Genomic DNA, 259,746 nt, shown 5'->3' on the forward strand with positions numbered 1-259,746 from the left:
AGTCAAACCACCGGCAGCATTCAAAAGTGACATGAGCCAGAAAGCAGAGGATCTGAGAAGTGGTCTGTGGTCACTACCTGTAGAACCACTCCTTTGTTGGGGGTGTCTTGCTAATTGTCTCTAGTTTCCACCTGGTGTCTAGTCCATTTGCATAACAGCAGGTAAACAGTCAGTGTTGCTTCTTAAGTGGAAACTTTGATTTCACAGAAGTGTGATTGATTTGGAGTTACATTGTGATGTTTCAATGTTCCCTTAATTTTTTTGAGCAGTATATATAGAAACACTTCCACTAATGTCTGTGTAAATGAGCCTTATGACCCTGCACTGTTGGTACCCATCAACAAGCTTACAGGGTCATTCTGACCTGATATTTGACCGCCCTTCTTAGCAGAAGTGGTAAAGTTCATCTCTACAGGCTGGTCACCCTCAGATGGGAGGGAATTAGCTCTCATGCTCAGAAACAACCCAGGAACCCTACGTTCACACCGCAGGGAAATGCCACCCAAATCACATCCGTTTGCCCATATGCAACATATATCTGGGATATATATATATATATATAGATAGATATATAGATATAGAGATAGATATATAGAGATATAGATAGATATATATATATTTTTTTTTTTTTGTATATATATATATAGATATATATAGATATATATATATATAGATATATATATATATATATATATATATATATATATATATATATATATATATTTTTTTTTATATATATATATTCTAATTCGGATACGTATCGGATTTCATTTGGCATCTTATCCGTGTTTTACGTCACTGTCCTGGATCTCACTACACATCCACACAGCAGCTAAGCGCTCCTTAACAGACCGTTGCATTCGTCTTACCTTAATTAGTCTCGCTATGATGTGATCTTAATATTGTCGGCTCTCATTGCTCAACAGCTTTCTAATAATAACAAGGAGAGATGCCGGCCGGTATTTTTTATTTTTTTTTTATATCGAACACTTCTACAAACAATTACATTCGTCAGACAAAAGTCTGATGACAGAATACTCTCCACATATTCTTCAGCTTCACCTTGAATCAGTGACAAACAAGTTGAACAAGGACAGTTGGGTGTTCCAGTCAGACAGGAATGTAAGACACACCTAAACTGGATCTGGAAGGGATAAAACAGTTTAACCTTGGTCATCTAAAATGATCCTGAGTTCAACCTAATTTAAAATGTGAGGACCTTTAAAACCAGGTCGGTGCCAGGGAAGCATCTCGTTTCAATGAACTCGTACCACTTGTAGGAAGAGTGATCAAATAGAGTCTTGAAAGGACCATGTTGACAATCCTAAAGAAATCATATCTGCAACTTGCTGACCCTCATTTACTTAAATATCATGTTTCAGTCTGAGCTTATATCTACAATTTTGACAGTGAGTCAAGCTTGTGAAATCATTGCAGTTTGATGTCGTATTATTCGTCCAAAAACAATGTTTTAACGGATTATTTTATTTAAAAAAAAAGGATCATTTACGGATTTTATTTTCATACGGGTCCATTCAGAGTAAAAGATCACATTTGCTTGAGAAAAATCCTTTAAGATAACAAGTTTTCAGGGTATCTCACTAAAGATGGGCCTTCAGGGATTTTATCTGCTTTCTGAAGTTCTGCTCAGAAAATGTCCGGTTGGAGCTGCACACCTGGTAAACTGCATCGTTTGCTTGGTTAAAGCTGTGAGGCTTTTACGATTAGGACCCAGCTGTTGTTTTGGTGTCAGATAAACGGTGAATTGTGCAATAAACTTTTGAATAATTGTGACTTACGGAAATATTTACGTTTTTTTTTTTTTCTGCAAAGGGAGTTTTTGTGAAACACTTTCCAGCCTGAAATGTTTGAGAAACACAGACAGATACGAAGCTTTATTAGAAACCAGCGAAAACATAACAGTTGCTCATTTCCTGTTGTGTAATTAATTATGTGCTGAAACTGAACTTCTTGACTGAATTTCTACTTTCATAAACATTTCAATCGGATTCTGACCAAGTCGAAAAGAAAACTGAAAAGTGCTCACTTCTTCGGATGTACAGTCTTTTAAAAAAAAAATAAAGGCATTGTGAAAACAAATCAAGTGTCCAAAGACGTTTATTGTCACCGTCATTGTTGAAACGCCCTACAGCGCTACTTTATGTGAACACACCCAACATTTTCATGCCACAGAAAACAACAGAGCGATGGAAACGGGTTCTGTGTTTGGAAGAACTTTGCGTCAGTGGTGAATGTTTGATCTCTGAACGAAGCTGTTTTGTATTTGATCGGGCATTACGGGGGGCACCAGCAGCTGTCCAGCACTAGAAACATCTAAGGGTTTCACTCGTCGTCAACACGGGTATCACAAACATTAGGTGGTAGGCGCTAGAAACCTTTTCCCAGGCCAGATCGTCCCACCAGGACTTTGGCCAGGAACGTGTAGCCGACCCTCTCCGACTCGCCTGCTTCCGTGTTGGTGTCCCCACATTGATGCGTTTGTAGCAAAGTAGGAGCCAAACCCGTGAGAGTGTCCGTTGATCCCGGCCACTGGAGGGTCAAAGCCGTTAAGGCAGAGGCTCTCTGAGGCCTCCTTGGTGGAAGAGATGTTTCTCCAGAGGTCCCTTGGTGCATGTGTTGTTTCTGCCTGTGATGACAGCGCAGGTCCAGGTCAAGGTTAAGGGTTAAAATTAGCAGGAAGTTTTAAAGTGAACGTTAGCTACATGTTAAAAAGACACAACCTCATGTTCTAGATCTGCTGGATCTTGGTCTCTGGCAGGTCTCTGTGGAAGCGGTTCTTGATGCTCTGCTAAGCCCTGGTCCCGGCCAGATCGTTTACCAGGCGGGGATCCTGCTCCTGCAGAGCATCTATGCAGAAGTTGGTTCCAGCAGCAGCGCTGCTGTCAGGATGGCCAGCGTCTGACTGGGTTCCAGTCCTGGAAGCAAGAAGAGATGAAGACATAAAACCTCAAGCAGAGGTTACGGTTTCTAAGTTTTGTCTTTTTAGCTCCTGGAATCCAAAAAAAACAACAACACTGATGTATTTTTTTCTTTTTTTTTTGCCTTCTGGAGCAAACAATATTTCATGTCAAAGACAAACAGAGTAAGTACACTTAAACCTTTCCTGTATTTATGGCAAGATACATCGTTACAACTAAGAATTTCAGAAAGGGATGTGTGCATTTTGTATGAAGCCCCTTTTCTCTCTGATTCCCCAGAATAGATTCTAGTGTTGCCCATTATTAGACATTCCATCCATCCATCCATCCATCCATCACATTTATCCCTGCTGGGGTCGTGAGGGGTGCTGGTGCTTATCTCCAGCTGTCAATGGGCGAGAGGTGGGGTACTATTAGACATTCCCCAATATATAAATAGATGCTAATTGTGTTTAATTAATCTAAGAATAATTGCATCTGCTCTTTGAAGCCTTAAAGAGTTAGAATGTAATTGATTTTCAATCTGTATGATAAGATTGAATTTTTTTTTCTGTTTTGGGAAGTGTACTATTTTGTTGTGAATTGTCATTATAAGGAAAATAATCAAACTGAACCGCATCTTTTTGATCAGAATGTCTTTGACGACATTAGCCCCCCCATCTATTTTTGACATGCAAAACATAAATACAATAACATTATTTTGTAATTTAGATTGTTTTCTAAATTGTTACATGACTCCTTACGAGCAAATTAAATTATTATTTTTAACTCTAAATGTGCCGTGTATCTGGGGGAAATAAACTATAAATAAAAAAAAATAAAATGATACAGAAATGAGAGCGCCATTCTAGCCTACATGCTTAGATGGCACAGAAATAATTTTCATAGCATAGTAAAATCCCTTCCCTTACATTATAACCATCAAGGTCTGTGGTTATAATGTGACATGTGAAAAATGTTTGAAGGGAAATGATGAATAATTTAGCAAAGCAACACAGGCGAATGAAAGCTGGAGGATAGATATATAAGTAACTTTTTTATTTATTTATTTATTTTAGATACCTCGTAATTAATGTAATGGAGCTCTGGAAATAACTAATAATACAAAGGTTGTAACAGAATTTCAAATGTACTGAGCTGTACAGACATAAATAAAGCTAACATGGAACTAACTAAGTTATAAACCTGCTAATAGGTGGTTAGCCTTACCGCTGGTGCCTTCTCTGGATAAGAAGACACTTGGGTTTAAAAAAACAACAGCTCATTTTCTTTATTTTTTTGTTCGTTTGTTTTTTTGCTGTTGAAAATTTCCTGTAGTTGCCTGGACACTTTGGGAGAAAAGGAGGATAATGTCGAGGTCAGCATGGATTTATAATCAGGTTGGCATGAAAAACCTGTGTCTCCAATTTAAAAGGAAAAAAAGGAATATAAAAAAAGTTAATTGCAAATTAATTTGATACAATACAACACAGATTTTAGTCATGTTGGAATATTTTTTTTTAAATAGTAGCCTATTAAATGTAATACACAATATGGTCCATTAAATTATCGCGTAATGCGTGACTTTACCACCCGGAGTGTGTAATGTAAAGAATTTTACTATATTTTTCAATCTAGTTTGACAAATGACTTTTCGTCTTTAATTGGGACATTAAAATTTGGTAATAATAATTATAATGATAATAATATGCTTCCTTTGCAAGCTTTTGTGTCATTACATTTTCTTGTAACAAACCTGTAATGAAAAACAACGTGGAAAACAATCAAGTAGTGGGTTTATTATTGGTTTAAAATGCAAAAATACATTGTTTTCTTGTTAGTAAATGGATGAAAAATGCATTTTATGTTTTGACTTTCATTTTAGATTTGAAATTATACACAAACTTAATGGCAAAAAGGATTTAAAAATACACCTCCAAGCCTCTACCTATGCTAACAGTATATGCCATGGCGGTTGTGACGTCATCACTTACATGCATGGGTGAGAGATTTTCACTCGATTTAAAAAAAGAAATAAAAATAAGTATATATATATATATATATATATATATATATATATATATATATATATATATATATATATATATATATATACAGTTATGGTATATGACTGTTAGAATTATGTGATGGAAAAAAGAGTCAATCATTCATTCTTTTTTTATGGTCTTGTTTTTTTCAACAGAAGTCAAAACAAATTTAAACAATTCTACTCATCAACTTCTGACCTAAAAATTACCACAAGATGTTTTCCATTATAAAACACTGAGAACCTGATAACCCCTTGTTTTATTTTCCTCTTCATTGCCCGTTAACTAGTGAGAACACCCATTTACCAAAACATGAATGGACTCCATTTAAGCTTAAAAAAAACATCCACAGGGAAAAAGCAGCCTAATTACTCGTATGAAGCCATTTAGCAGCGATAGCTTTCATTAACCGTCTCTTCCAACCATTGTGGGGAATTTTGGCCCTCTTTTCTTTATAATGTTGCACAAGTTCATTGTAGCTTGCAGGCTTTGGTTTCCACACAGCTCTCTAAGATCCCTCCATATTGTTTTAATCAGGTTCAGGTCTGGAGTTTGACTTGGGACAACCCCCCCCCCCCTTCCTCATTCTGTTGTAGATGTGGGATCCATCTACTGTTGCATGACCTGGTTTGGGCCGCGCTGACTTTGCATTTTGGGAATTTTCTGAAGCGTCCATTCCTGTGAAAATTGCCAAGTATACTGCATGTTTTTTCAGTTGAAAACAATTATGAATATTGGTAAGGATTGTCTCTCACCGCCAACTCTTAAATTATGTGGAAATGGACTCAGACACCTTTCCAGTAGGTTTGCAGGAACAATTATTTTTTTTAAAGGTCACGGCTGATGTAATTACCATCTTGCCATTATGTTAAACATATGCTCCACTCTAGCAAAGTGCCAAGACTCATGTCTTTATAGATGCGACTACTTTTCCCCTTATAGTCCCGATTCTGCATGAAAACATTTGCTTTTTTTTATTGGTCTGATGCAATATTCTAATTGTAAATGCAGTGTTTTTATTAGCTGGAGGCAAACTTTTTAATAACATTGTATTTTTTTTTTAATATAACTGAATTATTGATCCGAAAGCAGTATTTATTTTTCTTACAACTATACTGACAGCAGTGGGAACTTTCTATTCTGTATATGTAGAGTTGGAACAAAGTTTTCGAAAATGCATTGTAAGGGTTTTGCTATGAGGATAATATATTTACAGCTCGTAACGGTGTTTTTGAAATGCTCATCTGCACTTAAAATGCTAAATCATTTTGTTATGTTGATGAAAAACCAACAGTTTAAGTAAAATCAATTAAAAAATAACAGGGTCGCAAACATTGTCAGTGTTTTTCTAAAAGATTTGAAGATACAGTATATTCAAATGGTAAAAAAAAATCTTCTGTACTAACATTTTGTTTTATTTGTAGGTAAAATATGGTCTTAAAATTACAAAGATGTTAAGTCAAGAGTCCCATAGTGCCAACAATAAGGAGTCTTTTTGAGGAGTAGCTGGGATGCAGAAGAATAGACCCTGGAGATTTAAATATTAATAACAGTCATATAATATTAATAAATATTATATAACAGTCAGAGTTCCAGATAAACAGCTGGAATGATGCTTAGGATGTAGGGTGTGCTTACTTTGCACTTTTTTTTAGTGCAACACACTTTTTGTATGATATAAACTTTCTTCAACACCAGCTGTTTATACAACAGGAAATGAAGCATTATTTGAGTAATTTAATTGATATTGATATATATCATTAGCATTTGCAAATAAAGCATGATTGGCGCTTACACAGATCTGTTCAAACATGATTATGTGTCTCCTCCGACTAACATTGGCATGATAGTTACATTTCAATCATACATATGGTGAATGAAGAGTAATTTATTTAAGGGATTTATTTGCAGATCCATGTGCACTATCACCATCGCCAGAAAGAGAAATAAATAAATAAATATATATATATATATATATATATATATATATATATATATATATTTTTTTTTTTTTTTTTTTTTTTAGTAAATTTGCCCTGAAGACAGGTCAACAAAAGTTAGTGACAAAAACTTTCATCCAAGTTAAATTCTTAACAAAACTCAGGAACCTTCAGGGAAACCTCCACTGGTTCGACTGTCAGAGGACATTTCTGACAGCCCACCCACAGGTAAGGAAACACGGCCTCGGTGAGGCCATGTTTGAAGGTGTAAATGTGCGCGTTGCTGTGCGGGTCGTAGAACGACACCTTGCCCTTGTCACAATCCAGCTGCACCCGGATCCTCTGCGGATTTCTCTTCAGGTTCAGCCGCGTCAAGGGAGAGGTGCCGGCGAAGTACATCTTGTGGTAAAAGTACACGCACAGGTAGCCGTTGCTCAGGACCGAAGACACCTTCTCTTTCCGTTTGATGGACTCCTTAGCCACGCCGACGACCCACGCCGTGTTGTCTCCCACGTTCACCTCCCAGGCGTGCTTGCCCGACGCCAGGCCGACCCGGCCCAGGACAGCCGTGTCGGGGTCGAACCTCTCCGGGTTGTTGGGCAGCCTCTGCTTGTCGTCGCTGTCACGGACGGCGGTCAGGTCGTCTGACAGCAGCAGCCACGGGGCCGCCGTGTTGGGATCCAGAGTGACCGGCGCTGAAAAGAACATGGCAGGGTGTCACCTCGGTGCTCTGGAGGAAATCCCACCTCAGGCTTGCGTATTCACGGCGTAACTCACTGTATTTGGCCATTTTCTGCATCTTCTCCCACACCTGAAATGTTAAAGAGCCGACGTAGCTGGCCACGTCTATCAGGGCTCCCGGAGCCATGACCGGATCTTCAATTGGATCGTTTGCCCTGCAAGAAATAAACAATTTGTGCGTTATGTGAACGAAGCACATCAAAGAACGAAAAAGGTTGCACACAGAAAAGGTTTCTTTTTACCTTGCAAGTGTACTCTTAGATTTCTGGGGGGGAAAAAAAAGAAAATTGTAGGATTTGAATCCAATAAGCATCCATGCATGCACATATACCCATTCTTGCATATGAGCTTACCTGCAGGACAGAGATGTCCTCCAGAGCCATCTCCTCCTCCAAAGCTCGGATGGTATCAGACACAGACGATATGTTTTTCTCGATTTCTTCGATCATCTGCCTCATCTGTCCAGCTTTGTGCTCCTCCTCCCTCCTCAGCGCCTCCATCCTGGAGTCCTCTTCCTCACGAAGGAAGTCGTGGAGTTTTTCAAACTCCTCATGGGTCCTTCTCTCCACAAATCGAGCCTGAACCTGGAGGACAAATTACTTTGAGTGGCGTGCCTTGCTTTGGTGGATTTATACCCCTTAAAGATGTTTTACATTTTTCACACAAGAACCACACGCTTCCGTGTAGTTTGGCGCTTTTATTCGACGTACCAAGCTAAAAGGCAAAAGTATACATGGTTTTAGATTTAAATACGAATCTGGTAAGTGTGGTGGGCCTACATGCAAAACCCCCTTCAACCTGGTACCTTTTAAATCCAGTGATTTTCTTTTCTTTTTTTTATCAGAAGTCACCTAATGAGTGGAAAGCAAACCTTAGAGGAGTCACCAAGATACCCTTGGTGACTCTGGAGGACCTTTAGAGATCCACAGCTCAGGATGGAGATCTTATTGATGGGAGAAACATTATTCCTGAATGTTTGAAATCTGACCTTTTGAGGAAGAGTGGCAAGGAGTAAGCCACGAGTGGTACACTGCTAGTTTATCAAAAGCTAAGTGGTACGTCAAACGTGTGGAGGAAGGTGCTCTGGTCAGGAACAAAGAAAAGGTCTCCATGCAAAACACTGTGGAGGAACACTGAGGATGTGCATAATCTTAAAGAGACCGTCCCCAGGGAGAGGCATGGTGGTGGCAGCATCATGCTGAGGGAATGTTTTTCTCTAGCAGGGACAGGAAAGCAGGTCAGGGTTGATGAAAGGATGGGTGGAGCTAAAAACAGGGCAACCTTGGAAGATAACCTGCTGGAAGCTGCTCAAAAGAGGTTTGCCTTCCAGCAGGACAGCTACCTTAAACAATGGAGCCAGAGACACCACAGACTGGTTGAGATCCAAGCATATTGTTGTTGTTTTTTTTTTTAAAAAAGGGTGCAGTCAAAGTCTAGACCTAAATCCAACAGAGAGTCTGCAGCGAGACTTGAAGATCAGTGTGGTTCCCTGTTCAATCTGCCTAAGAGGATCTGATAAAACGTCAGTTTGTAGACCAGCTCCAGTCCTGCTATTTTTAGATGCATCCCTGCGCCGTCACGCGGGAATGAAATGGTCGAACTACCATCATGTAATCAAGTCTGGCAAACGCCTGGCAATGGGCCGTTCCTCTGGTTCAAATGTGTTGGAGCAGGGGTGCATCTAAAAATAGCAGGAGACGGGCGCTTAAAGGCTGGACACCCCCCCACAGACAGACCTGCAGCTGATTACTTGGTGTGAATACTTTAGCGATGTCACAACGTCGTACTGCACCTGGATGTGTGCCACAGTATCCTCGCAGTCTTTCTTCATTCTGTCAAACGCTTCCCTCTTCTCCTGCAGGCAGCTAATGGCCAGCTTCATTTTCTCCTGCACAAATAACGAAAACAGCAACGATGACGGGACCCTCGCACACAAGGAGCACCGGCAGACCAAAAGCTGGGAGGGAGAACGCGTTCTTCTCGCGGGAACCTGAAGCCGGCGTGTACCTTCGCGTCCAGGACCGCCTCGCTGACAGGACAGCAGTCATGCTGCTTGTGTTTCCTGGAGGTGTGGCAGACCACACATATGGGCTCTTTGTCCACCAAGCAGTAGAGCTTGAGCTTCTCCCTGTGAACGGGGCACATCTCTCCTGGATCGCAGTACAGCTCCCCCTCCGGTTCCTCCGCCCGGTGGCTCTCCTCCTGCACACAGGACTCGCACAGGTTCCTCAGGGTCAGGCTGGGCACGGGCTCGTCCACGCTCTGGGCCCTGCACATGGGGCAGTCCCGTCTCCGTCCCTTGGCGGCCCAGTACTGTTGCAGGCAGGCCGCGCAGAAGCTGTGGGTGCACTTGAGCACCACCGGCTCCCTGAAGATGGTGCAGCAGATGGGGCAGGTCAGGTCCTCCTCAGGCAGAGACAGCCTGCCTGCCATGCTGACTCCACACTGCTGCTTCCTGCGAAAAGGGGGAAGTGGAGCAAAGGGGCAACAGCTGACGGAAGAGAGGAGACAGAGAGGCAGCGCGGGCGGACGGGGTGGGTGTCAGCAGGGAGAAGAGACGAAGCTCAACCAGGAGGCGGGAGATCTTTCAGAACCAGCGAAACTCCACAAACAGCCGGCTAAAGCAGACAGCTGACAGATGTAGGGCTTACTGTGAGCACTTCCTGCTTCCTGTTGTGCTGAGTCACCCCAGAAGGTGGAGTCAGCTGGAGAGCAGGCCGCTTAACCCTTTACTAGCTTCTCACATGCTACTCAGTGTGGTAGAAGGAAATGGTCACAAACATGGACAAGAAAATAGAGCATGTGTGAATTCAATTCAGTTTTATTTATATGGCGCTATTTCACAATACATGTCGTCTCAAGGCACTTTACAAGGTCAAATTTAATCATTATTCGTTATGTTTGAGCTTCACGCATATTTTGAGAGACATTGTGGGACTGAATTTACACATATTCCATGATGTTGGGCCTTCTTTCCTTTTTTTTTTTTTTTCTTCGTTCTTGTATCCATTCTCCCCTTTTTTTCCTTTCTAAACCTTGCAGACATATCTGCCTCGTAGTGCAACCTTGTGCATTTGTTCCAAAAGGTCTGAGGTGCAGCAGCCGTTATCTGATTTCTGATGCGAACTAAAATAAAATCCGAAATTCGTCACTTCACACCGATGAAATGAGAGAAATGAATCCGGAGACCCACGTCAAAACCGCGTCCATTAGATGTATCATCGTGTTGTAGTCTCTATTTTTCCCCCTGTGCTTTCATCAGATTGCTTCAATGGATGAAAGATGGAGTTAAGAGCCTAGAAAACATGGTGGTTATTTTTTCCTACCAGCCTCGTCCTACCGGAGGCTGATGCCGTCACTCCAGCTGTCAGCTCGTAAGAGGCGGCTCGCCACAGAGCTGACGAGGAGACAGAAGAGAGACCTATGAGCAAGGCATGGGTCGGTTACTGGCATGAAGAGATGCTGAGCAACTCTGAAGATAATTATTTTTGTTGTCACACCGTTTCTAAACTCATTTTGATGAAATGTCAGAAAATGCATCTTACTGATTTTTTTTTTTGTCTTCGACTGTATGGAGGACAGAGGCCCTCCTCCAGCTGTTGCTCCACACTACATCCAGCTGTTTGGAAATATTGCCAGTATAGAAATAAATCAGCAGTTAAATCTTAAAGAATGTGAATAGATCATCATCATTTTTTTTTATTCCTTCTTTATATGCCGTGAAACAGTTTTTTTCCCCCCTAAATACTAAGATTCTCACACTGTGACGACCTCACTCTAGATCAGCGGTCCCCAAACTCCTCAAGACCCCCTAAATAACAGCACCAGAGACCGGAGACCCTCTTCTGACCCTCTTCCTCTTTCTTTTTCTGGAATTCATACAATTGCAAGAATAAAGTAGTAATTTTATGACTCTTACAAAAAAAAGTGCAGTCCATGTACAGTACAACCTCACAACTGAAGGTTTTCAGCTTTACTTCCCACTTCCACTGGTAGTCCAGATCCAGTTCTCTTACCATCACTAAGAGTAGAAGGAACTCCTTTTGATTGCCATCATCACTGAGCTGAGGCCCGACGAACCTGCTGTGCCGCTTTTCCCTCTCTGGCGTCTGATTAGCCCCCCTGACTCCTCACCAGGGAGCCCCACAATCACTTGAGTTCCAGAGGACGCTCTTACAATGAAACGTGTGCAAACATTTGCTGAAATCCACCAAGAGCCGGTTTGGGTGTTCAGAGGTGCAGGTTTTTACATAAGGTCTGCCAGGATAAGTTTTAGGACGTACCTGAGCTGAGAAAAACATATACAGCCTATAGGAAATACTGATATTTCATATTTTTTTTCCCCCTGTATCGTGTTTGATTCAACAAATCCAGAGCGACCACATTCCAAGTGTTCAAGAAAGCTGCTGGAGGCCAGTGTCCGCACAGCGATGACTACATGTCACTGTTTACTGTAACCAAGACCTTGCATGACTTGGAAACATGAATAAGTTATGAATGGAAGTGATTGTTTTGCAGGATAAAAGCTTGTTGGAGCAGAAAATAGAGGAGATGGAGATAAGGCATGGTCTGGGATGAGATTCTGGTGGTAAACACCACAGTCTAACTGCTAGATTGTATTTCCCTGAAATAAAATAAAATATTTGTAATGTAGTCTTTTTTTATGAAATAAAATTTCTATTATGCCTCATGAAATATCATGTGCAGCTTTAGTCTCCACACCTTGTATATTTGCTTCTTATTTGCTTATCTGACACCATCTCTGGCATCTCATCATAAAGACGTTCAAAGCATAACAATGATGTGACAGGGAGGTTTTTGTATTTTGAAGTTTGCCAAACCTGTAACCAGGCCTTGCAAACGAAAGGCAGAACTTGGCATTCATTTAAAATGATTTTTTTTTTTTTTACCTTTCATGTGAAATTCAGGTCAAAACATGCAGATGAGATTTCACCAAATAGATCCAACACTTGCAGTCTCCTTTAAACACGTCTCTGATGGGGAACTATTTACGGCAAAAGTAAAATCCTACTTCACATTCAGCTTGTCTGAGGATCTCCTAACTGGGCCTTGTCGGAGACGACGGCAAATGTTTGAAATCTTTTATGAAGTCCTTTTGGACACGAAACAAGCGGCGCAGATGGCTCGTTTGTCACCGTAAAGGAGAGTTTGATTTTTGCCGCAGATGTTCTGCTTCCTCTTCTTCTCCCTCCAAGTGTGACTCTTTTATTTATTTATTTTTTTATTTATTTTTAGACAGACTGAGCTTAGCGTCAGCTGGCCACTAAAACTGGCAACTTAATTGTTTTTTATTTTAAGATTTAGAGGTGACAAGCACGCTGTGATGTCTTTACAAGCCTATTTGCATTATCACATGGGAATGACAAAAGTTCTCAGTGCATTTTTTTAACTGCACATTACATACACGCTTGGAGATGGTTAGTGTAAACAGCGTTAAAACTTTTTGTCACATTACTGTCAAAATGTAATTGGGTTTTATAAGGTTTTTATGTGTAAAGCGGAAAAAAAACTAATGAATAGCTATAATTTCTTTAGGATTAAAGATCAAAAATGTGTGGCATACACCTGAATTCAGACCCTATTAGCTCTGATACCCCTAAAAAAAGTCCATCAAAATCATTTGCTTTCACACCTCCCCTACAGTAATTAAGGGAAAGAGCAGATTGGTCCAGGATTAAATTATGGAGAATCTTAAAGCAAGATTACGTGATAAAACAACATCTTACATTTGAACACGGTGCACAGTTTATAAAAGCTGATAGACCATGCACCAACTGTTAATCTACCATGGCATGGTCAGGGCGCACATGGTGACAAAGATACAAAGCTCAGGTGGAAGGATGAAGGATTTTTTGGCCTGCATGCTTTTTGTCGCAACAAAACAACAACAAACACTGCACATCCCCATTAACTTACTATCCCAACAATGAAATCTGCTTTTTGCTGCAACATGCTGTGGGTGTGCAAATGCCATCAGGGGCAGTGGGCTGCCCTCGTGAATTCTGACTCAAAATTATTGACATTTGTTCATTGTTTTCCACTCTTTTGCACATTATCATTATCACTTTTTTGATCTGTATATATATATATATATATATATATATATATATATATATATATATATATATATATATATATATATATATATATAGTTTTGTATATCTGGAGCGTGTAACGAAAATTATTTCCCCCTAGGATTATTAAAGTATTTCTGATTCTGATTCTGATTCTGATCCTTTAGCTGGTAATGAAAAGCAAGGCCTGGAAATGGAGCTCAACACAGAGCAGTCCAAGTAGGAAACTTGTTAAATGCTGCACAAAACAACACCCTAAGACTGGTTTAAAATGACCCAGTAAAAGTCAAGACCTACATTCAGTTAAGAAACTGTGTCAAGAGTTGACAATTTCCATTTTCAAACACTCTCCATCTAATCTGAGCTGAGTTTGATAGCTCTGCCTGGCAAAGAAGCTGTGGGAGACTTAGTCTAAAAGACTTTCTGCTTTCAGCTCTACTTTGTGTGGATCTATCATACACAATCTCACTAAAATATATTATTGATGACCAAATTAGAAAAAAATATATATACGTAATGGCTATGAATACTTCTTCAAGTGCGTAAATTCTGGTGCCACTGGGACTGTGTTGTAACCATTGATGACCACTAGGTGTCAGAATGTCCCCACTTGAGGCAAAAGCTTCAGCCAGCCGGGCGAGTGTATTGTTGCTGAAGTTATTATGGGCAGGATTTATGCAGACGACTTCTTAACAGCTCCAGGTGAAGGTAGGTGTGGAGAGATGCGATCTTCCCCTCTTAGCTGAACCTGCTTTGAAAATGCATGCGCGTCACCTCAGAATGAAGCGCGTAAAGGCGCGCATCCACCTGGCTGTCAGGCCTCTTCTGGCCCGTAAATTGGATGTCAGCTGGTTTGACCCGCGCTAATAGGGATTCATTATTGCCCGCACCCTGCCGGGGAGAGGGTGAACAGGAGAGGAGAAGAAAGGAGGGGATGTGACCGTGTCAATCTTTCAGCATCTAATGAGGACAGGCAGGAAAACAAACAAGACGGACAACCTCTGCCAGACCTGCCTGAGTGTCCACAAGGGGGAGACACTCAAGCACAGCCGCTAATATCCTCATTTCTCATCTCTAAATAAGCAATAAAGACTGCAGCTCGAAAAAAAGCACATTTTAAAATCAAAAGTTATTTCCTTTTTTCTGTCTCATTTTCACAAAGAAGCGGTCAATTCCTTCATTGGCCTCTTGGGGGCGCCAGACAACCCGTTGTCTCTAACCAGCTAATATAAAGCAACACAATCAACTTAAGCCAGCTTTATGGCGTTCTAAAACCACCATTAAACCTATTTCTTCATTATGTCTGGTAACTAAAGACATATTTTGACTGACCATTTCATCACCTTGCCCAGATTATTTTATTTGTCTGCTCCAGTAAGCCAAACTGTTTGCCCCTCTGTTCAGGTGCAGCCGCTTTGCTTCTGATTGGTTAATTGGGTTCATCACTTTCAGTTGATGTCCTCCTGTTAAGAACTTTACGTGTACATAAATGTTGCTGCGTTTGGGCTAATCAACACGAATAATCTTGGTGTAACCCATTTTCTGACTTTCAAGTTCACTAATATAGACAGCGGTGGTTCTAGACCAAATTTACCAAGGGGGGCCTGGATGGGGACAGTGTTTCTTTCTTTTTTCTTCATTGGAGCACAGAACAAAATAATTAAAGAAGGAAAAACAGGTCAAAATGTAATAGTTTAATATATGAAGGGAGCCACCGAGCCAAAGAGCCACTTGTGGCTCTGGAACTGCAGGTTGCAGACCCCTGAAAACTCAATGCGGCTGAAGCTAAAAGTGAAACACATCCATTTTAAATGATTGTTAAAATAAAAATGTTAAGGTAAAAAAATCAAATGGGCCCAAGGGACCAGCCACTTATGGTTTCTGTTCCAGCACATATTATTATACGAAATTAACTCAGTGTTATGTACAGGGCCCCTGACCTGACCATAAATATAGGCTATTATGGAAAAACCTCTTTCCCATTATGCATAACATCACCATCACAAGTATATCAGGGTAAAAAAAAAAAGTGTTTCGGAATCTGCAGGAAAGAACAGCGTTGCCTCAAAAACCAACTTCCACTTTAAGGCCAACAGCTCTCAAGCAGATGACATTTAGGATAACAACGGGGCAAAGACCGAAGTAAGGAAAACAAAAATGTAGATACATTAGAGAACAACTTTAACACCAGCCTGGGCTGTTGCTTATTGTTTCAATCTGTCTCGTGGTCCTCTGCTCACAGTAAGAAACCTATTTTGGTTGACATTTACCTTTCTCGGAACACTGAAAACGCCGCAGCACAAGCAGTTTAAGCCAGCTGAGCCAGCTCTGAGTGTGAGGAAGACGTCCGAAGATTAATCTCAGATTTTAGTCACAACTTTATCTGCCGCCCGAGCGAGGAGAGCGAAGAGGTAAGAAGAGAATTATGGGTTTTGCCGTTTTTCCATTTTTGATCCTCTACGATTAGAATTCGACACAGATCTGTGTTATTTACATGCTCTTCACATCATGACTCATGAGCAGCGAGCTCCATCGCCGCACATCCATTCCATCAGAGGAGGCTTTCATTTTGTCTCCGCTTTCACACTCGAATTGAGTTCTCAGTACAAATCGGATTAAATGCACAATTTCACAAAAGCTTGCGAGCCCATCTTGGAGACCAGGTACTGTTTCTGGCCCTGTGTGTGTGTGTGTGTATGTGTGTGTTTGCTCACATGGATTTCCCCCCCCTTAGTTAAAGCTCACACAGACACTGCCAGGCATGTGCAATGGAGTTAGAAAGGGGGAAAACAAAAATCTAAGGGAGTTTAGGCCCTTTTTTTTCTCCGAGCTATTTTCAGCATCTATTCGGAGGCATGTGGGAGCCTGAAAAGACACACTTTGCATGTCGCTCACACACACACACACCCACACATGAAGGTTCGCGGGGAGAAATCCGCACAGAAATACCCTGACATTTCCACAAACACAAATGTGTACTGAATTGGAGGTAAATTTGATCTTTTCAGAGAGGCTGCTGGAAACCTGCAGGGGGGCTCAGAAGCCTCCTTGAGTCTCTGGAAGGTCGCCAAGCCCTCCAGATTTCGCAGGAAAACCCTCCGTCACGTCGTGCCCACGCCGCTAACAAACACACACACACACCTGCACACAATGGCCAAGCCCGCTGAAATGTTTAGGAGTGACATCAATCCGATAAGCCCAGCCTATCAGGGACAGAAGCAAGGCACCGCAACACAGCTGCTCTCTGGATCTGTTTGCTAACCCATTTCCCCCTCCTGGCTTCCTCCTTAACTCCAACTCAGCGAAGCAAAGTGATGACAATTATGTTTTTTAGCCGGATGACTCTGGCGCTGAGGAGGACCCGAATCTTCGTTGTTTGTTTATCTATCCGTTTGGGTCTCTTTGCATTGTTCTCAGCATTTTATGCCACCTTGAATTGGTGAAGCACGGCGGATCCTTTCAGACGAACCCTACCCGGCTGTAGACTTTCACATTTGGCACATTCTGAACCCAACAAGGCGTGCCGATTATGTCCGCAAGGGTCATTGGACTGAGTTCGGGCAACATTTGTCCACACTGATGGGACAAATCAGTCACGGCGGGACACAAACAGGTGTGGGGGGGGGGCAACAGTTGGCCTTTTAAAAGCTCTCAGCATGTCATAGCACAGGTCAGAAATGTACACACACATCAGAGGCCCTTTTGTCCCGTGCTCTGGGGCTGTGGGTGACACATTTGGTTGGAATCATTCTGCTACACAACGTTTTAGGACTTGGGTGGACATGTTTGAATTTATTCATTAATGAAACAAACAGGCTCAAATATCCCCACTAACTTACTAAAATTACACTATTTTTTTTAGAGCAAAGCTGCAGGACACGATGCAGGACACGATGCAGCACACGATGCACGCCTTTAGTAGCATCAACAAGCAATTGGCACAATTCGGGCTCGATATGTGACCTCTCTTCTGGGCAGAATTAGAGAGTTTATTTAAATTAGTTGGTTTGCAGCCACAGTTGGTATCACCTGTGCCCATTCTGGAGCATGGCGGTAGTAACATCACGCTGATGGTCCGTTCCAGGGGCTGCGGTGCTCGTGCAGCACACAAAGTGGGTGTGGATTTTCTAAAACTGTTCAACTTCATTTCCAGTTAGAAGCTAAATGGCTAAAACTGGGTTTTCCAGCGGGACAATGATCCTGAACACCAATCCAGACTGGTTTTTGGAGTGGGCAAAACGGGCCAACATTTAAGGCTTTTGAGCAGTGCCCATCTGGAATGGGCTCTGCTCAAAAGACGGCTGCATGACAGAAAATGAACCGACCTGAATGAACTCTACCATAAATTGATTGCATAATGCATCATTTTGAGCTTTATGTCTAATTTGGTGCTTGTGTATTTTGGAAAAAAATAAAATAAAAATTGCACACCCCACACTGCAAAAACAAAACTAAATCTTCTTTAAATGAGTGTATTTTTCCTTGATTTGACCAGGTAAATAAGATAATTTGCCAATGGAATGAGATTTTTACACTTAAAATAGGAACAACTCATCTCCATCATCGTATTTAGAGTGCAGGATATATAATTATCTTATTTTAGGGGTCAAAAATTCTCATTCCATTGGCAGATCATTTTATTTATGTGCTCAAATCAAGGACAAATGCACTAATAAAAAAAAAAAATTGACTTATTTTTAGTTATTTTTTGCAGTGCACCCTTGCTTCGAAAAATCACCAGTTTTATTTTGTATTATCGTGCCACCCTCAAATAAAACAACAATTTAAATACATAACTTAAATCTGCAAATTCCTCTGACATTCATGCAGAGCAGGGATCTTCAACTCTAGTCCGCCGTGTCCGGTGTCCTGCATCTTTTATGTGTGTCTCTTCTTCAACACAGCGGTGTCAAATAATCAACTCATTAGCAGGACTCTGGAGAACTTGACGGCATACAGAGGAGATAATTCAGCCATTTGATTCAGGTATGCTGGACCGGGGGTTCACATCTAAAAGTTCCAAGACACTGGACCTTGAAGCCTGGAATCGAAGACCCCTGATGTAGCGTAAGCAAACTTAGAATAGAACAAGTGTTTTTCCGCAGCTTAAACCTTTGGGACTCAAGTAAAACACAGACGCTGCGTGTTGCTTTCTTCTCCCAGACACGGCCCAGAGTGCTCCTTTGCTCCCAGGAAAGCCTGGACTTCTTAGGTCTCAGATGGATGAGCTTGCTCTCCAAGCACCGTACCCAAAGGGGCTCTGTCACATGATTATGAGGTCATTTATGGGATGGATACTCATCTCTGGATGGTGCCATACTGGGTAAATATAAGATATGGATTGCTGGCTGGAGGCCACACTCCCACCGTTGACCCCTCGTAGTCTTTTATGAGTGAACATATGTGCTCGCATGTCGGTATGTGTTCCTGCTGGGGAGAAATCAAGGCACATGGCAACGTACTGAAGAGCATGTGATGCACATCAATGGGTCAATAAGTGACCTAATGGTAATGAAATACACATGGAGAGAGGACAGAGAGCTCTTTAAAGTCCCATATTGACTTCTGAGGTTGCTTGCTAACGTAGATAAATCAGAAACATCTGTTTTGGTCCCTTTATCCGTGCGGCGCTGCCCGATAGGGCATTTAGAGTCTTCAGGATTAATTAGCATTCCTGGAGCGACACACATCAGAAGGATTTCCGCCAGTGTCTCGTCTGTGAGATTATATTTATATATCTTATCTCAGCTGCAGGGAGGATTTGACTAATATAAATCTCCATTGCCAGAAATAGGATTGGAGCTTTCCCCCGTGACTTAAAGGTGTCAAACAGTCCATGACAGCAGTAATCCTGTAATCTGGGCAGTCAGCAGCACTGTAAAGATTCTTATTACAGTACAACACCGACCTGGCAGAGAAGTAATACCAACTCACTGCCCTGCCATTAAAGCCACAGCAGCCAGCAGCAGCTCCACCACCCACATCTCATCTGTCATCAGATCCCACCTACTCGCGTTTCACGACTCCATCCCAGCAACCCTTTGTTTGCAGCTGAAATCATCTTTGATTGCAGTGAGAGCTTAGTAGAAAATCTGCCTTTTTATATGGGATTACAAGACTTTTCACCCATCTGCTTCAGTTTGGCTTTTCGTTTGTAACATGCTACATGTCTTATGCTACAATATGCTACATTTTCCTAAAACTGAATAGATACAAAATCTTCCATATTTACTGATGTATAAATTGCTTAGATTTTTTAGTGCATTGATAGAAACTTATACCAAAAAGAACTATTATATTTTCTGTAAGATAAATGTTGGAATTGATGAAGCATTGTAATATTTGCTTCACATTTTTGTTGCAAGTACTTTTCATTAGTAATCCATGACTTCCTGTTTTCCTAAGATACAAACGTGGAGTAGAGTACCGTTTCGCTTTGTCACTCTTCAAAAAGGGGAAAGACAAGGAAACATGCCGTTAACATAAAGGTTCCCACATATTCGGGCATACTGTGTACAAAATGTGAGCTACAGGGACGTTTTACCCTTCATAGTCAAGTGTACCTATTGCCTATATTTCTTGTAGCCACTCCCTACATTTACCGCACTGTGTCCGGTCATGTATGTGGGAGCCTTAATGTTGTTGATTATCATAGTTTGCGGGATAAATAGAAGAAAAGCTACTTTCTTAAACTTGCTCACAAACATAGCTGTAATTAAAAAGTTAAAACTTAAATCGTGATAAACAAGGCTAGACAAAGAACAGGTTTCATTTTGCTATTGCTGTACACACGGTGCAGATGATGGTTTCAACTCTCCAACTTGCTAGTTGTTCTATGAAAGATCGATTAACGTATCTGGTAAGTTCTGTGAAAGTTCCAGGAAAGTTTTGGAAATGACTTGGTAAGTCTCTGGTATCTCTGGAGCATACCTGGTGACTTCCTTCAATGTACCTGGCAAGCACCCTGTTGAAAGTTACCAAGTATAGTAGTCCAGTGCTTGAAAGTCTATCTAGTAAGTTTCAGGAAAGTAAACAAGTTCCATGAGTGTCCTGGAAACTAAGCAAACTAGTAAATTTCATTAAAAAAATATACTATACAATATATACTACAGTATAGTAATTTCCATGTAGTACCATGCAGGTCATTGGTTTTCAAACCTGGTCCTTGAAGAGGCCTCTGCAGGCCTTGAAAGCTGTTTAGGAGGTAATGCAATCATTTAATTCAGATGTGGTGGACGCAGACACATCGAAAACATGTAGGAGAATAGATCCTAAGGACCAGGGTTGAAAGTCACAGATACTTGGTAAAATGATACTTGGTAAACTGAAAATAAATCTGAGTGTCATCTGCATATGAGTGAAATGAAATATAGAATTTTCTAAAAATGTAACCTAAAAGCAGCATGTAGATGGAAAAAAAAAAAATTCCAAGAATGGTTCCTTGAGGAACTCCATGGGTAATAGGAGCTGAGGGGGAAGCAGATTCTCCGATTCTTACAGAAAAACTATCTGACAAATAAGACCTGAACCAGTCCAGTGCAGATCTTTTGATACATAGATCAAGGCGAGATGCTGTGGTCAACGGTATCAAAGGCGGCTGTCAGATCTAAAAGGAGGAGAATAACTGAGTCTACTGCATCTGTAGCTAATAAAAACATCATTAAAGAAATACAAATTGCAGTTTCAGTGCTATGATGGGTTTTAAAACCTGATTGACTTTTTTCAAGGATGCTGTGCTCATTTAAAAAAGACTCAGCTCAATAAAAACCATGCTTTCTAAAATATTTGATAGAAAAGGAAGCTTTGAGATAGGCCTAAAGTTTGAAAGAACAAAAGAATCAAGACTGGGTTTCTTCAGCAACGGTTGCACAACTGCATGTTTAAAACAAACCGGAACAAAACCCGAGGTGAGACCGCCATTAGTAATTCTCTAAAATATCAGACCAAACAGACTTTAAAACGTTGTTTAAAAAGGGAGTTGGAATAAAATCATGAGGACAGGAAGAAGTCTTCATTTAATTAACTATTTTCTCCAACTGATTAAAGCAAACAAGTTTGAACCGTTGAAAGACGGGAGAACTTGCAATAAAGGTGAAAGGTTCATGTGGAGGCCGAGGAATTAGTAATCTATATATTTTATTGATAAAAAGCTGTTGGAACTTTTCACAAGTCTCAAAGGAGTTCTCAAGACATAAAGATGGAGGAGTATTTAGAACAGAGTGATTGGTGGAAAAAAGAACCTGTGGATTGTGATAATTATTCACAATTATTTGTAATTACAAAGATTTGGCTTTTTTGGCCTTAACAATGTTTTGATACCTCCACAAACTATGTCTTAACATAACAAGAGACACTTGTAATTTATCTTTTTTCATTTCCGTTCAGCTTTCCTACACTCTTGTCTGGCGGAGCGAGTAGTATCATTTAACCAGGGTTCAGACTTTGGTTTATGTCTCACAGTCTTAAAGGGAGCAACCACATCAAGAACCATTTGATACTTTTGATAAAAATTAGAGGTGATCTCTTCAGTAGTAAGTCCAGAAGGAGACTCTAATACCTCATTAAAAGCAGCAGTAGCCGTAGATATATTTAAAACACGATGACGTTTCGGAATCAACCGTTCAACATCACAAACGGGAAAAAAAAGGGTTTCAAACACAGTAGGACAGTGATCAGAAAACACATCCTCACCTACTTCAATGTTTAAAACCGGTAAACCAAAACACAACAACATCATCATACACATCTAACATACATGTTTAAATCAACTGTTTTTATTATGGGTGTGATTATACAAATAAGGCAACATTTTCTCCAACAGCCAACCCAGTTCAATTCAAGGAAGTTCACAGAAAACATTTGAAGACATAAAACAAGAAGCACGGACATGTTGCTGCGATACGAGTGTCCTGAACGTATTGATCGCGTCCTTTGCTTAAAGACGAGCGCTAAATTGGATTACAGTGTCTCTTTGTGCCTTATTAGCCTGACATTTCTACAAAAAGAAGACTGTGTCCTTGGCTGACTCAGAGAAGTGGCTGTCTTTAAATGTCAGACTACAAGGGATAATGATTTTTATGTCTTGACATCTTTTAATATGCTTATGAAAGTGGTGAAAAAAAGTGGTCTAGAAAACTGTGGATTGTAGGGCAAGCGAAGGAACTGATAAGACTTTTTTTCTATTGCACTTTCTTTCAAGGCAAGGAGAAACAGTAACGCTTGAAGAGAAGCCCTGACTGAGAGCATTTGATGATGGGAATTGCATAATGAGACTATCCTGAGGCTTGCCCGCGTACTCGACTTGAAAAATCACAGGTTTATCGTGGGCGAGGCGGAACAATGCCGCGTTTGAAGTCTTTGTTGAGGTCCTTCTGGTTTTTTTTGTGTTGTTTTTTGGTCTTCTTTTCAAAGATTATTAACAATGTGACCGGGTAAGTCTAATGAATGTCATATCTAGTTGAAGAAGGCTCCTCTATTCTGCATTACATCTGCTTTCTGAAAATACAAAAAAAAAACAATATATTTTTTTTTAGGACAAAATCTTTTTTTCCCCAAATCCTTTATTTTGCATCTTTCTAAAGGCAGATGAGACAGATAATGCTTCGAACAGAAGCTTTCACTGCATTAATATTATACGTCTAATGCAGCCTATAATATCTATTTATGACTCTCACAGCAACGAGCGTACTTCCCATCTGGTGAGAGGTGCTTAAATCACAGCAGGGACTGTAATTGCCCATCGATCCACGGACAAAGGAGATATTTGTCACTGTATTCATTCAGGCCTTTTCATTTTGACGAAACAGCAAGGTGTGATCAGCGGGCAAGGATAATCAATGTGTTGGTGTTCCCTGCTCGACGACAGCATAGTCTCGACATAGGTCACGACTTGCTGAGTGTCGGGTTGCGCTTTTCACCTCAACTGGGCAATTACAGTGCAGCTGTGTTATTGATTATGGCTGAATGTGGTGCTCCAAGTTTTACACGTGACATATATATCATTGTCCGATCTGCTCAGACACAGTGCATACAAAGCATTTGATTTTGAAATGCACAGGTGGGGGAAACAAAGGAAAATGTGTGATTTTATAATGTAAATCTAATGCAGAATTATTCATTAACAAATGTTCTGCACCTTCCTTGGACAAGTGTTATGTTAAAATCGGCTCAAAGGTTGGTACTACCTTTTATTAGCAATACGCGGGATAACTTGTTTCTCTCCCTGCTACGTTTGAATATGGAAGGAACATAAAAACAGAGATTGTACAGTTGTATGGATTTTGTTGCTTCAATGATATCGAAAACGTCGGAGCAAGAACACGTCTGTCATGATCTGGGACTTTTTGTTTGTTTGTTGTTGTTTTTTTTTTGGGGGGGGGGGAATTGATCCTTCTCCATTCCATGTCCAACTTCGCCCTCATTTACACATTCTCCTTCATTCATGTGTTAGGGCTCCGACGGACCACGGAGGAGGGTTCCACCGTGGTCCGTCGGAAATACGGGTCGAGTCTATTTGTGACGGATGACGGAGAAGTATGCGTCAACATCTGAAAACCAGATGAGCCAGACAGGAAGTCAGACGCAGGAAGTGTAAGGCGGATCTGGTAATATTTAAAAAATAAAGGAGGAAGGAGGTCGAGGCTGTATGGATGCATGAACGGATCCAGTTTGGATTGCTGCACAGTGAACTGACGGAGCGCACAAGGAACGTAGTAAGTGTGATGCCGGCTTCATTTCACCTGGGACTCCGCCTATATATACCTGCCACTCACAGCCAGTCAGCAGCAGAACGTCTCGTCTCATTGGCCGCATGTATTTTCCCTCTGCTACACCTGTGGATCCTGTGTGCCTGCGCTCGCCCTGCATTCTAGTGCTTGTGTGCACCGCCTGCTCCTGAATGTTCCTGGGTGGATCCAGTGCCTACTCAGCCTCTCTTTGGGACATCTTCGGCTCTCTGATTCTGGACACGCCTCGTAATGTTTTCTGACCTCCAGTCTTGCCTCGCCCTTTTGGACTGTTCTGTCTGTTCCTGCTGGAACCCTATGTAATATAATCAAAGCTGGCTCGATTAGACAGGGTTCCGTTATTTTTGCCCTTTTCGCCATGCTATTAAAGAGTGGCAGGCATGTTGAATCTAAATTCAATGTTCTTTGGGACACCCAGCTATCCAAGTGGGAACTCTGAGTTTAGGAGATGTTCTCTTAAATTTTCTGTCTTTGAACTCCAACTTCCGAGAACAAGTCCAATACACCAAAACCACCTCACCACGACAAACCGGGGTGACACAACCTGCTCAGGCCAAAACGAGGATCAGAACTCTCTTATATAAAACAACTGCTCTCTGATTCTCTCATAAATTGTATATAATCATCACAGTTTGGGGTATTAATTCTGCATAGTAAAATGCATCAAATTCTGTAAAAACTTTCAGTCAAATTGAAAAGTTTTAGTCGCGACAAAGCTTTTGAAATGGGATTTCATCATGAGTTATCATGAGTTCCGCATTATTCATATATGTATATTTGGTATTCTTTTCACAGAATGAAGTCAGGAAATGACTCTTATTTGCAACACTCCAGCTTCTCTGTTTGGCTTATGTTTCAATATTTAATGATACTTTTCACTGAAGTCCCCATGTAGCATCTGAATACTTTGGTTTATTTAAATGCAAAAGGATATTACCAATTCCAGTTAAAATGATCTCCTTCTGCAGAAAGCCACCTGTCTAATAACCTGGACAGGATTTTTAGTTACGGAGAAACAAAGCTTTTTCACTCGGTTCATTTCTTTCTTTCACGGTTTTCATTCTAGTACAAACACACAGTCAAGTTGTAATTAATTCTACATAAATACAATAATAACTAAACATTTTACTTATTCTTATTTTTAACTTTGTTTGTTTTAGATTGTTTTCAAGTAAATTTGATCAGTGTTAATTGTCATGGATGTGTGGAAAAATAGAGAAAGCTACTTTTAAAAGCGTGCCCTAGAGCTACACCACTACAACTGAAAATAATATATTGAAACAGAACCTGAGATGATATAAAAAGAAATTCTCTGCCTTGAGAACAGATGTGCCCCATTTAAGGGGAATATGGCAAGCACAGACAGGCTAATTAAGCTTCCTTTTCATCATTAAGGTGTGACAATCAATTTCAGTAACTCTGTGTTCTACGTTTGTTCATGCATGCTGGTTATCATCAAAGTCTACCCTTTTTCTGTCTGTATAGTCTCTTATAGCACTACTAAAGTTTGATTTTGTTTTTATTTTTGTATTTTTGCAGTAAAAGTCATTAGTTACACGGACATGTGGCTAGACCTCAACCATGAAATTCCCACTCACAGTTTGACCATTAGTTCATAAATAGCATCTCAGTAACAAGCAAAGTGTGAAATTGTGGCGATGATCTTAAATGCAGATGGAAAACATCCGGGGTCCTCAAACTGGAGAGATGGTTTACATTTTAATGAGCAATAATTGGGAAAATACAGAGGTGACTTTAGCTTAACAATGCAAAAGTCCTGACTTTAGCTTCAATCCAAACAATGGAATAAATATGGAATCATATATACCATTTTTTTATTGTTTTGCTCGGATATGCTAATAGCCATTAGTGCTTCCATGTTTTATCCCCTGCTGCGCATGTACAGTACGTACTTCCATTTTTTATTATAAATAAACATGAAATGCTTTATTTACTAACACATTGAGCAAAAACAAAGCATAAAACACCAAAATAACAACTAACATGCTAGCAGGACATGATAGTCTTTCATAAAATGCTTGTATGCAAACAGAGTGAGCTACTGAGGCATAAATAGAAAAAGTAAAAAAAAAATGTGGCAATGCACCTTTAAGACTCAACATATACAGTTTATCTATGCTGTTGATTATTGTTTTTTTGTGTCTTTGATTTACAATAATAACTCTGCTTAGTTTCTTACTTCTTTCCTTTTTTTGCTCATTTGTGAATTTTCGTTTATTCTCTTATATTAAGAAACGTACACTAAATGTAGAACTTTCCAACATGGCTGAACCAGCCATATCTGAGGAGATTGAAGAAATCAACTCCTTGCCTTTCTCTTTTCCACAGCTGTTCTGCATCCTCCGATTATGCTCACCTGCTTTCCATGTAAGTAATCACTCCCCCTCAGTATTTAAGCTCCTTTGGTTCCCATTGTTCACTGCTAGTTTCTCCCGTTTCTGGTCTGCTTTTCATTATTAAATTCCTTTTCACACAACACTGCTTCTGCTCTGTCTGCCGTTGGGTTCAAACAGGAAACAAGCTGTGATAAAATCATGGTCTGAAAACAGCAACATTAGGATGAGACATTGAAAAGGACTCAATCTCATAAATGTCTGCTCTTTGAGAACAATGGACAGCTCAAAACATTTAGCGATACAGAGCCCAGCGAGGCTTACAGTATAACGGCAACATAACTGAGGTCGTGGACCACAACTTGCACAAACTTCAGTCAGCTGTAGAGTTAATAAGTGAGGCAGTCTAGACTCATACTTTCAGTTATGAAACTCTCCAGACCTTCGTGCCCTCTCTTTGAATTCACAATAAGTCCCAGAAGGTATGCAGAGATGGGGAAAGAAGTGCCTAAGAGTGAAGATTAAGATTTGTTTTAGATGTCTAATGGAAACCGTTGTTTAAACATTTATGAAGAAGAAAATTAATAGTGGAAAGATTTGTTAATTTTTGTTAGAGCTTAAAACTTAACTATTTCCAGATTTCCTATTTCTGTAATAGGAATGTAAGAAGTAGCAACAAACTAATCAGATATAACCCTTCTTGTCCTTTCAAAACACCATCGATGCATAAATCAGGTCGGCAGTTTTAAATACATTAAAGCCTCAGAAATATTGACTGATGTTCTAACATCTGCTGCAGGGAGAGCAAGTGAAACATCTCTCTATATCTTACTGTTTATGTTAGGGCTGTGCATTCATTATCAATTTCTTTTATTGAAAAAAGGAATTTGACTAAGATTCCAAAGGTGATGTAAACTAAACTTAAAATTAAGTATAGTGACCTCTTTTCTTGTGTCATGAGGCAAGGGGCAAGAAGGTGAACATATTTTTGAAAACTAAAACTCAGAGGGAATTTAAAATAATAACTTGCGAGTGAAACGCTATTAATTAGGCTTACTGCAGTTACACAGGGGTCTGACCATAGACATTATATACGTAGACGCCTCGTTGGGCGGGGTCTGCCTATGCTGCGGATACGTCAGAGCGTCCGCCATGTTGAATGTGGCAAATCTGCTGTTAGACTCAGCCACTTAAACACTGTCAGAGAGAGTTTAATCTCAGAATATACTTTATAATCGTAATATTTTTATTTTTGTAATATTACGTGTTTATTTTCGTATCCCTTCGGCTTCGTTCTTCTGACTTTATTCTCGTAAAGAATAAAAATAATTAAAATAGTCAAACCTGCCCTATTAATCCAGGACTAAAATAGTTCTGCAAACTGAGACTATTCCGGAAATGTTCCTCCTGAATTCTCATAATATAAAAATGTTCTCATAATATACCCACTTCTGTCTTTTTTTTTTTTAACTTTATTCTCCTATGACTTTTTTCTCATATTAGTAATTTTATCTCTTTAATACTCCCCCAAAAAGTCTGTTGCTAAGCTGTGTCTATACCAGATCTTAAAAGGTTCACACGGCTTTATGAAATAATCACTACTTTCTGCCACATTTATTATGGCAGTGACGTCGACATGCAAACCTGCGCCCAATGAGGCGTTTACGTATATATGTCTGTGGGTCTGACTGATCTTCTTCTTTTGGTGTTTTGTGGCAGTTGGCAAATTTACTTGCAATATCGCCACCATCTGGACTGGAGTGTGGACAGGAGACTAAGAAACAAAAACTACCCTAGTAAAAATAATAATGATGACAACAACAACAACAACACTAAAGGTGCATTCACGTTGAACGCGAATGTGGCAGGCCGAGCGACAGATTTAAATTACATCCCTATGCACAGCTGCAACACGGGAGCAATGTGACGCTAAGCGAGGCCCCAGAGGCAATTCTAGTGATGCAAAAGGTGCTTTTTGGTGATTAAAGTTAAGATAAATGGAATTGGAAAAAGGGATTCAAAGCGACAGCTGTTTGGATTTGCAAAATCTGAACTTTTGTATCTTGTCGTGCAGCAAAAACCAAACAGGAACTAGATGTGGCTGTGACGTGGCGTGAAGGACGGTGGCGATGACGAAGCTGTTTTGTTTCGACGCTGGAGAAAAGTTGATAGCAGCGGTCTGTGGTCGGCCTGAGTTGTACGACTCAACCAATTATTACTACCCAGACAAGCCCAGAAAGGACCAAGCCGGCAAAAAAGTGAGTGAGGAGACTGGAGTGGCAGTTAATGAAAGCATCACTAGATAGCGTCATGGTACTGCTGTATTTCTGGCTATTTGCCAGCTGTGCGAACAGCCGGCAAAACGTCAGGCGAGCAACAGCAAGCAAACGTGCCGACATTGTGGCGCCATTAGCATTCGACGTGAGCGCACCTTAATACTACTCCAGATTCTTCCTAATAGAATTTTATGTTAGTAACATTAACTGATCTTTTATTTTAATTACATAATTCCCCAAATTATTTTCAATCGGAAAGTTGATTTTTATTTTACTCAGGGCATCTTTAAAGTTTCTCCTTTCCGATTCATATGCGTTGCACTCCATGATCCCATGATGCTGTCCTGATTCAGGCAGGTTGCAACGATCAGTTGTTGTATATTGTCCAATAACTGTAAGTGTTTGGTGAAGGTCTGTGTGACCTATTCTAATACGAGATATAGCTGACTGTATTTCAGGATGTGACCAATTGCTAAACGAGACACATTTAAGTTGGAGAATTGATACCTGAACAAGGAGCAGCTGGTTGATCAGTGAGAGGGTGCAGCTGTGAGGGGAAGGCAAAGAGCAGACGGTGAACTGTGGAAAGGGCTGAAAGAACCGTTGCTATATGATAGTGTAGGTTCAGATAATTAACTAAACTTGACAACATTGTCTGATTAATAGGGTATTTGTGGAAAAATGACCTGAAAATTTTCTATACAATTGAACCAGACATTTAAAAAAAAAAAAAAAAAAAGTGCCTTGAGATTACATTTGTTGTGAATTGGTGCGATATCAATAAAGTTGATCGAATTAGAACAAGCATGGAACCAGGGATACAGAAACCAGAAAAGTAAACCAACTAAAAACAGGATCCGTCATAAGAAACACTCAAACAGACAAAGAAACAGGAGCGACAGGAAAACATGAAGTAAATAGGACACACGCCTAAAGAAAAGGCTGGTTTGCAAAAGATAATAAAAACTAAAATCATCAGAAAATAACCATGACTAATGACTGCAACTCAGAGCAGAAACTCAATGTGTATGCAATCCTAAAGTAAAGAAGAAAAGCACAAGGTGTTTTAAAACTAAAGAGGAACCTGCCTATGAAAAGCAAGGGGTGACAAATCCTAAAATAAAGAAAAGCACAAAACCAAAGTCCCAAGGATTTTGACAGCTTGTGCATCTCCTCCTACATTGTATAGGTGTTGTGCCAAAAGGAAAATAAGACACATGGAAGCCATTGGTTTATTTTTTTAATAATCTTTCTGCTTTTTGTCTGTGAATATTATTTTAAAGTTTTGCATTATATAACATATTTCATCCTAACCAAGTTTGTATACATAACTTTGAAAGTTGGCACAAACCTTCCTGAATATTTTGTTTTATTTTAGCACATTGCTATCAAAAGCTTGGATGTATATTTTTTTATTTAATCAATCCAAAATATTGCATAGCTGTAAAATGAAAGGAAAATGATACATGGTTATAGTTCTTTGACAATATAATTGGGCAAAAAGTGCCTTGTGCATTGCCTTGCAAATGTTTTCAACCCATGTGGCTTTTTACCTATTTTGTTGCATCCCAACCTGTGATTTAAATATTTTTCAAACTTCTTTTATGTGACATATCTGAACAAAATGGTCTATGTTGGTGAGGTGGTAAGAAGAGCAATGCGTGTAGAACAGGTATGCACTTATTGTCGTATTTATATTTTCTTCACAATACAAAAGTACATCTTCAAAGTTGTAGACATGTTACGTTAGTGAATGGTGCAACATTTCAAAGAGTCCATTTTCATTCCAGTTTATGAGGCAAAAAAAACATTAAAAATGCCAAGAGGGGTGAATACTTTTAAAAAAGGTTCCGTATTTGGGCACCTTTTGGTTAAAAACAAATACACAAAAAAATCATGCATAAGTAAATAGAATACTCTTGTGTGCAATTTAACCTCTGCATAATCCGTGTTGTTCTGCGCAGGCCTCAATGGTTCCTTAGAGAACATTGGTGAACAAATATTACAAAGACAAAGGAAAAGACTAGATGGGCAAGCAGAATATTTATGGAAAATTCAAAGTGGACTTAAGTTCTAAAACAATATCCGAAGCTTTTAACTTCTCAGGCGCAGCGGCGATCGACCGCTCAGGTTGGGAGAATTTTGCTGGTCGGGCAAATGTTATTCAGGCACACTACAGCTCTGACCTTTGATGGAATCTATTATTGAAAGCCACAGGAAATCTGATTTGGAGTTTGCCACAAGCCGCATAAAGGACACAGCAAACGTGAGGGAAAAGGTGCTTTGGTTAGATGAAACCTAAACTAAACTCTTCGGACCTGTGTGCAACGTATCTTATGGAAAACCAACTGTGCACTTCGTCCTGAACTCACCATGCCAGTGGGAGATGAGATCATGCTGTGGGGATGATTTATTTTTCTTCTTTTTTTTTTTCAGTAGAGACGAGCAAGCTGGTCAGAATTGATGGGAAGATGGATGGAAATCAGTCCAGTGCAAACCTGGGAGAAAACTTTTTGGATGATGGAACTATTTGGAACATGGCTGGAGGCTTGCCTTTCAGCAAGACCATTAAAAAAAACTCACAATATGTAGGTGTTGCAGGGAATCCTCTTACTCTTTTTCCATGGCCGCCTTAACCGATGTTAGATTAGATTCTGATGTTTATATTGCTCATGGCTGAGGCACAAGCTACCTATGAGTTAAACACGAGGAAGTATTGTGGTATGAAAAAACTCCAGCAACACTCAGTTAAACCCTCTTTGTAACACTGACATGATAAACCAGAATTTTTTTAGTAATCATCGGGAGAACAAAACATGTTCTTTGCTCCTGATAAGAGCCTCAAAACCTGGCATTACCATAGACAAAACAACTCTAAGGCGAGACTCAATGTCCAGTTTAACAGACACAGAATATGTGGTAATACTGCAAACTTGATCTTCGCTGATGCTCTTTATCCAATTTGAGCTATTTTGCAAAGAAGAATGGTCAAACTGATCCGCAAAGCTGATAAAGGCAAACCACTGTGATTAAAGTTAATGTACTGACCCAGAGAAGATGGGGGGGAAAAAATATGCACACCACATTTTCAGACTATTTGTGAAAAAAAATGTAGGAAAAAAGGGTTCAAGGGGTGTGAAGACTTTTCCAACGCACTGTAAAAGTTGGAGAGATCAAGTGGAAGCTGGCTTATCTTGATATCAACACAATTAAGTCTCTTCACAGAACGTTCTGCTGCTTTGTTCTGCTGCTTTGCCGTCTTTCAGGCTCTCATGACTGATGGTTATGGGCTGTAAAGGTCAACGAGACCAGCTTAACCTGCTTGGACTTGGGCTCTTCTCCACCTCATTAAGGAAGAACCGCAGAGCTTCTTCTCAGACCAGACACGTTCTCATCTGTATGCTGCGAGGCGCAGACATCGATGTGGCTGGCGCTCCCCTCTTTCTGCTCAGCTGAAAATCGAGCCAAGTGAAAAACACGAATGGAGCGTATATCCCTGCAGCTGCTTTGTTTGGCCCATTATTCACATGGAGGCAATCAGAAAATGTGACATGTAAATGCCAGTGGCGCACGATAGTTAATTTTTTTTTATCCAGGGATCGATGTTCATGTACATGACAGAACTTAGAATTAAGGCTTTGGAACAACACACATGCAGACGGAGTCAAGTAGAGAAACAGAAATATTGGAATTTTGATAAATTAGCTTTTTTTTTTTAGAAGGACTAGCTTTAACATGACTCGTGTATGGGTTATATGTTTATGTCTGTTGTACGGTCTGTATGACTACAATATTTTGTTTAGCTGTGTATGCATTCATATTTATGTAAAAATAATCACATAAATGCCAGTTATAACCTCATAAGTAACGTATTTAGTCATAATTTATAGAAAATGCTGAATGTTAAACGCGTATGTTGCTCAATGGCTACCGTTTATATATATATATATATATATATATATATATATATATATATATATATATATATATATATATATATATCAACATAATGGGAAAAGGACCGTTTTGATTTTGAGGGACTGGGGAAGGATTTAATAAGTTTACCCCATTTCAAATATAACACTAAGCTGCTATGCTGGGAAATTTGTTGATCATGCATGTTATTAGATTTTTGTATTTCTGTTTCTTTCACTCTTTTATTTTCCAATCATTCTTCAAATCGACCAATAATAAAAAACAACGAAGCCCATGCACCTTCAAATGCTTGCAGACAAACGCATCGCATGAGCGTAACTTTGCAGTCGGACACAAATGTCCTTAAAAAAATTGACATTTTAGCTGGCCAAGGAGTCCACTTGAAATCAGGATGAACTCCTTACTGCAAGGCTGAATTCTGTTCAGGGGGATGCATTAAAAATAGAAGACGTTGGAAGCTGACTCCCTGTTAAATGAAAGTCAGTTTGTTCTACCCTCATCTCTGAACAAGACTTTAACTCCTCCACTTAAGGCAGCGCCTCAGTTCCGACTCAAAGGTGGCATTTCACCGTCTGTTTCTCTCAAAATAATTGGTTAATCTGTTTGAACTTCTCTCAGATGCCTCTTCATCATTACAGAAAACTTTTTACTTTTTTAACTTACTCTTTAAAGACTGTGAACTATAATGAAACTTCCTCTGTAAACTGTAGGAGAGACGCAACTTTTACCTCGGAAAGTTCCTGAATTTGTAACCCACCGCAAATGTTGGGTCTTTTTTTTCGAACGTAAAATTTCTGGTTGTAAACCAATGCATTTTATTTGAGTAGGATTTTATCTTTGTTCATAACCAAAAACTATTGGTACTTTATTAGTTATTTGCCTAAATGCTGTCTGCTCTTCTCTCAAGATCGAAGCGCAGATGGTTGAATCTGGCTCATTATGAATCCGGCTCATTATGTTTGTTCTTGTGTTTCTGCTCATGTTATCACCGCTCAAACCTCTAATACAGGGAGGAAGAGCTGCGCTATTGGAACTGGGGACTAACCCCAGAGTTTACAGACCCCTCCGACCGCCAAAACTGGATTTTATTCCACCTGACCTGTAGTGGACAGTAGAGGCTTCTGTGGCCTAGAAGCAAGCGGTTCTGCAGTGGGGAAACATACTTAGCATGTGGGGAGGCATCAGGACCATTATTGACTATAAGCACAGTGACCAGCAGCTGGTCTGGATATCTTCAACCTCTTCCTGCAGCTTTCCATGGTCCCTGCCTGAAATCATCCATCATTGTACCTGTCCCCCAAGAAACCAACCATCACCTGTGTCAGAGATTACCGCCCTGTTGCTCTGACCCCTGTCACCATAAGGATGACATAGGATGGTCTTTGTGGACTTCAACACTGTGTGTGTTAAAAAGTCAAGGTGTGAAAACCAAACCAGCACCACTAGTGTCTTATCAGGGTAACACTGACGTAAAATCACAGCTGGCAAGCTACAACTGCCATGTATCTTAAGATGCTGACTATAGATAGGCTACTCGAGCAAGTGACACCATCTTACAGGTGAAGTGAGTTAGATGGTAGATGACATATGACATTTGATATATTTGTTTGTATATTTGTCATGCCCTGTGGGTGCAGCAGCCATATTTCTGAAATATCAGCATAAATAGTGTCTAAAGACATTGTGATCATTGGTACAGTGTACATCCAGATGTTCAACAGATCCCGAAAACGCCTCTACTTCCTCTTCATCTATATAAAGTTTTCAGAGGGGTGATATTTTCTCTCTGTGTAAAACACATAGGTTCATAATTGGTTAATAAATGTAAAGATCCAAATCTCAAACACTCATTCAGCCACACCTGACTGGTGACTATTTTTTTCTTTTTTTTTTTTATATTTCTTTCATCTGTTTCTCCGGGTGACCCTCCCTGGGCGGTAGTAGCACCCTGGGTGGAGTGTCACGTCATACAGATTAAAAAACGTATTCATCAAATTTAACCACCCAACACTTGATATAAGCATGCAATTTACAAAAAAGTTAAAAACATAGATTGACTTTTTGACTTTACTGCCCAGTCATGTCGATTATCAAGTTGTTGAGAATGTTAAATTGTGCAAGTCAGTTTTGGTGGTGTGGGGGTCAGCTTCGTTCGGTGTGGAGGCACCCAGTCTAAATCTCGGCTTTGCAGGCCTCTGCCGGTGTTCTCCGGGTGATCTGGCTGCCTCTCACAGCATCATATCAGATATTAACTGGTTTGTTAATCTGTAGCAGGATTCATCCTTCCTCAAATGTTCATACATTTGTTGGAAGTGTTCTGAAACGTCGTCTGTAATCATTGTCTCCTGCTTTAGGGCCTCCTCTCTGCATCACAGTTAAGCCTTGATAAACATACTCCTTATTAGCAAACCAGAAAACAACATTCAATCAAGCCTGATTATAGCTTATCAACTAAAGGCAAAAGCGTTCGCAATGCTGCAGGTAGACGTGATGTGGGTGCGTTGTGAAATGTAATAGCCCGCGACACTTCCCTGCTGCTTTTGTTTTCTAATCCCGCACGTCACTTGATGATGATGTTCCAGATCATCGTGTGAGTGAGCCGAGGACAAACAGCGAGGCTTTCAGCCTGCCGTGTGCCGACTGCAGATGGCCAGAGCTCTGTTGTCATGTGGACTTTTATTTACTTTATCTCCTCCTGGACTGACAGCGAGCACCTGCAAAGGGCAGAAGAAGCGCCCGCTAAGTTGAAATGTGTTTACACGCTTGGATGATGAGGGGAGAAGCGCACAAGTGGAGAAATGAGGCGGAGGGGCCCACTGCCTATCATGAACCCTTAAGCTGTCTCACTAAAGGTTTCTTGACAAGAAACTCCAAAACTGAGTTTTTATATATATGCATATGGTTCCCATTAGCAAAATACTTTTTGATACTGGATTTAGAGATTTTTCTTAGTGATAGGGTTAAGCCACAGTGGCTTAATCTTATCTCAAGTGCTCTGCTAAGGGCGCCACTGGTACTTTATTTTCCCATCAATTGAGATTGCAGAGCAATCCCTATAATAAAGATATTAGATTAGGGTGAGGTGTTTTACCTGGAGGACACTTACTGCTTTAATTCACTAAAGTAAGTCTTTTGAAAAAAAAAGTTACAACAAGAATAAGTTCCATCCGACATAACTAGCAATAAAGTGCTCGCAAAATTATTGATGTCACTTAAACTAAAGATTTGATCACACTTCTACCACAGCACTCTATGTATGGGAGAGGCAAACCTAAAGTGCAAAGTTGGGAAGTGTAAGGAACAGGATATATGATGTTTTCCCCAAATATAAATCTGCTAATTGATTAATTTACTCTGTTACCCCTAAATAAAGTCCACCTGTGTGTAATTTAGTCTGAGGTTTTATCTAGCTTTTCTATTAAGCTCATTAGAGATCATTAGGGAACAGACTATGAAGACAATTATGGGGTTAGTTTATAAAGTAATATTCTAAGATTCGAACACTGACTGCTGTTTGACTATGATCCAAAAACGGAAATACAGGGCTAAAAAGGACTGTGGCACAAATGCAAACCTAGAAAGGTATGATTGTCTACCTAAACCGATTAAGAAAAACAATGAAATGAACCAAGAGACCCTCGGTGACTCTGGAGGTGCTGCAGAGGTGCGCAGAAGGACGGGAAAATATTTTAGTTTTTAGATGTACAAATATTGGGCCTATCATGTATTGACTCAGGCGGGTTTATTATAAATATACACCGTTCAGATTTTTTTGCTTCCTTTTGAGAATAAAGTGTTGTCTGTGTTGGCCCATTTAAAAACAAATATCCTATAAATCACACCTGTGACTGTGGTCGAAATGGGACAAAAATATAATTAATAAAAATGATTGAAATGGCACAAATACAAGTCACCCAGCGTGCAAGCGAAAAGCTCCGATCTTCAACCCGAAAGTTCGGGAGAATCAGACTTGTGGCAACAAAAGCCGATCTGTCGTCGGAGCAGCTTTGGTCACGGAGCTATTTCTCTTACTTCTGTCTCTCAATCTGCAGATAAAAGGGCTGAGCCAGTGCCAAGCAAACATATCGCAGCCCACTGGCTACAGACTGGATGACAAGAAAACAAATCAAAAAGAAAGAGAAGAGCCCCCTCAGGGCCTCGGGCTCCATCAGTGATAGAAGGTGATCCCTTGCCCTTTTTTCATCCTCTGCTCCATTGCCTTTTTTTTTCCCCCACTACCCGGCCTGGCACTAATCCTATTGTTAAAGGTGACTGCTGGGAACACTTAAGCGCTTTGAGCTTAGGAACAGAGTCCCATGTTTTTTTTTTCTTTCTTCTGTTTTGCTATTTTTTTTGTTTGTTTTGAATGACACAAAGTTACTCTTAAAGAGCCGGGAAAATGATATGTCACTTAGGGTTTTTTCTTCCCCTCCCTCTTAGTGTCGCCCACGTCATCCCGTCTGTGTTTTCTTTCACCGCGATTCCCTCGCTAATAGGCCTCAAAGCCATTGTGCACCTGCCATCTGAGATCCATTCAAGTATACGCACACACGTTTCTTTCATTTTTGAGGCTCCGGGTTGTTTTGACAACTGCAACTCCGAATTGGACAGAACGAAATGAAATATGGAGCAGAGTGTTTATTTCACCAGAACAAACAGCCATCAGGGACAGTGGGGATCCGTAATCCCAGCAACAGCAACAAGACTACAGAGCTGTGTGTTTTCACAAGCGAATGTCTTATAGCTTTTCTGCTGGCTCGTTTTAAGCCTAAAGGATGCCGTATTTATAAGACTGTCCTGTGCATTCCTTTCCATGTATTTCCCAAATTATTAAATTTGTATTACTTAATCAAAGCTTTCCATTTTTTCCCCCTACAACTGCTCTAAAACAATGAGACCAAATTTTCCTCATCATCATCAAGTCCAAGACGATTTATACAGAGCAAATTCTCTTCACATCGAAGGTATTTAAAAAAAAAAAAAAGCCATTTTCTAATCTTGCCTCTGCTCCGTACCGTAAGATTGAGAAGCCATTAATGAGAACATACACAAGCCACACTGGGAACACGGAATTAAGCCATTAGAGATTAATGAGTTTTTAGGGGAAGCGTATGGAGGCAGATAAATGCTGGGTGACGGGGCCAGAGAGTCGGCTCGGAGACGAATCGGGTAAGGGGTGTTTTTTCGCTGCCGCTGTCACGCTCCATCGCCTGTGCCGGAGTGTTTTTGGCTCCTTCAGATTAATTGTCAGTCATAAATTAAGTTCTGTGGTCTTGTAAGGAGGCTGACAGGCACGTGCACAACTATTGGAGAGTCTTCCGTTTTATTTAGCTGGTTCAGGCTGCATTATTATTCAACTAAGGGAGTTCTGAGGCGTTGTAGACGGCAAATTGAGCCGTTTTTAGACCCCGTCACTTGAAGGAAAGTTAAAATTAAACATCCCTATACTCAGGAAACACTTTCATTTCGTTTCGGTTTGATTGTCTTGCTAAGCAATAGGTATTCACCATCGCAGACGTGTTGCAAGGAGTGTGTCATTGCTAATAGCCATTAAATTGTTTTTAAATGCAGTTAAATACCCCATGAAGTCCCGAATAAGAATCGATCTCCAGTCCTGGATGAACAGAAGTTTAATCACAGCTTCATACTTTGTGATATCAAATTGTGAAATTGTCTCATTTGAGTAAGAAAAAAATACAAAAACATGACAATTATGTTGCAAATAGAACCCAGAAAACGGTATTTGGAAAGTGATCCCTTTGCTTTTATTAGCTGGGGATTAGGCAAAGATATGGTTTCCATAAGAAGTCAACCAAGAGCTAATGCTTTATTAATGAAACCGAGCTTTTTGTGAAATTGAATGAGCACAAGGGAATGGGTTTATTACTAATTGGATGGAGGCGTTGGAAGTTTATAGAGATAACAAGGAGGGTTTCAGGATTACAATGGGAATCAAATTTACTGTTGTGTTTGTGTCTGTTCGATGTAGAGCACTATTATCGGAAGGGATCAAGTCTGTTGACAGATCAAGAGAACAAAACTCTAATAATGATAACAACCATCTTTGTTATTGCAGCTTTGTACATTCCAATAAAATGTGTCCTCTGCACTTAGGGAGCAGTGGGCTGCCGCTGTGCGCTGCCAGGGGAGCCTTGTGTCGGAGCGGCCGTGTCTTTCAGCGCTGCATATCACGATAAAGAAGATAAGTGTTCAAGTGTTGTGTAGAACCGAACAAAGCGACGTCAGCTGCAGCTTTTCAATCTGGAGTTATTTTTTTTTGAATGGCTCAGCTGCTGAATGTAGCCACGCAGCCTTAGCGTCAGGTCACCATGCTGCACCTTTTGAACAGTAGGCCACCGTTATGTTGAGTGCGTGTGTTTCTATTGCTGAGCCACGGATTCCCCGTAAGAAAAATTCTACTTGTCCTGTTTACACGACAACGGAGACCGGGATGTTTTCTAATCATTAGACATTCGTCATTAAACAGTACAAACGCGGCCAAACTTTTCCGTTCTCATCAGAAAATGGTTTTTATATAGGCGGGGGCCAGGACTGACACTGGCAATTTGCTTCGGGAACAAAAAGAGAATATGGTTCATGCTCTGTTTTCTTTGCAAGGCCAATCGATTAAAACCGAGAGTTTTGTTTTCAATCTCTTCAATGATTAAAGATGAAGCCGTGGGCTGGGTTGCGCTCAGCTCTCTCTGACGTAGATGCTGGTTGCATGAAACTAAGGCATGCATTAGGTCTGGGTCCAGATTGGAGTGTGAACTTTGAGAATTGCTTTAAACATCATAAGTTGGAAACGCCCTTCAGTATTCACGTGGGATAAAAGTCAAAATAAATGAGTTTAACTTGTTTAATTAAGCCGGTATGCGACTGGCCTGTGATTTAAATGCCAGTCATGGCACTGCAGATGTTCAGTGCGTGTGTTAGCGTCTATCTTGCTCTGTGCTTTGAAGCCCAGCGTGGTACTTTCTTTGAGGCAAATTATCAAGACATTTGCTGCTCTATTTGTTTGCTCGTGCCAAAAAAAAATATTTCTTATGGTGAATGAATCTCACTGAAGTATGATATTATAAGAGGTGCCAATATGTTGTGTTTGATTGTCTTACAAGGGAGCATTTTTTTTTTGTCGTTTTGATTCTGAACCACAGTCATTTTCTCTTTCTCTTGAAGTCATAAATTCAATCTTCATTTCCTCCCAGACATGTTGCACAAATTGAATACTTGCTTTTTTTTTTTCCTAAGAAAAAAAAAAAAAAAGCGAGTGTAGAAAAATGACTTTTCTGCCAATTCCTGGCACTCTCATCTGTGTGTTGTGTTAGCGAACGACGGGATGAAGAGGGAGAGCCGTCGGAATCTGCGGTTGGACTGCGAGTGAGTGACTTCGACGGGCGGATTTCATTCTGTTTCATCAGGCTCTCACCAAAGAGAAGCCCAGTCACTGCCATTCCTGTTATTGGACTGCCGGTGGACATGTACTGGATGAAAGGCGTTGCTGAAGCCTGACAGAGGCTTCGTCCACAGTTCTGCTCAGACTCATAATGACAGCAGCCAGTTAAGGATGAGTAAAAGTGAGGCTTAATATAAAGATTGCTTCTGTATTTAGTTGATTTTAGTTCTAAAGCGTTTGGTGGAGCTTTCTTTGATCTTTGCGATGCAAGAAAAACTCACAGAAAAGGCAATTGATAACCTTTATTTTTTTTCATTGCCAGAGAGTGCCTTGCAGACATATTCATGCCGTTTGAACTTTTTCACATTTTGTCGCATTATCACCAAAAACTTCACTGTTGTTCATTATGATTGCATGTTCCCAAAACAAAGTATAGCATAATTGTGAAGTGAAAGGAAAATAATAAATTGCTACTGCAAGTATTTTGAAGTACGTCTGTTAGCGTCACACATCTAGAGTATGAACATTTACACCATTGTTTGCTAAATTTTAAGCTAAGGCTAAGATTGGATGGAGAGCATCTGTATTTTCAAGTTTTCTCAGTAGGGCTTTAGCACAAACGTTGATTTTTCCCCTTCAAATTTTCGCTTTGATCTAAACCAGGGGGTCTCAAACTCTAGTCCAGTCCTCTTGAGGGCAACTGGCTGCACTAGATTTTATTCAGCATTCTCAGAGTATGGGAGGGTGGAGACGAAATACATATTTCTACATATTCTTGAACCTCAGATATGCGCCACGTTGTGTTGTTCTATCATGTATAACCCTCTAGGACATAGCCTGCTCCAGAACCTGATCAGAACAACGCGTATAAAGCTGTGATGTTATTTCTCTTCCAAGCACCATCTGTCTTCCAGGCGAGAACAATGAGTGTTGCTGATATTACTATGTGACTCAGAGTAAGCTTGAAGTTGCATTATATCAAACAGGAATATTTTATTTAAACTTATTTCAGCTGTGATTAGGCAGAATATGTTCATTACTCATTGGTAATTAATTCCAAGTGGGAAGTTGGAAGCCTTCCCTCCTTAAAAGGTATACGTTGGCTCCACCTTTAAACCCCCACCCCCATCTTTGCACTCTCACTGGAGTCTACCTCCATTGAGAGAGAAGTGGGACTCAACCTGGTTAGGTTGTCAGTCCGTTACTGTTTAACACAGAGATGCACATACCTAAGGACAGTTTAGAGAAAGCTATTAACCAGTAGTCCTATTTTTGGACTGTGGGACTAAGCTGAAGTACCCAGAGAAATTTAAAACTCCAGAAGTATTGTTATTTGTCAGGTAATTGTAATGCCACAGACTGGGAACCTGAAATTCCAGCCGACCACAGAGTGCAATTAAAAAGATTTGTTAAGAATACCGCTCTCTGTCGGTGATCCTCCCAGCGCTTTACCCCGGAGAAGCGGTCTTCTTTTATTAAAGATTTCTTTAGTAAGAAATTACTCTTGAGGCAAAAACCATCCGTTAACACATTTGATTTAAACGAGCCAGGGAAATGGTACAGCTCAATACTGGGCTCTCATGTTGATCACAATGCAGGAAAAGGTAAAATGAGGAAGAGGGGGCCTCGAGTGTCGGTTACATCGGCTTAAATATACATGAGCAAGCACACACTCCTGCATGTTGTCTGTAATAGACGTGTCACTGTTAAGACTGTGAACTTGCATGGACTCCGAGGTTTATCCATATGTACATGCTAACCGTTTGTTTATGTATGCCACGTGTGTGATGTCCTCAGTGTCAGTGAGTTATCTGTTATTTCCCAGTAACTGCTTTCAGCCGCTCCAGCATCTGCAATCTCATTGTATCTAACAGATTTAGTAAAGAAGCTTTCTGGTGGGGCTCGGTTTGAATCCAGAGGATGACGGGATGTTGTGGGAGTGTTGACGTCGCAGTGGCTTATGTCTAGGGCGAAACAGTCAGCACAGCGTTTTTGACCGGGGCTGAGCTTGAGGGTAATGCGTGATCCAGTTAGAACAATGGTAAGAGGAAAAAACGTTGAACATTTACTCACGCAAGACTTTCAGTAATCTGGCACTGGGTGCTGTGGGAAACCCCGTATGTAGAGGCAGAGGAAACAGGTGAACGGAGTGAAGCTATTTACGCTGCCGCAGAGAAGCGCAGGTGCAGCCAGTGATCCTGATTACTAGGACACACACAGCCAGGCCAGAATCATAACAGTAACAAATATTTATTATTTAATCATGTGAATTCTTTGTGATTGATTTGTGTAAGTCGCTTAACGAACTGGGGCCAATAGCTGAGGTAATTACCCATTAAAATTGTCACAGAAGAGTTAGTCTAAGCCATTTCATTGCTGCATGCTTGAGAGAGTCAATTGCTTGATTAAATGACAACCACAAACTAAAATGTACTTCACGGCTTTGTAGCAAGTTGAGTATTTACGTGGTGAGACTCAAAACTAAGTTTGAAAAGGTTTAAGGGGTATGAAAACAAAACAGTGGTTCTTATTTGCCATAAAATATATCTTGAGGAGCTCTGTGTAGCTGCTGGAGAAGCATTTGTTGGTAGGGCTGACTGGGGTTTCAAAATCTATTATGTATGAGTTGACAGGATGAGTTTATCAGCAGGAAGTTATGAGTCATGCTAATTAATGACCATCACCAGGGTTAGGCCACGGTCCTGTTTATACACCTGGGAGGTTTATTAGAAATTCCCAGACACTGAATAACTTGAAATAGTGAAAGAATAAAATAAATGCTTTTGTTACTCATATTTTATTGGAACTGTCAGAGATTCCAATAATTGCTGCATTGCTGGCTTTCTGCACCCTGGTAGGATTATCCCAATGCGGAGATGTTCCTTACTTAATACATGTACTATATTTTAATGGTTTGTTTTTGGTTTTTGCAATACAACTTATTTATAATTCTGATTTCAAGTTATAAAAAACAATTTGTGATAGTGAAATGATGTCTACATTGTGAACAGCTGTGAATAACTGCTGAAGAGCAGTCTTGGCTAGTAATGATTTTTCTCTCTCCTAAAGAGGTGTGTTTTATGACTCTTAGAGGCATTCTACACCAGCAGAGAATTAAAACATCCAAAGCACTCAATCAATACCCCAAGGGCAGCAAGACAGCCTTATCATGCCATACACAGGGCCATTCCTCTCTGTGTGGACTTCAGAGAGTTTATAAAGGCAACCTGACATCAGTATACAGGGTTTTGTGGACAGAGCTAATGGCACATTTTATTGATTGCGTGTGCTGTAATCTGTCCATCAAGGCTTTCACAGCTGCAGCAAAAAGCTCCATAGGGTCATTTCTAGCCATCTGCCATCCCCGACACCCAGAGAGCAACGTGCATTTATTGACGTATCGCTTTTAAAACAATCTTTGGGAAGCTATAGGAAAATGGTAGATCCGAAATAAGATGGCATGGTGGCAAAATTGGATTAATTCATAAATAACTTAACGTATGAGATTCGCTGGATTAATAGAGCGTAATTTATTTAACTGTTTTTAAACCTCGAACAGATGCTAGCTCTAAACCACATCAAATGCTTTGCGCTCTGTGGGCAGAAATCTCTGAGTCTTGCCAGCAGATGCTGCTTCAGTGACCCAAGATTTCTGTTCTGCAAAATGGTCCCTTTATTTATTTTTTTTCCAACCTGGAGCTGAAGCAGCAAGCCTACCTGAACGGTCAACGCACGAGAGGCAACGTTCACGTTCGACCACGGGCGTGATGAAAAAGCGGGAGGAGATTTTGTGACGTTAAAAACACCACAGTACACTTCATGAAGTTGTTGGCCTAACTCTGTCTTGTGAAACAAGTTTAAACGATTGTTATGGACAATAAAGGTGTGCACTTAAGGTTCGTCTCTGTGTATCTGTGTTTGAGACACAGTCCTTGAGTCGCCCTTTTTGGATGAGCAGAATTGACTAATAAAGTCTAATAAAGACTGCCTGCTAGAATGGCTGACAACAATTAGTTACAAAAGCGATGAAAGACATCCCCCACCCCGTCCCTCCCGTCTCCTCAGGAATCTGCTGGCAGCCGTTGATAGTTTCCTCTTTCTGCCACCAGGGGGCGTAGCCGCTCTTCCTTTACCTTTAAACATTCAAACTTTGATTTCCGCTAAATCTCCAGGAATATTCAGGGCCTTGGTTGCGTGTTCGTTTTCTTTTCTCTGAACTCTTTGGACAAGGGTTTTGACTTGGCCATATTTCTCACATGCAATGACACGTTACCATTAGCACTCCAGTTATTTAAGGTGTTCTTTAGCAGGTACTGACGAAGCCCTTTGTTAGTTTCATTAGAAGTATGTTAGGCCTTAAATGATCTTCAAATGTATCCTCCTGCGTTCAATTGTTAAAAACACAGAAAGAAGAACTTTAGCATTGAATAGGGACTCACTTCTTGTAATGTTAATAATATTTACCTATTTAAAGTGCTTTTTTTTGCAAACCTCGGAACAATTTGGACTATTGTCAATAAACCTAGTTTGGGAGTTAAGTTTTATTTTTATTGCAAACGTATTTATTTATAGAGATAATTTCTAGTTTTACCATATTCAGTGTATTTTGTTTAATCAACCTCCAATCTGGACTGCTGACTGTACAAAACTCTGCTTTTATACAAGAAAGTGTTACCTGATAGAATATACTTAAATATTCAAATTGTATTCATTTAAATTGTGGAATTTCGTATGTTTATGACTCATTTCTGAAGAGCTCTGTGTAAGATGAAAAATGAAAAATCAGTGTCCAAAACCAAAAGGGTTAAAAAAAAAATATATTTTTTCACCTTTTACCCCTTTGAGTCTGTCAAAAGGGATAAACATGTCATGACAGGGAAACACATGTTTGTAATTATTCACAGTAAGAGACTGGGTATACAGTTATTAATTATTAACATTTATTTTAGGTAAACACACACACAATTTTTTTTATTTCACATGACAAAGTAGTTCTGTTTAATGTTGACGGTCCACATAAAACAAACAAAGAGTCTTGCTGTTTGTTTTTTTTTCCTACTTCGGTCAATATTCCATTGATTGGTCTGCACCCAATTTTCCACGGGTCAACACCATATTTTATGTAACAACGTGGTGTGACTCCACCGGCTCGTGCAGCGTTTGGTTGTGTTTGCTCGCTCCTGCTGAATATCTGCCCTCTGCGCTGGCATTTGGATCGGTGTCGCTCATTGTCTCACTTCCCCCTCTGTTTATCTGCGTCTCTCTCCTCTGCCAGCTCCTTCGTCCTGGATTTCCCTGTGCACTCGGGCTTCTTCGCTGCCCTTTTCTCTCTCTCTCTCTCGCACTCCCATCCTGCATCTCACATCTTCTCTCCGGTGTCTCGGTGAGTGCCAGGCAGGGTGTCCCTGGAGTGACCTTGGGGGGGTAATGAGCTCTTAAACACAAGTCAGGAAACCCAGAGTTTTAACACCCCACCCCATTACCCTCCCCTCAACCCGTGCAATACTAACAGCAAAGAAAAAAAAAAAAAAAAAAAGAGCCCACACAGCCATCGTGAGCTCAGCCCACAAAGAGAAATAGTATTGGAGAGACAGGACAGCAGGGCAGAGGTGCAGATAAAAAGAGTCTTGAGAAACTATTGCTTTAAACCCTGACATACAACTACCAGACCTCCAGAGCAAAGTAAGTGGATTCTGTTTTTCTCCTAGATGCACACATACTGACACATTGTTGTTACAGGTATGATGGGCTGGTGAGATAGTTGCTTGACCCGCCACAGAGGCAGAAAAGTTCCAGGAGAAAGAGTCTGTGCAGGTTTTGGCTTTTGCAAGTGGTTTGCAGGCTCTCCGTCTGTATCTTTGGGGGTGTAAACTTTTGGATTTGCAACGTTTCCGGCCGTGTCCGCGTTTCTTTCGAGCCTGGCAAAAATGCAAAACCAAGGCAAAAAAGTTTGCTTGGTTTTGCATTTTTGAATCTGTACTGATATTTTTGCCTTTTGGTCAACTAGGTGGACATGCTGCTAATTGTTGTTTTTTTGCTGTTATTCCATGTCGAGCATAATTTTCCCCAGAGGCTGTTGATACAAAATATTAAGCGTCTGGAAATATAAAAGAAAATTAAGCTTAAACGCGAAGAATTATGGTCGCAGACGGAGAATGGCTCGTAGACAAACTCGGGTAAACAATTGGCAAGAGCTAATAATCCGGCAGCCATGGGCTAAAGAGTGTTGTGTTAAATCATTAACAGGCCCGCTTTCTTAGTGATTAGACTTCAAACATCCATATGTTTGTTTATTATTGCTATCAGCCAAAAAAATTTGCAAACCCAATTAAGTCGGCTTGTGCGTGTAAGCTGGTAGATGTGGACCACTTTTATTTTCCCAGGATATTGTAATTTGGGTCAGGCCTGACTAGAATGACAAACCCATCTCTTCTGAATTGCATCAGCGCCATGTGATCCCGCAGACCTGCTCGATGTTGCCATGGCGGTATTCAGCGCCCCTGTATAGCAACCCGAGTCGAACCCGAGCGGAGTTCCTCTCCGTCTTGTGAGCATTCCTCCGGGGCACAAAAAGCTTCCTCCAGTTCATTCTTGCCTAAAATGAAGTCTTCGCTTCATTTCTTCAGAATCAACACACGGTGTGGTCCCGATGAAAGGGCAGGGAGAGATTAAACACGAAGTGGAGATGAGCTCCAGAAACCTGCTTTGGTCCGCAGGAAGTCGGAGCACAATGCGGATTAAGCTGGTTGACAACCAGCGGGGTCAACCTCATAAAACCGCTTCATTACAAAGCCGGCCCTGGTATTTTCCTTCCAAGATGGTCTTTTAGAGCCCTTGAAACTACTTTTTACACATTCCTGCCCATTCTGTTGTTAAAAGCGTACTTTACCGCATGACCTTGCGTATATGTCAATGTGTTTAAGCACAAAGCCAGTTCATTTCCTTCTGTGTTCTCACAACCTCTGTGGGACTTTTCTCCATGGACGAGCTGGAGCAATAAGGCACAGAATGGCGCTGTTAGGAGCCAGAGAAGTCCACCCCAGGGGGGAGGGAGGCACTGTGAAAGGAGCCAGTTCTTGTCTATAGGGCATAAGTAAGTGGAAAAGAGAGAGGAAGAATAGCAGGGGGGCTCGAGACATACACAAAGGTCCTCACATTGAGGGACAGGTTTATTTTTTTTATTTTTTTTGTGGGGTAAGCACTGACCCTTCACATGCAAGATGAACAGAATGGGCCTTGATGGGGTCTAGAGGGCCTCCACAGAGACGGAGGATGGGATAAAGAGAGAAATGGGAGAAAGGAGGAGGAGAAGGAATCCAAAGGAGAGGCCTGTCAGTGAGCCATCCATCTGACATCCACTTACTTCCCAGAGACAAGCTGCAGAAATGATAGAAAGGCAGAGCTGGAAAAGCAAACTGTGGAGACTTAAATAATATTTGACACTGTTATTTAATGAACCATGTATTACTGGTCTATTTTATTCGTTTATTTATCTTTACATTTTTTCATGCATTTATTTTAACAATGACTTAACATGGCTTGGTTTTACATTTCTTTGCATGTCTAGATGTGTCCTTCCTCTGCACTCCTACCTACCTACCTACCTACCTACCTACCTACCTACCCACCTACCTACCTACCTACCTACCTACCTACCTACCTACCTACCTACCTACCTACCTACCTACCTACCTACCCTTAGCTGAGTTGTAGGGATGTTTCAAAGGGCATTTTAATCTTTTAACATTTACATAAAATGCAGATGTTTGTAGAAATTAACCAAGCAGCTGATTTATTACCAACAACAGTGAGACAAAGGCCGTCCTGAACTATTGGTGCGTGGTGTCGGTCTCCCATTGTCTGAAGATGTGCATTGAGGAGGCACCAAATGTCTTTTTTTGGTAAAAAAAAAAAATCAAGAATACGCATTTGTAAGGTGCAAATGTTGAAGTATGTCTATGCTATCTCTTAGATGTTATATCAGAAGTTGAAGTTTTCAACAATTTGTGTCATTGCTATCTAGGCAAGGATAAATGCAGTAGTGAATTTCTCCAATGTGAGATGAATAAAGTATCAATTATTATTATTATCATCATTATTATTAGGCACAAAACGACAAACTTAAACTTATTTTTAGCTGCAGAATGCAGTTAACATAGGGATATTCTACCGAGTTATGTGTAATCAACCTTCAACCAAGCCAACCCAGGCCCCTTTACCTCCAGGTTGGTCTCTCTGGATTAGCTCAAGGCCCCCCACCGCCCCCCTGGCATGTTTTCTTTCCCCCGTAATGAGACAGCTCATTAGTGGCTCATTCTGCAGACCCATACCTGGACACATGTCCAAAACCAGACAAAGACTCTCCAGACCTCCCAATAAATGTCTGAAAGAACAGAGAGGGCAAAGGTTCTGTACTTACTCAGGAAGTGAACAAATGTAATATTTGATTGGGAACGTCTGATTGTATTTTTCTCGTTTGCCGCATTTGGACCGAACAAACTCATAACTCTCACTACTCATTTCTAATTCCAACAATGTCAAACAAAACCATTTTGTTCTTGTGGCTCAAAGCAAAGCTGACTGATCTGGACAGATAATGGCCTATTTCCCACTCAGAATATTGTCCTTTTATTTGCTTGTTTCATTTGTTCAGTCTGTTTGTTGTGGGTTGATTTGAGGTTGGAATTTTGTTCCCATTGTTTTGGTCAGGAAATGATTTAAGTAGTAGTTTCTTTCTCATTGTTTGCCTCTATAGATCTGGAGGTGGAGGCATTTTTGGTGACTAACGTGCATTATAGTTGCAGATCTGATTTGCTACTTACACGTCTTTTAAAGTCGTCATTCCCCGGTACAGATCATATTTGTCAGAGTTACTTGCACTGGGACTCGATACCAGTCAAAACACACAATACTCGTTCAGCTACGGCTGAAGGAAAAGTCATTTAAAGTCTGTCAACGCAGAGGGATTCCGTCTGTAGCTGTAGCTTTTCGAGGCGAGTCGGGAATTATGATTTGTTTCAACCACAGCGACGCTATGCTGCTTACAAATTCACATCTTTTTCAGCTAAATGCTCAAGGGAGGCCTGTGAGCAGTGTTTGAACATTTTGTAAACACCGGCTGAACTTATTGGCCTGTCGAGGTATCGGCCTTCTTCTGGTTTGAAATTAGGTGACTCAGCCGCCTCTCGGTGGGTTCTTTAAAACACTGAGACCATAGTGCAGATGCAGCTGAGCGACAACTGCGCTCAGGATTCAAACTGCCTGGGAAGGGTTTCCACGACTGCGAACTGAGTCCAATTATCATGTGCATGCTGTTTAAGAGCAGTTGGCACACAGACGCCACCAATATGGTCACAAAACTCCGGCCTGCATGGAATCATCTGCTGCAGTGGGACCTGCAAAAAGCTGTAAACCACATCTCCTCTGGAACGACTCTCAATGTCGGCCGTGTTAAAGCTTGCAGACCGTTTCTTCGATTGAATCTTAACACCACTGTAACGGAGGAAATACATCGGGCACGTGACGTAAGCGGCGCGGGTTGCAGGCGTGTTTTTAAGAGCCTAAATTTACACCAGACGCTGCAAAGTACACGCCACAGCTGCGTGTTTCTGCCCTGAAAAGAACTATCGGTACATGGAAAGAGCACCAAGTGGACAGCACACCTTGGCATTCCTTCCTTCAGTTGACAAACTGTTGCAAGAGGAAAGGCAGAGAGCTCCGCAGAAATGAGTGCATCGCATCAATCAACAGGGTAACTTCTACCAACTTGTGACTCGACTTTTGGGATACTTTCACAAGTGAACTTTAACAGAGGATGTTGTTTTCCTGTTTATTCTCCGCCAAACAGGAGCAAGATTAAAACTTTAATCTAAGTTAGGCGTCGCGTAGCGTAAATTCGCTCGTTGCATGTGTGTATTATGCTTCTGGTGTACATTTATTGACTGATTAAAATGAAAACCGAACCTAAGTGTAGGACGCGCCTATGCTGCTTTGCTGCGCTTATGCGCCGCAACACGTCCGGAGTATTTCCTACGTAACTGAAATTATTATTGCTCTTAAAGGTATACTATACAACCGGGGTTGATTTTCCAGCGAGGCTCCCCCCAGAGGGCGCAAGTAAAAGTGCACTGTCGTAAAGATGCTCAGCTGTTCTCCTGGTTTCTCCGTCAAGCCAGGTGCGGTTGTTTTGAGCTTAGCAGACAGGCGAACGCAACGAAAATCGCAACTCTTTCTCTCTATGGCTCTGGCTCTTGCCATTCGGAAAAAGCTTACCCGATGTTCACCCGTGTACGACTCCTCTCTCTGTCCAGAGCCCTTTTCCTCTTTCTTGCCTGCTCCGACATGGGCTTTCGCTGTTTCCTAGCTGGTTCCGCCATGATAACTGCACAAATATCGCCACTGCGCTAGCAACGAGCATGCCTTTCACTGGGGGCGTGTAGCAGTTCTCGCCGTAAATCGAGACTTCTGAGCCTGTGTGTTCGGGCCGAGGGCTCCTGCAATTGCAAGTACGGTATTTCCCCCACAGACCACCAGGACGGCCGAGAAAACCTGTGTTTGACCTGAAATGACTCATTTAATCATCCAAAACGGTATGGAACACATTAATTAACTGAAAAATGTTGCATAGTATGCCTTTAAATTGGGTAATTTCAGATGATGAAGTCAGCTTAATTCCTGCATCTCTAAAAATTGCATATAAGGACGCACAGCAGGTCTGTAGCTGCTCCGTTTGTAGTTTGTATACAGTTCATGAGATATATCTGCTTTGTAAGCAAATTATAAAGTTTAAGTTGTAAAGTGCTTTTTGTGGTTCTTCAATTTGTCTGTCTTTGTGTTGTTTGGTTGTGGCAAAGCTGACCAGCAAGTTTTTGGGGTTTTTTCTGACAATTTTTTTGAATACCTGTTACTGCTGAAAATAAGACCGCGGGGTCAAACAGCAACGCTGTGAAAACAAAACGATGAGCTTGCAGGGGTGAAGCTCTGTGGCTGAACACAACAGGGCGTATTTGACCCTTGACCTATTCATTGGTCCGTGTTTTTGATAATGTATGGGGAATTTGTGCTTGGATATAACCCAAAACGGGCTATTTTCAACGTGGGTACACACAACCTGTTTAGGAAATAAGCAAATTACATAGCATGAGGGCTGCAGATGAAGATAGCAGTTTTATATCTTTAACAAAGCTGTCCTAGCGGGAACATAAGTCCTGAAGGTGCTGACATATGGTTTAAGTGTTAAAACGTCGGTAACACCTGGGATTGAAGTTAAAATGGGAGATCCCATTTAAAGCATCTGGATTTTAACAGTAAAGAAAGTAACTGGAATAGTCATTTTATTGGGGACCGTTTGATCTTTCCTCTGTGAATACAACTGTGGTTAAAATGCTGCAAATGCATTGACTTGGAAGGATGCAGCCTTTCCTATTCCAGAATCCTGCTAAATTACTCACAAGTAAACCCTGAAGGAGCTATTAAACAAAGTAAAGCCAGTAGGCTGCCAAAAGTCCACATAACTGCTGTAATCTATTGCACTCTCGTATTATTTAGAGCCACTCTCTGACTGCTTTTAAGGTAGGATTAAAATACACCTCACCCGCAGAGTTTTTGGTGATAGTCTAATTGTTTCTGCAGAGAGAATTTTACCCTCACAAGGGCGTCAGTAAAGAATTCAAACCCCTTGAGCCTCAATACATTCAATGAAAATTCAATGTAGTTTTGTCAAGACACCCGTGGTTACTCAGGAGGACCCGCAGGGATCCAGAACTCAGGTAGTGTAAACCTACTTCTCAGGGCAAAAACAGTTCTAAGTTTTTGGCCCTTCTTTTCATTGCATTTTCAAGACAATCCAAAATAAGTACAAAAAGAGACAAGGACACCCAGAGTAAACACAAAAAGCAGCTGTCAGATGACGCTTTTAAAAATATTTTTTTAGGAAAGCTTTTTTCCCTTCATAAACTTTTTTCTCTTGTGTAAAAGCAATTTTTTGACATTCACCCAGGTTATGTTTGAAACTATGAATCATTTGTGACACAAAATCACTATGTTTTTATCTGAGAAGAAGAAGAAGAAGAGGAAGTAGAAGAATTGGGGGGAAATCGGCTCACGGACGCTCGTAGCTCTGCTTCAACAGCAGGACGCGCTCACGATCACCTCACGAGGGCCGACTGAATTTCAAACATGTTTGATTTTCATCTGACCGTACGATTCCTGATCGGCTCGTCATCAGGGGAGTCTAATCAGCCCTCGTTACCCCCGGTGTACTGCACGACGCACGATGCAGCTGAAACGCGACTGAAGAATCAGCCCAAAAAGGGCAACAAAATCGTACAGTCTGTGCCCGGCTAAAGAGTGCAAATATATGGGGTTCTTAACCATACAAATATACTTTTACCATCCTGTACATGTAAAACAATGTGTGGTGTTGTAGAAAATGTTACAGTGCTGTGAACAAACCATCCTCACAGGAAAACATGGTGGTGGCAGCATCACGCTACGATGATGCTTTTCATTCTCAAAGTCAGGGAAGCTAGTCAGAAGTGATAGAAATAGAGATGGAGCTACATAAATCCAGGAAAATAACACTGTTTGGTTCAGAGGTTCACCCGTCCGCCAGAAAACCCAGAACCCAAAACCATCAATAATATACGGCCAGAAGTAAATTGCCGTTAACAGATACTTTGTACACAATCAGACTGGGCTCCAGCTGTTTCACACAGAACTGAATCATTCTTTCCCTTACAGAAATATGCTGAAATATCACATCTCAGTTAAATAAGTGGAAGTTTCTACATGCAGTGTTACAAATAATGTTGAGACCATAGCATGGCTCTGTGCAGAGCAGTGAAATGTTCAGCTTATGCCAAGGGTCAGTGTGAGACCCCGACTGATATATAGTGCTTCTATCCCTGTCTGATTTCAAGTTAAACTACTGATGTGCCACTTTTCTTGTCACAACGTGCACATGGAAATTAAATGTGATTGTTAATTTGACAATCAGAGTAATCAGAACATGATTAAATTAGTCTTTTATTTCCTCCTTTTCATTTGTTTTTGGCACTCTGAGCCTTTTTTGGACAGTAAGTGGGGTAGAGAGTGAGGGGGAAGGCATGCAGCAATGGGCCAAGACTCGAACCTGGGACGGCCCTCCCAATCTACCTTTAGATTTGTTTTTAATTAAACTGGACAGCAAGAAAATGGCATCTTCAAGGGACAAATCTTAATAGTTAATACCAAAAACGATTAAAAAACAGTTTACACCTCCTCCTTGTGCCAAAGCGGGTGCCTAATACTTGTTTAAATCTCAGCTGGTTTTAATCATCCCTTTCGGGGAATTGCTGTTGCTGTGGGATGTTTTCTTATTCCTGCCGGGCAGCACAAATAATGAGGAACTGGGATTTGATTAAACACCTATGACGGATGCAGCGAGGATTAGATGGGCTGACGGCTACCAACAGAAAGGATGGCTTCATGCCCACCCACCAAAGAGTAATCAGAGAATGAGACCATCTAGCAGGAGTGTGTAATTGCTTTGCACTAAATACCCTTAAATGTGTGTGCCTGTCCCAGCGTAGTCAAGGGTGAGTTATGAATTTTGAATCCTTCACCTTTAAACACTTTTATCCACGATGAGGTAAAAGGGAAAAAAAAAAACTGTATGAGAGGAAAGGCAAATAAGATCTAGAGAAATGGGGAGAGAACCATCACTCATGTGCATTAGTATTCCTTCCACAGCTTGTGTGGTGAGACAGCCGGTCTGTCCAAACAAACAGCAAACAGAGGGGGGATTGCCTCATTATAACTTCCCCGTTTTGTTTCACCGAGGGTTCACATTCCATCTGACCATAAACACTGGGCCGGAGCGGCGACCTTGCCCTTTGTCTATGCTGGAGTTTAGAGTTTACAGAGCGAGTAAAGCTGCAGTTCACATACTGTTGAGTCCATGCTGAGGCAGCAAAAGGCAATAACCTGGGAAAGGGAGGCGGAAACGTAATATGAATTTATATTATTGTGTCCTTGAATTTTTTTTTTTTTTTTTTTTTAGTTTGCACTCATGCGGCAACCAAACAGGATGACAAATGAATCTGACCACAAAAATCCCAACGCTTTTAGGTTAAATTTCCACTTAGGTCTGACTCAAGAAGCAAGTCATTTCCTTTACACTATTGCAATTATAATTGGTATTTTTAAGGTTATCTTCCCATGTAGAAAACAACTTTCTAGCAGTCTCAGAACCTTGCAGAAGTAGTGTGGATATTATTTCTTGACTCTGAACTGATAAAAATAACAACTGTTTTGAGCGTCTTGCATCCAAAACTATATTTAAGTGGAGGTTGCCTGATGGGTAAAAAGAGCTGGGTCAACTTTATCGCTGACCTGCTTGTTCAATTCATTTACAAACCTCTGAGGACTTTAATGAACACCCAGATCTGTGCTGAGATGAAATTCAGCACAAATGGACTTTTATTTAGAAGGTGACGTCTGAAGGTAGTTGGTTGGCCTGGATGTTATTTGGGGGTATCAGAGTAACTGATTCAGATTGCAGTTATGTTTTACCTGTAAAAAACAAAAATCTATTCTGGATAGATTTTCAATCATGTTCTACATTTTTTCATTATTCGCAAAAAAATTATATCCAACTAAATATATTAAAGTTTGTAACGTCTCAAAATTTGACAAAAGTGGGATCAATACTTTTGCAAGACACTGTATAAGTGCCTTATAAATATTTCCTTTGTATACAACTTTAGATGAAAGTTCTGATGAGTATCCTGTGTTAGCTTTTATATATATATATATATATATATATATATATATATATATATATATATATATATATATATATAGTGACACCAGTACCCCTCGCGACCCCGCAAGGGATAGGCGTGCTAGAAAATGTGTGTGTATATATATATATATATATATATATATATATATATATATATATATATATATATATATATATATATAGATAGATAGATAGATAGATAGATAGATAGATAGATAGATATAGATATATATATGTTAGAGAGAGAGAGATTTATGTTGGGTGATCTGATTGAGCTCTATAAATCAACACATTGACACAAAAACTAAGAAAAAAATAGACCCTTTTACAAAGGGTTACAAAACAGTTAGAAGTGGACAAAAATATATAAGTATTATATATATATAATGCTTATGAAGGAAATTATATTGGGAATTAAAAGAAAAGCTGCATTAATTGCTTTATTGGTTTCATGAAGTTTGCTGGATGCCCTTATTTTTAAAACACAAATTCACATATTGTAATGCTTAATGTTTTTTTTTTGTGTCTCTGTTTTCATCATTTTCCTGTTTATTTTCTCTGGGTGTTGCCATAATAGTTTACCTTTTTCTGTTCCTTAAGTTATTCTTGTGTTCTGTTTTTTGTGCATTTTAAATAACTTCTGTTAGACTTTTCTCTTTGGTTTGATGGTGTATCTGTTTCTTTCCTCAGCTCTAGCTTTATTAATTGGCCTGTCACCTTCAGCCTCCCTGCTTACACTCTTCCTCAGCTGCTCCACATTATCCCCCGATTGACACACCAGTAACTCATTCTCCATCAGTCCTTCAGTATATAACCTCACTGGTTATCATTGTTCATTGCTGGATTCTTCCATTCGACTGAAACATATTGTTTCTGTCAAGTCTGCCTGTGTATTTTTCCTCCCATGCTGCCCTGGTCTCCTTATGCCACCCAATTTTTAAGTTTTCTTTGTATTATGAGAAAAACTCTTTCGCCAGTCTAAATCTGCCCTTGGGTCCTTATCGAAACCAACAGCCATGACAAATATGCTAGTTTGTCTTGAAGATAGGGTGTGCAAGAGAGCTTCTGAATGAACATTTTCGCTATACCTCAAGGATGAATAAGGAAGCCTCGGCACATCTTTTCTCAGAGGGCCATCATTTTCTCTTATGCCTCTTAAAGATATGAACAGCCAAATCTTTAATAAATGGGATTTTTTTTTTTTTGCTGTGGCAGCATTTATGTTTAATGTACAGTTTTTGCATACACGCCTTGGAGTAGAATAGGATTTCTGATAGCAATGACATCTTTCCACCTTTTAAGGAGCTGCTTTAAGCTTATGGATTAAACTTTGATAGTCTTTGCAGATGCTCAGAAATATGTAAATCAGTTTGCCTCAGTTGCTTTTACGTGAAAATGTACATGAGACCATGACAAGTATATGTTTGCCCTCCCTCCATTATAAGACTGAATTTGTTGCTATTTTGTGAATGACAAGTTTGTGCCTTTGGCCCTGATGTAGTTTTATATAAGTAATGATAAAACCAAAACAAGGATTCCCCTCTGGGACTGATCTGCAGAGTTGGGTGTGATGAAAAGGCTCTTTTCACAAAGATTTGTGTTGTACAAAGCAAGCATGAATGTACAGTATGAAAGAGTAGAGAAAAACATGTGACCATTGGTGCAACTATCGCTACATGACCAGCTTAGGGCTCAAACAAGGCAGGGACACCTTAACCGAGCAGTGTGAATAAATGTAATTATGAAAGTAGTCCAGACATACATGTTTTATATGTTGGCATTGTTTGATATAAAACAACATGCGCATGAGTGATCGCAGTGGTACGTTACAAGTCTTCTTCTATCAAGGTCAACTTTTAAACCAGTTTTTGTAAAATTAAACTCAATTAAGTAGCAAGGTGACCTTATCATCTGGGCATACAGAGGCAAATTTGAATGCTGCGTTATTTCGAAGGGCTTCTAACCCTGTGGTCTTTTTTTTTTTTTTCTGTCTCTCTTTGCCGTGGGGGACTAAAAACTGACCCATCAGAAGAACGTGTCAGGATTGTGACAAGGACATCAATGCTCTCTGGCAACCAGTATGCAAACTGCATTGCTTTGGGAAATTGAACCCTGTGGCTTTACTGTATGAACGTCCTTCTGTTCATGATGCATTATTCAAAGATTAACTGACTTAATGCTTTTTAATGACTTTGCCAGATTTTTGGAGGAGATACAACCCTCCTTTTTGGACCAAGTCCCACTTCTTTAGATTGAAAAATGGACTTAATTTATACAATGCGTTTCTGTCTATTCATACTGACCACTCAAAGCTCTTAACACCAGAACCACATTCCCCCAATCGCACATTCATACACCGATACGCAGATGCAGCTGGAATCGAACCCACAACCTTTTGTGCTACAAAATGACTACACTACCCCCTCTCAAGTCTTTACATTATAGTTCTGCCTGTGCTAAAAGCTTTATCTTGTGACATAATGTGAAGGAGGCACATAAAAAAACACAAAAATACCGAGCTGGAAGTATTTTAGATGGAAACCAAAAATAAAGAGAGTACTCAAAGTTTAAGGTAGTAATACATTATTTGACAATTCAACCCAGGAAAGAGACTCTAAACTCAGAAGTGTTAAGCCAGGCAATTGATCCATCAATTATTTCATCCTGGAAGGTAATACCAGAAATTACTCCTTAGTGACCTTCATCAAAGACAAATTTAAAGACTTTTAAACTGCATATATAGTCTTTACAATTAACCGTATCTTATACATGCCTACTATTTAGTATAGATTCTTGAACGTCTCTAAAATGTTATTGTGCAGCATCATCTCTGCACAGTGGAAAGCTGTTCTCCTATCAACTGCATGTAAAGTTTAAAAGCTCCTCGTGCACGTTGTGAAGCAACCTCCATAACAATGGAAATGATTGGATCTGTCCATGTGGCAAAATAGGCTCCCAAACTTATTTAGCTTTCTGTCACACACAATATGAGCTTAATTGCAGCCAAGCGGTGAGGCAGGCTGGTTAAAGCTGGTTACGACAGAGCGTCGGAGGAATGGCAGGATGAAGACAGCAGACAGACCAGATTTGTTTTTTTTATTAAATAAATTAAACATTTTTTTCCCCCGATTGCTTCCATTTCCCCAGTTATGCCCTTTTTTATGCAGGTCTATCAAACAAACTCCCAAAGAAAGTCAGCGGTCTGTGGTTGTAAAGTACAGAATAATGCAAATTTCAAGAGCTATGAAAGCTTTTCAGCTGGCAACATCTCTTTTGCTTAACGTGTTGTTACATTTATCACTTCTACCAATAAGTGTAATGTCATCCAAACAAGTAACACCCAATTTCACAGTTGAATGTATTAGGTGGTGTGCAGGCTTTGTATTGGATTGCCATCACCCAGTCCGGCTGACGTCAGAGAACCTCAGGCGGTGGGTCTCTGCGGCGCTGCACATGACCTCCTGGGTGACTGTTCTGTTCCTAACTCCATCGCGCTCATAAACAGGAAAGCACACAGACGTAGCTGTAGTTTTCAGCAGTGCGCTCAGGTCATTTGCAGATCGGATGAGTACATTGCTGTCCACAACTTGTGTAAACAATGTTAGCGGCTTTTGTCATTTGTGACAATATACAGGTGATAAAGTGGACTGCATTAAAACTCGGAGAGCTCAGCAATGGACCAGACTCCATGCTGGCATTTCAGTTTGATGCCCCTGTTATAAACAGAACTGAAGTCAGTGCAGCAGGATGAAGGGTTTCCTTTGGCTCAAAAATAAATAAATGACATGGTTCATGTTCGTGATTTGTGACAACCGATCTCAATGCATTTCTTCACCGTTTATGGACTCTCTTGTTCTTCTGTGACTGGAAATAAGATGGATACTGAGCTGGGGAATGTAGCGTGTTGCAAGATGTTTTGATTCATGGTCACAAAGAGCCTTCTGGAGTAGGAAGGGACTGACAGCCATTGCAAGATGTGGTAAACAAGTTAAAGTAGTGGTCTCTTTCTGTTCCAGAAGAGTTCTTCAGGCTGCAGTTTATACCCACAGCCTGAAAAGATAAATTATATACCAGAGAACCGATGAGGAGATGGGGCCAACAGCTTGGTGCATGATTCTCGGGACAGAGTTACAGATTCTGTGGCTGAGTTGGTCCCAGTGTGCATCTGGTTTGACCATAAATTTAGGAAGAGCTTAAAATAATACAGTTTTTAGTTTGTGTGTGTTAGTTTCATCAACAATAACCAGTCAACATCACCTTTGTACTTTTGAATTAATCTGATGTAGCTGCTAAAGGTAGAGTCTGGAATTTTTTTTTGCAAAGAGCAGCGATTGGTTAGAATTTTTACAGTTTTTCAGTTCTCACAGAGATCGATTTGTTTAACCTCCATTTTCTGAGTACATAATGTATTTGACTACTGTCAGGATGGAAGGACCATTTCACCTAATATAACAAAAAGTGTTTCTGAACAGGATTACCAACTATAGCTCTAACACAAGGCATGTCAAATCCACCTGTGTCTCTGAATCTGAATTAGAAAGCTTCCAGGGTTAAAAAAATCCCATTATATTCTATAATAGGCCTAAAATACAAAAAGTAAGTATAAAACATTGAGGCTTCTATTCTGAAAATATCAAACTTTATTTTGAAATTATACATTAAAGCCATTTCCTTTGGTGGTTGAGTTCTAGCAGTCCAGGGCTGGTTAAGGTCCAGCGGTTATATAGAACCTACTGGCCATTCTGAAATTACAGAGTATGCCATTATTATAATAAAAATCTAATAGTAATAATGAAAAATTAACACTTATTTTAGAATTTTTCGTAATTCTTATTTGTTGAAAGGATCAACTATACCATATTCCATCACCGGTTGAGTTTCAACAGTACTGTATGTCCTAATTCGGCAATGATCTGTTGATAATCTGTTGTGATATACTGTATGTAGGCTTTTATTTTGTAGAGCACATGTACAACCAAAATGATTACACCACCGTCACCAGTCCTAAAGTTCTCATTTTAGAACTGGTTGAATTCAGAGGCTGCAGCCATTGCAGCCATCCCTTGTACCAAATCACTGAGATTTTCAAAGCTTCACCTCATCCAAAGTAAAAGATAGGATGATCGAAAGATAGTGTGCAACTTTTGACTTTGTGCTTAAAATGTTATTGAAAATGCATGACAAAAGGACACCTACATTTCAATCCTGCCCACAACAGAAACATCAGCGTAAAGATCATAAGTAAGCATACTGATCTGGGAAAAAAATATTTAATCTGAACACAATGTGTAAAGTTTGTGTGCATAAATTTGCTCTAATAAAACTCATGCTGGAATCTGGGAAAATAAAATAGAATTTCACTTTCACCTAAGGGTTATCTGCGAAACAAAACCTACTCAAAACATTTAGCGTCATGGTTAATTCAAGTGATTTGATGTGTGATTTTCTTATGTTTTCGAGTAGTGGTATTATGTTTCGGTTTGAGGAAAACAGCTCGTGAGTGAAGTAAAGGCTTCATACCTGGAATGTAAGAACGTCTCTGTTTTGACACCGTTTCTAAAAGACAGTCTTGAGTGTTGACATTTGAGAGGTTTATGCACTTGGCAGGTGTTTGCCACGTCTTTCATGGAATAGATTCTGATGGGTTGCTGTGGTCTGGCCATCTTTAACACCACGGGGAAGCCTTTGTTCTTGCTCTGTTTTCATGTCTGATCCCCACCATCCCCACAGAGGAAACTCTGCTGGCTGTATGCTCTCAAAAAAAACCCATTTCTGTTTGATCAACTTCTAACATATTTTAGCAATTTAGGCAGGGATGAGTGCAGATAATTCAAAGCCTGCCAAAAGGGGTATTTTCGGGGGAAGATGAGAGGACACGCAGGAGTAATGGAGGATCCTGCTTTTCTCATTTCTGTGCAGATGCACACCCTGAAACTACCCGTCAACATGGATGAGGCTTTTAAATAAACCCCTAATATGGGTGACATCTTCCATCTACAAAGATCGGTTGAAATTACCCTCAAAATCTCCCTTTAAAAACTAGTTCTCCATTTCCCTGCTTTTTTTTTACCCTCAGACAATAACTATTATTACCCAATAGAGGCCAGTGTGTAGTTTATGAGGTAATCAAGTGAGTTTTATTTCCACTGTACAGCCAAACAACAATTTAACACGTCTTCCCCTAGAAGTTACAGGACGAAACAAAATGCCATTGTTATGTCTGCAGAAACCCACTGTGAGGAAAGCAGTGGATTTGTGAGCAACTGTAAAAGAGACTCCAAATCCAGACAGAAAGAAAGAAAAAGGTGAAACTGTTTGAATTTAATACAACTGGCAACATTTTGAATACATTTCATTTGTGTAGTAGATCATAATTAACATAAATACCTTTGAGCAGAAATAATGTATGATAAACACTTGAAAGATACTATAACTACCTGTTTTATAATGTATATTCACCACAACATTGGTCAGATTCAGAACATTTTGGATTTCATTTTACACATACATTAGGTCCTAAACTGTTAAAGCGTTCAACACAGCAGGCAATATGTCAAGTAATATTTGCACACAATCTTAAAAACGACATATTTTTAGTAACATAATTCAAGAATCAGCCTCATAAATACACAATTGAAGCTCAGCATTAGAATACATGAACGTGTATCATTGCAACATGGTATAGAGGCAATCAGCCTGTGGTTCTGCTGAGAAATTAAAGTCCAAATATCTTTAGTAGTGCCTATCCTACATCATGTGTTCTGGTGTCTCTTACCTTCCTCTGGACCAGTGTCCATAGATCCTTCATGGTCCATTAGGTCGGAGCAGTTTACAGTTCAATCAACCACAAAAAAATCAAACAGAAATCTCTAAAAATAGTTTTACACCTGGCATATTTAGGGTTAGTCCTTAAATTTCACCAGCATGGTATACGGGTATATTAATGTTTTGGATTGGTCCAATCAGAACTCCAACTTAAGTCCGATGGAGATAGAGAGATTAGGGTGATGGACAAGAGGGCTTCTGGCCTAAAAAAACTGCTCAGCAATTATAAGAAGAGTTTGGTTTCTATAATGTCCATAAAACCTTTTTTCCATTGATTACTGAGAAGGGTACAATTAATCATTGACATGAAAGTTTTTAGTATAATTAAAAAAATAGATTTTGTTTCAAAATCAATACTCCCCCTACATTGTATTATCTCTAGAGTGAAGCCTGTCTTCTTTCATATCAGAAAAAAAGCTTCTTGTTGAAATAAAAGCAATTTCAAAAACTTAACATGCCAGGGTTATTGATAATTTTTGGACTAAACTGGACTTGAGCTTCAACACAAAAACCTTTCTATTAAGTTTATATGTGGATTAATACGAAAATAAATATTTTTTCTCTTAGAAATCGCACACAACAAATGGGAAATATATATTTATATAAAAGTGTGGCTCTAGTGGCCTTTATTTGACAGAAAGTAAACTGGTGGAGAGAAAAGGGGAATGCAGAAAGGGTCTGGACTCAAACCCTTGACAGCCGTGTGGAGGACTGAGGTCTCACATTTTTCTGCCCCCGCCACACCCAACAAGTGGATATACAACAATGATTAACTGAACCATTGCATTAAAGTGTAATAACCAACGTGTTTGGATAATGTTTGTTTTCTGAATAAAGTAGCTACATTTAACCATAACGGAACATTTTAATTAATGTGCCCAATTAATACTGAATAGATTTTTTTATGGTTAATGTGTACTGCCCTTTGAAATTCCCTGTTATATTATTCATCATGAGCAGGGGGAGGGAAGTTTGCAGCAGTGAGAAGCCCTGTTCAATACCGCTATGACGGCATGCTGGATGGTGTGTGCTGTTCAATGCACTCACTACAGCAGAGGTCAGAGTCATTACAGATAGATCATGAGAGCCCTCTGCTGACAGTTAAATCTAAAGAGACCAATGCAGCGAGCATCCAGTCCACATCCCCTGTTTGCAATGTGTGCTTTACATTAAGAAGAAAAATAGACTTTGTGTGATAGTTCTGCATCACTAAGTCATCTGAAATCCTTTTATTTACTTATTTTTTTTCATCCTTCATTAGAAGAACTGGTGTTAGGATTGGGACGTTATTATCTGCGACTTGGCATTAAAATGTTTCACCCGCCCACCCAGTGTTGTAAAATAAATGAAATAATGATTTACTGATCTGAAGAGATGATGAAGACAACTGTGCGAATACTCTCAAATTTGTATTCTGTCTTCACAAGTGACTAGTGAGTCATTTTCTTGGAGTTATTAGTTGAACCTGTGTAGCTTTACTGTTTTCACTTTTAAAGGAGCTGGTTTTCTGCGATAGCAAAATGTCTTTCTGCTTTAAAGTGACATTTGACAACGTAGCCTACTAAAGATTTCTTTCAACTTTAAGAATCTATATCTATTGAATATTTAGTTTGAATTATAAAAGACTTTATCTAGCATTATTGGTTGACTTTGAAACACCTCAGATAAGCTTCTGTTTATGGAAAAGGTGCATCTGGACAGTTTGGAGACAAACTCACATGAATGGATTTAGAGCAATAGTTTAACTGTCCTGAGAGTTTGTGTTAATATGTTTCATAAAGGTATTCGAGCTAGGATTCCACACAGATATATTAGTGAGATGAAAGCTATCTTGATACCGAAAAAAAGGGTTAGGGAGATCAAACTTAAGCTACAGTGAAGGCGGTTGTTGTGATTCAGGACAGCTGTGATGACTGGCCAACAATCCAACAGGTGTGAGGGTAAACCAGGATGGTTTGAGCACCTTGGTTCTTGTTAAAATGAAAATCTATGAGGAATTACACATGTGATAATGTGAATAAACTGGAAATGCATACTTTAAATAATTCTAAAATCTCTCTTTGATTAAACACTTGGGTAAATTATAAAAAGTCAAAAATTGGCAGTAATCAATAAAACTATTTTTAAAACATGCATGATGATTGCAGTATTTATTGAACTATCATAGTCATGTGGTAGGACATAATTTTGTTTTATTTCTCACACCAATCATATTCAGGTGGCAGGACTAATATTGCTGCTTACAAACTGATTGTTCTCCAGTTAAAGTGGGGTTCAGGTAACAAATCAGATTTTAGGGTCAATTTGACAAACTATTCTAACAGTCCAAATGTTTTTAAAAATGGACTATAGCACAAACAATATAGACTATTCAAAAAAATTATCATATATGATACTTTCCATTTAAAGGTATGGTTTTGTGATAGTTTGATGTTTTTCTATCATGCTATAAGGTTTATGTATCTAATATATTTCATAAAGTTATATTTAAACTACAATATACAGACTGTTACGACCCCTTGTGGTTAGGTTGGGCATTTACCTTCTTTGTAACACTATTTGCTGAAATGGGACACTTGTGGACCTGGAAAGGCGACAGCTTTTTAAACCCTGGGTGCCTCTCTCTGCTCTCCTCCACAGGGTTGCTGTTGCCTTTTGCTTTGGAGGCACATGGCAACACTTCCACATACGTTCTCCACTCATACACCGTACATCATTGATTTTACTGACTTCCTCACTTCATATCGACAGTTTTAGTTTTAACCGTCATATGGTTTAAATAAATCTCTGTTTCAAAATTCTTATAGATGGTGGCTCTCCCTTCTCGTTATGGCCTTTGAGCCAAGCCGGAACAATTGGGGGCTCGTCTGGGATTTTGTATAAATGGAAAGCTATCTTCTTTTCTAGTAACGTGCCAATTTAGCCTTATGGGCTCGCTGTGTTGAGATTATGGTCTTTGATTGGCAGTAAACACAGGTTTTTGGTGCATGCTAATTAGATAATGAAGTCCAGCGGAGTTCTCTTGTTCAACGTAACCACCTTAAGTGTTCTACGTGTTTGCAAAATGTGTATTTGTGGTTATTTGGGGGAAACACCATGTGTTTGTGTTTTCTTCTGGTAATCAAGTGTAAAGAGAATTCCCACTTAGGCTGCAGGACACTTCTTCCTTACGTTGTGTCCCTTTATTGTTTTTTTTTTAGTGTGAGACAGTAACCCTAATTGGCTTGGCTATATATTGGTGGGGTTGTCATAAATAGGGTCGCTTTCCCAAACTACTGGCATTTAGTGCATATATACCCACTAATCCTGACCTCTGAAGACTAGGGTTGAGTTTTAGTAAGATCTTGTAAGGCAGTTAGTGTAAAGTCTCTTAGTTTTCCTTGACTTTCGAGTAATTGTAACATCAAACACCTTTTATTGTTATGTCTTGTGGCAAAGCACACATTTAGGAAGATGGAGAGTTGGTGTGTTTTTTTTTTAATCCTTCAAGTGAAAAGGTAAAGGCCTCAATTTTAGAAAAAGGTATAGACTTTTTTCAAAGTTGTGGTAATTTGTGAATTACATGAAATTACATTTGACTTGTTAATGATAAACCTGTTTGCAGAGCTGTCTATTTTATACCACCATTTTATACCAGTTGAAGGTGAGGATGAAAGAAGCCCTCATCAATGGAATGCAGATACCGTGATTCACCATGGTGGCCACAGGAAATGAGATGCCTCTAAGTATGCATTTCTTGTGATGGAATTAGAAATATTTAATGAAGGTATATGGAGAATATCAAACCATAATTAATAGAAAGAAACAGTCCTGTTGTTGCCGAAAAAAGCAAGTTAGCGCCAGAGATTTGCTGAAAAAGTCAATGTGTGAGCGATATAAGTGTTGTTTGACGTAGAATTAAAGCTGTATTTTCACTCATTCACCACTCCCTCAAAAATAATAAATAAAATAAAATAAAGAGGGGGGGGGGGGAGGGGGTGGGGGCATTGGTTACGTTTCTAGGTGCAACCTGGCAGGCATAAAAAGGACTAAATCAAGATAAAGCAAGAAAATTCAGTTTAATCAGGTAAGGTCCAATTATAAGTTGTTCTTGTGTTTAACCTTAACCAACGAAAGCATTAGTTGGCTATATTCAACATGTACAAATAATGATGGGATGCTGTGAGTTATTGAATAATAATAATAATTTGGGCCAACCTTACCTTCATATTAACTACATCATATAGACTATATTTATATAAAGAAATGTACTGTGGCCCTAACGGTCTTGGGGGAGGATCCTTAAAAACATGCACATGAAAGAATGTGAGTGCCATGCAGCCAATTATACCTAAAATTAATGAATGGAAAATTAGAGCTACAAGTCTCAAAAGTTGTTACAGAGTAAATTATTGCTTTCATTCTGCCTCGTTCTTTTATTAATCTTGTGGGTCTCTGACTATAGAACACCTTTAAACTCTACTATAACTGAGTGCAACAGTAACAATCATGACATACAATTGCCTCTGAAATATTCTGTGGTCATAATTTGACTCCGAGTTTTCTGAAACAGAAAAGGGTATACAGGGTACGGACGCATTTGCCTCAGAAGTTACTCTTGATATCCACTAACCCAGCTTTCTGAAACGCAGTCCAGGATGATACATTTTTAAATAACTTGTGAATCTAGTTTTGTTTGAATGGTTCAGCTTCCCTCTGCGTCTTAGGAAGTCATTTAATGGGTTTTAATGGGATGGTTTGGTTTTTGAGTAGCATACTGGTTACAGTATAATGGTAAGGGAGTAGAAAGACTGTTTTGGTGATCCCTTTGGGACATCACCTTCAGTAGGGGGGTGTTACCACCCTTTGTGGTTACGTCGGGTGTTTGCCTTCTTTGCAACACTAATTGGTGAAATGGGACACCAGTGGACCTGGTAAGGCCCTCAGCCTTTTCAAACGCTTGGTGCAAACTTATCTACTCCACAGGTTTGCTGCTGCCTTTTACTTTGTAGGCACATGACAACACTTCCACATACGTTCTCCACTCATGCACACCATATGCGTGTGTCGCGTGATAAACTCGCTCACATACAAACTCTGTGTTCAATTTTCACCTTTCCCCAGTATTCCTGTTTCCCTCAGCTGTTCAAAATCCCCCCTGATTGGCTCACCTGCAGCCAATATCATTCTCCACCCTTGCTTGTTTGATGAGCTCTGGAGTTCCTCCTGTTACGCCTTTTCTTATTGTCCTCCTTGTTCAAGCCCTGCAAGTTTGTCTGCTTTAATTAAAATCTTCCACGTGCTCATTTCTAGTTTATGTCTGCGTTTTGGTCAAATTCTCCAAATGCAAATCTTGACAGAAAGGGTGTTCAAGCAGCAAATCTAAAGGAGGGATGTCCAATTCGGATTCTCAGTAACCTAGAACCTTGATCTTTTAAATACGACTCTGTTCCGAAACAGCTGATTCAAATGACTGAATCCCAGGTTATCGTAGCATCGTATTCTGCGGAGACCGGCTATGCTAATGACTCATTTGTTTGTATCAGATGTGCTAATTAACAAAAGATTTGCACAGCCTAAAAACATGAATTGCTTACCGCAGTCGTAGGTAGAGACATGAGATTTAAGAGTGGTACTTCTCTCTGCCTCCTCCATTTGATCCATTTTATAGTTTTGGTGTATGTCCTTGTAGACTGTCTGGGAAGAAAAGAGGATTCAACAGCCCAGGCTCTCCATATATGATATGTTGGAATTAAATTGCTAGACGAACAGGGGAGCAAAGGTACTCGGGGAAAGTTTTTTTTTGACACTGCTACAAGTGAAATGCATCAACAGAACCAAATTGAAATCTTCAAAGAAATACAGAGGAGTGGGAAAATGTTACCTTCCCTGAGATGGGGTGGTTGGGGTCAGGATCTGAACAAACCATATGGCACTTTTACTGAATACTTCCTTCTGTTTAAATCCCTAGCATACTTTTTTTTTGTATTATCTGAAGGTGTTCTTGGGGTCTTCATGTAGTTCAATCACAGTAAGGCACGAGCTGAAATGATCCCTAATATTTTACCAAGGCCATATCGGCATGATAGAATATAGCTCCTTTCTATCCCCACAAAAATCTGAAATGAAGAGAACAAAAGTGCTAATGTAAAAAGTAAGCAAGGAGCCAAATGGATCACATCTTGGGTCAAGAGATTGCTTCAGCACTTCAGCCTCTTTGTTCATTATTTTAAGGTTCTTCAAACTCTTAAAACATGAACAATTTCTAACACAGAAAAGAAAAGTTTTTTTGACATATTTTCCCTACCATTGAAATAAAGTTAAGTCAAGCCATCACATTGTGTTACTGATCTGGGTAAATTAAGACTAAGCTTTTAAGTCCCTGGCCTGTGTAAAAGCAATGCTACATGCTGGTCTAAAACCATATTAGCTTATAGGTTCCATTAAAAAAGAGTCTGTGCTTCCATTTAACTGATGACGTTCTGCATCTTCAGTAAATTTATCTCTTATGAAAAATAGTTAAATCAAAAATACTGAAGAAAACCTATTAAATATTTGGCACCATTTTATGCTAGCATAACCCTGACCTCATGTACAGAATCTCAGAAAGGTGAGTACACCGTTCACATTTGTCTAAATATTTTATTGTACCTTTTTTGTGGGACAACACTGAAGATGTGACACTTTGATGCAGTGCAGTCAGTGTGGAGCTTGTATAACGGGCGCAAACTCACTGTCCCTTGAAAATAATTCAACACGCAGCTATTAATGTCTAAACCACTGGCAGCACAAGTGAGTATGCCTCTAAGTGAAAATGTTCCCAGAGGTTAGCAATTAAAATACTTCTGTTATTCGTCAGCGGTCATCCCTGAAATTCAAGAGATTTTCACATAATGTAGCTTGGCTACAGAAAGCAAGCATTGCTCTAGTTTTAAAAATCAATGGGGTATTTTTCTTGACTCCACATGCGGATGGGGGGGGCACCTGGTCAGAGATGTGTGACGTGCATTTCACAGATGTTGAGCTGTAAGTTGTTTTCCTCTCTCTGCTGGTGCCGTGTGATCCGGGGTGAGCCTTTGCCTTGAGGAAAATGTACTCCTGTTTGGCTCTGTCGGGTGTTTCTGTGATGCTCGGTTAGGGCTTTGTTCTGGTACCACACAATCTGCAAGACGACCACGAGGTTATGGCGTTTCAGAGGGAAAGATGGAATAATACTGTATTTTTTTTTTTTAGTCACCACCAAAGGCCAAATATATCCGACCGAACTTTGGAGGGTGTGAAGTAATGCTTAAAGCATGCACCATCTGACAGAGACGGAAAAACGTTGTCTAGATGATTGTTATATAAAGTAAAAAACTTACATTGCTTATACTCTCAAGTCTTTCCCTAGAGAGACAATAATACTGTAAACATTATATTCCTTCTCTTGGCGCAGCTGGACAAGCTGTCAAAGCTGTCAAACAGCATTTGTTTTGCTAAAGTGAACAAATATAATCCACCTCCGTTTTGTCATTTTCTTCTCTTGTCAATGTAAGGACGTACAAAAAAGGGGGGGGTCTCATTAGATGCCTGTCTCAGTTTAGCATGGCCTATCAACTAATGTTTGCACGGCTTTGCTGCAAAAGCAGGAGAAGCTCTGGCAAATTGCAAGATGTTTGAATTCTTTGACAGATTTGCATCATGTTTTTTTTTTTTTTTTTTGCATAACTGGACAACAGACGATCCCCCCCCCCCCCCCCCCAATCCCCCCCAACCCCGGATAATGAGATGGAAATGCCAAACGTATCGCTCATTGTGAATGTGTAACCAGGTGCTGTGACTCTGTAAAGGTTTACTCTGATGACCTGGAAATCAAGCCACAACACGGGGACAAGTGTTCAAAGTAAATTGAAAAGGTATTGAACTGTAAACAAGTTTTGAGGTTCTGGATACAGATCACCACGCGTAGCTCTGTTGTGCAGAGAAGTGGGTGGGAAAGCAGTAGCTGCGGTGACGTCAGAGATGGTGAAAGGCTGGGGACTCAGGGAGACAAGCTGATCTTGTAGAGGGAGAATGAAAAGGTGGATGAATCCTTGCAGTGTCGTTATGATGGAGGCTTAACAGACAGGCCAAATCCTTACTCTGTAAAAAACATAACTAAAAATACTTTACTGTAAAGACATCAAAGACACTTAAACTGTGGGTTAATTAAAAAAAAAGTTTTTAAAATGTTTGTAATTTATATCCCAAATCAAATAAAAAACTTGCCTCACTTTGAAAGAACAGAAAGAAAGAGGTTCCTTTGTAGATTACTAGTTTTTACCACCACTAGTTAATGTTTTAATCATTTCGGTATTAGATATTTTCAACCACAGATGATGAAATACAGTCTGGGGTTCAGAGACAAAACATAATCCTTTGGTTTAGCTCTAAATCAGAAGCTTTCAGAGTCACAGCCATATTTTCTTCCACTGCTTCCTCTGTGCACAACACGTGGAGATGCACAATGCCCAAAAAAGCAATTAAAAAGTCCTTCCTACACAATAGACAGATTATTTAGTTTTTTTATAGATGCTCATGTTGCTCACCAGCAGAATGGCACCCTGGGCTCTGAGCCATATTGCTCGTATCAAAACACACCAGCGTTTATAGGTTAACACTTAAATGCAACCCTCTAACCCAGCTCTGTTTAAACCTACTCGATTACATATTGCAGACCTTACCAAAAAATGCAAGACGGACCATAAATGAATGTTTCTAATTTCTAGGTCGTGTCGCTTTTTATCACATCGCTCTCCTGTCTCTCACTACACATCAACACAGTCGTAGCAGCTTGTGCTCCATAGAAGACAATTGCTAATAGCTGTGCTGCTTTCCTCTTACCTTGATTTTGCTATGATGTGGTCTTAATATTGTCGGCTCTCATTGCTCAACAGCTTTCTAATAATAACAAGGAGAGGTACCAGCCAGTATTTGAGTTTCTTTTAAACAAAACTTTATTGAACACTTCTAGAAACAATTACATTAACCATTACTTCCGTAAACAGTGCAGTCTTGGTTTTGAAATGAGCTGAGGTATCCTCTCCCAGATCCTAATCCTAGATTTAGAACAGGTGAGCATGATAGCAATTTGTCACGTTTCAGGCTTGGCTATCTGTCCCTCTCCTACACCATGGGTGTTAGGATCACCTCATGCACCCGTGAGCCCCGCCACTGCAGCATAATCAAGACAACCTCCTGCACCTGTTTTTTTCTCTGACATTAAATATTGAGGCTCCACAGACAGCATTTGCCAGATTATTGAGAGCCACTGCATGCATAAATGCCCAACATGTCAGTGAGTGCTTGCCGAGGAACTGTCTTTTTGAACCAGGATATTATTCTTTATTTCATTAATCAACCTTTTAAATGCAATCATTGTGTTGGGCTGCATATCACGTTTTCTGTCTGGGCATAGCACAATTCCTTCATCCTCCTGGAATGGATCTATGGATTTCAACCGTATACCTAATGTCAGCCAGGGAGCCATCATTTATCCTCTACAGGTCTCTGGGTCCCTCCATAGATTGCCTCCCCAGATCAGCACTAACCGACCAACAACTGATCATGCTGAATGATCTTTCAGGCAGCAGACTGCTCACCACAGCTTCTCCAGACCCTTTCACGTTTGTCAATGACCTCAGAGTGAACCTGATCTTATCTGTGAAATGAACAGGCTGGCCATGCTGAACCTGCCAATTCAGGTGTTCTTGGACGAATGCCAGTTGAGCTCCATGGTGCCGGGCAGTGAGCACAGGGCCTATTAGAGAATGTTGTGCCTTCAGACCAGCCTCATGAAGCCAGTTTATTAATGGTTTGGTCAGAGACATTCATGCCAGTGGCCCGCTGGGGGTCACTAGGTAGGGCTCTGGCAGAATTTATCCTCCTCTCACAAAGAAAGGTTAAGAATTTTGTGATGATCTACTGTATAAAATGCCGTTAGGTGATCTTAATGTTTATCATTTTCACAAATTGCTTAGCATTGTCCCTAGAACCAGCTTAAGATGCAAATTCTTCAATTACAATTACAGGTTCTGTTTTCTGCATAGTATTCAAACAACTCATGGCAGAGTGTTGCACCTAATCTGTTGCTAATTTTAGAAAACATTTGCTACTGCCACCAGCTGCAGAATTAAGTTATGTTTTTCTAGATATTTGGAAATAATCCAAGCAGGTTTTAAGTGGATTTGTGAAACAGGACAATGGCCTGTTTGAAAGAAATCCAACTTTAGGACAAAGCTTAACATCTTCGTTTGGGGTAGAAAAGGATTTGTGGTACTTATTATTGATGGTTTGATTGTATATTTTAAAGTACCTAATCTGGTGTTAACCCCTGCGCCTCTTTGCTGTCGAGCACTTTTGGATCATCATGACGAGAGTAGGGAGCTCTTGATCTCCCCACTTTCAGCTTCAGTTGCACTTCCACCACATATTCATTTGAAATGAGCTGTACAGTCTGACCATTTCACTTGCACAGTGGGTCGGTATAGAGGCATAAACAAGTGTAGCTTCAACCAACCATCCTGAGAGCTGGATCTCTCCTCAATTACTCAGAGGACAAGAGAACATTTTACATTTTAAAGCAGCACATATTCAAAGATTGTAAAAAAGAGACATATATGGGTGAGTCCTGACCCATTAATCTAAGAAAATGACACAGTTAAAAAAAAAAAGGATGCAGCAAAACTGAACACCAGTTTCACAATGACACAAACTGGATGACTTGAACTGCCTTGCAAAATTATTACACGTTTTTAGAGGTAATTATTTGTAAAACCAACTTTAGCAGCAATCTGAGCTGCAAGCCGTCTATCAGCTTTGGACTGCGTGATGATATTTATGTCAACACTTACCTGGGAAATAACTCAAGCTCAGTCAGATTGGATGAAAAGCATCTGCGAACAGATGTTTTCAAGTCTTGACACAGATTTTTAATTGGATTTAGGTCTGGACCATTCTAACACAGTCTAAGCCATTCATTGTTTCTCTGGAATTATGTTAAAATGCTTTTGCAACCAGTAAAAAAGGTTGGGTCCCAGGATTTAGCTTCAGCCATCTTCCTAACTTTGACCAGCATCTCTTTCACTGCTTCAGAAAAGCATCTCAATAGCATGATAGCTCTCGAGGACTGGATCTGGGCACCCTGGTTTTACAGGAATTGAAAATGTATCAACTTGGAAAGCAAATATATGTATTTTTCTAAAAAAAATCCTTCTGTTACATTTCGTTTAAAAAGATTTTCAGAGGTGTCAGTTGTCCTGGAACTGATAATGAAAGCAGACTGATTAAAGTTAGGATTTTAAGCCCTTTCACACATCTTTACCAGGCGTGCCGATGAATGCGTCTGTGAACACTGTCATGGTCGGGCTTGAGACATATACATTTCAAGAAGACTAAGAGTTTATTTACAGGTAACGTTTATGTGGAAAATCTGCATTGCAGAGCCCAAGTGGGAGAAGACAACATTTGATGCGCAATTCCCAGCAAAATATGTTCCTGAGATTTGAGGAAAAATGAAGAGAAAGAAGCAGGACAGGGGGAGGTAGACGTGACGAGGGGGGGAGGTTGGATGGCTTAATCAAAAGGCGGACAGGACCGGCCGCGCTGTGTGATAAAGCTTTCTTATCCCGCATCCTTTAATGAACGACTGACTCAAGGTGCTTTCTGTGGGTTCCTGGGTGCAACGTGCTCGCACACGCGCACACACATAAAGATAATTGTGCCCACTCAATTAAACAGACACCTCCAAATTGGCGCCTTTGGAGAACCGGCAGTGGAAAGCGTCTAGGAGAGGAGAGGAGAGGAGAGGAGAGACGGGGGTGGTGACTGTTGATGCTAACAGCGAGGGGGCTTCAGGAAAAGAGTGGGATGGAGTTCTGTTTCTGGGCTGTCAGCGCGCTGCCAGGGGGGGGATCAAGGCTGCACAGGTCCGCCAGCCAGCCTGCCAGCCTCTGAAGGGAACAAGCCCATCTATTTCTAGGTGGTACACAGGTGTCTCTCTGTAGCTGTCTTCACTGAGAGGAATGGAGATTAATAGATGGGATGAAAATAGGTGGCTTTGTGAAAAACGGCACATTTACCCCAGAGTGATACAAAATGGAAAAGAAGGGTTCTGGCATGAATGCCACATCTATTTTTCTTGCTCTTAATTAAAAATGTTTTTGTTATTTTTTTTTACCATAATGCACCTTTCAGCATCATGCATGCAGTAAGTATATACTTGAGTGTGCCTTCTGAATTTAGTGCATGATTGGGAGGGGGGAGCACCTCCAACTGTGGTGTGCTGATTGCACTGTGAATAACTTCCTTTAGAGAAGAATAACGGAAGAATCATTGGATTCTGTAAGTTATTTCAACAAATCCTAACTCACAAGATGCGCCACAGTTACACTTGGGCATTAGCACATTGGGTCAGTTTTAGGTGAAGTTTGTGCTTTTGATGTTCAGGGAGCCGTTCTACTGTCCGAAGTCATCTTGTTTCCGTCGGCTTGATATTGGCCAAACCGATATAAGCAACAATGTTGAAAATGGACGATAAGAGCAAGAGTTTTTCACTATCTTCTTCAATTTAATCACTGAAGTAATGCAAAAGTAGTTCTTCCCGTTTAACATTTTTACATTTTGTCAGATTCATGTTCACTTTAGTGCACCACCAAGAAGTAGAAGTAGAAAATAAAACAAAAAAATCTGAAATTTGTGGAGTCTAGGAGTCGGCAAATGTGCGGCAGAAGGTTCTCTGATCTGATATGGTCACAGTTGGCCTACATGCAAAATCCTAATTATGGAGAAAAACCACCACACCACAGGCTGTAAACGTCGTCCTGGTGGCAGAACAATGTGTTGGCAGCATCATGCTGTTGGCCAGAGTTCATGGGAAAATGGATGAACTGCGTTAAAGGCGTACATAGCTACAACCATCCCTGCTGCTAAATACGAAGAATTAGTGAGTTCTAAAAAGTTTTCAAATTATGCTCTGAGGATTTCTATGTTACTAAAACCTAATCATCTTTACCACTGCTATGCAGCTGAGCCGATTTTAACCAATCAGAAGACTTATTAGAAATTTTGCTTAAACCAAGTGAAATTATCTATTTATTTTGAAAAAATTTTCAAAATAAATTCATCATACCTTCAAAAACTTCGGTTTAGTCAGTGGTTCGAGTCCATGCAAAGGAACATTATTCTAATAAAAACAAAACAGGCGGACTAGAATAGGCTGATCAAACATGGATTGCTTGTCAAATACAAAAACATATTAAGCAACTCAAACTAAAACCAAAGATTGAGCAAAGCTGCTCTCTACTTCCAGTGTAGGGCCGTATTATTCAATAATAATATACATCGATCGGTCGAGGTATGGTGCGATTAAAAAAAGGGTCAATGATAATTTCAATAGAAAACAGTTTTCTTTCCATTTACATTCTAGCCCATCATTTAGGTCAGTATTACATTCATTACATCCTCCCAACCAATCACAAACTGAGGAACGCTCCATCGCCAAGCGCTGCCCCCTTTAAAGAGTTCAGGGAAACCAACGTGAACTTTTTTTTTTGTTTAAAACTTGCAGTTTTGGTAAAAAGTTGATTGAATAGTTGAGTTTGAATTCAAAGTTTCCGTGCTCTTTATCTAAAAGTAGGTCATAAAGCAACAGCATAAAATGTCGAGGGCTTCAGATAAAATATATTTCTAATATATATTTCTATATATATGGTCCAGCCCTATTCCACTAATATAAACTTAAACTCAGTCAATTCACTCAACAGACATCCAATCAACACCACAAAGTGCAAAACCTAATGTAGTACAAAATGTTCACGCAGAGAATGCAAATATATGTGGCCAGGACAACAACTTTGATGACGCTAACACTAGTAGATGCCTAAAAAAGCTACGGAATTAAAATCAAAAGCTGTAATTTGTGGTAGGTGGAGTGTAACTAAAGCATTTTAACACAAAAATACCGGCACTTTTTTTTATCTTAAGTGTTTAGAGCCATTAGCCTAAATGAATCTAAACTAGTTTGCACTGACAAAACAAACCTATTTAAAAGTTTTTTTTTAATTGAGCCTTCAAAACGTTAGCCTTTCCAGTGCTTTCATAAACAATGCTATCTAGTGGATTTTTTTTTTTTTTTGCATTAAAGAAAATCAAGTCGGGTGCTGAGCTTAAAGCTCCATAACCCGCTTTCACACTGAATACGTTCAATGAGCACGACACTAAATTATAGAAAACCAAGCAATTGAAAAAAAAAAAACTTCATAGAGCTAATAATAAAAAAGTAGCAGTGAGATGAGTGGGAGGATAAATAAACAAGTGGATGTTTGGCCTGGATAATGTGATCAGCGAAATGGAGGCATTCATGCTTAAACTGAACTCTTCAATTTCATCCGTTTCAGCTCCGATGCGCTCTTAGACTGATTGTTTGCCGTCCTTATTATTATGGTTTCATCACCATACAAGTCCAGCACTGCTGTTAAAACTCTCTTGTCAGGACTTGGATGTCTAAAACCCACTGAAACACACACACACACACACACACACACACACACACACACACACACACACACTGAAACACACATGCTGCACTAGGAGGCTGACACACGCAGCGCGCCACACATGGTGTTTTTGTTCCAGTGCGTGACTCCTCGGGGGCTCCTCAGAGGCTGTTCTGAGAGATAGCAGGGACCCTCTCCACACACTGCACCCCCCCCCCGCTGCCTGACCTTTACAAAATACAAGTCAGAAATGTGTGGCATTTTGCTCTAATCATCTGCACCTAAACACATGAGAAACGGTGCTGTGCCTCAATTAAGGACTCCCACGGCCCCGTGAGAAAAGGGTTTTCTTCAATGACAGACATTATGAGGCCTGGAGGCGTTATTGGACTCCGCAGCATTTCACTCACATGATTATAAACACAGTTATTCATATTGGCGCCCCATGCCTCTGCATGGTTGTTTATGTTTTTATTTTATTTTTTTTTATTTTGCTCTTTTTGTTGTTTTTGTCCAGCTTTGCATGCTTGTTTGATTTTCTGTCTCTCTCAAAAGACCCTCCACTTTTCTCTTGTCAGTACGCTTCCCGTTTCATCTGAGATAGCTACATTAGAAGAAGTCCTTTAAGTAGGACTTCTAGGTTTTTGAGACTTTCTTTCTTCTTCTGAATCTGAGCTGCTGAGATGGGAGACCATACCGCTGTCTTCTTTGCATGTAAAGAAAAGCAATAAACCACAGAGAAATACGAGTTGCTATGAAATATTTTTTTAAAAATTTAGCATGTCTGAAGTGACATTGGAGGAAGAAAAAAAAGAAGAAAAACAAATAAATCACCATCCACAGGAAAAGAAAAAAACTGTTTTCAATGTTATCTACATTAATTTAATCATCACTCTGTAAAGGTCGAGAAAATCCTCACAAAAGAAGATAAATGCACATCCAGTTGACATTTTAATGAGCCGCAGCAACAGTAACATACAAAAAGAAAAAAAAATAGCCTAAATAGATGGTGTGTAACAATTATCACATCTAGGAGTCAGCTTGGAGATAACAAGCATCTCAAATGTCAGCCACCATCTCGCTACAAATTGCACCAATATTGTCGGGCTGAATTACCTGTCGAGGAGAAAACAATCAACTCGCGCGCCAATCTGAAGACCTTTGTTTTTCCCTCTGATACTTCAATAAAAGCCACGCCAGTGTGTCTGATTTGCCTTTCACTTATCCGTCTTGTGACCACAGGCGCTATTTTAAAAGTCAGATATTTCATTGGAACATGGGTCTCACAAAACAAGCGAATCCTTCAATTCTTTTCTGCTTTTGCAGTTAGAAATAAACTAATTAAGACACACACTAAGATCCTGCTCATAGCGTATCGATCCAACCTATAATTTATGTCTTTTTTGTTGTTGTTATGGAATGTAACTGTAACTAAAAGTATTGCAGCAGCGGGAGAAGAAGACACTATTTTGGCATAATTGATAATTTAATAGTCTAACACTGGATTGAGCAATGGGCTATAATGAAGAGAATTTTGGTATTTTCCTATTGAACTGGTTTGTTTACTTCAATGTTTCCATCATTTAGTAGACTTGCATTCAAATTCCTTATTATCTAAAAACGATTAGAAAATAAATAGTGAAAATGTTTAGTGTAACAAATAATTTTTGTCCTTTAATTCATTGTTAAAAAAGCTATTTCTTAAAAATAAAATGTGTTTTTCTGACTTAAATGAGAGCGACTAAAGCTACTGCTGCTAAACGTTTTAACCTTATCCTGATGGCCATCTTGTTCAGATTTAAACTACTCCACTAAAACTATGGAGGGGCTCGTCTTTTCACCCGCAAGTTGCAGGGAAAATCAAATTTCTGACACATAGGCTTATATGTGATGTTGCTCCACCCTCTACAGCTACAACCGCTTCAACTCTTTTTTTTTAAGCCGGGTGTCCACAAAGTTTAGGAGTGTGTTTCTAGGACTATTTGACCATTCTCCTTAGGGGACGGTGGACAATATGACCTGCCTGGCATCCCCAAACTGTCCCCGGGATGTTGGAGAAGTGGTGACACAAATTACATTTTTTATTGTGCAGCATTAGGACTTGGTTTCACTAAAGCTGACTGTCATCTAGCGCACGCAGCCACTTGGGGTTGCGCAAGATGAAAAAATGTAATGGCGATCTGGTAATTACACAATTACAGTGTTTTTTTTCCCCACATAATAACGACACGTAAACATTTCCTTTGTAAAAAAAAATTTAAATCAAACACTGTATTTGTAATAGATAAATAAAAATGTATTCACAAGAAAAAGTTATTTATTTTGAAGTCCTCTTCTTCGCTTCATTTCAAGATGAGATGTAGAGGATTGTACCTTACATGGGCACCTAACTTTTGGCCTCTACTTCATTCATTCTCGCAAATAATAATGACACATTTTTTGTTATTATGTGTGTTCTGGTCACTTGAGCATGATGCCACCTGCATGGCTATAAAAAGCTTGTTGCATTTTATTTCTGTGTTTTGAAGGCGTGGGGGATTGGGGGTGCCTCAACCCGTTTGACACATAGAAGGGAACAATGTGGGAACTGCTGGGCGGTCATGAAGTAATGAATAGTAATGCATAGGTGTTAAGCAGAAAATATAAAATATTAAAATATTGGGTGTTTGAAATTTTGCCTCAGATTCTCACTCATACCAAGATTTCTACTTGGGTATTTTAATTTAAAATTTGCCTTGACCTAAACCATTTCAGTTTAGCTCTTGCTGTATGTTTAGGGTAATTTTCCTGCTGGAGGGTGACCTTCGACCCCATATTCAAGTCATTTGCAGCCTCTAACAGGTTTCCTTCCAGCATCGCCCTGTGTTTGGCTCTATCCATTTTCCCATCAACTCTGCCCAGCTCTCTTGTTCCTGCTGAAGAAAAGCACCCCCCCCCCCAGTATTATATCGCCATTTTGTTTAATTGTGGAGGTTGTGTTTAGGAGGAGCTGTATCGTGGGTTTTCCACCATGCATAAAACTTCAAGGTCTGGTCTGACCAGAACGCCTGCTTCCACAGATTTACAGTTTCCGATATAAGATCTGTGCCAAACTTTTAAGTTGGACTTCTTGTAACTTTCCGTGAAGGCAACATTTGTGGAGCGCTCGACTTTAAGTTTGCTGACAACAGATTCTCCCACCTGACCTGTGAATATCTGCTGCTTCTCTTGTTGCTATCCAGCTCCAAGGTCAGCTAGTCATTACTCCTGTTAGGGTGAAAACATTTTCATTAAATTGCCATCCATCGTATAAAACCTATATGCCCTGAATGAGTGTTGCTCTTTCTCTGGGGCGTTGGTTGCGCCTCGGTGTGTGCCGTGAGTTGAACGGAGAGAAGGAGAGAGATTCTTCGTACAGCTAAACCTTGAGCGCCTGGTAAATTCTCAATGGAGAGAAGTAGTGTTGTGGTCCGCTCTCATAAAAAAGGCAGTCATACTGTATCTTAGTAAGTTTTCAGTGGTGCTGTACTGTTTTTATGTTGGGATCATGGCTGCCGCGGCTTTCTAAGTTCCAAAACAGAAGATTTCCAACGGAGGGTTTGTTTCTTGAACGCACTTCTGATTTGATTGTTTGTAAAAAAAAAAAAATATATATATATATATGATGTTAATTTCCAGGAAAAATATGGACATAAAAATATCTTACAATTTAGATAAAAATGAAAGATAACTTAATATGATGTTAAAAATGGCTTCAATAGCGATCTGTTCAAAACTGGTGATATTGTTTTATAAAGCTCCTTTAAGCTACTTTAAAGTTCCCCACAATTGGATCCCTGACCTGTCTGTCGTGTTCCTTCATTTTTATTAATCTCTTTGCCCCGTGATGTTCTCTATCAAACTTCAGAGGCTTTGATACAACAGTTCTAGTTATACTGAGATTAAATTCTGCACAGTTTGACTCTGTTTTACTAATTTGGTGATTTCTGAGGGCAGTTTTATTCTGGGTAATGAGACGAAGGGTATTACAACAGATCACTCCACGTTACCCAGATTTATGTGAAACAAACAAAAAGCATGTCCTAACATTTTTTCCCACTTCTAACCTGAGCACTGCCATGTGTTGCTCTACCACGCGGACTTTTATTGTCATAGGTGGAAGTTTGTGATGTCTAAAGTGGGGATAAATTTAGGTGTACTAATACGTTGAAAGGTACTGTATGTGTGTTTAGTGCAATTTAACCAAATAGCTTTAAGATATAGCCCTCTTAATGTTTGTCTAAAGTCAAAGCGAGATGACAGTCTTAGTTTTAGACATTTACGTGTTCTGATTTTCTGCCTGAAGTGGAAGATGGCGACTGAAAATACAGTATGTGTAATTTATCTGCGGTGCAGAAATATTAAATACATACATAAATCTTATGATTATATTTGTATTCATCATTAACACATCACAGAGGGGGGTTGCAGTTTTAATTTCATGCTTCCTATATATTTATATGTTTATTTATGTTCTGTCATTAAAAGGGATTCTAATCTGAGAGCTTAATGGATTCAATTAAAGAGCTGCAAAGCCATTCAACATAGTGGAATGATAGTAAAAATCTTTTTTTTTGCTCAGCCGATGCAGCTAACAGCTCAGGCTCCTTTTTTATTGGGTCGTAAAACTGATTCATTAAGGGGTGGTATATTATTTCTCATTTACATCTTTACATTTTTATCCTGGGACTCCATTAAAGACGCTTTGCATTATTCACAGTTAAATAAAACCTATTTTTATGACCGCTTGCTGCAGCCCCTTCATAAAGCTGTTTCAGTTCCTTTCTGGGACTCGTGAGTGGCATTGTTTTCTCGGATCAGTCAGCTCAGAGAGCCTTTTTGAAAGGCAGCATCCAGATGCTATGTTCCTCATACACATGTTTAAATGAAAGCACAAGCACTTTCATTTAAACTGTATTTGTTGTATTTAAACACTTTTCTGGTCAACATAAATGATGCAATCTCAAAATATCAGCCTTACACCCTATGTGTTGTACATTAACTTACGAAGAGGAAATATAGTACCTTACAGTTGAAAGAAGAGATATCTTCTTTTTTAGTTAATTTGTTTCTTAATTACAGAATAATTAATACTTTTCTACTTTAAACTTGCGTAAAATTGTATGCAAAAATAAACACCATAAAGATGTGCAGCCACCAAAACCATGAGACAAACATCTTTTGATGCTAAATGTGTTAACCGACTTTAAAACAAAAGGTGATTAAGAAAAAGTATTAAGAAGCTGGTTAAAGCTGGTCACTGATTATCATTTTCCACAGTGAAACATGTCCCTTACCAAATTAATCTTGTAAACCCTGTCTGTGGTGAGATGCCTCTGCGCCCTTTCTGGTTCTTTTCCCCTGAAAGCGATCTCACTTCTAATAATAAAACTTCTTTTGAAGGAACAACTCTTAAAACAGAAACTATACCTTGACACATAATCTAAACAAGTCAGAGGAATGGTTAGAGATCAGCGCTGAGGCTCTTGACAGGCATCCACATGGGTAAAAGGAATGAGGAAGAGCCTCGAAAGATGGTTACATTAGCTTTTATAGAAACTGTAAAGGTGTGCACTCCTCCCGTTGTCATCAGTAGAGATTGTGTGGCCACTGATGTGTATTCTGATTGATTGCATAATAGACTTCCCCCAAGATAACTGACCGTTCCCTTTATCCATCCCAGTCTACGAAGGGCATCTGTGTCAGACATAGTGTTAAGCTATATCTAACAATCTATAGAGACATTCTCCAAAGAAGTAGCCATTCCTCCAAAAGGAACGTGAAAAGCCAGATTATGTGTCAAAATGCACACAGGGACAAAGACCTACATATTTTGGCCAGTGGTCTGATAAAACTACAACTTTTCATTATGGCCATATTAATGACAAGTGTTGGATTTGGAGTCAATAGGGAGAAAAGTAAAAGTCTGAGAACAGCATTCCCACTGTAAATTAGAGGGCTGGGAGCATCATGTTGTGTGTTTTTTTTCTGCAGGGGAACCTAAAGCACTTCAAAAAATAGATGGCATCATAAGGAAACACAATCATATGGGAAAATTGATATGAGTTCGGGGGTTTAACCTTGAGTAGCAATCAATCTCTATAACAGACAGTGACCGTAAGGATATTGCCAGATTACTTTCAAAAAGGACTTAAAGATAAAGTCAATATTTTGCGGAGGCAAAGCCCTTAGTCCCATAGTTTGTGGGCAGACCTGAAAATGTGTGTTTCTAAACACCTGACTCACTCACACCAGTTGTCTCAGACGAAAGATGCCAACATTCAAGCAAACTGTTGTAAGAAGCTCTTATGATGACACCGAAAATGTTTGATCCTAGTCTTACAGTTTAAAAGGAGATGTATGCTCAAGTCTAAATTTGATCTAAGTAAAAGAAACCCTGTCTGTCAAATTATTCTGGCAATTAGTAAACTAAAATGATTTCAGGAATCTGACCGAAATTGTCCAAAAATCATGAAAAGTTTGCTGGTATAATGTTGGTGCGGAAAATAGATGTAGTACATGGATTTTTTACTGTGAAAAATATGCTTTTAGCTGTATATAAAACAGTTATGTGCTTAAAAAAGCACTTTAGATTGGCAAAGTGTCTCATGCAGATTAGTGTAAGGACTCAGAGTAACAGCACATCCTCATTTCTCTTGACCGGGAAACCAAACATATATGTGTGTGGATCAGTTGGACAAAAGTGAGGGCTAATTCATTTATTCTGATCACAGAATAGTAGTCATCCATGTGCGTTATGCTAAGACCAACGTTTTCTTTCTTATCTTCAGGATATTTTCTGAATTCATATCCCTTTAACACTTGTTAAAATGGACTATACGTGCCTTTAACCACAGCATTCTGCACAACTACTGGAACACCGTGGTTAGTGGAAAACTACGTCATATAGAAGCCGCCCGTCCATCATGAAAGCAATCCTACATTTCAAAGTGATTGTTTTAAAAAATATATAGTGTATAGTTTATCATTATCTTTTTACTTTTATAAACTGGTCATACCGTCAAAGAAAGTTGTAATTAGTACACTCGTCACCATGGGAAAACACAACGCACAATGCATCCCTTGTCTAAACCTTTCTATGTACAGTCAGGGCAAACGTTTAAAAATCTAAAATGTCCTAAACGACCGCCCAGCAAAGACTGGCATCTTGGTGGTTAGCAAGTGTCTGTTACAAATGTAGATGCAATCTACTTGTTGATTGGTGGATGAAATGTTTCCATCTTACCATTAGGAAAATAAACATGTGAAGGTTTTCAAAAAGAATCAAGGTGAGTTTGGTGTAAAGTGAAAGAGCAATGTGGGAAACTAGCTTAGGCCCACTGTTGAGTATGGTGGAGGATCTGTGATGCTGTGGGCTTTTCACCTCAAAACGCCCTGGGAGTGATGTTTGCATTCATTGCATAATGAAATGTAAAATAATTTTGTTTTTAAGTAAAACCTGTTGGAATCTACTGAGGTTGTCATTATGGGGCTTTTTCGTTTTGATAATGATGGGCAAACATGCTTACCACAGAAAGGGTTCACCTAAGGAAAAAAGACAGATTCCTTTCATAACCGTCTCAGTTCTTACCTAAAGCCACAAACACAGCAAACCATGGTTAAGCTATTTGCAGTGGGAGCAAGGCAAGTGTCGGTGAAAGGTTACCTCCAGTAATCTAAAGTTCTGTCGTGTGAAAAGCCTCAGAAAAATATTTAAGATTTGGTTCAAAAGGCAAGAAAAAAAATGAATAAAACGAAGTTCTCCCACTTCTACAGACTGTGCACATGATTCAGATGGGTAAGTGTGCTTTTTTCTGTTTCAATAGCACGAAACTGACGTCCCACCCTCTGGTCTTAGTGGCATGTAAACACCGTTTATTAGGTTTCAGACCGTGTTCTTACTTTCAGAGTAAGCAGGAGAGGCAAAAATGTCTATTTCATTTTTTTTTTTTTTTTTTTTTTAGCTTTGGCAATTTGTTTTGCAACAGATTGTGATCAGAACATCCCCAGGAGTCATACTATCAGTGTTTTCTTTAATGAGCTTTGGGTTTTTGCTTGAATCTGCCTCAGACCATCGTAATGTGTAATATATATACACACACAGCAGATACATACTCTTATCGTTCTGAGCAAAAAGAAAGAGTTTAACGTGCACTCTGTGAAAACTTTTCCAAAGATTTGTCTTGCTGCAAACTGAGTGACGCTTGGTTATGACTGTTTTATTTCGCTAAACCGTCACTTGCCGCAATTTCCTGTATTTCTTGGTATCTGAGGAAAGCTTAGTCATGATTAATGAGTGCGGCTATCTGGTGGCATGCTGCTGGGGTATCAACTTAGGCAGGTCAGGGAAATATTTAAGCAAGTTATGAAAAGCAGTCATCTCTGCTGGAACTCTGGACAAACTAAAAAAAAAGTAGAACTCACTGTCATAAATCAGGTCTACATAAAATGCGTTAACGACATTGATGGACATGTTTTTAGGTTTCCAAGTACTGAGACGAGTAAAGAGATAAACATGCTATTCTTCCACTTTTTGGGTTTATTATTATGACCAAACCCAGGCATATTTGTGGCCTTCTTGGCAAAGTTGTGTAAAAGGTCTTAAGAGAAATGTATACTTTACTGGAGCATCAGTTTGTAAAGATCCTTTGCTAAGAAATAATTGTTAAAATAATACAATTAGATTAGATTAGATGATACTTTATTGTCCCCGTAGGGGAACTTTGTCTTGGACTACAAGACATCAAATACACATATTGCATCATGCACCACAGTACGTGCAGAAACCAAAGCACGTACTGGACAATAAAAACATTAAATACACTAGACCAACAACAGACAACCAACACAGCAAACCAAATCATCAAAACAGCCTTCATACATCCACATACTATATGCCTACCTTACGCCTTAATCTGATGGACGTAGGGATGAATGAGTATTTATATCTATTAAGTTTTCAAATGGGCACTCTATACTGTTTTCCAGAAGGTAGCGGATCATATTGTGAATAGAGATTGTGAGTAGGATCAGACCGTACTCTCTCTCTCTCTCTCTGTGTGAATGAACTCTCCTTGTAAATCGATTTCAGGGAGGATTAATCAGTCCTCCCTACGACCCTCCAAATAACACAATGGTAATTGTAATATTAGAAACACTTTTAAAATAGATGGAACTGAAGCATTTCTTAAAATGTATACTGCTCAGAGGTATCAGACACCTTTGATTAGTAATCAATGACTGACAATGCCACCAAGGACTCAACACCACTAGGGTGGATTAAACCCCACTTGGTACACTGTTGCCCTCAAAACAACCAATTAGTTTCCCACCCGTTACATCTCCACTATGCGTCCCTTTGAAGAACATTTTTTGTTAAATGACTTTTAAAGAATTAATTTACATTAATGGTTTAAAGAACCTTAAATTGTGATAGTTAATGTAATTATTTTGCTAATTAGTTAATGGAGAAAAAGTGTGTGTTTCCTTAGAAGGACCATGTGCTTTTGCAATTGTGCTTGAACAGAATGTCTATGCTGTTCAAGCACTCGTTATAATTCATACAACACTTATACCATTCTTTGATGTTTACGATCAAAAAAAATATTAACTTGAAATGTTTCTTTTGTAGTGCACATTTCCCGGGTGATTTTCTACACATAATCAGGCTTTTTTGGCTTCTTCCTCACTGAGAGGCCTTTCAGTCTACATCAGTAGAGGACTCGTTTCACTGTGGATTTCACACTCGCTATGCAGCTTCAGCCAGCATCTTCACAAGGTCTTTTGCTTTGCTCATTACTGAATGTACATTTTTCACCCCAACACGTTCATCTCTGGTACACAGAACCATCTGCACCGTTATAAAGGCTGTTTATTCTTGTGTTTAGTTGTTTCAATGGATGAAGGTGGATTTTAGTTGCTGCGGGATCTGCAAGCATCTGGAATCTGTACACAAGGATGAGTGGAAGGCCACACTTGCCTTATTTAGCGATCTTGTGTTCCGTCTTATTTTGTAAAAAAAAAAAAAAAAAAGTATGTTGTCTAAAATAATTTTATTTACAGGTATGCTTCCATTTAAATTTGATTTATTTAAAAAAGGAAAACTAATCAGAAGCCTACAAAGCCAGGACACCATTACCTGGGCAAACAGAAATATTTCTGGTAATACAAACTGACCTAAAGAAGGAAATGTTTAGACTGCTTTAATACCAGAAAGTGAGTAAAACTATGTTATGTGATCATTTATTGACAGATAATTTCCATTCAGAGGTAAAAAAAAAAAAGAAAATTATACATCCCAAATTGCACTTTGTGACGTTAAAGGAGCATTGCAGAACTTTAAAGGTTACATATATATGTTGTTTTATTTCCCATACATGCCTTTACAATTGCCTGACGTGTAAAAATAGATTTCCTCAGTTTACCACAGTTGCCTATGTAGGCTCTATTAGTCAGTTCATGAGAGATTGATCTGGGTCACATTCTCTGGGTGTGCGCGTGGGTGTTCTGCACGCTCTCGTTCACCTGGCTACTTTGTTGAGTCTCTGCCGTAATCGATGCATTAGCAAGAGAACACGGACTAACTTCGATATTTATAGCTTTCTTACCTCAGAAGACATCAGACCTCTAAACAAAAGATGTGTCCCGTCGCAGCGGCAGATACTTTCCCTTTTCTCCCTTGCACGTGCATAACACTGGTGTCATTTCAACTAGTCGCCATAGGGGGCAGACTTCTGCCAAATCTCTGGAACTTGCTCCAGAGTTGCTCCTTTAATATTGAACACACAGATAATGCAGTGAGGATATGTTTCGATATATTGCACGACTCTAACCCTAACCTTGTTAAATGTGCTAGAAAAAGACTACAAGCTGTCTTATTCACAAAAAGGTGGTTGTAGAGACAGCAATTGAAGCAGAACCTGTGATATGGTAAAAAAACAAAACAAATATAACTTAGTTTGTTTTTTTCACTGAATAAATTTACTCACCGTGAAGGTTGGATATTTCTAAAATCTTCAGTGAGGTTTTGCTGTTGCAATAAAAGACATTTATTCTAAAAACTTTACCAAAGGATTACTTGCCCGTATTTGCTTCAATGGTTGTAAATGTTTCTGTGGGTAAAATCAGGAAGAATATTTATAGAACACTGTATGGCCTTTAAAGTGGCCATACTAGTGTTATAACTGGGTGAGTGTCAAGGGCTCATTCACTCATCCTTTATAGGTGCCGTAAAGCTCCAGATGGAAACTGCGGGGTGGCTTTCACCTAATTTATTGATCTCAAGAATAGGAAAGCCATGTCATCGTGCAGGACTTTCCAGATACACAAGAAATATGCTGAACTTGTTGTCTTCATTCAAAGTCATTATCTCTGTTATACTCGCTACTTACTATTTTTGTATTGCAACCCACCCCCATCGCTCTGCTTGTGACTGACTGAGGAAAAGCTTTATCTTCTGAAAGACCAAATTCCTTTTTTATAGAAAATGATCTTTATCACGAGACTTTTTTTTTTTTTCTTACGTCTGTAATTTAATGTTTTTTTTTTGTTGCTTATGAGGAAAAGTTTGGACTCTGTTACAGTCAATATTAAAGTAAAAAAAAAGAGACAGATTCTGAGTATTTAATCAAAGCTGGATTTGCCTGTGAGCTGCCGAAAATAGAAAAGCATAAATTCCATCATGCGGAGGATTTAAATGACTTTTCAGGGGCAGAAAAAGTACAGGCGACACCTTATAGCACATTATGAGTTTCTGATTTCTAGAAGACGATAACTTTAGTAATAATGTGTGCTTAAGCAAGTCACAATGATTGAATTTGAGGTTTAAATATATGCATAGTCAGTGAGACTCTGAATCTTTGAAACAAAAAGTCAAACGTCTGTTAAAATTGCTGAAATGAAATAACACAGGACTGAGAGCCCAGCTTGTCGTGATAGATTAAAAATGATGAATGCACATCATTTCCCTGCAAGGCCCTACTGTTCTACAAGAATATGAGAAGAAAAGAGCATTTTTGGTGTCAGACACTTGGTAATTGCCCGAGTCCCATGCTGTCTCCCTCTCAGAGCACTGTCTGCGAGAGGATCTTACTTAGAAAAGAATAAATAAAGAATTGGGAAAGGGCAGCACTGACAAAAGCAGCAGATTCTTTTTGCCGGCCGAGTTTAACAGCTTCCTGGCGATCTCAAAAATAGCAGAAAAATCAAATAAAGGTGGGTAATTTACTGCACAGTGTCGTATTCTATATTTCCTAATCTTTAAAAGATGGATGGTATATGACTAGTAGCAGCTACACTTGGGATGTGATGGATAACTAACAGGCATAAATCCAGATGTAAACTGCTTTCTCCTTGATAGTTCTAATTCTCTTGCTGTCGCTGCCACGGCTGTATAATACTTCCTCGAGCAAACATTGAGCGGGTCAATGAGCCTTTTGCACTGGAAAGCTGTGAAGTGTCTCAACACTTAAACCTCTGGGCTATTTTGCACTTTGTGTCAGCTAATGAGCAAAACACAGAGCTGTCATTATGTTTGATTATTGGTAAAGAGATTTATATACATATTAAATACGCTGTACTTACCAACTTGCCATAACAATATTTCACACTCGTATACAGTCTCTCTTTCGGTATAACATCTTAAAGGTTGAAGAACTCATTGTTTTTATCAGCAATTTGATACGTATGGCCCATAATAAAACATCCAGCTGTAAGAGTCGTTATCTGCTATTGATAGACAGTCACTTAAAAATTTTAGTAGTTAGATCATGATCTTAAGCTTGTGATCAGACCAGAAGTTTCCCTTGTCACTGTGCAGAATTTGATATTAAACTGTGTTTGCTGTATGTTCGTCAATGTCATATCCCTTAAAGAATTCCCATTTTTTTGTGATGATAAAATGTTTTCCAGTTATTACAGTGAAACAAAGTTTCGTTTTGTTTTGGCTCATATTTTTCATTCCATTTTATTTTCTCTATTCCCTATTATGGTTTTTGAACAAACTCATCACAGTATTTTCTACCTAACTGCTAAACAAGGTCACAGCCTACTGGCTTACCTATTTCGCTAACTCGCCATTTTTGTTTATCGTCGCAATTTTGTAGTCTAAGCTCAAGGCTGCAGAAGCTATAAGTGGATGAGTCAAAATGTTGGTTTATTGGGTGAATTTATCCGTGCAGTGTACTAAACAACCATATTTAGTACATTTGCATATTTAATTCAATGTATTTCTTTGTATAGCACCATTTCACAACCGATTTAATGTCAATTAAATGAGAATCATACAGGTTAAGAAGTTTTCTATCTGTTCAAACTCAACATATTGCATAAAGTCATTGACTGGCAGCATTCAGTTCTCGTTCTGGATGAACATGTTGCCACAGCGGACAGTCATTGGCATTGTGTCATTGACTTTGCAGCAATCCCTCATACTCTGCATGCATGTGGCGACAGTGGAAAGGAAAACTTCACTTCAACAGGAAGAAACCTCTAGCAGGCTGTGATGAATTGGAAACCTGTCCAGGGTGTAACACAGCTAAGCAGATAATCTCTGGACCATTTTAAGTCGACAGGTTTAAAAAGAGCACAGCTCTGCCAATAGCGATGTCTAGGAGAGAGACAGGGCTAAATACTAGACAACACTAAAGACAGGGCCAAGAGTATTATCCACAGAAGGAGAATAGGAAGTTGTTGGCAGCAATAGCCCAGCCGATGCCCCCTGAAGCATGGTGTCTGCTGGCTGCATATTCATATTTCTTTTGCAATACTCACTATTACCATCGTGTTGGATTACCTTTTTACTTTACCTTTTTCATAGCAAATAATTTAACCATCTCACACCTATATCTAGAAATTAGTTTGTTATCATTTCACTTTAGAATTTATGTTGACATTCTCTGTTATAACATATATTGACCAATCAGTGGAAGAACAACAGAAAAATTGCACCAGACGTTTAGTTTGAACCTTAAAAAAATGCAGATAAAAAAATTATTTTAACAATTAATATAGTGCTCTAAGAAATGTTTAGTTTAAATGCATGTTTGGACTCTACAGTTACTCTATAAGATGAAAAGGCAAAATGTAAAACGCCACCATTACTGTAAAATGTATTATTATTAATGCATAAATTGGTTGAAGAGTCATTTTTGATTTGCATTTTGTATGTCCGTGTATGGAATGCTGTAAATATTATTCTGTTCTTGAAAAATCCTACGATCAAGTCACCCCCTCTCCCCCAAGAAAAAAGAAATTAATGGGATTGGTAAACAAAACTGCTAGCTGTCTAAACCTATCCTTGCAGGGACACAGAGGGGCTGTTGCCTATCTCCAGCAGTCAATGGGTGAGAGGCGGGGTACACCTTGGACAGGTCATCAATCCATCCCAGGGCCACACAAACAATCATGCACACATGCACTCATACATAAGGGCAGTGTGGATAAACAGGCTGGGAGGAACCCACACATGAACAGGAGAACATGCAGAAAGACCTCAGGGTGGTTTAAACCCACAATCTCCAAGATGTAAGGCAACAAAACGAATCACCGTGCCACCCCCAAAGCCCATCTCAAACATCAGCTGATCAAAACCAATAAAATCCAATCCCTCATGGGGTTTTTAAACCGACTGTTACATTGTATTTAGCCCGAGGGGAGGCGAGGGCTTTAAATGGAAAATGTATGAGGGCTTTGTTTGACCGTGACAAACTCTTGTTGAGATCGACAGCACATGCACCTGCGACTGTCACTGTAGCTGCTGTGCAGACAATCGAAATGTTGATATCGGAGCCCAGCTCAGCGGTGATGGCACAAGATAAGACGTAGAGCTGGAAGCGCCGCAGGCTTTTCTCAGGTCTCTAAAGACTCTGGACGACTATTGCTTTCCTGTTCCCGTCCATGTTCTTCTGTAACGCTGACTCTGTAAAAGTCCACGTGCACGTTTGGGGAGGGTTAAACGATAACTGTGTTATAAACGCTTTTTTATTTCTCTTTTTAAGAATGACTGGACAGAAGCTGTGGACACAAGCAGCTGTGCTGGCGCTGCTGATGCTAACGGTGATGGCGGGCGAGGGCGGCAAAGCAGAAAAACAAGGTGATTCTCTCCACCCGTCACACTTATGATACAAGGAAGCAATTTGGACTGAGGATCCTCAAATTAAGAAATACACACGAAAGGCTCTATTCTCCAGGGCTATTAATGTACCAGAGCACAACTTAATAAAAATAAGTAAGTACTGCAAACAAAGGTTTTGGGGAAATCCAATTAGTCTCTTGTTTAGTAAAAAACAACAAAACAGCTAATTTGCAACGAAGAGAAAATAAGTCAAATACATTCCTCCAGGGTAAGGAAAATATGATTTTAGGTGGTTTTACATGCAAGGGAAAAAGTTTATTTGCTTTGGAAATTAGTACAAAGACCTGAAGCAATCACAAAGATCCAACACAGGAAATTAAAGGAAATTAAAGTTTTTGTTTACTTATAGTTCCAAAATGTAACTATGAAAAATAACTTGACTTAAGAAAATGCTATACATTTAGGAGACACAGTTTTCAGGTAAAACACACTAAAATAACAGAAATGCTGTACTTTATTGACTATTTACTTTTAAACCAGAAAAGGAACTGACTCTGATTCCCTGACTCTGAAAATGATCCAGACACTAGAAGCTATTCACATTTTGCCACGCGTGTCCCCACCCTTTAGGGAAGAAGGAGCGGAAATCGGACTGTGGAGATTGGCAGTGGAGCGTGTGCGTCGCCAACGAGGGCGACTGCGGACTGGGCACCAGGGAAGGGACACGCACAGGTACTGACTGCAAGCAGACCATCAAGACCCAACGCTGCAAGATCCCCTGCAACTGGAAGAAGAAGTTTGGAGGTAAAGATGCGTGCTCAGTGTCCAGACATGTGGACACATTGTGCAGTGCTGTAAAATAAAGACTTGAAATAAATGAATCTTTTATTGCAAGATCACAATCTCACACTAACCGATTTAGCAAGAATATACAGCCCTTAATTCAGAGTGGAGGAATCTCTTGGTCAGAAGTAATGCCATTTTGTTGAGATGGTTGAGACGTCTGCTGAATTTCTGGAAGAGGCTACTGGATTTTTGCTTAAGATGAACTGGTATTACAAAGCCTTCGTGATGCCATGCATTCTAACAAAGTTACAAAGGGATTGGAGAAAAATAAGCCCACGGCATCATGGATCTTTCACTATACAAAACAGAGGACATGAGATAAGGTCTTTTTCCAACACATTCATCTATCTGAAACAAAGCACGGATATCCAGTCTCAGCAGAGGTAGTCAGATCCTAGGTATTTACAGACAGAACAGACATTATTCCGACATTAGAAGTTGGGTTGCTACAGCTGTCGGTATCTTTCCTCCTCGTCATTAAACCTGACAAACACCAGTATGCGGCTGGATAAGGCTTTGAAATCACAGATTTTATGAGTATATAACCACGTAACCTTTGTGTTATGCATGGGTGCCGTTTGTATGAAAAGACGTTTTCAGGTGTGATGGCTAAATCCCCAAATAACCCCCCACCCTCTTTATAGTGGTGCTAAAGTGTGAAGTATTGGGCTTCATTTTGCACCAAACAACTTGGAGGATTCCACAAACGATCACCTAACCCGTCTGTCTGATGCTGTGGGTGAGAGGGGAAGTATGGCAACGGCATTGGGGCTAAGTAGAGGAGGGGAGGGGGGTTGGATGGAGGGGCAAGGTGGAGGCTGGTGCGTGTCGTGGATCGGGTCATTCTTACAAGAACTCCTACAAATGGCTGTTAAATCTAAACAGTTTCGGGGGGGGGGGGGATTTAATGGCACAGAGGGTAATTTTTCGTTGAAATATTGATGGATAAAGGAAAGAAAACGGACTTGAGCAGTTTCTCATTCAGGGCAAAAGGGTCAAGTGCTTGGAGACCACTAGGGGTCTTTCTTTGCACGGGCGTGTCTCCGCTGCATTTATAAGCTTGTTTTGGTTACTCCCTAACAAATCTTCCTGTTTGCTAGTTCTCCCGTTGCCCTGCCTGCTCTTCTTTGCACTGCCTGGCCTGTTCTCTGTCTGTTTGTAGCCTTTGTTCCTCCGATCAACCGCAGTTCTCTTGCCGTGGGTCATCCATAGAACTTTATATGACATTACTACAGGTGCCACCAGTGATTTTGTTCGTGTTTTCTGGAAAATAAATGTATCCAAATCTTAGGCTGAGTTTTTAAGTGTGAAAAAATACTACTGCAAACAGATTTCTGCACAGGCTTTTTTCACTCTTTTCACCAGGAGTGGCGACAAACCTGTCTATGTTTGTAGCTGATTAGTGTTACCAGTGCAAGTCACTTGAACTGGCATTTACCATTTATCTAAGAACGGTGTAGAAATCCAGCATTGTATTCATAGTATTTTAGCTATTGACTAACATACCCAGAGAATTCCACCTTTGTACAAGTACATGATTTCCATTTGTTGCTCCACTCCTCCTCATAATCCATTGTTGCAGGCAAACAATGGCCTCATTTTCAGAACAGGGAATGCATAAGCTAGTTAATTAGAGGTACAACAGAAATGTCTGCTGAGAATATGATACATTGTCATGGAAATAACCGTCCAACAACGTCATTACCAGCACGACAGAGTAGCAGGCATTGTTTTTTACCTTGTTTGTGGGGGTGTGTAAAAGGAACCACCATGAATATGGTTTGGCAGGTTCAGTCCGAGAGCGTCACAGCTGTGAAAGACACATTCTCTAAACATTTCACATTTCTACCTTACACAAACAGCAATTTCTAAAGGAGAAGTTGTCCAGCACGTCATTGTTTTGGCACAAAAAAATGACAACCCAAGCTATCTCTCGTTGCGAGATAGCTTGGGTTGTCTTCTTTGGCTTGGATCTCTGCAGCTAAAATCTCCACCGGTGACAAGCCTGGGGGAGATTTGTTCCCATGGTGAGACCTGTAAGACAGCCGTCCCCTGCTTTGCAGTGGGCCTGTCAGAAATGATGAAGGAGTGCAGGATGGCCCTCGCCAATTGGACGTACAGATTACGGCAGCAAAAGTTTTGAAAGGGCGCCGTTAAGTCCCATCGACACAGACTTTAATTAGAAGGAAGTTGCTTGGGCAAAAGAAAGTGAGCATAGCATTGCAATCCCACTTTGTGGTAAAAACAGTGAGTGTAATATTAATACAGTGCATCAGGATCACACAAGCTGGACGGCCTTTCACTATGATGGAGTTCTGACCAGTCAGCACTCAGCTGTAAAGTTGACTCTAGCAAACATGTCCAAAGAGAGACATCTCAAAACACCTTGCCTGCACTGCAAGGATCAGAATTTGCCATCATGTTAATGCCACACAGGCATAAAGGCCAACCATTGCCACTTACTCTAATATATAGTGCATCATCTCAGGTCTGCTTGCACAAAAAATGCATTTAGACTCAGCGATTCTGAGGCTGGAGCAGCATTTAGATTATGTGCTACTACTAGTCAAATCATTTTAGCAACATTTGACATACAGGAGAAGTGAGAAAGAAGTTTTATACTTACAATTAGAAAGCAATCCAACTATGGCTAAAGACTAATTTCAACATTATTTATGAAAAATCGAAAGATCAACTTTGTTTTTTGTTTTTTTTACACAAAGGGGTTCACAAAGCACAAGCAATCTTTTAAATAATCTTTATCAGTGTAGAGTAATTCAGTCAATGTTTGTCCAGTTAATATTGTGTTCTTTTCGCACTTGCATTTTTCAAAGGCCATTCAAAGAATTCAGATAGTTAATTTAATTTTTTTCACAAGAGCAACGGTTACATAGACCCTATATTACATTTTCTTTAATAATGTTGTCAGTGTATTTAGATTAAACACAATAACATGTGGAATTATAATTGGTCAACTGCTAACACCAAAGTAGTCCTTTAACTCAGCCTCTAGTCACAAAGAGAATATCAATCTCCAACTTGGGCTAGTCACTCATCCCATAGGCACATTTTTGTGGCTATATGATGTGTTTTCCCACATCAAGTCGTGGTGGTGATCCCAGGTGGTGCCCCGGCTTGGTAAGTTTTATCAAAATGACTGCTTTACTAAACTGTTCCATCTTTGGACTACTACAGGTAGATGCTGACCCCAGCAGACCAGTACCATTCCACATAAACCTGCAGTTCTAAAGATAAGATGACCCAGTTGTCTGGCCATCACAATTTGGCCCTTTTCAATATCACTTAAATACCAAGGCGGGCCCATTTTTCCTGCTATTAACAGGAAAAACTGTTTACTTGCTCCCTGATATATCCCACCCACTGAAAGGTGCAGCAGTAAACAGATAATCAGCGTTGTTCACCTCAGTTTTCATAATGTTATGTCCTCGTATTTGACATTTAAAACAAGTACAGAATCTCATCTTAGTCCTTTTTAGCCTGTTCATGTATTGCAAATTTCCACTCTTGTGTTTTTATTGCCCTTTCATTACATATTTTTATTGCCTTTGCTTAAATGCACGCTGTGGTTCAGCCCTGTGGTGCAAATGTTTTTCTAAGCTTTAATTGACATTTAAAGCTTTTCAAATGCACAACGCAGCACAAAGTCAAAAGAGGCAGCTGTTAATAATTCTGCAGAGTCATTGTTTTTGCTCAGAGAACCCGAAATATGGAGGTACCGTCGGGACTGGTAACAGAGGTCACAAACACTCTAACTAATGGCTCTGAATGCATCACATAGAGGGAAAACAGTCACACGGTGTGCCAGAATGACTATAACGATGCATTTTAACAACACAAAGTTCAAACCCTTTCTTGAAAACTTGACGTGATTTATGTATAAATGTATAGTTTCAGCTAACACAATACATCTGGACATTAAGCTAGTGAAAAAGCATGTAAATCTTTCTAGCCCTAACATTTACCAAAGTCTTAATGTGATTATGTGCACAACCCATTGCAAAACGTGTATTTATTTAACTTAATTTACATTGTTTATGATATTGAATTATTTCTTTGACAAAGACAGGCAGGAACTCTTAGGTATCGGGCCAAGATTTGAAAACTACTTTTCACAGATGTTCTCCATCTAATCTTTGCAGCTATGGTTGCAGAAAAAAAACAAGGGTGTCTGATTTTGGGAGCTGAATAAAAATAAGTGCTTTAGTTTTTAATTGTTTAGCGAAAAAGATTAAAACTATTTACTGATTTCCAGTTGAATTAACGCACTGTTTGTGTTGCTCTAATATACTGTGTGAAAGTCCAGTAAAACACACGTCTGAAAAACTTCAATACCTTTGCAACACAGCATGCTGTACGTGCCGCCTCAGAATGTAGCACAGCCTCCTGATAAATTGCCAACAAGTGGGATATCTTTCTCTGTCTCTGTGACATAAATTATGGTTGTGAAGCGAACGGGGCTTTCAAAGTTGGCTGCCCAGGAAGTCCCCGGAGGATTCCTGCAACAATGCCCCTGTCACTCCCTCTCTCTCTGCCTTCCTCCCCTCCTTTACCTCACCTCTCCTCCCACCTCACCCCATGCTCTGATGAGCACTCTGGGATCTCGGCTGCGATGACACCGGCTTTCATGTGAGAGGAAGCTGACGAATGAGTGTCACGGCCTCGAGGGAGCCTGACCAGACTGGCAGCGAAATAATGCAGGAAGAGAGATGAGAAGCGTGGCCTCATAGTACACAAACACTTAGTTGCACACTACCCACACTCTGTAAAGCCACTTCTATATCATACACCGGCAGCTAATGGCCTTTCCGGGAGCAATCCTGCGTCCCTTTTGACTGTTTAAATGCACCCTGCAAATATGTGTCATTTAAAGGCGCTTCCATCGGGCAGCGCCGACAGATTGTATCAGTGTTATAACTTAGGAGGGAGCCAGGTTGTTTTTGATTACATCTGTCTGTTGGTGGTTTCATCATACAGCGAGTGTAGGATCAAAACCTTGTATTCACACCTGCTCCTGCATTGGAAATCATCCTTTCGCTGTAAAGAAGGCTCCTCATCAGGTCACTTTGTTGAGAACCAATGGATTAATGCATCAGGCGGCTATCAAACATGGCCTATTCACATACACTGCAAAAACGGAACTAAAAATAAGTATTTTCAAGTCAAATTTTCTTGAAATGAGTGAATTAGTCCTTCATTTAAGCAGGTAAATTAGACTATTTGCCAATGGAATGAAATTTTTGCACTTAAAACAGGAACAACTCATCTCCATAGTCTTATTTAGAGGGCAGAATATCTAAATATCTTATTTTAGGGGTTGAAATACTCACTCCATTGGCAGATAATCTTATTTACCTGCTCAAATCAAGGACAAATACACTAATTTCAAGAAAATTTGACTTATTTTTAGTTCCGTTTTTGCAGTGTATCTAAGAACTCTGGGGGCTTTGTTCGATCAGCGCCTGCATTCAGAATGAGGAGAAAAAATGTTTTCTTGCTGCTATTTCACCAATTTTTCCCCCTGATTTTGTCTTTGAGAGGGTACGGTCTGACTCGTGTGTGTGTTTTTGTGTGTGTGTGTTACAGGGGAATGCAAGTACCACTTCCAGGACTGGGGGGAGTGCGACCTGGCCACGGGGAAGAAGAACAGGACTGGGGTTCTGAAGCGAGCGCTCATGGATGCGACCTGCGCCCCCAGCGTCACGGCAACCAAGCCATGCGGGAAGATTCCCAAGACCAAGCTGCAAGGTAAGCCGAGAGAACGGAACCATTGCTGGATAAAGGGGGAGGCCTGGCTGGACAAGCTGGGCCTGACAGAAACTGTGAGGATTCACAGGAACCGTGCTGGAAAAAAGAAAAAAAAACACGTCTGTCTGAGGCAGAAAGGAAAATTAGTTTACTGCTGAGCTTCAGAAGCAACAACAGAGCTTGGATGGATTCTAAATGAAGGTATCAATGAAGGGGCAAGTTTAATAAAAAAAATAAAAAATCAATAAAACTATGAAAGGTTACCTTTTTGTTTGCTTTTTATTCTGTAACGTCTTACAGCTTTAGGGCCTCCAGTGATGCAAGAATCACAGGAATCAAAAACAAACGGGAAGAGTAAGAAAGACCGGGCAATATAAATCTTTATTTGTCATTGCATTGGTACATGCCAACGAAATTTGTCTTCTGCATTTAATCTATCCCTTAGGGAGCGGTGGGCAGCTTTTTCCAGCACTCGGTGTATCTTCAGAGCTGGATATGCACAGCAAAAGAAAATGCAAGCTCATAAATGGCCTATAAACTGTGGATTAAGAGCTTTTATCTATCTATCTTCTATTTCAAAAATATTTCTATCTATCTATCTATCTATCTATCTTTAATTGTTAAAAAGCTTAAAAGGAGATGTGCCCATTGACCAGTGGAGATTGGCACCAGGCTCTCCGCCATAATGAATGGATGAGTATAGAAAGTACGGATCTAAGTACGGATGGATGGATGGATAGATGGATGGATGGATGGATGGATGGATGGAAAAGAGATATGTTGGAAGCAGCAGTTGTCCCGTTACACTGGACTGCATGGAAAAGATTGCTCTCCACTCTGCATCTCTGCTCTCTCTGCATCAGAGAATTGTAATGTACCAATTACTGCATCTTGGATGAGAATATCACCAAGGTTTGGAAATCGTTTAAAATCTGCACATTTTGAAGGAAATTGCAGATAGGATGGTAGATGTTAAAAATAAGAATATTTTTTTACTTGGAAAAATATCTTCCCTCCACATTTTTATGTCAACACATTAAAAAATATGAGCCTGTTGCATATTTACCACAGCGTTGCATCACTACTACTTCAAGGAACACTTCAAACAGGAAGAGAGAAGACGGGCTGATTCAAGCTCTAAAAATATGTTGTTTTGTCCTTGAGGTGTAATATATGCCTATGGGCAGAGGTATGGCCTGGGTTGGCCCAGGTTGGGGTGGTGCTCGGTCCTGGCCTCAGCTTGTGGCTGCAGCAGTCTGCTCTCCACCATCCCACTGATGGGGATCACCTTCCAGGTCTGGGGCCTGGACGCCCCTCTGGGGTATCTGCACCTGGACCTGGGAGTATAGGATGTGTGGTGATTTCAAGTGTGTGTGCAGCATCTATTCTCATGTGTGGTTATGAGCGTTTGCATGTGTGTGGGCTTTAGGGTGGGATCGTGTGACTGTGACTGCGTGCCTGTGTTTATGTGTTTGTCTCTTTGTCAGGTTGGGTTTGGGACTCTTCCTCTCCTGGGACATCTGAGATCTCCACTAACTGTGGAGCCCGTCCCCCTGTCCGGCTCCCTGCTAAGATAAGATAAGATAAGATAGACTTTATTGATCTCACAGTGGAGAAATTCACCTGTCACATCGGCTCTTATAATCAGTGAAGGTGCCAAAAGGAGGAAAAGGTGAATGAGATATATATACAGTGTGTCCTCATATATACAGAGGATCGGTAAAAAAATAATTAAATAAAAGATTTAAGGTGACTTATATACATATGGATTTGACATTTTACATTAAAGTTGTACCAGGTAAGGAACAACAGTCAGGTAGTGAGATAACTATAACAGCTGAAGTCTCTTATTTAACAGGATTATTGCCAAGGTTATTGCACAGGGTATTAAATTAAATAGTATTGCACAGTAATTATTGCACAAGTTATTGCACTTATAGTGCAGCAGGGATGAATGACCTGCGGTAGCGCTCCTTTTTACAGACAGGATGTCTAAGTCTGTCGCTAAAGGAGCTGCTCAGCTCCTCTACAGTCTGGTGCAGGGGGTTCCTCTCCAACACACAGCCCACGATGGCCGAGTCATCGGAGAACTTCTGGAGGTGGCAGCTGTCCGTGTTGTAGGTGAAGTCTGAGGTGTAAGGCAAGGCAAGGCAAATTTATTTATATAGCACAATTCAGTACAGAGACAATGCAAAGTGCTTTACATGATTGAAATATAGGAAAATAAAATAGAATAAACGGGGGGAAAAACAAAAGAAAAGCATGTCAGTTATGCCCTTAACAGGTTTTCTTTCTAATTATTTGTAGGTACAAATTAGTTTTGGGGGTGGGCAGCAGAAGGAGTGGCTCACCCGGGGCACCAGGAACCACCACGGCTATGGCAACCAAACATAATTTACAACCCAAAATTACAGCATGTAAAAATGAAAACTAGGTCTGTTCCCAAACTGGTGAAAATTATAAACACAAAAAAAAATGCATATTCATATAGAACTGCCTGTACAACAATGCATTTAAATACTGTTGATTTATTGTGAGAATTATATTTTGTAGTTTCACTAGAAAGCATTCACACCTGTTCAAAATTGGATGCCTTCCAGTTTAATTCTGAAGAGCTAAGGGTGTGAACACTTATACCCTGACCATGTTTAAATATACTCAGACTAATTATAAACTAAGTCTGCAAAATAACAAAAAATCTATGTATAATTAAGGGGTGGGAATGCTTTCTGGTGGCACTTCAAACTATGTATGCATTTTATTACAAAACAACAAAGGAAGAACCCCCAGATAACATGATGAAATATCTACAGCTTCAAGAAAGCTGATGTAAAATTTATATTCCAGTCTTTTACAAGAATTGCACAAATATTTTAAGGCAGGTTTCTGGGAAACATGCATACAATTGGAAAGTGCAAGCCTTTTCAGGGCTATGAATGTTCAGGAAGTTCTTGAATTGTCAAATAAAATGCCATTTAACTTGATGCAATCAAAAGAGAAAAAAAAGGAAACTGTTTTCTACCGTAAGGTGACTGTAAACGAGCCAGGGGGTTTAAATCTGTGGGGTTGTCTAATTTATCATAGGTGGAGGGTGTTGGTTGTCTCTGTTTCTTCTACCAAACTGCTGAGCACAGCTGTTTTTTGATGAGGCCTTGTTTTGATGAGGCCTTGTTTTGCTCATATCACGTTGGTCAAAAGAATCCTGGATTTATCTTAATTAGACTGATTATGCATCAGAATATGTATCAGCTTGCATCAGGACTGAACTTCTATAATCTTTCTGATAATTACTGTGCGAGTTCAGTAGATTCTCGCCTTGTCTCCTCAAGCATCGCACACTGATTGCATCTTTGCTAAATCCAACAAACCCTCGCAAATGATTTAATCTCAGGCAATGTCATCTGTGATTTGCATTCACATTCAATGCTCCATCACCCTGAAGGAAATCCTCCTACTTAACTGGGAAGCCGAAGCTTTGAGTGACAGCGCCAAACCCGGGCTGAGATAGTTAACTCACTATTCAGCTCTAATTACAGGCTTTTAGGTTTCCTCAGCCATGCCAAAGTCAGCGAACTCTGGAACAATGTGAGTTTCTAACTGTGATCTTCGCTGGTAAATGGAGAGTAATCAGAAAACTTGAGTAGCAACAAGTATTGACCTAATGGGAAGAAATGTAATCATGTGAACACTCCTAGAATACATCACTGTCTGGTATGAAAGCTGGGGAGAAGCACTCGATTCACTGTCGGTCAGTGCTGCTTGTAAATCCTGCAAACAAGGATGTAAATTACCCACTGTCAATGCCCCATTGTCTAAACTGAATTATTATGAGTCTGGCAATATTGCCAATGGCTATAAGCCGGCTTTATCGCGCTCAGCAGATGACGAGCGGGAACACAAAGTTTGCACAAAGAGTTTGCCCAACCTTACCGTCGCTTCGTCAAATAACCACAATCAATGAGATTCAGTCTCACAAATACAAGGTGATGTGAACACCTCTTGCAAAGTGTTGAGCCATTTAATGTCTGTCCTCTTTGCGCGTTACAGTTTAACCCTGTGTAGATGAGTTGTATTTTATAGATGCATCGTTAGAGACAGTTTTGAGGAAATTCGACCTACTTGCCATTTGTGTAATTTCCCGTCTTCTTTACATAAAAACGACACACTGGAAAGAGTAGAATTGTCATAAAAATGTTATAGAACAAAGAATGTTTCAGTGACTATTATTGCTGCCAAGTAACAAAATCAATGGGTTCAATTTATTTTTTTAAGTAGCTTGCAAAACCAGCCTTCAGAGGAAAATAGAAATAGCAGTCTTCTGCATTATTTTCTCATTCTACCCAGCTCATTAAGATTTGCCTGCATTCATCTATGCGCAGCTCTTTTATGGTCTCGCCACAGTGTTTTGATGGGTCTGGACTTTAAGCAATTGCAAAAAAATTTAGTTTGAGTGTGGATTTAAAAGTCTTCAGGTCAAATCTGTTTGTCAATCATTTGTTTAGGATGTGCCCCCTCCTTTGTTTGGTTTACCTCTTTGGTACATTGGACAGAGTATTTGCTATCACATTGCACCACAACCCACATTTACAGGTGGACCAAAATGTGTTAGTCAACACCACAGTTCAGATTAGCTTTCTCTCCTGCTAAAAAAAAACTAAGTAGACTACTTATGGAAACAAACTTGGGTCTGTTTAAAGTAGTCACGACTTCTGGTTGATGTTATACGCAGAGTTGTAGCATGCATTTATACCAGGGAAGTCTTTTGGTCCACGTGTTTGGTTCAAATCAAAAGTGGATTTTATTTTGTGGTTGTTTGGTGTAGTTTGTTTTCACATTGTACATTTTGCAAGTGTGCAAGTGAACTATATCTTGTAACGGTGCCATACGTGACAATTGATGCTCCCATCAGACAGAAATTACCAGGCCAGGACGTAGGACAAGCTCAATATTTACAAAAACAGACATTGAAGTCCGATGTGCTGGGCACATTTGTGCTGCCATGACAGATGCAATATCATTTTGAATGTCAAGAGCAGCTCATTCAATGCAAATTTAATTCTGATTTTGGAGCGGTCTCAGCAGACGATGCACTCTATGTTCCCTAACGCAGAGTTCAACCTGGATAGACTCTCACAGAGAAAGGATGCAATTGGAGAGATTAAATAACAAAATTAGAAAGTTCTTTGGCGCTTGGACCCCGACAGAAGACGTGAAAACTGTGAATGTCTATGAGCTTGAATGTTAATTTTAGGATTAGGATTAGTGAAGTCTTCCCCCGGGGTCCTGACACTGGTGGTGGAGGCCGTAGGGGAGAAGTAGTCAGGTGAAGCTTGTGAGCGTGAAGGAGGAGTTTGGGTGGAGGATGGCTGAAGCTCAGCTAAAGAGCAGGAGAATCCACGAGTAGAGCGCCTATTAAGCACAGTCTTGTGGAATAGTAGGATGAGGACGCAGATTGACTGGCATAAGGACGCTTGCCGAGGTAATCAGTAGATGCAGGTGTGTGAATCTTCCAGTTTGAACTTTTGTCTAAACTTCATTAGTAGCGTTATCAACACTAAGGGCTTATTAAGGTGCATGTTTCCTGTAGTTGGGTTGGATTGAGTCCAGTTTGTATTCAGACCAGAAGCGAACTGCACCAGAGTCTGTTTGGAAGCAGATTAGATTTGATTTCAGCAATAAATCCTTAGATTTAAGCCTTATTCCAGTCAATAAAGAGGAAACTAGCTGTAGAGACAGTGGCAACTGTTTTGTACCAGCAAAATAAAGCTCATGTTTAGTTAGAAAGGTAAATGTTGTTGGTATTTTTGTGGGAAGCCTCAAAGTCACTTTTGACGAATAACTGCAACTTCCAGCTTAAGACAAGCCTCAGTTTGCCCATAATTTTACGTATTACTGAGGAATAATGAGGAAAAGGTATTAATTCATTCCATAATGCTAGAGCTGTGCAGAGGTCTAAAGCTGGCCATTGCATGTTGTGCTCTTTGACACTAACAAAGTCCATCTAAATCCTTGAAAGACATAGTTATAAATGTGCAAACTCCACAACTAAATATGACTTGATAAAGACATTTTCAGTTGCAAATACTGCATAGCTCCACTTGACCTAATGTATGAATATATTCAGAAGGCACCTATTTTTCCTGCTTTTCCGTCTTAATTAAATAGGAGCATTTTTTTTTGGTGATGCATTGGAACATGTGAACAAAGCAGTCCTTTGTGTATGCCCAGAAGTGTGACTCTAGGTCAAATTGAGTTTGGTTTACAGCCGTGTGTGTTACATTGCAGGTTCACCTGTTCACTTTCAGCGAGAGCCGACTGCAGGGATGCAAAGTGACAATTGTAGAGGTGTGAGAGCTGAGGTCAAAGGAGAAGCAAAGCGGGGATGACAGAGGTCCAGATGAAGGGATGCGGTGGGTGGGAAGCTATCTGCAGGACGTGTGATTTCATGTAACTGCCTTTTGGAAGATAAGCCATTGGTAGCAGAAGGGCTACTTGGAAAAAGAAAGAGGGTGTGACGAGTTTACATATTTCAGAAATATAATCTGAGCTGTGGGATAAAAAAAAAAAGACCCAGAAAATTAAATGTTTGGCTTCTGACGGGCTGAGATGAAGACAGGACAGGCCAGCTAACCTCCAACCGGACACAAACCTGCTGCGGAAAATCTGCAATTCTAAACAGTAACGCTGGGCTTTGGAGATAGGTTTCCTCAGACAGCAGGTTCTGTGTTGGGGGCAAAATTTGTCATTTGCACATCCCAGAGGAGACGATGTTCAGGGGCCCCATTGGGAGCGGTGTGAGACCCAGAGTTGCATGTCTTTGCTGTTCGTTCCAGGTGAAACACAGACCACATGGAGCAAAAAGAAAGAACAGGGAATGACAAAAATGAGGCATTGTGCGTGCCTTGTGAAAATCTCAAGGTCCCACGGCCTTTCATTCAGCCGAACAGGAGAGAGCGCAGCAGGAGGGAACATTTGGACGCCCGCTTTGGTTTCAGCTTTAACAAAAGCCTTTGTTTGGATAAATATGGCAATCTTCAAAATTGCGTAGAGCACACTTATGCCCCCCTTTTTTTTTTTTTGCATAAACAGGTGGTGTTCAGATTTCAAAAGACAAAGACAAATTACATTATTGCTCACAGAGCAAATGGTTTACAGAAGGTAGTGAGCCTGGAGACAGTCAAAAAAATGTCTCAGGTTTAAGATTACTCAATTTTTCCCAGGTTTTTATGTCACTTTAAGCTTTTTTATGCTTGTAAATCAAGCTGATGTTCCAGTAACAGAGCAAGAAAATCCTTGGAGAAAAATAAAACTCATGTTCAGGCAAAGTTCAGACACTAATGTTATCATTTTACATTTATAAATCAGCAGAACTGGTCTTTAATTATGTTTGGCACTTGTCCCTGGTTTTAGCTCTCTAATCTGGAGCCTGTCTGTGACAGCCCAAAGGTGATCAAAATGAAATACAGCAGCTGCAGCTAGAGCTATGATGTGTGGCTGCTAATTTAAATTTGACATGTTATCTTAAATAGATCTCTTTTTGGTTCTTCTGTTAGAGCTATAGGAAAAGAAAAGACATTTAACATCCTGAGTTGGGCTGGTTATAGTGTTGGAAAAAATATTACTTGAAAGGATATTCAAAAGGATTTTGCTTAAAGCCGCACGACACGAGCACGAGCACGAGCAAAAACAGAGTCATTACATCCTGAAATTATAATTATGATGATTGTATTCTGATCTTTACAAAATCCGACTTTAAACCCACCAAAAATCGTTTTAAATTAAGGCCAAATCATTCAATGAAGCTCTCACAAAACGTCTCATTAAACTTTTAATGAATTTTATGAATTCTTTGAGGTTAATGTTATAAAGTAGGGTCTGGATGGATGGCTTAAGGTTATGAAAACCCCCTGTCCATTCATAGTGCAAACGCACATCAGTTAATTAAAATATTGACAGTTCATTTATTTCCATGATATAAAAAGTGAAACTTGGGGTAGATTCATTAAACACAAAATGATGTTTTGAATCTTAATTTCTGTTGATTCTGTTGGGTACGGCTCACAGCAAATTAAAACTGAGAAAATTGGACTATTGTGAATGACCAATAAAAAAAATAAAAAAATTTTAATACCAAAATGTTACATTACAGCCTACGCAATACGGGGGAAGAATGCATTTTACTGGTGTCCAACACCCATTTAATGACCTCTAAGCTCATTGCTAAAAAAAAAAAAAAAAAACAGGCCGGCTGTTAAAAGTGAGTTGGTGAATTTGTAGAAAGTTTAGTGGAAGAAAAAGTGGGGCAGAAAAAGCTGCACAAACAACAACAACCGCAGCCTTGGGAACATCGGAACAAACAGAATTCTGAGGTCCAGTGGGAAGTTTCCTCAGTCACTGATAATTTATGACATTTACTGTATTTTAACACCTCCAATGTACATGTTTTGAATCTTTAATGAAGATTTTATTACTCATTTTTTTGTCTAAAGTTAAATGGTTAAGCTTTCTTTCGTTACACAGACCAAACTCTGTTTTTAGTATTTTAAGTCACATTTTGAGCAGAAATGGTGTAAAAACCCACAAAACAAACATAACATGAATTGTTTCGTTGTCAAGTAAGCAACGTGCCAATTTCAACGTCCACAGAAATCGTGTGACTGTGGATTTGGAAAGGTTCGAGCTGTTAAAAGTAGCAACACCTTGACCGCCGCTGTGCTTGAAAAGCGGAGAGGAGCTGTGACATCCAACATGCAAATGCGGCACAGTCCACTCGAGCCTCCAGAATGAGAGTCCCTATCTCACACGGAGTGGCGAGAACAAGTGTGAGAGCGAATCCTCTCCCTCCGCGTCTCTCTCCAGGGAGCAGAATGTGCTGACACAAAAAGACGAGAGGGGGGGGGCGGGGGAAGAAAGGGACAGAAAACATTCCAACAAATTAAAGCAAGCAATCAAACGGGACGGCGTAGCAATTTCAGTATTTGCATGCCTCAGAGCACCTTGTGCATCTAAATTCTGCTCCCTGCGGAAAGTTGGCAGCCGAAAAGAAAAGATTTCCAGGAAGATTTCTGAGCGCCGCACTCTGAGAATGTTAAAAGGGTGAGACACCACTGCTCAAATCTCATTGACTAAGCATAAGTTGTTGCAGCTCAAAACTGCTTGCCAGCATGTTATTAAAGGATTTGCGAGTTGCGGAGGTGTCCTTTTAACATAATCCCTGCATAGGAACATTAATTTAAGATTTGAGTAGTTATATATTACTACCACGTTTCCAGGTGGTTCCATACATCTCCTTTCATTAGCGACTGAAACTCATTAATTAGATCCGCTCAATTTATTCGACTGCCGGTTGGAACTTTGAAAGACTTTAATGAAAGTACTATACAGCGACGCATTTGGCATTTCACTCATCGGGTTAGGGTTGTACCAGGTTTGGTGACAATTATGAATGAGGGACCATCTGATTTAAGGATTAATTGCTCTAAAAAAATCCCTTAGTACAGTTAAAGGGTTTAAATAGATCAGGGGTGTCGAGCTCCAGTCCTCAAAGCCGGTGGTGTCCAGCATGTTTCCTTTGCTGGGCACAGGCCTGCTCCAACAAGTTCTGCAGGAGCCCAGCAATCAGCCATTCATTTGACCCTGACGTGCTGGACCAAGAAACATCTAAAACACCCAGGACACAGGCCCTTGAGGACTGACTTTGGGCATCCCAGACATATAAAAAAAGAGCAACAGCGAGGCGGATCTTTCTCAGGAGGCAGTTCTGCCACCAAGACAGAAATCTGATGACAGAAAGAGCCCTGGAGACGCCCTGGAGGGTTTGTTTCATAGCGAGAGGAAAGCTTTTCTTACCGGCTGCATACTGTACGTACATAGATCAGTCAGAGATCAGTCATAACTTAATGTCTGATCTCCTCAGTGACGTGTTGTGTTAAGTAGCTGGTTAAGCCCAAAGGGGTATCCAGATCTCCAACTATAGACTGACAGCGTTTTTTTCTTCCTTTTGAATTTTTCAGCGTACTGGTATAAGAATAGATTTTATTTTTAAAACTATGTGTATATTTTCGTTCTTTGTCGCAGTGCATAATTTTCTGGTATGTCCGGTTGCAGTGATGGCTTCTTATGGGCGGTGTTGCTCAATGTCTACCTTCCCATCAGGGCTGACATGAGTACTCAGAAATAGTAAATAAACTGTCAAACATGATTCACGCCTAACCCTTTATTACTGAATAACTTTCTTGTAGGTTAGGGTTAGGGTTAACCCTAACACCCACCCTACCCACCGTCAGTCCAGGGGGAGTTGGAACCCTCTGTGGTGGGAAGATGTCCATTCTTGCTGCAGAGAAGGTGCATAGCATGCTTGTGGGAGTGGAAATGGGAATAAGATATACAGTAAAAGGGATTTACATGGTAGCAAGTTGTTAGCGTTGTGGAGAGAAGGTCCTCGGGTCAAGTAGCCAGGGCCATTCTGCACAGCATTTGCATGTTCTCCTTGTGCATGCATTGGTTCTGTCTGGGTACAAAAGACAATACATAAATCTGCGTACCACCCAGGTGTGGTGTGCAGAATTGTGGAAGTCTTGACGCTGGGATGACAGTTTTTTTTTAATAAAGATGTAGGGCATGGCCTGGGGATGCATGTGAAAAGCAGCGGCTGGCCCAGGATGCCATTCACGCTTCAACCTTCCACAGAAGTCATTGGAAAAGTTCACAGCCATTTGCTTTCCAAAACAAACCTCCCTGGATTTCTTGATGAAGCAAAATAAAATAAAAAAAGGTCCATACTGTAAAACTACCAACCTATTTTAAGGATTAAATTAGGCTAAACTACAGTTATTTTTATTTTTATTAGTGTTTGGGATCTTTTAGTTGCACAATACATAACAAATGAATCATACTTGTAAAGAAACCTAATGAAGCCATTTCAGTAGCAAAACAAATTAAGACATTTCTTCTTACATGAGAATAGAGTTTATTTACGTCACACCCTTTTATCATTTGTGAAACCAAACCTCCTTAGAAATATCATGAAGTTTCCATTTTTAAACTGGCCTTATGAAATTTAATTACCCTTTGTGGCACATTTTTATTAAATATGTCATTTTATATTTCTCTTGTATCATCATTTGCATAAACAAAACCTTAGGGATGAAAATAGGGAAGTAATAAACAGCTACCCAGAAGCTAACAGGCCAATAAACTGTAGGCAGTCGTCTGCTTATTTGAAGAGACGGCTCACAAAGCATAAAAACATGGCCGCCAGGTTGTTGAAAGCTGATAAAACGGCACTTTACATGAAGGTACCAGATCAGTTTCCAAAAAATGGGTCACACAGCAAAACGTTCACCGAGGCAAACTAGCTGATTAAAACCTAAATGGTTGTTACGATCAGAGACGGAGCACGGGTTCTCTTCATGGAGACAATAGGATTTGCTTATTTTCAAAGCCGTCACCTCTGGCACTGAAAGTTTATAGGAACGACTATGACTACGTTCACTTTATTTGTTTTTTTCTCACAGATGCAAAGAAGATAAAGAAGGACGGGAAGAAGCGAGAGCGCGCCCCAATGGACTGATGAGATCTGTTTTTATTGTAAGCCAGCGAAATGGGAGAAGACTGTGGAAAGATGTCCGCGGCCCCGTTTCAACCTGGTTCCTGTTTATCTGTACTGTAGGCATTAGGACACAATGTAGCTTGGATGAAACCAGTAAACATGAATTTTAGAGGCAATTAGTTCTATTCTTTCCTTTTTTTTTTTTAGCGCCCAATAAGGGACATCTTGTATATTGCTGTAGTAGACATAATACAATGCGTTAGGGATGGATAACGAGATGATTTGTTTCTAGTGTTTACACTTAATTATGTTATCTCTCAGAATGCTTTCTAAGGTACAAATTGCCCAGGATTTGTTACATACCCCAACTCTAATTTGGAGAAAGTTCTTTGGCCTGTGCTCTGACTTAATGAGGCAGTTTGCTAAGAGGGAGTCCTCAAACATTTCCACCTAATTAATGTGAGTTAAAAAAAATAAAATAAAATATTGCTTATTCATTGTTTAGCAAGCCTAATTTGGCTGAAAGTTTTTCAGTCTAACTGTGGTAAATGTTCATCCACAATTTTGTCTAACGGCTTCTTTATAAGTGCACAAAATGTCATGTTTTGTGTCCTTTACCTCCTGTGTTGTACTTTAATTTACACATAAACGTTAACTGTCCTCGATATATCACGGCTGCTTGAGGTTGCCAACTCCTTTGCTTCACGGTACCTTTTTGTTATTAAAAATGTTAATAAAATGTAGAAAACATTGCTAAAAGCAACTAACCTCCATGGCGTCATCTCTGTCAATATAATGCAATTACAAAAAAAAAATAAAACAGTCTGAAAAACATGGATATTTCATTTACATTTTATTTGGGAGAGTTTAATACACAACATCATATCACGTCAGATGAGATCAAAAGTGAAATTTGGGGACAGAAAAAGAATACCGCTTTCCATCGTCATAGTGAAGTAGGCTAGTGGCAGCATCATGAAGAAGACGGATGGAGCTAAACGCGGGGTAATCCTGGAGGAAAACTCTCAGAGGCTACAAAAGACTTGGAACTGTTCGGGTTCAACGTTTCAGCAGGACGACGCCCCTAAACGTCCAGCCAGAGCTACTACCAAATGGTTTGGATCAAAGGATGTTGATGTGTCAAAGTCCTGGACCGAGATCCAATGGAAACCATGTGGGAAGACTTCAAAATACTTATAATGTTTCCATTGTCTTAAATGTATCATTGTTGCCTAAAGTTAACACATTATTTGCTTTCTCATACATTGACAAATAATTTAAAATCTTCAAAAAAACAAAACAAAGTAATTGGATTTTTCATCATACGTCAATGTCAATGAAACACCACATGAAATTGGAAAGTCTCAAAAGCAATCGTGTTTTATTTGACTTTATCTGAAGAGTTTTTTTTTTTAACATTAGATCTCCTTTTGGCCTACATGCAAAATCCTATGTGTGGTGGAAAATGAACAGAGTCCATCTGCCTAAACACATCATCCCCACTGTGAAGCATGGCGGTGGCCACGTCATGCTGTGGAAAGGATTTTTTTCATCAGAGTTGATGTCAAGCTAGCTGCAGGTACATAAAGGGCCTACCCTGAAAATTAACCAGTCGACGCTTCAGTCAGAATCCTTATTATTTATTTCCTTCTAGGATCCTAGCAATTTTAAACAAATTGGACTAAAATAAAGCTAATATCTCCTTGGTATAGTCCCAGTATTTTAAAAACTGATGTGCCCTCTGTCAGGGACATACCACTATAAAAAAACAAACTTTCCTAAAAAAAAAAAAAAAAAACAAGTTATGTCTATGACGGTTTTATTTGAAGAGGTTATTATACAATGTAACTACTTAATGCAGTTTGTCTTACAGTTTCTTAGGTGGCCATTGATTAAAAACACTCAAGAATTGTTGTTCAGAACAAATAATCAGGAATGCATTAAAACAGAAACCAATACCAATGTTACTGTACAGGAAGTATCATAGCGGGGGGGGGGGGATGGAGGGCAGGTCAGGAGGAGGGTGGACATTCAGAGATTAGCTATACCATGAGTATGTACATATTAAATGTACCACATCAGCGTTACATATAATGTATTATATAGAAATATATATACAAGGCAAATAACAAACCGCTGAAATATATTTTTGTTAATCCTATTGCAATAGAAGCCACAAGTCACAGTGAGAGAATACACAATGAACATCTCAAATACACAGGAAAAAATGGAAAATTAACACTTGAATGTATGCTTAACACCGGCAGCAGGCTATGTAGTTATTTGAAGATTTAATTGTTGAGTTTTATGCCAAATCCAGATGGGCTCTGTGACCCCTTCGCTTTCAGAAGTTCAGAACAGGGCACACAACCAGTAAAGAAAAAAACCTTCCTGCAAGATTGTGAAAAAAAAAAAAACAGAAAAAATAAGTTTATATATATATATATATATATATATATATATATATATATATATATATATATACGTGTGCCTGCTGAGTGAACCAGCTTCCTCCCTGGGTAAGGGTGAAGCCTCATAAATTTACAGGTGAAAATCAAAATGAAAGCCATCGCCTCTGGGCTTTTGGGCCACACTGAAACTAGTTTTAGCTTCTGTCATCCCCCAGGGTTTTCTCTCCCTTTCACACTTCGCTTTTGGCTGCAGAAATCATTCTTCAAATCCCCTGGACCTCTGCTCACATGCGAAAAAGTTACGGTACAGTTTTCATATTGCACAGCGAGAATCTTTTTTTTTTTTTTTTTTCTTCAGCAAATCATGAAACTTTAAAAATGCACATATAAGTCATACCCTCCGTCATTATATCTCTCATAAATCACAATATCTATAGATTGTAAAGAACGTTTTCTCAAACAAAAAGCAACAAACTGGCTGTACATGGATCATAGAATAATTTGCAATACTACATTTACACTCTGTACAATGATAAAAGTTGCAGATTTACAAAATGTGTTATAAAATGTACAATATTGTGTAACTACATATATTTCTATAGCACAGAAAGCTGTGTCAGAGTCTTTGGAAGCTTTTTCTTTTCTTTTTTTTTACTGCAGAAACAATGTTTTAAACAGGAAAAAATGAGGACAGGTGGCAGAACTTCCTTGATTTGTGTCACATTATTTTTGTCCAAGTTGATGCTTTCATACAAACAATGCAATTAATAAAAAAAAAAACAACAACAAAAAAACCTACCAAAACTCAAGAAGTCTAAAAATATTTTACAGCAACCAATGCACATCCCAACCACACACACACACACACACACTCAAATTAATGACAGCACTGATCTGTAACAGTGACAGACACACACAGGCTGAGCTGCACGTTTTTTTGTGTGACTGTGAACTCAGCTTAAGCAGCACGCTATATTACTGATATTTGTCACTGCTATGACTGCTTATTGTTTTAGCGATGATGAATTAAAGGCATTGAAATTCTTATTTTAGTTCAGTCTTAATTTTTCATTTCCTCCGCAATAGGTCATATCGAATCTAAAGAATAGGAGCTCAGAGCAAGAACAAAAAACAAAAAACTCTAGGTTAATATTTGGGAAGACTGGATTGCAGTTCTCTTAAATGTGCACAGCCTCAACAAACTCACACTGAATCTGCGTAAAGAATTCAAAGATCAAAAAGAGCAATTTATTCATGTCACTCTGGATAAGGCACTTCAAATTGCTCCGTACAATCCGGCGATATATCCATCATCAAAAGCCAAAAAATAAATAAATAAAAAAAAATCTCCAAATTTGGAGAAGGTGCTTCTTCGTCAGCTCAAGATTGTTGGGAATACTCCCAGCAACACCCACGACTTCTAGAATAAAAGCCAGAGACCCCTTCAATCCAAAGTTGTCTCTGACTAACGTTACGCGTCACGCGCTCGCCATATAAGGAGCGCCTTTTAGCCCTTTGACACAAGCCGTATGAACAGGAGCCCAGCTAGCTCTCACGGCACATTATGATCTGACGAATACACACACAATGTTTACTTTAGTCCTATTTGACATACCAACGAATACGCCGCCGGTTTAGTGGACTCATAAAATGGGAAGCTTGCAACCATAAAACCACAAAGAAGCAAATTCTGTTTGCAGCGAAAGGAGCGCGAGGGATAGTAAACGGTGGTGTAACATTCACCAGATGGAGGGATTTGACAGGAACATCAGAATTCCTGGCTGACCTGTCCGACGTGTAGCTGAGGCTTCTCCAAACATGGTCCACTTGCCTCGTTTCTACTTCAGTTCTCCCCACACGTCCTCCTCATCTGTTTCACGCGTATAGTGTTCATATTTTGTCACTTTACAACCCCGACCTTCAACGTCTTCCGCGTTATTCAGATATGATTTTGCGCGATAGACCGGCACAAACTAGTGCAGAAGGGAAGTAGAGCCAAAAAGCATATGTGGTTTTGAAATTTCTTTACAAAAAAAATAAAAAATACCCTGTTTTCATCAATTATCCCTTACCAAAATGCAATCCTTCAGAAGTCACCTGAAGGATTGCATTTTTGCAACTTAATCCATTTTAACAAAATTAACAGTGTACAAGAAGACAACCCCATTAGAGCTGGACGATATAGCAGAAAAAAGCACATCGGTAAAATGGAAATCATATTGATCGATTTCAATACTTATCAACAACTTCAAAAAACATATATTTTAAGTGCAGCCCTAGCCATTTTAGAGAGTTCCTGGGTCTGTGTTGTGATTGGTTGGGAGGTTGGGATTGGTCCTACAGGATAGGCTAGAATGAAAAAGGAAGGAAAACTTTTATTCTATTGAACTTTTATTGACCCTGTTTTTCTATCATCGATATACATCCATCGATATTGTTATTGAATTACCGTTCAGCCCTAAACCCTGTAGTCACTCATGGTGGTGGCTGTAGCATGCTGTTGGTTTGCTAAAGCTGGAGCAAAGGGGCTGATCCGAGTTGACGTATAGAGCTAAATACCCGGGAGAGAAAAGCTGTTCTGGACTGAACCTGCGTTGATGCCGTGGTGGCCGATGACTTCCAGCAGTACACCAAGACCCTTAACCCACCCTCAAGTTTTCTAACTCAGCCATGCGCTGCTTTGTTTTTCATTCATGCGGGGGGTGGACATACCTTACACCGTAGTTTACTGCTATCAGATTGGTTCATCCTTTGTATGCGTGGCAACCAGACAAGGCTCTCATGTTCTGCCATCAGTGCACGTCGTCCAAAGTCAGTTTCACACGTGTTTTCGCCTTCACCACCAAGTGAACAAAGAGCGCTGATCCCTGCTGTGAGCACCTCCGTTTGGTTGATGCAACGTGCCCCCCCCCTTTAAACCACTCCGGGAAGTGATAAAATGCCATCACCTTTCCTCACGCGCCCCTCAAACTGAGATCCTCGGACCAGCACTTACTCTCCTGCTGCTATCTGTCAGGCCACAGCTAGGCGGAGATTAATCGAATGCTGTTGGAAAACTTTTTGGTCCCTATTTGGATGTGTGACTGATCACAAACAGACGTCGCTCCACTCCTCTGCGCGACGGACGCGAATCCACAAGACATTTTCCATCATATGTTTACAATATCCTACCTATTCCCTTATATAAAAAAATCATAGATGGTTTGGAATTAGCCATTTTATCAATAATTAATTTTCTTGGTCAGTAATGAACACTCCAGTGATTGAGTAATCAATTGTTCTTGTCCATATTTTTCAAGGAGGGAGTAACTCATTTACTTTAAAAAGGCCAAGGCTGATATAATCAGAGGCCCGTAATTTACTTAAACAAGGGACATTAATCATCTAAAGTTCCCACATGTAGTCTCATCAATTGAGATCATGCCATCTGCTTTTAAAGAGCGATAAGATCGGCAATTGATTTGTGTATAATTTAGGAATTTCAATATAGATGAATTAAAGCAATAAAAGCACATAGAAATACAAGATTTCAAAGTCTTCATCAGAGTCTTCATCATATACACTTTTTTCTCATTCCTGTGTGTTTTTGGATAACTTTTATATGACAGACCAACACAAAGAAGTGCCTGATTAGAAATGATACATGGTTGTCATTTTGTGTCAACTAAAGTCTTAAAAGTGTGGCATGCATTTTTGTTTAGCCTCCTTTTCACCGATGCACCCAACAATAATGGTGCAAACAATTATGAGCAGAACTGACCGCATTAGAGGCATAAACTGCACCCGTGTGTAATCCTAATGGAAATACAGTCAAAAGGATCTGAACTTTAATGAGAAAGCCAAAAGAAGTGGCTATTTGCAGTGTATGATAAGCCATGCAGAGGACACGGCAAATGCGGAGGAAGGTACTCTAGTTAGATAAGACCAAAACAGAACTAGTCAGAGTTGATAGGAAGATGAATGTAGCTAAATACAGAGCAATCCTGGAAGAAAACCTGCTGCAGCCTGCAAGTAACTTGAGGCTCGGTCAGAAGTTCACCTTTCAGTAGCACAGCAACTCTAAAAGCGCGCTCAGAGCTAGAAAGGAATGAGTTTGGTCAAATCATCACGTCTCTGATTGGCCCAGTCAAAGTCTAGGCCCAAACCTGATTAAGGACCTGTAGCAAAATTTGGAAATGGATCCTCACAGATGCCCTCTGCGATTGCGCTATTTTCCAAAAAAAGAATGGGCAACATTGATAGAGATTTGAAAAGCTGTTCAAGACATGACAGTAGCGGTTTGTCGTTGTAATATGACGAAATGAGCAAATATTCAAGGGAAGCGAAGAACTAAACTAGACAATAAATGGACCGGTCCTCATGGAAAAGTTTAGAAAATAATATTTGCTGATCAGAAATTCAACAGGTCTTTCAGTTGGTAAGATGCAAATATATGAATGTTAAGTCTGTCGTATCGGAGCCTTAAACGTATTAATAATCGTATCTACCTGGAGGAAAGATTTCAGGGGCAACATACTGAAAACGTTAATAAGTAACACGGCGCTCAGCACAGTTGCACATGGAATATTTATGTTACAGCCATGACCTTACGAGAATTAGAGACCATACAAAGATAACGAACGTGAAGAGCAATGCCGTAAGTGGGGCACCGGCTTGTAGCATGCAACCCCAAGCTGAGCGTGTAATGGCCAGCCTTTAATCTAAAATGTAGGTGTTCCACATCGGCCCGTAATCTGATCAGCCTCATGGTGAGTTTTCATTATAGGATCTGTCCCAGATCTCTCTTTAAAGCCGACAGCCTCAAGGAGCTATCCGGTGCAGGCGTAAATCTCAGCAAAGCCCCCCTACCAGCCACTGTGGCAACCTCCTGATGGCAAATGCTGCTGCATATTCATCACTCCAACGAGCAAGCCGCATTACTGTAACCGAGAATGGTCTAATAGGCTGAAATGATGGATGACATGCATGGAAACACGGAACATGCCTCTCGGTAAATTGATATTTTTTTCTTTCTCGTTTCTGCTGGCACGAAAGCAAACACAGCGACTCGTCACTTTTAATTCAACTACGATGGGTGAGAATCAATTAGGATATGAAATGGAGAAGAGTCACAACAAGTGTATGGAGACATCAAAAGTAGCCCTTTTTAAAATCACGAGGCTGAGACCTGTGATCAGAAGTCAACTCCACACTTGGAGCGCGCAAGCACACGTCAGCAGGCATACCCACACACATCCAGGAGTTCGCCATGATGTCCGTCAACGAATCCGAAAGACCAGATCAAGTCATCCCCTCCTCTGCACACACACGCATTCTCACACATACAGCACACAATGCCCTCCCACAGACCCTAACACAGGACGGCTCTGAGCTCCTACCTCCTGTTTGACTCACCGGGTTCTCAACAACTTGACGGCAAACATACATTTCCTAATAGTTGCCATAAAAAAACTGACACCGTCAGCATTAACGGGCGATCTGATGAGAATTCTGGCAAATGAAAAAGTGGGACTGAACAATTTCATGCCATATATGAATAGATTTCTTTTGTTTGTTTGTTTAATTTTGGTTGTCTGATCTGTGTGCCTTCATTTATTCCCTTTTATTTTCACTTTAAGAGTACATGACAAGCTGTATTTCCTAAATTATTTGAAAGAAAAGCCTCACAAAATAGAAATGTGACGATATGATAGCAGTCTCTGTCACAACCTCTTTGTGTAATCCTTCCCGTTCTACTTTTATTGGTCCAAATTAGGCTTTGTGTTTGCGTATATCCTCTTCTTGGACAAAATAAGTGGTGCATCGTGCAAATAAGGACTTGTGCGAGCTTTACTTCGTTTGTTTTTACCCACAAGTCATTCTTTTTTCAGTACTATAAAAAAAAAATGCAGGATGTTACATCAGAAATGTGCTTATTTACAGGTGTCCCTACTGTGCGCCATCTAGAGAAAACATCCCAAAACAATGGTTCTCTGTAGAACCTTTAGCCATGGTTGTCCAATTCCTGTTCTTTAGGGACAGCTGACATGCATCCTTTAGCTGCTTGGCTTATTGTTACCAGGTCTATGCAGAAGCTGTTATTATGCTAAGAAGATGATTTAACTATGTGATTTTGCTGCATTAGAGCATGGACACACCTAAAACACGCTGGATTCCAGGCCCCAAGGGTGGAATTTGAAATATTATTGAATAAGAGAAGAAAAAAAATCTAAATTCAGTCGCTGGCAGTTTTCTTGACAATCTTTATTGTCTTGAACTATGATCAGGAAACTTTCAAAAATGAAGGTCAGATGTTTCTTTTAAGTGGTGAAAATATTCTGTGTCATTTTGATGAAGAATATCCAAAGAATATAAGACATTTAGGAGACTTAGATGGGAACTCGGTATAGTAATCTTCTTAGACTGTCTTCTAGAAGATCCAAACACCCCGTTAATGTGAAAGATATTTACTCATCACTAAAGCTTAAAAAAACATATGCTCTTTTAAACTAATATGAAGCCACAATAGTAATGTTTCAGTATTATGGATGTTTCAGTTTGGTTATCCGATGTGCAGATTTGACAAGTTAAACTTTATTGCATTAATCTTTGACTAAGTTGTGCCTACTGATCTTCACCGAAGCTTTTTTTTTTTGGTGTTAGAAAGAATAACTACCAATCAGGATGAAATCCGCAGAGGACTAAACACAACGGTGACATTTCTTCTGTATACCGCCGGTAGGAAGAGCCGTGCTGAGGATGATCACGCGTAGAAAGAAGGCAAGCAAAGAAGCGCAGGCGGGCGTGTGCGCGGGCACGACGCCAGCCCACACCCACATACGTACACGCAAATAGAACACACACCGTTTATGTACAGTTATCTACAAGTGTCTTGACCGAATTTTAAACTTGTAAGGTTTGGAAATTCAGTCAGCCCTATTTTCCCATTTGGAAGTGTCCTCTGCCTTTTTTTTAGCTTTACTTCTTCTTCTTTTTGTTTGTTTTTATCAATTTGCTCAGCGTCTTTCACGGTTACTCTCCTTCTGTTAGCTGTTTATTTAATTTTTTTCAAGGTTACAACTCTAAATAAGGTTTTTCTTTTCTTTTTTTTAAACCCTCATTACATACGCTGCTTCTGCACAACACAGACAAGTGACAGCAACCAAATTCAGTTGATTAGGAATAAAGTGCTACAACAGGTTGTTGAGAGAAAATGGAAAACTAACGACAAAATGGTAGAAAGTGATTTTGAAATGTTCTTGTCTCGTCCTCGCGCATTTCTATCACAGAGACACTTACGACAAACCCCCACACGTACAACATACACACACACACACAGGCACACCCTAGTTCAACGCCTCCTCCAAAGGGGGGGCTTGTATTTATCTGGCTGACCTGCTGTTTTTGTACTGGCACAGAAGAAGATGTTTGAATGTCTTTTTGAACGTGACATTGCACAGAGCGTAGCAGGCCGGATTGATGGTGCTGTTGATGTAGCACAGCCAGTAACCGATAGTCCAAACAGTGCCGGGGATGCAGCTGGAACAAAAAGTATTAATGAGCACCATCACGTTGTACGGAGTCCAGGTGGCGACGAAAGCCACCAGGATGGCCATGATGGTGCGGGTGACTTTTTTCTCCCGCGACGGGGCGCCTTTCTTCTTCTTGTTTGGGGGTTGCTTCGTCATCTTCACGATCTTCCTGGCCACGTGGTTCTGACGCTCCGTGGTTGGGACAATCTCGACCGTGGCATTTGATGGTGTGTAGTAGTCGCCCTTCGGGGACTTGGTTTTGATCTTAATGCAGGTCAGTTTGGAGCCGCCCGCTTTGGCTCGCTGCCGCGGAAGCTGCTGGGTGGCCTCAGCGCTGGAGTTGGCTGCGGACGCCGCTGGTTCGTCGTCCTTCTGATTGGAAGCCGCCACACTGCCGGATGTCGAGTCGTTTGAGCTCTCCTTCTCCTCTGCAGGAGCGCAGTTCTCCTTCGCCACGCTGTCACCCTCAGTTTCCACGTCAGCAGTAGAGGATGAGGGGCCTTTGCCATTCTGAAGTTTTCCGTCATGCTGGTTGGCCCCATCATCCGCACTCTGGTTCTGGGAATGGGCTCCGTCTTCCCCAGCTACGTTGTTGTTGTTGGGTTTGGGAGTGCTCTCTCTCCTCTGGCCAGGTAACGAAGGCTCTGGGTTGGATCCGGACGGCTTGCGGTTGTCCTTCTTCACTCGGCTTTTGCTTGCTCTCGAAATTTGCCAGTACAGCTGAATCATGATGATGACTGGCAGGTAAAAGGCGGCGATGGCGGTTCCAAACGTGACAGCGGCATTGGAAAAGAACTGAATGTAGCACTCTCTCTCAGGCACCGTCCGTCCCCCAACGATGAACTGCCAGAAGAGGATGGCAGGTGCCCAGAGGATGAAAGAAAGGACCCAGGCAGCAGCGATCATCATTCCTGCCATTTTGGTGGTTCTCTTTACAGGGTAGCTCAGGGGCTTGGTGACACAGAAGTATCTGTCAAAGCTTATTATGAGGAGATTCATGACAGATGCATTACTGACAACATAGTCCAAAGCCAACCACAAGTCGCACACCACCGGCCCCAGGGGCCAGTAGCCTATTACTATATATACTGTGTACAAGTTCATAGAGCAAAGTCCAATGATTAGGTCAGCACATGCAAGGCTGAATAAAAAATAGTTGTTGACAGTTTGAAGGTTCCTGTTCACTTTGATGGACAGCATGACCAGGATATTGCCGATGATGGTAACCAAACTCAGCGAGCCAGCCACCAACACGATGAACACTACCTCCACGGTCTTGTAAGGGCTGTCTCTCTCTTCCACGGCTTCTGTCTCATTGCCTTCAGAGGCATTCCAGTATGTAAAGTTAAGGACATCCATGGCATTTGGTTTCTTTGTTGCCACCTACGACTCAGATGGAACCCTGCAAGACAACAAGAGACAAACAAGAATTTCTTAGACATAGACGCTATGACGGCCTCAAGAATTTAGTTATATGCAGCAATTTGAATTGTATACATAAATTAGTTGTCGGTAGTGAAAAAGTTTGGTATGTGCTTTCATAATAGGGAATACTTCTGGTTAGCTGGTGAATCGATTTAATGTTCCCGTAAAACTGCATGATGCCATTTGACGGGCAATGGCGTCAGTGAAATCCTCATACAGAGAGCAATAACAAAAAAGGCTTTTATCAAATCACCCGCATTAGCTATATGCCTCGCTCTGCTATGGGCTTTTAGTCCTTTTAATTCGACAAATCACAATAATAATTTTGCCCTTTAAAACAATAATGACGATGATGATTAGAGGCACCTTTATCTGGCACATTTTTATAATCACTGCAAACAACATCCCACCATTAGGGAGCTCTGTCATTAGTACAAAATGAAAAAATATATATATGAAAAAGCAGAAAAATAAAATGGTATTATCTAAACCGATAGAAATGTATAAAAAAAGTTCAAAACATCCGGTTTTATCTCTAGATGAATGGTCTTGATATTTTACTACACAACTGAGCACAAAATGTATTTAATCTTTCTAAAAAATAGACAGAAAATGATATTTACATATTGGACGTACAAATGAATTACAACATTAAACTTCTTTATCACATTGAAATACTTTTAAAAAATTGTAACCCTCTCGCTAGTATTGAAAAAAATTATTAAGCCCACATTTCTGTATTAAAACCGTTTTTCTTTTATTATTCTGATGTAATATTCTAATCTTAAATGTCATGTTTTCATTGGCTATAAGTGGAAAATCATCCTAGTTAACAGAAATAAAGGCTTGAAAACATCACTCTGTGTAATTAATTTATATAAAGGGATTCAGCTTACTATTTCTTTATATATTGATATATATATATATCTATTTCCTTTATACTGAATTTGCCAAATAAATATATTAACTAAAACATGTGCAAACCCTGAAAATGAAATCTTAACAGCAGAAATATACTTTTTTCCAGTATTTTTTTTTTAATTCCAACAGTGGACTTTGCCACCGTACCAGGCACCAATAACCTTCAGGCCAGGTCTGCCCAGAACCAGCTCTTTAGCAGATGGCGATTGATTGACAGCTCAGCCTCACGTAACTCAATGGATCTGATAATACGATTACGCAATCAATCATCGACCTTTGGCCCAAGGTGGCCTAGTACCATGTACACTCATCAACTACCTTATGCTTCAACATATTGTTTATTATGCACATTATATGCCTCCCACAGACGTTTTTGATCACTATTCCCATCCAGGTCATGCCTTTCTTGCCTACAGGGGCATTGAAGTTCCCCAGGAGCACCACTGAATCCCCATATGGCACCCCTTCAAGGACACAGTCTAGAGACTCCAAGAAAGCCGGCTGATTGGAATTACTATTTGATGCACAAGCTCAGACGGAAGTCAGAACCTTCCCTCTTGCAACCTGAAGTTGCAGAGAAGTCGCAGAGAAAGCTTCTAAATTGAGGCACTCAGCTAGGGGGGTTGTGAGTATCCCCGCCTCGGCCTGACGCCTCCCTCTCTTGGCAACTCCGGAGTAGGAGAGAGTCCAATGAGGTGAAATTGCATGTCCCTAAAATTTAAGAAATTGAAATAAAACACAAATATTCATTACTTTTCAAAATTTCAAGTAGATACCTTAATCAAGACCCAAAGCCAGTGCATTTAGTGAGTATGGAGGGGGCCTCAGAAAGGAGTCATGAGCAACGCGTTGAGAGATTAGAACAAACTCCATTGTGAGACACAAAACTTTAACCGAAAACCCAAATCATCCCTTAATAAAAATGGGTTTATTTTGAAAATCACTGTGAAGCTTTTTCAGTATGATCCTTTTTCATACATGCATTTATGATTTAAATATGTGGATACTCATTTTCTCAAGAGTTAAAGAAAAGGCAGCATAAAAATAAGATTACGTTCAGGTTGGTTGTCAGAGTCAGTTAACAGCATGTTCATCTTTGCCGTTAAAGACAAGGTTTTTATTTTCTAATGTGGAAGTTTCAAAACCTGTTTTAATTTTTTTACCTCTTTCTGCATACCCTCTTTGGATGAATTTTACTGCGTGAAGTCTTAAGGTTTCTTGTACTCTGAATTACAGATCTTGAACTTATTTATTATTTATTTATTTATTGTCATGTGATTCAAAGCCCTTGAGTGTCTGTCAAGAAGTATTTAAAGAGTGCCTCTTTTAAGATATGCACACATTACTTTAGTGTGCAATTATACACCATACAAACCATTAATGAGAGTTTAATGAAAGAAAAATATTAAAAAGGAATAATTAACAAAGAATGGCTTACGTTTTATCTCCACAGGTCCATTCCCCACTTACACTTGAAAATTCTCTTCACACAGCTCTATAAAATAATTTCGATCCCTCAGGGACACACAAGCTCACTTGTAACCCTAAAGACAGGTCTGTGTGGCAAATGTTGCTGCGATTGATGAAGTATTGCTGAGTTGTTTGACTCACAGAGCCCTCTGAAGGTGAGGTAGCATGGTTTGTTTGCTCTGCGCCTTGAGTATTGTCAAAACTCTGAGCTATTTACTTTCTGTTGTAATTTATCACGTTTCAATTTGCCATAAATATCATTGTGTTGAAGGACTGCGTTAGTTGTTTTCATGACTCCTTTCACTCCTGCATTCTGTAAAGAGACCCAAACACACTTTATTCGGCATCAGTTAATTCAAAGTGAGCATAAATTCCTGCAACGTCATGTTCACACAGGGATTTATTTCCCAAATAAGGCAACAGGAAAGTAATTTTTTTTGGTCCTGGGGCTTGCTGCTAAAGATATATTATATGTATTAAATTTTGTTAAAAAATAGACCTAATTTAATGAGCTACTTACAGCCTCTGACCGGTCTCCTGGCACAGAGAATCAAGAAATAATGAAGAGTTTAAAACCGAAAATCTTTTACTTAAATCTTTTGTTTCCTCCATTGTTTTCATCAACTGAAAACATTGCTCATTTGAATTAATAAAGGTATGCGTCTTAAATCTTACCATCAGATCATAGAGGAAATAGAGCAATAAGTAGCTTGAAATGGTGCAAAAACTTAATGAACCTGCAGGTGCATGTAAAGACAAATGGACCAAGGTAGGGGATTGATCTGATGACAACCTAAAGAAGTTGAATTGTTGGGGTACAGACGTTTCTAAAACAACCAGAGGTGGTTGTCCTAAGGGCCAAGATTTAAAAATACAAAATCAAAGTCAACTGGCTGTGTTTGTTTGGTAGTGACCATTGCTGGGGCACACTTTCAAGGCGAAGATATCTTTTTGTATCTTCGCCTTGAAACTGTAGGAAAAAAAACCTTCCCATTGACAGCAAACAGGAAATTAATCAGTTTCAATCAACTATTGTTATGTCACAGCAAATTTACTAGGAAATAAATGGTGTCTAAGCATGTTTTATTGTGCTTTAATTTGAAAACCCCATGGTTCCAATACCATTTAATAAGTTTTAGTCCTATTTCCAAACAGAAAAGAATGTAGTAGGATTAAGTGTTTTGATACTTGGATTTAGTTTTTATTGTTTGTTAGGTGGTTTTTCAGATATTTAAAATCACAGTTCCCAAATTGGATTTAAATTATCCCATTGTATAGCAAAGCCCTAATGTGTAATTAATTAGAATAATAATCAGCTTTAATTGGCAACTTTTAGCACATAAACAAGAAATTTAACTTCCATTCAACTTTGCTCCAAATTAAGGCCTTTAAAATGTAGATATAAAGAGCAATAAATATACACTTTTTCGTAAATATGTATTTACGTGCAGTGTTTTTACCAAAGAAAAAGACATGGTTAAATTTGAGCAAATATGCATGGAGATGATTAACTTTATTTCAAGTAATTTGTTTGATTTACAACAAATGGTAATGGTAAACAGTTCAAAAAAATCAAAGTAAATGAAGTGTTGCTCTGCAGCTTGTTGTTCTGCAGCTTGAAAGCTACGTATCTTTTCGAAGACGTTGCCATTTTGACATGAAGTCCTAAACCAAAGAGTCTAGTCGCAGAGTAACTAGCGAGCATTCATTTATCTGCTGTGCCAGAAATCCCTTATCATTGCATTAGCCATGGAGCTAAACTGGCTTAATCCCCATAAAATGCTTAAGTCCACTGATTAACATACAAAAACATGAACAATACCAATGGGACACTTGCAGCTCACTTGAGACGCGTGGATTAGAGAAGTGAAGTGGATCACTTAGTCCCTTAACTCCCCTCCGTCCATCTCTAACTTCCATAACCTCAAACACTCAAATCCCATCGGAGCTAAATGTAGACAGCTGTACATTTTAAAATCCATATTTTGTTTTTGTTTTTTTCATTCGAATAATCAACAATCCTTGCTGTAGACACCACGGCTTTTATGCAAAGTCAGTGCTTGTATTTTTTTGTTTATTAGCCTTTAAGCCCTGTTTTGCCTATTATTCTGCAACTCGTAAAGCTGTTTTACTGAAGCTAAACATAATCATCCTGACTTTAAATTTGGCTGTTGGGGAAAAAAAAAAAAAAAAAAAAAAAACTGGCACTGAAACCTGCTGAGCTGGAGTGCAATTGTAATCACCTGCAGAGAACAGCAGCAGTGGCGCTCTTAGCACAGCCATCAATCACAGGAGCTTACCTGAAAGTTGTAGCACAACTCCAGTCAGGGCTTTTGCATCTGGCAGAGCACAATCAGAGAATGAGTGGCATCAACATTCACCTCTGCTGGGATGATACAGAATTCAGGAGAGTTGATGAAACACAGACAGCGGCGTGAGATGTTTGTTTTTTTCCTTCTTAACCATCCAGCTTTCACTCCAAAAAAAAAATCATTTAATTAAATGTGTGTCCATCTATACAGTAATCCTAAATTCAGCTTCTTTTTTTTTTTTTTTTTGAGTAAAAGTTGTGACAGTCGGTCGCTGCCATGGGAGGATGTGAATAAATGAGCTTGAATATTGTTCTGTGTTCGGTGTTGGGTATTCCTGGAGCGGGCTCACTAGAGCTGAAAATTGCCTATGCCCTCAGGGAAACAGAGAAGGCCAACTTCACCATTTTTCACAACTTCTGTCCTCACTCTGTCTGTTGTAAGACAGGCTGGTCAGATGGAAGAGAACGTCTGAGCAGCTTACGTTCATTTTTTTTTTTTTTTTTTTGGGGGGGGAAACAGATCTCTCTGTCCGCCGTTGTGTCAGACAACATCATTTGACGACGATGGTTGCTTTCAGGACAGGTGGGTGTTACATTATCGCTAACAGCGGCGTCCACGTTAATGTAGGCGCTCGTCTGTCGTCTTTGAACAGGTAACGCCCAGAGCACCTGCCACTGCTTTCGATGATTACGTGCATTTCCACTGCTGGCATTCTCCACAGGAGCGTGGAGGCATTGGCCCTCATTTCGCTGCTGATTTTTTTATTTTTTTTTTATACAATCCATATCAACGCTGCTGCTCTGCATCCCTGCCAGGGAGCGCACATTTGAATGGTTTTTACAGTGCTTGGGTGGTTTTAATCATTACTTACTCAACCTAGAATCAATGCTTATATGTCACACTGAAAATACACATTTCTGTTTTTGGTCCAATAAAAAGAGAGCCTGCTGATATATACAGTGTAGAATACCTTGGAAAATTATTAAAATTCCCATCCATTGATTTAATTTATTTTTTTTAAACATTTTGTAATGTTACATTTGCAACAGTCAGTGTATTTCATTAAGATGTATTGTTGATGGGCAAAACAAAGTAGTAAATACTTGTAAAAATTGAAGGTTCTTAAAACATTTTTTTCACTGAAAAAATAATTTAGGCATGTCCTTCAGTCCTTATCCCCCTTTACTCTGACAACCCTAAATAAAATTCAGTGCCTTCAGCATTCTACTTAATACTACTATTTACTAGCTTTAGCACAAATCCTGGAGGTTTCTAGAGAACCACAGTCAACAAGCAGCATCGTGCGAACAATGTCTGAAGCTTTTAACATTTTACAGAGCACTAAGTTATCCAACTGGAAAAATTATGTAAATAAATGCAAACCTACCAAAGCACAGCCATCCACCTAAAGCAGGGATCAGGAAAACCAGCAAAGAGGCAACTCTGGAGGAGCTACAGAGCTCCAAATATCAGATGAGAGAACCTACTGACAGGAAAGTTTTTTTTGTTGTGGACTCCACAAGGGTGGAAAGATAAAGGCCAGCAGAGGTCCCATTTGCATTTTTGCCCAAAGCCATGTAGGGGACACAAAAGATATCTGTAACGTGGTCTGGTCAGTGGAGGCCAAAGCTTTACTGTTTGTTACCACATGCAAAATTGAGTGTGTTCTGTTCATTTACAGAATACGCCTACGACTTTGAATATATAGGCCTCATATTTATTTGATTGTAAAGCACACAGCAAAGAGGACACAATGACAGAAAACTTCAGTGTGCATAAAGTCAGTACTTTGTAGATACTCCTTTTGCAGCAATTACAGCCGCAAGTGGCTTTGGATAAACCTCTATGAGCTCGCCACATCTTATTCTTGCCTTCATGTTGGATGGTTTTCACTTAGGAACAGCGACCTTCTTGTCTAACCACCGATTCTCAATTGGATTGAGGTCTGGACTTTAACTAGGCCATTCCAATCCATTTAAATGTTTCCCCTTAAACCACTCGCGTGTTGCTTTTGCAGGATGTTTCTGGTCATTGTCCTGCTGGGAGGCGAATCTTCGTCCCAGTCTCAAAACACATGCAGACTGACAGGTTTTTCCCATGAATATCCCTGTATTTAGCACCATCCTTCCCTCAACTGAGACAAGTTTCCCAGTCCCTGCTGGTGAAACGAAACATCACGACAGTGTTGTGTTTTTGTTGTGATGGGATGTGTTGGACTTGAGCCAGACAGCATTTTCCTTGGTGACCAAAAAGTTCAATTTCAGTCTCATTTGACCAGAGCACCTTCCTTTGTACATTTTGGGAGTTGCGTTTTTGCAAATGCAAAATGTGCCTTCTTATTTTTTATTCTAAGGAATAACTTTCTCTGGCCACTCTTCCATGAAGCTGGGCTTTATAGAAGAGTGGCTTCCATGAAGCCCACATAAAATGAAGATTAAACAAAGGGAAGATCGTCATTGTAATGTGAGAAAATGTAAAAGGACAACCAGCACTCTAACATGACCACTGGATAACGATTGGCATATAAACGCTGAGTGTAACCATTATTAGACATCGTAACCTAAAACCTCTTCTGACTTCACAGTAAGTTTAGGTACCTGCTTGTACAATACTGTTTCATTAATTTTAAAACGCTCATAACCTACTCTCCAGTTGGCCTGTCATTCAGAGAGGGACTCAAACTAAATCCCAAAGGAGCACAGAGGCATCCAAGTGTGTGGGAAAAAAAATCTTGACAGGAAATTAAAGCTGTCATGATAACCATCAAAGCCGAGAGAGTCTTTTGTATCCAACCAATACGCTACCCATCCCTGCGAGGTGATGATACATGGTTAAACAATCGGAATCTCGAGGTGGAAAGTAATTCTCACATTTTGCATTCGTTTCTTTGAGCTCTCTCTCTTCTGTCAGTTATTGATTTTAAGAGATGCCAAAATAACTTAAATATAGACATTTGTAATGAGAAAAGTCAAAACCATTCATGGATTTTCCTTTAGTCGTTAGTGGGAATGGGGTCATGTTGACTAGGGTCATGTACGTCTTTCCTGAGCAACGCCTTGCTTTGTAACAATAGGTTTGGTTTGGCTATGAATAATTTAATAAGTGCCAAACACTAGCACAAACACAGTTATTCATTCTATTCATAATTAGCAGGTTAGGACAACTCTTGGTGATCAGGAAATTATAATAACAGCTCTCCGTCTCTATTGGTTATTGTTTTGTGCATACTTGCCCAGAGAGATGTGGTATTATAGAACAAAAGATTGAGTGAATCTGTGGAAACAGCAAATACTGCACACATATACAGAAAAGAAAAACACAAACAACTGCTCTCTGAAATACAAGATGTTTTTGATTAAATACCTCAACCAGTTAAATTACTTTAGTCAAGAGACTAACCAGGCTAGTAACATTCAACTAAACTGATAAAAAAATTAAAAGAAGAAGGAAAATTAGTAAACTATGGGGAAAAATAGTAAAAAGGAACAAATAAGAATAAAAGTGAAACCAGTAACCAATAAAATGAACCAAAGGTTTTTTTTAGGAATAGGAAACCAGGTCAAATTAGCTCTAAAAGCTAACAAAGAACTACAGTAGCTAGGCGTTCAAACAACCAGATTACAATGCTAAGCAGAGAGGAAAATGAAAACCTATTTTTATTAAAAGTTTCTAAAATAATTTGCTAAATTAGAAATCAATTACATTTTGGACAACTGATCCTTAAGTTCAAAAGTCTTCACAGTGACTGACTGAACAGAGTGATTGGCTAACAAGTTGACAGCGAAAAACGGATATGGATTCACAATTTGGCAATTGACTGTAGGGAGAGAGCAGAACTAATCCTGGCTACAGTCTTAGCATAGCCAGAGCTTTAGCTTTAGCAACTTTGACGAATGAATACATGGGCACATTTTTAAAGGTTAATGAGAGGAGATAAAGGGAAAAACCAACAACAACAAAAAAAATGTAACAAGCTCCTGCTACCAGGCTATCACAGCACAAACCACTCACTTAGAGTTTACATCACTGCTAGCCTCAGCTCCGGCTTCCTCCAGCCTGACACAGTTTAAGCATCAAAACAAAGCAAACCACAATGACACAAACAATATTAAAATTGTTTCCTTTTGGCAAGTCTTTGGCTCAGATTCTTCCTGCAGGAGGTAACAATCAGTTTCAGACGGCTTGCGTTATTTCTATCCAATGTATGTATGGTCACCAGATACGCAAACAAAAAATAGTAATTTACTTTAGAGCCAAGATTTCTTTGTAGATGTAGACTTTTTCCCAGCAAGAGAGATCAAGACAGTCAAGTTCAAGCCTGAGGAAAGCTTCATCAGTGTGGACATAGTGTCTCCACTCAAAAAGAATGACTAACCTGTTAGTCGGCTCCAGCAGACAACAGCTCAACCTATTTTCTGATTAATCCATCTAAAGGATAAAATTGACCAGATGCGGTCCAGCGCAAAAGCTTTGGTTAGCTTTTCCTTTAAACAGACAATAAATTTACACAAGAAGCAACGTCTAAATTAGATTGAAGTCCTAATTTCAGCCGCGTATATGCTCCTGTTTGGCTGGGAAACAACTGGAGAACAACTTCCTGTGTCAAAGTTCAGTTTTCGAAAGTATCCAAAAATAATGGGCGAGTCTCAGTTTGGCCACAAGGTGGTAGAAGTCACTTTGTTGTTGACGCTGCGGATTGATGGGATGCACCCATTTTTGCTGAGCTCTCTGCCTTTCCTCTCGCAACAGTTCGTCCGCTAGCGAATTGTTGCGAGCCAAGGTGCACCTTCTACTTTTTGCTTTTTCCAAGTGCCGAATGCTCTTCTCTGCCCAGAAACCCGCAGTTGTGGAGGGCACAGCATCTTGTGTGAATTTACACTATTAAACACACACCAGTAAACCTTACGTTACACACCCAGTGTATTTCCTCCTTAACAATTGGACCACTTGGGGACAATCATAGAGCATCGAACTTTTATCCTTACATTCATGTGCTCTCATTAAGTCAGGGGAAAAAAAATATAAGTATAAAATGACGTCACGCTAAAAGCAACATATCCCGTAATAAACCAGTAGAAAGCATGAATTATTGACCCTTCTCTCCAATACGCAACAGTTTTACAAAATAAGGATGCATCCATAGTGACACACATATTTCAAAGACGTGATAAGACGTGGCAATTTTACACCCAAGGAGAACAAATCTTTAGTTAGGCTAATATACAGTACATGTCAAGAAAAAAGTAACACTGTAACAGCAACTTAAGACATTACACTGGACTTTTATTTTGCTATTAGTACTGAAGGAGATGAGGAACCAGACAGTCATGACCTCAAGCTGCTGCAACAAGGGCCTTTAAGCTCTTCATTTAAGTTATTTTGCTTTAAGTTTTTTATGTATTTAGTAAATGAATGAAAGCACTGATACTCTGTGTAATCTCACTCTGCATAAATGAAGCTAAATGAAGCAGGTCTTAAAGACTTGTCTTTAAACCAGAGAAGAAGCTGTCCCTCAGAAATACCACTGCATCAGAGATATAAACAAATGATGAAATACGACTCGCTAACAGCGCTAACTCTAAGAAATTTATGTCCCAACGGACTCTAATCAAAATTTAGAATGGCGAACTTCTGCCTGAGATGACATAATTAAAGGTAAAACCTCTCCTGCACAGGTGTGACAAATCCTTGAAAAAGCCTGAGCTCTCTTACGTGCTCGTGTCAAGTGGGTATGAGGTAAGAGACGTTAATAGAGAGCTAACAAGCAGGAAATGACATTCAAGCAGGTGGGGGGGGGGGGGGGGGGCCCAAGCTTTAATCCGCAGAGCCAATGAGTTGGATTCCCCTGAGAGCCTGTAGGTGGCCATGTGTCACTGTGCCACAAGTACAAACAATGACAAGTTCTATGAATGCTGATCATCTTTTCCATATTAGACGTCACCTTAGATACATAGTCTGGGAGAAGTGTGTTGTCTCTTGACGTTTTCCACATTTTGTGACATTACAACCAAAGCTTCAATGTATTTATAAGAATCCAATGTGATAGACAGCGCATAAGTGGAAAACAAATAAAATCTGAAAAGTGTGGCAAGCATTTGTACTAATCCCTCTTCACTCTGATACCATAAATGAAAACTCTGTGGCAGATTTTTGCAGCCTCTGAAAGGTTTTTATCCATGTTTTATGTATTTAACTCCCTCACCCTCTCATGTTTCTGCGTGTGTTCTTCTGATAGTGCACTCTCCTCCATGTCTGCGGGGTTTACCAAGGTGGTTTTATGCTCTGTCATCCAATTGCATCTGAAAGCACTGGATTTATGAAAGGAGATCAGAGTAAAAGCCATCGAGTACAAATGCATGCCAGTCATGAGTCCCAGATGTTTGTGTTATGTTTTTCTTCTGCAATCATTTTTGTGTTTTATTTTATGTCTTTTTAGATCCAGGTTATATCTGTCTTGATTACTGTTGTTTAAGTCGGCACATTTTTTTTTGCATGATGTCCTGATGCGCATTCAGGTTGTTCTCTTAGGTTCGTCTTGTCATTCCTTTGTGTTTGGGTCCATTTGTGTTTTCCGGTCTCCTTCCCTCAGTTTCTTTTTCTGCGCAGTAATCTTCTCTCACAGCTATTTAACATTCCCCTGATTAGACTCACCTGGTCACATAATGATCACGAATCCTCTGTAAATAAGCTGCCTGGCTTTCATTGGTCATTGCTGGTTTCTTCCGTTGCACACTGTCTGGTTCGCACAGTCCCTTTCTCCTCAATCACTGCCTGTAACTTTCTCCTATCTTCATTATTAAACCTTCTACTGTCGTGCTGATTAAAAACTCTGGTTTACATTTGAATCTAGCTTTAAACTCATAATGTCTGACAATGCTATACATTTCAGATTGTGTATGTAAGACATTTTAAACACCATGAACGTTGTTCCTTCCACGTCACAAATATTTTGATTGTAACATTTCCAAACGTGGACAAAGAGTACGATACGTTTTCACCAGGCACTGTGCATGCTTATTTAAAGGGACTCATCTTAAGATCTCCAGGAATGCCATTTTAGAGTTCCACTCAAAGGCCTTCAGAGAACGCTGGGAGATTTCTCTGTTCACGTTCCAGCTTCGTAACGGTGAACTCCACGCTACTTGTTAAATGTTATAATTTCACATACAACCACTGCTGTTCTGCTAAGTAATCAAACTGGAAAAAAAAAAATCTGCTGGATAAACATGTCTGACGGCATGTTCTAGCTGTGTGCGGAGGAGAGATTAAAATAGCCCGCGAGAGCCGACTTGTTTTTTTTTTTAACAGATCCAGCTCAATGAAAAGATCAGATATTGTTGTAACTGCAGCTGACAGTTCAGAGGCCCCTCTGTCTGGAAAATATCACAGGCCTTCTGGGATGCAAAAATTAAAAAGGAAAAAAAAAAAAAAAGAAGAAGGAAAACTGGAGTTCAGCCAGTCATGGATGAACAACGTCTCGGAGCTAGCTGGATAAGGTAAGGGGGGGGGGGGGGGCAATTTTCTCTTGTCAAGAGAGAGGGAGAGAGCCTGCAGCTGCTATGTGACTTGACAAACAGCTCCATGCTTCCTACTCAAAGCAATGCTTGCTTCTGCCTCTCGCTACACCTTAAAGACTTTATTTCATATACATATTTTACCCATGGAATTAATTCTTCATGTTGCTTTGGCTTTCTTGAGCAGATTTCCGCACTTCAATCTAGACTGAGAGCCTATTCCTTACCTCCAACCTCATGACTAGGGATCTATATAGAGTTTTATCTAGAGTATTTGTTTTTGTCACTTAGTATTCATCTAAAGCAGACTTGATCTAAAAAAAAAAATATCTCCATGTTTCCTTCCCAACACATTTCTTCCACGTGTCTCTCAGCCACTACGTGACATGTTCTTTTTTTTTTCAAGGGAACCCAAGAACAACTTGGAAACATTGTCATGATCAGACAGACACTTTAAGCAACATCTGGTCGCCGGGGTAATGTCTCCGGAGAAATTCTTCAAAACAACGGCAGGTTGCAACAGCTTGCGTCTTTGTGGGAGCCTAAAGGCATTTAAATCATCTAATAACGTGAAAAACACGTCCAGTCGTCTCTATCTGCATTAATTCTTCCACACAGTGCATGCAGAACTCCTTTGAGCTTGAATAAGCATATTGACATTTCCATTTGTTCTACCATAAAAAAAAAAGAAACGTGCCCACTTTTGATTATCTAATCAGTGTCTAGTGGCAAAAATAGAACAGCGATCATTGTTCTTGCACAATGCACTACATGCATTCCCTTCTATGGACGTCAAAGCTCTGATTTACAGTACTTTAGGAAATCTGTCATTCGCTAAACGTGGCTTGGCCATGTGGACAAACATGAGCGATATGTGGCAACATTATGCCATAAATTATAGTTTTTAAAAGCCAAGATCTTCTTCTCTGGAAACAACAAAACAGTTTGTGCTGACTCAGGAAGTGCTTTTTTGTTCTAATATTTCTTTAATCTGTCCTTGATAAAATGTGGCCGGTCTTGTTTCTTCTGGCAGTTTCTGGCGCTTCACCAACTTCGCATAAAATTGAATACTTAAACGTGGTCTTCAGGGTTTGCTCATTTACGTAATGGTTCATTAATTGTCCCACTCGGATCAAGTTGGGGCCTGTATGTGCTACACAGAGCTTGCATTTGGACGTTCGGTTTAATTAAAATCTGCTTGTAAAGTGGCAGCAGTAAACTAGAGTAGTTGTGTTTGTATCTGACCCGAGAAAACCTCATCTGTGTAACTTTACAGTTTATTTCAGCCAGTCTTGGGTCATATAGTGATCAGACATAACATTAGAGTACCCTGACTTGTCTGTGGCTGTGAAATACTATATGCGGCATAAATATATACGCTGTGTTCAGTAGTTAGAGCTACAGTACCTCGTCTGTTGGATCAGACCAAAAGGGCCACCCTTTGGTGCATTAGCATGTTACAAACTGTGGAGTGGAACGGCCTAACCGTAAGCAAAAGGTAGGCAGGATCACATTAAAAATACATAATAAAAAAGTAAAATTAAAGAATCGAAGAGAAAAAAAGCAGATAAACAAAATTTTGAGAGACAGGTAGTTACACAAAGTTATAGTAATGCAAATAAAAAACATCTAAAGTTAGTTCTAAAGAAACCACAGGATGAGCTTTATCTAAAATGGAAAAAATAAATACTAGAATAAATGTTGCACAATTATTCATAATGTGGCATACTGAGGTACAAAAATGTAAAATATTCAAGTTAAACTGGGAAAAACGCCATCCTATTTACAGAACAATATGGGATAAAATGCAATATGCTTGGTAGTACATCAGCCTCTCGATATAGCAAAGGTATGAGCAAGTTTCACAGGGAATGTTTTTGTTTCAGTGGGTAACTCTACATCAGAGACAACAAAAATCACATGTGGGGTTCCCCAATGGTTCATCCTGTGTCCCCTCCTATTTAATATCTACATGCTCCCTCTAGCTCAGATCATAAAAAGCAACAACATCAGCTACCATAACTATGCAGACGACACACAGCTCTACATCATCACCAGGTGACTATGAACCCATTTAAGCACTGAGTAAATGCTTATAAGAAACAAATACGTTGATGTGCCAACATTTTCTTCAGTTGAATAAAAACAAAACTGAAGTAATTTTTGGACCAATAGAGGAGCAGACAATAGTTACAGCACAGCTTCAGTCGCTTCAGCTAGAAGCCACCGATCAGGCCCGGAATCTGGATGTAGTGATGGACTCAGACCTGAACCTCCAAAAGCATCTAAAGACAATTACAAGGTCGGCTTTCTATCACCGGAAGAACATTTCCAGGATTAAAGAACTGATGTCTCAGCAGGATCTGGAAAAACTAATCCATGCGTTTATCTTCAGAAGAATTTATTAGTGCGACGGTGTTTTCACAGGTCTGCCTAAAAAATGGATCAGACAGCTGCAGCTGATCTAGAACGCTGCTGCCCGCGTCCTCACTAAGACTAAGAAAGTAGAGCACATCACCCCGGTTCTAAAGTCCTTACACTGGCTCCCTGTATCTCAAAGAATAGACTTTAAAATACTTCTGTTAGTCTATAAATCCCTGAATTAGCACCTAAATCCATCACAGACTTGTTATCAGTGTATCAACCCTCCAGACCACTCAGGTCTTCTGGCTCCAGCCTGCTCTGCAGAACCAGAACCAGAACCAGACATGGAGAAGCAGCATTTAGTTCCTATGCTCCACTTATCTGGAACAAACTTCCAGAAAACTATAAAAGTGTGGAAAACCTGAGTTCTTTTAAATCAAGATTAAAAACACATCTGTTTAGGATTGCTGTTGACTGCTCTAGTTAAATTGTTTTACTGAAACATCATTACAGTTCACCACTCTTCCTTCTTTGGTCCACATTTGATATATGCTGACTTCCCCAGATTGGAAGCACCCAGGTTGTAGTTTTTGTAGATGTTATCTCATCATCGTAGTTTGGGCCTTGTCAAAACCTGCTTTCTCATCCCTGTACACTCCCATTTTCCTGCTTCCAACATAGCAACTTCAAAGATGGCATGTATGCTTGCTATTAAATACATTCTTCTCCCTAACAGTTGCCTGTTATTGGTCATAATGTTTTGTCTTATTGTCTTTGCTACTTAAGGTCAAATTTAAACATATCACACCAATTCAGAATGGCTAGAACTTAAAACTTGGACAATATCTAATTTGTTGAATTGAGTAGCCAAGCCTTTTCCTCTGTTCCTTTTTTTAACCAAATATGGGTAATCCCTAAAAAGACAACAGTGCAATTTTTCTTTGATAATTCATTACATTTTACTTTAAATATTTTAATATTCCCTTAACATTAATCTCTTTTGTGGATGCATTTCTGTGTGGAGCTTTTATGGAACAGTACTTCAGTGGTAGTTATTTAAATTGAAGAGAAGGACAGATATGCACACTTCAGTTTTGATCTGTTGGAGATTTTGAGACTGCGTGAATGAATTAGACATAAATTATACCGGGCTGAGTCGGCTGCAAACAAATGGAAAGGTCACCTTTTATTAATGTGGTGCAATGTCGCCTCTGAGTAATGAGATTGTGTTATGCAAGTGAGCATTCCGACTTTGTACTCTGAGTGGTTCTGACTTTATGACCAGACGTTTTTAACTCCAACCAATAAGCAATTATAGCTAACTCTACCACTAAAGTTAGTTTAGCTGTATGAACATAATGTCACCCGTGTCACTCTCGATGAGTTTAGAGCAGGGGTCTGCGACCTGCGGCCCTTTGGGTCTTCCACAATGGCTCCAAAATACTTTAGCAGAAAAAAATATAGATGTTTTTGAAATAATAAATATAATAACACATTCAGGTTTTACCAGGTTTTCTTTTTCTTCTTCTTCTTTGTCATGGAATAATTGCATTGTATTTCCACAACATAATAAGACTGAAGGTGGCTGTAACATCTTTTAGATGATTTTTTTTTTATTATAAAGTTTGAAACTATGTGATTTCTTTTGTACATAATTTCAACTATTATCAACATCCTATTGAAGATAAAACGGTTTTATGTTTTTCTTTATATTAACCCCCCAAAAAATGTAATAAAATAACATTAACTTTAAAAATATGTTTCTTATGGTACATGTTTTCTAAATTTTTATGTTAAATTATTATATTTTTTTTGCCCTGTAAAATTTGTTATTCTAGATTTGTTTTTTAGCTAGAATAAGGGCCCAAATGTATATGGATTTCAAAGGTTTTAAATACCTGTATAGCTTCAGAAAATATTAAGTAAACCCCATAAATGTTTCTCCATTTGTGACTGATTTGCAAACATTGTTGCCATTGACTTGCTCTCCATGTTGCTTCCACATAAGGCATGCTCATTGTTTCTGTTTTCAGCTGCGCCTCTTCCCCATGTGGCGCCGTCGATGAAGCTAATTCTCCCATAAATTGTGTGTGAGGTCCTTGCACACAACCTCGAACAGAACAATGCTCAGACTGAATGGCCTGGGAAGGAGCCGCACTGCTGGCCGGTGCGTCTGTGTTTTTATTTATCTCCTTCCAGCCATCTTCTTTCCCAGCTGGATTTGCCAGATGGCCATTCAGGCTCGGCCTGAGGGTTCTTCCTTTGAAAAATGAAATGTTTTCTCTCCACTATTGCCACATGCTTTGTCAGAGCAAGGATGTCAATGACTCAATGCAATTAGTTGGACTCCCTTGGAATGTCAACTTTTTAGCACTGGTATAGTTTCATCAACTATATTTGTCTTCCTTTGGTTGTATTATAATTGAAAAGAATTAGATAGTTTATAGGTGATCTAAATCTGACTAAATGATGAATTTCATCCTTTAAATCGCATGCAGACGGATTTGGATTCTGTTTTTTGGTTATAATTTGTTGTGATGTGCCTTGTCAGGACCGTCATTGCAAGTTGATGGTATTTAAATGGACTGTAGCAAACTGAAACTGAACTATCAGCACATAAATTTCTGCAGAGGCAACTTTTCTAGCATGTTTCAGTGAGCTAATTCATCTCCTTCAACAGATGTATGCGGTGGTTTTACAGTAGGAATTAGTCTCTGTTTTTTTTATGCAACGCCTCATCTGCCTTCTCATTTTTATTCCGTCTTTTCTTTTTAAAATTGATTCTCTGAGCATGCACACACTCTGCATCTTTGCCATTTTCCACTGAGGACAAGAGAGAGCGTCCACCTCTGCCATTTTCCTAAGCATGATGGGGCTCTTTTGCCCACACTCTGAATTGCCGGGCCTATCTAAGCACTCTTAATCGCCCTGGCAGCATCACTGTCACCCTTCTACTGTCCTGTCCTCGCTCCTCGGTATGTGTCCTGCCTGTGATGTATCACACTGGCACCATCCCTAGATAGAAAGCTGTGGTGCTCATTAAGATAAGGAAAGATAGCGAAAATGAAAAAAAAAAGAAGGCAGAGAAAGCGGAGGGAATGAGATAAAGCCTTGTGCCTGTTGGATTTGTTCCACTTCATTGTTTCTGTATTTCTCTGCCCTCTCCTTCCTCCATTCCCCGTTCCGTACCTCTTTCCTCTGTGATTCAGAATTCATCAATAAAAAAGCAGAGCAATGTCGCCCTTGGACGGGTTGTTACATTCACAGCCGATGGTTTAGGTTTTCACATTATGCCATTTACATACACATATGCATTCATTTGGGCATAAGAGATTAAATGAGAGCGGAGTATCACTCCGGTTTCCAGTGTTTTTGAAATGTTGCACTGAGCCAAGAGCCGCAGCACTATAACAAACTGTCAAATTCGGTGGGGTGTTATGGGACTTGCACTCCTCGAACCACTGATCTATGAAGACTTTCGGGTTTTTCCACTTGCCCGTAAAAGAAGCAACTTCAGCTCTGTCAGATGAGACAGGGATGCAATGTGCCAGAGCCAGTCACAAGTGGCCATCAGCATCCCAGGCAGTAATCGGAGTTCTGAAGCCTCATGGTGTCGCTCAAAATAAAGCTGACAGATGAAAATCCATGGAAGTCAACCTTGATCCCAGTAACAGATGTGCCATGACCAAAACTGGTAGTGTTCAAACTTGACAGCCTGTCAAACCAGGCTGTTATAGAGACAGGGAATTTTAACAGGATCCACTTATGTGGCTTTCCTGATTAGATGAGCATGTCAGCTTCTTTCATTTAAGTGCTGATGAAAAGGGATTAGAGCTGAATGTGATATAATATCTGACTTGTGATATTTTATCTCTTGTCTCTCCCTAGTACCCTCGCTACAGAGGGTCTACACAGCTATTCACATCATTTTCTTGATTCTAGACCAGCATATACAAAAATGGCAGACCAAAGGAATATTTAAAAAAAAAGGGCACTTGAAACTTTTTCAACTCTTTAGGGATCACACCTCTTAGCCTGTCTGGGAAAACTGTGGGCTGCAACTCCAGTCTTTGAGAGCCACCGACCAGATACATCCCTGTTCCTACAAGACAATGCAGCAGATTCAGAGGGAACGGTGTTGCTTTGTGAACAGCAAACCCAATCTCTACCTTTGCAGAACAGCGGAGACTGTGGAAGGTGCAGCGGGTCCACACGGTACCAGAGTTACTTTTAAGACCAATACGTCTTTAGCTCCTTTTCCATTGCAAGCCTCAGGATACCAAAGCCTGCAGCTTTTATATTTGACGCATCTCCATTTGCTAGGGTCCATGTATGGAAATCAGCCCATGGACGTATGGGGAAGTTGTAAGGAAAACTGCAGTATACCTCCGGTCCTAAAGTTGGCGACATTGAAAGATTGCACACTGAGTTGCTGTATCTGGATCCTGCCACTCGTCTGCAGAACAAGATGGAGAACGCTCAACTGTTTTTTCTGATGGTGCTACACTTCATCAGCCCCCTTTACAGCGTCCCTAACCGCTGGACTCCATTCTATTCTACCTCTGCTGGCATCAATAAAGACAAAAAAAGCACCGCTTCTCTCTGCCTGCACAGAGACTGCAGTGGTATTGGGGGTGAGTGACAGAAGTGGAGACAGGGGACAAGACTATTTCGGTTGATTTGACTCTTTCTCCGCTTTCTCCACTCCTGTTGCCGTTGCAGGAAAGTAGAGAACCTGTGTTATACCACACACACAGTGATTCCTTCCTGCCATGCGAGACCAAACCTAACAGCTCTCCATATATGTAAAATGGGAGAAAGCCTTGCTAAATCAGTGGATGTGATTTAGGTTATTAAATGCAGGACGCGTATTTGCGTCTAGAGGGCTGTAGTGTATTTTATGTTTTCCTTTTGTCCTTCAGGCGGGGTTCATGGTTTGTAAATAGTAAAAGAGTTCACAGTCCACCCACTTTGGTTTACATGAAAAGTCAGTCTTAGGAAAATGTGTGTTTTCTGTGTAAAAGGAAAATTTAGGGCTCAATTTGATCAGATTTACTCCAATAAATTTGTCTTAAAGAACTATGCAAAAAAATAATAATTTATAATTAAAATGCCAAAAACACCCAGCAAAGATTTTCACATTTGATATCTGGTACTTGCAAATATTTTGCTCAAACTTAGTAAACGTCTGATATGCAAGCTTCAGCCACAACAAACAGATCCAGTCTGTTGCAAATTATAGACTATCTGGCCGACTAAACGCTACAGCAATGGGTTTCCCAACTACAGCTCCTCGACAAGACCAGCCTGTCAGCAGGGGCCAGTTTCCACATTCCAGGCAGAAATTCAAGCCTTTCCCCAGTTTAGGTTGGACTCTGCCAGGGCTGCCCCTTGTTTGTGGTATTAATGGACTAAATCTCAAGCCACAGTCAAAGATTGCTTCCTCGGTGTTGGAGACAGTCTATCCCTCAAGTGGAGGAGCTCGAGTCGTCAAATAACCCCTAACTCCAAGATCTGTTGGAACTACGACTCTATCTTGGATAAGCAGGAAACAATGTATGGACTCATTGTCTATCGAAATGAAATCATAATAATCCTCCATTCACTTATTTATTCTATACCACTGACATCCATCAGACATGCTGTATATTAAATACTACTGCCTGAGTCTTTCATTTGCATGACTTTAAGAGGTTGTCCAGCCTGGAATCATCAGTCATGATTGTAGCTGCTCAGTGAAATTATGTCTGTGAGGTTTAAAAGAATAACTAATGATCTGAGCATGTCATTATCTAAAGAAAGGGCTACAGAAAGTGCAGCTGGCCTGCTGTCAAAGATTTCCATTTTGTTTTAAAGAGAAGACTCACGAGGGAAGAAAGTTAGTAGGTCTTGACGTAGGATTGATTGTACGTTGATGTCTTTGGCGCTGTTTTCAGGGGGGGGGGGGGGGGGGTAGCAGCCTGGACTCTGCATTGCTTGCTGAATCTAATCACTGATTTCATGCAAATCTGACCAAAAACAATATTATGGATGTCTTGAGGAAAAGGGATGAGGAAAAATATGCGTTGCAAAGGATGCTTGAAAGGAAGAAATGTCAGCTATGTAATTAGCCCTGTTTAGTATGTCCTCCCTGTACTTTCAGCATTTTATACCCATGGGCCCTGACTGACAGCTTGATTTTTCGTGGAAAGCATGCCGCTGGACTTTTGTTCTCAAAAGCTATTCTCTCTGCCATTAAAACGTGGCTAATTGGTGTTTCTCATGCGGCTCAGCAGAAACAGCACACCTAACCCCGCATCTCACGAAAACACGGTGCCTTGAGCAAATCAGATCCCCTCATCTAAGCGTTCATTAGCAGACCTGACACAATAATGGCTATTTGGTTGATATCAGCTCACGAAAAGGAGAGAACCGAGAGAAATCGGTAATTTCCGACTTCGTAATTCCTAGAATTTCATATCTGTTGCCTGCAGCCAAAAACTTTGGAAACGACAAATCTTTGGCCAACGTTTACCCAATATAATACAAATAGATAACATATGAAACAGACTGAAAAATAAAAAAAATGGAAAATATACTTTGGTGGCAGAAAACTTCAAAATGGAAAAGCTTTTTCTATTATTTTAATAATAGCTTACATGACACGGGATCTGAAATCCCCTTTGTATAAGACAACTTCCTGGTAATAAGAAGTCAAAATTTAATGTCTCAATACAAATGAAAGCAATTTTTAGCCCTTGACTTAAAACCCACAAAAATACAAACTATATTTTTCTTGAAGCCAAAGTTGTGCATCGTCTTCCACAATAAATTTTCCTTTGCTGTATTTTTCCCTGCTTTTCATCACCTTCTCAGAACAGTAAAACAACTTTTAATGTAGTCACCAGCGTCAAAATTGGACAAACTGTATTCATAAATGAAACAGTTTAAGGCTTTCAGCTTAAACTGTTGTGCCACTGGTGAAAAAGACCAGCAGGGCAGGATTTAGGAGACAGCAGGAGCCTGGAGTAGATTCTGTTTGGGAACCCGACATGGGCATGTTTCCTTTTTAAGCATTAAGATTACAATAGACTGATAGTAAGAGACATATTGTGTTTATGGTTTCTAGGCCTTTTCCATTTAATTATAAGGTTTTGCCCTAAGAAACCTATGTAATTCTATAAATCATGATGCTTTTGAACCAGCATTCGCACATGTACACATATGGTGTCTGGCAGGTAAATATCTAGAACTTCATATTTCAAAAAGTAAAAGAAGAAGAAATAACATAATACAAATATGGAGAACAACTAGAAGAAAAACACCTCTGATTCCAGATTCCAGAATATGTATTGCTCTGTCAACGCCTTTGCTCCATTGAAAAAAAAAGGAGGGGGTATATAACTTATTTTGATATGGATCAGGCATTTACTACGCTTAAGACTGGGATGTGATGTACTGATGAGTTATGTTATACCTAAAACACTAATATTAAAGGAAATAATACCATTACCTATTATTCCCAAGACCACATCTGGTCTTAACAGTGCTGTTTTTCCTTTTAAAATATATATTTTTGTTTGCCTCTAGCAGTCATTCACACCGAAACCCCTGCCTGACATTGGCATTTTCCTCTTCTGTAGACTTTATGTCAACACAATGAAAGGAGCAAACATGGTGCTTTGGTTGTCGCATTAGATTTTGATTCTTCAGCTACAATCATCCTGATTCCTCATCTGTAGACAACACGATCGCAGGGAAACCACCGTTTTACGTCGGCTGCACATAAACACCAGCTGAACCCACAAGTTAACCTTCCTCTGCCCATAGATCTAGGCTAAAAACAATGCCACTAGTAGTCGTGTTCAAACACACCCGAGTTATGCAGGGAGCATGTTTGTGATTATCACGAAAACAAAGAAGAAGTGCCTATTTATGCAAAATACAGCACCCCGCAGATGATTAGCAATCCAAACAAAGCACTTTACACCAACTTTCTCCTCCTTAAATGAATTTGCATACACAATGCATGACCATAACGCCAAGATTAAGGTGGATTAACGTTGTGTTGTTTTTCGAAATGTCTGTAAACCAGAATTATCCCAGGCTCGTTAGGGGCAGCATTCCTCAGTCACTGAAATATTGTAAAACTAGGGGCTATGACAGCATCATTGCTTAACAGTTACATATTATCTACATGGAAATTAAGATAATTTAAACATCTTGCTGTTTTGGGCTTTTGAAATCTGATAATATCATGTGTTCATTAAACATCTGTTTGTCAACCAAAAAAGGCTAAATTTGCTCTTTATTCCCTTCTGTGCTTAAAAAAAAACAACCTGAAAATGTTTATTGCTGCTACTATTCTGTTCAGAAGTTGCTAAAATCCTAAACTACATAAACTCCAGCAAATGAATGGTGTGCCGGCATGTTGACATAACTCGTGCGTACTAAGTCATTAGGCTCCAAAACACCTATTTTGTTTTTTCAGCACTCATTCTGCCAATAACAACACCTTCTCCTAATCTGCCATAATCCCCTTCTAGCAACCCACATTTAATATTGCTATTAAAATATGACAAATCATATTACTCCTTTAAATTTAATCTTGTCTGGATTTTCTGTTAAACCTTAAAGCTTTCCATAGTCATTAAAATATAATTGCTAATTTCTAAGCTTATGCACAGATAACTAAATTGCAAAAAGAAGGACTTTGTTTGCAACACTCTTGTTTGGTTTGATCCCACAGAGTAATTCTCCTTATCTTGATTGGACATGTCCAAGTTAATGAAGCTGGTGAGGATATATTAAAGGGATTATTTGCAAAAAAAAAAAAAAAAAAAAAAAAAAAAAAAAAAAAAAAATAGAAAATTAAACACAGTTTGACAATCATTGTTGTTTCCAGCCAGCAGGAAAAGAAAAGCTTTTCAAAGAGCAAGGCATTTGCAGATGTAATTATTGTCATTTATATAGAATATGAACTTTGTAGATTTAGACCATGTATGGCCATGATTATGTCAGAAAGAATTTAAAGCTCATCAGAAACACACTTCTGGTTGTAATCTGATGTGAAAGCTTGCCTCTATCCCAAAATAAGACTCCAGACGAATGTGACTGTACCTTACAGAGGCATTTTCAATCGTCATGAGGTTTCCTTTACATAAGATGAATCCTCTGATCAACTTTTGAACAACAAATAAAAGAAGGGAAGACTGCGCAAATCCAGAGGTCAATCAGTTCAATGCATTGTGCCAGCAACAAATTAGGATTAAATCTATGAAATGTCTCTTTTTTTTTCATTCACTTTTTTATTTATAAATTTTATTCAGACCAGTGTTCTGCGGGACATTTGTATTTGCTGTATCTATTTACTAAAATAGCCTTTCATGATAGCGTTTTTGCTGTTAAGGTACTTTTCTTAAAAAAAGCTAATTGTATAAGAAGTACAAGCAAAAAAGTTCACATTCTCCGTGTCATGATTAGCTTTTTGTTTGTCTTGTTTTTGGACTATTCTGGACTGAATATGTTTCCCCCCTCTCAGCCACCAGCCGTTATCCAATCAGCTCAGTCACCTTAATTGGTTCCACCTGCTACCGCCACTAATTAGTCAGTTCTGCTCACCTGTCGCTCTGCCTACATATCCCGGCCACTCTCTGCCGGGCGGGCTGGTCTGGTTTCCCCTCCTGCATGTGTTGTTTGCTCCAGCGACTTCTCTTTGTTTTTCCTGTGTTTTCCCTGGGCCCAGTCCTTGACTAACTAAGTGTTGGTTCAAATACTGGTTTCGCCGCATACACCAGTTTACACTCTGGGGTCTGAGGCTTCAGTGAATGACATTAAAACTGCAGAAAGTGATAAATTACTCCATATATATATATATATATATATATATATATATATATATATATATATATATATATATATATATATATATATCTGTTCTGCTCCATCTCATTTATAAAACAATTATCAATATTAATATGGGCAGCACAAAACCCTCATTCAAAGCAGAAAAAAAGGAATACACAATCTAGTTCAATACATTAGAATATGCCTTCCAATAAGAATCTTATGTCAGATTAAAATTCAAGCAGGTGTTAAACATCCTTTTCCTGTAAGAAAAATGTTGGGGTTTTGGGTTTGATGTGATATTCTAATGTTCTATTCTAATGTTTCCATCGTCATAATTGACATTAAGGTTTAAAAATATTACTCTGTGTAATTAATCTACGTGATGTGTTTCACTTAGTGGACTAAGTTGCTGAAATAAGCAAACTTTTCAGTGTTATTCTAATTTATTAAAAAATGAGAACACTGTGTAAAAGTGACCTTGGTGGATGCCTGAAGCTGTTCTCTACTAAACCAAAGTGACAGTTCAAAGGGAGCTTGTACATCCCTGGGGGTACAGCAAGTCTGTAAAGTTTGTTCAATGAGTGTTTTTGACAGTGCTGTACTGAAAGTGACTACAATAACTATTAAAATAAGTGTCATACCAGCCAGTCAAAAGATGAACATAATAAAAATACACAGGTCGTTTGAAATTGCTGGTCAATACGATTTTCAACAAGGTTTTAATCACTTGGTGTCACTGATCAGCTTATAATTGTGCGTGTGTGCGTGTGGAGCACAGTTTGCAAATTTTAGCTTCTGAGCCAAGACGGTGGGTGGCAGTGCATTCAGAGAGAGGCTGAGAGAAATCATCTGTGGCCTGCCTGTTTACTGCTCTGTTTGCTGAGGTATATACTTGAAGACTAAACCTAAAATCTACTGGAAGCCAATGTAAGGAGTATGAAATGGGGGGGAATCTGAGCTCCTTTGCTGGATACAGCGAGTCCTGTGAGCAACTAACACTGAAGCTTGTACCTATAGCCCAAGAGGAACGTTCCCGTTTTCTTCCTGAACAGATGCTGATGCGGTATAAGCCGACCCTCTGGGTTGCTGGCAGAGTTTCCTGGCGGTTCCTAACGTCAGAATATTAAATTTTCCCCTCTCCCATCTCCCCCCCTCAAAATTGTAAGCGGTGCATAAAATGTAGCGTTGGACCAACAAATACTCTTCTTGTCTTTTCAGATCTAAAGGTTCTTGATAACTTTAATTTTTTGCTTTGTGTCGTAAAAGAAGAGCCGTCGTTCCATTCTAAGTAAACAAGTAAAGAGGAGTTTATGATTGTTGGGGTTTAAATTTGATTGTAAGGACTGGTGCAAATTTACTACACATTTAACCCTAGAATGTCATTTTACTTCAGCAAAAGTAAACAGAAATTGTTGGGGGGTTATCCCATAGAAATCCAGCCTTAAGAACCTCTGGATTAATACTAACTATCCTAACAGTGTGAAAAGAAGGCATACATTGCATACTTTTTCTGCTTTTATGGAATAAATGTGACGCTAAAACCATTTTCCAGACAAAGACTCGGCTCTAGCTCTGAGTATTTCAGCGTCCGAGTTTGACAGCGACAATAAAAAATTCAGATGAACTTCTGTGAGCTCGTCTCACCTTTTTTTTTTATTTCATGGTCAGTAATTTACAGGAAATAGGCTCATTTTCATTCCCTTTGTGGTATTTCACATTCAGGCAGCTACCAGTCTCTTTCTCTCTCTCTCACACACACACACACACACACACACACACACACACACACACACACACACACACACACACACACACACACACACGCAAAGATAATTGATCAAAGTGAATCTGGAGAATAGATTCAAGTCTGCGTCAGCTCATCATAGCGCTGCAATCACTGTGTGGATCATATTGAAAAGGTAAGCGCAGAGAAGTAGAAGCAGTCTCAGAAAAACTGTCTGCCATTATTACCACTCATGGATCTTACTTCCTGCACTTTATGGCATTCCAAGTCAAACTATTTTAGTTTGTCCTCTTGTCTTGTTGTGCACTACTTGCATTTAATCTACCGATGAGGAGGAACTGAAAAGGTTTTAGAAAGCAGACTAAAATGTAATTGGGTCAGTGTTGCAGCCTGTTACATTTAATAATTATCAGCCATTTCTTTATTAGGTTGAAAAGAGAAAAGTTGTTAGCAGCAAGAAATGATGAAACTCCGAGAAAGTGACTGTTGCACCGAATTGAGTTTTACTGAAGTATTTCAGCAATATTTGTGCCCCAGTAAATCCTTTCACAGCAATGGATCCCAACTTCTTAAATGAGTGCCTAGTACCGCCTTGCATTGATTTCCTAAATATGTGGCATATATTCCTACTCGTACAATCAGAACTAAACTACATTTGACTGGATTCTGAGTCACGACGTGAAATATTAGAGCATGGTGATCTTTGGCATTTGGTCCATTTTCCATGATCTGAAAAGGATTGAGGGCTTTTCTTATTTATTTTTAGAATAACCTTCACATTTTCTATGGTCATCTTGCATCCATTCATTTGAAATGTCATCGTAGAATACCAGATCTGCGCAGCACTCCGGTTTCCGGCTGAATCTCACGGTGCCTGGAGTTTCTGGAGAGCTCTTGTAAAGTCAATGGAAAAATATAATTTTAGGGTAAAACGCTCTAACAATAACAGAGAAGAGGGGGGTAAAAAAAAACTGAATTGTTTAAGGTACGCTTTATACAGTAAGGTTTAAATTAGTCACGTCTTCCAAGCTTTTTCCGTGTGCGACGTACATCTGATGTGATCCCACCCAGCGCTGCACAGCTGCAGCCACTCAGTCATTAGATAACCCGGCTGAACATGAAAGCGCCCGGCGACATAAACGCACCTGAGCTACTCAGCCATGGCTCCACTTTCACAAAGAACAAAAACCTCATATATGCTGCAGATGCTGCGTGTCACTCAGGCCTAAAATCTTGGAGGATTTTTGACACAAGTGTTTCTTTTTCAAACACATTCCGCGGCGGGGTGGCGGAATGGATCGAGCCAGAACTCGGTATCTGTCTGCAGACGGTCTGATAAAATATTTAGCGGCGAGTTAAACAGAAGGCGAATCATACTTGAATGATTTAAACATTGACGTCTACTCAAATAGAATATTTTAACACTCGGGTCAGGTTTAAGGGCAACAGCTTACATTTGGAAAGAAATTTGGAGAATATAGTTTAAAAATAATGCTCTGAACTCTAATATGAGCCAAAAGGATTATATTAGTCCTTTTAATATATAATATTACTATTATCTGCAATCTTTAGCTGCAGCAAAGGCAAAGTCAGTAAGAACTTTTTTTTTATATATATAAACAAATATTTGATCCTTGCATGTATTAATCTTGAGGCAAACTATTCTAGTCAAACAGTGTTATTTTAAAAAACTGATATAAACTCATGTAAACCTGCGGTCAATGGGAGAACTAACTCATGCTTTGGCACAATATACAGACTTAATGAAGAAGGTCCCTGCTGACAAATGCACTACCATGACACCCCCTACCAAAATGGGCTTAAAATAGTGCAATGAAGCATCACATAAATATAAGCTACACCATATAAAGTTATGCATGGAATATTGTTGTACATAAGGTGTCACGTTCACGGATCTGAAAGTTGTTTCAAACCCTAACCAGGCTGTTTGTGGAGGTCGACAATTATTTTCCTGATATCTTGGTAAATATTGATTATTTTATGTTTTATTCCATGACTTCCTGCAGGGTAGAAGGGTGTTTGAGCTGTGGCTTTAAAAATACATCAACAGGTGTACCTCCATTTTAAATAAATGGGAATTAGTCAGAGGTTTACCAAACCATTATATTATAATCTGGACTTCTCCATTGGATTAAAGACATATTAATGTTGGTGTGGGTGCATTTTTCGATTTTATATCTAACAATGAGGGGAATAAAAACACTTATGTGACTTTTAATACAACATTATTTTGTTTTCAACCAGAACAAACACATTATTTGCATAGTATGTGTTTCTTTTTTTTGACAATAACAGGAACTGGTGTGAGAATGGACGAAAAAAGAGCAATTTTTTTACCACACCTTTTCTGTGTTATTTTAAAAATAAAACCAGGATTTAGCAAAAGACAATAAGATTGATGCTGATACTTTACTCTGTAGCCACATTGTAATTTGAAACCTGTGCTCGTGACACCTCCTGGAACCTGGGAAGGAGTCGACTGAAAGAGAGATTTAATTTCAGGTGGATAATGGAGGTTTAACGGTCCCTAAAAAAGCCTCCTAAGTTGTGTTTGCTTGGTTTAATGCTTTTGATTTGTTTGTTTATTCTCTTTCCGTGTCTCTGTGTGATTTCCCATGGCTCCCCTGCGGTGCACTGTTATATGAAGTGAGATCTCTGCACACATACACACAAAAGTGGCACTCTTACCTCACAGCAAGGCGTGGGGGGAGGATGGCAACCATCAATGCAGCTTCCATCTCTGGGGAGAGGATTGATTTTTTTTATTTTTATATATATATTTTTGGGCTGGTCTGCATCACATAAATGTTATAGGTGCATTATTTTGTATTTCTTTTGGTTTGAAAGTGAAAATGACTCTTTGAAAGCGATGCAAAATTAAACTGTCAGACCTTTTGGCCTATATTTTGGTGCACCAGACAATCTTTTATAAATGCCCCTATAGCTATGGACCATGACATCGAAACTTTGAAAGTGCTCTTTCAAAAACAAGTTTCTTGACTATTAAAATGGCCGGACATCAAGATCTCTCTAATATACGCTGTGAGAATCACAAGCAACGAAAACCGATTTCGTCTCGCTGGCTCCCTCCCTGCCCCTCTCCCACTCATCAGCGTCCATCGCTTAATCCGATTAGAACATTATATTTGAGGTTCCTGGATTAATCAGCGTAATAAAGGGTCACTTGGGACCATTGCTGCCCATTAGCGTTATTATGGCTCCGGCTGGAAGGAGGGGATTTACAGATACTGCTTGATCACCGCTGTTAGGAGAAGGTGAGCATCCACGTCTCAGGTGAGACTATTGATCTGTTTACTCCCATATGAGTCGGCGCGACGCAGTGGAGCTTGCCAGCACAGAAGAGCTGTGAAAGGATACAAGTATTCACTGAAAAGGTTGCAGCTCTGTCGTGTAACTGATTAGCTGCTTCTGCTCCCGCTCTCGGGTGCACTTTGCTAATGCAATCCGTCTTGTTACTCTTAAGGACAAGGCTGTGGTTTAAATGTAGCCTGATTATTAAAGTTTTTTTTTTTTTTCATGCCACTTAAGCTTTTTCACATTTTTGACACGCTACAACTACAAAGTTCGATGTATCGCGGTTTTAGGGTATGGACAAAATTTGGACATACTTGTGAAGTGGATGATTCATGGTTTTCAAGCCGTTAAAGCGTTATTAACGATGTGCATTTGTATTCAGCTCCATTCACATGGTACAAAAAAAACAGCTGCAGCGATGGTGTGAGGATCTGATGACTACACAACTATTAATCAAAAACTCCATTAATTTACCCTTTATAGAAATGGAGCAAGAAGAAAGCCATTATGGGAGAAGAATCCACAGGAAATGCTGTTTGCGGTTTACATGTGTGGCATGTAACAATCATCAACAAGCATTGATGGTTCTGCTCAGAAAAAGTTTAACTTTTTTTTATCCAAAAAAAAAAGAGGTGGCGGCAGCATCATGCTGTGGGATTACTTTTCATCAGCAGTGATGGGAAAAGCTTAAATTGTGGGAAAAGTTGTTATAATCTGCATAACCGAACGTTTTATTGTTGTAATCAGTCAAAATGGGGGAAAGTTAAAAATGTTGAACGTTTATTGCAGAACGCTGCCGTTCTGGATGTCCAATAAACGGGGAGTGCTTCCGCTGACCAAATGTGAACCAGAGCTTAGTGTTTGGGGAAGAGTATATTTCTATTTTCTTCTTTCTTTTTTCAGTTCATTCGGGCAAAAAAAAACGACTGGCCGTGTCCCAGAAATATGACTTTTGTCAAATCTTCTGTTGTGGTGCGCGTTTAGTCTTCTTTTGCAATGTCAGAGCACTGAGTGGCTTTAATCTACCGGCCTCACGCTGTCATCCTTTCACGGCGCAGTGGGTTTGATGAGCCGCTGCTAAGCCCTCTGTGCCGGCGATCGCAGGAAGCGACCAGAAGCACTGCTAGGCGTTGGTCCAGTTGGACGACTGTTACCACACTCCAGGGGTTGGCATCAATATGCTTCACTCAGCTATGCTGCTTTTATGTGGGACTGAGGATGAGAGGGAGTGGCTCTGCCAATTTGATTTACAGCCCCAGATTAGCAGCTGCATCGAATGCTGGAGGCTGTCGTCCTCTTGTGCATCCAAAGAGATGTTCTTAAAGAGGGACTTGTGCAAACTTTGCAAGGAAGTTTTTTTTTTTTTTTTTTTTTTTTTTAAGAGTCCTTTTAGCTAAGAGCCAGAGCAATATGTAGAGCCTCATTATGCAAGTCAAATCACTGCCCTCTGTGTTAGCAGGAAAGTGAAATGAACAACCGCATGGTCTGTGAGCACCGGGCAGATCTCAGAAACAGTCCTGAAGGGGCTGTTATCTGTGACCCCTACGGTCATAAACGAAGCAGCATTGTGCTTCTAAGACAGTAAGGGCTGCATTGTGCAGCAAGTGAGGCCAAACTTTAGTAATGGGTCATTGCACAGACTTAGCAGAGCGCTCCTCGGTGCATTCTCTTTTCCCCTTCATTCAAAGAGAGCTTTTTCTCCCCCTAGAAGTTTCCTGTCTGTACTTGGTTCTGAAGAATAAATTCAGATATGATTAAAAGTTTGTATAGCAAAGAGGGATTTCAGTGAGATGCCATTCCGAAGTTAGCAATGTAGGTTTGCTTTACTATTATCTTCAGTTGTTCTTCTCTGGTTGGTCCGAGGACAAGGGTCAGAAGGCATCTGGACGTACGATCCAACTGATATGTATTTCTGTCTAAAGTCATCATATTCTATGCACACTAAGAAAAGAAGAGATAATTGCATGTAACAGGTAGAATTTTTAGGGGTAGCAAGTTTTCTAACCTGAATAGACCATGTTCCTAAGTTTGATAATGATGGAATCAAGATGAAGCTTTTCTAGCTGAAGTTCATGAACATACTGTATGCAGTTTCTTTCAAAAAAAATGTTCCCAGCTTAAAAAGTTATGTCTAACTCCATCCTCGCTGATTTGTCTTTTTCTCTCGAAACTATTCTCAGTTCTTCACTTTGTCGGTTTCCTTTCCCCATTCATCCCGTGAATCAGAAACACACCCACCTCCCATAATGAAGGCTACACTACGTGGCATGTAGTTTCAAAAATAGTATTTTTCTTGTGTCTATTGAAAAAGTCAGCACCATTATTAATGACCAACACATCCAAAAGAAGAGTGTGGCTAAAGCAGTTCTTGGCTTAAGATTTTCAGCGACCCTGCTATGAAACTGTTTTGGCTCTCTGTGAAATAAGCTTGTTGAGCTTATATGTAGAGTTTAATAAATAAAACACCCAGAAAAAAGCAACAACAAAAAAAAAAGATGCCACTGTTGTGAATTCTTGTACAAAGACTGATAGAGAGCATGCATAATGTGGACCTAATGCCAATAATCTCTGGAAATCAAGGTCATGTGGATACACCACGACAGAGGTTGTTAACCTTTAACACCAAAATCTTTATTTGCATGGAGACGAGATGTGCAGATGAAACACATGTTAATAAAAACTATCTGTTTAATTAGGAGAGCCCCTAAATCGCATTAATCTGTTTCTCTACAATTGGATATTATTTCTGCTCCATGCACTTCTGTGCATTGAAGCTATGTTGGCTACTCTACTAGATACAGCTTGCTGGTACAATGTTGCAGAAATGCCACAATTCTGCATGACATAGACTCAGCTAAGTGTAGGGGGGAAAAAAAATCATCTGAGGTTTTTGAACATAAAGACATGATGACATCACGCAGTTGCAGCAACTGTGTAATTTGCACATTCAATCACGTCCCAAAATGTGCTCCGTTGCATTGAGATCTGTAGACTGAGGACACTATTAGAGAACAGTGAACTCATTGCAATATCCAAGAAACCAAAATGGGGTCTTCTCAGCTTTAACCATGAACTGGATGCAATCTAGTATTAAAAGATGGTAAAGCGTGATGCTTAAAACCGATTTTGCAACAGTACATTAATAACATATTTCGCTTTGATCACGTATGCACCTGCTGCGTTTGAGCCGAGGGCAATCTGTGTCATGCATCTGATGTTGAAAGGAGACCGAGAGCTCGTGCAAAAACCTGGAGCAAATATAGTAGCAGAGGTTATCCCTAGTTTCTTATTTAAATTATTGTATGTGCACATAGGTTAAACACAGCATGAGGTCTCTCTCCCAGCAAATATTTCCTCCTAACCTTTGTATCAGACCTGCATTCACAGAAGGAATATAATATGCTTAAATGATGTATTACTGCTAATAACATTTTGTCCCCTTTGGTGGTATTTTGTCACAGACAGAAGGCAATTTTGGAGTTCCATTTAGGGCCGTAATTTGCAATTACACTCTGGTTCTGGTGTTATGATTCTGTCTGTGGTCTCTGATACTCATTTGACAGCAAGAGAATGATTAAAGTCGCCAATCAGCTTGTCATTTGATTTATTCACCCCACAGACAGCTAAGAGGAAGGAAAGGAGGACCTCGTGTTTTTAAACAGAAGCTGGATGACAGTGAAATGTTCATTGTCTGAACTTTTGCTAACACAAAGTGATGAGAAATAAGCTCCACTCTTGGCCTGTTGACAGGAGCGTAATCACGGTTTATAATGGGGGTTGTAATTTTAGCTGAAGTGAAAGCTGGCGGTGTAATGAAACCAAGCAATAATTCTGGCTTCCACTTTAAACTCTGAACTCAACAATCACATTATCAAAAAAAAAAAAAAAGAAAAAGTTTAAACCCTAGCTTATTAAATACCATAAGAATTAGATACTGAAAATGGAAATTAAAGGTGATGAAGTGATGATCATGTCCAATTCCTCTGAAGGAAACGGGACAAAGTCAGGCTAGGTTATTCTGATGAATGTCTGAGATGCGTACATGTGACAGCACTCTGTGCCTCTCTTGGAATATTGATTAGATAGGAGATTCTTCTCTTTGTTTGGCCTTAAATTGGCCGAGACGAATGGGACTGTAAGGATAATGGCCAGGGAAACCGTAATTCACATTATGCTGAGGCAAAGAGACGGGAGGAAGCCTGGGAGAAATGGCCGAGCAGGGCGACGTTGATCACATCTAATTGCAGCAGCATTCTTACTCGTTTCAGACTTGCAAAACTGCAAGAGAAATCCAACAAACGGCACCGAGAAGCATGCACAAATTTTTCTTAGGCAAGAATCTTCATGCCGACCAACACAAATGTTTTCTGCAATTATGAAAGCGATAACTTCACCAATCAGGTGTCCCCCTTTAAGCATTAATAGGTTAACAACCGCCATCATCAAACCTGTTGGAGACTGAAACATGTTTAATTGTCCACATTTTTTTCACGTTCCCTCTCATTTCTAGTGATCGCAAGCATGGGCTCTTAATTTCTGATTTTACACTCAAGAGTCATTTTATTACTAGACAGGAAGGTCAGAAACTGTATCTACTTGGTTATTCATGCTTAACCATCTATCAAATGAATGGTTTCACAAAGAGAAAACATCTGGTGAGCGACAGTTGTGTTGATGAAAGTGCACAATAATGCCGAAAGGTAAGAGGGGAATAGGAAGATCCGTTTGAGATGATAGGAAGGCAACTTTATCTCAGATACTATTATTTTGATCCCCCAGTTTCCATCCTGCACAAGAAATGCATATTTCAGGCAAATCTGAGCAACAGCTCATGTTACAGATGGTGCAGAACAAGCTTACTTGTATTTGTGGATTATGATGCAGAGCTCATCCGTTGTCTATACCCACGATCTCCAGCAGTTATTGGGCAGTCCTGTTTGCTATATGGGAAACTCCTCACACACGTTATACATGTTGATCAGCTACTACAGAGTTATTCTATATGTTCCACCCCCTTGGTCCTGCAATCCCTGCTGCAAGCTCTGAAAGCACAAACAGCCCCATGATTTTACCTTGTAAGGTCTGGAAGATCAAAGTGTTAGCGGGAATCTGAATCTAGTATTTTAAGGAAACCAAGTTTTAATGCTCCAAAGACGTGTCAAGTAATACTTTAGACCTGATGCTTGGTCATGTTTGTTAGAAAAACGTACCTTTTAAGGGGAAACTAAATACATCTACAATGTCTTGCAACAAAATTTCACACAAATGTACATTGTGAATATGCAGTTGCAGGACAATAAGTTCTGTCAATATCTCGTCGGACATTAAAGACTGCAATTAAAATAGATACAGTTAGGTCACACATCATCCAACGCTCCGGCATATTTAGTTTTTTTTTGCCATCGTTCTGCCAAGAAGTTTGTTTCTGATAAGACATTAGACAGTCATCTCTTAAAATAAAACATGGGAACTAGATGCAAAATAAAATAAGTTTATATTCATATTTTGTTAAAGATTTTTATTATGATGTTCTCAATATCCTATGGAATTGTATTACATCACTCAAGCACTTCCTATAATTGCTGACCAGCCTTTTCATGTTTATGCTGGTATTTTGACAATTTCTTTTTGAGCTCTCGATGAGCTCCAAGGCACCATGGATAATGTTAAGCTCCATCAAAACACATCAGGTTCCAATTGAGACACTGACTGGGCCACTCCAAAATGTTGATAAAACTTCCAGTCAAGAGAAATATGTTGGTGACATTAAAAGATTAACTGGAAACTAAATCTGCCAGTGGTAGGAAATCATTTTTCGCTCAACTTTATGCATAATACCTTAAATTGACCTATCAAACATAAACCATTTTTTCATGCATTGCACCTTTAAACCAATGAGAAAAGCACACCCTTTTGTGTGAATTTCTTTAAAAATGTCTGTATATATAGTTAAACAAAGCTGCCCTTACTTTTCATAATACCTTGTTCTGGGCTGATGAAAAGGCGATGAAATGTAACTCGAACTGTCAACTCGCTCAGACAAGTCAAGGTGAACTGACATTAAGTAGCAAAAATTAGGATATTAAGAAGCTTGAATAGGATCATATCTGGCATGTTGCCAGCCTAAGAGTCTTTGAAAACGTTGCTGAACAATACGCTGCTGCAGTACTGGGATTGCTTAACACGATTACCAGCAAATCAAGCTCTCTGAATGACGCTCATGGTTTTACAGTGAAAAGATGAGAAAGGTGTATGGCAGAGATTGAGTGGAGGGGAACTGCGGTGAGCCGTACACAATTAAACCCCCAAACACACCAACTGGGCTTATTTTCAGAATGACCCTCCAGACTGTGGCCATAACCTACAGAATTTTACATTTGTCTATGAATTCTCATTCAAATTCGGACTATTTGTTGTTTTATTGCTATTTTCTATTTAAAACAGACAAATTACCAGTACTAGTTTATGTTCAAACCTCTTACTATAAAATAAAACAAAGAATTAGCAGACATACCACGATTGTCTTCTTGTTATCTTGGATGATTTCTTTTGATTTTTAAATCTCATACATGGGGTTTTCAGAGTTGTTTAAATAAAAAAAGTGGATGCAAACTCTACGACAGCAGTCACCAGGGTCTTACCATTAAGGGTTAACGCCACAGTTATTTGTATAAAAAGGTTAAACTTATTTTACATTGAAATCTTCTCAAATAAAATATTTTTATCAATTTCCCTTTGAGAATATTAAATATTTTTGAAACCAATTGAATGTATGTAAATCTGCGTATGTTGTTTGTTAAAATGCTAATTTTTTTATCTGTAAAACATTTGGACAGAAAAATGGATAGAGAGTCCAGACTTATATGGCTGACTTGATGTTTAATGAAACACGACAGTCAACTAAAGTTTTACCCCCTCTCTGACTCTCTCAGCTGGTAGCAACATATTCATTTTCTTAACGGGTCACATCCATGTTGACAATTAAATGTCCAAATGTGGACATTTCTTCAAATTAGATAGAACAGACATTGTAAAGTGTCTTGAGACACTTAGAAAGGTCAGAAGATTGTATTGTGACCTGGCACAGCAACAGTAGGAACAAGTAGGCAGAGCACAAACTGAGAAAAAAATGTGAACAAATATCAATTTCTGAAAAAAAAAATAGCTTTCCGTTTCATTGCTAAATATGCTTGTTGAAGTTATGAAGAAACCCCTCGGTGTGAAGAAGATGGACCGAGCTGTATGCAAAGTAATTCAAATCAACAGCTTTTGTTAACACCCCCCTGGCTGGGGGTGATTTTAAAGAAACTTTGACGCCTGTTTTCTCACTAATCTTCTTTGCAGATTGCCAACATTCAAATTGTCATAACTTTTTCAATTCCTTGTTGATTTCCACAAGCTTGACATCATTGGAAAGCTTCAATTCCACTCTTTCAGAATCTAAAAATAACTCAAAAGGGCCCCTGGGAGACTTGTTCCTGGTTTTGCTTTGGCCGGTCACAATTGTTCACATCAAGACCCATGGTGAGTTTATTTAAACCTTGGACTAGAGCTGCATACCTTATGCCAAGCTGGCTGTGTTCAGTCTTGACCTTTACCCACTGCTTGTAATTACATGAAAATTTGAAGTCAAATAGACTCTAGGACAATGGGTGTGATTTACATAAAGGTTTTAATGTCAAAATCGAAATCTGCAGGGACTTTCTGTATTACCTGCATGCTCAGAAGAGAAATGGGCCCTATCATGGGGGAAGGTGGCCAGGAATTTCTCACAGTTTAGCTGCTTATTCAACTTAAAATGTATAACGATGGCAGGCATTAATCAAAACCTGACACCTCACATTCATAATGGAGACATATCCCTTTCCCCCAACCAAACCCAGTCCTTGTCTTCACGGAGCTCATTAGCTGCATTTTGAAACTTCATTTCATGCTGTGTGCAACCTTTGACATTTCACGCTGATTTTGATTTTACAAATATATTTAAGGATTGCTTTCTTTCTCTTACGGAGGACCGCTGAAAGTTATACTTTACTGTATGACTTTTGTCAGAACAAATCTTGTCACAGAAAATGCAACAGGATGTCCTGATAGAGAGCTTATTGTGACTGTATTTCTTGTTCCTGACTCCCTACTGGGCACTCATTCATTCTTGTTCGAAATTTACTGATTGCTATTGATGTGTCAAATCGAAACCCTCACAGGGGTAAGAGCTGTCATAAATTTTAACATCTTGGACACAGTGTGGCTGGCTGCAACTCTCTGTGGGTCGGTACTCGTGTCGAAACATTGATCTAACGCGAAAAGACTTGTGGGCACGGAGAACAGAGTCTGTCAGTGATGTAAATGCATTGTAATTCTGTGAAAGAAGGGGCTTTCATTTATGTGGTTGTCACGAATCTCTTTGAAGAGTTTGAATTTTTAAGATGGTTGAGTATCTGGACATTGATAAAATGAGAGACAGATGTGACTGTTTTAATTCCAATCATTTCCTCTCGAGTCTCAGAGGATGATCAGCACAAGTATAGGCAGGCAATGTTGGACATAGCATGGGGTGTAGAGATAATGCAGTGGGTTGAATTCAAATTTTAGAAATGTATAATAAAAGAAAAACACTTGGTTAATGTGTTAGACATGTTGCTAGGTTAAACATGGAAGAGCTAACTGAACAAGAGTCAAATATAATGTTTCTGCATCTGTATAAAAGGAAACATTTTTTATTTTGCAAAGGATTACTGCTCATTTAAAATGTTGGCTTTTTATAATAAAAGGTATGCTGACATGGGATGAAGTAAGGAACGAAGCTTTGAAGCTGGATATTGTGGTTTGTTTAATATCCCATCTCACTTAATATCTCATCTCAGGAGCTTTAAATTTCCCCATCAAATTGATATATATGAGGTTATGTTTTTCTAATACTGTTTTGAAGTTATAGCTAGTTATATAAACAAAACTTAACATGGGTGGCAGTCTTAACATGAATAATTTTGTACTCACATGTTTCTTTATCTTCTTTCTTATGTAGTGGCAAGAATTTAAGTTTGGTTAATTTAGTTTTTTATTGTCAGCCACATAATCTTACAGATACATTTATTTCAGGTTGAAGAGAAATTCCACTCTACTGAAGCACAATTGTTTGGGAAAATTGCATTTAAGAAACAAAATAATTGGTTTGCTCTGAGGAGCTTTGTTTACTTCCCATCTTGTTTTTTTTTTTCATGCAATAGTTTTTTTTATTATTACAAATTATTACAAAACTGAAAAAAAGTATTTGTATGTTTACACCTAAAGACAATGTTATGTGCACAATTAACCTAAAAGATCTATCTATCTATCTATCTATCTATCTATCTATCTATCTATCTATCTATCTATCTATCTATCTATCTATCTATCTATCTATCTATATTTCAATGGGCAAGAGGTGGGGTACACCCTGGACAGGTCGCCAGTCTGTCGCAGGGTGACACAGAGACAGACAGGAAAAACAACCATTCACGCACACACTCACACCTAAGGACAATTTAGAGACCAATTAACCTAACAGTCATGTTTATGGACTGTGGGAGGAAGCCGGAGTACCCGGAGAGAACCCACGCTTGCACAAACTCCATGCAGAAAGACCCAGGGTTGGACTCCAACCAAGAATCTTCCTGCTGTAAGGCAACAGCCCTACCCATTGTGCAGCCACATTAGCTTTTTTCCTCTCTATGTCTGTTTTTAGTTGGAGAACATGGCGGGGTTACATTTTGCTTGACTCTCTTCTTCTTGGTAGCAACAATCTGTCTCATTCAGCACTTCAGAAATTGCCATATTAACTTTCAGGTTGCAATTTCCTTGTTCAGGGGGTAGCTTTGATCCAAACACTATATTTGTCATCTCCTTCGGTGTACTTCTCGTATATGTAAATAAACCCATTGTGGCAAATATCTGCTACACAGTCTCTATTTGAAGTTGTTACCTCGGTATCTTCAGCTTTATATACCATTTGGCCACACATCAGATATGTGTAAAAGTGGTCAGTCTCTGGAAGGTCAGTATCTGGTCTTTCGCTGCAAATGACTGAAGACAGACGGTACAACTGGGTTCCACCTTTTACAGGAATGTCAATGGTTGCACTAGGAATAAGAGGACATCTTAAACCCTCCTGTCTGATTGACAAATCCAGGTACAGGACCATCACATCATTGTCGTTGATGAACAATCTTTTCTTGTAGACGGATCTGCAGGTGCAACAGTAGTCTTTCTTGTACTTAGCAACCATACGGTTAAGAAGAGAAGTGGTAGTGTCGAATGGTTTTGGCCTTTCTAGTTGAAAGATGGTCCCCTTTTCACATATGTTAAAGTAAGCAGTCTGACATGTTTCACAACTACTAGCTGTATATAACTTGAAACCTGTCTTGATACCAGGATTTAACCAGAGCAAAATAGCATCCAAAAGGTATACTGGGTCGTTTTCGTCTATGAAGTCAAGTGATGGCACAATTTCTGTTACTTCCATAAAAACTTGGTAGATTTGTTGAGTCGAGAAATCTTTCCCTGGGTGGTGCATGGCAGAAGAGAGAAGGTCAGCAAGGAATGGAGTTTCTGACATAGCTCGAAAAATTTCTTTGGGATGCTGAGCCACAAACTTCCTGGCTATGGTCAGGTGTAGGATGCTCTGTATTGAAGCATTCATCCAACAGTTATCAATATAGTTGGGAAATTTGCAAAAGAACATGGTGGGGTCAGGATCCTGATTTGTTTTATTGTCTCCGTCTTCTTCTTGGTAGCAACAACCTGTTTCATTCAGATATCTCACCCGGAGATTTGTGTCTCCATATTTATTTATTTCCATCACAATTTCTTTCTTACCAATATCGCTTTGATCGTCTTCAGTGCCAGTCATTTTGGTTTCAGGAACACTGGCAGCAAAAGCAAAGTTTTCAGATTGGTGCACAGTCAAAGCATTAGCCGAAGTTTGAGTGTTAACTTTCTCCTCCTCAGAGCTAGGTCCGATGACTGAATGCAAACAATTTTCAGGGAAACTAACAAACTCAATGTTTTCAGATCGGGGCACAGTCAAAGCGTTAGTCGGAGTTTCAGTGTTAACTTTCTCCTCCTCAGCGCTAGGTCTGATGACCGCATACATATCATTTTCAGGGACACTAACAAACTCAACGTTTTCAGATCGGGGCCCAATCAAAGCGTTAGCCGGAGTTTCAGAGTTAACTTTCTTCTCCTCAGAGCTAGGTCCAACAACCGCATACATATCATTTTCAGGGACACTAACAAACTCAACGTTTTTAGATCGGGGCACAATCAAAGCGTTAGCCGGAGTTTCAGTGTCAAATTTCTCCTCTTCAGAGCTAGGTCCGATGACCGAATACAAATAATTTTCAGGGAAACCAACAAACTCAACGTTTTCAGATCGGGGCACAATCGAAGTGTTAGCCGGAGTTTCAGGGTTAACTTTCTCCTCCTCAGCGCTAGGTCCGACGACAGCATACATATCATTTTCAGGGACACTAACAAACTCAACGTTTTCAGATCGGGGCACAATCAAAGTGTTAGCCGGAGTTTCAGGGTTAACTTTCTCCTCCTCAGCGCTAGGTCCGACGACAGCATACATATCATTTTCAGGGACACTAACAAACTCACTGTTTTCAGATCGAGGCCCAATCAAAGCGTTAGCCGGAATTTCAGGGTTAACTTTCTCCTCCTCAGCGCTAGGTCCGACAACAGCATACATATCATTTTCAGGGACACTAACAAACTCAACGTTTTCAGATCGGGACACAATTAAAGCGTTAGCCGGAGTTTCAGTGTCAAATTTCTCCTCCTCAGCGCTAGGTCCGTCGACTGAATACAAATCATTTTCAGGGAAACCAACAAACTCAACGTTTTCAGATCGGGGCACAATCAAAGTGTTAGCCGGAGTTTCAGGGTTAACTTTCTCCTCCTCAGAGCTAGGTCCGTCGACCGAATACAAATCATTTTCAGGGAAACCAACAAACTCAACGTTTTCAGATCGGGGCACAATCAAAGTGTTAGCCGGAGTTTCAGGGTTAACTTTCTCCTCCTCAGCGCTTGGTCCGACGTCCGTGTTAGCTGGGATTTCGGAAAGTATTTGTTCCACCTCTGTGCTATCGTTAACCAAATCCTTTTCTGCACAGTAGGGGGTAAATATCTTTCTCACTGCCTTCGTAACCAAGGCTCCAACAGCAAAACCAACAGTAAAAAACATCTTTACCGTATATTCCACTTGAATCGATTGTAAAATCCACCAAGAATCTCTTTCCAAGCAGTCTGTCCAGAATCTAGATGCAAACTGAGTGAAGCTCTTTGCAGAATTGAAAAAAAAACCTGAGCCTCTATGACATCACAGATGAGATCACTGTATAATGACCTCATCAAGGTTCTGAGGCAAGCTTGTGTTTTCTCACAGTTGCTATGGAAACACAAGAAGTCATGCAGGTATTTAACAGAATTCTGATACTACTAGAACTCCCACTGGCAGTCAATTTGACGGGTGACATTCTGACCAATGGAATGCGGGATTAGTGATGAGGTCATCAACTGTAATGGTTCTTGTGGGCTTCATAAGCCCATTATGGATATGTAGACCTAAAAATGATGTCCAAAACATATTTTTACCACATCCAGCAATTGTTGCTTAAAAGTAGCAAAAGCGACTTCAACTTTATTGTCATTTAGTAAAATAAAGGTTTAAATGGGAATTTTTCTATTTTCTGTTATTTTTCTTTTAGTGATCCATAGAGATATTGTCCTGGTGGTCCATCTTCTCACTAAAGTTAAGAAACATCATCCCAGTTGATGAAATTTCTGAACTGCCCAGGCCTTGAGAAGACACGTCCTCCATAATTAGCTTTGGCTGTCACTAGATTTAAGGAAAAACCCTGTTCTCTTCAAAGAATCTCATGCCATTTTTCTTGTGTGGAGTCATCCTCTGGTAAAGTAGAAGGACTCACTCTAGCTTTACCCTATTTTTTTTTCTTTTTTTTGTCAAGGAAACAATCTATTTTATCTTTATAACATCAGCCAGTCTTACTATGTGGTCCTCGATGGACTGTCAATATCTATTTTTCTGTCACAAATGTGTCATTTTTAAATAATGTATCTACAATTGTATTTATTTCTCAAACTTTTAAGGTTGTTATGTTTTCTTTATCTAAAATATGCTTGCCTGTTGAAAATTACCCAATAACTAGCCTAAGAGGATGTGGGTCATAAAATTATTTTTATGTTCTTTGTAAAAAGGAAAGAAAAAATTTTAAAAATCTTTCTTTTACAACTTATTCATAAAAACCTGGCCGTTTTTAAGTGTCTCTTCAATCGAGGTTCGACCCATTTTAGGGAGCAAAAAAAAAAAATGAAATATTTACCACCAACACTAAAAATTACAGGCTTTGTTGGCAGCAATGCAATTACAGCTGGAGTGGCTTGCACTCTAATATTCAGTTCTTGCAGAGCAGAAAATTGCATTTCACATTTTACTCACATACCAACTCCCTGCAACATGTATGCAAATATTGCCTTTTGGTAAGCAAACCATTTCAAATTTGTAAGAAATGCTAAATGGCTTGTACAAAATGGCTGTTGCTTGTTTGTTATAGGTAGTAGGCTATGCATAATATTGTATGTGCACTGAGAGGCAGTGTGTGCCTCTTCATGAGAATATCTATTTGACTGATAATAGACCCCATGAATGGTAATGATCTGAGACAGCAACCTTATTTTCTTCCTACTGCTAATGCTCAGATGACTAGTCACACATTATGTGGTTCTTAACCCCCCTGCAGGCAAATGGTGTATGAGTATAATACCTTTTGTCATTATACATCTAAAATGCAGTGCAGATTGATAGGCTGCTAATGTCCTTTCCCAGTTCTTGTTTTGTTGAGGCAAGGCAAAATGCACAGAGCTTTCACACAGGAGTGGCTCGGTACACTAGTATAATGGACGTCCGCTAAATGTATTTTTCAGATATAAAAAGAGCTATGAGGGGGGAAAAAAATAAATTCTGCTTTGCTTTTGTCAATTGAGATCTGTGAGCATTTGCCTCTGAACAGCTCTCTTAAAGTCCTGCCAAATCATTTTAATTGGGGGGAGTGTGGAACCTGATTGGGCCGTTGCGACACATTGATTCTTGTCTTTATTTCAGCCAGGCTGTTATAACTTTACTGGTATGCTTGGGATTTTTCTGATGCACTAGCTGTCAAAACTGGCTCCTATCTGACTTGAGAGTACAGAGCATTTCATAGCCTGTGATTTCAAGGTGTCCTGGTTGTCTGGCAATCAACCCCCCCCCCCCCAATCACCAATGCTCCATCACCATGGTTGACAGCTAGTACGAGTTATATGTGCCTAGATGCACGTTTGGTTTTTGCCCAAACATGGCGCTGTGCATTAAGGCCAAAGAGCTCTACTCTAGTCCCATCTGTCCAAAGGACGTTGCTCCCGAAAGTCTTCTGATTCAGATGCAGCCTGCCAAAGGTAATTTGTGCCGCAATTTTCTTTTAGAGAGAGCAGGCTTTCTCCTTGCAACCATTGCAAACAAGCCACACTTGTGCATTCTGTTTGTCATTGTTCTGTCATGAACTCCTGTATGCAGCAGTCTTAGGGGAACAGCAGACAGGTCTCCAGTCCATCACAGGGCAACGCAGAGATACACACATTCACTCACCCTGAGGGCATTTAAAGACATATAAAAGTCAGCTGATGCGGGCTTCTAGTGGCTTGTTTTGTTATGAACCTGCACTAAAAAATGTTTCACTCACTGGCCACTTCATTAGGTACACCTTGCTATTACACGGATGGACCTCAGTTTAAATTCAGAGCCCACTTAGTTGTTTGTGGCACAGAATCAACAGGTTTTGTCCATAAAATACCAGCATCATGAACTCAGGAGCGTGGTTGTGTGTAAAAAAAAAACCCAGATCAGTAGTTTATAAAATGCTTCACAGCCAGCCTGTCTGGCCTCACCAACCCCACCATGTTCAAGGTCACAAACTTATCCCCTATTTCTGATCCTAGCCCTTATTTCTGATGATTTTAGAGATTATGCAATGTGATATAACATGTTTGTAATGTGATTACACCATGTTGGACCTACAATGTTGGCAGAACTACCAAAAAAGGACGTGTGAAGTACATAATCCAGATTTGTGGTTTCCCGCTGCACTCAAAGCAACGTTGAGGTGGGTTTTAATCTTAAAATTAAGAAATAATACTTGATCTTTGTTTTGTTTAGGACTTGAAAGTTTTCTATCTTAGATCCCTCTTTGTCTTTATTCCCTTGTCTTCTTACGGTGTCATGAACTCCTATGTGCAGCAGAGATACACACACATTTGCTCACCCTGAGGGCAATTAAAGACATATTAACCAAACAGTAATGTCTTTAGACTGGAAGGAGTCCCTGAAGAGAACCCGTGCATGCATGGAGATGAAATAAAAACTCCATGCTGAAAGAAACCAGGACAATCGACCTCTTTCTCATTTTTTTCTCCTGGTTATAAGCGGTATGATTACTACTTGTGAACAGGACAAACTGTCTTCCTACGTGCGGTCAAAATAACCTTCGCTTGGGATTTGGCCCTCTTTCCTTAGCCCTACTCAATCAATTTCAGAGCAGAGGCTGAAAAAAAAGCTGAACAAAATCTGCTATGAAGCAGCAAGACGTGATACAAATGCAGCCCCTCAACTGGAAGCAGATGTTTTGAGAGGACGTTGGCTGGAAACCATGAAACCTACATTGTATTTCATCCTTGAGCTGCCCCTCCTTCATTAGAGGAGCGATAATACAAGTATTAAGCCAAAAGACACCAGAAGACATTTATGGTCTCTAATGGAAATTTGTACTAGAAGTAGAAGAAGCAGTACAATGAAGCGGCATAGTTTATATACTCTTACACAATAATCATAAAGAGCAATCTAACACCTCCAGAATTACAAACTTTACGTGGTAGTGCTGGGATATTTCCTTCAAGCATTCGGTAGTTGAGGGAAGTATATCCATCCGTCCATCCATCCATCCATCCATCCATCCACCCATCCATCCATCCATCCATCCATCCATCCATCCATCCATCCATCCATCCATCCATCCATCCATCCATCATTATACTCCTGCTTTATCTTGCCTATTTCCAATAGTCACTGGGTGAGAGGTGGGGTTATAATGGTCTGTTTCAGAAGGATTTATCAACATAAACTGAGTTAAATATATAAATGATAACCTGTGGTGATGGGTGGTGCTTCAACATTTGCTGTTTGGGAGAACTGATAAAGGTGCTAATGTAAGCCTCTGTAAGGAGCATCAGATCTTTAGAGTTGCACTTTTACAAGCGGCCATACTATTTTACCATATATCTGTTATTTCTGTCAAAAAAAACATTTGTATCACAAACGCCCAAAGACGAGCTGTGAGGTGCCCTTCGTCATTCAAAAGTCACAAGAGGAGACCGCCCGATACCTGCACTGTCGTGAGTTTTGCAAAATAATGCCGTGTACGCTCCCTGGAGTGCAGCATGGATTTCAGGACAGCGTAAAATCTGGGAGACTCCCCACATCATTTTTGATTGTGGTGCTCTTATGCTTTTCGTAACTAAAAAAACTAAATTATGTGGCATGCGTAATTCATATAACGACAACAACTGGACTTGTAACGTCACAATTTTCCCTGATCTGTAAAAATACAAAATGCATCCGCCTGTATGGGCGCATAAAGCAGGACCTGGCGACACGCGTGCAGCGGGAAAACCACAATGAATGCGGCCTGATGAAAATGAAACTTGATTAATTCCATCACAACACAAGCTCACGCTATTATTGTATCAAGATATGTGCGGAGGAAACGCACGTGGGTTGCACAGCTCCAATTACCGGTGATGAATGCTTTCAGCCGCTAACTGTTTCTGCAGTTGGGGATTCAGACATGTTTTCGCGGTAAGGTTATGTAGTCCTAACCGCTGGTTGCCACGACAAGCCTTTACCGCCGCTGCTGCAATGCTCCCGGGGAGTGATAAAGGTCAGGAAGTGAGGATCGCCTCAGGTAGCTATTCTTGGCCTTAGCTTGGGGCCATCCACATTCTCTAATTGTCCAAGTCAACATGTGACAATGGCTTAGAAACAGCAGTCCTTCACCCGTGCTGCACACGGTGGAAGAGACGAGTTCATATATTGACATTTACAACCTAATTAAAAGCAAGAAAGGAAATGACCTCTGTGGGGTCAGGTTCTCACTACACACGGGTAGTTTGATGCATATCGAGCTGAGCGCCACAAAGATGGAGGACCTGCTCGTTCCAATTTCTGCTTGAATTTGCAGCTGATATCAGAGAAAGGCAAATAAACACACCGTAGATGTACTGGAACCAGAACATCGATGGGAAATACATATTTGCACAACAGGGTGGTGTTTGTTCAGCAGCCCGCACTGAGGGACCCAGGGCCGAGCGGGCCGCTGTCACATTGAACTCATCAAACACAGGCGTGCCTTTTAGCAAAGTGTTTCAGTTTCGCTGGCAAACAGTGGACATAAGCTGTGCCGTTTCACAGTGAAGGACTTTTTAAAGGATGAACATGTTTTGCACGTCTCATTTGTCATTTTCTCCCCCTGACATTGGGCTGGCTACTCCATTTTTTTTTCTTTTTTTTTTTTTTTTTTTTGCAAAAACATTCCAAAGACAGATTACACATCTTGTAGAGTTGATGTCTACATAGGGTTTTATTTATTGTTAAACATGTGTATGATTTATGAATTACTTGTTATTTCGGCAAATGGTCATTTGTCACCACTGCCTGCTACCAGATCTGCCTTAAAGATGGAACATCCTTAAGAGTGAATGTTAAAGGGTAAAAAGATTCTAACGCTACTATCAGAAAAAATATCATTTTTTTATTCTTAACCTCTGTTAAAAGAGAAAAAGAAACAATGGCCCTTTAAATACATTACATTGCAAATAATGCTTGATCTTTTCCACCTGTTATCACTTTACAACCATGAGTGTATTCAGTTGAGATGTTGTGTGATAGCCTGACACAAAGCAGTGATTATACGATCATAAGTGATTTTCAAATGTATTTTTTTGTTTGTTTTTTTTACAAATATAATCTGTAAAGTAAGGCGTGTTTTTGTGCCCATATTTTTTCTGATCCTGAATTAAATCTAGGCAAACCTACCAGGATATTGCTTCCCACCTAAACGGACACGCTGGGTAAGGAGAAGATTTATCAGAGAAGCGCACAAGAGGCCCATGGCAACCCTTTGATACCAACAATGTTTTTTCCACACTGTGCCGAGGACGCCGCTACATTTCATAATCTTTATTTATTCAAATGCCCTTTGTGTCCTTCCTTGCAAAGCCCTTCGTCGCACAATGCATTCAGCCCGACCGTAACCGCATGTGCAAATATTGCACTTGTTGCGATAAGCTGTTGCGGGTCCTCCTCTTGTGGCAATCTGAACGCTCGGCGAAAGAAAAGTAATTTCCAATAAAGCGGTCACCTGATTTATCGTCGCTCTTTTATTCTCTCCATTCGCCATTATGAAAATTCATTTACTACCCGTCTTTTCAAGTGCAGCCCCATTTCTGTGACCAGTGCGTTTGTTTTGTGTGTGTCTTTAATAATTTGCAGCCAAGTTTTCCCATCTTATTTTCATGGGTAATTGGCTTCGCAACCCATGGAATCAGGGACCTGCAGGCATCGCGGGTGGAAAGGCAACACAGGGATGGAAGAAACTGCAATCACTGAAGCATGTCAAACCTTTTACCCTCTCTCCTTCATTCAGTGACTGCATCTGATTTATTTATTAATTTCCGTGCTTTCCCTCCCTTGGACAATGCACCATAATCTCCCCAACCATCTCTGTTTTTTTGTTTTTTTTTCGTTTTGTTCTCCTTTGGTTGTGCAGTCGCTTTCCTCCATCACTCTTGTCGTTCCTTAATTTTTCTCCTCGTTCTAACGCCCAACTCAGCCTGAGAGTGCACCCATATCTCCATTACACCTCTGGAGGGAAAAAAAAGCCTGCGCAATTTCCTGCAAGATTATAGTTATGGATTCACTCAATATCAATCAGAGTAAACGTGGGTCTCGAAATGGCCCTACCCTACTGGGGAAAATAACCTAAAAAGTTTTGGAGTAGTGGTCGAAAAGTCCCACCACAAACGACAGTTTGTTGTTTTCCTTAAAAAACACATTTTTCAGTTAAATTAAATGTGGATGATTAAAAACGGACTCCATAGCACGACTGACAGCCTGCCTGATACAGAAGATCGCATCCTTTTCTCATTCGGAGAATATTTTCACTCGCTGCTAGGGAAACGGGTCACATTCCTCTGACCTCGGGACATTATTACCCTGTAATCATGTGTTGCTCTGCATGACTACATTTGTTATTTCCCTTTGACAACCTAATGTTAGAAGAAAGCAATTTTACCTGATGGATGATCATAGGACCAGGGGAGGCTATATCAGCTTCATGCCTCACCGCTGAATTATGCACAACCAAATCCCAGAGACGCCCGGATCGACTGGCCCCGCAATACCTGCCTTCTCAAATAAACTACCACTTTGCGGGCTTCACACGCCGCGTATAATTGCCAGAGCTGCGAGGACTCCTCTGCTTGTCAGATGGTACATGAGGCCGATTCATTACCGTAGCATTTACTTGTCCTCTTAAATCAAATAGGCTGTCAGTCCTTATCACAGCGCTATGAAAAATTGGCGACTTATTTTTCGAGCCGCATCGGCCTGAATGACTGATTTATAGGTTTCAGGCCAGTCGTGATCGCAGAAATCAATCGGCGCGGCTCCTCGGGCCCACACTCTGTCTGTTGGCGGCAGCAGGGATAACGTGTCAAAGTGGGCCTCCTCAATCTTGTCACTTTAATTGCGATCAATCCTGCTTCCCCACCAACCGAATGCCTCTGAATATCAGCCCCTCGCCCTCGCTGCATCTCTCCCTCTCTCTCTCTCTTTCTTCACACAGGAGCTGAACATTTTGATCAATATTTGACTGTAGGCCCCAAACACATCTACGGAGGCTCCAACAACACAAGAAGCGGGGAAGAATTAAACGCTTCACAGTTTACTCAAGACAACAACAAACTCTACAGGAGCGGGGAAAGCAAGAGAATGTATGCCTTTACAAAAGTGAACAGACAATTAAAACTTTTTTTTCCCACATCACAACCACACACATCACGGCAGTAAGTCAAATTTGATTTAACATAACAAGAGAGAGGTTTAGGTAATTGTGACGTTGAAGGCACATGATGCACCACTTTCAGATTTTTTAATTGTAAGAAAAAAACAAAAAAACAACCACGTCGTCTTTTCTATCTACTTCTAGAGTAGGAACTATTTTATTTTGATCTCTGATATTAAATCTCAGGAAAAATACATTCTGTGTCTGTTGATATTGGTAACAGTCTAAAAACATTTGAAGTTGTTGTTTTTAGGGGGCACTGTCCCGTTCATTAAATCAGAATCACAACTGAACCTTCTAAAGAGTTAATGCCAGATTTCAACAAAGTTACTGCTAAACAACAACCGGATTTAGTGGTGTGTTGTTGTTTTTTTTCTTTTTGTATTTAAACACATTTTCCCATCTTGTAGAGGCTCTGCACTAGCCTCGTGAGACCATCCTGATCTCGCGAGCTTTCAAGGTTTCACTCGCAGATCAGTCTGGCTACTTTCCGTTAAAGAAAATTTGGAGCCGTTCACCAAACGAACGTCCAATCTGCGTTGGCTTTGAGGCGGGTTGAGTTGTGACGCAACGAGAAGATCGACAGTTCAGTCTAAAGAACATGGCGGCTTCAGCTGATGAAACTAGCGTTAGCATGGCTATCGAGCAAGTTTTATCGGCAAGATTTATCAGTATTTCTTTGCTGAGCTAACGAGCCTTTACCTGCAGCAGCAAGAGTAGCTTGGCTTGTGGTTGTGTTTTCGTTGTCACTCGTAACAGAGCGACGACGAAGCATGTTGACGAGTACGTCATATGCTTTGTTGATCTGATTGGTTTATTTGGCCCGTCTATCACCAATATAGGCCAATCAGCTAACCAGTATTTTTGCCCCTTCCCAAAATTACTTCAACGGAAAGTTTCCAGATGGATATGCGGAGCAAATCCATCTGGCGGAGTCAGGTAAGCTTTGCACACAAGTGTGGGGAATTCTCAATGCATGACCCATCGTAAACTTTGCACGTTGAATTCTGGTGCTCTGCGTAGAAAACTACAGCATTAACTGCCTTGCAGAATTACGCAATGCACATTTGTCAATCCTGTGAGTGTGCTCAAGTCTTGGTTGCTGCAGAAGGCTGCTGTTTGGTGAAATGGAGCATATTTATTGGCTACCAGATCAAGAATGGGTGTGCAGTGAACCTATTCTGATGCATCTCTGCGTCTCTTCTGTTATCTTGAGTACTTGGCCCCATGATAGCTTCTGACTGCCCCCCCCCACCCCTCACATGCAGGACCTGCATTATTCTTTGCCAGGGAGTTTAGCTTGCTTTTGACACTAAACTGACCAGAGAGTATGTTGGCTTGTCATTTAAAAATGGTAAAAACTAGATAGGTAAATATCTTTTCACCCAGACCCCATAACATATTCACAAGTGACATTTGACTCTAATGCAAATGAGACACAGATATGCAGTCAGGAAGATAGAGAGAGAGAGAGAGAGAGAAAAAAAAACACTCTCATTGCACATCTACATAAAATCTCAGTTCAAAGAGCAGCAGCAGCGTTTGAGATATGACTCTGGACAGCATCAGTATGATGAAGAGGCAGCGCTCTTGACAGTGTTGTTGGTGGAGCGGCATCAAACGGGGGGGGTGTGAGTGCGCTGTGCGTACGTGAAGATGTCACATCTGCTGATAAAGTCCACGCGCGACACCGTCCTCCCAGTGAGATGCGAGCTTGTTCATATCAAGTGTCGGCCCATAGCTATACATAGTGTTCCTTTTGGTCCGCGGAGTTTGTCCGGTGCAGCTGGGTGACATCTGATCTGATGGCTTTGGAGCAGCTGAACCTGACGCGCGGTGTCAGGAACACGTCCACGTCACGTCAGATGTTTAAAAAACGCTAAATGACGCAGGTCGGCCTTTTTAAGGGCATCACAATGATCTAACATTGACATTAACGCAACATGCTGATTGCACAAAGGGGGAAAAAAAAGGATGAACTGAAAGCAGCCAAAGGGAGCGTCACATGACCAGAGATGCTCTTTGCATATTCCCGTCTAGCTTTCAAAGGGGATGCTTTTCCTTATGTTATGTAGAAAGGTGTGCAGAGGTTGGAAAAGTAACAAAACCCAAAAACAGAAGGGAGTTTTATCCCCCTCACACAGATTTAAATACACCTGAGGAGCCTAAAATAGCTTCCTTGTTTTCTGGACTTTTTCCACTTTCGCTTGCTAACATCAGCAAGTAACACTTTTGAAATGTTTCCCCTCTGGATATGTTTGGCTCTTCCTAAAATAAGCAGAAGCAGATCTCCGAACCATCAACAGACTAATTAAAGCAAAACTTTGGGAGAGGCCCCGGTCGACCTCCAGAGGGAAGTGAACAAAATGTTCTGCAGTCATTTACATTATTACAGTATGTTGTGTCGGGATCATTAAAGCTTTAAGAGTCACGCTAACAGAGCTCAGGATGAAATTCGGAACCTAAAAACATGTCATGTCTAGGATTAACAGCGAGTTTGTTTTTTTTCTACATTTATCATGTTTTGTGCAAGAAAGTTACCAATTAAAAAGAACATACTGCAAAAAGGGAACAAAAATAAGTAAAATGTTAGTTGAAATTTGTGTATTTGTTCTTGATTTTAACAAGTAAATAAGATTGTCTGACAACACAATCATTTTTTTGACCTAAAATAAGATGATTAGATATACTGTGCTTGAAATAGGATGAAGGAGATGAGTTGTTCAAATTTTAAGTGCAATGATCTTATTCCATTGGCAGATCATTTAAATTTGCCTGCTCAAATCAAGGACAAATATATTAATTTCAAGAAAAGATTACTTACATTTAGTTCCCTTATTGCATCTCTTCAAAATATATTTCCAGAAACTGAAAGAGCATTCTCCAGATCTCGTTGCAGCTTTATAAGCCCAGCATGCCTGAGCTTAAGGTTACAAACTGGTGGCCACACCTTCGGCATTTTCTGGTAGAGGACAAAATTCATGGTTTCGTCAACTCAAGCAAGTCATCCAGGTCATGAAGCAGCGAAGCAAAAGTTCCACTTTAATCTCCCAGAAACAGAATATTTTCCCAGTTATTGTGTGGATCATCAAAAATGGTTTTGGGAAATGTGAGACTGCCCTTTATGTTCCTTTGTGTTTGTTTTTATTTTTTTTGCTTGGGATGCCATTTTGACCCAATGTCTTTCTTCTTGTTTAACCAGAAACACTGACCTTAAATGGAGCGAGTGAGGTCAGCAGTGCTGTAGACTTATTTTTTGGGACTTTCTGGAGGAGTTGACAAATGCACTCCAGGACTAACTTTGTTATGCTGGACTCTCCATCTAATGATAATTGCTCTGACTGTGGTTCATTAAAGTCCCAAAGCCGTATGGATGTCATTGACTTTGTTACTAATCTGTTAGATTTCTTTAGATCGCCTCATGGTATAATTTTCTTTGGGTAGAGGGTTAGCCTGCATCATGTTGTCGTACAGGCTGTATTTATGAAATTCCTTCAGGTTTGACAGTAATGAGGCAAGTCAGATTGAATATAGCTGTATTAAAAATATGGTTAATCTGCAGGACTTTTGTTTTCATTACCTTTTTATTTTAAGTACCTTGTGATAATATTCCATGTAAGCTGGTGCAAACAAAACTGGATTTAAATTATGTATTAGCCTCTGTGTCCTGTATTTGATTCATTCTTTAAATTTTGATAATCTTGGTATTTTTAGTTACTTTGTTCTGAGTTATTACTGCTTTTGATATTTACTGTGTTTATTAGTTTTGGTTCCGGTCATGCTATGTTTAGATGCCATTCTCCTGTGTTTTCTTACCATTGTGTCCAATTCCTTTAGCCTCTCGGCTGCTATTCCTCCTACTTATCAGACTCACTGATATAGGGTATGCCATATTAATATAGTTTTAGCATTTATATGTTTGTAGTGGAGTAGTGAATAATGCTTCATTGAACCTTAGACTTAAATCACAGGGAAACACCCGTGTGTATTAAAAATCCTATCAGTCTCGTTAAATAAAACATCTCATTTCATCAGTATCCAATCTTTAAGAATTCTATCTAAGGAGAAAGTTCCCTTAATAATGGAGCCTAAGTGGCACACATTACAAAATGAATCAGAGGAATTATGACAATATAGTCTCAGAATGTTATAGTACCACTTCAATATTGTATCTATTCACATAAAGAAAAAAATCCATATGGGTCACACTCATGATTAATTAGACAATGAAGATGAAATCTAACTCCTTAATAGAAATGACAAAAGTGTTGGAGAATGAATGGTCAGATTTCTCTCATGGATAGATTTAACATTATCCAAACCTTTCTCTCTCTGTCTGTCTGTCTCGCTGAATAAACTGATGGTTTTTGCTCATAAGCTGGATTTCTAAATGCCTCACCTATTTTCAGGGAAGCCCTGAAAAGGAAACTAAAAAAAAAAAAAATAAATCACCGGAGCAAGGCCGTCATTGTCTGACAGGTCCAGCATAAAATAAATTGATTTCACACCTTACTCTTAGCTTTTTGTCACCTTTCATTGAACCGGACCGGCCCCCGTGACCTGAGGTTCTGAACATCACGCTCCTCGGCTGGAGAATATCTGCACATTTGATCCAGCTGGCTGGATTTTCTCTCTCTTTACGGCGGTACTAGCTGTTTTTCATCTTGGCACGGGTTTTGTTTCCTCCGTTTGGACTTCGGAACTGAATTGTTAGCCATGTAACAATAAATGAAATAAAATAAAATCATCCTGAAAGCCTGAAGAATGTTAAGAGGAATAATATAATGCAATGGAATTGTGGATCAAACTTATTTGTCAACTTGACTGTTAGGATTTCTCGGTAGGGTGTGTCCAGAACTGTCCAACTGGCTCTCCACATCCTTCCTTCCACACAAACACCAAAAGGAAATGTGCTTTCTTGGTGGACAGGCTATTTCAAAACATGTGGATAGGAGCATCAGTGTCTGGAGCCAGTATATTCCTTCTAGGTCTCACACACGACCAAATATTCTTGCAAGAATAAAATGTTATTTAATCAAACTTTTATCATAATTGATTCGTACTCGTCTCATTGCAGTCAGACAATCTCAAGCATCTGTGGACACAGGTCATTTAGTTCAGTGTATTGCCAAATTACACCTTTTTTTAACAGTGTCATTCAGCGGTCAGAAAAATAAAGTGTTTCCATCTGCGTATGCGTGCAATTACGTCGGTCTTTTTGTGTTCCTCTTGGATTCAGGCTTTGCAAATAAACTGACAATCAAGAGTAGTTTGTTTGCTTTGCCAAGGGTCCGTTTTATATTTTTTGCAGTGTGTTACACAACAAATGCAAAAGACCGACAATCTATCCGACTTTTCCAAACATTGACTGTTGGGTCGGTGTATAAGAGCTCTAAAGTCGCAAAAAAATGAGATGTTCAGCTGCTCAATGATAGACAGACAGACAGACAATGACTAAAACCTAAACCTGTTAACCAAAGACTGACATCGCATTCTTACAGCAAGCTTTTCTTCTGTTTATGCATATAGAATACGTTAGGATTTTCAACTCACTTTTACACCTGATGATAAGGAGCTCAGTCGCATCTACTGATCAGGGGGAACTCTCGTAAAAGCTTTTAAGCGCTATAATGATGTCACACATACATGCTGCAATAATGACTCTGGGAAACCATCCAAGGGCTAAGTGCACAAAAACGCAGGATTGGGAAAAAAAAAAAAAAGTACTAAAAAAAAACATCCATGACACTTGATGTGTCAAGTTTACGCACATTATTGAGATTCATTTTGGGAGTTCAGCCATTGTAGCAAAGATTATTCCTCATAATCTTCCAAGATTCCACATAATATTGTCACTTTAGACAAATATTTAGTGAAATAAGAGCCTAATTGAGAAAGGATTCATTTAGAAATTAAAGATGAGGTTGAGCGTATCTCTTAAGGGTCTTGACTTTGGTCTGAGTGTCGTGAGTAAACACTCTGTTGCTGTGAAGAAGTGTTTGTACTTACAGAGAGCGTTAAGCAGTCCGCAGGGCCTTCATGTGCTTCGCTGGCATATTCAGAGAGCCTGCACTGAGGGTAGCACCAAAGAGACGTTTCTCCGACAGAAGCAAACGATGGGCGTATCTGGCTCCAGCCGCATGGTTAATAGCCATGGCCGCTGTGAGGAAGAGATAAAGCAGCATGAGCAATGGACACATGGAATTTAGTGCTACCTTTATCAGCTCTTACTGAGATTCAGATGAAAAGGTTGATACCACTCTTTTTATCTACCTTCTGAATAATAAACAGCCTGCCGATGGTTAGCTCGGCTTACTATAAACACAATGAATGAGGACATGGACTAAAGTCAGACAATTTTGAGAGGGCAAATAATGGGAATTGTATCGCCTGTCTCACAGATGATTAGAAAAATTACTTTCATTTAAGAACCGTGGAACACAGCTGTGCAAACACTGAATAGGTAATTACCGTTAATTACATTTTCCGAAACGTTCCAGCATGGTTGAGAATAGTTGCATGTGAGTAGGTAGACTCAAGGTAAAAGGAAATGATTCTACAGTGATGGGCAATTAGTCAAAATATAAAGAGGAGCTGGCTTTTTACCAAACAAGAGAAGGATCTATTTTTATTTCAAATAACAAAGTTGGAATCAATGTAGCGACTGTCACACTTGGATGGGACATGTTTCCCTAAACGTTCTTACTTTCACCAAGGCCCGGCACAGAAGGGCCTCACCGTGGCTTTAAAATGAGCTGACAATGCTTCATGCCGCAGATAATGTTCCAGAGATTCTTAAAACTTGTGATGTTCATGAATCAAGAACCTGTTTCATTGCTTGGTTGTACATTTCAAATAGTTATTCTTAAAGGAATTATGTTGTTCTGCTAGTTGAGAACTAAGTGACCTTAACAAATGACCTTTAATTGATTTGATTTCCTTTAATAAGAACTATAAACATTTAATATACACTTGTCATTTTAGTCTTTGTTGATGACAAGTCTAGACCTTGACAAAGAAGAGGCTTTCAGCTGGAGATATTTCATCTAATGTTTCTGAAACTTAAATAACAGGACTTTAAAAAACTTTTTTTTTGTCTTCACAGTTATCTAAAACAGATGTAGCTACGTGATTTCCAAACTTTTGCCCTGGTCAGGCGATCATGATCTCAGGACAACTTCTGTGACAGAAAATCTTCCCGCAAATAAACAACCGACACCATTAGGGAGATTATACCTGACAAATCCATCAACCATAATACACCTGAGGAAACTCAGGTCATTCAAAAAGTTTTTATTTTATTATATTAGCCATCCAGTTTGAAATCTGGAAAGAAATCACAAATATATCCAGAGATTATACCATCAAACCCCTGGTGTTCCCAACTCAGAGTGACTTCTCTGGGTAGACAGATGGCTGTTAGAGCCAAGGCTGACAATCTCTTCAGAAAAAAGTTCACAACACCACTGCTCAATGAGAGGTCAAGAAATACATATCAGCAAAGTTATTCATAAGAAATAGTATAACCAGCATGCACAGACTCATCATATAGACATATTGCAAATATCAACAGTAAAAAGTCTCCAAAACAAGTAATCTTCTTGACCCAATCAAAGTATTGAGGCCCAGGGTTGGGCTGTCTGGTACTGTGCTAGATTGGCTAACATTTTATTTGGAAGAATGGGATTAAGTTGTGTTATTAGGACATTATAATTCTAAGCAAACACAAATCATGTGGAGTTCCTCGAGGGTCTATTTTTGAGTAACCTTTATTCAAGTTTTCTTGATTCTCCCTGGCCTAGACTATGGAGTAACGGAAGATCTCTTAAAATATGTGTGCAGATAACACAGAACTTTATATGTCTGTGTCCCACATGACCAGTGACAATATCCATCCATCCATCCATCCATCCTACATACCCGTTTGGTATAGCGGGTTTTGGGGGGCTGGTGCACCCACACCTAAGGGATAATCAGGGAATACAATGGATCTTCCATAATATCTATGCACTGATAATGTCCTACAGATGTAATGTTAAAGCTTTGACCTGTGGCCAAGGTTTACTGTAAGTGCACATCATGTATGATGAGAAACAGAAACCCTGACCTTTCCAGAAGAAGAGCTAACAGGCAACGTGGATGTGTTAGAGCTAATTCCAATCATTTGGAAGAGCTAAAGTAACTCTATCAGACAAATCTCCTCAGGTCATTTAAAAGCACCCACCGGCAAACAGATACAGTATACAATGAGCAACAACAAAGCTTTCCCTCTGCCTTTGAGTGGAGGCTGAGAAATAACCTGTGCCAAAGCAGAGGAGGGAGAGACAGGAGCAGGTGATAATGGAATAAATCCTCAACCCTAAGGCCACACAGCGTTGCACTGCACTAAGCCGGCCTGTGCTGGCGAAGAGATCTGCTGTCACGATAACAACTTCTCATGACATGATGCTCTGTGTAGCCACATGAGCTGTTGGCTCTTCACACAGTGGAACTCTCTGCTGAGTCCAGGCATAGGCCAGGGAAACAGAACAACAGAAAAACCGTGCCTCGGTAGTATTAATTGTATTGTAGAACGTGATCGCCAGCTCTGCTTCTGGAAGTGGAAGATTCAGGCAAAGCTGGAGGGTTTAAACGTGCTCAGGCTTTGAGGAACATCCCTTTAGTCTCACACAGTCAGACCGTACGCTGTCCAAATGATTTCCCCGCGGAGAAAATTTGCCTAATGATCTTTGTCTCTGATGGACTAATTCATTTATTATGCCAGAGCTGCCAGTCTGATCAGACACTGTACAAACTTAAGTTTACTTCAGAGTTCCAATCACGTAGGCGGAGGGTGTAGAAGCTCCCAGCAATTCATTCGAAAGATGACGAAAATTATTCATTAAGTTCTTAGATACGATAAGCGCTTAAAATATCTAATAGGTAGCTTTGGATTTAAGTCTACTTAGGCAACCGACTGCTAATTCCCTCATGACCAAATGTGGCTGCATGTGTTCAGCCAGACAGGACATTTACTCCTAATTCTCATAGATACACTTCAGAATGATTGGCTGCTGGGTAGCACGGCCTGAGATGAGGATCTTCTATGCTGTGAGCAGCGGATTTGCTGCGGATGTAATGTGTATGTGTGATGTTAAAGGGAGGGGGGGGGGGGTGAAAACGGATCAAGTTTAGAAAAAAAATCAGCTCTCGAATGGCACAGGCTGACCCAAGCGTCTGTCTTTATCTGCACTCTATCACCTAAATCTCCCACGAGGAGGGCCTCTGGGGAGGGGAAGTCTTATTTAATAAAGCGGGCAGCCTTAACTGTAGACTGTCATCGCTAAGGAGCAATAAACGTTTGTTGGGAACCATTCTCACAAAAACTTCCTCAAGGTGCCTTGTACCTGAAACCTTTCAGACGCGATAGAGAGAGAGAAACCGAGTGCAGGCCATGCCTCATTTACTCTCTTGTGTTTGACGCATAAACAAAACAGAACACCTGCTTGGTCCGGCGCTACACTGATATGACACAAACAGGAATGTTCTTTTTGTCATTTTTGGTTAAAACGTGACGCATCTTGTTTGTTCAAACGATGGCACATTAAAAAAATGTTTTATATCAGGTCGTTCTTTAAATGATAATGTTGAGATTGACCATTCAGTTTTCTTCAAAACTAATGGAACAAAGAAAATGACTTCATAGGCTGTTTATAGAATTCTATAAAGATAATACATAATGACACTTATAGTTTATATATATATATATATATATATATATATATATATATATATATATATATATATATATATATATATATATATATATATATATAACACTTGTTAAGAACTGTTAATATGCTGGCTGGCATTAAGTGTCATTATCCGATGTGCAACAAGTCCTGTAGAGACATAGAGGGATGGCATCTTCATCAGGGAGGAAGAGGCCATACATCTGTGGCATAAAAAGGCAGATTATAGTTTGAACAAAAATCTTAATATTTAAAAACATGTCTATGACAATAACGACAATATTTACATGTGGAAGAATAAAGGCGTTTTAACTGTGAAACATAGGGGTGGTAGCATCATAATTTGGAGGTATTGTACTGCAGGGGAGACTGGTGAACTTTACGAAACAGATGACAACATGAGGAAAGAGGATTTTGTTAGAAATATTGAAGACATCACTCAAAAATGTTAGCTCTTGGGTGCAAATGGGTCTTCCAAATTGAAAATTGAAAAGTATAACTGGCATATTGAGGTGTGGGAGAAAAATGGGCCAGTCTGCAGCAAATGACATCACTGTAGTCAAGAAAAGAGAAAAGTGCTGCTATGATTTTTTTTTTCGAAACAGAAGGCTGTACTTAGTTTTAAAAGGAAATCCTCATCCTTATGTATCCGTTTAGACAAGAAGGAGTCCATTTTTCACCAAGACAGAAACAAAAACATTTGCAGTCTGATAATCTTCAAACTCCTTTGTTATCAAAGGGAAGAATATCTAGGTTTTAATCATAAAGTTTAGAATGTTTTGAACAACGTCCACCAAATTTTGGATTCGCTTCAAACCAGCTTTAATATAGAGATGTATTTTTCCAAGAGGGTTAAATTAAGACTTTTTGTACAGGTGAAAAAAAAGTCGTCTGTACTATGATAGAGATTAGCACAACCACACAAAGGTTGACTTAGCTATTATTTAATGATGGTGCAATATTTCTAAAAACTGTAAGAAGAACAAGCCCGATGACAGAACCCCCGAAGACTCAGAGATTGAGGAAAAGTGGTGAAATGAATTTTGTTTCCAGAGATTTACATCTAAAGCTGCCGTACAACTGAGAAGACAAAATAGTTTTTGATAAAACTGAAAAGAGTTGCAAATCTCTGCAATAATTATACCTGCATTAATCCGGTGAGACGGTGACATCCCTAAAGCTATAATCACCAGGCTCCAACCACTACCTAATTATGTTGTTTGATTTGGACATATTTATTAATTTTCTGTTCTTGTTTGAATCTTTTTTAATATTTTTTTTTCACTCAATAATTGCTCTCTTCTACAATTTAAGAGATAAACCCAAAGCAAACATGAAAGCTGAAAAGTCTCCTTTGTTTTAATGCCATCCTCTTTCAAACCCAGTTCATTTAAAGTGCCGTCAAATTAAAAAAAAATGGCCTTCTAGTTCCATTAGTTTTTGAGAGGACTGAATACCATTATCATAATTTAGATACGCTTAGAAACTGTAAAAAAATTTAAGTTTCTGTTTTACAGGAAAGACTGTTTCTGCTTTATAAGTTCAGAAATGATGTGCTTTTGTCTTTCTCTCATCAGTTGAAATATTCTGTACAAATAAACATTAATGTTTCAGGGCTTGTCATGAACAATAGTCACCACTAAACTTGTATTTTTTTTAATGTTCAGATGTTTGTATTGTCAGCATTGCAATAATTGTAAGATCATAATGAATAATGGAAATCTGGTTGATCTGCAGTGCTTTGCAGATGTATTCACAACTCTTGGACCGTTTAGGGTTTTTTTCACATCACAACGAAAAACTTCAATACATTATATCATAATTTGGCACATTCTACTTTGCCAAAAAGGTCAGGCTCAGTCAAAATTGTTGGAGAGCATCTGTGAAAATTGTATCTAAATGGAAATTAAATTGTTTTTAGGTGTGGTCTTTGACTAGGCCAAGTTAAAATTTGAATGTGCTTTGATTCAAACTCGACATCCAGTGTCCTGCAGCTTTTAGATGCGTCTCTGGTCCAACACACCTGAATCAAATGATCATCAGAGTCCTGCTGATGATCTGAATATTTGACTCGGGTGTGTTAGACCAGGGAGACATCTAAAAGCTGCAGCAAACCGGACCGCAAGAACCGGAATTTAACATCCCTGATCTAAACCATCCCACTAAAGCTCTGGCTGTGTTATGAGTTGTCCTCAAGAAAGCTAAACCTCCAAACTTCTGCAGTTTCTAACAGATCTTCTTCCTGCATGCCCCTAAATCCAGCCCAGGTCAACCTGATCTGTACTAATGGAATTCAAATGGCAGAGCATCCTACCACATTTTTTTTTTCACTGTGGGGATTTACTGCTCATGGCAAAAAGTAGTGTTAATTTTCCTCCACACAGTATTTATCACATAGGCCTGAAAGTAACATTTTATTTTGATCTTACTTCTTGCCACTTTTCTAAAAAAAAAAAAAGAAAAAAGAAAAAAGAAAGATGCACAGCCTTCTCCCCTGAAGTGTGGATCTATTCACCAATTTAAGAGTCACCATGGGCCTCTTAGGTTCTTCAAAGATTAATCTCTTCCTTGTGGGCTTGTCAGTTTAGATGGAGGGCCATGTCCTGTTGGGTTTGCAGGTGCACCATATTCTTTTCATTCTGGGCTTGAACAGAGGTCTGTGAGGGCTTCAAAGTTTGACATTTTATTTTATAAACTAATCCTGCTGTAAATGTCTTAACAACTTTCTCCCGGACCTGTTTGGTGTCTTCCTTGGTCATCATGATGCTGTTGGTTCATTAATGCTCTCAAATGAAAAACAGCTGCATTTATCCTGAGATAAAATTACACACAGATGGATATTTTCACCGATCGAGCGACTTCTGAAGGGAGATGCATGAACAAAACATTTTTTTTTCAGGGGTCTGAGAGTAGAGGGGACAAAACACATATGCAGAGACATGTTTCAGTTTTTGATTTTAAAACTGTAAAACACTGTAAAACAATTTTTTCTTTACACTTTGTGTTGCAAATCATACGTTTGTGTTTGCAAAGCGTATAGTTGTAGAGTGAGTTGGCTTGAAATATTTGTGTTATTCCAAAAGCCTTTAATTGGTTTTCAAAACAGCTAAATATTAAATAGATAGCTGGAACAAAATGATTAATATACTGTATTATTAATTTCATCCATTTAGCAATAGCAGTCAAATTCTTGGCTGCATGTGTGTGAAACTAACATTCAGCCATACTTTTTCAGTGAAAACGTCTCACTTTGGGTCAGCATACAAATCTAACATAAGTCCATTAAGTAGAGAAGTGAACAGCAGGACGCAGCATGCAGGTACTGGAAAATGAGGAAAGGTGCTAGCCATATTTGAAATGCTCAGTGACGAATCCAGTCCTATCACTTTTTCCCATATCACAACTTCACCTCAGAATACCTTTCTGTGAAACTGCTGCTTTGTGTCTCGTGACTTCTGCATCTCTCAAGGATCTCCCGAAGAGCGCGCTTCTACCGTCTAATAACAAAAACGTGTTCGCACCGCTATGAACTGTCGAAAGCGCTTTGGAGGGAGCTCATCGGGAGCATGGGCAATAACGCGGGCCTGCCGGTGTTTCCGTTTTTAAAACTCCAAAGGGAACGCCTGTAATGCAGTTTCCTAGTACATCGTGTCTCTGGACTGGAACTGTTTTTGGGCCCCCGCCCCTCAAGTGTGGGCCGCTTCTTTATTGCAACATCAGCATTACGCCGAGAGGCGGGAGGGGTTGCTTATACAACTCTGAACCTGGTCATAGATCTCAGTGGACATCTCTTCTGGCTTTTCATTATCCGCTCCCAGCAAACATCCCAGCAGGGGGACATGTGTCTGGATAAAAAAAAAAAAATTCTCGATTATGTAACTGTCTGAAAGGCTGCCTATGTGAGAGTCGACGCATCAATGCTCCGCTGCCTCTGCATCTCTTTAGACTAACTGAGACTTTTGGTTCAGATATAGGTGATGGAGCTATAGACACGATCTTCTAGCGTGTGTTTTGCTCTAAAAAGGAAATCTCAATACTAACACAGGCATGGACAAGTGCCAAAATGCATTAGATCCTCATCATGACTGCCACTATTTTCAGTGGCGTGCTTTGCTAGGTTACCTACATGTTTTTAGAGATGGCAGTTCCCTGCAGACCCTCAAATACTCTGAGCAACGCACAAATAATTTCACAAACGCAAATGAATGAGAGAGAGAGAGAGAGAGAGATTAGTGGATCTGTTTAACCTCGGGTCAGAGCAACAAGGAATTACACAAGCATTTGTTTAGCCGTACACACTGTTGCCTGTCTTCATCTTGTCCTTTACCCCGGCAGTATCGTACAGTGTGTCCTGACAGCTGGTGACTCACAGCTTACAAGAGTAATTATTCTGCTCTAAAGGAAAGGGAATTTTGATAAACTGTTTGAAGGTTTTTGTCCTTGCACTACACACGTGACAGTTTCGTTTTGTGTTTGAAATTTGTTGTTGCTCCACGCCCAGTTCCTTGGGTTAAGATCCCTTGAAACCTTGTCACATGAAATCCCCCAAAAGGCCATAAACATTTGTGGACGCAAAATGAGAAGACCAACGGACAGGTGTGTGTGATTGGGAAGGAAAAACGAGTTGCCACTGATCCTCTGATTTAGATTTTGACTGGGCCATTGGATCTACTTTGATCTAAACCCTGATACTCTGGCTGCAGGACACGGTGGCTGTCATGCAGGAAGGTCAACCTCAACCCCAGTCCTATGTCTTCTGCAGGCTCTAGCAGTATTCCTTCAAGGATTTTCTTGAACTTAGCTTCGTCCATCCTCCTCTCACCTCTTTTCCCACAGCATGATTCGGCCACCACCATGTTTTTACTCTGTGGATGTTTGTGTTCATGATGATGTGAGGGGGTTAAGGGTATCAGGGGTATTGGGGGGTGGTGGTCTTAGTGGTTAGAGAGCAGGGCACTTGCATCCCAGAGAGGCTGAAAGGTTCTGGGTTTGAATCTGACAGACTGCCATTCCGGGTCCCTGAGCAAGACCCTCAGCCCCAGGATGCTCCCCAGGCACCGCACCGTGGCAGCCCACTGCTCGGCCTAAATGCAGACGACGGATTTCATTGGAATATATGTTGCATTGACACCAAAGATTACAGTTAACATGTACATTTCTTTGAGATTTTTACCTGTAAATGATTGTAAAATCTATTATTCTTTCTAAAACTTAACATTTAACTTAAATTCCCAGTAAAATACATTAAAAGGTGTGTTTGCAATATGAAAGAAACGGCAAAAGTTAATTGACTGTGACTAGTTTTGCAGGTCAGTTTAACAGTAGAAGTTTAAAACGTTTTTTTTTTTTTTGTTTTCTTTTTATGGCCAGTGAATGTTATTGCATCCTTGATGAAAGTGAAGCTTCTCACATTTTCCCTTTTCTCTTGAGAAGAAAAATACCCTCATGCCATAAAACAGGCTTGCAGTGCTGTGATAAATTACTTCTGGAACCTCAGAGGCAAAACAAAAAAAGGGAGTTTGAACTGAGTCTGCGAGACAAGTGGATGCTACACTAAATTGAGACGCAGATTATAGTGTTCAGTGTAGCCAAGTTTTGAACAATATTTACGCAAAAAAGCAAGCAGGTTAAAATCGAATTCCCCAAATAGGGTTAAAAATGAAAGCAATCCCATATGATGGTTACAAAGGCAAAATCCATATTTAGAAGATGCAGCAAACAGGCTTGCAGTTAAATGTTTGGACCAGTAATTGTGAAATGAGCCTCTATACCCACAAGCATTTTGTCTTCGTTCAATATTTTTGCTATCAAAATATTGATAGCAATATTATAATATTGATAGGGGGGTTGACTTTGAATTAAGATTGGCTTCAATTCAATGTAACTGTTTATTTACTTACTTCTTGCTTAAAATGAGGGACTCTTACAAAGTCAAAATTATGTGCAATCTTCTGATTTTCTTTGATTGATTGATTGATCACAACTGAATGTGACAGTAATCTACAATTATGTCATTGTATTAAACTGCATGGACTATATAACTGGATAGTACTGGAATCGTTTGGACTGATTGGAGCTGAATTTGGACCAAGTCATTCACATTCATTTATAAAAAAGGCCAAACAGGTCTTTGTATTAATGAGCATGACTTGGGCCTGCTTCTCTTACAGTGCCTTGGGATTTTTTTAAATCCGTACAATAGAAATGTACATGTTTGTTTCTTAGTTTCTGTTCTTTGCCTAAATGGCTTGTATGAGCTTGCGTAGGGTTTTGCTCTTCTTCCACGGTGTAATACGTGGATGTCTAGCTGAAAGGATGTTTTTCTTTTATTCTGACAGCTCATTTTGACTTCACCTCTGGAAATCAAGACAGTGTTTGTTGAAAATCCCACAGTGTCATCTTCATCACTTTGGCCCCTTTGCCACCTATCTCATTCATTTATGAAAAATAAAGGGAGCATTAGTGGGTATCAGCATATTTTTGGACGTATGAAGAACAAATAGTACATCTCTAGGATAAAAACATGTCACTTTTGCTGCACTCAAGAAGTACATTAACATGCCAGTGCAACTTAGGTTCAAACTGTTTCACAGTATCTATATGATGACGTTTTATCGCAACAGTATGTCTTTTATAAGGAGGCAGAATGTTAACCATGTCATTAATTTCTCTAAATGACTCAGCAAGATCTGTGCATTATATATATATATATATATATATATATATATATATATATATATATATATATATATATATATATATATATATATATATATATATATAGTGTGCGTCACTTCTGGCAGTGGAGCATTAAGAAGTGGTTTCATAGCTCCCAACAGATTTACTTTCGCAAGTGGAGCATTACTGCTTTCACTATAGTGCTTCGCTTGATATATATATGTGCAAGAAAACTTTATAAGATATTATTATTTCAAGTTCAATGGATGCAGAAACAGGAAGGTAAAAGAAAGAAAAGGGGCAACACGTTAAAAGGGACAAGAGGTGACAAAAATAGATCAGAGGAAAAAGAGAGACCAGGATAACATCCTCGGAGTCTACTTCTACACCTGCAGAAAGAGATATAAAAACAACTGCAAAACCAACCAAAAAAGTATTACAGCTACAAACAATCAACGCCTTGATAACATCACTGAAAAATACATAGTATTATTTAATACAAGATGTATTTAGTGACACACAAAGCTGTATAGAAGTGAATATGTAAGCACCTGGATCCAAGCACATGTAGGTGTTTTTGAGAGTGTGTTTGCATGAAGTAAGAAAGCTGTCAAAAAGATGCTTGCATGATCCCAACAATACACATTGCACAAAAATTCAAATAAAAATTTGTTACATATATGTGAGCCCGAGACATCCTGCGGCTCAGGGTTTCCTCGACGCGAGGACGAATCCGAAAGCTGCGAGTCCAAAGTCCGGCAAACACAACTCCAACCTCCACGACCACAAGACCCCCACTGCTGCAGACATGAATCCAAACCCGAGGGCGCGAGCAGAAAAGTGCCAGAACGACGCCACATATTCCCTGTTGTAGTATTTAGAACGATTAAATCAATGGTGTCCAAAATCTGCTCTCAAAGCCCATTGTCCTGCATGTTTTAGGTGTTGCCCTGGTTCAACACGACTGAACTTAATGAGTGCAATTAGCAGGCCTCTGCAGACCTTGATGACACACCGCGGAGGTGAATCAGTCGTTTGAATCAGATGTGTTGGAGCAGGGACACATAAAAACCAACGGCCCTATGGGACTAGAGTTGGACACCTATTGTTTAAGTTATCACTGCTTCGCTGAACTGATATTGGTTTTTATAATTAACACAACAGGGGCATCCATGAGGCCCGCTTTTCATGTTGGTTTCTATATAAAAACTAGACAAACATAATATATAGTTTAGTCAAACGTTTGAGTCAAAACATCCCTTTCAGTTTGAGGAATATACTCAGTCAATGCATTGAATCGACAGTTCATCCTTTCCGTGGCAAGGGACAACATTTTATCAAAGCAGGGGAATTATTTTTATGAAGAAAAAAAAGTGCAGGGCAATGTTTTTCAAAGTAAACAGAGCAAGACTTCTGAGAACAGGGATACTAATATTAGACTGAGGCAAGGATCAAAGCAAGGCTTGCTTAGATAAAAGGTTCACAGAAAAATGCCCCCAAGAAACAGGGATCAGATGAAACTTAACAGTTCTTTGATTTTACAATAACTCTGAAGACGACTGACTGGACCTTTTCATGTGGTGCCACTGAAGGTTAGAATCACACATGCCTGGAAATGTACTCGGAAACTGAGAGCATCAAAAGTGGCTTTGCAAGAGACGGGCTTGCTTTTTTTTATTGTGGAACAAGAAACAGCAACCTCTAAAAAGAATGTTTAACAGGAAATCAACAAGAGTTGCTGCGATAATAATTGTTTGCTGTAATGTTTAATAAGAAAGCCGTTTGCTTTGTTGAAAATGATGGTTTAGAAATCAGTTTTGCTCCTCTGATTTCTTTCTTTGTTGCTATAGAAATTCAGTCCATTTACTATTTATATAACTGGGCCTGCATGACAGTATGGATGAGAGAAAATCTGCAACAAATCCTAACTTGCAGATCTCTGAATTCTTTTCTAAAATATTCTGGTGCTTTTTAACAAAGGCTGTAGTGCAAACTAACTACATGCCATTTTTAGCTCAATCATTTTGTATTAATGTTTTACCTCCTCAGCATTTGCCAAATGGCAGCACTTCAGCACTTATTGCAGTGCAAAGGCTTTTTAGGCCTCAAAGAGCTGCAGTCAGGTTTTACTGAAAAGGAACAAAGCCATTATTAATGGAAAGGGGTGGTAACAATTAATTTCACGGGTTCCCTTTTTTCCATTTGCTTTTGTTAGAGTTACAGGATTAAAGTTTCAGATCTTTCGGTACATCATTGATGTATGGGGGGAAAATACAGTTGAGCATTTAGTGTTTGTGAAGATGCAAGACAATATATTTTTTTTTAATCGTGAATGAACAAATAAAAAAATAATATGTGGAAAAAACTGGGTTTATCTATCTATCATAAATTTGATTGTCTTTTATAAAATACCGTTTTAATCAAATATTCTCTCAACGTGGCACCCTTCTAGTTATTTTCATGATGTAACAACAGCTCATGTCACAAAATCCGTAACATTTCTGGTTGTCTCACAAAACGCAAATTTGGCAAATTTGAATCATTTATGTATCATTGATGCTTATTTTGCTTTAATGAGAACCCAGATGTTGCCAGAGTGACAGACACGGGTGATTCAAAGGGTCAAGAGAATAGCATCACGGGCTAACTGTGATGTACCAAGGATGCTATGGTTAGCATCTACTTTGGGGGCTTTTTGTTAAACTAAACTAAAGGTATATTTAAAAAAAAAAAAATAATATCCTAAACAATTTATTATCTTTAGTTCTTAATCTAACAAAAAAGAAATACTTCAAATGACCCAAACTGAACTAGTTCTGAATTGAATAGAGAATCCTTAAAACCCAGTTTGCGCTTTATGAAACCTTTAATCTATAAATCCTTGGCAAAAAAGATAAATAAAAATGAAGCAGGCAACAAAACTGATATTTAGAATTGCATTGATCTCTGAAGTCAGGTTGGATCTGGGAATGACATCTATTCCAATATCACTGTGTTTAAAAACCATAGGGATTTGCTGACTCTAACACACAGGTCCTAGTCTAACTACTATTAGCGATAAAAGCTCATGGAAATGCACATCTCTGCGATTTGCAGTCTCACACACTGTGGCAACATGTATAATAGTGTTATTGTAACAGATTAAATGAAAAACCAATAAACTTTTATTGCTATCACTAAATTTTATATACCATTTTAGATTTTTAGTCTGACTTGTGGAAAATTCACCATATTTTATAACATAGATAACAGAGCTCCTCACCCTATCTCTACGGCTGATCCCAGCTACTCGCCTGAGGAAGCTCATTTTGGCCACTTCAATCCTGGATCTCGTTTTCTCAGTTATGATCCACACGTCAAGACCATAGATGAGGGTTAGAACACAGATGGACCGGTAACTCGAGTAATTTGCTTTTTCGCTTCGCTCTTTCTTCACCCAACAGACCGGAGTAGCGCCTGTATTACAGTACATCAAGCCTCAGTCTGACCGTCCATCTCCCGTTCCATCCTACTACCACTTGTGAACACGACAACCCAGCTAATCCCAGGCGGCATAAATAAAGGTAATTATTTTTTAAAAATTATTGGGAATTATTATTGCTAAAATCCTGTTTTGTTTCTTTCTTATGAACCCAATATAACGCGTTCTGTTGTCTTCTAAGCTCAGTTTATCATTATTGTCGCCACAGTGACGCAAACTCACATCAAGAGTGCAATGACACTGAAAATATCCCATTTAAAGGTCACAATGAAATGTACTTCTACATTCTCCTAAATGAGAGAGTTTTTCGAATAATGAAGCAAAAGCGTGCCCGTTGATGCAGCAGCACCATTTGTAACCGAAGCGGGGACTAAAGATGTCTTTTTTTTTTTACAGTTCTTTCACTTGAAAAGCCTCAAGGCTCATCTATAATTGTACAAGTTTAACAATGAAGTAAAAAAAATATACTTTTTTTTTTAAGAACACTGCTACACAACTTTTTATTGGCCATGAGTCATCTCAGAAATCCCGCTGAAAATCATCTTGCAATCCCCCTTGGAGGTACCACTCTGTGGTCTGCTCTAGATTAATACCCAGGCGTCTCTTTGGAATTGATTATTTAACTTTTTTTTTTTTTCTTTTTCCACTGTTATATTTTATCTCATCCCTGCAGAATGGTTGTGCACTGTCACAGAAGTCTTTACCGGTGAGCTGAACTCCATCGGAGCAGGTATGAAAAGAAAAAAAAAAAAAAGTGGCGGAGGGGGCTCTTCTCTCCTGCACTCCACTGATAACTAACATTTGACCGCGCATTGTGTTCAGGCAGCTGGTTTTATGAAAGCACGCCGCAACGCTTCCGCCCAAACACATATTTGTTCTCACTTGACTTTGAGTTTCTCTTTTTTTTTTTTTTCAAAGGAGGGCAAACTCTAGAAGGGAAAATAGATGGCATGCGGCTTACCAAGGCCCAGATTAATGAGCTTTCCTTATCAGCAATCTTGTTTTGTTGCTAGCTTTAAACAAATTGAAGCGGTCATGCTCCATAGACGTTGGCATGAGTTCTTAACGAGACCTTTTCCAATTACCTCCAGTTTGGGCTGGTTTGAAATTATTATTCTAGATTTTCAGCAGATGCTATGTTTTAGATTCAGGTTAGAACAGAGACAATTCTGCCACTGAAATGGCTTTATATTAAATTAGTCATGATTGAAAGTCAGTATTTCCACTGTCAGCTGGACGGCATACAGGCCCGTTTGCACTGCTCCTGCCAGAAGAAAAAAAAGATGAAGTGCTTGCATGCTGATTTTCTAACTAGGTTATTGGTCACTCTTCCCTGCTTCCTTGCTCTCTTTCTTCTATTTACCCTTCTTCCACTCAGCCTGTATTTGTTAGACGGCATTTGCATGATGTATTTTCATTTCTCCAAATGACAGCCTCTGAAAATGGAATGAGGGAAATATTTTTACAAATCAAAACGTGACCCTCCATCACCTAACTCTGACCTTGTTTCTGTTATCAATAGTAACAAGTAATGAAGCATTTCTACACATCCACCCAGACCCAGTCACTCTTTTCTCCCTTTTTTTTCTCAGTGCAGCTGTTTTCTACAACAATTTCATATAAAAATGTCACTAACAAATCATCTGCAAAGGTAGTTAAAACCATAAAATTGAGGTAGTCTCATTTCAGAACATTAGGATAACTTATTATATGATTTTAGCATATTTTAGCTCCAGAGTAGAATAGTTCTTACGGAGAACTGAGTCGGGACAGCTTAATCAATCACCATATCACAGCGGACTGTGTTTTTAAGGAGCCATGAGGCATCCATCTTCCTACAAAACACATTGACACCTTTCACGACTAGGCAATGATGTGCGTTTTGCAGAAAATGTTTGACACAACTAATCCACTCATTTTTTTTTTTTGTCGCATCAACTATTTCAAACTAGGTTATTGGTAGTTATTAGACTGACCACAGTATGAACAGCATGACTCTCCGGATGAATAATCTTTGTGATAATTTATGAAACGCAAAGTTCATTTTTATGCAGATGACACAATTATCTATTTCCCCTCCCCCTTCAGTGATTCAAAGCCTTCAGTGTCTCCCGTCTGCCCTTCATGATCTTTAGTTTAGCGCTACTTCCGTTTGGTGCTAAATGTCATATTCATAATGGCAAACTATCCAAAGGGTCAGATGTTCATGGGGTCATTTCCAATTTCTTAGGGAGAGTTAATAATCATAATCTGCCTCTTAAAACCCACATTATAAAAAGGGATTGTTTCTATGGTGAAAATTAATATCTTTTAATTTACATACATCTAGATTTCCCTCAAGGAACACCTGGTCTCTGGAACAGTTTTACCTTTTGTCTTTTTGAATAGACCTGGCCTCTATCTAAATAAGATGCATGCTGGATTATCTTTATGTTTTAGTGTTGTAAGTGGAGATGATGTATAGCACTGCTCTCTGTAAGCTGCTGCTTAAAGGCCACTCTTTTTATGTCTGCACTTATTCTGTTGGATGGGTTTTAAATAAAAAACATCAGCTTGGGCTGGTACCTGCTTATCTATGTATTTGCATGTGTAACCATTACACCCAGTACAGTCTGTTCTGCAGGAATTGCATCCATCGTCGAAAAACAGAATAATTGAAAAAAAGGCATTCATATATGCAATGTTTGTTTTGTGTATAAATGTACAAAAGGATGTGAAACTGTCAGAACTGATTTAGTAAAAGGAACATGAGAGGAGTTCATTCAGTCAGTGTGGCTGATTTTAATATAAACACTGCTGCGGCAAGAGTTCTGATGAAAATCAACAAGAGGGATCATATTTCTCCAATTTTAGCTTCCCTTCATTGGCTTCCTGTTAAATCAAGAATAGAATTTAAAATTCTCCTTCTAACGTATAAAGCCCTTAATAATCAAGCTCCACCATATATCAGAGCTCTGATTACCCCGTATGTTCCTAACAGAGCACTTCGCTCTCAGACTGCAGGTCTGCTGCTGGTTCCTAGAGTCTCTAAAAGTAGAATGGGAGGCAGATCCTTTAGCTATCAGGCTCCTCTCCTGTGGAACCAACTCCCAGTTTTGGTCCGTGAGGCAGACACCCTATCTATTTTTAAGACTAATGTTAAAACTTTCCTTTTTGACAAAGCTTATAGTTAGAGTGGCTCATACCCTGAGCTATCTCTATAGTTGTGCTGTGATAGGCCTAGGCTGCTGGAGGACATCAGGGTCTAATTTTCTCACTCTACTGATTTCTACTGTTCTTCAGTCTACTGTTCTCCAGTTTTGCATTGTATTACATTGAAATGACTGTCGTCATTTCAGCTTTTAACTTTTTGCTCTCTCTCTTTTTCTTCATAGTAGGTACACCTGGTCTGGCGTTCTGTTAACTGTGACATCATCCAGAGAAGACGGCTCACCCGCTACTACCATCTAATGTAGAACAGATTACTAGATCAATGTGTGCTTCTGTGCTTGTTTGTCTGTCTTGTTGTGTCTCTGTTCTGTCTTCTGTAACCCCAGTCGGTCGAGGCAGATGACCGTTCATACTGAGCCCGGTTCTGCCGGAGGTTTTTCCTTCCCGTTAATGGGTGGTTTTTCTTCCCACTGTCGCTTCATGCTTGCTCAGTATGAGGGATTGCAGCAAAGCCATGTACAATGCAGACGACTCTCCCTGTGGCTCTACGGTTCCCCAGGAGTGACTGCTGCTTGTCGGGACTTTGATGCAATCAACTGGTTTCCTTATATAGGACATTTTTGACCAATCTGTATAATCTGACCCAATCTGTATAATATGATTGAACTTGACTTTGTAAAGTGCCTTGAGATGACATGTTTCATGATTTGGCGCTATATAAATAAAATTGAATTGAATTGAATTGAACTGCCTTTATTTTTTTTTCTAAATTGTTTGGCTCTTCACTTGCTGAATATTAGTTATCATTATTTGTTTTGTTTTTTTTGTTTTTTCGAACATTGTTCTATTCTATTTCCATATTCAACTGCATTTGTGAGCAATTCTCAGAACTTTCTCAAAAGCTAAATGTTAATCAGAAAGAGTTGTGTTCCAGGATGAATAAAGGATTTGTTCAATTTAATGTGCCTGAGCATCACTCACAGATATCTAGTACACCAAAGAAGACACACACAGAGACAGCAAAGACAAAAAAAAAAAAAAAAACTGCCTGGAAGACACAACTGAGGGTTGGTTGGGTTTTGTGTGAGAATTGAGTCATAAATTATGAACGTGGGCAAGTGAAGGGACACACTATATCCCCGGAGTTTGGGTACAGTAAATGAGTGGGATGGATGTTAGTGGAACTGTCATTAAGATTCGAACATAAAGCTTACATTATCATAAATTAACACTATACTTACAAAATGGAACATCAGCAATATCCATTTGACAGTTTGACTCTTTAATTAATTCTTCCTGCACCCGCTGACATTTCCCATCGCACCGCCATGGGTTAAGTACATCTGTATGAAAAGCCGACAGCTAAAAAAGAATTACGGGTGAGCGAGGAGCTTGGCTTGGTAGGAAATTGATTGACCTGGCCATGTTACACCTTTATAAGATTTCAGAACATTTAACACTTCCCTTGCATGGGGAGGCGACCATGAGTAGCTCCACGGGAGCAGAACCTTTTCATGCCTGTGCTTTTCTGTGGTAGAAAATTGTGTGGCTGGAGCCGTGTTGCCACAGCAGATCGGAGCCATCACTTCAAAGCGACAGGGTGGAGATGATCTTTGCATGACGGATGCAGCTTTCTTGGCCGGGGACGTCGTGGAAGGAGAGTGGCCCCACCCATCTCGGTTTCACGCTCCACCGCCGAGCAAACTGCCAGTCAATCGAGCAGAATGCATTCAAGAGAAAAGGCAAAACCCTTAGCTCTTTTTTTAAGAGGAATCTCTGGCCCTCCATTACAGCTTAAAAAAAAAAACTTTTGACACTTGATTCATGGAATGTTATTATCAGTGTCAATTCAGATGAATTCGGTTTCAGGAATTGACCAGGTTTGGAATGAATGCATTATTGGAGCCAAGGGTGGGAAATATTTGCAGAAGCCATGGGTTCAAACAGGGTTTTTTCATGTTAAATTCCATTATCTAAGGCTAATTATATCCTCAATTACACACTTTAATATATTGTAATTTGCTGGGATTGTATGTGACAGTGAAACATAATGGTGGCAGCGACATGCTGTGTTTTTTAATGAATGACAATCAGAAAGAGGGCCATATATTTTCCTTTAACCCCCTTTACTTTGATGCCACTAAATAAAAACGCAGCGCAACCAATTGCCTTCAGAGGTCACCTAATCATCTGTAGATATTTTATTTACAATATAAATACAGCTGGTCTGTGAAGTCTTTAGATGTTTTTTTTTTTTGTTTGTTTTTTGTTTTTTGGAGAACAAAAAGAATCAAGGAATGCACCAGTAACCCTAAAATAGTTGTGAAAGCAAACCTTGGAATATTGTAGCACAACCGCATACCTAATTCCCAATAAAGTAAGCTAAGGTTTGTGGTTATAATGTAACGTAATGCACAAAAGCAGTATAAAAACTTCTGCAAGCAATATTTCAAAGCAGAAGCCATTGATAAAGAGCATTTACAATCATATTCAATAAATCAAAGCATCATTGAAAAGTTTAAATAATTCAGTAACCCTATCCACTATGTAAAATACATTATATAAATTAATAACACAGAAACTCATGTTTTTCAAGCTTTTATTGCAGTCATCTTTGACGATTTTTCCGCTTATAACTAATAACAAACATGACATTTAGGATTTGACTCAGACCAATAAGAACATGTTTGATACAGAAAAGTGGATTTAATGACGCGTGTTTAATATCTGCTAAAAGGTTGTTTCTTTCAAAAGGTACCTATAATCTGACCGAGCCTCATCGTAATAGAAATTCATGTTCATTTTTATGGATGAGGATTGTGTTTGATGTTTTCTCATATCCCACTTTATAATAACTGGGTTGCCAGCTCTTGTGAGAGCGAGCTGATGGGACACAGGCAGGGAAGTCTGTGCACAGAATTTAGGACAATACTCTTGGCTGGCATTTCTTTTTCATGTCCCCAAAATCACTTTCTTTGCAATCTTTGCAGCGTGCAGCATTTCTATACAAGCAAGTTCTATTTTTTTCAGCACAGTAAACATTTTTCCCTGTTTTTCCTTTTCAGTTACTGTGTGTTCATTTGAGCTTCTTATGGTGAATAATAACAAAACTGCTGCTCTACACCTTAAATGTGTTGATTTTTTTTTTCTTTTTTTTGGGGATTTTCATTAAAAAAGTAAAAATTGACTTGACTTTAAGGTGGAGATTGTAGTCCAAGGCAAGCTTTTTTAAAGTCAAATGATGAAGCCGCAACTTCTCATCTGGCACTAATCCGCTCTTCTTTTTAATCAGTGAAAGCATTACTTTTATCTGACAGCCTCAAAAAAGACATCTTGGATCTAAATCTGCAAATGGGGAGAAAAAAAAATGGAGGATATCTTTTTAGTCACCCTGACAGCTGTTACCAAACATGGGTGCAGTTTCTGCAGGGGTATCATCACCCTTGGCATCTTAAAAGAATGCACCTCGATCACATTATCCAGTTCATTTGCAGGAGAAAATGTATTTGCCACCATGCACAACTCAATAATATTTTCTATATTTTCATACAAATTATTGCTTTCTGTATGGTACTTACAAATAATTCAGACTTTGCATTAAATAAAAACTTAGAGATTCATTTTTTCGCAATATTTTGTCTTAAAATGCCATCAGCTGCTAACCAGCCTTTTCACTGATGAGCCACTTTGTTGTGTACCTGAGAATAAAAGGTAAGAATTATACCTCCCAGTTTGACAAAAATCAGAACAGGAGAAGAAGGAAAAAGTGAAACAATATGTTGAGGAGAGATCAGCTCATTTCCACATTTGGACACGTTCTACAACGCGACTGCAGCGAAATCTCAAACTCAATCTGTTTTGTTTTTCAATTTGTTCTTCTTCTTGTCTTCTGAGGAGACAACTGACAGACCAGTTCATCGTCGCCCTCTAGGACGCCGGACTGAAACATGTAGGGTGTGTAACTCTCAGTGGCTCTCCTTAAACTGACCAGAAAAGTCGAGCACACTTTGAGAAGTACATCTCAACCTCAGGCACGGCTTCAGCATTTAAATACTGCTTAAGGATCAATAGTGAGAGTACCGTTCACAACAGACAGCAGTGCAACAAATCCATGTGCAAACATCCAGCCCAGGCTGCAAATGCCTTGTCGAAACGCTAATACTCCTTGAACCTGTTCATATTTTGCTATGGCACGGCTGCAAAGTTTAATTGATTTTGGAGGAATTTTGTGTGATGCACCGACAAAAAGCGGCGCATAAATGTGAAAGGAAAAGAGATGGTCTTTTTTTTTTTTTTTCTCTTCACAAGAACCAGCGTTCCCGTCCATGTTCAAGGAAATCAGCCCCACGGCATTATTCTCCCAACATCAGGCTTTACTGTGGGGATAGCTTGTTTAGGGGTGATGTGCAGTGACGGTTTTCCAGCATATACAGTGGTCTGGCTGTCGATCAGCTGGATTTACTTTGCTTTAAATTTTGCATAATAACCCAGGCTGGTGGAAAATGTTTGCCACGTGTTGCCACTATTCTAATTGTGCAGTGCACAACTTATAGTTTCCCTTGTCAACATCTTCCTAATTAAGCCGTGGATTTCTGCAGCACCTCCAAAGTTACTCATCCCTGCTTCTCTGATGAATGCTTTCCTAATATGTAGATCAGTTGAATAGAAACGCAACAATTGTTTTCAGATTTCCATTTGTGAAACATTTTGAAAATTGAGTTATTTTTCCTTAGACTTCCCATTTTTTCTACTATTTGTCGGCTCTTTGACATAGCAGCAACTAACCTTTCATGCTTTTTATTGTGATAAAACTCAATAGGACATTGTAGTTTTCCAGACAGCCATTATGGTGGAGCTCTGCATCAGGGTTCGCCTTAGGAGCTACATTTCTAACAGCCCTAATTCGGTTTCAAAGCACTTCTAATTGATTACACGTTTAGTTACAGGGACATGTGTGGGCTAAGCGGACAGCAGCTATGTCTGCGATGGAGGCAAGACATGCACGGCTGCTCCGCGGTCTCTGGGTAGACAGAGACTGACAGCGGGAACGTGGGAACAACAGAATTGGGAATCTCCTCCTCTCCTTCTACGCGCGTCGGCCCGGGGTCATCGGCACGCCAATCCTCAGCCGCCCGACGGACAGACGCACGCGCCTCTTCGCGAACAGAGCGCATCTCTCCCTGTCAGACCAGACCGGGGAGGTCAACGGGGGTCAGCGTGCCAGGAGCAGGGGCGGGCCGACAGCTTGTCAATGCTGCTGACAATCGGATGGACGCGCCAATACTTCGGGGATCCAGCTATTTACGTTCCTTATTATCAACACACTGTAATACCGCTCTGCTCCTTTTGCTCCTACAGCCGTCTGATAACAGCTCTGTCAGAAATTCCCTCGTGGGTAAATTTGTGATTGTTTTTGTTTGTTTTCATGACACTAATTCCTACAAAGCCACTACAACGTATTTCATCTTCGAAGTCTCAGCTCCGCTTCCTTCAGAGCTATTTGTCTGACTCTACTGGTTCAAGCCGACGTATCTATTTGTCACTTCTCTGCACCCTGCCGCACATTCGGATCCCACGGTCCACATTAACATGGCTTTTTTTTCCAGGACAGCAGCTTCATTACTGAGCCCTGCCATTACAGCTCCGGAGATAGAAACCCAACGCGGCGGCAAGACGGGGAGATGGAAAGATGTGAGGGGCAAGGGGTATGGGATAAGCAGAATGATAAAGTAGGGGGAGGGAATATGGAAGAGTGAATGAAGAATGCCAGCGGTGGAAGTGAGGAAAAATTAGGTGACCAGATGAATCAGCGGCCGGCAGATAATTGGACGAGCTGCACCCAAGGGAGCATGGCTGCACCATGAAAAGTGACACCATGATTTGCAATTAACTGCAAGAGGTGGAATGAGGATTCGGTTCCCTTTGGATTTCTTCCAGGAATTTCATATCTGACAAGATGTTTGCTGTAATGAATCTGTCGGGCTCCAGGAAACATAATTATCGTTTAACTTATGTGACGGTGCTGCTCAGTAAGGACAGAATTCCCCATTTCAAGAGGCTGAAAATGAGTGCGAAGCATCAAGAGGGGCAGTCCCTTCGCTGAGCTCCTGTTTCTGGTCATTGCATTATCTTGACATCTGAGGGAGCTGAGTGCCTAATGACACAGTCCCAATTAACATTTATGACTGCAACAGGCCTGCTCTCACTTCTTAGGCAGCTTTGACAACTGTCTGGTGAGCTGTTTACAAAGTGAGCAGCATGATTATGTGAGTTACAATGCCTCTCGTGTGTTCTGCTGAAAACTCTGACTTGCCTTTTCATTGGGATTCTAATGCATGCGGTAAATGATTTATCAGACGACATGACTGAGGTTGTCTTTGTTCTATTTTGCACCGGCTTCTTTGTCACGTACAGTAAGTATATTTTGAGACAGTGTAAAAGCTAGATCTGTGTTTTTTTTCTCCAAGTTTTAAAAGTGATTTTATTTTATTTTCGGTAAGGGAAAAATTGAAGTGGAAAAATGAAGAATTACTCGTGATACTAAAATACTAGTGACAGAAGGCTAACAGTCAGTCCAGGTCCAATGTAATGATTTTTGTCATTTAAAATTGAAAATGTTCACATCACTAGTTTACAACTCTTAATTAGCAGGTATTGATAATCTAGACCTGTGGCTTATAACAAGTACTACCTCCATAAATACTAAAGCCGCTGCCACAAAGAGCAGAAACCACATGGATTACATCATCTTATAAATCATTAACTCTATGCATCAAACTGAGCTAACTATTCAAACAACCCCCTGAAAGCTCTGTTAATTCTTTTGGCCTGACAGAAATGTGTACATTTTAAGCAAATTTGAGCAAAAGATGTACAAACTCCAGACTTTACTCATCCAGACTGTACCTTTTCCTCACATGAAACTTTCATTTACAGCAAACTGAATTCTCGCGGTATTTGGGCGTTCACAAACACACGAGAATCCGTCTTGTCACGGTCCCGTCTCAACTGTTCCGGACTGAACCAAAAACGGTTCGGGCCAATCACGTTGCGGTATTATAGTTTAAGGCGGGGCATACAAAAGCAAGAGCTAAACTTCACCCAGTAACTGGAATTAATCATATTTCTGAATTTTTCTGAATTTATTGATATTTATCGGTGCTCTTATGGTACACACAGTGGAGAAAACAGTAACAATAACCATTCTGATAATGCATCATAACTGGGAACTTAATATGTCCATGACAAACCTAAATTCTTATCAAGAGAAGAACGAATAACACAAACAAGCATCCAGTTATCAAGTCACGTACTTAAGTTAATTTTCAACCTCCTTTTATCATGAGATATTTTATTTTGGTCAAAATGTATCTGTACAGCAAGTTTCTAATTGGTGTATTTTAATACCATAAGTGCATGAATGTTAGTTTTAGAATTTAATGTAGGAATATTATATTATAAAAAGTTGTTAAAACAGGTCAATATTTGGGAAATAAGGTCCATTTGGATAGCTGATGATAACAGTTACACTAAGCTGATTCTCATAACAATATTTTGACTCTTGCAATGTTGCTAAATTAGCCAACAAAGATGCTCCTGCACTTATTTACAACATCTTTGGGGTTTCATGTTCTCCATCAAGACTATACAAGTGTTTAAAATCAGGTGTTCAATAAGCTTTTTAAATGTTCACAAATTGTGAGCTCCCCATAAAGTGCCAGAAAATGTTTCTGAGAACTTTGTCCTCGAGCCATTTCCCCCTTGGTGTCTGAAAATGCAACACTGTGTCTTACTAGGGTTTTAAAAAATAAGGAAACCCCACCTGTTACAGCTCGAAATTGGCACTCTGGCTGTTTTGGTCCAAATTATTTGTTCACACCGCCACAAGCACTGATGCCATTACGACTCTAGCACAGAAAAAAACGTTGCTACCTGAGCACCAACGTTTTGCTGGGCCAGAGAGCCACTAAGCTAGAGGCGCATATGGAAACCAACTACCAATCAATTAACTCCTGAGCACATTCAATTAAGTTAATCTGCCTTATTTAAGACAAAAACACTGAGTATTAAAACATTAAAAGTCTGATGGGTATTGGAATGGCATGATATCTCACTGTCTCTTCTCGTTGATTTACTACATTGACAGTCAGTCATGTAATAAAAATGGCTAATTATGTGCACTATGTCAGACCAGATATGAAATCGGACATTTTAAAACCATGCATAAACACTGTTGGCATTGGCTGCTTTCATAACGGTATATATATTTTTTTGTTTTTCTTTGACACACTACTGGTAAAATACCTTAAAACAGCATTCAGTCAGGACTGTAAGGAGCAGCATTTATAAAACACTTAAGGCTGTCTGGACATTTTTCTACAGGGTTACTGAGATAAATAATGTGATATTTGCAGCTCAACAGTTTACTTCTACTTTCATGACCAGGAGAAAGATCAAATATTTAATTGATGAGGCGTTTTAAGCAGCATAGCGATTTGGCTACAAGCTGGTTCTTTGGATGTGGGAAAACCACTGGCTCTAGCACAAGCCCTGATTTTAGCACAAAAACTGCTTAATTTAACAACGAATGCTTATGAATAGTTTGCAAAAAGATGACACAATAGAAAAATGTCCTTTTTCTCATGCATACTGTATCAGGAAGTGGATTAGGGAAAATTGATTTAGACATCCTTAATTAAGCACAGTGTGTTGTTGGCTCTGATACACTCAAAACCAACAACTGAACCATTTTAGGGTAACTTTAAAATTAACAATGGCTCCTCGTGTGACCTTTACTGACAATACAATACTAATTGCTACAAGACATTTCCAAGCACTCTGTCCCGGCATCATTGTTATCACTATACTGTACGTGTTCTTAGCTAACTGGTTGACCTTTCCTTTTTACACGCTTTTCGTAATGCGCTGATTATATAGTTCGCTATTTAATGATATGCAGGCAATAAACATGTCCTTTGGTATAAAACCAAGGCATGCAGTAGTATACTAAATAAGCTGCCACACATTAGAGGGGCATAAAGTCATTTTACAGGAAACTAGGTGACATATTTAAGTAATTTAAACCTCTTTGGAGCCTTCAAGTTGAATCTTCTCTTTAATATAGTTTCTCTCGCATCTTTTTATGCATAATTTCATGTTTTATTTATTGACATTCTTTCTCATGCTTTTGTGGTGATAGTTTTATGCTTCTATGCATGTTATATTTTATTTATGCTAAGATGTTTTTGTTGTGAATCTCTACAAAGCAATGGGCCAATAAAGGTTAAATGGCACAAGGAACATTTTCCATAACGGTGCCCATGACATCTTTGAATGGCGACTAAGAAAACAGCATATTATATTGAAATATTGATAAAGGCATGAAATAAAAATAAATTGCTTGAAGCTTAAAAAAGACAAAAAGATTATTGCAGTTAAAAAGGAGCGTATTACTGCATTTAATCATATGTAAAACGTGCACGTATGTAGGACGTCATGTGTGACTTTAAAATATTGTTTGTTTAAACAATTTCCTTTTTTCCCTCTGGCTTTCTCTCTGCTGTGATTCTTTTCCTCTCTAACTTAAATATGATGATAAAATCAGTTATTTACAATCAAAATGATTGTATTCATGACGTTTAGCAAAACTAATTCTTGATACAACACACTTAAACTATAAAACATGTTTATTTAAGTGTGTAAAGGAGCTCAATATATTTTTCTTTGCCCACCTGTTTTCAACGGTATTGATTGAACCAGAAAAGTGTGTAAACCTGCAGAGAAGTGGGACGACCTTGTACTCTGGACCTGATTGACAAAGTGGAGACTGATGCACCTGCATCGCAATGCAGCCTGTTTGAGCTGTCAGCCTGTCAAGCTAAAAAGCGTTAAAGACAAAGTGAAGCAGGAGTCAGAGAATCTTTAGCTGGCGAGGGAGGACTCGGCACGCCTCGGCCTGCCAACATTCACTAACCCACATCTGAATTCACAATATGGCCCCATAGTTCCTCTGACCAACAAGTTCATTTGGGCTGGTGTGAGAGCAGAGCTTTTACTTTAACTTTGTGATATATGACCAGATATATCACATGATCCCAAAAGGAAATCAGATAATTAATTTCAAAGTAGCTGAAAATTTAGCATGAACAAAAATTCCGTATATTAGCATTTGACATCATCTCGGTGCTGTAAGAGCAACGGTTTAACTTTTGAAACATGGTGTGAATTACAGGGGGGTTTGATCCCCTAAAAATAGGTAAAAGTGTGGTAAAAGTTAAAATGTAGTAACATTTTCTTGTACTGAGCCCATAATTCAGGTGTTGGAAGAACGTGTGGAATGTTTTTTTTTTTTTATTAGCTTTCCCCTAAAGTGAACTATACCAATCTGCTGGGTGTTACTTTAACCTCCCACCGCTGCCAATCAAGCATGCCAGAAATGACCTCAGTGTCCTTCAGAAATCAACTGATCCAAAGTGAACATGACAACGATCCACTAAAAACTGCATTGTTTGTCTTCCATCTCTGTTTACACATACATGACGGTGTTAGTCGAAAAAGTTACAAACTGTGTCAGTTCCCCACCACGCCACTAGAAGGCGGTATTTTTTAACCCAACAACATGCATCCAAACAATCCCTTCCTAAGAAAGGCACCACCACTAAACAAACTTTCAGAAAGGCAGGGAACTTTTTTTTATCTCAATATGCCATATTATATACTTCCTTTTTTGCCTTTACGATAAGTTCTCTTTCTGTTGCATTAGAACTTTAGTGTGTTACCATGTCTATGTGTTTATACCACTGTCACGTCCGAACCTCCATATTGTGGGACGATGAAAGTGTTTCTTATCTTTTCTTAAATGATTATTTAGATATGCAACAGAGTTTGACTGTTGTTTCAGGTGGCTTCGAATTATAAACCAACTAGTATCCGTTATGCTGTTCACATACGCATAAATTTCTACTGATTGCAGTCATGCTGTGTATGTGCCAGGGCTTCCCCATGCAGACAGTTTTTTTTTTTTTGTTTTTTTTTTTTTTGTCCTGTGTACATAACAACGGAGACTGGGATGTTTTGGAGTCCTGTGCAATCTGGAACCGCTGTCAGAGCAAAGGCGTGACGCTGTGGTGTACACAAACAGTAGAAAGGCAGCAAGACTTTTAGGTTTAACAAAAAAAAAAGACATATCCATGTGCACTGGGCCACATAAATGTTAAAATGAATTCACTTGTAAGTTTTGTCTTCACCGTTTCTTAAATGTATTAAAGTTTTAAGTGTGATTGCTTAACTTTCTAAGATAGAAGCTGAACAGTTGTTGAGCAATATTTCCTCTGTAAATCTGCCAAGGAGAACCGCTGCCAAATCTAAAATGAATTAATCAATGTTTTGTTTTTTTAAATGCTCCCAAATGTCTATTTACTCCAGACAAGGCCCATTCTTATTTATATTTTGATCCCTTAGATGATGTTAATTCTGTAGAAAATGGGAGCTTCTGATTTATGTTTCTGTTTGTAATAAATTACATAATCTTCACACTTTATAAAACACCTGAAACACTTGTATTGTACCATGGTTTGAAATTATCTGTTACCATGTCTGTTATCTTACTAAATGCATCTTAAGAAACAAAAGAAAAAGGTGTTGTTGTTTTTTTTGCCCCATACTTATTTTCCAGGACCATTGGACTGTTCATTTTCTGCTATGGAGGAACAAAGTTTCTCTAAATGCTGTTTGGATTGAAGCATCTCCCTCTTTGTCATTATGTGCTTTATTTTCTTTTTTGTTTTGAACTGTTCTTGTTAAACTGCAGAGGTTTATTTTCTTGCAGTTTGCTTCAAAATAGTTTGCATGTAATGTCTGTCTACAAATACTAATATAGGAATATAACAGAAATATCCTTTATTGTCGTACAGTGGAGAAAGTCAGGTTATATGTAGTTTTTGCTTTATAAACTGCTTCACTAGATACGATTCATTGCAATATATACAGATGGCATTTATATAGAGTTTTTTTTTTTTTTTTTCGCCAACATCATTGAATTTCAAAAGTCCCGGATACACAACCAAGTAGGAGACGCTTATAGTGAACAGTAAAGACGTTTTAGATGGACTACTGACAATATTCAGGATATTCTAAATATGTTTTTGGTGGGGAAAAATGACAAAAATGCACAAAGACAGTTTAGACCAAAGGATGAAGGTGCAGAAATCTGAAAAACTATATTTGATCTGGAATCAAGATCCTTCTTAAGGGAACTTTCAGAATGAACTTTCAGAACCCCCAGTCGGTCGAGGCAGATGACCGTTCATACTGAGCCCGGTTCTGCCGGAGGTTTTCCTTCCCGTTAATGGGGAGTTTTTCTTCCCATTGTCGCTTCATGCTTGCTCAGTATGAGGGATTGCAGCAAAGCCATGTACAATGCAGACGACTCTCCCTGTGGCTCTACGCTTCCCCAGGAGTGAATGCTGCTTGTCAGGACTTTGATGCAATCAACTGGTTTCCTTATATAGGACATTTTTGACCAATCTGTATAATCTGACCCAATCTGTATAATATGATTGAACTTGACTTTGTAAGGTGCCTTGAGATGACATGTTTCATGATTTGGTGCTATATAAATAAAATTGAATTTAATTGAACTTTGATTATGGGCTCAAAGCTTCTCTCCAGTCTTATTTATCCAGTTAAACATATCAACTATCCAGAAGATCCACACATTTACATGTGAAAGATATACACATTAAATTCTTTTAAACCTAAAAGAATATCAATAGCATTAACCTGTTGTGAAATACACTGAACACACGAGGATATTGTTCAAAGTCTTCTTCTTGGAGCGTTTATGTTGCCATGGACTTTGCCAACAGCTTGTGGCGTTGCTACTCTATACTATTTTAATTCTCTGTAGTTTATAAAAAACAGTTTTTCACCGTCAAAGTGGCTTGAGCTACATTATAGCAGTATTTTACCATTGTAGCTCTGTGATATGTTGTGAGAAGGATTTGAGCAGGTTATAGGAGTGCTTGTTAGTTTACATTACAATATGTCACATGTAGCCATGTCCAGTTTGATGCCGTCACGTCAGCAAATTCTGCACAAAATAATGTATAAATAAGCTGAACAAACCATGAGTCATAGTATAATTTTTAACCTGGGTTAAAAGTCTTGTAGGCACCATTTTTCAGCAACTGTAAAACCTTTCTATACATTGATATTAGTAATTAATCCATAATAATCACGTGCGGTGCTGTATGAGAATCGAAATGTACTTCCTCTGTTGCACACTTGTATAATCAATGCTAGTAATGATGTGTAGCGTCACCTTCGGATTGGAAAAACAAACAAACAAGTGGACATTAAAAATTGTATTAAACATATCTGTACCGGCAGACGCTGTGGGTACAGAAGAGGGGGGGGAAAAAACAGTGGGAAATTGTTTTGTCTCCCAACCTTTGAGATGTTTCGTATGATCAGACGTCGTGTCTGCTTCGCTTTGTTTGTGAGAAGGCTGTCAGAGAAGGCCATCAGAGAGTGTGAACACAGGGGAGGCGGGCGCCTCACACAGTGATTCTATCCCACAGTCTGTTTGTGTTCCACTGATACGGCTCAGTCTCTGGACTCTGTCAGGAGTCGTGTTCCTGTCAAGTCAAATAACAGCATTTCTCGCTCTGACACAGCGAGGACGGCTCAACAGAAGGCAAAAAGGGGTCAAAAAAAAAAAAAAAAAAAGAAATAGAAAGAAGAGCTTGTACGATGCACCAAACCTAAGCATATGCCCAGAGCAGAATGCAAATAGAAACCCTACAAGCTCAACAGCTCACAGGCAAGCCCAGGCTCAGACCATGTAAAAAAAAAAAAAATGGCCACTTTCTTTTCTGGCTGGCATTTCTTCTAAATGTCAAATCATTCACCTGGAAAGAGCTCCCACAGACCTTCAGGGATTGTCTTTGAGAATGTCAGACTAAACAACGTCTATGTGCGACGCTTTCAGATGGAGTACAGTATCCACAGACTTCTTCTGGTTGAGCCCGAGGGAAGGCGAGACATCCAGGTCTCGGACGACTCGGTCACACCGCACTCGGCAAGCGTGCGAGTCATCTCCGGCTATGGCTTGTGCTGTAAACAACGAAGTGATGTCCATCCTGTGGGAGCGTTGCCTGACCCTGTTTCCTGTGCATTATCAAATAGTACTGTATGCCATCTTACTGCAGCCATTTCTACAACCGTTCCCCCCCCAGGGAAGCTCAAATAAGGGGACGGGAGTGTGTTTTCTTCCGGGAAAAAAGGCAGACTTCCACCAAATGTCATCAAACAAGCCGGTGGTATTTACTACCATTATCTGGGCTTTGTCTCAAGTTTACTTTAAAAGGACAGCACGGACAGAGTCAATTAATTAAACGGGCGAACCACATAAAAGGTAACTGTTGTTTATACGACTTGGGACTATTAAACAAACACTGAGTGAACTCGGTTACACCTGAGGCATAAACAGGTCCTTGACTTGCAGAAGGAGAGCAGACAGTTCGCCATAACAGCGGCAGTGATTGTTGGAAGACTTATTAACGTCGGCCCCAGCTCTCTTCCACCAGACGTCGGAGATTACGCGCCAGTGTCTCGCGGAGAGAGCGATGTTTTCCGTTTGATTCCATCCACAGTAACCAAGGTCGGAGCGAGAGTTAATCTGATTAGTGTGTACACAGAGCTAAGCTTTGTGTCAAGTCATCTGCCTTGTGGGCAGCAGCTCTAATTTAGCGTCGATGTCACACATGCTCTATTGTTCCACTGGAGATGCGAGAAGCAGAACTGTTTCACACTGTTGGGCAATTTCTGCAGCGCCTGGGAAAATTTCAACTAAGTGTTTTTTTTTTTGTTTTTGTTTTTTTCCTCACTCCTATTTTAAATGTCCACGGAACAAAGTTTTTATTTTTAAATTAACGATCATCTAAGCAGCAACACTTACATCTGATATAGAAAGTGTGCATACCCCAGTTACACGCCAGGTTTTGTTCATAAGAGATCAAGCAGTATGGTTTCAGATTTTTTTTTTTTTTTACACCCTTACTCTGTGGTCTATATCCTGCATTACTGAAACAAAAAACAAGCAAGTCTGTTGGGTGAAAAAAATTTAAAAAAGCAACCTCCAATAACCTGGTTTTGTAAATCTGCAAACCCTTAAAATAATAATAAAAATAAAACACATTTTCATCGAGTGCGTGCATTCACACAAAGCGATTTATTAAAGATAATCTGATTCAATGTTAATAAAGTCTAGGTGTCCTAGGAGGATGATATATATAAGTGAAAGTGGGACTTTTTAAAGCATATCGTACCCCTCTGTAGACTTAGACAACTTTATTGTCATTTTGTATGTACAGAGTGCATATAAAATGAAATTTTGTTGCAAACAGCGTACATCAGTTTAATGGGATTGCAGGTGGAATATCAATATAAAGTGCAGCAGTGATCAGAATGTAACAGTGCAGGAGAAAAAACAGTGTTCAAGAACAGTATACGGAAGAATGTTCAGCCATTGTTTATGTGCAAAAAGGCACCACTTGTGGATGGACTAGAGTAAATCAGCTATTTGCTGGTTTCAATGTCTCCGCTTTCTATGCTGTATTACGCAACCTTATGTACAGCTGCATGTGTACGTAGATTAGCTACTTCCACAAATGACACTATCTTAGCGTGTCATTTGTGACACGTTAAGATAGTGTCCTAAAGATCTCTGGAGTCCTAATAGATTTTATGATTTTATTATCATAAAATCAGGCTGATAACTAGCACAGCAATAACTCCACTGAGGTTAAAAGTTTCATTTCCTGAGATTTACCATTTGACATTATGACACTTTGATAAAAGATTTACAAATTTAATTCTTTTAATCCTGTTTGCCAGCATTGCATTGGATAGCAGGTCAAATGTTGTTGTATTTTACTGCAGCTGCTAATTGTGGTACCTGTAATTCATTTATGAAGATCGTAGAGACTTTCTATACAGTAGTAGGTCAAGGGCTACTAAGACGATGTTTCAATTCTCATTTGTCTCTCCAGGCAAAAAAAACCAACACAAACTATTTAAAAAAAGGCAGACGTGTCTATGCTGCATATTTAATTCAGTGTTTCTGAATTGTATGGTTTTCGTTGCTACTTTCACCATCCCTGTTTCCGAGTCCTTGCATTATTTGTCAATGATACTTATCTCAATAAATTCCTACATTCCTACAGAACTTCATGACAGTTTATCCAAAAAAACATTGAGACTCTAAAGCTGAAAGAAACAACAACAACATCCAGGCAGAAGAAGAGAATCCCTGTGATGTGAACACAGTGGTGGATTACTCACATCCAGAACTCGGTGCCTTCATTTGATGATCATTTCTGTTTATCAGCTTCTGCCAGGCGGCTGATTACAATGGCAATGCCTCCAGAAAGACAGTTTTACTATTACTGCCTTTTCAAAAGAAATCAATACAGCAATTCATTGGCTCGCGCTTAAATGTGAATTGATTAATATCCGGATAATGCTAATGCATCATCAATAATGTCAGCTGGTCTGTGTTACATCATCAAAACTGGAGGTAGACCCAAGGGTACGCGCATCAAGATGTGCTGTTTGGTGAATCTTGTCCCCCGCTGGCTCATTTTTCTTTCTTAATGACTTTGGTTTAACTTTTTGTATCTGCAGTCATGTCTTGCTTCCGAGATCAGCCCTAAGCTTCTGTCAAAACGAAACAAGAAGTGGCCCAAGACTTTGTTTGTTCAGCTTTCGTCGCCTGAAACACCGAGCTCTCTTCCTGTGGGCTAATTGCTTGTTAGCGCCCCTGGCCAGCAAGAAGCAAAAGTCACACAGGGCTACTTCAAAAACACCCACACATGCAGCATCTGCAGCCGCTCGCTGAGGTATTAAGGCGTTCTGTCGTGTTTGTGCCATTTAGGTTACAACCGGTTGCCGTTTCGGTTGCTAGGATTTAAACCAAAAGATTAGACAGGAAAGAAGAAATCCCCATCTCAACTCCTTTTGTCATTTCTATTTTTATTTTTGTTCTAATTAAGAAAACTCTTGTTGAAATGTTAAAAAAAAGAAAAGCATTTTTGTGAATGCATCCCAGGTGAGTTTACATGTTGATGAAACTGTTATCTTTTTTTTTTTTTTTACGTCCTAAAATGTTCTGTCATAGAGATATTTGGCCCTCTGGCGATTTGCAATAGCATCTCCCTGTCAAGCACAGGTGACAGCAGATTGGTGTGGTGAAATCGGGACGCTTCGTGGAACAAATGATCACGGCCCAGCCAAACACTTGAAGCGGCCGTCTGGATTTTTCTGGCACTCGGGCTCCGAGTAATTGGGACCTGGGAACGGTGGCCCAAAGTTAATGCTGGATGAGCGGTAAGACTGAGGAACACCTGAGGCTTTTGGAGCGTGCATCACATTTGGAGGAACCTCCAGAGATCTTTAGGACATTGCTATGAATCCTGTCTCGGCCGCCGCTATAATTGAACCGCTGTATGCAGAGGAAGAAAAATGCTGCAGCGAAAGGACGGTCCAGTACGGCAAAGTTGCTCTGCCAAGGACGAGCTGCATCAATTTTGATTAAAAAGAAAACCTGCTCTGTGATGGGACTAATGAGGCAAATCAGATTATAGTGTTTTAAACTCTGGGACATATTTAAGGTATTTTCTGTAAGGCACTGTAAAAATGCTATCTATCCATGTTCTGCTATTTAATTTAACTGCACAGACTATCATTAACATGAATGCTCCTTTAAACCATTGCCAGGTCTGCAATTTTTGACACACACTCACACGCACACACACACACACACACACACACACACACACACACACACACACACACAAACAGATGTTATGTCTGTATCATAATAAATCGTACAATAAAAATAGTTGTTGTCTATATTTTCAAGAAGCTACACTGTAATCTATCTGTAGTGTAAATAACTATATATAAATACTGCAACCCTGCATTGTTTATATATATATATATATATATATATATATATATATATATATAGATAGATAGATAGATAGATAGATAGATAGATAGATAAGAAATATAAACAGTTTGAATGAGTTGTTTGTACAAGCATTAATAGATAATTAAACTGTTTAAATTCCATTTTAGATTCTAAACCTCACATTTATAAACATTTGAGTGTAAAACACACCATTTTATTTTTATTTTACTGTCTTCTTGTTTTATTACAGCTGTTTTATGATATTATCATTGCGTGTTATCATTTATTGTTCATTTTATACTTTCTGACGCACATTTATTAACAAATGTTTTTCTTATGTTGGACAAAAATAAACTGTAATTTGACTTTTATGGAGAATGACGTGTGAACAGATGGGGAAATTGCGGTTATTATCTCCGTCTTTCAGGCTAGTTATATAAAGCTGCTGATGTAAACGCCGTTTCTAACCGATGCATCATGTCAATGGATTAAATGCTTGTAATGATCCCAAAGAAAATGACGAGGCAGTTAATCTCAGCTCTGTACAGGACTTAAAACAATCTAGTCACACTGAACCTTACACAAACACAAACCCCTACAAAGTTTCAGCAGAGTGAGAGGCTGCCACCATTGAAACAATCCCAATATGTGGAAAATTAGCAGTGATGCAAAGGTAGATGGACTTGGCAGGGAACAATGGCGGAGCATCTGCATTATAAAACAGCCCTGAGTGAGACTTGTTCAGTTGTCTAGTGTTTTTCTGCCTATATTTGCTTGTGGTTTCAGCTGGTCCCTTGCAAAAATATTAATTTTCATTAGAATTTAAAAATGTTTGTGAAGTTCCTTCATCAATCTTTCTTGTGTTTTGGGGATTTTACGTGATAGCCTGATGCTTCCTTCAGCCAAAACGCAAAAGAGCCTCCTTTCCCTGAAATTTCCTAAAGTTGCTAATCTTAAATCTTCCCACAATTTCGCCTCAAAAAGTGGATTGTTTAAGAAACTAACCAACTAACCTGTATGGCCTTCACAGATTAAATTGGACACAGGTAAAATCCGTTTAAATGGGGTCGGATGCAGATGCACGACACAGTGCAGCCTATTGTTGATCTATCACATAAAATCCAAAAAAAAATGCTACGATTTGTTTAGGCATAAAGCAACAAACTGTGAAAAAGTTCTGGGTATGTGAATACATTTGCGTGTCACTGAAAAACCCCTACTGTTTGAAAAGTCTGAGTTCCAATGTGAATAAAAGCACAATCGGATTCCTATCAGAGGCAAGCACGTGCAAAGTGTTTGATCTTCTTCAAGAAGCTTGTGTGATCATGACTTGTCACCCAGGAAACCCAGCGGAGAACAAAACCTTGATAATTTGCCAGGTTAGCTTTCCTGTCATGCCTTCCTTCAAGAGCTCCAGAATGAGCTGGTTTGCTGTTTCAGAGTTATTTCCAAACTAAATCTGTCTAGTTTGGTGACTCATGAAATTTCTCTTAAGCATAAGTTAAGTAGGTACATTTCTCTAACAACATCTACACATCTTTACTGCATTTCCACCAAACAGCAAGTAGTTTTTCTGTCTTATTTTCCGCTGATCTATGGCAGCAAAGAGGATTTTTACCGAGAACGAAACCCAAACTCTCAAACTGTTTGACTTGCAAATCCTGCTGCATTATCTAACAGTCAATTATTGTTGACTGTAGAAATCCAGTCTCATAAACCCGAAGAAACATTTAACATATATGAAACATAATGAGAGCCATTATCCACAAAGAGAAAAACAAATGGATCAGCTTGTCCTTCCAGCTGAAGCGACCCAGACTATTATATATACTGTATAAATAAAATGGTCTGGGCCGCTCAGCTGTAAAGCCACTAAACCATTCTAATTGCTGATGTGTACGGAGCATATTAAGGACAATAATTTTAAATTGTATTTGAGTGACAAGTTCCTTCTTTTTCACTAGGATTATCAAACTCGTCTTCAACACATCGCTTCTGGTGGCTAAAAACCCAACATGTGAGGGGATATGAGGTATGAGTTATATGAAATATGAGTATATATGGCAGTCCAAAGATCAATTAATGATATTATAGCTGGCAAAATCTGTGTTTTGTGTAGCCTCGCATGAACAAAAATTATACTGAAACTGATTTAATCTACAAATGGTGACAAAAATGAAAGAAAAGAATGTACCAAAAGATGTGAAACTTCCACTGATGACACATGCCTAATCACAATGATTCATAAATGTGAGCGTGGGCTTGATGGAACGGTTCTCAGACCTCTGACGCAACTGAATCAGGAAGAAGAGATATCATAGTTTAAAAGGAGTATTATTGTGGAATATACTATAGAGGCTAAGTATTATTATTGAATCTGGATCCACAAGTTGGACAGAATCACAACTTACCAACGTACTAGGTGCATTAATAAAGTCTCTTTTTTTTGCATGCATTTACTGAAACATTGAAGGCTAAAAAAGATAATTTTGTTTACTATTTATTTCTGGTGTTCTGTGTGGAATCGAAATCTGCAAACGTGGGGTTGAATTAATGAGAAAGTATTGATCTACAAGGTCTGAATTGTGAATTGGGCCGGAACCAAGAGTGTCGGTTTAATCACACAGCCAGTTCCTTACCTGGAATTTGATTCAGAGATTGATGCTAAATTGTATCTTAAGCACCATTCTGCAAATGTTTGTTTTTGTTTTCATTTATATCTTGTATTTAAAAACTATTCAAGTGTTTTCAGAACTCTTCTGATGAGCTTGAAAAACGAGTACACCAGAACCACAAACTTCAGCAGATGCAGAACTGTTTTCAAAGAAAAGATTTTATGAGCAATCATAGCATCACTGAAACCGTTCGTACGTTAATGAAATATGCTGACTGGGTGCTTTAAGTACTTCTTATTCATCCAATCCCAAGTCTTTTGTTACAAATGCAATTACTTGGGTTTGTTTCATCTAACGCTCTCTGTCTGCAAGATAATGACCTTAAGCAGGAATCGCCCTCCTCCCATCTTTTCCAATCAATGGCACTTCATGCAGTGGTTTAGCGGCGCCTCACATTGTACAGCTTTGCAGTCTTTCAGCATCTGATAAGGAGGGTGACAAAAGGGTATAGTGGCCACTTGTCCTTCCAGCTGAAAATACAGCATCAGCATATGGAAACCTCAATGCTTTGAAGAGAGGAGACTGTCATTTGCATATTTAGGCCGCGGCTCCTTTTCAGTTCTGATCTGAAGTTTGCATAAAGTCTTTATTGGCATTAATCCTATTAATTTGGGAACTGAAATTAGGTATTTGCCCTAATATGCAATGATGACAGCAAACAACTTAATTGGATTTTAAAAGCAAGAATCAAACACACGAGAATAAGTTCATTGTGAACATAAGACAAATATAAAAATACCCGAGCAAATATAAAAATGAGGTTTGTAGATGATGATTTATTTTATTACATTTTCAACACCAGGTCTAACAACTGCCAGACCAGTAAAGTTAAGAAACATGAAGTATGCTTAAAGATCTCTAAAAGCAACACATCTATAAAAAGTTAAAAAAATGTCATGGAAACCAAGTCATTTGGCATCTATCTGTCTAAAAAAGCTATGAAGCCATCTTCCAGAATTCGACACTCCAGTGAAACACAATGAGAGTCGTTACCACAATAGAAAAACAAATGGAACAGTGATGAACCATCCCAAGAGTGACTGGGATTCCGAAATGACTCCAGGGAAGCATCAACAACTCATCCAGAAGGTCATAAAGGAATCCAGAACATTTAAAGCACCGCAGGCTCCATTTGCCTCAGTTGAATTCAGTCTTCATGATTCAACAATGAGAAATTGGCTCAGCAAAAATGGCATCCATGGGAGAGATCCAAGAATAAAACAACTCCTGACCAAAAAAGAAAGAAAACAAAAACTACAGAAAAAAAATTCAAAGGTATGTCTCACATTTGCTAGAAAACATCTTGATTTTGTGCGAGTATTTTGTGGTTAGATGAGGCACAGGTGGTACTTTTGGAACATGTGTGCCTTGTTACCTCTGGTGCAAAGCTACAACAGCAATTATGAAAAAGAGCATAATGAAAGCAATCAAATAACGGTGATACTGTTCTGCTCTGGGGCTGCTATGCTTTTCAGGACCTGCGTGACTAGGTGTAATAGATGGAACCATTAATTTGGCTTTTATTAGAAGAAAATGTTGAGGAAAAATATCCAGCCGTCAATTCATGACCTTAAGGTCAAGCGCACTTCCGCAGGTTATGCAGCAGGATAATGCTCAGAAGCACCCCAGTTATGGAGATGTAGCCTGACTTTAAACATGTTCTTAGTTGAAAACCTGCAATATGGCAATGTTAAAACCATTCTTTAATGACGAGGGGTTGAAAATCCCTCAAATTTAGGGGGCAGTTCCTTTTTCCAGAGAGTCAGGTAGATTTGCAGCTTTATTTCCTTAATAAATGAAATCATCATTTGAGTATGTAGTATTTAATTGAGTTATCTTTATTCGACATTAAGTTTTGTTTAAGGATTTGAAATATTTCATTGTGACATGTACAAAAGAACTGTGTAAGGGGTAATTACTTTTTCATAGCACACTAAATATGCTCAAATATACAGGCTCAAATACGCACAACATCGCAAATGATATTTGATGAAATAGCAACGTGCACAAACTTTATGTGGCACTAAAAAAGCTTTTCTCATAAGGTATTTGACTCCTATACTTGGCAAAGTCTAATTGTTTCCTTCTTTCCATTCAACATACAGTTGTAACCAGACATTTACATGCACTATATAAAAGTACATGCTTTTTTTCCTAACTTTGAGACATGAAATTTGAATAACCTTTTCTTATTTTAGGTCTGTCAGGATTACCAAAAATATTTCTATTTGCTAAATGCCAGGATAATGAGAAAATGATTATTTTTGGGATGATTTCTCACTTTCATCATATTCAGAAGTTTACATACGCAAAGATTGGTATACCTTTAAACAATCTGGAAACACTCAGACGATGATGTCATGTATTTTGGGTGCTTGTGATATTTATGTATTTACAATTTGAGTCAATTTGAGACACACCTGTGGATGTTGTAAAGGCACACATAAAACATTCTGCCTCTTTGTGTAACATAATGGGAAAGTCAAAAGAAATCAGCCAAGATATCAGGAAGGGAATTGTGGATTTGCACAACTCTGGTTCCTTGGGTGCAATTTTTAAATGCCACGTTCATCTGTTCAAACAATTGTATGCAACCACCGTTTAACCACCATGGAACTGTCCAGTAGGGATGGGTACTGAATTTGGTACTTTTATAAGTACCAACCAAATCCCATTGGTACTACTGAGCCCCTTCCTGCTCATCCAAACACTGTGTAACAGGCAGCTGCCTCATCCTGAACCCCCCAACCCCCCCCCCCCCCCCCCCCCCCACACACACACACACACACACACACACACCCACCCGCAGTCAGAGCAAAGACAGCGGAGAGGAGAGCATCCATTGCCGTTTCCACATTGGAAATGTATCCCAATGAGATGAAAGGCAACTTTGCCAGGAAGAAGCCATTACTCCAAAAGAAACACATAAAAGCCAGAATACAGTTTACAGATGTACACAGGGACAAGTCCTTCATTAAATTCTGAGAAAGAAGGGGGGGGGGGGGTCTTACAAGCACGAGAACAGCATCCCAACTGTGGAATACGGGGGTGGCAGCATCATGCTGTGGGGTTGTTTTGCTGCTGGAGGGACTGGTGCACTTCACAAAATAGATCGCTCTCGTTATTCTGGCATTTAGAAAACAGAAATTATTTAGGTAATCCTAACAGACATGACAAAGGAAAGGTTTATTCAGAGTTCATGTCTGACAGTTAGAAAAAAATATGCATCTTTTCATATAGTGTCTGTAAACTTCTGGTATAAATTTTAAAGACAGTTTTGTTACGTATTCTAGGTCACTGTCCTGTTTGAAAACGAATGTGTTCAAGCTTCCACAGTCTGACCCATATTTCAACAAAAAATGAAACCGGTGAGAAACAGCCAAAGGCCGAATATATTTTAACACCAGGACCATTGAACATAGTGAAGCATGTTTAACATCAGCCTAGACTGAGACGGTCCAGACCAAGAGAAAAGTCCCTGCTCAAAAAAATATATATTTAAGCTGAAATTTGCAGCTGCCCACATGCACAAGCACATAGACAGTCAGACAAGATAAAGACTGAGTTATTTGGATACCACGACAAGAGTGTTTGACTACTTCACACCTGTAGACACTGATCCACGCAAAGCCGGTCCGTTGTGAAGAGAGAGTTGAGTCAAAAGGCAAAACTCTCGATTAACCCGTCAATCTACGTTCCTACCCTCATCTATAGTCAGCTTTGGGTAATGACCAAAAAAACGAGATCCCGGATACAAGCGGCTGAAATTAGTTTTCTCCGTAGTGTGTCTGGGCTCTCCCTTAGAGATAGGGTGAGGAGCTCAGTCATCCGGGGAGGACTCAGAGTAGAGCTGCTGCTCCTCCACGTCGAGAGGAGCCAGTTGAGGTGGCTCGGGCATCTGGTCAGGATGCCTCCTGGACGCCTCCCTGGTGAGGTGTTCCGGGCACGTCCCACCGAGAGGAGGCCCAGGGGAAGACCCAGGACACGCTGGAGGGACTATGTCTCCCGGCTGGCCTGGGAACGCCTTGGGATTCCTCCTGAGGAGCTGGCCCAAGTGGCTGGGGAGAGGGACGTCTGGGCCTCCCTACTGAAGCTGCTACCCCCGCGACCCGACCCCGGATAAGCTTAAGACGATGGATGGATGGATGGATGGATGGATGGATGGATGCACACTGAACCAACTGTCAAGCATGGTGGAGGCAGCATCATTCTGTGGGGCTGTTTTGCTGCCAGTGGTGCCTATTAATTGCACAACGTGGGTGGAATAATGAACGGGAAAGGTCCAGTTGCAAATCCATCAATTTTACTGGGACACCAACAATGATCACGGACACATGTTAAAACTTGTCCCATATAATGCTCATTTGAGGACTAGATTCTGTGACAGGAAACCAGTTTAAATGGACATTACTAACTCTACTAATAAGGGTGATGAAGTATCCAGCCAGACTTATGATGGAAGCTTGTTGATGGTTTCAAGAAGCTTATGGAGAAGGCACACCTTTTCCTGAACGTTTAGCCAAATATTAACTGGAACGTATGCGTACCTTTGAGCTTGTACATACTGTACCTGTAATATTGACCCAGTGAGGTGTTAAAAAAATCCCTGTTAAATTAAAACGTGTCTATCTAATTCTTGTTTCTCAAATTCATTTAAGTATTAATAAAAGATGTGTTATCAGCCCCCCCCCCCCCCCCACCACGACCACAGAGCTGCTCACATCCATCATTAAAATCTAAAAATCGTGACGAGTGTATGTAAACTTCTGAGTGGGACTGTAGCGTCACAGACATCTTTTTCCTGTCAGTGTTCCACATATATATATGGACGCCACGTTTACTGTTACGCAAACCCCTTCACAGAATCTCCTTTCATCTTTCCCCTTTGAATTTCTTTACAATATGCAAGGCATTCTTTGGCTTCTGCTAAATTAAACCATCAGTCAACACTCGGTTGGTGGTGAACGGACCTCCCATTTCATCCACATAAGGCAAAAATAAAAAAACGGCATTATGTAAAAAAAAAAAAATAAAGCATGGGTGTAATGATAGGAGAAGAAAGCAATTAGAGCAGGAGCTCCGTACTGAATAGAGAAGCCTGCTGTGGTTGAAAGCGTGATAATTAGACATTCCTTTCTATGAGTGCCAGATACAAAGATTTGCTAAGCACTGAGCACAACCGGGACGCTTGTGTCCATGGAAAAAATGTCTAAATTTAACTTTTGCAGAAGCAACCAGGTCTCGAACGCTGATTGCACGGCTGCCAAAAACACAGATTTAGAAATATGTGTTCGATGTGAATTCATGGTAAGTAGCAGCTTTGCCATAAGCCTTCCCCTTCTGTTTCTTTTCTTTCTGTTTAAGTGTGGCCAAGAAAGCAAGTCATTTGCCCTCTTTACACATTCAGCTGCTATTAAGCACAATGATAGTTGACTTCTTTGTGATTTCAAGCGATAAGGACGACAAGAAACTTGAATCATACCTGCCAATACATGTTCTGTCCACAGGGGGCAATGTGCACCACATTTAGGCTCTAATATTGTTTGGCTCATAGACGGACAAATAACTGTCACCTCGCTTTGATCTGTGATACCCAACATATTTATTCAGAATTGCTAGCCAAGCACAAGTTACTCAGAAAGTGTTATTTGCACTCACTGTATTCTTCAGATTAGACCATCTGTATAGAGATAACAGTTGGTAGTTGAGGTTTTGAATTAGGTCAAGCCATATAGTTAGTTGTCTTCAGAAAAGCTGAATAAGTTTTCAAAGTCTTCAACAACACAGACAAAAAAATTATAATAATCTAAATGCTTGACAGCCACCCAGCCTTCCAGCCTAATGCATCATTTTCAGCTTGGAAGACAGGATGATAACTAAAAATAGACAGCAACAAGTCCAGGACCCCTCCTGATAGTTGCACATTGCTGAAACCTGGGTCGGACTTTGACAACAGCTCAGGGCCAAGAGGTTTTGGGGACAGCAAATTAGTTAATGGTGTCAAAGCCCCCCACTAACCAAACCAAAACCAAGCAAAATTTTGTTAGACAGACCATTAAAAAAAAAGAAAAAATAGATGCTATTGCCTTTTGTCAAACTATGTAAACATGTGGTTTAAATGTGGAAAATGAAGAAAGATCCAAAGATGTCTACCAGAGTCTAAATGGGATTGAAAAGTGTTTGGAAATGATGTAATTTCCTGGCCAAACTATTCTCTCAAGGGGCGCCGCATGGTGTAGAGGTAGAGTATAACCTCCATATATGGAGGTTATTAGTTCTCGATTCCCGACCTTGGGCCTTTGCTGCATGTCTTTCCCTCTTCTCTCTGTCCGTTTCCTGTCTGAATACTGCAAATAAAGGCCACCGGTGCCAAAAACACTAAAATAAATTTTTACTTTCATTGTCTTTGTTTCAATGATAGACGCAATAGCTAGGTTTCCAAGCACAAAATTTCACAATCGTATTGAAATGTATTCGGATTAAAAAAAACAAAAATAATCGGATTGTTCCGTTTATATGGGCACACAATCAATTAATCCGAGCACCGACTGTTTTGCTTCCCGACGTATTTCCCCCACTCAACATCACAGAAATACCTCATGTTTACGTCAGGCGCACATGCGCACTCGAGTCAGTTTGCCATATTCGGAATAACTTTATCCTGGCGAACGCTAACATGCGTGTCAATTGGTTTATCAATCAGCATAAACCACCCCTCTCATTTGGATTACAATTTCATTCCAGTTGAGCTTAATCCAATCCAATACTCCGATGGACTTGTTTGAATGACGCAGTTTTATTCCGATCGGACGTTTATTCTGATTAATTTTGTCGATGTAAAAGATCTAGAGTTTTTGTTAAAATAAACACAACTTTTTGGTCTGTTTAAGGAACATTGTGACATCACCACATAATAGTTGTTTCATCATTTTTTGCTATTAAATGTGAGAAAGAAGACATTTTCAAAAAGTAGTGCTGTTATATGTATATATGTATGTGGAATGAACAAAAAAATATTTTTCGCCATGTTTTGAAGTTGTATTTAAGTACCGATCTACTTTAATGTGCATAATTTTGTTTGGTAGGGCGAGAATATCAAAAGGCCTTTGGCTCTAGCTCAAAGGGCCCTGACCCTCCTGAATTTCGCCCCTGTTAAGCTGGTAAGGCTACAAGACTACAACATGAATGTAATTATGTTGGTTAGAAATTAAACATGATTAAAGTAATCACATATGTTTATGCAAAGGTATCCAAATGTCCTAAACTCAAAGGAAAAGGAAAAACATCAGGTGCAATGACAGAAAAAACGTGTCACTGTTTTAAGTCACAGTGTGGGTTTCAATTGAATTGTTTCAACCCAAACATTTACAAAAGAGCACATTTATATTATCCACATACAATTTTTTGTAACAACTGGTAAATAAACTAAAATACAAAAAGTATGATCAGTACTTAATTTGATCCAACCTCAACCAGATAAGTTCAAGACCAATAGGGATTCTTTAATATAAAGTCAGAGATTTCTGACATCTTTATTTATTTTTGTGAAAACACAGAAGGGTTCATGTTCAAGGCTTTTTGCAATTAATTTTACCAATTCATTTTCTGTACAACAATGTTCATATTGTAAAATATTCACCTTTGGGTAAACCTGTATATCGTCTCAGCTTGTGAGGTGCATGCATCACATCAACCCTTAACAGTCAATATATTGGCCAATAGATCAGTTTCATCTGTTTGTAACCGCTGCTTTAATCTTCTCTAATGTTATAGCATTGTTATGCTTTATCCATAGCATGTTTGTATTTGGTTTATAGTCAGACCAGGCTCTTAAGACCCCACACATGTTGATTAGAAACCCCAAGAGGGGTCCCAATCCCAACTTTAGAGCTGCTGTTCCAAATTACAGCTGATTTCCTGATCACAAATTCCACTTTAAAAACCAAAACTCTGGATTCCAATCACAAATGTCCCATCATTTTATTCATGAAGTTGCAGAACTGAAACTCACAATCGACCTTCCCACATGACATAGGACACCAAGGCGACACCAGCCCACTCTTCAAACGAGACCAATCACAGCGGGGAGCTCAATCAAGGTCAACCCAGAGAGCTCATTCAAACCCTGAGTAAGAACATAGAGGTTCTGCTTTACCGCTCGTCTAAGCACAACATTATGATGGCAATTATTGACATTCGCTCTGAAAACGTAGACCCATCTTGTTAGATGCAGGAGCAACTGACGGAATCACAGAATCATTTTCCTTCTGTCAGCAGAAGCAGAAACGACTTCCTCCCGGCATCCATCCAGAGAGCCATCAATTTCCATATATAACTTCAAACTATATCACTGGATCTAACTTCATGATTCCATTTTCTTTTAAGGTCAGAAATAAAATGGTCAGACTCTAAAACATCGCTACAACCATCACAAGCTTTCCTTCTGCAATAATGATCAGAGCAGATATTAGGAGTGAAAAATCCGCCCCCCCTTTTTGCCTCACACAGAAACCATTAAACTGCTCTAAGTTGATTTTCGGTAAGAAAGGAAACGCAGTGGAGCCAAGAGCGTTGAAACGAAAGATAAATTATGCATTTGAGTAAAAACGTATATTGCTCTCTGCTGGATTTATTGCAAGAAACCCGCTCCATTTAGTGCATGGCATATGAGGTCCGCGCTTGAATAAACAGGCTACTATTCATAATGATAAACTAATAAGACTGACTGTCAAAGACGTTCCAAATCCAGTCTGTGGCGCCGTTTTACGCATATCTGGCGCGGCTGCGACGCAAGTCCTCTGTTAAAATAAACGAGTTAGGATTCAGATTGCAACGTTTACTGTAAAAGCAATACCGAACACATTGATGATTTCACAGTTTGGGTTAAAAAAAAAAGTAATTGCGTGCCTGTTAGAGGCAAAAACGCACGCTTTCGAATAAAACAAAACGAGAATCGCGTTAAAAGCAAGTGCGTATTATGGATCTAGATCCATATCTGTAAGACTACTTAACGCATTTGGGTTTTATCACACCTGAAAACATGAAAACTTGATCAGTTCTGTTCATTATACATTTACGTTTACTGGATAAACATAAGTTGCCTTTTTGCTGCAAGAAGCGACGTGCAGGGCGCGCGTATCAAAAGCGCATTGAGAGCGCAACAACTGCTGTGCATTTTCTTTCGTAAAACAGGACACATTGTTTGAAAGGAGCTTAAAGCAAACTGGTTGGGAATATCCTGAAAAATCTACACAGAGCCAGCTTCACACAGTTTGCAATTAGAATCGCGCGCAAATCTGACGCAGGGAGAGAGCGTTCCATTGAGAAAATACGCATTTACATCCTTACAGGTTCAACAAATGCACCACATCCATCGCTGAATTCATACTGTTTTCCTGAAGAAAAGCCATATGGCACAAGCAGCTGAGGATCATGGCATGACATATTCTCCTTTCTTCGCAGCACAAAACAAACCTTCGCTGATTTTATTTTGTTCATTTATTTATTTATTTATTTTTGTCTGGTAACCTTTATTTGCCAGTCAATTATTTTCAACTTGTACGCGTTTATGTATATCTTTGTTGTGCTAAGTTACGATCGAAAAACAGCGGTGCATGTTGAAGAATAACTTTCTCAAATACTACAAAATATTTTTTCCACGTTTTTGGCTGTTTGCGCACGACATATAGTATTATTGTAGTTGCTAATATGGGAAAGGTGACGGTCAAAGAAATATAGTTGAGCATTTAAAAAGTCTCAGAATAAACGCCTGGGATAAAAAAAAAAAAAACAGATCCACCCGTAAGAATGTCCTTGACCATGAGCCACTCTATCTGTGAGGGGGAAAAAAGCGCTCAGTTTGGAGCTTTTAGATCAACCATCCTTAGAAACCACCGTACTTGATGTGCCAGAATGCACATCTACCAATGCGCATACATAAGGAGGGGAATGGAAGGAAGCTTACCCGCGCAAATGCTGCTCTGGCCGCATCCTTTGGGTCGCTTCATGCCACCGTGGCTGCATGTCTGAGGACATGCTTGTGGAGACGAGGTTCTGGAGACGAGAAGCGCATCGGCTGCACAGGAGAAAGCGGGGAGGGGGGTCGGGGGTGTTTGAGGCAGAGAGAGAGCGCAAGCAAAAAGGAGGTGGGGGGAGAGACAGAGAGAAGTGAGCAGGCAGGGGTTTCTGTTTTATTGTCTTTTAGATTTCAAGGAAATGGTAACGGCCAGTAAAATAAACACAAATGAAGCCCATGCCTGCAAAGTCAAATGCATTGCTTGCATTTTAAATAATAATAATTTATATATATATTTATATATATAATATATATACAAGTTTTCAGTCACACACGCCTCCACGCAACAAGAAAGCATTAAACTGTGTTTTTTTTTTTTTTCGTTTTTTTTTTACATATAAATAGAGTACTCAATTTTTCCTCTGGTCTGATTTAACATGTTTCTTTTAAGTAATCGAGCTCGCCGTAAAATATATATATTTTTTGCTCTTACTTTTTTTCATTCTTTAAAAACATTGCATGTCAACATTAGTAGTGGGGGGAAAATACAAATCTGAATGTTTTACTGACACCTACTGGGGGAGAAGTCTCTTATTCTCTGAGAGCGTGTTTGTGCGTACACCTTTTAACTATCACCAGTAGGCAGTGGCGGATGCTGCATCTATGTTGCCCTGGGCCATTCCTATGGTGGCCCAGAAATGCAACAGACAGCACTGCCACATTTCATTCAAACACAGACAAATTCCAATTATGTCACTTTTTAGAGACTAAAAAACAGGATATATATATATATATATATATATATATATATATATATATATTTCAATCTGAAAAACTCACACAGAAAGAAAAGGCAATTAGAAGAATTTTATTGATACAATATTTTAAGAGTTTGGCGCTCAGACCTCGGCAGGAAAAATTCACGCTGAATTATATTTGAATATGCATTAGCAGGCGTATGAGAATAGGGATATTTCCCCCCAGGTCTGAAACTGGTGGTGGAGTGGAGATAAGCAAAGTTTGTTCAGTCCATATGATGATCTGTTTGAGCTTGATGTCCAACTTGATAAACACAGGTTTGCATGAACTGTCCATGATGAGCAAGCATGAAGCGACTGTGGAGAGAAAAAACTCCCCCTTGGGAAGAAACCTCTGGCAGAACCAGGCTCAGCATGGCGGTCTTCTGCCGGACCGTTTTAATGAGTGGCTGGGAATTCCATGAGAGTCCAGCAGGAATTACACTCTGATAGGAACGAGGTTGAAGGAGCACCGTAGGAAAGCCAGGCGAAGCTTGGTACGATGGTGGAGAAGGGGATGGAGGTGGGTTGAAACCGGTCGACAGAGTCCAAACCGGACACGCGCAGCCACTGCTTGCTCGCTGAGGACAAGGCCGAGATGAGGATGTGGAGTTCTTTTTAAGATGAACCCAGGATGCTGATTGGCTTTGAGGAGGAGCAGTTCAAAGCTGATTGGCTTGCGTCAGAGGCGGATGAGTCCCTGATTGATGGAGGTAGGCAATAGTGTTTCTTCAGTCTGAATTTTCGCTAAAGCTGCATATATATATATATCCTATATATATATATATATATATATATATATATATATATATATATATATATATATATATATAGATAGATAGATAGATAGATAGATAGATAGATGTTTTTTTTTAATTGTTTGACTAAAATACAGATAAAAAGAAAGCTGTCCACAAGCATGCAAAGGAGCCGGTGGAGTAAAATTTATGTTTCTGCTCCCTTCTAAATTTGTTACACTAATCAAGCTCAATTGAAATGACCTTCTCAGGTTTTATTTACTGACAGTTTACAATCCATTTAGAAAGTACAAAGATATTACACGCACAACAGATCTCCCTGGGGATGCATTTTACACCTTATACTTCCCAATAATGTGAGTTTTGAATCTTCTTTTTTAAGTTGACTTTTTATATTTGGGCTTTGTTTAAACTCCTTGTTCAGTCCATTCCACAGAGCCATCCCACACACAGACGCACACATGCTCATCTTTGTGGTATGAACACAAGGCTTTTGAAAGTTAAGCTCTCCTCTGAGATTATAAACCCCATCGCTGACAGAAAACAAGCTTTGAATATTAACTGGAAGTAATTTGCTCTGTGCTTCATACACGATCCGAAGCTGCTTTAAATCTAGAACGTCTCTATAACGTCTATTATGTTAGGTGATGGAGCTCTCCACACACGACTGATAATGCCTCTGTTTCTCCACCGCATCCTCAATACAAGCTGTCATGTGTTCAACAACTGGATTTTTCCCCTTTTCTTTTCTTATTCTTCCTGTTCATATAAACAAATTCATATCATGTCCAACTGGAAATCCATATCCTTTTCAGAATCAAGCCAAGTTTCAGATATTGCTGTAGCACGGACATGTTTTTCAAACTGATGTTTGTGGTCTTTCATGTTCTGTTCTGATAGTTTGTATTCAAGCTTCTATTAAAATGAACAATGACAAGTTCCCAGATCTAGGTAAACATTATTTCTGAATTCTTCAACACTCTGATAGCATCCAGTGTTATTTATTGACAGTAGAATCAGAGCAGTAGTAAAAGTCCTACTTTTATCATTTAAGGCGCTTGGCAAAAGTGAAATCCTTCCTGTCCGGGCAACTCTTTGAAACCATGATCCACGCTTTTATTTTTCGGCCCGCTTAGATTAGTGTAATGGACCTTATTTTTGAGTGAGTCAGACCTTGCTGTTTCAAAACGCTGCTGCGGGTCTTTTAACTGGCGCTCAAAAAACAGAGCACATCCCAGAGGTTCTGGCCTCACGCTACTGGCTGACTGTGCATTTTAGAGTTTGTGTTAAAATTCTTTTTTTTTTTTTTTTGTGTTTAAACGTTTGAATGATCTTGCCTCAGAATTCCTCTTTGAGGTTCTTCATCCCCGGTGATCTTCTCGGTCCCTCGGGTCGGCCGGCCAGCGGTTCCTGCAGGTACCGGTGTCCAGGAGGAAGCTCACAGGGAGCAGAACTTTCTCTACTGCTGGACCTGAACCGGGATCTCACCTCCCCTCTGCACATTACTTATTACTTTAAAAGCCAATGAGATTAAGCTTGTTTTGAATTGGTTTTATTGTGTTCAATCTGTTGTTTTTCCACATATGTCTAAATTTTATGTATAAATACAATTGTGTTTACTGTTTGCAGTTTTGCGTAGCACTGTGTTTTAGCTGTGGCGGATTGAAAATGCCTCATAAACACAGTTAGTATGGTAAGTAGGCTATTATTTCTATGGTTGAAAAAAATGATTGCCTGCATAAAGATCTGTGTCCAAGTTTGAGGGAGATCAATGTCCATTAAAAATATATGGAAAGTCAGATCATTCTTGTTTTCTTCTTGATGTCTGCCATTCAATCCAATATCTGGTTTTTTTGTTTTGTTTTGTTTTTTGCAGTTTTAAGATGGTTTAAATTTTTACTGACATGAATTCCAAATATTTCTTGGTCTCCTCAAACTCCTCTGCTGGCACAAAGCCGCTACGCTTGGTGTGTCTGGGTGTCATTGTGTTTGTGGCGTTTAGTGCTGTCGGAAAACATGGGATGAAAAATAATCTCTCTCCCGAGGAGCTCAAAGTGCGTACATAGATGGATAGACACATCTTTTTTGTCCCTTTTAAAAAGAAATTCCCACAGAATGTTGCTGTCATCGCCATGTTTCACCAGACACAGTGAAACATGGTGATGACAGCCACTCATGTCTGACCTGAGCACATTTTTTCTTATGTTGTCTGAGTCCCCCGCACGGTTTATGGCAAAGTTTAAATACAACTTCCGATTGCATTCTTTTAACAATTGCTTTAATCTCAGCTTTCTTCCATAAAGCTCACATTCGGGGAATACGCAGCTAATTGTTTCTGCTGTCAACAGATTCTCGCACTTCAGATATGGATCTCTGCAGCTCCTCAAGAGTTACCAGGAGTCTCGAAGTGATGCCCGCCTAGCCCCACTTGTCAGATTAGGTAGTTGTCCATGCTAAACCTTTTTTTTTCCATTGATAACTTCGCAGAGATTTCATCAATCACACATTTCACTTTAAAAAATCTGTGATAGAATGGACCATTCTTGGTGTGACTAGTTTAAATAATGTGTTTTGCATCCTTGTTGCATTCTGTGGTGATGCAGATGCCAAGAAATCATTGATTATTTTCCTTTTTTTTTATCTTTTCACAACAAGAAAAATGACTCATCAATGTGCAATTTATCCGGATGAAGTTTAACTAGTGAAATTATGCTACATTTTGAACTCAAGATGATTGAATACATTCCATACTTTATAAAAAAAAAGCACACAAGTAGTGCTTTAATTAAGCACAAAATCACTTATCAGATCAGAAACCAGCATTAGGGGAAGCAGCAATATATGTTTTCTTATTTGGGTGACGCCAGCTCCCATTGAACAAGCACTGGAAAACATGTTTGGCTCAAAAGCAACAGAAAACCTGCCAGGCTTTGCCTCCCTGCACCCAAAGCCATGTTGCCTATACTATGCACCTCTACGCAGTTGGAGTCAGTTTCAAACAGCAGGATTAATATTCCCTCAGTTGTAGCTCTTTGGTTTTATTATTACTAATGATTGTACTTCTGAAATTAGAGAAAAAGGCTCCTCTGCGCTCCTTATTCTATATGTTCAGAATTAAAGAGGTGCCGTCAAATGTGCCGTCCTACATCAATAACAATGTATTAGGTGGAAGTGGTTGAAGTTTTGCAAGTGAAAGTACTTCAGGTTCATCATCTGGCGGTGGCTGCTGTAAAAGAAATCTCAGACATCAGTTTTCTGAAATAAAGACAGCCTGGATGCAAAAAAGAAAAAATAAATAATTTCACAAAGGACAGGTTGTTCTAATCTTTTTACAGATGTTTGACACATTTTGCCGTGCGTTCACAGTGCGAGAGCGGCTCCGGGAAGGGTGACGGCGGCCGTTCGAAAAACACCACTAAAAAAGACGTGTCTAATTTAGAGAGGAAAGCCAAAAACATCACAGCAAATTCACCCACCACATCCTATACACAATCCATCCCCAGCACATGACTCACTGTCTAGGCGCACAAAACGTTCATCACTCATATAAGTGTGTGTGTGTGTGTGTGTTGGTACTGAAAACAGTGGCCTAAATGGCCGCGGATGGATCATGTGTTGCAAACGCACCTGTGTTATGCTGATGAACAGGATGGCCTCAAAGGCCGGCTTGAGTGCACTGCAATTAGTTACAGAAAATCACAGTTTTAATGGACTCTGTTTTTGCCAAATTAAGGGAGACACGGTGAACAAAGAGTCATCCCGTGCACTATCATGGAAATGGGAAATACATCAGATATGTGCATATGTAAAATCAAGGCCTAATGTACTTTTCTTTTATGGTATCAGAATTGTTGGGGCTCTTGTTTCATCTGGACAGAGGAAATCTATCATGCGTTTAGTTTTAAACGCTTGCAGCAGCGTTATTTGTTGAAACTGAGCTCACAAGGTATACTTTTTGATATTTTGCAGATGTACAATACGGTGCAAAGTGAAATCCGGCTGCAGATATTGATCCGATGTTTCATGCCGCGGACAAGTTGACCCATGAGGGGGGAAAAAAAGGTAAGAGAAACCTAAAAAAAAAAATGGAGATACTGCTGCCTTGTTTTTATATGTAACCATTTTCTCTTAATATAGCACTGGCCACAAAAGTTTAAATGCCTTAAAGGACTTCCATAATAGGATGTTTTCAACAAAACAGTTTCAGATCAGTAGGATAACAAAACATTCCTGTCAAAAATCAAAAAAAGGTAAAAAAAAAAAAAGCAGTGATGGTTTGTTTTGTATTAGTTATTTATATTTTGCATTTTGTTGTATTTTTTTCAAGAATGAAGCTTCAGTTTTATGATCCATTCAACATGAAAATTTTAAGCTTTCAGATAAACATTTCAGTGGTTTGTGTGAAATATCTTTAGTTTCACTGTAAAAGAAAATTTGAGTCAAAAGTAGCAGGCTGAACACTTTTTGTGTGAAACGTCATTTGTTTAAGTTGTGTTTTCAGAAAATGTCTATGTCTTGTTTAAACAACAAATTGTGTAAATGTTCCATTTAAGTATTCATTTAAAAACAAATCACACAAATGTGCTTTTATTTTACAGGACAAATTTTATTGGTGATTAAATTGAGCACATTTGATGTAAAATGTTAAAAAGTATTAAAAAGAACCAGCAAAACAATTAATTTTTTTTATCAGGCAAAGATAATCTAAGTAAATACAAAATGCAGTTTTTAAATAATTTGTTAAAGGAAAAACAGCTATCCAAACTAACATTGTCCAATTCTAAAAAGTAAAAAAAAAAACTTAATAACTGGCTTTGCCACGCCAGGAAGCAGCAACTAACATGAAGCGGATGATAATGAGATAATTAGTCTTTTAAAACACTTTGTTGGAATTTTGGCCCATAACCCTTGCAGAACTGTTAATTCAGCCTAATTGGAGGATTTATGAGCATAAAAGCTTTGCTTAAATTCCTGCCACTGCGTTTCTATCAGATTTCTTCTGGACTGTGATTAGGCCAGTCCCAAACTCTCCATTTGTTTATTTCCTTTGAGCCAATTCAAGAATAAGTAATCTGTTATTGTCACCGTGTGTTACCGTGATGATTTTTTTCTTTTTCTGAGTCAAGCACCGGTTCAGGATGCACAGAAATAATATATACATGTAGACACAACAGACAGTAGTATTTCCATCCCTGAATCTGTTTCTGAGTCTGTTAGTTTTGGATTTAATGTTCCTGAAACGTTAACCTGATGTAAGACAGGCAGGTTTGCTGAGATATAAAACATTTTCTATGGCAGCAATGTAAACGCTTTTTTTAGCAGCTTAGTAGAAAGTCCAGTCCATTTCAGGTTGGAAATGATCTTTCAAAACTAAATTCAGATTTCAACCTATTACTTTTACTCTTTAAACAACAATTAATAAATGAACATTTGCACATAGTCCTTTATATCGATCAAATTATTATTTTATTTTTTTATTATGTTCTTTTCCATCTGCCTCTGAGTGTCTTTAGCTAAGCTGTTAGAGATCAGATCTGCATTAATGTCACCAATCTTTCAGTTTAACTACTTGAAATGTAGTTAAAGTCTGCTGTCAGTCAGAAAGAGCACTTTAGAGTACTTATTGATTACCGGGCCGTCAATCAGTGCAGAGCCGTCAAGGGTCTCTGACTTGTGGCTGAAAAGCATGAAGTGCTAGTTAATTTAACACCAGGAAATGATTTCCATGATGTCTTAGAACAGATCTCTAACATTAATGGTTCACTGCAGGCCGATTCCCTCCAGACAAGAAGCATCTTTTGCTATAGCAATCCCAGACCGGTCAGTTTATTTTCACCTGCAATAAACTGTATGTAACAAATTGTCATTTGCTTTCAAAATTGAGCTTAAACAAAGATATTGAGAGTGAGGCTTGATTAAGCTATTGGATATTTTCCAAATTCAGCTCGAACAACCCTAACAACTTTTCAACCCCATTTCACCATAGGTACCATATGTTTTCTGCACAGTTGCATGTTATTTCGAAGGATGGGATCTTTCTTATACCTTTTTAGGTAACTTTGTTCGGGGGGTGTGGATACTAGTTAGGCTGATATTTTAAGAACAAAAAATAGCACTTTAAACAGAGTATTCTGTTGAAAATTGATTTCTTAAGTAAACTTTGGTGAGACTTTAAATTGAATACATATCAATATATCAGCTAAACATTTGTAGAAAAAAACGGTTATATAATGCACATATAAGAAATATATATAAATTCAAATCCAGCCAACCTATCTGAGATCGAGGTGAATTGCTGCAGTGCTCACCGCAGGTCAATGCTTCCAGATGCTACGGGAACCTCATCACTGGCCAAAAGCAAAATTCAGACCTTGAAGGTCGTTAATATAGAACCTTTCTATGAAAAACACAAACAGGAAAGGTAAAAATGAACGGTCCATGGGGGACTGAAACCAGAAGTGGGAGAAATTGTGCAGTGATTGTGGACATAGTGACTTGGTTATTCAAGGAGCAGATGATCTTAGGAAAGACACATACCTGTATATTGTCAAGCTTTTGGTTGCACCAGAACGCAGACAAGAGCTCGGGAGGTGCATGATGATGAGAGGAAGATTAATTAGCTAAACAGAGCAGCAAGTTTCAAATGCTCTAAGCCTGTTTTGAGTATTGAGTAAATGTGCAATAGTAATGCCAGCTTGTCGTTTTCAGTTTGTGGCAAATCACTTCTCGTTCCTTCTCTTTAATCCTTTCTGGATAAGCGAAACAAAAGACAGATAGAGGAAAGAGACGACATAGTAGGATGGGAGCGCCAATCCAAGTAACTGTCACACAACAGCTTGATGTATATGCTAATTAATCACCCTCCTGATTCAGCAACGGAATGACAATCACTTAATTTTTCTGAATTATCATCATCATTGTTCACTCTCAGAAATTGCATGTTTTTTTTCCCATCCTTCTATGCAATTCTTCATCTTACTTCTGCTTACTGTCTGACATTGTACGAGGGAAGGGAGTGTTGTATCTGCATCAGCTGTTTAGAAATATGTGTGTCTAAGATTTGCTGAGCTTTTTAATGTTTGTATTTGGCATGCCCATTAGCATGGAAAATGTTCCACTTCATCAGGACCTGACATCCCAGACACACCCAGGACTCCCAAAGATGTTGTTCATTGCATTTTTCTCCCACACTGTTCCCCTTCCCCTTCAAAATTAATTTTGCCTACTTTTGCACACTTCTCATATTTGTGTATCCATTTGAAATGCGTCATTCATAACTAACATGAGAGATTACTCTTATCCTCCCCTTCATTGACAGAGTAAGTTACTTTCATTCTTTCTTTTTTGTTTTGTTTCAAGCAGCATGGTGCTGCTTCTCCTAAATAACACAAAAAACAATACTTTTAGCTTAGTTAAAAACATTCCCCTTGTCACTAACTGGGCAAAAACAACGACATTGTGGCAATAAATTACGAGTTGACAAACAACCACCTTGTGAGGAGAAGAAACTATAGAAGAATATTAATCCCTCTGAACAGATATTCTGACTCTATATTGTTTAAATGTCACATTTTAATCAAATATGGTCTAAAATACACTTTGTCTTTTTTGCAATCCTTAAAAGAAGAAAAAGTATAAAAAGTAAATATCCCCTAAACCTACTAACTGCTTGTTTCACCCTTTGCAATAGCTAGTTAAAGCAATAGCAATTTACGTTGCTGTATAATCATTTTAAGCAACTCCTTTTTTTGCACAAAGGTTGTTCCGCCACATTTTGAGTATCAATGACATGTCATGTCAAAGCATCTCGATTGGATTTAAGTCCAGACTTTATACTCTAAACCTCATGTGTGATTGATTTTCAGCTAATGAACTAATATTCTTCAGGATTTTCCCACATAGAGAAACATATAGGGTTCAGTCAACTAGGGCACGCCATTAAAGACTTAGACTTAGACTTAGACTTTCTTTATTGTCATTTTGTATACACAGAGTGCATACAGAACGAAATTTCGTTTTCACACAGCTCAGAAATATTGCAGTAACTCTACAGGATACCTTGCAGTGAATTACAGTACAGGATAAAGTGCAGTGATCAATCGCAGTCCCTTACAGGATAAATTTCAATTTACTTCCGGATAAAGTGCAGCAGTGAACAGTAGGCAGTTGAAATGTAAACAATGTAAACCAAATGTAGACAAATATGCAGTAGGGTGCAGCAGTGATTTAAGTAGACAGTTTCATTGTACACAGTTTTGCAGTACGTTTCCGGTTAAGGTGCAGCATCAATTTTGCAGGATACAATACAGTGTGCAAATGTGCAAATGTGCAAATCAGCGAATCTAGTGTGGTACACTTTTGTACTTCAGCAGTTCAACAGTCTGATGGCAGCAGGGAAAAAGCTTTTGCAGAACCTAGTGGACCTGCAGCGGATGCTGCGGAACCTCTTTCCAGAGGGCAGCAGGGAGAATAGTCTATGGTGGGGGTGTGAGGGGTCCCTGATGATGTTACGGGCTCGGGCCACGCAGCACTGCGATGAAATGTCTTTAATGGAGGGAAGAGGAGCCCCGATGATCTCTTCTGCTGTCCTCACCACTCTCCTCACGTTCTTCCAGTCGGAGGCACTGCAGCCTCCACACCACACAGAGAGACAGCTCGTCAGAATACTCTCTATGGTGCTTCTGTAGAAGGTCGTGAGGATGGGCGGGGGCAGGCGGGCTCTTCTCATCCTCCGCAGAAAGTACAGTCGCTTCTGTGCCCTCTTCACCAGTGACGTGGTGTTCACAGTCCAGGTGAGGTTATCTGTGATGTGCACCCCCAGGAACTTGGTGCTGCTGACCACCTCCACCGCTGAGTTGTTGATGAGCAGTGGAGCATGGTGAGGCCGGTTTTTCCTGAAGTCGACGATGAGCTCCTTCGTCTTCTCCACGTTCAGGATCAGGCTGCTGTCTAAAGCAGCCCCAGACTGTCCCGTTTTAGTATCATACCAACATGTTGTACCGTCGATGTGATACTACATTTTCACCGCTATGTATCATGCTAGCAATTTCCTTAAAACACAAATTACAGTTGCATATTTCTATTTATGGTATTCCTATTCAGCTGACCCATGTCATTAGGGAGTGGTAGGGTGCCATCGCTGTCAAAATTCCAGGAAATACCTGTAGATGCAGTACACATAAATTACAAAATGAAAAGTAATTATCACATCTATTCACTCATAAAATATCTCTGACAATTGTTTTTTTAGCATTCCTATTAAATTCAGGGTTTTTCTAGGGTTATTGTTTGTGTGGGACTCTAAATGTTAATGTTTAAATGCATCCCAACACTTTTGGCCTCCATGCTACTTCATTCTGGACTCTAAGTGTTTACTTAAAGTTTCTCCTCTGGATGCAGCTTTCTGCACACGTAGCCGATCATTCTTGATTCAATCAGATTAATGCATCACACCTCTCAGTCAAAGTCTCACCCATGACGGCTTAGATGCGTAGGCGTGAATGTCCCTAAAACAGATGCGAACAAAGTCAGACTGCAACAACAAGACGGGAGATATTGTTGCAGACAAACATTTGGTCATTCATTAAAAAAAAATATTTCACAAGACTTTTGCTCATGTAATTATGTGGACAAAAGAACTTGGACCGTACTGACCAGACTTACAAATCCTGCAGCGGGTAAAGGCCCGTGGATGGATTTTTATTCATGCACAGTGTATAGTTGTATGGTAGTTTCTGAACTCTAGTCACATTTACTGCCATAGACTGGCGACCTGTACAGGGTGTACCCCGCCTCTTGCCCATCGACAGCTGGAGATAGGCACCAGCACCCCTCACAACCCCCCAAGGGATAGACGTGTTAGAAAATGGATGGATGGATGTTCACATTCAGCCCTGCTTTCAGTTCCTACATCCAGGATCAGTGGTTTTTTTTCTGTGATGGAGATGTTTTATAGTAGCAAACATCTACAGACAGGGTGTTCTATTCCAGTCCCCATGGCAGCTATTCTAAAACTTTGAGATGCATCTCTGCTGAGTTTGATAATTTGGTCATTAAATTGACAATTCCACCATTTAATCCAGGAGTGTTGGACCAGAGACACATCTGAAAGTTTCAGGACACTGGCTCTTGGGCACTGGAGTTTGAGACCTCTGATTTAGAGCTTGTCAGTAATGGTATTGGTTGCTTACTATGTCTTGGATCCATTCAGGCGTATTGGCTTCCCATCAGTATCGAAGCTTTAATCTGGTTGCCAATAGGAAGTGCCTTAAGTTTCAGATTGATCGATAACTATTGATTGCAAGCCAGGCTCTCCTAAGTACTTAAATAGAAGGCAACAAAGCTTTGCTTTTTACAAATCTTACTCCCAGCTTTGAAACTTTCTAGCTATGTTCAAAAAGTAAGTAAAACAGTTTGATCTCTTCTTAAAGCTCCGAAAAGAGTAGAGTGAGACAATGTTGAATGACGTCACTAACAATCTTGCTAATCATGGATCACGTGGGGAAAAGAATGACTTTAAAGAGCCTGGGTCAAATCTACTTATACGGATGCATATTATGGCCTTCTCTTTGTCAGTCTTTTGAATCAAACACATTTTGTGATTTGATTTAAAGAAAACCCTCAAATTCTGATTTCAGGAAAGCATAAGTTATGTTGAAGAAACAATAGCATCTAGAAGAGGCAGAATATTTGTCAGGGGGATCTCCCAAATCCACTCTGGTCTTATTTCTTTCTAATGAGGCCTTTAACTTAACATTCTAGTTCCCTTGATAAATCAATTGAATTATTTATCCCCAATTTACAACACATGTCATCTCAAGCCACTTTACAAAGTCAATTCAATCATATCATCCAGACGGAAGGGTCCAAAAAGTTTTGTGTCTAGGAGATCCCGGCACATTGTATCAAGTCATTGACTTGCAGAGTTCACTCCTCTTGAAGACCACGTAGCAGCAGTTGACATTGAAATGTGTATGATCCCCTTCTTAATTACTGGCACCCCAGATGAAGCCTGGCCAGCCAGACTGATTACGCTGTAAACACAGAATATCAGTTTGGAAACCATCGGGTAGAGCCTGACTTCAAAGGCGGGATGAGGATGGGACTAAGGTTGTTTACGGATGTGTTAGTCCGGTAGACTTGGCTCGATTGGGGACTAAATTGCACATTTTCAGATGGTGCGGTTTCCTTTCCCACGGCACTTTGTCAAACGAACCAAACCTTTGGACCAACCCATTCAACCCCTCGCCTGTGGTGACACTGCATTCGAACCACTCCAGAGTTCACTTTAGCCGAGCTGAGACCTAGGTTTAGAGGTGGACCTGAGTCCGCTTTTTTGGTCCACATCTAGAGTTGAACTGCACATTGACGCCTCCCCCAAATGAACTGAACTTTCTGAGTAAATTAACCTGAGTCTGATTAAAGCGGGCTAAATAGAGCTGGTGTGAATGCACCCTAAGACGGTCAACGGAAACAGGTTAGAGGTTAGGTTTTTGGTGGAGAGTCCTTTTTTATATTCACTCATGCCATTTGGTCCCACCGATATTCTGTATTTATTTATTTTGTTTCAACATGCACAATTCAGATAGCACCATTTCTACTTTGGTCGCATAATTTAAATCAACTTAAATACAGTCAATTTTATTATAAAAGGAAGACGTGAGAGTGCAACTGAGATCCTAACACTACTAAATTCATGATTATTAAATCTCCCAACAAAAGTATATGCCTACATTAGAAAGTAATAAATCTTCCCTCGTCGCGGGGGCGGGGCGCCCCTGGGGCCTCTGGCCCTCAGGGCCCATGGCCGGGACCACTTCAGCGGGGCTGGCTGCCGGCGGAGCCCACGGGCTCGTCTCCGCGGCTCTTGAGGGCGTCGGCATTGCGGTGGCTGGGGGATTTCCTCGGGGTCGTCTCTGCTCCTTCCTTGGGGGGGGGGTTGCAGATATCCTGTGTCGGCCCCTCCTGGGCGACCTGCTTTAGGGACCCCTTTGGGAGTCCGGGGTTACGGGTCCCCTGACGCCTGCCTCTGTGCTCGGGGAAGGTGGGTCTTTGGTTCTCCACAATCACTATCAAGCTATTTCTGGATAATCTTCACCTAAACTAGTGCACTTTCACATCTCCCACTGGTGCTGGGTCCCAGGTATTAAGTGTTCACTTATATACAGTAATCTTATAATTTATTTATTTATTTATTTATGTTGTGTCACTTTCTTTTTTCAAATATCACATTACACATGTCAGCTTACATAATAATATATATGATTTAGCAATGGCATCTAGGTGTTATTAGAGTGTATCTGTTGCTTTATGTCTGTTGGTTGTGCTGTTCTTTTTGTGTCTCTTTCCAGGTGATGGAGCAGACAGAGGACATTTTATCATTCTCTTCCTTTTATCTCCTCTTTCTTTCACCTCTACTCTTTTTTTTTCTTTTCTTTCACTTTTTGTTCTTCCTTTACTCTCCCATTGTCATGTCCATATAATTTGAAATTCTCCTTGCAGGAATCATAATAAAGCTATTTACAAGCATAAATCAAGTGGAGCACTATGGCGAAAGCTGTTTGCTCCACTTGTAAAAGCAAAATCTGTCGAGCTCCATCTGGCATTGAGATATCAATTCCTATTGCCATAGTGCTAGACAGGACACTGGGAGAAAAAAAAAAAAAAAAAAAAAAAAAAAAGAAAGTAATAAATCTTTTGGAACTACACCACTGGCCACTTTTTTTCAGGTCATTATAGCAGCTCTATTTTACAATCCCTGATCAGTGAGGTCTTGTTTTCTGGGTGTTTTTGTTAACTCACGTTTTCTCCACGTATGTAAAGAAAAGGGGCTAAGGGAGTGAAGTGGCTTATCTAAAATGCCTGGGGTTAATTGCCCTCAATCCAGGATCTGCTTTTGAATGTTTCCACGTCTCCAAATTAGTTCATTAGCAATTCTTTGCAATTCTTTTATGGTGTCTTAATTGAGGGTAATTAAGTGAAGTGATGGTATTAGTGGATTGGTGGACAAAGCATCAAAACCTTTGCTTGGGGTGTAGCATACATGAATATGTCATTAATGGTGACACTCAAGACAAAAAAAAAAAAAACCACAACCTCTTTTTGTGCAAAGGCTTTAGACGGGCACCACACATTTGCCCGAAACGCTTTTGTTATTCAGATAAGTGGGATAATTGCGACCAGGACGAATGCTTCGCCAGAGTGCAGATGTGCGGCAAAGCTGTGTCAAAATTGCACAAACCAGTAAGATTTGACTCTCTGTATTACGCCTCAGAGACTCCAACCTGTCTGCTCTTGAACCAGTTTTATTCACAGAGAGACCAGGCTGCAGGGTAATTGATATTAGTAGGAGCAGCACTTTTCTAGTAATTACTAGGATGTTCAGCTGTTTAATATGGTTTTGAATTTACTCAAACAAACCCTTCTGTGCAAATATTTAACCACAGCATTGGTAAAAGATTTAGATTTTCTTGGTAGTTAAGTATTTCTATAAACTAAAATGATATTCATTAAAATCCAAAAATTTCCCATAAAGTTTAATCCAACTGTATATTACTTTTGATGCATTGTCGTGGGGATTCCTGATTTTCCTTATTAAATATAAGAAATGACGACCCTTGAGCAACATCACTCTGGTGGACACAGTTTGTTGGAGTAACAACCACATTTCCTCAAAGTCTCAAAAAATAAATTACAGAAAATGACTTGAAATCTTTGATTGTTTGAACAGGTACAAAATATCCCGCTGGTTGGTGAGGATTGACCGATGGTTGGTACAAAGAAGGGGTTAAATAATCATCACAACAACATTCACTATGAGTGGTTCTGATTTTAGCTCATAACAGCCTATTGTTTGTAATTTGATGGATTCCTCCCTTTATTTTAAAAAGGATATGCAATTGATTTGCATGTCCAAATTAAATTGGAAACAATTTACTCGACTGTTCTTTTGGTCCACTGCACTGAAGGCACAGATTTTTCCATAATTTTGCCTGGTCTGGTAATGTTGCTTTACATTTGTAAAGTGTTTTTATTTTATATTAGCTATTTACACAAGCACCAAGAGTCAATAACCAGACTAATGAAATGAATAAATGCTGTTGCTCTGTCCAAGAGATAATAATAACCATTGATTACTCAAATACCTCCATCATTATCTGATGCATTACTGTCTTGTGTTTCTGTGGGGCATCTTCATGCACCGTAGATATGCAGTCATTACTTGTTTCAATGGTTTATATGTCTTTGACAGCCCTGCGATTTATTGTCCTTAAAATTATGTATTATTTCTTATTGTATTTGGGTAAAATTGAGACCATTTAATCTTTGATTTTTTTTTTTTTGTGGATTTGTTACTGTTAAGATTCTTAGTACTTATGTTCTTGGTTTTAACTATTTTAAAATTATATTTTATTCTCATCCAAATTGCAGTTTGTTGTTACGGTTTTTCCTCTTAGTTCTTATTTTATTTTTAAACCTGTTTTTCCTGTTCTATTTACTTCCTGTTGTTCAGTTTTTCCTGTTTCTGTTTTTTTTCTTTGTCTTTATTTCCCTGGTTTGCTATATATCTATTCTGTTAGGTAATTCAGGCTCCCTCTGCCCTCAGATTCCTTCTTCTCACAGCTGCACTGCATCAGGTAATCACCCACCTGGATCATCATTTACTTTCACTTCTGCCCATGTACAAATTTTCTGGTATTTCAGTTCTTGGTCAAGTCCTCAGTCTATCAGTCTAGCTCCAACTTAAACCTCTTATGCTTTTGAGTTTGTATTTAAATAGCTTGACATCACATATTTTTTGCTCAACTAGTCACATTTACTCAGTTACATTTACTTGAGTAACTTTTTCAACAAAATGTACTTCTAGGAGTAGTTTTACTGCTCTGTACTTCATTTACTTGAGCAAATATTATGAAGAAGTACCTGTATTCCTACTTGAGTATACTTTCTGGCTACTCTATTCCCTGTGAGTAACTTTGCTGAATAAAGAACAATCATGTTTCAACCAAAAATGCACCATAAAAACATATCTGCAGTTTATATTAAGGTGAGACTTCTTGTTTTTACACCAGCTTTGTTGTTTTAATGGTATTTTCTATCTGCTGAGCCGATCGAGCCATTTACAGGTCAGGTAACCATACAGTAAACAGTAGATATTGTCATTGGAAGTTCTTTATACTGTCCTAACTTACTGTGCGTACATTAATTGCTTGGTTTCATACGTTTTATGCTAATAAATATTGTTTAGAAATGTGTTTCTTTTGCCTAAATTTGGTACTTAGCAAAAGTTTTTTTGGAAATGTTTTATGTTAGTCTTTGAAATACCACAATTTGTACATAATTAATAATTAAATAAGTCAGGGTGTGAATGTGTGTGTGAATGGGTGAATGACTAAACTGTAGTGTGAAGCGCTTTGGAGGTCGTCAAGACTAGTTAAAAGCGCTATAGAAGTACAAGACATTTACCATTTACCATAATTTAATATTTATTCCTGACCGTTTACATAATTTTTTAATATTACATCAGTTGTTATAAATATTTACTCAGTACTTGAATAGCCTTCTTACCAAATACTCTTACATAATTTCTTGGTTGGGTACTTTTTACTTTGAGTTGAGTAAAAATACGTTGGAGTAGATCTACTCTTACTTGAGTAAAATATCTGGCTACTCTACCCACCTCTATTTATATGGAGAGCATAGCAAATATAAATTTCACATAATTCATATCATGGCAATTTATTCAACACTGGTGAATTAAAAGGCTTGTTTCTCAAAATATGTAATTTCTTTATATTTGGACCCCCAAAAAAACGCCTTTTCTAGCTATACATCCATGCATGGCAAAATAAACAGTATACTGTGAAATAAATCATAGGCTGGTAAGAACTCTCTTACTATTAGATTAAAGTTTACGAGCAGTTCATGTCTGGGAATAAGAGGAAAATATCAGCGCATGAAGCCATTGCATGATTTTCCCAGAAAATATCTGAAACTCCATGACATTTCTCATGCATTAGTCATTTAGTCGTCAAAGTGTAAAATGTGTTGTCAGCAAGCCTGTCACTCGACCAGAGATATATGCTTTTTCTCACAATAAAAAGATTTTGCCTGCGAGGGCTGAAATCTGCAGCCAGAACATTTCGATGCATCTTTGAAGTCTTTGTGACTTGCCATATTCATGCATTTAATGTTCACCAAAGTCTGGACAGAACCGCGCGGCGTCGCTTGGTGCCGTCTTGGAGTCGGACAACTGACTAATAAAAGTATAGCTACTTTGTAAGAAAAGGCTTGTTTCTGTCATTGGCAACAGAGCAAAAACTCCAGCTCACCCATTAAAGAGTAGGTAGAGCTGAAACTTGGCCTCAGTCATAAAGTGGCATACCACTGAATTCATTCTTGCAAGACAAATTGCCTTCACTGTGGTGGTGACAACTCTCAATGGGCACAAAATTAACATCAATTACGGGCATTGATGCTTAAAGCACACGCCGCTTTGATCTGTAACCTTTGAGCTTAAAAGGCCGCTGCTTGTGAATGGACGTGGTCAGTCATCCTTCACTTGGAACTCATCCAGCCTTCTCATTGCCTTTGCAACAAAGGCTAGAAAAGAAAACAGGACACACTTGTCTTGGCCGCACAGGCCGCTGGCTTGGCTCTCCTCCAGGTCTGCACCGTTGAAGATACTCTGCTTTCTTTTTCACGGGGCATCCAGGAGCTCGCTTTTTGTTTCTGCTGACTGTTTTGCGGCCTCTCAGTACCTACAAGAAGAACTCTGGGCAGCAATGATTTGATTAAAAAAAAAATGCACCATAAGCGGCAATTTGCCCTTTTATTACCTAGACATGAGGTGAAACTCCTCATATTGGAGGCTATTAATCTTTTGATTCTGGCTGGTGCTGTGAATTAATGGAAATACATTCCCCGTGAGCAGACAGATGATATTTAAAAGTTACACCTTTGATTCTTTCTCGGAGCATTGTTCATCCTTTCCATCTCAGTGTTTTCATTACCTAATTTTTTTTCCCCCTGCATAACCTTTTTCACAGGGATCCGTCTGAAACCAACAGCTCACCCCTTCGCCGCTACATCGCCAATGAAGGGTAATTTAGTGAACATGCAAGTCTAGCTGTTTCACTGTGAAAGAAACCATTTCATACTATAGTTTAGAGAATGACTCGCGGTAAACCTCTAGACCCATGCGGAAAAGTTTTCAGAATAGAAAACATTTCCAAGGTTATATACCGTATGCCACTGTTTTTTTCGTCTACAGAAAATCTGTGAATGGAACGTTATCCTGTAAGAACGTCTGCCAGTCAGGGCAGTATTTGTGTCCATCATTCATTAATATTTGTATTAAATACAGTTCATTGTTGGACAGTAAATCGTTTTTTAGAGCTGGAAAACAAAATTATTTAGAAAGAATGACACAAACCTTTTCAAATCAAGGAAATGCTAAAAATACACATTTAAAAAGTTACTTTTCTGAGCTTTTGGAGTCGTGCCTCACTAAATCAGGAAGCCACACCCATATATATATATATATATATATATATATATATATAATATATATATATATATATATATATATATATTTGCAACCTCAGAGTGTAACTGCCTATAGTTGTAAACAGAAAACAGGAGTATGTCAAGTTCATGCTTGCCTGCTTATTTCCAACAAATGGAGTGAGCACTTTTACTTTCTTCAAATATTCTGCTATGTAGGAAAATGGCAATCACACTTAGCTTGGTCAGGAATTATGAAATAAAAAACTGCAGACTCAGCTTGAAGCAAGAAAAATATCCAAGACTACAACAAGGTCGCAATTCAGTTCATGCCACGGCAGCGACAAATGTTTGGTTTTTACTTTTTATTTGTAATCTGTCGGTGTAAAACATCCATAGTTTGAGCAGCCTGAAGCAATCAAAAATAACATTTTAAAAACAGGATTATTGTAACGCAGTGAAGCCCTCATCAATAAAACAAGAAAGTGGTAATTTATAGAAAAGTGAGATTTTAAGCTGCTTTCATTCAGTGCCACTCTTGTTTTAAACAGCTACTGCTCAATGGCGAAAACATCCCAGAGACACAGTCGTTGGGGAAAAGAAAAGAGTGCTTGCATATGTTTTTGCACAGAGGATCAATAATACCTGTCAGAACTGGAGTCTGAATTACAACTACATATACGCTGGCAAAAATGTAGCATTTTAAATTGTATATTTTGTCCCCATGAGGCTGTTCACCAATGCGGTGAATCATATCTAAATTGTGCTCTTCACAGAGAACATTTTCTTCTCAGTCTAAGGTTGCTGGTCCATTATGCCACCAAGCTGCTGCACTCTATTCTCCTGACTTACTCCTGCTTATTTAAAAAAAATGCCATGTAACTGAATGCCTCATGAACTCACATTTGAGTTAGGGATTTGCTAACACTACTTTCCTCATGGGTAGTTATTCAATTATGCACCAATTCATTAATTTGGTGTTCTATACATAAAATTATAACTCATCAGCTACTTTTGGCTCTAATTGTGAGCTACAAGTCAGGAAACAGACTGAAAAATAACACATGGAAATGATCGTTGGGCATGGTGGCGATGCAGGGGTAGAGCCGGCAACCCATGACTCAGGCCTCAGTCCTTGATGCTATCAGATCTTCAGTAGTTCCAGGTTCGAATCCTGGGCCATGAACCTTTGCCAAATGTCTTCCCCTCTGTCTCAACCTCATTTCCTGTCAGCCTACTGTCAAATAAAGGCCACAAGTGTCACAAACAGGGAAAAAAAGAAAATACCTGTCAGTTTAAGAAGATTTTCATGGGAAATGAAAGCTTGAGGAATAAAAAAAAACATATTTTTGTGAGATTTTTCTTTCCTTTTTCTTCCACTCATAAGTAGTTTGGAAGTTAGACCTGCATAACGTCTTTTCAAAAGGCTGGCCCACATATGTGGCTTTGTCCACAAACTGAGATTTTACCTGATAGAAGTCCTCTTATTCTGATAATCGTGTCCACACTGTGGTGAGGTCCATCAGCTAAGGAAACAAAATGAACAGTGAGGAAAGACCTGGATGCTGGTCCACATTCTATGAAGGGGTGCGAAGTAAGGATGTGGCTTAAACTGGGGCCAGATCAAAGATCATCAGCCAAGCATAGATCCCTTTGTCTACAGATAATAAGAAATTGATTATGCCAAGTGGAGCAAGACAATGCAAATGAAAAAGGAAATAATTGTGAGTGAATGGAAGAAAAAGTAGGTGGGAGAAAGACAGGCTCGCATTTAGTCTTTTTAGTCTGTGAAGACTTTGGCAATTCTGTGTAGGTTTTTGACAGTATTAGAGGTCACCTACTCACTGAAATTTAAATTTTAAATAACAATGAAATCAAATTTAAGAGAGGGTTGGCGAACCAAACATTTAGTCCAGGAATTCTGAAACATTTCTTTGGTTTATGCCCCCTTTGAATATCCACCCATCACCCTAAATATGTACTGTAGGCAAAATATCTATCTATCTATCTATCTATCTATCTATCTATCTATCTATCTATCTATCTATCTATCTATCTATCTATCTATCTATCTATCTATCTATCTATCTATCTATCTATCACAGATTGATTGAAAGATATAATTTTTATGTAATTAAAATAAAGCTTTTTGTAATTTCTATTTTACATGTAATTAGAGTGTCAGTGTTTTATCAATAACCTACCTAATAGCTGTTATTCTAGGTTAAACTTATGACAACCCAGCTCCACTGAAAAAAACGGGCAATACCCACGTTTGTCCACAGGGGAAAATGTGGAATTATCATAATTTGGTTCTTTAATACGTTCCTGGCCGACGCTTTACTTTGTCTCTTCATTTACACTGCCGTGCAACCTGGTCACATGACTATCAAGTTTCTCCCTGCAAAAAAAGAAAAAGAAAATGGCTGCCATTACTCATGCTTCAGGAGCAGTTTCTCGTTATAACGATGATAACGAGATAGCTTTATCGTTAAAACAAGATGGTCTTTTCCTGGTTTTTAGCTGTTTTAAAACTTAACAGGCACTATCCAAGCGGTCACTTTGACTGCTGCATACAAACCTCCATTATTTCCCCTTGCAAGTTTATAACTTACTGAATTTACTTAGCCAAGCAATGTTTTATGAAACAAAATGACACCAAAAGAAAAAAAGTATTTTTAATCAACCAGACAAAGTTTAATTATGTATTAAGCTTTTACTTGTACCGCTCATCATCATTAAACTAACAAAGATAGAGCAAATCTTGCCACACAATGTTACCAATAGATCTAGGAAATACGTAATATAAAACATTAAAATATCAACATTATAGACACCTTTATCACAGAAACTAAACACCAATATTCATAAAAGACCTAATGTTTAATAAACAGCAATAAACAAGTATTAAATGAATAACACACACAGGATCAGAAAAAGCTGAGATGAAAGCAAGACTATTTTTATCACTTTAACTATTTACACTATTTATAATGAGGCTAATAAGTATTTTAAAATATGTTATCTAAAACTGAGCAAGTAGATTTTAAATTCTATCCCCTATGTCTTTGAAAGTTACAGTCTACAGTGTTTAAAATAAAAAAAAATAATAATTGCAATCTTCTTTAGATGTGGAAGACGCACAGTAGGAGTCCACTGAAGGCCTTTCACCGCTCAAACGAGGTTCCTGTGAAAGGAAAGGAGGAAAAGGCAGCGGTGCGAAGTGCTGGCTGGCAAACAGCCCAAACACTGACTGTGGCACAGAAAAAAAAAAAGAAAAAAGAAAAAAACAGCTTGAATATTTTGGCAGGGAGGACAGATTTAGTAGTTGAATGTCTCAGCCAGTTGCTGGAATCTGCTAAACTGGCTGCATCTATAAAAAGGTGATGGCTTAAACATGTCATTTTGAATGTGAATGTAAAAAAAAGGCTAAATAATATATATATATATATATATATATATATATATATATATATATATATATATATATATATATATATATATATATATATATATAATCCTGTGCCAGGAATAAAGGGTCAGAAGATAACATTCAGGAAGAAGGAAGGAAGTTTAGCAATCTAAATATTTTACATACACTATTTTCATGTTCTATTGTCATACATATGTAGAAAGCCATTAAATCAATGTCAAGTTTCCCATGCTGTGTAGAACCCTGAAAGTCACTTTTGCCACATATTGTTCCAATCTCATAGCAGGTGCCAAGGATTGGAAAACATACCAACCAACAACCTGCCTGCTTGGACTTTACCGCAGACTCAATTTCTTCTTCGGCGCCATTAAATAGAGCAGCGCTCTCAAGCTGTTGCAATTGCTACATGCGTTAAGGAGACACTCTAAAAGAATAAAGAGGAGTGGTATTTTGTAAATGGCCTTTACCGCCACGATCGCTGCCTCTAAACAGCCCTGATCTGGGTTCAGCCCAGATAAGCCGAGCAAAAGCGGCTGAGGTGTTCGTAGTGGAGCGGGTGTAGGGTATCAAACTTTTGGCATTGCGCTTCAATAAGTTAGATGCTGCAGATGGAAAACAAACCTGCTGCCTTTTGCAAAGCTCTAAAGGGAGTTAATCAACTGAAAAAAAGAGACCTCATACAGACAAGCTGTTCAGCATAAAATATGCTGGCGAGCAAATTGTGATTAATTTTTACTCTTCCTTCCAGGCATTGTTGCCTCAGTTAAACTGCAGCTTTTGTCTTTTTTTGCCTTTTAATTTATGTTACCGTAGTAAGGGAGTGTTATAAATCACTTTTCTATTGTATTTATTAAAAAGAGTCAAGGGCTGATTAAAGGCAGCTGTAGAATTATAAGATTTTAGGTCAAATAAAGGTTTAACTTAGAAACAACTGGTTGTTCTGACGGGAAAAGAAAGACAATATTTTCCGCTTTGTAGAACATTGCATTGTTTTTGCCATTGCTTGATTTTCACGACCTATCAGACTATCTGCACATAGAACTCCTTAGCCTACAGAAAGAACCACTTTAATACAAATCAGAGCTTACATCAGCAGATGCAACATTTATGAATCCAAACACAGCTCGGAGCTGTGTTGCAAAGTAGTTTCAGAGAAAGAGGCAAGGACAGGTGGATTGAAGCAGGTTATGACTTGAATTACAGATAAAACGCTTTATTGGGGGTTTTAAATAAGAGACCAGCCTCAGGTAAGCCATCATTTTTGAAGAGGAGGGAAAATATTACCCAATTTTCGATTGTTTTGTTTACAAATGAGGAATTCAAGTGTCATGCATTCAGCTGCCTTCACTGTGATGCCCTCAGCACAACGTGATAGCCTCAAACACCACATGATCTGCAGCTAGTTTACCTGTGTGCAATTTCAGTGAGAAAGCAGATTTCCAGTTAAAGCCTCAGTCTTTTGTTAGGTAACTTTTTTTTAACAAAAATCCTTAAGACCAAGTAGCACACTATGTCAGGGACACATAAGGATTCATAAGCTTTGAACATCTCATATCTCTTTTGTTCAGTACATCATGTGAAAATGATAAAAGTGCTGTACAAGTGCAAACCTGCTGAGGCATGGCCACCTATGCTGTGAACCCTATTTCACAGCAAGCATGAAAAAAAAAAAGAGTCAGATGAGGCCAAAACTGAAGTGAACTTTTTGACCAACATATAAAATGTTGTCTGTGCTGTGTTGAATGTTTCATCCCCACAGTGAAACATGGTAAGTATTATAACTGGAGTGCATTGTAACTGAGCAGAATTACTGCCACCCGCTGATTATGGCTCTTTTAAAAAAAACTCACACAGGATTTTAAGGTAACCAACTCGCCAAAGGGGTCATATGGTTGGTAAATTATGACAGTAAATTATGAAATCTGGTGATTTGCGGACTTTCATTTTCCCAAAACTTCTGGGCATCAATGAAATATTTTTTTTCCGGACATCGTGAGATTAGTTTTTGAACTTGTTGTTTTTTTTTGTCAAGTGGTTCTCAACTTGGAACTCACACACATATATAATAACTCACACACATTTTCTTATTGTTGGTGAACTCTGATCTTAACGGAGGCAAGAGGGGATGTAGATGTCGTTCTCTGTCCTTTTGTGATCTTCTGGATATAGTAAAGATGGACATGTGTCAATGAGATTGTTTTTCATCTGTTATTGAACCTTTTTTAGGTCAGGCATGATACCTTGCTCTTTGAGATCATTTAGATGTTGTGATGCAGGTTCTATTTAGGCAACATCTTTATTCTAATGGAGTAGCGATCAGACCTGGTGTGGCTAGTGCAATTTAACTCATGTTTCCAAAGTTTTATGACTATTTTATGACATTCATGATTTACCATTTAATAACAAGTGGAACATCTAGTTTTTCACATGGGTAATGTTTTCCCTTAAGAAATAAAATTGCATTTCTATATCTTCGTACATTTAAATTTGACATTAAAAACAGAAGACATATGTAAGGGCCACAGATATTCCCACCCACTACACCTTGCTTTTTCAGACTCTGTCATCAAACTGTGCGTGTGGCATCATGGGGCACGTCTTCAACATCAGGATAACCTCCTGTGTGGTGCCAGCGTCTTACACCGCACCCCCCAAAGACCTCAGCAGCTACAAGCCAGTTGCACTAACATCGCACCTGATCAACCATCTTAACCCCCTGGTGAGGTCTTCACTGGATCTGACCCACCTCACTGACTGGTGAACATCAAAGGAACTGTTGTAGAGATAGTGGACTCTTCTAAGTACCTGGGTGTTCACCTGAACCATAAACCAGACTGGACTCATAATACTGATGCTTTTTACAGGAATGGTCAGAGCAGACTCTACCTGCTGAGGAGGCTGAGGTCTTTTGGACTGCAGGGGGCGCTCCTGAAGACCAACTTTATCTCTGTAGTGGCATCAGCCATCTTCTATGGTCTGTTGGAGCAGCAGCTTATCTGTAGCTAAGAAGAAGTGGCTGGATAAGCACGTTAGGAGAGCCAGCTCTATACTGGGATGCCCTTTGGACCCAGTGCAGGTGGTGGGAGACAGAAAGACTGTAAAGAAAATCACATCACTGATGGAGAATGTCTCCCACCCATGCGTGGATCTGCTGCAGAGCTGGAGAGCTTTTGCAGTGACAGACTGCTGCATCCCAGATGCTCTAAGGAGCTGCTAGACTTTATAATTTTGTCTGCTCCCAACAGACATAATAACTGTTTATATCATGCTAATCGTTGCACACTCTCTGATTCAACCATTGGTTGTTTACACTGTTCCCAAATACTAATATAACTTGAACACGCCTTTGCTGGGATGTTGCTGCACTACCATGCATATTGTATTATCGTATGTTATGTAAATATGGCATATTCTATTATCGTGTGCTATGTAAATATGCTGGAGGTTTTTTTCCACTGTAAATTTTTTTGTCTTCCTTTGTTCAATATTTAATCTGGTATTTACCCATATCTTCTACTCTTGGTGTTTCTTTAGAGCTAACTTTAGATTAGAACGGTTTGCTCTTTTTTCGTCTTCTCTTTTTTTTTTTCTTCCTTCATTGCTATAATTGAGTGTAACTGTCCATGTGTTTGCCACTGTCACACTCGAATTTCCCCATTACGGGACAATAAAAGAATTCTTATTCTTATTCTATACTTAGGCACTTAATGTGTTATAAGTTATAGATGAGTGGCCAAAAGGTTAAGGCAGATGTGAAAACTCAAGAGAAAGTCATTATTCCTACAGCAAGTTAATTGGTGCTGCCTGTTGTCTCTGGGTACATTTTCAACACTTACAGTTCCACACTTAATTCCTGATTTCTGTCATATCTTGAGTCATTTTCTTTGGTAAACTTTTTTTTTTCATTTTCATCTATTCCAGCTTTCTTTTTCTTCATTCTAACTGACAATAAAAGGGTTTGTTATGACTAAAACACTTTGGTAAAAAGCACAAAACACAGACAAGCCCATTCTTTAATAAAAATAAGAACAGTGGCTCTTATTGAGTGTATAAAGTTCCTCTAAAACTTATTTAAAAATTCTACTATACATGTACATTTAAAATAATCCATAACCTACCAAATCATTGTTTGCTCTAAGAAGAGTGAGGTAAACAGTGTAAAAAGTAATGGATTTACTTTTTAATATGCTGAACAGGCAATTGACAGATAAAACACAGACTGTTCACAACTTTCCTGGCACCAATAAACAGCTGGACAAGACCATCACCTATTTACAAGCTGCTCTCTGCTGGTTGAGAATAAATAATTCGATATCTTTCTCGTCTGTGCACTGTTTGCTCAGTGCACATTCATCGCCATACAATCCTCCATGATCCTTATTTATTTGAAATCATTGAACGTTGTCTCAGTCAGTCTGTTCGATATCTAGTCTGAGGCTCTGATTTTAATTAACTGCTACCGGATTTATCAGACTAATGTATAAACAGTTTTAGACCCTGACAAGAGCTGCATGGAATTGAATGGAAGTGAAAAAAAAAAAATCAAAGGAAAGCTAATCATTTTTTAAATAAATTGTAGGTTGGAAAAAAAATATATCTACATTTCCTCAATTTTTGCCAACAAAAAGCCACAAGAGCGGCTCAAAAAATTTGAATATGATTAAAAAGCACAGCTTATGTTGGCTTTTGAAGCTCTCACTAAACCTGCAGACCGTGCTTTGTAAGTCTTCTCCAAACTCTTGAATGAGCTTTTCTTCACAATGCTCTCAAGGCTATAGTTATCCCTGCTGCTTGTGCACCTTTTCACTGTCGTTTTTTTTTTTTCTTCCACTGGAGTTTCTGTTAATATGCTTGGATTTTCATTTTTCTTTTTTCCTTTTTTTTAAATAACCATTTTGTGACTTAGTGACTGCTAATGAACTGCAAAGTCGGCTGTGTTCCACATGATTGTGTAGGTCACAAACATCCATTACATTTCTCTTTCTGATCTTAAGACGTAACCAGATTTATGAGAAGCTCAATTTTGGATTTCCATAACCATAAAACGTAACAGAAATAAACTTGCTGGTGATGTTTTCATTCACTGAGCTGTACCTGTACGTTCCTGTTTATCTCGGACCTGGGAACAAGTTTAGTACTAGAAGAAAAATAGACACATTTTTATACAATGACAATGCAATCTTCCCATTACACTACTGCATGTCTGCTTTATGTTTCAATGGCCTTTAAAATACAGTGGCTTTAAGTAAATGAGTATGCTGTACTCCCTGTCTATGCATCTGACATTTTAACATATGTAAAATGATCTCAATCTAAGCCAGGCTGCCTCTTATTTGTTGTTTTTTTGTTATAATATTCTGAGGGAATAACAAAACAGATAAGAGAAGCCTTTACTGCATATTCCAACCACTGCTTTAGAATGTATGTACATTAACAGCAATGGATAAATAATGTTAGTTGATCTCATGCTAAGCTATGCAGATGTTCTGTCTACAATTAAGAAGTCAAATGATTGTGTTACAATGATGAGTTGACTGGCTGAGATGGCAGGCAAACTTGCTTTGATTAATTCAGCAGTTTCACACTGTGCATTTTACACTTTTCTTTCCAGTGACACATGCAGTCCCATTCTGGGCTTGAACGTTTGTCACTTCGGCTCCAACAGAGGTTTTTGTCTGTCCGATGGTCACTTCTAAAAAGGCAATCCTCTCCCGGTACTGGCTTTTGGAACGTCTGAAGGATTCTCAATACACATGATGTACCTCTTAAGATGTTGAATCAGGTGACAAGCTTGAAGAAAGTAATTAATGGATACTGAACAGGTCGAAGGTGTAGAGAAAAACTACGAAAAAGTTCAATGAAACTCAATGTATAATGGAGAAAAGACATTTATCGCAACCAAATCTGACCGCCCATGCTGAAGCCCTCAACCTCCACTTGGCTCTCACTGTAACCAACCACAATTCCTCTCCCAGCAGGTGGTGAGTCCTTTGAACGTGACTCCTTGTTGCTGCTCACGCTGTAAATGCCATAGGCCCAGGAGTCAAGGCTCCAAGGTGGTCACCGCCAAGCTTCCCCCTCAGTCCTGGCTCCAGGACGGTACCTCAGTTTCCCTATTCTGGGCAAGGTCTGCCTTTCAATGTGGTCAGCTGTAATTGAAATATTTGAAATAGTCTTTGTCCGTCACCTCCGCTGCCACGTGGCTCTTTTCTGAGGAAGAAATATGATACATAAAGCAAACTCTCCATTTGCCAGTCTCTATGTTCCAACTAACACCCATAGTCATGAAATATGGATTATGAGTGCAAAAACAAGATCCGAGATACAAGCTTCTGAAATAATCTCTCTTTGTAGAGTGGCTATTGCCCACCATATATTTCTTCTGTCTTGCATTCACCAGAAAAAACTGGGGGAGAGATGAGGGATGTCTGGTTTTCGCTCCTGGACCCTAATGGCATGTGCTGCTTTAGCATTCAAGGTTCCCAACACATAGCTGTCCTATGGGAACGAAATACAAACTCACCATCGGAGTTTCTCATATAAATTTCCATTTAAGGTTATATACTTATTACTTGTTAATTTAAAGCTACCTGATTGTTAAACTAACAACTTTGACAAAAATTCACAGACTTTTTGAACATAACTAAACGGATATTTTAGAGATAAAGCAATGCCATCGTTGAGGGGTATAATGTTACTTTCACTGATCTAAAATGTCAGTCGAGGATATTTTAAAGGCCTACTACAACTTGGCTTACTACAAAGGGAAGCCAAGTTGAACCACTTTAGAACCTAATTATTGAAAGCTTGTTTAAAAATCAACTATCACCTTCTGCTTATATCATTTATCACAAAGTTTTACTTGGTGTACTTTTGCATGGCAATTTGGCCATTGCCGCTCAAGCATAAAATGCACCCTCATTACTTGAAACGCAAGTCAGAAGATAACTCTTTTCTCACAGCTCATTATGTTAGAATAGACTTGACAGATCATTGTGGTATTTACAGTTTGTAGTTTTTCTCAGCAGACCTCCAGAGGATTTAATTATTTTATTGTATCTGCTGTTAATGTGAGAAGCTAAGATAATAAGGGATTATTAGAAAGTTAGTGCCATGTCCTCCTATCCTTGTACTCAACTTTAACCTACCCACCAATGGCATCCTTTTGTTTAGTCCATGTCTAAAAACAGAGACTTGCTTTTCTGTCTGCATGCTGGGTCTGTTTGCAAGCTGGGTTCCTTTTGGTCTGTGTTTGTTGTGCGCCCACGTTTGTTTACTGCGCTGTAGCTCATCCAACTTCCAGTCTCCCTACAGTTGATTGAGGTCCAGCTTGAACTGGCGACATCCAAAGTAGTTTACAGTAAAAAAATGTGCAATATCCACCTTCTTAAAAAGCAGCTCCCAAGCATTCAAAATGAATATTTTATTACGTTTATACTGTTGATGCTTCTTATTTTGCTCAGCTGTCAGGGCCTTTTACTCAAACTCGGTCCATTGATTTTGATAAATAGCCTCTCTTCTTTTACCCGCAGGGTTTTAATCTGAGTTTGATGAACACATATTTTGAATTCTAACTTTGCGGCAACATGTTTGATAAATCCAAATGAATCGTGCTTCGTTGTATTTGCCTTTAAAGCTGATTCTAAGCAATGGAAATGAAACGCATCAGTTATTATTTTAGGGGATCCCTTCAGATACATTTGCTGAGTGATTTGACATGTTTTGACCAGCCAGCGGATGGGATGAGTGTGAGATAGAAGAGTAAGGTGTGAAAGCTCATATTGTTGCACTTTTTTTTTTTCAATAAATACCAATTTCCTGCAACAAGTCTCCAAATACCATTGCTTGCTTTTCACACCTTCCTCTTTCAGTGCTTTATTTAGTTATGTTTAATCTAAGCTATAGCAGCTTAATAGAAGCAGCCCTTGTGTGGAGTTTCTCCTTTTATTTAATGATATCAACGTGCGGAGGTCTTGGTTTCTTTTGCACACCCACTCGTCATACCTCTCAGGTCTCATTTAACAAGTTTGAAAGGGAAAAAAAAACGTGATCCATAGAGGCGATTAGTTTCTCAGTGGTGCCGTTGGCAGTGTTGTGGTCCCATCTGCAATCACGCGTCTCTATACTTAGACATGCTCAACCACTTAGAGCGGATTCCTACACAGGCAATTAGAGTGAACTGTTGTCTCGTTTAAAATTACAGACCTCAATTAAATCTTTTTTCAAGAATTCAGCTACTAAGATAAAAATCTAATTGTCTGTTTGGGGATTTCAAGCTGATATTTGAAAGGTGAAAATGTTTTGAACTAATACCCACCTGCAAACAAATACAGGTTCACATCATGATAGTGAGTTTCAGTGCCATCAGTCTGTACCTAGTGACGAACAAAAATGGTTTAGTTTTTGCTGTCAAGATTTAATTGATGCCAGGCCATATTTAAAATCCAATTTCTTTATGGCATTGGTGTCCAAAATGTGGCATTTTGGCAATTTTGAGCACCTGGACTGATTTTGCGTTGCATGTATGTTAAAATCACCAATTATTGATAAATGGTCATATTTAAGAGTCATGTCTGACACAAAATCTGAAAAAAATCCATGATAAAGCCTTTATTAAACTTTGGAATTCTATAATACCAGAGCGCACAGGACAGGCACAATGTTGTGCCCTTCAATCAACCGCAATTCAAAGCTCGAGAAGGTAATTGCTGGACATTGTTGATATTTGAGACTGGATTGAAGAACTGATGCTATCCCCCCATCCTTGCCAATGGTACGTGGAGAGCTGAAGAACGAACAAGCCAGAGGAAGGAGTTTGGAAGAAGTTTGTGGAAGTGGTGAAAGTGGTGGTCTTGGGGTTAGAGAGCTGGGTGTTTTTGTATTTGAGAGGCCCCAAAGAAAAAAAACCTCTGTCACTGATCAAGACTGTTGACCACAGATTGCCCCCCATGCACCACTTAGTGTGGGAACATATTGTTCCCTAAGGGAATGTTTAAAGGCAGAGACAAATTTCCCCTCTGTTGCATGATAAAAGGAAATAATTATCTTTATTACCTGTTTTATCTGTAAAGGAAATAAATAGGCAGTTAAAGTTCTATAAATAGCATACATAGTGTCAATGAGTTCAATTCAATTCAGTTTTATGTATATGGCGCCAATTCATGATACACATCATCTTAAGGCACTTTACAAATTCAAAATCAATCAGATTATGCAGATTGTTTCTAAGGAAACCCAGCAGGTTGCATCAAGTCTCTCCAAGCAGCATTCACTCCTCCTGAAAGAGCGTAGAGCCACAGTGGACAGTCGTCTACATTGTTGATGGCTTTGCAGCAATCCCTCATACTGAGCATGCATGAAGCGACAGTGGAGAGGAAAACTCCCCTTTAACGGGGAGGAAAACCTCCAAAAATAGCAGAACCAGAAGTGTAAACGGTTATCTGCCTCGACCCACTGAGGGTTAGAGAAGACAGAGCAGAGACACGAAAAGAGAGACAAAAAAGCTCAGAAGCACACATTAATCCAGGAATCTTTTCTACAATATAGCCATGCTTATTGCCTATTTTAAATGTAAAGGAACATAAAATGCAGTTGAAGCTCTATAAATAGCACACTGTGACCTAAGCAATGCTTATTGCCTATTTTAATCCGTAGTAACCGAAAATGTAGTAACATGAATTGAATGATTCGGTGAACAGATATTTTGAATCAGTCATTTTAGTGTTCTGATTCTAGTGATTAAGTACACTCAAAAGAGCCACCTTTCCCATCACTATTAGGAACAACATAACATATTTGTCTTTTAATAAATAGGACAGCATATATACAGTGCCTTTTACTCAAAAGTAGACTTGGGTGCACCCAAGAGTTACCCAAATCCTTTGCTGAGAATGGGCTAAATCATGTTTTTTTATTCTCATTCAAACCCGAAAGAATTTGCAAACTGGATGACTCTGTTGTAATAGTGCTTAAATTTAGCAAATTTATCTACATTGAAGTTTTGCTAAAGTCTGTTGAATTATTTAGCGCACTGTTTTCCAGCCCGGGTGGTTTTAAACATATAAAAGGCAGTGTTTATTATACCTGAATTTAAATGTCACTTAAGAACTCTATAAGGATTCAATTTTATTTTGGATAACAATATACTTTTTGATTAAAAATAACCTCTCTAAAAATCCAGGATCCAATGTGCAAGTGACACTTCATGCACTTTATTTTGTTTATGACCATTTTTATTAAAGAGGAAGCTTACACCATGTTGCTGTTAGGTCAGTCATAGAGGGCAGAGCTTTTGACATGTTTAAGTCAAAACTTTTTTGTGTTTGTTTTCAAGTGTATAAATTATCAGCCCCTGATGTGTTGGGCTGGGTTGTGTTTGGATGCAATGCTATTGTATTTTAAGCAACAAAATGTAGAATTTTTTTAAAAAAAATTAAGCATTTTGGTAAAAGTATTAGAGAAATTGAATTGTCATCAACCAAACAGATTTTTAGAGTCAAGGAACATTCTAAACCCTCTTCAATGAGGATTTACAAAGTAGCACCATGCTGCTGATGCTGCCCTAAACGTTTTAAATGATGTGTTTGAGGCACTGGATTCAAACATGTTCTGTGTTGCTTTTTTATTGACCCATCCTAACATTTGACACTGTGAATCATGGTCTCTTGTTATTTATTTTTTTAAATAGCATCTCCAAACAAGCTTCCTCTTGGTTTGCAGATGACTTGGCAAATAGGACACAGTGTGTTCAGATGGCTCGAGTTAGTTTCAGCATTCTTGAGTTCACCCAAAGTTTTTCTTAATATTCAGTCTGAGGACTGTTTTCTGTGTATATTATTGATCTGTGCACAAACGTAACAAATGGCCGCTACCATTTTCATGCAGATGAATATTTGCTGCTGTTAAAACTCAATCACATTGGCATTTGAATTTCTTCAGTCCCCCTTTGGTGCTATATAGATGCATCTGCAGCAGCTGAAACTGGTTTTAAATGCTGGAAAATCCAAAATGATGTTTTTTTATACTCCTGTTTCCTTGGAGAACATAGTCTTAATTAAGACTGCAAAAGTTTAAACTCTTGAGCCAATCAGCAGTTGCAAAGAGCTGGGATTAATTATTGATGCAGAGCTTTTCTTTAACTTAATCCCAAACATCTGATTTCTATTACAGAAGCAAGTCATGTTTCTCCCACAGACCTCGGAAGCTTCTGATAACAGCCACTCCTCTGCATTTAGGTCTATTATAGCGATGTTGTGTATATGTGCCTCAATCAGTTGCCTACAGTCCTTGACTCCAGCGGCGCACCACTGTGCTCTGAGATTTATTACTGGTCGTAGCCACCCCAATGACTACTGTGAACCCTTTCTCAATATCCGTTATCTAAGCAAGCTTTGTTCAGCCTGTGATGCACTGGGGTTGTTATGGCATGTAAAACCTCGGCAAAACAAATGAGAACTGCCTCAGTGAATAAAAAGGTTGGAAGTATATTAAAAATTCCAGGTAAGGACGAACTGTCTTATGTATGTAATAATTATATATAATTATATATATATATATATAATTATATATATATATATATATATATATATATATATATATATATATATATATATATATATATATATATATATATTTGAAAAGGTGCAATTAAAACATAAATGTTACCATTTGATGCATTGTACCAGAGTTAGCAATAGGCTAATTTGCATCTGCTGTCCCTTTGGCAAGGTACAAATCATATTAACTCCATACCACATTCATCAGATAAAAGCAGCGAACATACAGAAGCAGTTGAATATAACACTCACCCATTACCCATAAACAATCTTACAATATCAGTTTATTCGAAAAAATAATTCATACATACACAAAGCCAGTAACATGGACAGAAAAATCTATGGTTACAATGTTGAGAGCTTTTTAGTGCTTGTTTGAGTTCATTTTTAAAGTTCCTTATAGAAGCACAGGTTTTGATAATATGACATCAATACGGCAACCTACGTTTAAGTAAAACAGATTCCACCTTCTGTCTTGTATCCTGAGGTCTCTGCACCGCTGTACCCACACAACAGCTGTAAGTATCGCAAAATCCAAGGTGAGACCGACAAGCCGACAAGCTCGCCGACAGCAGATCTGGGGAAGTCTGAGCTTTTACAGTTGAGAAGCAGCAGTGCGTCAGTTTTGTTTACCAGTGACGGGAGCTTAAACAGGTGAATGGAGAGTTTTGTCCTTGATGCTGAAGGGAAAGTGACTGCAGAATGTGTCAGAAAATACAAGAGAGTGAGGTAACACGGCGACCAATTGTAAAACTAAATGTCCAATTCTCTTTTGGAATGTTTTAATATGCATTCAAGCAGGTAGCCTCGTGAGACCATCCTGATCTCGTGAGCTTTCAAGGTTTCACTCGCAGATCAGTCTGGCTACTTTCCGTTAAAGAAAATTTGGAGCCGTTCACCAAACGAGCGTCCAATCAGCGTTGGCTTTGAGGCGGGTTGAGTTGTGACGCAACGAGAAGCGCGTCAGTTCAGTCTAAAGAACATGGCGGCTTCAGCCAATGAAACTAGCGTTAGCGTGGCTATCGAGCAAGTTTTATCGGAATTACAGAGTATTTCTTCACTGAAAAAAGAGCAAAACACTGCTCTGGAGGCTTTTCTCAGAGGAAAAGATGTTTTTGCTCTTCTCCCGACTGGTTTCGG

At 39.4% G+C, this 259,746-nt stretch overlaps 4 protein-coding genes and 1 long non-coding RNA gene across 6 annotated transcripts; 1 reads left to right on the forward strand and 4 right to left on the reverse strand.

The window, feature by feature from the left end:
- Positions 1-1,812: 1,812 nt before the first annotated feature.
- On the reverse strand, positions 1,813-2,989 carry LOC118566626. Its single transcript, XR_004933165.1, has 2 exons — positions 2,742-2,989; positions 1,813-2,647 (listed from the first exon to the last, which is right to left on the reverse strand). It is a non-coding gene; the product is annotated as an uncharacterized LOC118566626 (long non-coding RNA).
- Positions 2,990-6,979: 3,990 nt separating this feature from the next.
- LOC105937608 (tripartite motif-containing protein 35) lies at positions 6,980-11,323 on the reverse strand. The gene is made up of 6 exons (XM_012879011.3): positions 9,655-11,323; positions 9,440-9,535; positions 8,001-8,231; positions 7,890-7,912; positions 7,684-7,802; positions 6,980-7,601 (listed from the first exon to the last, which is right to left on the reverse strand). Exons 1-6 carry the CDS (start codon positions 10,078-10,080, stop codon positions 7,057-7,059), a joined length of 1,440 nt encoding a protein of 479 aa, XP_012734465.2. The 5' UTR covers positions 10,081-11,323; the 3' UTR covers positions 6,980-7,056.
- Positions 11,324-45,809: 34,486 nt separating this feature from the next.
- Positions 45,810-110,568, forward strand: ptn (pleiotrophin). Its single transcript, XM_036149259.1, has 5 exons — positions 45,810-46,131; positions 91,566-91,660; positions 92,273-92,446; positions 98,093-98,254; positions 109,771-110,568. The coding sequence occupies exons 2-5, from the start codon at positions 91,567-91,569 to the stop codon at positions 109,824-109,826; spliced, it is 486 nt and encodes a 161-aa protein (XP_036005152.1). The 5' UTR covers positions 45,810-46,131; position 91,566; the 3' UTR covers positions 109,827-110,568.
- Positions 110,569-112,566: 1,998 nt separating this feature from the next.
- On the reverse strand, positions 112,567-224,637 carry chrm2a (cholinergic receptor, muscarinic 2a). 2 transcript variants are annotated; one of them, XM_021312659.2, is made up of 3 exons: positions 224,508-224,637; positions 176,864-177,014; positions 112,567-121,129 (listed from the first exon to the last, which is right to left on the reverse strand). In XM_021312659.2, exon 3 carries the CDS (start codon positions 121,084-121,086, stop codon positions 119,578-119,580), a length of 1,509 nt encoding a protein of 502 aa, XP_021168334.1. In that variant the 5' UTR covers positions 121,087-121,129; positions 176,864-177,014; positions 224,508-224,637; the 3' UTR covers positions 112,567-119,577. The 2 variants fall into 2 exon arrangements, with proteins under 2 accessions (XP_021168334.1, XP_036005153.1); XM_036149260.1 differs by lacking the exons at positions 176,864-177,014; positions 224,508-224,637 and adding an exon at positions 121,370-121,381.
- Positions 156,591-161,740, reverse strand: LOC118566640. Its single transcript, XM_036149387.1, has 2 exons — positions 160,603-161,740; positions 156,591-156,695 (listed from the first exon to the last, which is right to left on the reverse strand). The coding sequence occupies exons 1-2, from the start codon at positions 161,527-161,529 to the stop codon at positions 156,591-156,593; spliced, it is 1,032 nt and encodes a 343-aa protein (XP_036005280.1). The 5' UTR covers positions 161,530-161,740.
- Positions 224,638-259,746: the final 35,109 nt, after the last annotated feature.

Source organism: Fundulus heteroclitus, chromosome 17 (assembly GCF_011125445.2).
Source record: "Fundulus heteroclitus isolate FHET01 chromosome 17, MU-UCD_Fhet_4.1, whole genome shotgun sequence".
Lineage (NCBI taxonomy): Eukaryota > Metazoa > Chordata > Actinopteri > Cyprinodontiformes > Fundulidae > Fundulus > Fundulus heteroclitus.

Coding starts and splice junctions, on each gene's coding strand:
- chrm2a (XM_021312659.2), bottom strand. CDS start 121,086: ATGGATGTCCTTAACTTTACATACTGGAATGCCTCTGAAGGCAATGAG.
- LOC118566640 (XM_036149387.1), bottom strand. CDS start 161,529: ATGACTGGCACTGAAGACGATCAAAGCGATATTGGTAAGAAAGAAATT. Junction 156,696..160,602: donor ATAAAGCTGAAGATACCGAG/GTAACAACTTCA, acceptor ACTTAATGTCAG/TTCACCTTGACTTGTCTGAG.
- ptn (XM_036149259.1), top strand. CDS start 91,567: ATGACTGGACAGAAGCTGTGGACACAAGCAGCTGTGCTGGCGCTGCTG. Junction 91,661..92,272: donor CGGCAAAGCAGAAAAACAAG/GTGATTCTCTCC, acceptor CCCACCCTTTAG/GGAAGAAGGAGCGGAAATCG. Junction 92,447..98,092: donor CTGGAAGAAGAAGTTTGGAG/GTAAAGATGCGT, acceptor TGTGTGTTACAG/GGGAATGCAAGTACCACTTC.
- LOC105937608 (XM_012879011.3), bottom strand. CDS start 10,080: ATGGCAGGCAGGCTGTCTCTGCCTGAGGAGGACCTGACCTGCCCCATC. Junction 8,232..9,439: donor ATACTGTGGCACACATCCAG/GTGCAGTACGAC, acceptor TTTGTCCTCCAG/GTTCAGGCTCGATTTGTGGA. Junction 7,602..7,683: donor GCAGAAAATGGCCAAATACA/GTGAGTTACGCC, acceptor TGTTCTTTTCAG/CGCCGGTCACTCTGGATCCC.